The sequence below is a fragment of the Dermochelys coriacea genome, chromosome 6 (genome assembly GCF_009764565.3).
Source record: "Dermochelys coriacea isolate rDerCor1 chromosome 6, rDerCor1.pri.v4, whole genome shotgun sequence".
Lineage (NCBI taxonomy): Eukaryota > Metazoa > Chordata > Testudines > Dermochelyidae > Dermochelys > Dermochelys coriacea.
In genome coordinates, this window is record NC_050073.1 from 5,542,866 (window position 1) to 5,767,896 (window position 225,031).

Below are 225,031 nucleotides of genomic sequence, written 5' to 3' on the forward strand. Positions count from 1 at the left end.
TCTCTCTTTCTTCTGCAGCATCTGGTGCCAGTCCAGTGTCGGAGATAAGACACTGGGCTAGATGAATCCCTGGTTCGATACAGTCTGGCAGTCCCAGGTTTGAAAGTGCTCCCGTCACTAATATGCCATTATAATGAGAGCACCTAGGCTAGACAAAATATTGTAGAGCAGACACAGGCAGGGAATGATATTCATTCCTTCTGCTCTGAGACAGATACCCAGACAACCTCACTGTAAGCATGAACCGCTTTCTGGGAAAAGCTTTTATTTTCTAACACGATAATCTAGGCAGCATCTTTGAGATTAGGCCAGGAGCCGGGCAGCCCAGACTCCTGGGTTCTCTCAGCAGCTCTTCCACTGACTTCCCCTCTCCCTGTCCATCTGGGCTAGTGAGGATTCATCTATGACTTAAAGAGCTTTTGAGTTCCTCGACTAGAAATCCCTACATCAATGCAGAGTGTAGCGGCGAAAGACTCTTTTATGTAGGTCTTTTGCAAGTGATTTTTACCAAAGCTGTTAGGGGCGATCTCGGGAATGACAGACCAGTGAGCCCTACCTCTCCGTATCTGTTAAATCCAGTTGAAACAATAAAAATAGAGTTACCAAACATCTAGAAGATAGTGATATATGCTAGTGTCTAACCAGCACGGCCTCCCCAAAGGGAAACCATGCCTCACTAACCTATTAGAATTCTTTGAATGTGTCAATAAAATAGTGACTAAAGGAGAAGTCGTGGACGTCATTTCTTTGAACTTTTAACAAGGCTTTGGCCCAGGTACTTCACGAGAGGCTCTGAAGGAGCCATGGGATGAATGGCAAAGTACTGTCCTGGAGCAGCAATAAAAAGGAGGGGAAATGGTCTATTTTTAATGTTGCAAAAAGGCCAGCAGTAGATGTCACAAGGTTCTGGGGTTTATTAGGTAGAAAGGGGGTTAGTGTTGGGATTTGGGGATAGAAAGGTCAGATCTGGGGCTTATTGAATAGATGGTCAGGGTTGCAAGTATCATTCTTACCGTGTAAAGGCTTTTTCACAGAGGAAGGTTTGGCAACATGTCTTGGAGACATTCACGCTCTGCTTTCACTTAGTCCCCTCTGGCCATTCATTCCTCAGCTGGATCCCCTCAACCCAGGGGACAGCATGCTTTGGCCCCAGTTTTTGTGTCCTGGGTGTAAAAAACATGTTGAGGTCAGAAAATCTCCCACACTGATTTCTGCCTCCAGCCCCAAAACTCCTGGCTGAACTGGAGTGGAGCTTTGAGAAAGAGATGCCTCATCTCCACTGACAGACACACACACACACCCCACTGATTAGGTTTTCAAATAAGTGTGACCCCTGTCTGCTCAGTGCAGCACACTGGCCCCCTCTACTGGTAACTGGCCCACACAGCAGCTGATGAACCTGCTCCAGCCTTGATTAACAGGGAAGTCTTTTAGCTCAGGCCAGAGCGGTTTGTGCTTTAAGAAGAAGTGGTTACATGTAAACAACAACATTGGTAGTTTAAAAAAAGAAAAAGATTTAGTGAGAAAAGTTTTATGTTGTATCCAAACCCAACAAGTTCCTGAATGATGGGTCAGGAAAGGACGATGAGAACTTGTACGGCCTCAGAGTTCCTACACCCCAGGTAGCCATCCCAAGGAGTGGGGGACTCGCTGATAAGTATGGTTGGTACTTTTTGAAGGCCACTGCCACAAACCCCCCGTCACCACAACACACTCTGGACTTGGTTAACAAAGTCTTACATATAAGTAAACCCATGAATGAACTCATTTACTATTCAAGTAGAGGTGACCTCTTTACTCTCCTTTACTTCTGATCCCAGTCTTGATTTTCTTCTCAGAAGCTGCTGGGTCCTGTGTCCTCCAAACTGGTAAGGAGACATTGAGATAAAGTAGCTGGACCCATATAGTCCTTGAGTCCTCAGATGTGACATCACTGTCTCATCCACAGGTTTTACTTTCCACAGCCCTATATACACAACTAACTGACCAGTTTACTGACCACATTACTTCCACAAGCACAAAGGTGCTGTAGCCCAGGTGCTTCCTGTATGCAGCTAGCACATGTGTGAACAAAATGTTTCTGATCCCCATGCGTCCGCTGCCTAGAGAGAATGGCTAGGGCTATGCCAGGCAGCAGCATGACCTGAGTGTGTTATCTCTTGGCTTCCCCATGGATCGCCCAGCTATCTCCCTGCCTCTGTTCAGGAGCAGCTGAAACCCTTCTCTCTGGCTGGCAGATATCCAGAATTCATTGCATAGCTAGGGCCATATGAAGTAGAGCAAGAGTCCCCCCCTCCTCCCCAGCCATGAGCAATACAGTGGCGCTGCTCTCATCCATGTGAGTGGGGTTGTCCAAAGTTCCGAAGGCTTTGTCTACGCTCAGGAAAATTAATCAAAATTAACTAAAGAGGTTGCATTTAAACTGGATTGGCTGAATTGGATTAAAATCCCACCCAATGGAGAGGCACCATCAACCACCCCCATGCTTATTTCCCTGCCCTATAATTCCCTTTCCATGACACTATCCACACCCCGGTGGTCCTGGGTCTCCATTGACTGGTGCCCTTTCCTGTTAACACACTGGGGGTGCTATGTCTGATGGCAAACGTGCCATCTCTGATAGCTCCAGCCCAGTTTGCAGAATCACCCCTCTGTGCTTGTTTCTGCTGTATGTGCAGGTTGGTGCTAGTTTGCTAACAGGAGCCTTATCCCAGGCTCAGTGGAGGAACAAACAACGGACTAGAACAGAGCTTGTGGGTCATGAGGTCCAGTCCCCAGCTCTTGCTGGCAACCTTGTCATATAATCCAAACTCCCATCTTAAAACCAGTTCAGTTTCGTGTCCCTGCTGCTGCTATTGGGAGGCTGTTCCAAAACCTCACTCCTCTGATGGTGAGAAACGTTTTAATTTCCAATTTACATTTAGTCATGGCCAGTTTAGCCCCATTTCTTCTTGAGTCAATGTGACCTTTAACTTCCATAGGTCTTCTCCCTCCCTGATGTTTACCACCCTAGTGTATATATAGAAAGCAATCAGATCCCCCCTCTGCTTGCAGTTTATTAGGTTAAACAAGACAAACTCTTCCAGTCTACTCTTGTAAAAATATTCTTGAGGGAATTGTGTGCCAAAAGAATAAAAATTCTCACACACTATTTTAAAATTCTGCAAAATTCTACATATTGTATTTGTCTATCAATAAATAAATCCCCAGCATGGCAGTGGGGAGCACAGAACACTGGCTGCACAGAGGTAGGCGCTCATGGTGCGCCCCCCCCCATTCCTCTCGGAACATGGACTCAGTGGTGAGGCTGCACCCATTCGTGACTCAATGCAAGGGGTGGGCCTGCCCCTCCACGCCAGGCACAACAAGATAGCAAGCGAGAGGGACAGAGTCTTGCACACATGCCCAGCCACGGCCCCTGCTCCAGGTGTGGAGCAAGCAGACTCAGGTCAGCAGGATCCAAGTGTGTGTGTGGAGGGGGTGGCACTTAATGTGGGGTGAGAGGCTTCTGTATGGGGCAATCTGGGTGCGGGTGGCCTCAGTCAGGGGTCTGGGTGTGGTGGGGAGACCTGGATGTGCAGGGGCTTGTTGAGGGGTTCCAGGTGAAGGTGGTTGTAGCTCAGCAGGGGTTGTCTGGGTGTGGGGGAGGATGGGGCTTAGCGGGGGTCTGGGTTCAGCTGGTTGGGGCTCACTGGGGTGGGAGTCTGAATATGGGGGAACTAAGTGGGAGGTGGTATGCGTGCAGGGGGGGTGGAAGTCTGGATGCAGGAGGGTGGGGCTGGGCAGAGATGTCTGAGTACAGGCAGACTCCAGATGCCTGGGGGTTGGACAGACAGGGGAGTAGCTCCCCATACAGTGACCCCCTCTTGCCCAGCTGCGAAGAGACTTTGAACTTTTCTGTGGTGTTTCCTGTGCCCCTAGGGCAGATTCTTTGGTCCTTTAACCTTTTCCATTTCCCCTTATTCCTCTTACAATTGCGGTTTAATAAATTTGCTTTGAGCTTAATGTAGTGATCAATGGGTCAGGGAAATGCCTGGTGTGGAGAAAGCACCCTGGAGTGGGGACACCCTAGCCCCATTCTAAGTGCCCATGAAAAGACTGGAGGTTAAGCTTTCCAGGAATCATGGGCCCAGCCTTGTCAGGGCTACGAGGACTCTGCCTCACAGGAAAGTGGAAGGGGAATCCTTTAGGTCAAGCAGGCTTCCAGGTAAAGCAAGGTGGAGTGAGGACTTGCATCCTTTTGGTATCCTAGTCCACTGGGATAGTGCAGAAGCCAGAAAAGTTCCCCACAATAGCAGGACCATTCTCACACTTACATGGTCCAGCTTTGAGCAGGGAGTTGGACTAGATGACCTCCTGAGGTCCCTTCCAACTCTGATATTCTATGATTCTGTGATTCACTCCATTACAATCCCCCTCCAGCATTTATTTTTATATATATATATATATATAATTTGCATTTATAGCCCTCTATACCTTTGTACCCATCCCTTTTTTTGAATATCTGAGTGCCTCACACACTTTAGTGTATTTATCCTCAGAAACTCCCTGTCCCATAGACATGGGGAATTGAAGTACAAAAAGACCAGGTCACCTGCCCAGTGCCACGAAAGGGAGTCCTGTGCAGAGCAAAAAAATTGAGGCCAGGTCACCCTGTTATGAGAGAACTGGACTTGACATAACTGGAGACATTTTGGGTATACAGCCACCATTGACTGAAAGCGGGAACACCTCAGTCAGGAATCATTTGTGTTTGCATAAGCAGGCAAAACAGCTGCACAGCTGCAACTCTTCTAATAAGAATAGAGAAAGTAACAGATTCATGAGAATGGGAAGGAGTGTGGAGAGCTGATCTTGAAGCTGGGTGCTTCTGATTGTGAGTTCCTTGCTGTTGCTATGACTAAAAGTTGCTTTGCTAATAAATAAAATTATGAGTTGTTTTTGCTAATCCTAGGAGAATAGTCAGCCAACTAGGGGTTACTAAAAGTTATGTGGTTTATTTGAATAGTCTATTGAAAGATAAGTAAGAGTATGCAACGTGGAGCAGTTCGAAGAAGCTTTTGTACAAGCAAGGAGCTGACATCTTACTCCCCAGCAACTAGGAGGAAGGCTGATCACCTGAAACCTGCTGTTGCCACTCAAAACCATTTCAGACTTTGGGTAACTATATCTGGGGTGCTCTATACTATTGCATATGCATGTGTGCTTAAGACTCAATGAAGAAGGAGCTTTGGGTGAAAGCACTCTTTTTTGTACCATTCATTTATCAGCCAGAGGAGCTGTGACCTCCCCCTTGACTGAAATCTCCTAGAGAGATAATTGTAAATTACCATAGATTTGGGTTCAGTTACTCCCAGGTGACAGATTTGGCAAGCCACCCAGGAGTGTTTTGTTGCAATAGGGATTAGAGGATGGAGAGACAGGGTCGCAACCTGTAATTCCCATGTTGTAGTCTTTAAGTAAATTTACGGATATATTCCATTATGGGGACTTAGGACTGAGGTTGGTAGCCTGGTTGAGGGAGAAAATATGACAGAAGGAAAGGGAACATCTGGAAAGGCTGGAAATGGTTTTGTGGTGCAGCTTGACAGAATATGGTAATGGTCTCTGGAAGCTTGAAGCTTCTACCAGTCCCATGGCATTCTTTCAGAAATGGGAAATGTGGGTCAGCATGGGAAACTCCAAATTTTAAGGCGAAGAAAAAGGCTGCATTACAGGGATTGTGTGTGGTAGCAATAGTATTAGATACAGAGATAGATACGTTAAAGGCAAGAGTGGATGAGTTAGACACAGATAAAGCTGAGAGAAAAAGAAACAACTTGCCTAAAGGCAGAGTCAGACACCCTCAGGGATACGACCCTCACTCAGGCAACATAGATAGTGGCAATACAGAAGCAAGTGTGTGATAGTGAGAGAGTGGAGCAGGAAGTATGCGAGTTGAAAAAGCAGACAGAGAAAAGCAAGGCAGTGGTTAGAGCCTTATTGAAGAATACCCAGAGTAAAACCCAGGCAGACCATCGGGAATGTAAGAGACAGATTTATGCCCTCAGAGTGGAGTTGGGAGGGCAGAGGGGAATAGTGGCTGCGATCAGAAGGTCTCATAGTCTAGGGAGGGGGGATGAGTCAGAAGAAGGCCCTGATTTTCATCTTCCTTATTAACGCTATGAGAAGGATAACTCTAATGAGTTTCTCCTGGGTCCTTTCAGGCAGTCCCCGTATGGCTCTTTGCTCCAAACACTGGAAGAGCTGCAGAAGCCCCTGCCCATAGCCCCAAAAGTAAACACCACGGTATGGTAGATTGGCCTCCCAGGAGGGTAATCTCACTTGGAACAAACAAATAGAGGTCAGGCCCTTCTCCTCTGACCAGGTTAGGGCCACAGGGAAATCAGTGGGCCCACTAAACTGGAGTACAGCCTTGGGATGGCAGGTGAGAATAGCTGACACGCCCGGTCTCACTCTGAGAGATGTGGTGGCCTTAGCCAGGGAATGTATGCTCCCCAAGGATTTTGCAGGTCTCCCATATGATATTAAAGTAGGGATTCTTCCTGGAGCTGATGATGCCCGAAGGCATATTAACTTGCAAGGGGAGATGATAAAGGCTATCCTCCCAGAAGAAAGCCCTGTAAGGATACACCATCAAGAGAAGCAATGGGCAGGGGAAAGGCCAGAAAGCTATGTGACTAGAAAGAAGCTGGAATTTAAACATTCCAGGTTGAGGGCATCTGAACAACCTGGATATGCCGCTCATGAGTTTAAACAGGCCTTGATCCAAGGGTTTCTCCCCATGATTCATATGGCCCTGGTAGGTGCACACCCAGACATCACAATGCTAGGAGAAATAGAGGATTGAGCCAGGAAAGCCTATAAGGTGCTGAAGGATATTTATCTCCCCAAAAAGAAATGTTGAAAGGGGGACAGCCCCAACAAGCCCAAAGAGCCCTTCCCCACTTTGTGGGAGACTTGGACCTGAACAGGTTCAAATAAATGGTGATAAAATTGGTTTAAATATATAATAATTCCTCCTGCTATATAGCAAAGGGAAAAGTTTTGTTATGCTTTGTATTTTAGATTACTAATCCTGTGGCTGCTGGAAGATATTGGAAATGACGCACTTCTGTGTGCGTTTGCTGGCATTTGGCACACAGGCTTACCCTGCTGCTGGTGTGAGTCCGGAACCTGTTGTGCCCAAAGCATGGGGACACTATCCATGGATGAGTGTGGACTGTAAAGTAAATAATGCAGGGGCAATGGATGTCAATTCAAGGACCAGGGAAGCAAGGAACAACACTGTCAGGGTCTTCTCAGCATGTTTCACCGACATTGGAACAAAATTGGATGCCCTATGCCTCCCTCCGAATTTCCAAGAGTGGGTTTCATGTTAGTGGAAGACAAACATGATAACAACACAGGAATCTAGGAGTGTGGATGGGTAACAAATGCAAATCTTTTCTTCTCCTGTTCATTTGTGGATTGCCATCTCCAAGGAGACAGCACTAGGGAGAAGCCAATTTGTTTTCGGCTCAAATGATGCATAGATGTGAAGAAAAACAAAAAGGCCTGGGGGAAGCAAGGCAACAAGTAGTAACACGAGGAGGTGAGTGGGTGTTACCAAGAATGCCTGACAATCGCAGGATGTGTGTTTGGAAATAACAAGGGAAAATGCCATTATGCTATTAATCCATTTGCAAATGAATTTGTGATTGTGTATGTATTAGGAGTTGGTGCCCTGTGTTTATTATTAATTATGTGTATAATAGAGCCCATAATTCACATGAAGATGGGCCTTTCTGTCATGTTGTAGCTATTGAAGGATGTGATTTTAAATTTCAAGTGTTTGAGTTGAAAGATAGCCAAATAAGAGTAAAATATACATTATATTCTAATGTAGCACCCTCACCCATTGGAATGAATCTGATTGTTTTAAAGATATTGCTTGGGCACTCTCTTTTATGGAATTATTTAAATGTGGCTAAAAAGGAAGCATGCAGAGTCATTGTAACTGTCCATCACTCCATTCACAAGATTAAACAAGTAGTCGAGAGAGAGAAAGCCAACATTTGGAACACAAATGGTGGGCATCATTGTTGGGATGGTCCCCAACAGCCATGGGGCTCCTAAATCTGCTCTTACATCCAATTGTCATGATTTTATTGTTTCAAGTTATGATGGTTGTTTTATTCCTAGCATCTGAGGTGAAAGTAAGTCGGTACGGTGTACTGGTAAGAGCCGGTGCACCATACTGGGACCAGCTTTCCCAAATGGCAATTTAAAGCCCTGGAGTAGCGGCGGCGGGGCTGCGGCTGGGATTTAAAGGGTGGCCCAGAGCTCCAGCTGCTGCTACCGCCCCAGTCCTTTAAATCCCCACCTGAGCCCTGCTGCCGAAACCCTGGGGTAGTGGTGGCGGCAGTGGGGCTCTGGCAGGGATTTAAAGGGCCCCGGAGCTCCAGCCCCCATTACCTCCCGGGGCCCTTTAAATCCCCACTGGAGCTCTGCTGCCGAAGCCCTGGGGTAGTGGTGGTGGGGTTACAGAAGGGATTTAAAGGCCTGGGGCGGTAGCAGTGGCTGGAGCCCCAGGGTCCTTTAACTCCCCGACAGAGCCCAGCCACCGCTATCCCAGGGCTCGGGCAGCAGGACTCAGACAGGGATTTAAAGGGCTTGGGGCTCCGGCAGCTGCTACCACAGCAGAGCCCCAGGCCCTTTAAAGCTCTGCCAGAGCCCAGAGCCCCGGGGTAGCGGTGGCAGCCAGGAGCCCCCAGGACTCTTCAGTGATTTAAAGGGCCCGGGGCTCCGCTGCGGTAACAACAGCTGGAGCCCTGGGCCCTTTAAATCACCCCCAAGCCCTGTGGCTCCCCGTAGCTCGGGGTGATTTAAAGGGCCCCGGGCTCCAAGCAGCCACTACCACAGCTGGAGCCCTGGCCCTTTAAATCAAGATTTAAAGGGCCCAGGGATTTAAGGCCCTGCCTCTTCCGGTTGAGGCCACGCTCCCCTGCTCAGGACTTCAGTGTACTGGTAAGTCCTCTAACTTACTTTCACCCCTGCCTAGCACTGACATGCTGGATTCAGAGAAAATTCGATCGGTTGCAAAGCTTGTGCCTCTACAGACCATGGCACTTCCCAAGGGCAATTACATGAAGATTGGTCACTACTGAGATAAACTTAGGAGCAAAAGCTGAGGGTGCCAGTGAGAAGATCTTCACTTGGTCTCAATTGAGAGCCTTGAACCCATGCTGGGCCTCACTAGTAATCCACTGAATTTATTGTGTGACTGTGTATGTGCATGTGTGAATGTCTTAATTGTACTTTTATGATCTTCAGGGAGGGGAGTATTATGAGGAAACTGGACTTAACTGCAGCTATTTTGGATATACAGCCATGTAGCAAGTTGGGACTCACCACTGCGGCACCTCCTGCTGGTTGCTCCTGGGAATTAGCTCAGTCCAGTCCTGGAACTCCCTCTGCTGGTGGTGACTCACCCATTCTGCTCTCTCTCCACCATCTGGGACCCACGTTGCTCTTGGACCCTCCAGCTCTGCCCCAACTCAGTTCTCCCCACTTCAGGGGGAATCAGCAGTCCTCAGTTCAGCCCCACCACAGTGGTGAACTGCAGTCACTTAGTCTAGCCCATCTTCCAAGTCCTTTATACGGCAATTCCCTCCAGTGGCCTTTATATGGCCACTCCCTCCAGTGGGGCAAAGGTGAGGGAGACCCAGGCCCCCCACAACTCTGGGCTGTGGTCCAGGGACCCTTGAGCAGCAGCCGCTTGCTTCCTTCCTCCACTCCCCTCTACTGCCTGCCTTCATTGGGACACTTTCCTGTAGCTCTAGCACCCAGACAGCCCTTGTTTCAAGGCCTGCAGTCAGGCAGGGGTCAACCAGAGCTCCTGCTGCCCTGCTACGCTGACCAGCACTGCTCTGTCCAGGGTGCTGCTCCTTCTACCAAGAGCCAGTCCTCCTCCCTTGCTGGTCACGGGGAGACTGATCTCTCTTGCTCTGCTGGGCAGCCCTTTATATCTGGGCTGCACTAGCGAGCCCTTTCATGATTGGTGCCCTGTCAGGACTGGCTGCAGCTCTGCGCAGCCTCCCTGGCTGCTTCCGCCCCACCCCCTCTGGAGTGGGCCACTGCACTGTGACTGGTTTCGCCTCTCTGGCTGCTGTGCTGGCTGGAGCTTTCTCCTTTGTGCTGCTGATGCTGGCTGGGACCCCTTCCATAAGCTACGGCTGTTGCTACTGTTGTGGGGAAGGGGGGGCCCTGCCGGCCTGTCCCCCCATCCCCACCCCTCCAGAGGGAGACGCAAGGACCCCACTATCATCACCACCACTACCACTACTTGTCTGGGTCCTCACCTGGCTGGCTGGTCCTGGGTGGGGACTTCAACACCACCCTTGAGGACTGGGACCACTCAGGACTTGAGAGCTGCGAGGCCACTGTGGGCATCCTCAGGGAGATCGTGGCCCATCATTCCCTGGTGAACGTCTGGCATGACCACCACCTGGACAATGATACCACCTTTACCTGTGTCCAGGTGGAGGACCGTATTTATCTATTTTGTTTCCATCTGACATGAGCCCACTCATAGAATATCAGGGTTGGAAGGGACCTCAGGAGGTTATCTAGTCCAACCCCCTGCTCAAGGCAGGACCAATCCCCAATTTTTGCCCCAGATCCCTAAATGGCCCCCTCAAGGATTGAATTCCTCTGGCATCTGGCCGGCCCCATTCTTGGGCCACCACCTGACAGCTATGGCGGCCTCTCTGAGTTCAGAGAGGCTGGGGCCGGCCTATTGGCATTTCAACAACAGCTTGCTGGAGGACATGGGCTTCATGGCGTCCTTCCAGGAGTTCTGGCTGGCCTGGTGAGGGCAGAGGAGTGCCTTTTCTTTGGTGCAGTGGTGGTGGGATGTGGGGAAGGTGCGTGCCCGGCTCTTCTGCCATGACTACACACGGGGCATTAGCCAGTGGAGGGATGCAGTGATAGGGCAGTTGGAGCGGGAGGTCTTGGAGCTGGAGAGGCGTCTGACCACCAGCCCTGAGGATCCGTCCCTCTGCGCAGCATACCGGGAGAAGCGGGAGGAGCTCCAGGCCCTGGAAGACCACCGGGCCCAGTGTGCCTTTGTTCGATCCCGCATCCGTCTCCTGCGGGAGATGGATCGTGGCTCCCACTTCTTCTGTGCACTGGAGAAAAAGAAGGGGACAAAGAAGCAGGTCACCTGCCTCCTGGCAGAGGATGACACACCCTCACGGGTCTGAAAGAGATGTGTGGAAGGGCCAGGAATCTTCTCCCTGCATCCAACTGAAGCCAAAACCTGCAGGGTGCTCTGGACCGAACTCCTGACAGTCAGTGTGGGCAACCGAGACCATACGGAGCTGCCTCTCACTCTGGTTGAGCTCTTGGAAGCCCTCCACTGCATACCCCCTAATAAATCCCCGGGCATGGACGGGCTGACTGTGGAGTTCTATCGCATGTTCTGGGACGTCCTCAGCCCAGACCTCGTCACCATCTGGGCTGACTACTTGGAAAGTGGGGTCCTCCCTCTTTTGTGCAGGTGAGCCGTGCAAGAAGGGGGACCTCCACAACCTTCGGAACTGCTGTCCCATCTCGCTCCTCAGCACGGACTACAAGGTCATAGCGGAGGCCATCTTGCTGCAGATGGGGTCCATGCTGGTGGACGTGGTCCATCCTGATCAGACCTACACTGCCCTGGGCTGAACTATCTTTGATAACCTGTACTTGGTCCAGAAACTCTTGGCGCTCAGGTGTAGGGATGGTCTGTCATTCACCCTCCTGTCCCTGAACCAAGAGAAGGCGTTTGACAGGATGGACCATGGGTATCTCCTGGGCACTCTGCGGGTGTTCAGCTTCAGGCCCCAGTTCATGGGCTTTCTCCAGGTGCTGTACACTGGCGTGGAGGGTCTGGCCAGGCTCAATTGGACCCTGACCAAGTCGGTCAGCTTCGAGCAGGGAGTACGATAGAGGAGCCCCCTCTTGGGCCAGCTGTACACTCTGGTGATTGAACCCTTTCTCTGTCTCCTACGCCAGCAGTTGACGGGGTTGGTGCTTTGGGAGCCAGAGCTGCGGCTGGTGCTGTCAGCATACGCCGATGACGTGCTCCTCGTGGGCCAGGACCCAGGCGACCTGTTGCGGGTGGAGGCCTGTCAGGCCATCTACTCGGCAGCCTCCTCCTCCTGGGTCAACTGGGTCAAGAGCTCTGGCCTGGTGGTTGGGGACGGGTGGCAGGCGAGCTCCCTCCCACCCGTGCTTCAAGCTATCCGGTGGCACGTGGGTCCGCTGCTGTATCTCAGCGGCTATCTTTCTGCCACACATCCTTCTCCGTCGGAAAGCTGGCAGGATTTAGTGGCCAGGGTCGGTGAGCAGCTGCAGAGATGGATGGGACTGCTCTGGAGTCTCTCCCTGGAAGGGAGGGCGCTGGTGCTGAACCAGCTATTCCTGTCCATGGTCTGGCACTGGCTCAACACCCTGAGCCTGGCCCCAGGATCCTGGCCCAGCTCCGGAGAACAGCTCTGGAGTTTTTCTGGCCAGGACTGCACTGGGTCTCTGCAGGGGTCCTGAGTCTTCCCCTGGAGGAGGGAGGACAGGGCCTGGTCTGCCTTCATAGCCAGGTCCATGTCTTCTGCCTCCAGGCCCTGCAGAGACTCCTTTATGGTACAGGTAGTCAGGCGTGGAGCACGATGGCACATGCCTTCCTCTGCCACCTCCGAGGCCTCCGATACGACCGGCAGCTCCTTTTTCTCCACCCGAGGAATCTTCCACGAGATGTCTCCAAGCTGCCGGTCTTCTACCAGGACCTCCTCCAGACCTGGAACCTGCTCTCAGCGACCAGGTCCATTGTGGTCATTGAGGGGGTGGACCTCCTCATGGAGCCCCTGCTACACAATCCCCAACTTTGTGTGCAGGTGGCAGAATCTCCCTCGTTGTGCCAGAGGCTGGTCCTGGCAGAAACCACCAGGGTCGGAGACCTCCTGGACTACAACAGGGGGGACTGGGTGGACATGGGTCCACCCAGACAGCTGCAGCAGCACAGGAGCTAGCAAACAGAGCTCTAAACAGGGGAGTTTGAGTGGGAGTTTGCAAGGGGAGTTTGGATTGTGGTGCTTGTTTGGGGTTTGCTTTTGCTGGGGGGGGTGGTCTTTTTGTGTTTCCCAGATAAACAGGATTTAGGTGGGAAGGAGATGACAGATACAGAGGCAGCTGTGGGAGTGACTCCTGTAGTGAAAGACACATTGAGGATGACTGGATGTGGAAGCTGTGGTATGTACATGATCCTGGAGGGGGGAACCGGTAAGAGTTTTTTCTGCATGAAATGCCGTCTGATAGAGCTGATGGAGGAAAAGATCCGAGGTTTGGAGATGCAGGTGGAAAGTCTGGTTGAGTTTAGGAAGGGGTTTGAGCAGATGATGGAGCAAAGACATGAGGTATCTGAAGGGAAAAGCTCAGATTCACAGATGGAAGCAGGGCTGGGGAATTTTGAGGAGAGACTGGGTGAGGAAAGTGGTCAGTGGAAACATGTGACTCAAAGAACCAGGCAGAGAAAAAGATGGGCTAGTGAAGGAGAAATAGAGCTTAGGAACAGGTTTGCAGAGTTGGAAAATGAAGAAGGGGCTCAGCAGGTACTTGTTGAAGGTGGAAGGGTAAGGAAGAAGAGAAGAGAGGCTAGTCCTATAGGAAAAGGGAAAGAGTCAAGGGAGACTACACCAAATATGAGCCCCAGGAGGATACAGGATGGGTTGAAGAGGATTGTAAGGGAAAATAGGAAAGGAAAGAACTTGCAGCCTGAGGGATCAGGGGAGAGACTGGAGAATAGCACTGTCACCAGGAAAAGGCAGGTCTATGTGATCGGGGACTCTTTATTGAGAAGAATAGACAGGCCTGTAACTAGAGCTGATCCTGAGAATAGAAGGGTGTGCTGTCTTCCGGGTGCTAAGATACGGGATGTAGACCTGAGGTTGAAAAGGATCCTCAAGGGAGCGGGAAAGAATCCCCTAATTATCCTTCATGTGGGAACAAATGATACAGCCAGATTCTCATTGGAAAGTATAAAGGGAGACTATGCTAGGCTGGGGAAGACGCTTAAGGAAATTGAGGCTCAGGTGATCTTTAGCGGGATCCTTCCTGTTCCTAGAGAAGGGCAACAAAGGTGTGACAAGATTATGACTGTCAACAGATGGCTTAGGCAGTGGTGCTATAAGGAGGGCTTTGGGATGTATGGCCACTGGGAGGCATTCACGGACAGAGGTCAGTTCTCTCGGGATGGACTTCATCTGAGTAGGGAAGGAAATAGACTTCTAGGATCGAGGCTGGCACAACTGATAAAGAGAGCTTTAAACTAGGAATTGGGGGGAGATGGATGGGAGATGTCCAGAAAATCTCCACGCCAGATTTTAGCATTGAGAGGGAAGAAGATGAAGTAAGAAAGGATACAGCCGTGGGTAGGAGAATGTATATAAGGAGCGAGGGTGGTGTGGATACTAGTCTAATAGGTTATACTGGCTGTAGAATGATTGTGCCTAATAGGGTACAAAATGTGAGCGAGGCCAATCAGCAAAAATTAAGATGTTTGTACACCAATGCGAGGAGTCTAGGTAACAAAATGGAGGAACTAGAGCTACTGGTGCAGGAAGTGAAACCAGATATTATAGGGATAACAGAAACATGGTGGAATAGTAGTCATGACTGGACTACAGGTATTGAAGGGTATGTGCTGTTTAGGAAAGACAGAAACAAAGGTAAAGGGGGTGGAGTAGCATTGTATATCAATGATGAGTTAGAATGTAAAGAAATAAGAAGCGATGCAATGGATAAGACAGAGTCCGTCTGGGCAAAAATTACATTGGGGAAGAAAACTAGTAAAGCCTCTCCTACGATAGTGCTTGGGGTGTGCTATAGACCTCCGGGATCTAATTTGGATATGGATAGAGCCCTTTTTAATGTCTTTAATCAAGTAAATACTAATGGAAACTGTGTGATCATGGGAGACTTTAACTTCCCAGATATAGACTGGAGGACCAGTGCTAGTAATAATAATAGGGCTCAGATTTTCCTAGATGCGATAGCTGATAGATTCCTTCATCAAGTAGTTGCTGAACCGACTAGAGGGGATGCCATTTTAGATTTAATTTTGGTGAGTAGCGAGGACCTCATAGATGAAATGGTTGTAGGGGACAATCTTGGCTCAAATGATCATGAGCTAATTCAGTTCAAACTAAATGGAAGGATTAACAAAAATAAATCTGCAACTAGGGTTTTTGATTTCAAAAGGGCTGACTTTCAAAAATTAAGGAAATTAGTTAGGGAAGTGGATTGGACTGAAGAATTTATGGATCTAAAGGTAGAGGAGGCCTGGGATTACTTTAAATCAAAACTGCAGAAGCTATCGGAAGCCTGTATCCCAAGAAAGGGGAAAAAATTCATAGGCAGGAGTTGTAGACCAAGCTGGATGAGCAAGCATCTTAGAGAGGTGATTATGAAGAAGCAGAAAGCATACAGGGAGTGGAAGATGGGAGGGATCAGCAAGGAAAGCTACCTAATTGAGGTCAGAAGATGTAGGGATAAAATGAGAGAGGCTAAAAGTCGAGTAGAGTTGGACCTTGCAAAGGGAATTAAAACCAATAGTAAAAGGTTCTATAGCCATATAAATAAGAAGAAAACTAAGAAGGAAGAAGTGGGGCCGCTTAACACTGAGGATGGAGCGGAGGTTAAAGATAATCTAGGCATGGCCCAATATCTAAACAAATACTTTGCCTCAGTCTTTAATAAGGCTAAAGAGGATCTTGGGGATAATGGTAGCATGACAAATGGGAAGGAGGATATAGAGGTAGATATTACCATATCAGAGGTAGAAGCAAAACTGAAACAGCTTAATGGGACTAAATCGGGGGGCCCAGATAATCTTCATCCAAGAATATTAAAGGAATTGGCACCTGAAATTGCAAGCCCATTAGCAATAATTTTTAATGAATCTGTAAACTCAGGAATAGTACCGAATGATTGGAGAATTGCTAATATAGTTCCTATTTTTAAGAAAGGAAAAAAAAGTGAGCCGGGTAACTACAGGCCAGTTAGTTTGACATCTTTAGTATGCAAGGTCCTGGAAAAAATTTTGAAGGAGAAATTAGTTAAGGACATTGAAGTCAATGGTAAATGGGACAAAATACAACATGGTTTTACAAAAGGTAGATCGTGCCAAACCAATCTAATCTCCTTTTTTGAAAAAGTAACAGATTTTTTAGATAAAGGAAATGCAGTGGATCTAATTTACCTAGATTTCAGTAAGGCATTTGATACCGTGCCACATGGGGAATTATTAGTTAAATTGGAGAAGATGGGGATCAATATGAACATCAGAAGGTGGATAAGGAATTGGTTAAAGGGGAGACTGCAACGGGTCCTACTGAAAGGCGAACTGTCAGGTTGGAGGGAGGTTACCAGTGGAGTTCCTCAGGGATCGGTTTTGGGACCAATCTTATTTAATCTTTTTGTTACTGACCTTGGCACAAAAAGTGGGAGTGTGCTAATAAAGTTTGCAGATGATACAAAGCTGGGAGGTATTGCCAATTCAGAGAAGGATGGGGATATTATACAGGAGGATCTGGATGACCTTGTAAACTGGAGTAATAGTAATAGGATGAAATTTAATAGTGAGAAGTGTAAGGTTATGCATTTAGGGATTAATAACAAGAATTTTAGTTATAAGTTGGGGACGCATCAATTAGAAGTAACGGAAGAGGAGAAGGACCTTGGAGTATTGGTTGATCATAGGATGACTATGAGCTGCCAATGTGATATGGCTGTGAAAAAAGCTAATGCGGTTTTGGGATGCATCAGGAGAGGCATTTCCAGTAGGGATAAGGAGGTTTTAGTACCGTTATACAAGGCACTGGTGAGACCTCACCTAGAATACTGTGTGCAGTTCTGGTCTCCCATGTTTAAAAAGGATGAATTCAAACTGGAGCAGGTACAGAGAAGGGCTACTAGGATGATCCGAGGAATGGAAAACTTGTCTTATGAAAGGAGACTTAAGGAGTTTGGCTTGTTTAGCCTAACTAAAAGAAGGTTGAGGGGAGATATGATTGCTGTCTATAAATATATCAGAGGGATAAATATAGGAGAGGGAGAGGAATTATTTCAGATCAGCACCAATGTGGACACAAGAACAAATGGGTATAAACTGGCCACCAGGAAGTTTAGACTTGAAATCAGACGAAGGTTTTTAACCATCAGAGGAGTGAAGTTTTGGAATAACCTTCCAAGGGAAGCAGTGGGGGCAAAAGATCTATCTGGTTTTAAGATTCTACTCGATAAGTTTATGGAGGAGATGGTATGATGGGATAATGGGATTTTGGTAAGTAATTGATCTTTAAATATTCAGGGTAAATAGGCCAAATCCCCTGAGATGGGATATTAGATGGATGGGATCTGATTTACTATAGAAAACTCTTTCCTGGGTATCTGGCTGGTGAATCTTGCCCATGTGCTCAGGGTTTGGCTGATTGCCATGTTTGGGGTCGGGAGGGAGTTTTCCTCCAGGGCAGATTGGAGAGGCCCTGGAGGTTTTTTTGCCTTCCTTTGTAGCATGGGGCATGGTTGACTGGAGGGAGGCTTCTCTGCTCCCTCGAAGTTTTGAACCATGATTTGAGGACTTCAATAGCTCAGACATAGGTGAGGTTTTTCATAGGAATGGGTGGGTGACATTCTGTGGCCTGCGCTGTGCAGGAGGTCGGACTAGATGATCAGAGTGGTCCCTTCTGACCTTAGTATCTATGAATCTATGGGACTCTCCACCCTTCAGACCCCCCTGTGCATGCTCCAGGAGGTGGGGGCAGCCTTATCACCCACTTCTCTCATTTTTCTGCAGCGGGCCCTGTGAGAGGGAGCTCCCTGTCCACCCTCACCCCAGGCCCTCTGGACCTTTTTATTGGGCTCCTGTTCCACAAGTTCCCCCGGCACCCACCCTGTCACACTCTGAGCTGGCTGCATACCCTGCAGCCGGTTCGCTTCCGAACCGTGCCTAGGGACCAACTGTACACGCTTGTGCGCCACACGTTGCATTTCCTCATCCTCGTGTCCCACCCCTGACACCAAATGGTGGGACTACCTTCCACCATCCAATATTCCACCTTGTTCCCATGGCCCGCTGGGGCCATCAGTTGGTGGCTCCTTTGCAGAGACGTGAGCACAGGCATGTATCTGGTGCGGTTCACCCCCATACCCAAGGCCTGCTCCTTCTACAGCATGAGGGAGAACCTGGCACAAGCCTAGCTTGAATGCACCAGGTTGCAGCCCCTATTCTGGCTCCTCCAGAACCTCTTGCTGAGGTTCTGGTTACACTTTTCCCCGCCCCTGTTCATTTTTGCACACCCTATCCATGTCCCCACAAAGTTGCGAGACCTCCCCGTCAACCTCCTCCTGGCCCTAGCCAAGGTCACCATCTAAAACACCAGGAGGAGGATGCTAGACAAGGGGAAGCTCTGCGACAGTGGACATTGTCCATGGTCTTCTGCTCAGTGTCTCCATCTGAATCCCACATTTTGAACCTCTGACCATCACTCCCGACCCTGGTTTTCATTAGTTGTCCCAAGTACTCATTTGGAACCCAGGTCCAGTGTTCCCTTCCGCTAGGCCAGGGGAGGGGCCTTTAGAAGTGTGTGGGCACAAGCACCTCCCAGGTTTTTCTAATAAGACCACTACAGGTGTTGTCTCTCTGGCTGCTATATTGGCTGGAGCTTCTTCCCTCCCTGGGCTGCTGCTACTGGCTGGCTGGAGCCCTCCCTGGACTGCTGCTGTTGTTGCTGTTGGGGAGGCACAACCAGCGTACCCCATCCTATGGAGGGAGAAGCGAGGAGCCCACCACCATTTCTGGGTCCCTCCTGCTTGGCTGGCTGCCACCTGCTTGCTGCTGCTTCTGTCTTGGGGCCTGCTGCCCTCGTTGAGGAGGAGGAAGGCTGCTGCGAGACACTGTGGAGGAGGTTTGTTGCTGCTATAGGACTGACTATAATACCTGTGCTCCTGTGGGGGTGGTAGCCTCTGCTGCTGTGGGGGAGCTGGGGGAGAGGCATGGAGCCCCTCCATGTGCCACCTGCCCTGACCGCCACCTCCCGTACCATCCCTGGTGGCTGGGGTCCCTTCCCCTCGCTGACCAGGAGGCACGGCGTCCGCTGCCTCCTGGTGTCCACTTCGCCCCATGTCAAAACTTAAGTGCGGGCGCTGGCGCAGATGGTGGGGCCCAAGGCCATCGTGGCAGACTCCAAAATGTATGAGAAGATCATGTTCTTCCTGGCATCGGAGGCGGCCACTCAGGAGGCGGTGGAGAAGGGCCTGACAGTGGGGGTGGAGGCCCTGGGCGTATGGGTGGTACTGACCTCTGTCCCACCTCTTCCTCCCCAACGCTGTCCTGTTGCCTTCCCTCTCCACCCTGGGGGAAACCATGTCCGTCATCAGCCCTCTCCCATTGGGCTGCAAGGACCCCGCCATCCGTCACGTCCTGTCCTTCTGCCGGCAGGTGCAACTCCAACTGCCACCAGTGGCCCATGACAGGGCAGCGCTCAAGGGCGTCCTTCCTGTTGCACTACTAGGGGGCCCATTACTGGTCCACTACTTGATGGTGGAGGCGCAATGCCTCCTCTGCCAGGCAATAATGTAAGTAACGCAGTGTCTACTTGGACACTGTGTTGCCTTAACTATATTGACTGAAGCATTATGCCTCTTGTGGAGGTGAAGTTATTAGATTGGTGTAGTGGATGACTTACAATTTTATAGTGTAGACATTCAATGTAAGTTGCTTTACGTCAACCTAACTCTGTAGTGTAGACCAGGCCTCAGATTTTGCTTTAAAAGGGATTAAAATTGATTTTGCTTAAATCCAACTTCAGCTAATTTAGTTTTGGGCCTGTCTGCATGAGAAACTTGCAGTGAGGTGATTTTTAAACTGCTTATGTTAAATTGGTTTCAATTCCTATGTGGACATCTTTATTCCAGGTTAAGGCTGACATTCTGGTTAAGTTGACTAGAAGTTGGATTAAGTTAAACAGAAATAAGCCACTCTTATATTGAAATGAGAGTACTCACACAGGATTTTCAACTAGTTTAACTAAACAGTATAATTAAGCCAGTGGAAGTTTGAAAGCAGACTTGGCCTGAAATCACCTTTAAAATCAATTTAGTTAAATTACTGCAAAAATTACTAGACATCTCACAGTGTATCACACTGATGGAAACCGGCCTTGTTTTGGTTCAGCTTAACTGTTTTCCCAACTGGTTTAAGATGAATTGATATAAAACAAATTTATATCAGTGGAAGAGCTCAGCCTTAAACTGATTTAAATTAAACTGATCCAGTTTCTCTGTGTAGGTGTAATGTGCCTTAGCGGCAGTAGATTGAACCTGTGATTATTATATAGAGCTAAAAGCATGAGCCTTTCCTACATGAGGCAAAAGACCAAACACAGTAGCAGGCTAATTTACCTACCTGGTTCAACCATTGGCGGGAGGGAGACAGATGGCATACTGTGTAAGGGTGGGTTATATAGAGAAGGCTTAAAAAGTGGAACTGAGAAATCTTTGATAAATTGTTTGTTTTTTTCATTTAAAAATGCAGATTCATTGAACCAAGAATGGGACTGGGTTCAAAAATTTTCCTGACTCGAAAAAAATTTTTTTTTTTTTTGAGAAAAATGTTTCAAAATTGTCAAGACATTTTGTTTGGAGGTTTTCTAAATGAAAAACTTGTTTTCTGGTGCAAAATAACTTTGTTTCAGAATTGAAGCTGATTATACTGAAAACAAAAGGTTAAAAAGAGAAAAAATTATATATTTCAAAGCTATCAAAATGAAATGTTTCAATTGACCCAAAATGGAAAAACAAGGTTTTTTTTAGTTTGTGAATATTTTGGGGATTTTCATGTCATGTCCTGATTCAAGGTGGGGGGAATTTTTGAAAAATCTTTTGAAAATATTCACAGAATGGGCAAACCTTATTAAAAGAATTCTTATTCCAATTCATTTCACTAGAATGAAAAGATGATTTTCTACCAAATGCACACACATATAAGAGTGCACACACGTGTACAGACACGGACAGGGTTCGCTTGCACATTCTCACTTTCACAAAGTCTTCAAACCTGGTAATAACTAGAAGAATGTGACACTTTCTTGTTCCATTGTTTATTGAGAGGCACAGGGAAATGTCTGCATTGAAAGCCAGGCAGAAAAAGACTGCTGCAAATATTTTTTCTAACACCTAATTTTCATGTAGCTGCAAAACACTGAGCAGAGGCTCACAGATTGTAAGGCCAGAAGGGACCACTGTGATCAGAGTCTGTAATACAGAGCATGCCATGACACTGCCAAAAGAACTGACGATTCCATCTGCTAAAGCCCAAGTAAAGAGCTAGAATACAATGGAGTGCGATTCGGACCAAGTCTGAGATAATTCACCACAGACTTTAAAAATTAGGGGCTTAATGCTCTGTTATCCATGGGAAATTCTCCTCCTCTACTTTGCACCTTGTGTCATTCTTGCGCCAAGAGAAGGCACCGTGGCTGCAAAGGACCTTTCTGATTTGGTGGCATTTTACATGCGCTTTGCTCAGGCGCAAATGACTGCAGGAGCAGCCAGGCTGAGAACCAGCCCCGCTGACTCCAGTGGAGTTACTGCTTAGTGCAAGGCCCGGCCTAAACTTGGAAGTTGTGCTGGTCTGACCATATCAGTAAGGAGTGTGATCACTTTACCAAAATAGTTATACCCCGGCCAGCCCTAGGTTGGGGTCAGTTACAACCGTATGATAGCACCTGGTGCTTTTCATCTGCAGATGCCACAGCGCTTTATGTAACAGATCAGTATCATTTCCCCCATTTCACTGAATAGAACTTAGGTCTCCGGAGGGCTTGGCTACACTTGCAGATGTAGAGCGCTTTGGGTTACACCAGCCTTCATACAATGCAGTAGGGAAAGCGCTCCAGTCTGTCCACACTGACAGCTGACAGTGCACTGGCGTGGTCACATTTGCAGCACTTGCAGCGGCATTGGGAGCGGTGCATTATGGGTAGCTATCCCAGTGTTCAAGTGGCTGCAATGTGCTTTTCAAATGGGGAGGGGGTGGGGTGGAGTGTGTTGTGTGTATGTGGGGGGAGAGAGAGTGGGTTTTTGGGGTGCTGAGAATGCATCACCATGCTGTCTTGTAAATTCAGACCCCCCCTTCCTCCCCCGCCTCTCTCTCTCACTCACTCAAAGCAAACAGTAACTGTTCGTTTTTTTCTCGGAGCTGATAAGCAGCTGGCTGTTTGAAATGGAGTTTTGAAAGGGCCACTTCCGCATTCCTGCTGGAATTCACAACAAAGACAAGAGAGGCCACTTCAGTTAATGGGATTATGGGACGTTTCCGGAGGGCAGTCAGAGCGCTGTTGTAACTCCTCGTTCACACTGATGCTGCAGCGTCTCACCCAATATGCAGCAAACCGTATCCCTCTCGGGGAGGTGGAGTACCAGCAACGCTCTAGCCAGGGAGTCAGAGCGCTCTATGTGCTTTGCCAGTGTGGACGGGGAGTGAGTTAGAGGGCTCTGGGTGGCTTTATTGTGGTATAACGTGCAAGTGTAGCCAAGGCCTGAGTCCCACTCCCCAGCTCTAGTCATCAGGCTTCAGTGCTTCCCCTTACAGATAAATGCACTTATAGAGGTATCGCTTATTCCCCTTATCGTTAAAGCATTATGTGTTGACAAGGCCTAAGTGGCACGAGAATCATACCCATCATTTGTAGTTCTCGGTGGGTGAAATTCACCCGCTTGCAGAGAGCAACGCGCATAGCAACACTCGCATAGCTGGTCATGCCCATAACATCGCAACTCAAACGCCCGAGCCTAGGCACCACTTCAATCCGATAGAAGGCCTATTTTGATTCAAATGATGCATCGGCCTGGTGATTTGAGACTCACTTCTTAAAGAAACTCTGCTTCCTAAATCTCTGCGGATTACAGGCTGGGCACAGTAATTGATTTTGGTATCCACAGGAAACAATTCACGGACCCATTCACTCTTGGCTGTAGGAGTGGGCGTATGTTTTGTTGATTAGCACGGCACTTTTCCACACTGAAATGATGTTCTTCAGCTGAAGGTCCGGGCTTACAGTGTTGGTCAAATTCATAATGTAATTGTCTTCTTTTTCCTCTTTTTTTAAATATTCTTGAAAGGTCTCCACTATCCTGTTCATAAAAGAAAACAAGATTGTAAATGTACAGGACACTGGTTCGGAAAGGCTAAGTGCCAAGTCTGACAGGCACACCAGTTTCTTGAGTTCCCTTTTCACACTGTTGGTCACTTCAGATGGTATAAAGTGGGGTATTTTTCTGCAGCAAATTTTGACTTTTTGTCAAAAAATGAACCCCCCCCAAACCTGAAAATGGTTTGGTTTTCAGCAACTAAAAAGTAAACATTTTCAGCTCAACACTACTGAAAAGTGAAATGTTGATAGCTCAAATAAATGGAAAATGTCTCAAAATTTTTGGTTTTCTGAACCAAATTTTTTTGAGGAAGGCATTTAGTCCAAAACTCAATTTTTCATTCAAAAAAGCCCTACGTGTAAAGTTTCTAAGGCCTCAATTAGTGAATATTCAAGAGTTGTCAGACAAGAGGTAACGTTTCCTTCCATCAATTTTTAAGCAAAACAATGTGCTCTTAAACAGCAGTGGGTAAAATTATCCAGTACTGGAGATAATTCTGGGGAAGAAAACAAGGCATTAAAGGGTCATAAGGAATAGAAGATTCCAAAACTCCAGCCCTTATCTAAAGAATGAGATTTAATATCCCTGCTGGAATTTTTATCAACAACAACCGATGTTATTATCCATAGATATGCCTAATCCATTCTTAAGTCTTACAAAATTCTCAGCCTCAATGACTTCATGTGGCAGTGAGTTCCACAAGCTAATCACAAGCTATGTAAAAAACTATTCCCTATGAATTTCCTACCTTTCAATTCCATTGAACATCTCTTTGTTCTTGTGTTATGGGACTGGAAGAACAGATGCCTCCTGATCTTCCTTCTCTTGACCAGTCAGTATTTTATAGACCATTATTCAATCTCCTCTATTCCTAGATAACAATCTCAATCTGTTCAGTCTCTCTTCATAGCAGTTTCTCCACAAACCTGATCATTCTCATTGCCCTTCTCTAAGCCCCTCTAGTTCTGCAGTATGGAAAGTCTGAGAATCTCTAGCCTAGCAGGTTATCCAATTCTAGAAGATTTGGAGATCTATGGAAAAAGACCTTTTATATGTGATATGATTTGACCTTTCCCTTTTAATACAGCATATGAGTAATATACAGGCAATTTTAAGATGCTGGGTTTCTTCCCCTACATTTGCCTTGATCTTTTAACCTGCATTTTAAAAAAACCAACCAACCAAACATACCCACAGAGGCTCTTAAATCAACAGGGAATCGTATCTAAAGTGGTTTGTGCCTGCTCCAAATTAAAAGTAAAAAAAAAAATTTTTCTTCATCTGGATCTAAATGTTCGTGCAGAGGCCCTTCGCCTATTCACAGACAAGAGAAATATGTTGTTACCCCCAACTGTTTTCGTAGCTTTCCAATGTCACTGTGATCATTTCGTGCAGCTCAATGATAAAGAACTCAATATTGACAGTGGATAGCGCAGTTGTTAGCTCCTCCCTCTCCCGGTCAGCCAGCTCGTCATGGAAGCCCTTGTCTATCAGGAAGAAGGGATTCTGAAATGAGAAGCACAGTGTCAGTGGGGGCAACTGCAGAGGTGTTGCAGGAGTGGCTGGATACCCCATGCACAGAGCAGTTGAGGATGTGCCTAATGGAAGAATGTCCTCACTTGGCTCAGAGCAGGTGTAGCCTGGTGACGCTTGCTTCTGCCCTATGCAGAGGGGGTGCTCCTGGGGTGGGATGGAGCAGGTGGCTCTGCACATGACCTCAGGCCAGTGCTGCGGTCCCTGTAGCCAGCAAAACTTTCATAGCTTTTATTGACTAATATATGTTGGGCTAAGGTCTATCCATCTATGATCCATCCATCCATCTCGCATTATCAATATTGATACCACAATGCATTAAACACACAATATCAATAGAACATTATATTGTAGATACATTTCTAGCAGTTACCTCGCCTGAATTGTCTGTCTTTTTATAATCCTGTTCTCTTGTGCTAAGTATCCCATAACACTTTGCAAAACTGAAGTCAGCTTTGGCATTAGAAAATAAGAAACTTGCCAAACGCAAAATACCTTAATGTTGTGCCCAGTACAAGATGGACCAGTACCTGGAACACTGGTATCCAAAACAAAGTAAGGGAAGATACAGAACAACAAGTTAAGGAATGATGGGCTGGATCTTTGTGACGTATAAAGCATTTTGTAACTTGTAAACCATCCTATAAATACTATTTGCTGAAATATGTAACTGGGAGCACACCTTCTGTGTAAAGTGAATTTAACAAGAGCAGCACAAGACGGCTTCACGGAAACGGCTATATTACAAAGCCTTTCTTCCAGTACTACGCTGTTGTTGTTGTTTATTATTTTATTATTATTGTCAGTGTTGTGGTAGCCATGTTGGTCCCAGGATATTAAAGAGATGAGTGGGTGAGGTATTCTCACTGGAACAACGTATGTTGGTCAAAGAGAGATACTTTCGAGATGCACTGAGCTCTTCTTCAGATCAGGGAAAGACCAACTGATCTCTCTCTATACTCTTCCTGACTTTTAGCAATAAACCTGACTGATCTCTTGAATATACTTCATAACAAACCAAGATGTGGACAAACAATTGTCTATGCAATTTATGAATAGTATTAAGGCCATCGGGTCCCATCCAGCCCAGCCTCCTGCCAAATCCGGGCCAGAGAATCTCCCCCAGAGATTCCTGCCTCTGGCACAATAACTTCTGGCTGAGTTAGAGTGCAACTTTGAGAAAGGGACGACGCACCTAGATTTACAGACTCCAAGTGATGGAGCCTGACAGCAGCAGAAAAGGGACTGCACAGCAAGTGAGCAGAGAACATTGGTCATAACTAGAGCTGGTGGGGAAATGTTGGGATAGTTTCCTGCACAAAAGTTTGACTTTTAATCAGAAAACAAAACAATAACTAAAATAATTTTATCTGTGGCTTGCAGCATGACATTTGACCGTGGGATGGCCCTTGGGCCAGGCAGGTGCCATTTGCTGTGCTCAAGGAACTCTGTTCAGATCTGGTGGAGTTACAAGCAATTGAAAATCACCCATTTCACAGTCCAGCTGGCTTTCAGAAACATGTCCAAAAGAGGAATAGGTTTTCAGCTGGAAAGTTTTCATGTTTTACTTTTTGCAGCAAAGTCAAAATTTTCTGTGAATAACTTCAGTTTGTCAAAAACCCAATTTTCTGATTAAAAACAATTGCACAGAAAGTTTTCAGTCTAGTCACAGCCCCATCCTAGGCACTCACTGGGGTGGGTTCCTCCATTACCTGGTTCATTTGTACAAGTAGCACTGATCTCTTTGCTGACAGGATCTGCCACAGAGACAGGATGTGCTTCAGCCGGGTTTGTGGGACAACCTGGGATGAAACAACACAGACAGGGATTTATCCAGACCTTGGCACCTAGAAAGCATTGACACTGATATTTAAATCCTCATCACGGAAGTGAGCACATTCTATATTTGTTTCACAGTTACTTTGCTACTGCCAAAGTTTTAAAGAATGTCAAACCACTGAGCTGGTGGGAGTCACTGGCTAAGCACCTGGAACCAGTTTGCTGAAGAACAAAACCAGCTTTTGACAGCTTTTTGTAGGCACAGAGAGAATATTTTATTTGTTTCAGTTTATTCAACTAGTTCAGTTCAATGAATAGTTCATTGAGTAGAATGGCCAAGCTCTGGTTTGAAAAGTTGGGATCCTGCTGGTACCTGGCAGGCATTTTCAGAGACTGTGCCCATGCGGATTATTCATTAGTATTATTTATTTGTATTGCAATAGTGTCAAAAGGCACCTGTCACCATGTGCTGGGATGTAACAAAGAGACGACGCATGTCTGCAAACGAATGCAAGGCAATCTCTTCAGAAGTGTCTAAATGATTTGGGAGCCTCCCATTCTGACCTGGGGCTATGGAGGAGCTGAAGAACCTGGGGAGGTAGGAGGCAGCTGAATTCCTGCAGGTTGTTTCAGTTTAATCAAGTCGGCATTTTCTGACAGAAAAATCTACTCTACTCTAGAATTTATAGAGTAGGATTCGTCAGAGAACGGGTTTTCTTCCACAGAACATTTCAATGAAATGTTTTGTGGAAAATTTCAACCTTTCCTTAAAAACCTGAAAATTGATGTTTTTGTTTCCGTTTTTGGGGGACACTCAAAAGTTTTCATTTTTCTTTTTTGATGGAAAGTTGAAATTTTCCACAGAAAGCAAAAATATTCATTTAGTCAAAACCACAATTTTTCGCTCAAACAATAGTTTTGGAAAGAAACTGTACTCTATATTCATATATTCAGAATGTATAGAAGAAAGCATGAAAACAAAGAATATTTATTAGAGAGAGCTTCATTTTCATTGCTGTGAATTCAAACCAAAGTTAATCTCTTACTGGTAAGTCTCTGAACTGCTTTGCATTAGCCTCCATCTTCAGCTCATTTCTGACATACTCAGTCAGGAGTCGCTCTGGGTCCCCTCCAGTCACGGCCAAGAACTCCGCAGCCACTTTTAGGGTGGAGAGTGCTCTGGAAATGTCGTTCACTGAACTGGCCTCTTCCATAATGCGTTTCATTAGACTCACACTCAGTGGTTCCTATGGATAGCAACAGGAGATGAAAGGCTGTCTGTAGGATTTCCACATCCAATTCCCATTACAATCAATGGCCTCCAAATCTGCTAGGTACCTTTGAAAAACTCAGCCTTAAGTGTTTCCACACTGGCCTTATATAATCCACAGGATTGTATACAATGTGTGAAGAACCTATGAGGAATTTTGTTAGAGATGCCATATATAAGACAAATGAATATTAGATTAATAGATTCTACGGCCAGAAGTGACTGCTGTCATGGTCTAGTGAGTCTGACCTCCTGTGTAACACAAGCCACAGAACTTCCCCAAAATAATTCCTGTTTGAAGTTAAAGGTCTTTTAGAAAAGCATCTAATCTTGATTTAAAAATTGCTAGTGAGAGCGAATCCACCACAGCCCTCAGTAAATTATTCCAATGGCTAATTACTCTCACTATTAAAAATGTTACTTTATTTCCTGTCTAACTTCAACTTCCAGCCACAAGATCACAGTATACCTTTGTCTACTAGGTTGAAAAGCCCTTATTATCAAGTATTTGTTCCCCATGTTGGTACTTAGACTGTGATCAAGTCACCTCATCGTTAAGATGTGCTAATAATGCCATGTTAATAATATACAAATACTTTCACTACGTATTTTATCTCATTCTGATAGTTAAGATGGTAAAGTTAGGTGACCCTCTAAGCAAAACTCCTATAGAATGTAAGTGCTATACGTTTGATGATTTTGCTATATAATTCAAGTGAGAATTCTATTCCTGCTTGGAATTCTAGGGGAAGGCGACAAAAACTATAGAAAGGATATAATTCTCTATGAAACTGGAAAGATTTAGAGATCAGTTTCTATGGAATCACACTACAGAGACCTTTGGTTTCATCAGTACTAAATTCTATGGGACTTTATCAGAAGGGAACATGGGTATTGCCAGACGGGATCAATGCCAGGTCCGTCTATACAGTCACCTATCTCTGACAACACACAATACCAGATGCCACAGAGGAAGGTATAGGAAATGCCCCCGCCCCAGATGGGAATTAATCTGCCCCCATGCTAGACCCCATCTGATCTCTGATAGTAAGAGACTGGCTCACACGCTAGAGTGGAAGGTTTACAAAATTTTTGTCATCACTAATTATTGCTAACTGTGGATATTTCTGTGATCTATGGAAATGTCCAATCCTTTCTGGAATCTTGCTAACTTCTTGGCCTCAGTGACTTCTTGCGGCAATGAGTTCCACAGGATAGCTACATATTGTGTGGAAAAATATGTCCTTTGATCAGTTTTAAATTTGCCACCTTTTAATTTAATTGAAAATCCTGTTTTTCCTGTGTCATGAGACAGGGAGAACAAATGGCCCCCAAGTCACCCTTCTCTAAATAATTATTTTATAAAGGGAATTCTTTCAAAATGTGTTTGAACCAATAATGAGAGCATTACATCAGCGTAATTCAGGAGTAAAATCAGGGCAGTCAATGGAATAAAACTGCTGTGTAGCTGGCGTACGAGGGAAGAGAACCAGCCCCCCGACTCCAAGTGGCCAAGGAACTGTACAAAAATGTGCTTTTTAATAGCTAATGTTAGACCTTGATGCGCCACTTGGCTCGTCATGGGCCTGATCCTGGCCTACTCTACGGCTGCTTTGTGCTGCTCCAATGTCTCAAGCTGAGCACCCAAATCCTGAAGGCACCCAGAAATGGCTGGAGTGTTTAGAGAACGGTGCCCTTAATGGGCGAGTGGACATACTGTAGGTTTTGGATATTTACTCAACCTTCTGACCCTATAGTGGCTATGAAGGCTATTTACAGTGGGGGAAAGAAAGAGGATTATCTGAGTCTGAAGCTGTGGGAAAACCCAGGGTTGTTTTTGATCTCACCTGGCACAGTTGCTCTTTAACGTTATCTTTCGTGGAGTGCAGAGTCTTCACATTGTTCAGCGTAATGGACGGAGTTGTCTGAAAACGAAAATGTTAGTGATTAATAACTGGTTTATGAAGCACAGCATTGTGCAATACAGAAAAAAACCTGAAGCACACTCCAAGTGTTAAAGCATAATTTTCAAAATGCACCTAAGGGATTTAGGAGCCTACAGCCCATTTTGAAAAGTGTCTTAGGCTCTTAAGGCTGGATTTTTAAAAGTGCCCGATGTGATTTTAAAAAATCATCTACTGAAATCAATGGGAGTTCAGGCTAAAGTGTTCAGAATTGTCTAAGTGATTTTGGAATGTAAGTACCATTTTGAAAGATGATTTAGTCACTTGGGTGCCCAAATCCCATTGTTTTGCAGTGGGACTTAGGCATCTAACCTGCTCAGGTGCTTTTGAAAATTCCAATAGGCCCCTAGATGCCTAAATAATTTCAAAAAAAGAGGAGTCCAATGGCACCTTAAAGACTAACAGATTTATTTGGGCATAAGCTTTCATGGGTAAAAACCCAACTTCTTCAGATGCAAGGTTTTTCTTCAGATTTTTTACCAATGAAAGCTTATGCCCAAATAAATCTGTTAGTCTTTAAGATGCCACTGGACTACTCATTGTTTTTGTGGATACAGACTAACATGGCTACCCCTTTGATAAATAATTTAAAAAATCTGGCCCTTAGGAGCCCAAGTCTCATTGCAAGTCAATGGGATTTAGACTCCTAAGCAAACCTGGGAGGGAAATAGTTTTGCTATCCTGAGAGAATTTGAGAGTTCAAAAATTTCTCTCTTCCAAATTGAGATGGGAACTCAAAATCTTGAAAATTTTCACAAACAGAAAAATGCTTTGGTTTGGGTCAACTGAAATGTTTTGTTTTGATAATTTCAAAAATGTTTAATTTTGATTTTGACTTCTTTTACTTTTATTTTTAAAATTTAAACTAATAAATAACTATAATTTCAAAACACACAATTGTTTCAAACCAGAAATCAAATGAGAAAACTAGACGTTTTGATATTTTCAAAACATTTCTCCAATTTTCTTTTTTATTTAAACGAACCATTTGTCAAAATCAGCATGTTCCCATGGGAAGTTTTGATCCTGATGAATTGGCATTTTCCAACAATAACAAAACTGTCAACAAATTCCCAACCAGCTCTGCTTCTATGTCCCTTGTGAAAATGAGTCCTAGGCTCCTAAGTCACTTAGGCATGTTTGAACATTTTAACCTAAGTCTAAACACAGTGGGGCTGATTTGCCAATGCATTACCCCCAATTTACACCAATGTAACCCCGCTGCAATCAATGGAGCTAAACAGGTGTAAATCTGGAAAAGGCCATAGTGGATCAGGTCTTTCACCTGTCATCACCATTCCACCTGTGCGTTCTGAATTGTTTGTGGCTTGCACCCATTTTGCTCAGGTGTGAATGACTCCATACAGGTGCCAGGCTGCAGAGCAGCAAGCTCTGAGAGTAAAATCCTGTCTGCACTGAAGTCTATGGCAAAATGCTGCCTCCATGATTTCATCCTGAACTCACCTGGGCTTTCACGACGGGCTTCCCGCTGATGAAGCGGTGAATCACTTGCCCCTGCAGAGTCAGAAAGTTATAGTGGGTGGTCTTGGTTCCATCTTCCTCTAGCACATACTGGAAGTTCAACAGCGCCATGGTGATCAAGTCGCTCTCGGTAACACTTAACACAGAGGCATGCTTCACCTCTTCCGCTGAAACTGACCTGGAGAAAAGGGAAGAACAACGTGAGGGGTCTTCTTCTTTACTGCCAAAAACATCTAAGATGGAACAAGCCCTGGTGGGCCATTTAGCACATCTCTCCAGCCTTACGCTCAGTTGCCAACTCTTGAGAATCTCATGCTATTAGTGGTTCCAGCTCCTGGAGTCATGGGAGAAAAGCAGCTCCCATTTTAAAAAAAGGCACGTTTCCCACTCTAGTAGCTGCAGTGAAAAGCTTGAAATCTTGACCCTAAGAGGCAAATAAAAGCACCTCCATCTTTATTATTGCTGACCCTTTGACCCAAGAAATTAGCCAGCATTTAGGGCCTTGTGGGATTGTTTCCATTAAGAGGAGAAATTGATGATACAGGTCAGGTATTTCTTTGGTGCAACCCTTATTTATTTACAGAATGCACATGAAGTCCTGGTTCCCTGAACATAGCAGAAACATACAAGCAGGAGGTAGGTCCCTGGCTCACCATTTCCAAGTCTCTCTGTCTCTGCCATGTCTCTGGGCCATGCTCACCATCACTTCTCTCGTTTTCTGCTGGCTTTTTTTCCCTGTCTTTCTTCTTCTCACACATACAGACAATGTGAGAAACAATCCACTAGCCTTTTACATTTGCAATCAGTCTCAGGGAAACCCCTCATCCAACATGGCTTACTTTCTGATTGGCCTTGCCATGTGGCCTAGTGCCTGGAGTGGTGTCTTCTATTGTTTCCATGTATCATTATACATAGGGGTAGTAAACCACTCCTTCCATTCAGCCTGAAATAAAGATGCTCCCTACACTCATCAGCTTTAAGGAAGTCTGTGATTGTCTGTAGATCAAATATCTGCTTGATGGCACCTTCTAGCATAACAGTATTTTTATAAATCTTGTGACTTTTGAGGAATCTTGTGATTTCTGGGGGATGGACTCATGTTCTTTTTCATGCTTGGCAGAGCTGCTGACAATGAGCCAAACGCTACTCTCCATCACATCAGCGCAATAGCTCCACAGGAGTTGGTAGAGGAAGAGCTCAAAGCTGCTCTTAATGATGCGCTGCTAGGCTGATGTTCTTGCCACATGAGGAAGCAGCACTGGCTGGCTGTGTCGCTTGCTGAGTGAAAAAAGCCCTTGGCCTGTATTAATACCTGTGCATAGAGAAAATCACGGGTACTAAAGGGCTCTTTAATCTAGCAGGGAACAAAAAACAATGGCTAGAAGCTGAAGCCTGATAAATTCAAATTGGAAATGAGGCTCCAACTGTTGACAGTAAAGGTGACTAACCCTGGGATCAAACTGCCAAGGGAAGTGGGGGATTTTCCATCCCTTGGTGGCTTCCAATCCAGGTGGGATGCCTTTCTGAAAGATAATTTAGCCAAACGCAAGTTGTTGGTCTTAGAGCTTGTAACTGGGTAACACTAATGGCCTGTGCTGTACAGGAACTCAGACTGGATGATCTAAGAGTCCCTTCTGTCTTTAAACTCTGAACATGAATCTTTGGATGTTTACCCCGACAGCACAACACCCTGTCAGCTTGGCCAACCCCACACATGCTGGGCTCCAACAATCATGCGGCTGGCTTAAGATTTAAAGACTATTATGTTCTGAGGCATTTCTATTCACCTCCTGGAGCTGACAGGCTTGGGGACCACATTTCCACGCTTTTCCCCACAGCCACAAAGGCCAGAAATGGGCAGGGAAGCTGAGACTGGCAGTAAATCAGGGTGAGTTGGCAGCACAGTCATCCAGAGAAATGAGACAAGAGGAAAGCAAAGAAAGACTATGCAATCTCCAGCACTGAGCACCTTCGCTGTGTGAGCTAAAGGATCAAAGGTCAGCTTTACAACGGTCTTTGGGCACCTACAGATGCAGATAATAAGTAATAACCTTTAGCTCTTAGAGCTAAGTACTATTATCCCCATTTTACAGTTAGGAAGACTTTGGCACAGAGGAAGGCAACTGACTCAACCAACATGCCCCAGCAGAGCCAGGATTAGAACCCAGGTCTTCTGTGTCCACTAGCCTATAGTACCTCCCATTGCAACTATTGAAAACAATGGGAGTTTGGAGCCTAATCTGCCTTGGCACTTTGGAAAAATCCCACGAGGTGCCTCTTTGCACCTTCAGGTGCCTAAACACCATTGTAAATCTGGCCCTAAGAGTTTCAACCTGCCCTATTAAAGCCAGTGGAAGTTTTGCTCTTGTGGATGTACCAGCTGAACTGAAATCATGCGCTCCTTAAGCTGAAATCGGTTTAAAAAAATCAATGTAGTTGCACTGGTGCAAACCCCTGTGTGGATGCACTTATATCAGTTCAGAGCTGTATTATATCGGTTGAGCTACAATAGATTTTGTACCAGTTTAACTATTTTTTGGGTTGTATGAGATTTTTTTTTTGCTAAATAGATTAATTGGTTCAACCCTTAGCCGGGTGCAGTTGCCCTGGTATAAAGATGCTTACACCACTATAACTTGGAGTCCAGTGGCAACTTAAAGACTAACAGATTTATTTGGGCATAAGTTTATACCCAAATAAATCTGTCAGTCTTTAAGGTGCCACTGGACTCCTCATTGTTTTTGTGGATACAGATTAACATGGCTACCCCTCTGATACCTATCACCACTATAATTTATTACCCCAAATATATGGGAAAACTACACTGCTGTCAACATCTTCATACTGGTACAGTTGCGATCACACTCTGGATTATATGCTGCTGAATGTCTGTGGCATGCCCAGGTTAGCTGTAAAAAGGCAGTTCCCTGTTGGGACCATAAGTATCTTGCTGTGCTCCTCAGTCCATCCTTACAGTAACATGACAAGTTACCCTGGGGTCAGTATGGAGTCATCCCTTGATTGCTGTGGGGTCAGGGTTGGATTCAGATCTCAGCTACCCTAAGGTAAGTCTGGGACCAGGGTGCTGGGTGCTGAAAGCTATTGGACAAATCTGTAATCCCTGTATATGATGGAAACCACTTTAAGCCAGGGGTGCTACAGGACCCTCTGCACCCCTAGTTCCAGCACCCCTGTCTGGGACACTAAAATAAGACCAAATCAACTTTACACGCCACCTGAGCACACCTTGATACAGCTTCACCCTAACTGGCTCATTGCACAAGGTCGTAAGAGTTATGTTTTCTTCTTGGAGAAGTCTGGCCTGGCTCTCCTCACATGGCTGAAATGAGATGAGACTCAGGATCTATGTTTTAAGATGAATTGTTGATTTATGGGTAACTAAAGTTACCTAGTCAGAGTGGTTCACCTCTAGGGGTGAGGATTGAAAGATACCTTTGCTTTTCCTTAGTGAATTGAGCAGCGGTGTCAATGCAGCTGTTCTGGAGTTGTATTAAGAACTTTGTAACAATGGAAGTTATGGATGGAGTGGTTGGCAGGAGGTCCAGTATGGCAGTGTCAGAGTTGATCTCCGTGCACCATAGTTCCTCAGGGATACTGATTTCTGTAACAAAGCAAAGAATCTTTCACACTGTGTGCACGGAATCACAGGAACCAGGGTATCAAGTGGCAGGTGGAGAAAAACGGTTTTCACAAAATAATTCTCCACATTTTCCATGCCATCTTTTTGTCAAAATTTCAAACTGAATCTAAATAAATAAACAAAATTCAACCAACTGGCTGGAAAAAAGCCCAGCAAGTGTTTTATGAAAAAATGAGTTGTGAAAAACTTGCAACAGTTAGAAAAAAACTAAAAGTCACCCCCCACTTCTAGCTAGCAATTTCCATATGCAAAAATGCTCAGTTAGCTTACACAACTGGGCAACCTGACTATCACTGCCCTTTCAGTACACAGCTCCCTCCCTCCCTCCCACCTCCCACCAACCCTGCAAAGATTTACATCCATGCTGAGCTTTAGACATTTTGAGTAGCCCCAGTGAAGTCAGTGGAACCACTCAGAGTATCAGAGTAGCAGCCGTGTTAGTCTGTATTCGCAAAAAGAAAAGGAGTACTTGTGGCACCTTAGAGACTAACAAATTTATTTGAGCATAAGTGAGCTGTAGCTCACGAAAGCTTATGCTCAAATAAATTTGTTAGTCTCTAAGGTGCCACAAGTACTCCTTTTCTTTTCACTCAGAGTATGTTAAGGATGTTCATGTCTTTGCAGGATAGGGGGTAATTTGGGACCAGCTGTGTGTCAGGGAATACTTGGTAATTAGTCTGGAGTAGACTCATACTCAGCTTCACAACTGAATCGTTTGTTTGTTACATGATAGAAAAATATCTAGAAAGGAAAGTAAAACACCATGAAAGTCAAAATACCTGAGCTTCTGGGGCTTGATCTTATATTGCTCCAGACTTTCCGAACAGTTTGCATGGCTCTTTCGAAAGTCAAACGCTGATCATCTGAAGTTGGAAGAGAACATGGCATTTATCAACATACGTTTTCCAGGAAAAAGAAACAGTTTCCCTCTTGCAAAAATACTTCTCATAGTAAAAAGACTAATTGAAATGTTAACATACCTTGCAACATTAAAGAAGATTTACCAACAGGTATGAGGTAACATTTAGAAAAGTGCCTATGTTTTTTGGGAGCCTGACATTGATTTTCGAGAGATTTAGGCACTGAAGGCTAGATCCACCAGGGGATTTAGGCACCTAATTGTCATTTTGTGCACCTGAAGCCAAAGTTTAGATATTTAAAATCAACACTCAGCTGCCACTTAACTCTGCAGTTTCTTAAACTCCCACTGGTAAAGTCCCCTAGGTGCCTAAATGTCTGCTAGGCAGCATGTACACAGCCCTCGAAATCCTGACGCCACCCAAGCCCCAGCAGGATTCATGGGAGGTCACCGCTCCACTCGGCACTGCGGCGGCCTCAGTTGGATACTGTTTCCAGTTCTGGGCACCACATGTGAGCGAAGATGTGGACAAGCTGGAGCAAGTCCAGAGGGGAGCAACAGAAACGATAAAAGGTTTAGAGAACCTGACCTAGGAGGAACCTGGGCATGTTTAGACATGAGAAAAGAAGACTGAAGGGGGGGACCCGATAATAATCTCCAGATATGTTAGGGGCTGTTATAAAGAGGACAGGGATTGAGTGTTCTCTGTGAAGACAGTACAAGTAGTAATGGGTTTAATCTGCAGCAAGGGAGATTTAGGTTACATATTAAGAAGGGTCATTACATTCTGGAATAGGCTTCCAACGGAGGTTGTAAAATCTCCATTATTGGGGTGGGGTTTTTTTAGGAACATGCTGGACAAACACCTGTCAGAAATAATCTAGGTTTACTCGATCCTGGACTTGACGATGTCTTGAGGTCCCTTCCAGCCCTACATTTCTATGAGTCTATGAACTAGACATCTCTCCACCTATCTCATCCGCAGAAGCCCAACCCAGTAAGCATTCTCAGAGGCCTGCTTTCAAGTCAGAGCTGAGACAGAAGAGGTAGTGATGGTGCCCTTGTATCAGTGGTTAGAGCACTCTCCCTGGAAAACTCCCATCTGTCTTACTTAGAGCCAGGACTAGAACCCAGAGTCCCTAGGATTGCAAGTGAGTGACCTAACCACTGGGCTATTGGGTATTCTGGGCTAGCATCCTCTCAATCTCTCCTGTTGAACCTGCTCCACTTTGTATAAACTACTTAAATATTAGCTGGAGCAGGGGGACTGGAGCCGGGCTCTCCCAGCTTGGTAACCTAATCACCAGGCTACAAAGCCATTCTCTCTCTGGCCCAATCAGGGTAAGTATTAAACTGTGGATTCCCTTAGGCAGCCTGGTGTGTAACTGTCAGGCATTGCAATGCTGAATTTAAGTCCCCTTTGTGGATCTAGCCCTGAGAAGATCAAGGCCAGGTCTACACTTGGAGCACTTTGCCAGTGTGGCTATACCAGTATCCTGTTCCAGCAAAGCGCTCCTAGTGTGGACACAGCGTACAGCAGCCAAAACACTTTTGCCGGTTTGGCTTATTCCTGCCTCCCTGAGCAAAATAAGTGGTCCTAGCAAAAGCACAGTGCAGCTCGTATAACTGTCTCTGCACTAGGAGCTTTTGCCATCAAGCTCCATCAATCACAAAATTGCACCTCATCACACCTGACCAGCCTGGCCATGCTGTCAAAAGTCTGTACCGTGGACTTGCCCACAGTCTTACTGAAAGCCAGTGGCTCTTAGGCTCCTCAGTCACTGAGGCATTTTGATTGATTGCTCTCATTGGCTTCTTTGACTGGTGTTTATAATTTGCAAACAATTGCAGAACTGCAGGTGTTCTCTTTGATCCACAGGCCTGATCCAAAGCCCACTGCAGCAAATGGGAGTTTTTCCCTTGATCTCTACACTATGTGGCTCAAGCCTCAGGCATGTCAGTATTATCCCTTGTACAGAGACCACGCCTAGCTCAGCCATGAAGTTCCTTGGGTTCTTTATTGCTGCTCAAGAAATAGGGTCATACAGATTCTTGGGTGCATTGAGGCTGCCAGAGGTTGTCCCCTCAATGCAAAGCTGCCCTAAAGCCACAAGAAGATCCCTGCAGCACTGAGGAATCCACAATTTTGTAGGGCCAGCGCACAGTGATGATTTGCACCAGCTGGAGATTTTGCCCCACTGACTCCAATACAACTGTTCCAAGGGTGGATTTAGTACCATAACCCTAGAAGTATGAAGTGTACCTGAGAGGTCATCCCGTTCCAAGAACTTTCTCACAGAAAGCCTTTCACCTTCATGGATATTGCCGTTTTGGAAAAAGTGGATCAGAGAGCGCTGCAGAGTGAGAATTTCAGGCAGGTGCTGCACGTGTCGGATGTGCTGCAGCTGTAAGAGAAAAGTAACCACCTCTTTAACATGATGCCTGTGTTCAGTGGGAGAGAAAAGATGTTACTGGGAAGAGCGTTGCGTGGTTTTGATGTTCCTGCAAACTTCATGGTTATGTGGGTGTCTAGCTGCTTTGCATTACTGGAGCAGAGCAAAGCAGCCAGCGGGGACCGGTCCATCTGGCTCCAAGCCCCTTTGGACTTTTTAATAGTAACCTTTATCCCTACCGTTCTCTATTGGACCCTAGGAAAGCTATACAAAGATCCTGCTACCTGCCAACCCCCTGCCAACCACCTAGCATTTCATACTGGTCATTGCTAGCACACCTGTTGTAATACAAACTCAAAATTGTCCATAGGCAAGTGCTGCAATCAAATGAAGCTGCCTGACTGGAATGGAAGTCGCAGATCACACCTGCCTTGTTTCTTTGGGCCAGATTAAGAGGTGTAAAAATAATGGTGTAAATTAACCCCCTTGTGAGGATAGCTGTCCTATTTCTTTACATGTGTAGCAGGAAGCCTGTTAGAAGGGGAGGAGTTTAAAGTAGGAAAAAATGGTGTTTTTTTAAAGTCAGCTAAAATGTATTAAGTGCTGTTCATAAGACATGTGAAACCTGCCTACACTAGGTTTTTTCCTAGTCTGGACAAAGAACATTAGGATTAGAGAGAGACAGCAGGCTACAGGGAAACTATGAGTTTCTTTATTCTAATAAAGTTCCTTGTTCAGTGTTTGAAGAAATCAGCCATTGTCACATGACTCCCTTGCACATTGGTCAGTGAGTGTGTCAGCCTCAGGGAGTCCAAATGAGAGTAAGGGAGTAAATCTTACACATCATCTCAGAATCTGGCTTTACGGGCATAATTTAAACCTGTATGTTCATGTTTAAATACAGACATGATGGGAAAGCTAGCATAATTATCTCCTGTCTTTAAATCAAGACCTCAGTCTCTTTCTAAAATATCCATTCTAGGTCACCCAGAAATCACTGGGTGAGGGTCTCTGGCCTGGGTTACACAGGAGGCCAAACTATAGACAATTATAACAGTCCCTTCTGGCCTCAAAATCGACAAATACTAGATTTTTTCTTTAACCTTGAATATTGTTTCATTACGGTGGAACAATGAGCTCAGGGGGGTGAACGCTAGGGAGGGAGAAGAGCTACTGAAACTGAAGGACAATGCTGGCATAATAACAAATGGGGATAAACTGGCCAGGAATAAACGTAGGTTGGAAACCATCAGAGGAGGGAAGGTCTGGAACAACCTCCCAGAAGGAGTGGAACTCAACACCCTAACTGGGTTTTAAGATGGAGTTTCATAGAATCATAGAAGATTAGGGTTGGAAGAGACCTCAGGAGGTCATCTAGTCCAACCCCCTGCTCAAAGCAGAACAAACACCAACTAAATCATCCCAGCCAGGGCTTTGTCTTAAACCCTCTAAGGATGGAGATTCCACCACCTCCCTAGGAACCCATTCCAGTCTTCACCACCCTCCTAGTGAAATAGTATTTCCTAATATCCAACCTAGACCTCCCCAACTGCAACTTGAGCCCATTGTTCCTTGTTCTGTCATCTGCCACCACTGAGAACAGCCGAGCTCCATCCTCTTTGGAACCCCCCTCCAGGTAGTTGAAGGCTGCTAACAAATCCCCCCTCACTCTTCTCTTCTGCAGACTAAATAAGCCCAGTTCCCTCAGCCTCTCCTCGTAAGTCATGTGCCCCAGCCCCCTGATCATTCTTGTTGCCCTCTGCTGGACTCTTTTCAATTTGTCCACGTGCTTTCTGTAGTGGGGGGGGAGGGGGCAAAACTGGATGCAATACTCCAGATGTGGCCTCACCATGCCGAATAGAGGGGAATAATCACTTCCCTCGATCTGCTGGCAATGCTCCTACTAATGCAGCCCAATATGCCATTAGCCTTCTTGGCAACAAGGGCACACTGCTGACTCATATCCAGCTTCTCATCCACTGTAATTCCTAGGTCCTTTTCTGAAGAACTGCTGCTTAGCCAGTCGGTCCCCAGCCTGTAGCAGTGCATGGGATTTTTCCGTCCTAAGTGCAGGACTCTGCATTTCTCCTTGTTGAACCCCATCAGATTTCTTTTGGCCCACTCCTCCAATTTGTCTAGGTCACTCTGGACCCTATCCCTACCCTCCAGCATATCTATCTTTCCCCCCTAGTTTAAACAACGAGAAGTCCGGTGGCACCTTAAAGACTATACCATCATAGGACCCAACCACATCAGCCACACCAACAGGGGCTCATCCACCTGCACATCTACTAATGTGATATGTGCCAGCAATGCCCCTCTGTCATGTACACTGGCCAAACTGGACAGTCTTTACCTTAAAGAATAAATGGACACAAATCAGACATCAGGAACGGTAACATACAAAAGCCAGTAGGAGAACACTTCAATCTCCCTGGACACTCAGTAACAGATTTAGAAGTAGCCGTCCTTCAACAAAAAAACATCAAAAACAAACTTCAAAGAAACTGCAGGCTGCAAATCATTTGCAAACTTAACACTATTAATTTGGGCTTGAATAGGGACTGGGAGTGGCTGGCTCACCTCAAAAGCAATTTTCCTTCTCTTGGTACTGGCACCTCCTCGTCAACTATTGGGAGTGGGCCACATCCACCCCGACTGAATTGGCCTTGTCAGCACTGGTTCTGCACTTGTAAGGTAACTCCCTTCTTTTCATGTGCCTGTATCTGTAATTTCCACTCCATGCGTCTGATGAAGGGGACTTTTTGCCCATGAAAGCTTATGCCCAAATAAATTTGTTAGTCTTTAAGGTGCCACTAGACTCCTCGTTGTTTTTAAGGATACAAACTAACACAGCTACCCCTCTGATACTTGCCCCCAGCTTAGTGTCATCTGCAAACTTGCTGAGGGTGCAATTCATCCCATCATCCAGATCATTAATAAAGATGTTGAAAAAAAACAGCCCCAGGACCGACCCCTGGGGCGCTCCGCTTGATACCAGCTGCCAACTAGACATCGAGCTGTTGATCACTACCCGTTGAGTCCGACAATCTAGCCAGCTTTCTATCCACCTTATAGTCCATACATCCAATACATTCTTTTTTAACTTGCTGGCAAGAATGCTGTGGGAGACCATATCAAAAGCTTTGCTAAAGTCAAGATATATCACGTCCACTGCTTTCCCCATATCCACAGAGCCAGTTATCTCATCATTGATGAGCTATGAAGGGGTTTCTATTATGAACAACAGCAGGGGACTGGACACGATGACCCAGGAGTATATTTTTAACAATGAGAGTAATTAACCATTGGAATAATTTACCAAGGCTCATGGGGGAGTCTTGATCACGGACCATTTTAAAATCAAGATTGGATGTCCTTCTAAAAGCTCTGCTCTAGGAATTATTTTCGGGGCAGATTTCTGTCCTATGTTAGACAGGAGGTCAAACTAGATGGTCCCTTCTGGCCTTGGAATCTATGAGCTCCCTTCTAGTCCTAATGTTCCTATTACTCTAACTATAAATGAGTATTGTTATGAGCTGGGTGAAACCTTATTACGGGCTGAGTTAAAACCCCACTGAGATTGATAGGTGTGAACTCACCCTTCAGCTAACATAACTGTAAGTAAAAGCTCCAGCTAAGACAAAAGACATGTGTGAACCGGCCCAGGAGCTTTTGACTGAATATTGTTTTGGGTAGCTGTGTTTGTTTGTGGGAAGAGAGATAGAATCATAGAATCATAGAATATCAGGGTTGGAAGGGACCCCAGAAGGTCATCTAGTCCAACCCCCTGCTCAAAGCAGGACCAAGTCCCAGTTAAATCATCCCAGCTAGGGCTTTGTCAAGCCTGACCTTAAAAACCTCTAAGGAAGGAGATTCTACCACCTCCCTAGGTAACGCATTCCAGTGTTTCACCACCCTCTTAGTGAAAAAGTTTTTCCTAATATCCAATCTAAACCTCCCCCATTGCAACTTGAGACCATTACTCCTCGTTCTGTCATCTGCTACCATTGAGAACAGTCTAGAGCCATCCTCTTTGAAACCCCCTTTCAGGTAGTTGAAAGCAGCTATCAAATCCCCCCTCATTCTTCTCTTCTGCAGACTAAACAATCCCAGCTCCCTCAGCCTCTCCTCATAAGTCATGTGCTCTAGACCCCTAATCATTTTCGTTGCCCTTCGTTGTACTCTTTCCAATTTATCCACATCCTTCCTGTAGTGTGGGGCCCAAAACTGGACACAGTACTCCAGATGAGGCCTCACCAGTGTCGAATAGAGGGGAACGATCACGTCCCTCGATCTGCTCGCTATGCCCCTACTTATACAACCCAAAATGCCATTGGCCTTCTTGGCAACAAGGGCACACTGCTGACTCATATCCAGCTTCTCGTCCACTGTCACCCCTAGGTCCTTTTCCGCAGAACTGCTGCCGAGCCATTGGGTCCCTAGTCTGTAGCGGTGCATTGGATTCTTCCATCCTAAGTGCAGGACCCTGCATTTATCCTTATTGAACCTCATTAGATTTCTTTTGGCCCAATCCTCCAATTTGTCTAGGTCCTTCTGTATCCTATCCCTCCCCTCCAGCGTATCTACCACTCCTCCCAGTTTAGTATCATCCGCAAATTTGCTGAGAGTGCAATCCACACCATCCTCCAGATCATTTATGAAGATATTGAACAAAACGGGCCCCAGGACCGTCCCCTGGGGCACTCCACTTGACACCGGCTGCCAACTAGACATGGAGCCATTGATCACTACCCGTTGAGCCCGACAATCTAGCCAGCTTTCTACCCACCTTATAGTGCATTCATCCAGCCCATACTTCCTTAACTTGCTGACAAGAATGCTGTGGGAGACCGTGTCAAAAGCTTTGCTAAAGTCAAGAAACAATACATCCACTGCTTTCCCTTCATCCACAGAACCAGTAATCTCATCATAAAAGGCGATTAGATTAGTCAGGCATGACCTTCCCTTGGTGAATCCATGCTGACTGTTCCTGATCACTTTCCTCTCCTCTAAGTGCTTCAGGATTGATTCTTTGAGGACCTGCTCCATGATTTTTCCAGGGACTGAGGTGAGGCTGACCGGCCTGTAGTTCCCAGGATCCTCCTTCTTCCCTTTTTTAAAGATGGGCACTACATTAGCCTTTTTCCAGTCATCCGGGACTTCCCCCGTTCGCCACGAGTTTTCAAAGATAATGGCCAAGGGCTCTGCAATCACAGCCGCCAATTCCTTCAGCACTCTCGGATGCAATTCGTCCGGCCCCATGGACTTGTGCACGTCCAGCTTTTCTAAATAGTCCCTAACCACCTCTATCTCTACAGAGGGCTGGCCATCTCTTCCCCATTTTGTGTTGCCCAGCACAGCAGTCTGGGAGCTGACCTTGTTAGTGAAAACAGAGGCAAAAAAAGCATTGAGTACATTAGCTTTTTCCACATCCTCTGTCACTAGCTTGCCTCCCTCATTCAGTAAGGGGCCCACACTTTCCTTGGCTTTCTTCTTGTTGCCAACATACCTGAAGAAACCCTTCTTGTTACTCTTGACATCTCTTGCTAGCTGCAGCTCCAGGTGCGATTTGGCCCTCACACAGATCACACAGAGCTGGTCTACACCAGAAAATTAGGTCAGTTTAATTATGTCAGCCAGGTGTATGAAAAAGCCACACCTTGAGCGGTGTAATTAAACTGACCAAAGGCCCCATGCAGACATTGCTACGTCAACAAAAGAATTCTTCCGTTGACCTAGCTACCGCCTCTTGGGGAGGTGGATTACCTAAACAGGTGGGAGAATACCTCCTGTCCACATAGAGCACATCTATACTTAAGTGCTACAGTGGCACAGCATTGTAAGTGTAGACAAGCTCATAGAAACAGACAAGAATAGACTGAGTGGCAGAGACTGCCAGAAGGAGGGAGCAGCTGCAAGCCAGTGGGTGACTCTGGCAGAAATCTGGGAAGCAGTTAGGGATGCAGGCTCTAAGATTGCTCTTGGTGCTGTGAGCAACAAAAGCTGTTTCCTGCTAGTTGATTCCCCCTGTGTTCAGAGAGACGTGACTTCGTATATTCTTTGTAAATGAACAAAACTGCAGTAAAGAAAATACCAGACTCCATCTATTTCTACTTCCAACTGGAACATCCACAAGGCCCCAAACTTTGACTAGTCTGTTGGGCTGAAAAGGGGTTACAATGTATTCACATCTGTGCGGGTGTGTGTTGTTCTAATGCATGGGCTGTTTGTGTGTGCACATTAGTTCAAATCATCCCAGAGCACCTTGGACAGTAGTTCCAGGAGCACAGGGAACTGGTCTGCTCCATTTTCTTGTTGCACCAGATGAGTCAGGCGCTGGACTGTCATCCTCTGTTCAAATTTCCACATGCAGGGCATGTTGATCAGCCCGCAGCTCGGCAGGTGGCTGAAAGGCGGGGACTGGCCATAGGCTACTTTCAGGAGAACATTTGAACTGTGAGCTCCCTTCTCTACAATCTGCTGCTTCGCAGAAGCAAGTTTCTGCTCCAGCACCTGTGGAAGTGAGATGTCAGTTAGCAATCGAGTCTTGTTATAAAGGGGCCAGCTCTTCTAACTGGGCTGAGAGGCAGCCTGGGCTGGCTCAGGGTTAAGGCACAAGACTAGAGATCTGGATTCAATTCTTGGTTCTGCCACCAACTCCCTGTGTGATCTCAGAGAAGCTAATTCATGACTCTGTGTCTCCATTTCTCATTTGTAAAAAGGGAAAATAATCCTGCCCTTGTCCATTTAGACTGTGAGCTCTTTGGGGCAGGGACTGTCTTTCACTGTGTCTGTGCAGCACCCAGCTAGGGATGATGGAAGCTCCCTAAGAGTGGAAGGGCCACTGGCCCCCAAAACATAGCCCCATCTTAACCCCTTCTCCCCAAGGACTTGGACCCCTGCTCTTCTCCGCCCCCTCCCCACTGTTGCTTGCTCTTATTGCTGGTAAAAAGTGGGAGGGCGATGGCTCCCTAGCCCCACATGCCCAGCACAAAGGGACTCTTTGTGTGTGTCTGTGAATTGCCTGGCAAAATGGGGCACTGATCTTTGTTTAAGCCAACAGGCCCTACTGTGATGATAATAATAATAATAATAATAATAATAATTAATAATAATGAAATGCCAACAGAACTCTTGGAAATGCAGAGTGGCAGGCAGTTTAATACCAGGTTTGTAGACACTCAAACATACAGGGTTTTCCTGTCTAGTATGCTGAACACAATGAACAAGTTTTGCATTGGAAAAGCGAGCTAGGCTTAATATAAGTCTATGTTGTTCTATCAGGTTCTTATAACGAGCCCATCACTGTGGCATCTGAGCACCAAGGGGTTCTTTGAAGGCAAAAAAATGGCATTTTAGAAATGTTTTGTGTGACTTCTGGTTTCATATTGTGGCATGGAAGTCTCAGATGGGCTTTTCCTGGCTCTCTCTCTTACCCTGAGTAAACAGCTGGTTATACGTGTGATATTTACCATGTATAGAAAACAGGTCCTCACATACCTGGAAGAACGACTGAGTTACGGCTTTTAAGCAGCTCTCCCATTGTACTCTGTCTGCTTTTTCATGCATAAATGTAATAGTCATGTTTGTGTCTGTAACAAATATACAATTACATGTAAGCTTTCATCATTTAACATAAAATAACGAGCAGATCTAAAGTAGCGGAGTTGCAGTAAATATTGTCGTTCATAATAGTGAAATGAATTACAATGTTACCAGGCAACTGGATTCTTGAGTCATAAGATATAGGAGCACATTAAAATTAAAAATCAGTTTATTGATAGATTCATAGACTGTAAGGCCAGAAGAGAGCGTTATGATCATCTAGTCCGACCTCCTGCATAATACTGGCCATAGAACCTCACCCAGTGATTTCTACACCATGCCCATCACCTCTGTCTGATCTAGAGCAGATCTTTTAGAAAGAGCTATCAAGTCTTAATGTCAAGACTCCAAGTGCTGGGGAATCCACCTCATCCCTACATGAGCTGTTCTGATGGGTCATTCCCCTCTCTGTTAAACATTTTGAACCTAATTTTAGTCTGAATTTGTCATAAATAGAGCAGCAAAAACAAAACAAAAAATAACAGCCCCTAAAACGAGGCGTTTCTTTACCGGCTGTGCTGTCGAGGATGTATCTAAGGAATAGGTGGACTGTCATCGTTGCATCGTCTATGTTTCCACTAAGTGACTCTGCTAGGAACTGGATGTCTTTTTCAAGGTGGTCACAAAAGAACTTTTCTGCGTCCTGGGGCTTCACTTTCATTAGCTCCAAAATGGACTAGAAGGCAAAGTATTTCCATAGCTTAGCTCTGAGGAAGCATTTCCCCTCTTAATTGTACAGACACCTCCACAAAGGCAATGTTTAACTCAGACAAAATTACCATTACAATTTATAGTCTGTTAGTAGTGTATAACACTGATCAGTTACTACAGACAGCCAGACAGATGTTTTGCCGGGGGCATTTGTTTTCCCACCTGTGTATCGGTAAAAGTCCCCAGTAGCATTGAAGAATGGAGCAGTGCTCTCGCGATGGAGACTGAGGCTGCAGGCAGATCCCTCTCGGTCTCATTGTTCCGTGAGGATGGACTCCCCAGCACGTAGCCTCTCTCTGTTTTATCCTTCGTGCTGTATTAAGAAACCACAATTTATCTGACAGTCAGAGGTCAGACTTTTCTCCCAAACTTTGTATTTTTTTGGTGTTTCACCCAAATCAGGTCACAACTATAGTGACCTTGGTGTCACACTGGGGTGGGGGAAAGGATTGGAATTTTGAACTTTCAATGAAATTTCCCCTAAAATTGGCACCCCTAGTGCACCCCAGTAGACAATTCCCAGAAAGCTGTGTGGGTTTAAGTTGACACATTCATTACATGCAATGATTTTAAACTTACATATCTACTTCCTCAAATCCCTCCACCGGTTTGTGATCAGTCCCACCAACCTCGGAGCCACACACACATTTCATAATCTCCATGGGCAGTCCACACTGTTGTCACAGGGATAAGGTCAGCTTTAGTCATTTTTTAAAGAATCAGCAATGCAATAATTGTACAATGGTTTGCTCAGCTGCTAGCCAGACAGCATCACTCTGCAACTGAGCAAGAAACAGACTTTGCACAAATCACTGGAGGCAGAAATGTTCAAAACAGTGAACAGGAAAGACAGTGAGGGTGCAATATACTGGCCTTGTGTGTAGGATCATGTTTCTCAGCATAGCCTAGTGGAGTTAGGGCTTGTCTACACAGCCCCTGAGTGCACGGGAGGTTGGGGTGTGAATATACATGCACCAATTGTCTGTGTGGAGCCAACTCCCGGACGTTAAAAGCGCTACTGAATCAAGCAGTATGTCCAAGTGCAATATGGAACTTTTAGTGCACAAGAAGCAGCTGTGTCCACACGGTGACAGTGTGCAGGGCAGTGTGCTGTAGTTCACACCCTGGCTTGTCGCATACACAAATGGCCATGTAGACAAGCCCCAAGGCTCCCCAAACACACTGAAATTTCGGGGGGAGGGGACAGCTCCCTTTGAGTGTATACAGCTGTGGTCTCACCAAATGTATGCAGAATGAGCATGACTGCTAGTGGCAAAACCAGATCGGTCACTGTTGAAAACCACGTTGCTAGAACAGAGGAGGAGGGTTAGGTGCAGGATACTCAAACCTGCATTTGGGAAGGCCCAGATCCACCAAGGTACTTTGTGACTAAGTCCCAATTTCAGGCATCACTGCGAGCCCCAAAACTCCTGCTCAGCTACCAGCTAACCCTGTAGACATCTGCACTCACTCCATGCTTCTGTTTTCAGGGTACAAGTTCCCTCAGTGCTAACGCTTCTGCCTCTGGGCATGTGCACTGCTGCCACACTCTTGGTGTCCAAATACTGATCTCTTGCCTCAGCCCCAGAGCAAGCCATCAACTGGGGGAAGACAGGAAAAGAAGCCCACTGAAAACCTAGCCAGAGGAGGAGGATCCTTCACACCTTTCAGCCCAGTGCTTAGAGCACTCACCCCAGGAAATCCAGGTTTAAATACTCCCTTGGCCCAAAGGATTTAAACTTGGGGCTCCCACCTCCCAGAAGGGAGCCCTAGACACTGAGCTATGGGAAATTCTGATGGGGCTCCCTCAATCTCTCCTGGTGATGCTGTTCCACTGATGCTAAACAATGAGTCATTGGAACAAGGGGACTGGTCCTCCACCTCCCTAACTACTGGACTGCAGACTCCTTCTCACCACCACTACCTCCTCCTCCTCTTCCTCTGGTTGTTTTGTGTGGAGTGACACAGGCTTCATACAGATGCAGCTTTGGATATGATGAAACTCTAGTATCACAGGAGAGTAGCTTGGATGTACAGCAGTGAAAATCTCAATCTTTGTGCAGAGTCACACAGAAATGACTTAGGTGCCTAAGCCCCTTTGGATCACTGAGCAGAACTAGGCGCTTCCCTGCAGCCTGGACCAAGGAGGGGGGAAGGGCTTAGCACATACCACACTGATCGGCATTTCCCATTGGCTGGCTTACGCAGCTCCTCGCCTGGCATGCTGGCTTGGTGTGTCACATTGTCCGGTGCCTGTCTTTGCCCAGGCATTGTACAGAGAGCTGGGTGCCTAACTCGTGCTCTGTGGATCCCACTGCTGCTCCAGTGCTTTTCTAAGCGACTAAAAGTTAGGTGTTGCCACATGCAGCGTCACAACGTCCAACGCCCTTTGTGGAGCTGGGCCTAAGACACTTGCAGTGCAAAAGCAACTACCTCTACAAATACCACATGGTTTGTTCCTACAGGCCATGCCATGGAACTCTTTATATTCAGTAACTGTCTCCACAGACCCATCTACACATGTAACCCACACTTACCAGTGTGGTGCCCTGCCCAGCTCTAGCGATAGCTGGGCCGGACATAGAGGTTGATGAGCCTGCTGCAGCCTGGGCTAAGAGAGGTGGGGTCTTTCGGCTCAGGCAGGAAAGACTTGTGCTCTTAGCTCTGGAGGAGGCAGGTTCAGCCCCCCGCAGGGGCTCTACCACCCTTACCGGGGTGCCCCAGGAAGGGGCTACATGTGGATACAGCTCCGGATATGAAACTCTCGTATCACAGGAGACTAGCTTGGGGATGCCCAGCGGTGAAAAGCTCAAGCCCAGACACTACGTCAGCCCTAACATGAAGGTTTAGGTGCAATTTAAGTGCATATTTTTAAGTAGGGAGATCAGGTTAGGAGTCAGCTTGGGCCTCTGGATCCTTGTGTCAATGGTAAGTAGCCCTGTCCCAAGAAATCCTACGACACAGAGACACAGAGACGTAGCACAAGGCTGAAGATACACCCCCAACAAACAACAGCTATGGAGAGATACTTACAGCTTGAATGGGCCAGTGCTGCCCACATCGGCATCCTGTGTGTGAGAGGGAATCAGACCAATCAGCTACTGGTACAATCACAAAAACAACAGTAATGATAATGCACCAGAACCTCAGCTGGGGTGGATCAGCATAACCCCATTGACTACAATGGAGCGACAACCCATTCTCCTCAGCTGGGGATCTGGCTCACTGACTCCAATGGAGCGTTGGCCGACTGACACCAGCCAGGGACCTGGTCCCAAATTTCCTGCGTCTGTAAAAAATGACCTTGTGAAACAACATCCTAAACCAGATTTCTGGTCAGTCTGAAATGCAGTCGTTGCTTTAAGCAGCCTTTACCCATCCCTTGTACCACGGCTGCCACACCCTTCTTTTACCTTGCTCTAATTTAAGACCAGCTTCCTATAGCCTCAGGGTACTTTTCTGCCAAGCAGGGATCAGCTGGTCTCAGCTGTGTCCCAGTCATGCCCCATTTTTCCAGCCACACCTCTACCCGGGGGCTTGGAAAGGAGGTGGCACAGGAACTTCTCTGTATGTATACACCATTAGGGTTAAGCTGAATGGCTGCCTCCTGACAAGCACACCTGGTATTACAATAGTGGTGCACTTAAAAGCAGTAAGAAAAAATATTGATATAAAGTTTTTCTGAGACTTACTCCACATCTTTGTAAAGTGAACATTTTTCCAATTCATCACATCAAAGAGAAGGTCGCCCGGCATGGTTGGAAGGTAGGTCCCCTGGTAAACAAACCACAGTTGGACACCTTTACTACACCACTGGGGCAGAGCGGAAGGAAGAGTATGTCGATAGAGCACTGGATGGAGACTTGGGAGATATAGGTTTTGTTCCTGGTACCTTCCAGACACACAGTGACTAAGCTCAGAACCTCATTGCACCAAGCGCTGCACAGACATACAGTTACTGAAATCAAGGCCCCATCGTGCCGGGTGCCACACAGACACACAGTGACTGAGATCAGGGCCCCATCATGCCCCCCATCAGAGTCCTGCACTTAGGAAGGAAGAATCCCATGCACCGCTACAGGCTAGGGACTGACTGCCTAAGCAGCAGTTCTGCAGAAAAGGACCTGGGGATTACAGTGGATGAGAAGCTGGATATGAGTCAGCAGTGTGCCCTTGTTGCCAAGAAGGCTAATGGCATATTGGGCTATATTAGTAGGAGCATTGAGGGAAGTGATTATTTCCCTCTATTTGGCACTGGTGAGGCCACACCTGGAGTATTGCATCCAGTTTTGGTCCCTCCACTACAGAAGGGATGTGGACAAATTGGAGAGAGTCCAGCGGAGGGCAATGAAAATGATTAGGGGGTTGGGGCACATGAATTATGAGAAGCTGAAGGAACTGGAGTGAAGGGGGGATTTGCTAGCAGCCTTCAACTACCTGAAGGGGGGTTCCAGAAAGGACGGAGCTCGGCTGTTCTCAGTGGTGGCAGATGACAGAACAAGGAGCAATGGTCTCAAGTTGCAGCAGGGGAGGTCTAGGTTGGATGTTAGGAAGCACTATTTCACTAGGAGGGTGGTGAAGCACTGGAATGGGTTACCTAGGGAGGTGGTGGAATCTCCATCCTTAGAGGTTTTTAAGGCCCAGCTTGACAAAGCCCTGGTTGGGATGATTTAGTTGGTGTTGGTCCTGCTTTGAGCAGGGAGTTGGACTAGATGGCCTCCTGAGGTCTCTTCTAACCCTAATCTTCTATGATTCTATGCCAGGCACGGCTCGAACCCACAGCAACTGAGATCAGGGTTCTGTCGGGATGGGCACTGCACAGACACACAGTGACCGAGATCGGGGTCCTGTTGTGCCCAGCATCATACAGACACATAATGAGACAATCCCTGCCTAAACGAGTTTCAATATAAATAGACAAGAGGTGGGAGGAGAAACTAAGAAGGAGAAAGGTTCAGTGACTTGCCCAAGTCACCCAGGGAGAGATGGGAACAGAACTCAGGAAACCAGAGTATTAAGTCCAGTGCCTGATCCCCCAATGACACCGCCCCTCTGAAAGAGTAATAAAATACTGGTACGGAATCATAAAGCAAAATGGGTCTGTAAAAGTGCTTGGCCTCCAAAGCAGGCTGCCGGCGAGGCCAGATCAATTCTCACAAAGGGTGTTTGTGCTACACTAACCCAGCTTCATGCCTAATTCTCCCCCTTCGTCCCAGGTACAGGTTTTAATTTCCTTGTGCTATGTGGCTTTCTCTGCCTGAACAAAGACCATATTCTTCCTCTGGGAATTTGGTGCCATAACTTGGAAAACTAGCCACATGAGCACAAAGGGAAAGAGTCATCGATGTCAAGGCCAGAAGGAACCTTTCTGACCATCCAACCCAGCCTCCTGCATAGCACAGTCCAGAGAATCTCACCCAGCAATTCCTGTATCCGGCCCAATGACTTGTGGAAACTTTGATTTCCCTTTTGATTTCAACAGGAAAATCTATCTTTATCAGCTGACATTAAGATAATGAGTCACTGCAAACAGACAGACACACACATACGGACAGACAGCCAGGAAAATAATTCAGAGCTCCAAACAATGGTAATTGAGTGAGATTCTCTGGCCTGGATTATGCAGGGGTTATAATGGTTCTTTCTGTCCTTAAATTCTTTTGGTACTATTTCCCTGGAGCCCCCAGAACCTCAGGCAGGTGCTGTCATGCACATATCCCCAGCATTCATCATTGGAGAAAGGGGGAAATGCAAATAGTGACTTTGGAAGTTTTTGGACTAGAAAATCCAAAGTCTCTGAGTTAACAGAAAGAGACGAGAACCAGAAGCAAAGTGCAGGTGGGGTATGGCATGATGGCCATGATTTTGGATGATTTTAAATATATCTGTATTTATAGGGACAGATCTTAAATTCCCCCCACACCCAAAAGCTGCTGTAACTGACACTGCAGACAGAAAGGGGCATAAAGGGGATTAGGTCAGTGGCACTACAGAGCTGCTGGGTCTGAGGAGGAATACAATGGCTCTTTGCTTTAGACTCACCTTGACAACACTGGGCTGGAAGCAGATGGATTTGAATAGCTCGGTGAGTGGGTTCTGGGACAGGGTCAGTGTGAGAGCAGTATGCAGCACCACTTCCAGCAAGGCTGCATTTTCATGGCTGCTCACGTCACTCATGATCTTTTCCAATTTGTTTTCCATGGATTCTTCTGATGCCAGCGGTGCCTGTAGGAGCCTCTCCATTTGCTTTGTGATGGCCTAAATGACAATCAAATAAAACAGAGAGAGGTTTATGGGCTCCACTTTGCACATTTCACTCCAGAGAGTCACACCACTATCTGTTGTGTTTTATAATCAGGGTGAAATTCACCCCTGTGCAGAGAAGCCAGCGCAAGACCAAGGTGTGGTGTTCAATGATCGCTCAGTGCATTGAAGCTTGCAAAGAGATCTGCTTTGTTCTGTCTGTTTCCAACTGGCTGTAATAACAAGAGATTTACAGCATCCCACCTGACTGCCTGTCTGGGAAGCTCAGATCTTAAAGGCACATTCCCTATAATTACAGTAGGCACCAATTAAGTCCCATTAAGTCCGTTTGCCCACAAGAACAAACTATCCCACTGCATATGAAAGACAGAAAGTACGGCTAGAGACCACCCTGACTTAACCAGGAGATCTTCAATGAGCTAAAAATAAAAAAAATAAAAAAAATAAAAAGAGTCCGACAAAAAGTGGAAACTAGGTCAAATTACAAATGATGAATATAAACAAACATCACAAGTATGTAGGGACAAAATTAGAAAGGCCAAGGCAAAAATGAGATCAAACTAGCTAGAGACATAAAGGGTAACAAGAAAACATTCTACAAATACATTAGAAGCAAGAGGAAGACAAAGGACAGGGTAGGCTGGTTACTCAATGGGGGGAGGGAACAACAACAGAAAATGTGGAAATGGCAGAGGTGCTTAATGACTTCATTGATTTGGTTTTCACCAAGAAGGTTGGTGGTGATTGGGCATTTAACATAGTGAATGCCAGTGAAACTAAGATAGGATCAGAAGAGGCTAAAATAGGGAAAAAACAAGTTAAAAATTACTTGGACAAATTAGATGTCCCCAAGTCACCAAGGCCTAGTGAAATACATCCTAGAATACTCAAGGAGCTGACTGAGGAGATATCTGAGCCATTAGTGATTATCTTTGAAAAGTCATGAAATATGGGAGAGATTCCAGAAGACTGGAACAGGGCAATGATAGTGCCCATCTATAAAAAGGGAAATAAGGACAACCCAGGGAATTACAGACCAGTCAGCTTAACTTCTGTACCCGGAAAGATAATGGAGCAAATAATTAAGCAATTAGTTTGCAAACATCTAGAAGATAATAAGATGATAAGTAACAGTCAGCATGGATTTGTCAAAAACAAATTGTGTCAAACCAACCCGATAGCTTTCTTTGACAGGGTAACAAGACTTGTGGGGAAGCAACAGATATGGTATATCTTGACTTTAATAAGGCTTTTGATACTGTCTCGCATGACCTTCTCATAAACAAAACTAGGGAAATGCAACCTAGATGAAGCTACTATAAGGTGGATGCATAACTGGTTGGAAAACCATTCCCAGAGAGTAGTTATCAGTGGTTCACAGTCATGCTGTAAGGGCATAACGAGTGGGGTCCCGCAGAGATCAGTTTTGGGTCCGGTTCTGTTCAATACCTTCATCAACAATTTAGATAATGGCATAGAGAGTATGCTTATAAAGTTTGTGGATGATACCAGGCTGGGAGGGGTTGTAAATGCTTTGGAGGATAGGATTAAAATTCAAAATGAGCTGGACAAACTGGAGAAATGGTCTGAGGTAAATAGGATGAAATTCAATAAGGACAAATGCAAAGTTCTCCACTGAGGAAGGAACCATCAGTTGCACTCATACAGAATGGGAAATGACTGCCTCGGAAGGAGTACTGCGGAAAGGGATCTAGGGCTCATAGTGGACCACAAGCTAAATATGAGCCATTCAACAGTGTAACACTGTTGCAAAAAAAGCAGACATCCTTCTGGGCTGTATTAGCAGGAGTGTTGAAAGCAAGACACGAGAAGTAATTCTTCTGCTCTATCCGCGCTGATTAGGCCTCAACTGAAGTATTAAGTCCAGTTCTGGGCATCACATTTCAGGAAGGATGTGGACAAATTAGAGAGAGTCCAGAGAAGAGCGAAAAAATGATTAAAGGTCTAGAAAACATGACCTATAAGAGAAGATTGAAAAAATTGGGTTTGTTTAGTCTGGAGAAGAGAAGACTGAGATGGGACATGATAAAAGTTTTCAAGTACATAAAAGGTTGTTACAAGGAGAAGGGAAAAAATTGCTTTTCTTAACCTCTGAAGATAGATCAAGAAGCAAAAGGCTTAAATTGCAGCAAGGGAGATTTAGGTTGGACATTAGGGAAAACTTTCTAACTGTCAGGGTGGTTAGACACTGGAATAAATTGCCTAGGGAGGTTGTGGAATCTCCATTATTGGAGATTTTTAAGAGCAGGTTTGACAGAAACCTGTCAGGGATGGTCTAGATGATGCTTGGTCCTGCCATGAGTGGAGGGGGCTGGACTTGATGGCCTCTCGAGATCTCTTCTAGTTCTCTGATTCAGGTCCTATGTGGCAGATCCTTAGCTGGTGTAAATTGTGCTGGCTCTCTGCACAGGGGTGAATTTCACTTGTACAGAATCACAAACCAAACCATGTTCCATTAAAACAGAAAACAGACACTCACTGTTATTTGCTTGGCTTCTTCAGATTCTGATTTCTTAATATGGCCTCTTGCTCTGTCTAGTGTCACAAGCATCAGTGGTGTATTAGAGCTAATTTTTATGTCCTAAGGAAATAAAAATATTTTATACTTTTGTTATAAAGAAGCTGTTTATGTATTATTTAAGGCACATCATTTTACAGCAAGAGGCTGCTAAAGAATCCTATCAGACCAGTTACATTTGAAGGTTAATCAAAATGTTTTTCTTGTATTTTATTATTAATTATTATTCTTATTTTATTTATTGTTTTATTATTTGTATTATGGCAGTGTCTAGAAGCCATGATCTTGATTGGGGATCATAGTGCCAGGCACTGCACAGACACACCGTGACTGACATCAGTCCCCCTGAGCGATGTAGTTATATCAACCAATCCCACCATATAGACAGTGTTATGTCAGTGAGCAGGAGAACCTCTCCTGCAGATGTAGCTACCGCCTGTCGGGGAGGAGGATTAACTACATCGATGGGAGAGGTCTCTCCTGTCAGCGTAGAGCATCTTCATTAAAAGCGCTACAGCAGGGCAGCTGCACCAATGCAGTGTTTTAAGCGTAGACCTGCCCACAGTAACTAAGATCAGAGCCCCATTGTACCATAAAGAGCTCTCAATCTAAATACCAACTTCATTTTGAAAATAACACACAAAAGCACAAAGGTCATGTTTTACCAATTTTATCAAGAACAAAACTGCTTTCAGCATAGCCATTGGATGGTTTGGGGCAGTTGCCTTGGGCCCCACACTTTGGGGGAGAGGTTTGGTGGAAGGGGCAGAAAGAGGCAGGGTGGTGGCAAGGGCTGGAGGGAAGGGGCAGAATGGGGGTGGAGCAGGAAGGGGTGGAGCGGGAGCAGAGTGGGTGAGGGAAGAGGCGGGGTGGAGCGGGGGCAGGAAGAGTCGCGAGGGAGTGGTGGTCCTAGGCCCTGCACCCCCTTAGGGATGCCCTTGGCTTTCAGGTGAATACAGATCTCTTGAATTAACCATCCCGTAGAAAGGAGACACAGAAACTGTATGAATAGTTTGTAAGCATAAAATTCTGTTGCCTTTGGAAGCCACTTACCTGTGAAGTCTCAATCCCTCTGGGTAAAATCCACTGCTCTCGCTGAAGAATCTTCTGCATTATGTTCATCCCATAGAAATTACAAAGATTTCTAATAAGGAATATTTGAGGCCAAGGTGTTTGGGCCTTTTCAACCAGATTTTTCATTGAATTCACAAGTTGGGACTGTTTCTCTGCATTTTCAGCACTGGTCCATGTATTCTGGTCTGCAGCTGCCAAGCAGAGTTCAGTATTAGCCCCAAACCAATGCAATATTGCTGCCTAGCTTCACAGTTGTTCAAAGCTCATATGCAACGAAATCCCTGCAGTAATGTTACCATAGTATTTAAGATAAAAGAGGAAAAAAGGAGAAAGTCAAGAAAGACCCTGTTTGAATAGATATACTTCATCTGAACCAGAAGGAACAGTCCTTCCATTAACCCTTCTGTAGTGAAGATTTACAGGTATAAAATGCAATACCATCTCCCAGTGAAAACTGCTTCATGGATAAAATTCACCCTGTAGGACTAAATGTGGCCACCATTAATTTTGTGGCAACAGTGAGTTTGGTCTCGCAGAGCCTACAGTATTCAGAGAGGTCAGACATTTTTAGGTCTCAGATTTTCAGGTCAAAAGGGCTCATTGTATCAACCCAGTTCAGCCTCCTACATAATCTTGTAAATCAAGATTGGATGTTTTTATAAAAAGTGCTGCTCTAGGAATTATTTGGGGGAAGTACTGTGGCTTATGCTGTACTAGTTGATCACAAGAATCCCTTCTGATTTGGGAATCTATGAATAACCGAGGCCAGAGAATCTCCCCTGGTGATTCCTGCGTCTGGCCCAATGATTCCTGACTAAGCTAGAGCGGAGCTTTATTCTTGACTTAAATACTTTAAAAACTCATTTAAAGAAGATTTTACCCTGTCTCTTTTAATTTGGTGACCTCATACCAAGTGAAATTGAGGGGAAAGATCATTTCACTAAAGTCAGCTGGGTAAATGTGCTGGCCATATAGAAGTGGGACATTTGTTTCTGTAGGTACCACACACTTTTGTACATCTTGTCATTTAAAGTTGTATTTTCCAGTAATGATCAGAGCTGGCCGGAAAATGGAATTTCTGTTCTGTGGGAAATTCTGACATTTCTAAATTTGTGTTGGTCCCAAATGATGAGGAAAAGTCAAAATCTCAAAATACTTCCTGTATGAAATATTCCGATTCAGAAAGAACTGTAAGCATAGTCTGACTGAGCTCTCCCTTGACATCTAGTGATGAGCTGGGGGAGAAGACATCAGGAGCTGATCTAGTTTGCATAGACATGCCCACTCTGCCTAGGTGCGCAGCATGATGGAGCAGCTTTGCCCAAATGATCACTTTTGGCTGGTGTTGGATTGCATTTTGGTATTGGGTGCAGGAGTAATAAAGTTTTATTATCCTTGTTGTGTGAATAGAGGGCAGCAGATCTATGCTTGGCATACCCTGACTGAGAGGTTCAACCTCAGCTGAAGTCCACTTGCTAAGAAGGGGGTATGAGAGCTGAAGCCCAGTGGAGAGGTGAGAGGGTGGGACAGGTGTCTGTACATGGTGGTGTGAGCTCTGCCTAAGAGTTCTCGACACCATTTGTCCTTCCCCCTCTCCACTGTTTAATGACAGAGCTGATTAAGATTCAGTTGAGATTCTTTTGTTTTGGATCACTAGAGCTGAAACCACTGATAACCAGGTCCAAGCATTAGAGCTGCTATGGGACAGCATCTCTGGTAAAAGTGACTGCCCAGACTGCCCTAGCAATGAGGCTCCCCCCCGTAACAGCTGAAATCACTGAAAGCTGTGTTAAGTGGTGGGACTTCAAGACATTCCAGAGGTTGCACTAGAGGGCAGTGGTGGAGTGGGCGATGGCAGAGCAGCTGACACAGAAGTGAGCGGCTGCCAGAGCAAGCGACAGCAGAGCGAGCTGATGGAGTGAGTGGCAGCAGAACGACTGGCCAATAAAGTGGCTGACGGCTCAGTGAGCAGTGGTGGAGCAAGTGGCCAACAGTGGAGTGACAGCTGAGGCATTGCTGGGTGTCTTTCACCCCCTGGATGGGAGGTGAACTCACAGAGATGCACCTCTGGACTCTTTTCAGAGTAGCAGCCGTGTTAGTCTGTATTCGCAAAAAGAAAAGGAGTACCCGTGGCACCTTAGAGACTAACAAATTTATTAGAGCATAAGCTTTCGTGAGCTACAGCTCACTTCATCGGATGCATTTGGTGGAAAAAAAACTCTGAACTCTGGGTCTTCACTGACCAAGGAAAACAACTGTGAGTGGGGTGCGATGGAGGGACAGGGGAATGGTGTGCTAAAGAGACATTTGTTTGTCAGATTTTCATACCACAAGATGAGAGACTGAGGAAAAGGACACTCCCCCGTGTACTCTGGTGTGGGTGTTTTGTTCATGGCCATCTGTTTTTGAATCATGTTTGTCGTGTTTTCCAAAATTAATGCTGAGTTCCTTTCCCCTTTTATTAAAAGTTTTCTTTTCCATACACAGACTCAGTGCTTGCAAAAGGGGAAGTACTGCCTCTTAGAGGTGCCCCGGGGGTGGTGTGTAATTGTTCCAGGTCACTGGGTGGGGGCTCAAGCCGGTTTTGTGTTGTGCTGTCAAAAAGGAAACCCTAGATACTGAATCCAGCCCTTGTTGCTCCCAATTCCAACAGGCAGAAGGGTTTCACATAGAAACAACCTTATTGAAACAAAACGTTTGATAATGTCAAAACATTTCAGTTTGATCACGTCATATATAATATATGAAAGTCAAAATGAGAAAATTGAACTGAAATGATAAAGTTAAAATAAAAGGTAAAAATCAAAATGAAACTGAATGAAAAAGACAAAAATCAAATAAAATGCTTCATTTCAATTTCAAAATGTTTCAAAACTTTTCTGTTAAAAATTTCATCAAAATCAACGCATTCCCACAACACATTTCAGTTCGGATGGGACAGTGTTTTCTAATGGAAAACTGTTCAGCTGAAAATGTTTGGATCAGCTCTGGAAATTACTCTGGACAAACACAACCCTTAAAGAAAACAACATCCACGGAGCTAAATGGTTCTCTAACCAATCTTCCCTGATGTCCAGCATGACTGGAAAACAGTTAGAAACTCCACTTACCACTTGGCAGCTCTCTGCCAAGCACAGCTGCAACGTTACCAATGGCGAGTCGGAGCTGAGCAATGAATTGCAGGTTTTCAATACTGGTGACAGTGGCAGAGCTGGGAGCAGACAGATCTGCAGTGGAGAGCAAGTGCTCCGAATTTTGGCTGGCGTCTTCTTGAAAGGAGGAATACATAAAATCCTGTTCAAGAGAGAGAATTTTTAAAAATGTACAGTAGTGAACAGACAGTACCCCTGTGGTAAAGGGGATCCAGTTGGTTGGGCAGGTTGTTTTTAGTGACTCAACTTTTCCCTTCTTCCCGCACCACACAGCAGACATTAACCTTAAAGGCTACAAAAAATAAAATTGTTCTGGTCATTTTGAAACAATGCCACTGATTAAAAATAACTGCCTGGGGGTAAGAGCTCCTGTTTCTCCCCTGTCCACTTCTCGCCACCTTGGTTTCTATCCCCCCACATCTTCTGCCCCTCTCTGCAAGCCTACGGGTAAAATTTTCCAAAGGTCCAAAGTGATTTAGGAGCCAAAAGTCACTGAACATCTATGAGACTTAGACTCCTAAGTGACTTAGGTACTGCTGAAATTTTCCGCCAAGTTTCATAAAGTCAGTGAGATTTAGGCTTCTAAGTACCAAGTTATTTCTGAAAATGGGAGAACTGGCCATTAATTGTATGTTTCTCCTTTTCTGGGTGCCCAATGTGAGATACCTGGGTCTGACTTGTGGAAGTGCTGAGTATTCACAGCTGCAACTGAGGTCAATGGGAGCTGTGCTACGTACACATAAAATGCTATAAAAATGCTAAGTACTCTGCTTGTCAGGCCCTGGGGATCTCAAATTGGGCACCCAAAGTTAGTGGAGACTTCTGACAATTTGGCCGTAATCTCTCTGTGTCTCAGTGCAACAGCTGTAAAATGGGCGAAATAATATCACCTATTCTCACAGGGGCAGTGTGAAGATGAATTCATTAATGTTTGTGAGACTCTCTGATACTCTAGCGAGAGCACCATAGAATTAGTACTTCTGAATTCAATACAGAGTCTGGGTGGTGTGCAGAGAATAAGGCGGGGGCACACAAGTTTGTACAGCATCCAGTACAATGCGGGATATGGCCCACAACTAGTACTCTTAGGCGCTACAATAATAAAAATACATAAATAAATATTGAGTAACTTCATATACTGATTGAGGCAGGGATTCTGTGCAAAAAATAGTATCTGGTTATGTAATTGCAGACTGTATCGTAAAGCATATGCCAGAGTACAACAAGTGAAGACTGCACAGGTAATCTTAATTTTAGCATTTCCTAACATTGGAGTACTCGACTTTGCAACCTTAACTATTCTTTTAACGTAGTTATTATGGATGTAATAAAATGTCTATGTTTCTCCACAGACTCTTCATGGGACTCACCTCAAAGCAGCACACTACCATGAAATAGAAATCATTGCAACTGCTTTGATTTAATGATAATACTTCCTCCATCCTGGAGAGATACCCTTCCAAGTGTTCCTTCACATTGTCTAGTCTAGGAGGAAATGGACATAAGTTATAAAACTGAATATACCCAACGTGGATCTGTGAGTGAAACATAGTTAATATAGCCACTGGAAGCACTAGAACCAACCTGCATCGGAGTAACATTTTCAAAAGGGAGGACTTGACAGTAGGACTCGGATCCATGCATTCTTCAAAGGGCGACAAGTCACTCGTTGGTTTGTACACTGAAACCAAAGAGTCGAATGGATTACTTTTTTTTTTCTGAGCACAAGACCAGATCCCTAACTGATGTGAACCAGCCATAGCTACACTGGAGTCAATGGGTCAGACCTCCAGCTGGTGTGAATTGCCCTAAAAGCTCCAACACCAGAAGGCAAATAAAAAAACCTCATATTTATTGTTTGGGTTTTTATCTCATGATTTTAAAGTCACTGTCATGAGTTTTGGGGCCTGACTCAGGATATTTGAACAACTGGGATTGGCAGGATCGAGCCGTTTCCATGTTACACACTTCACTCACCCTTTCTAATCTCTTGATGTTCTGGGTTAGAAGGTTTGCAAGCCACGAACTTAATCAGTTGTTCGATGATCTCTGCAGATGGTGGGATTTTGTCCCCAAAACAGTAACTACTGACAAACTCCACAAAGAAGGAGTTGCACTTCCTCCTGAATTTGTTGTGATTTGCAACTGCCTCCCTAGGGTGAGAAAAAGATTATTTTTTAAAAAATGTCACTATTTTAATATATAAGGTAGCAGACAAAATGAGAATGGCAGGAAGCTGAAGTTAAATATATTGAGACTGGAACAAAGGCAAAAATTGTAACCTTGAGGATGATTAACCATTGGAACAAGTTACCAAGGGAAGTGGTGGTTTTGCCATCGTCTGAAATCTTTAAATCAAGACTGAATATGTTTCTAAAAGATCTGCTATAGCTCAAGCCAAAGTTATGTGTGTGATGTAGACATCACTGGGTGAGATTCTCTGGCCTCATGACCTAATGGTCCCTTCTAGCCTTAAAAATCTATGAATCTACAAATCTCTCTGTGCTGAAACATGCACATAGCTCCAATACTCTTGCTAAGTTAAGAGGACTTGAGTGTGTACTTAGGGTAGACTTGATCCTGTAAAGTCAATAATAATTCTGCCCGATATGAATTATTCCACATTCTGGGCAAAACAACTTTATTCACCGGGAGTTAATGTTGCCAAATTCTATCACACATTTCAGCCCTTCTCCCAAGAATGTCAGCTAAAGCCAACCACCCAGTCCCCAGGGAGACAGTCCGTTCTAAACAAGAGCCCAAGGCAGACAGCAAATTCTCCTGCTGCTCACACAACTTCCCCTACCCAAAACTCTGCATTATCGCAAAATAACAACACACATTGTCTTCCCTAGAATTGAAACCTGTTCGCACGCTCTGAAAAAACAGTAAAGGAGTACTTGTGGCACCTTAGAGAGTAACAAATTTATTTGAGCATAAGCTTTCGTGAGCTACAGCTCACTTCATCGGATGCATCTAGCTTATGCTCAAATAAATTTGTTAGTCTCCAAGGTGCCACAAGTACTCCTTTTCTTTTTGCGAATACAGACTAACACGGCTGCTACTCTGAAACCTGAAAAAACACTGTGTGTAACAGCGCTACCTGGTGACAGCTGCCATAATGACACAATTCCAGAAAAACGCTTAAAAATCATTTACGGCTCCTAAAAATATATCTAAAAATAATGACCTAAAATCAGAAAAAGCTGACCCCTGACACTGGAGCCCTGGGCTCAAACCTCCAACGCGTGCTGTAATCACTGGGTGAAGGTAAGATGGGGAGCACAGAGGGGTCACTTGCAGATTTCTGAACCTGGAACCAGCATAGTTTAGGGCTGCCTGTGAACGGATCAGCTGGCTATGAGTCTAAGGGCTGGATGTTCTGCAGCCAGCCGCCTGTCCCCCATACATGGCCTCTGCACCAGTTGCAAGGCCAGACTTGACACAGAACTGGCCACAGATTCACAGGTGCTGACTTTTCTTCTTGACAGTAGGTGCCCCACTCCCACTCCGTCCCTCCCCCAAGGCTCCTCCCCTATTCTGCCCCCTCCTGAGGTCTCACCCCCACTCTGCCTCTTCCTGCCCCCTGAGTGCCTCCCACTCCTTCTTCTCTGCCTCTGCCCCTGAGGCTCCCCCCTCAACCCTGCTGCCGCTTGCTCCTCTTCACCCCCTCCCCCGAGGCTCCCCCGCTCGCTCCTCTCTGCCCCCTCCCCAAGGCTCCACCCACCTGCCCACCATTCACTCCTCTCTGCCCCCGCTCCCGAGCACCTCATGCCTGCTGCTTGGTCCTTTCTGCCCCCTCCTGCCTTTAGGGGAGTGAGGAGAGTTGAGGATGAAGAGGAGCAAGTGGCGGGAGCCACTGAAGCCGTGGCTAGCCGCAGGGGCCACCAAACAGCTGATCAATGGCCAGCCTCGTGGGTACTGAGCACCCCCAATTTTTTTCTGTGAGTGCTTGAGCCCCAGAGCACCCACAGAGTCAGTGCCTATGCACAGATACCATTTTCAAAAGCATGATTTTTAATGGGACCTAGGTTCCTAAATCCTAAAGCCACATTGGAAAATGCTACTCTCCATCAGCTCTATGCGGAGAGATGCATCCGCTTTCAGTCCCCTTTGTGACACCAGAGCCCCCTTTTATAATGTGCAATTTCAGATATTTACAATCCTAGGCCCCCAGTCCTGAAAAGGGATCAGTGTGTGCAGACCCTGCATGCACGAAGTCCCATTAAAGTCATTGTTTATGGACAGACCTATCTTGAGAAATCCTTCAGCAGAACAAGGAGCTATGTCCGGTACCAGTCTTGGAGAGGGAGCAGCCCGTTTTTCTAAGAGCTCAAAGAAATGTAGCGGAGGGGTGTGGAAGAAAAGCAACCTTTCTGGCCACAATGTCAGTAACAGAGATTAGCAGGAATATTACTGCTAAACGAGTGTCCCAAATCACAGTCAGGCGACTGTGCAGTACCTGGTGATCTGGGAGGCAGTGGGCATGTAATCCTCGGGGACGCTCTTCTTGCAGATCTTGCACTGCCTGATGTTCCACTCCTGGATGCACTGTGTGCAGAAAATGTGACCGCAGGGCAGCTCAGCTGGGTCTGTGATCTCGTTCTGGCAGCTTTTGCACTCGTTCACGCCCTTCCTGAAAGACATCACGAAAGCAAGATGCAATTCACGGGGTCTGATTCTCCACTGCCTTGTGCCTTACAGAGTCAATAAATAAATAATAATAAAGCCTTGCATAGCTTGGCCCAAGCTCCACGGCAATATACTTAAGTCCGATTGCACAGGGTGACTGGCTTCTTTAAATAAAGCAGGTCCTGCTCCCCTCTGCCAGAACAGGTGCTTTCAGTTTGGCCAATTAAAACGCAGAACAGCACCTGGGGCTATATAGAATCAGGGAGAATCAGAGAGGGAGAAAGTCCCTGAAGGAGGCTGCAGGAGGTTCCTGGGAAAAGACTGCAGGCAGAGAAGCAGCAGAAGAGTTCATTGGCTGACCTCCCCAAGCCAGAGAGCCAGGGCCAGAAAAGATTGAAGGCAAGGGGAGCAGCAGAGGGGATTACCTGCTGACATCACCACTCAGAAGAACTGGAAAAAGTTAGTGTAATAGGAGGAGTGATGGATGCTCCCCTGGTGAGGACAATCTCCCAGCAGAGAGGCTGGGGGAGTGGAGGTAGGCATTGTCACTGGAAAGAGTAGGGTTGTACTCCAGCTGGAAGGGCTGGGGTGGTTTTCCTGGGAGAAGGACAGGAGAGGACTGACAAAGAGCTGTGGTGTGGTGGAAGATGCCAGAGAGTGGTATGTGCTACACTGCTGCTGTCTTGTGATTTTAAGGACTATAGGTGCTGCAGATTATAAATGGACAATGTTTTGGGACTCTTGTCTGGGTTCTTTGCAGTAGTTTTTTGTAATAAGTTGGCCAGAAGGAGGAGTATTTATGAGGCAAGAGAGTCTGCTGGGGAGGCCTAAGGGGCCTGAGAGGAGAAGTGGGACATTAGTCTTGGTGTGAAGGTGCCCAGCCACAAGGGGGTGCTCAGGGGAGAGGGAATCGTTCACACCCATGGTACATAATGCAAAATGTTTTCCATATATGTGGGTACAGCACTGAATGCTGAGTTACATGGTACATGGAAATAAAAATATTGTCAGGAAATAAACTAACTTGCAAGTGTAATGAATAGACACATTGCCTGCTAAAAATGCTCTTGCTGAAAATTTACCCACAATGGTTTTTTTGCTTGTTTGCTTGACTTACACAAGGTAGACGGTAGCAGCATTGTTGCTGCATCTCTTCAGCACTTTTGTCACAACTTCAAAAATCTTTGCTGGTTTATGGTCTTCTATTTTGTACAGTAACTACAGAAAATAAAGCATAATGCATGTTATTACATTCTAAGTGACAAAAGAAGTGTTAAAAATTATATTTGCAAAAGCAAGCACTCAAAAGTTAGGATACGCCAGCATCAAGGTTGCCCATTCAACCTTAACTCTACCCCTTTAGGGCATGCATTCTGATAGTCTTGTACAACATCAAATAGGAAGTCTGGGACAGAGCCCAGATTAGATCCCAAGTCTCCTGAGTCCCAGCCCAGAGCCTTAAACATTCTCCCTCATTCATTGTTCATCCTGTGCATTGAATGAGGCTGGAGTCTGACAGAACACATGGCAGGTAATCACGTGATTAAAGACTGTACCATAATGCAGAAGCACGGGGGGGCTGAATTAAGGTTACAAAGGTTTTCAGAAACATCTGGGGCCAAACTTTGAAAACTTGAGTGCCTGATGTTACACACAGATCTCCATTGCTGGGCACACAAGCTGAGAAAGGCTGGTCACAGCATGTTGTTGTTGGAAAACTGGGTTATTGACTAACAAAAGCTTTAATGGATGTTGTCTATGTTCCTGTAAAAACTTGTTTTTTTGTCGGAAAACCAAAACCCTGAAACATGGAAATTATATTTTACACTACAATACCCACATATTTTGTATACTCTAATACCAAAATATTAAGAATCAAAACATTTGAATCAACCCAAAACTAATTTTTCTTTGTGGAAATTTAGAAATTTTCAGTTTTTGTTCCAATTGGGAATGAAGCCAAATTTCCAAATCTCTGTATCCTTTGCGAAACAGATTTTCTGTCCTGTGTGATGCTCTAATTCTGGGGTGAGGATTGCAGGGGGCCCGGGTGTAGTATCACTGTATAACAGGGGCAGGAGACGGTATATAGGGGAGCTGTACAGAATCAGTGCAGCTTGGGCCACCTGCAGGCTACCTCCTTATCTCTTGTGCAGACACCATGTCTCACGTGGGTGAAGGATGCGGGGGGTTGAATCCTCTGAGGACAGGCATCCTCTCTAGAGCTGGGTGAATAATGAATTTTTCGGTTCACTCACAATTCAAAAAAAAATGGGGGGCGGGGAACTAGCTTCATGTCAAATTTGTTTAGTATCGAACAAAACATTTTGGAGAAAGCCGAAACATTTTGTTTTGATTCCAACCATTTTTAATTTTTAAAAATTGTATTAAAAACTAAAATTAAAGGAAATTTTGAAATGGGAAAGTTATTTTGAACCAAAAAATGGAAATGTTTTGATTTTTTCCCAATTTTTTTCTTTGTAGTTTTTTTTCTGACTGAAACTATTGAGATATAAAGTAGTATATGTTGTAAACCACTATAAGCCATTTGGGCCTAGTATAAATGCGGTTTGCTTGACATGAGTACGTGAGTTGCGTTTTGGCAACTGAAGCAAGGATTTAAGGTTTAAGTGGTCAAGGATTGCCTGTGCAAAACAACTGTGCCATGTCCATAGGAGGAAATGGAATGTCCTGAATTATGGAGGCTTGCCAGGAACTGTTTTCCTGGAGTTATTGGTACAAGGCTTTAAACAGACAAAGAGCCAATGATGCAACAGACGGACTGATCTATAAATAGTTGCCTGACATATCTGAAATTTGGATCAGACATCGATCCAGAGCCCTGATAAAGAAGAAATGTGTAGTGCAGGGCTCCCCATGCCTCATGATTGGAGCAGACCTTGACTGGCCACTGGGACTTCGCTTTAATCTTCTGACTCTGGTGTAATATGAAAGGGGTGTGAATGTGGAGTGAGTGTGGGGTTATATTGTAATCAATACAACTATTTAGAGTATTATATACCAACACTGTATCTGGTATCTGCCTGCTCCCCCATCCCGTAGGAAGACCTCTATCAGAGCCTAACAAAACAATCTGGCAAAACCAACATGAATTCAGGAAGCATTTTGATATTGCCAAATCTGCATTTTTCTCCAAAAAAAGTTTTGGATGAAAAAGTTCTTCCAGCGGTCCTCCTTCCCTACTCTGCTAGGGCCTTAGTGCTGTAGCCTCTTGTTCCATGCGGTTTCAAAGGGGCAGTGGGGCGCTATTTTAGACACCTACATTCCAGAGGAAGACAAACTGCTTCACAACGAGCTTTAGCAGCTTCTCGTCCACGTTGGTTTCATCGTGTAGCAGGTGATCGATGAGCAGGTAGACGATGTTGGTGCAATTCCACTGGTGTCTGAAAAAGAGACAGAATTGCCTCACTGAGAGTAGCTGTGCCTTGTCTGCTGGGAAAAATAATTCTTCCCCACATCTTTGGACAAAACCCGCCACCTGGAGATAGGAACTGAACATGTAAACAGGTCCTTCGGCTCACAATCCCCTCAGGCTAGGTGTGATGGTTTGCAGTCAGGGACACCCTTTACCCGCTGCTCAGAGCAGTTTACAAAAGGAAGGGAAAGTGGGTACAATGGGGAAATCAAAGGGAAAAAAATTTTGTCTTTTCCTCTGCTGTCTGTGTAATGCTTGGAAAGGCTTGGTGGGAATACGGCCCAAGGTTTTTAAGTGGATTTGCTCGATATTTGTTGATAGAACAAGCTCTGAAGAAAGGGCCATGGCAGGACTAATATCTGGGGTTTTAATAGGAACATAGGACTGGAAGGGACAACTTGCGCTGTGGAATCCAGTGTCTGCTATCACTGGCAACCCCGTCAGATAATCCTGTTCATAAACGTATCAAGCTTCATCTTCAAACCAGTTAGGGTGTTTGCCCTCCTTCCGTCCCTGATCCTACTGGGGGCTCTTCCAGAACCTCCCTGCCTCTGATGGTTAGAAACCTTCCTCTTATTTCCAGCCTAAATTCAGCCATGGCCAGTTTGTCCCCATTTGTTCTTGTGCCAACACTGTCCTTTAGCTTCAATAGCTCTTCTCCCTCCCTGGCATTTACAGCCACCCCTCTGCCTCCCAATGTATTTATAGTGAGCAATCCCGATCCCCTCACAGCCTTCCTTGTATTACTCTCAACAAGCCAAGCTCCTTTAGTTTCCTGTCCTCAGGCTCTCCATTCCCTGAGCATCTCCTTCTCGGTTCCTGTTCCAGTTTCATTCTCATTCCCCAGCTGGGGAAGCCGTTCTCCAGTGCACACACTCAATTCTACAATATTAAAATGCAAGTTTCCAAAGGCAGGATTTGCGCCAGCAAAGCAAGTAGCCAGCTGTGAGGAGGTGACATAAAATACTGGACCTTTAATGACAAGATGGCTCTGATCCTTCATGGACTGGTGCTCTGCCCCATCATTTACACATGTAAAACCATTCCCGCTGATGTGAGAGGAGAAGTCTGATCTAGCAGACACTTACATCCAGTCTGCACAGATGTAAACAGCATCACAAAGAGCCAGACGTGAAAGTGGGCCGATATGGGCTGGTACAGCGTACTGGTAAGAAGTGGCCACCGGTACCGGTCTATACACAGCAGTAGCGCTGCCGGACCCTATCAGTAGGGTCACCAATGGAGTGGGGGGGAGCAGGCAGGGCCACCAACAGGGGGGAGCAAAAGCGGCAGCTGCCCCGGGGCCCAGAGATTTAAAAGGGCCCGGGGCTCCTGGCTGCCGCCACTGCAGCCCTGGGACTCCTGGCTGCCGCACTGAAGGGCTGGCTGAGGGACTCTGGTCCCCAGCTCTGCCCCTTCCACCCGAGGACCTGCCCCTTCCTGGGGGGGGCCCTGAGCCACCCCCGCATCTTGCCCAGGACCCCGGCTGCACTGCGTACTGTAACTTTCATCCCTGCAAAGGGCCCAGAAGGGGGACATCAAGGACTAGTGAAGGGATCTAGGATGTTTACTTTACCATTTGAACTAAGAGAGTGTAACAGGATCTCCTGGCTCCTCCTTCTGTTCTGGTCTATTCTACAAACTATTCAAAGACCCTTCTGCTGGTCCAACAGGTTGTGCAGTTTATTTACAAATGAATTCCCACCATCTTCATAATATATACAGCTCCCGGAACAAGCAAGGGAGAGCACTCTCTCTCTCGCCTGACTGCCTGCTTCCCTCTTTTCCACTTCCTTCCTGTGCCTGTTTGTGGGCTTGGCCTGATGGCTTAATTAGCCCTTCTGCCCTGCCCCACCCAAAAATTAGGCGCAGCCCTGCTTAATCAGCTCCATTCTGCCTTGCTTGATTGGAGCTGCCGGGAAGAGAGTGCTGACTCAGCCTTTCTTGTCCGTCACACAGAGTAACACGGTGGCAAAGTAATGGGCTTTTATGTGCTATGTAGACCAACCACTAATGGGGTCATAGCAAACACTGAGTCACCATCTAACAGGGAGTTGATTGGAACATGGAAGAGTTCTTTTCCCCCTGGAAAATTATGACTTTTCATTGAGAAAACAAAACCCATTTTTTTTCCCAGTAACTGAAGGTTTTGGTTAAAAAAACAAAGCAAAAACAACATTTTTTTGATTTCCAGCTGAAAACTGCTGGAAAATTTTTTGTTTTCAAGTTTTTCTACATAAATTTGGAAAATTCTGAGGAAATCTGACACTGTCTGCAAAAAATTTTGTTTAAAGGAAAACCCATCTTTCTGTGGGGGGGGAGAAGTTTTCACAGAAAAGTTTTGATTGTTACAGGTTTTAAAAATGTTTATATTCTTTAAAATACACAGACAGTTTTGGGGGGGAAGGAGTAAAACTTACAATACTCTGTTCAATAATTCCTCTTTGTTACAGTAAAGTCTCATCTGGTAGTCATCCGATGTGATCAGCTCCACAGTGTGCTTAATGGACTTGATCCTTTTCAGCCAGCTCAGGCAGGCGTTGAATGGCAGAAGCTCCTTCTCTGTGGGCTGCAGCTGCTTCAGGATGATGCTCACAGCATCAAGAGCTACAAACTAAAATGACATTTAAAAACAAATCCTGTGAGTTTCAGAGCTAGCCATTGTGTTCCGGGGTGAGGGGGCAAAGAGGAGAGAGAACAACAGGGCAGGAGTATCGCTCGCTGAAGAGTTGAAGCAACAGAACTGGAGCAGGTTACGAAGGAAGGACTGGTGGCTGCACATACACGCATAGATACACACACACATATAGATACACACACACACACAGAGACACACACTTAGATACATGCACACACACATGCAAGATGTGCTCATCAGCAGGGACTGAGCTCTGGTGATTCAGCATCAGCGGCAAAGACTCCTACCACCCGAGCTAAAGGGATAACTCCATTAATGGCAAGACAGGAGCAGGAGTCGAGATACAGTCACAACTACTGCGCCAGCGTGTTATGCATCCAGCTGCCAAGGCAAAGGAACAAGGAAAGGAGGGAGAGAAATCCCACATTTGTTTCTAAGCAGCACAGATTGTAACATGTCACAGAATATCATTCCCCCTCCTCTTCAGGACCTAAGTGCTCTGAGTCAGAGGATCTTGTCATCTTATCAAGTTTTAAGCCTGATCTAACTCCCCATGAAATCAATCCATCTTCCCACTGACATCAATGAGAGTTGGGGCCAACCCTTAACCACCATGGTATTAAATTGGTTTAGGCTGCCTTGGATTTAATCTGCTTTGGCTTGTTAACGTGAACCGGTCCATAGCAGGTATAAGCCATTTTTAAAGAATGGTTAAAACTGGTTTGGATAACACAGCTCCTGGTCCAGTGTAAACAGCACTTGCATCAAACAAAACCAGCTGGCTTAAAATTGTAGTGACCATCTCCGAATGCCAAGGACATTATATTATACAAAGCATGTGGCTTAGCAGCAGCACTGTTGAGAAGGATCAGGGAGTTGTGGTGGATGTGATGTTATAGGATTAAAATATAACCATGTATATCATGTTGCTACCACTGTTATATAATTGCTACAAATATTACACAAAGTATATCATGTAAGGTGTGAATGGAAAAGTTATGATTTGCTGAATATGATTATCCTATTTCTATGCATGTGTCATTGTTGTACCTGTCATTATGAATATTGACTATGTACCAGTATTTCAAATGTGTTTGCTCCTGGGGTGACACCAACCAGGTAACAGGTTTCAGAGTGGTAGCCATGTTAGTCTGTATGTGTACTTGTGGCACCTTAGAGACTAACAAATTTATTTGAGCATAAGCTTTTGTGGGCTAAAACCCATTTCATAGAATCATAGACTTTAAGGTAAGAAGGGACCATTATGATCATCTAGTCTGACCTCCTGCTCAACGCAGGTCATGGAATCTCACCCACCAACTCCTGTAACAAACCCCTAACTTATGTCTGAGCTACTGAAGTCCTCAAATTGTGGTTTAAAGACTTCAAGGTGCAGAGAATCCTTCAGCAAGTGACCCATGCCCCACGCTGCAGAGGAAGGCGAAAAACCCCCAGGGCCTCTGCCAATCTGCCCTGGGGGAAAATTCCTTCCCGACCCCAAATATGGCGGTACAGCTAAACCCTAAGCATGTGGGCAAGATTCACCAGCCAGACACCCAGGAAAGAATTCTCTGTAGTAACTCAGATCCCACCCCATCTAACATCCCAACACAGGCCATTGGGCATATCTACCGCTAGTAGTCAAAGATCAATTAATTGCCAAAATTAGGCTATCCTATCATATCATCTTCTCCATAAACTTATCAAGCTTTGTCTTGAAGCCAGATATGTCATTTGCCCCCACTGCTTCCCTTGGAAGGCTGTTCCAGAACTTCACTCCTCTGATGGTTAGAAACCTTCATCTAATTTCAAGTCTAAACTTCCCGATGGCCAGTTTATATCCATTTGTTCTTGTGTCCACATTGGTACTGAGCTTAAATAATTCTTCTCCCTCCATGGTATTTATTTCTCTGATATATTTATAGATAGCAATCATATCTCCCCTCAACCTTCTTTTAGTTAGGCTAAACAAGCCAAGCTCCTTGAGTCTCTTTTCATAAGACAGGTTTTCCATTCCTCAGATCATCCTAGTAGCCCTTCTCTGTACCTGTTCCAGTTTGAATTCATCTTTCTTAAACATGGGAGACCAGAACTGCACACGATATTCTAGATGAGGTCTCACCAGTGCCTTGTATAACGGTACTAAGACCTCCTTATCTCTATTGGAAATACCTTGCCTGATGCATTCCAATACCGCATTAGCTTTTTTCACAGCCATATCACATTGGTGGCTCATAGTCATCCTGTGATTGACCAATACTCCGAGGTCCTTCTCCTCTTCTGTTACTTCCAAGTAATGCATCCCCAATTTGTAACACACATTCTTGTTATTAATCCCTAAATGCATGACCTTGCACTTTTCACTATTAAATTTCATCCTATTACTATTACTCCAATTTACAAGGTCATCCAGATCTTCCTGTATAATATCCCGGTCCTTCTCTAAACTGGCAATACCTCCCAGCTTTTTGTCATCCACAAACTTTATTAGCACATTCCTGCTTTTTGTGCCAAGGTCAGTAATAAAAAGACTAAATAAGACTGGTCCCCAAACCGATCCCTGAGGAACTCCACTAGTAACCTCCTTCCAGTCTGACAGTTCACCTTTCAGTGTGATCCACTGTAGTCTCCCCTTTAACCAGTTCCTTATCCACCTTTCAATTTTCATATTGACCCCCATCTTTTCCAATTTAGCTAATAGTTCTCCATGTGGAACCATATCAAATGCCTTACTGAAATCGAGGTAAATTAGATCTACTGCGTTCTCTTTTTATCCAAAAAATCTTTTACCTTCTCAAAGAAGAGATCAGGTTGGTTTGACACGATCTACCTTTTGTAAAGCCATGTTGTATTTTCTCCCAATTACCATTGACCTCAGTGTCCTTAACTACTTTCTCCTTCAACATTTTTTCCAAGACCTTGCACACTACAGATGTAAAACTAACAGGCCTGTAGTTACACGGATCGTTTTTTTTACCTTTCTTAAAAATAGGAACTATGTTAGCAATTCTCCAGTCATACAGTACAACCCCTGAGTTTACAGATTCATCCTAGTAGTTGCATCCTGGACCCTTTTCTTTTCCTCAGTGAGCAGTTGGGAGTAGCAGTAAGCCGGACTGTGTAACCTTGGGCTGGACAGCCTCCACTGGGGACTTTTTCCTCCTGTCCCCTTCCTTGCCTTGTTGCTGGCAGCGAATGGCCACCCCATCCCACCCCAGAGGCAGCTGTGTCTCAGGGTTCTGCAAGCTGCACCCATTAAGCCCCTTCTCATTTGGGGAATGATTCAGGACGATTTCCCAAAGAAAGAAAGAAAAATTGCTGCAGGTCAAACGGGTGGGAAAATATCCCAAATCTGAGATTGTTAAATTAACATTGGAGAATTAAAGAGAAAATGGGGCAAACTCTGCGAAGGAGAAAAGAGAAAGTGTTGATAATTGCTTCATCAGTACTGACCCTTCATGAAGCAATTGCTGCTTTTACACCTGAAAGGAGACTTCCTTTCTCTGACTCCTGCCCATGGGGCCATGGTTGGAAGTGGTGACGCAGTGAAGCTGAATTGAGGCTGATGCAAGGTAAGCAAAACTGAACCAGCCTCTCAGGGTATTGGGTTGGAAGCTGGTACAGGGAGTGGGCCTGAGCTCCCCTACATGAATGGTTCTCAACCAGGGGTATATGTACACCTGGGAGTACACAGAGGTCTTCCAAGGGGTACATCAACTCATCTAGATAATTGTCTAGTTTTACAACAGGCTACATCAGTGGTTCTCAAAGGTTTGTACTGGTGACCCCTTTCACATGGAAAGCCTCTGTGTGTGACCCCTTCTTATAAATTAAAAGCACTTTTTATACCTTTAACACCATTATAAATGCTGGTGGCAAAGCAGGGTTTGGGGTGGAGGCTGACAGCTCACGACCCCCCCCCCCATATAAGAACCTTGTGATGCCCTGAGGGGTCCTAACCCCCAGTTTGGGAACCCCTGGGCTACATAAAAAGCACTAGGGAAGTCAGTACAAACTAAATTTCCATACAGCATTTATTTCATTGGATGCATGCAGTGGAAAATACAGTAGGAAGATAGATATATACACACACACATACACACACACAGAGAACATGAAAAAATGGGTGTTGCAATACACACTATAAGGAGAGTGATCAATTAAGGTGAGCTATTAGCAGGAGAAAAAAAACCTTTTGCAGTGATAATCATGATGGCCCATTTCCAACAGTTGACAAGAAGGTGAGAGTAACGGGGGGGGGGAATAGTTTTACTTTGTGTAATGACCCATCCACTCCCAGTCTTTATTCAAGCCTAATTTAATGGTGTCCAGTTTGCAAATTAATTCCAATTCAACAGTCTCTCGTTGGAGTCTGTTTCTGAAGTTTTTTTGTTGTAATATTGCAACTCTTAGGTCTGTAATCGAGTGATCAGGGAGATTGAAGTGTTCTCTGACTGGTTTTTGATGTTATAATTCAATAATAATAAGGTTAGGTAGTAACTACCACCAGGTAGTTTACATCCAGTCTAGCAAGCACATTGTGAATGGGCTATTTAAGTTTATGGCCCATTTAATAAAACAATGGGTCATAGAAGAAGCTTATCTCCACCTGATGGGCTTTCCTGGGGATGTTTTAGCCAGAATACGAATAATGGCTCCTGCTATGACTCATCGAAGCATACACAGTCATGTGACTAGCAATGTGACCCTAAACTCCATCTTGTGCCTGCTCTTTTCCCCAAACTGTGCTGGGAGCTTTGCTTGGGACAATGAGTTTCCCTCCACATGGCAGAAGCTACAAAAGGCCCTGGAAATATCTCCATTTTCCTCTTTCCTGCTCTGATCTCTGGACTAAGGACTTATATTAAAAGGAGCATTCTAACAAATGGATTGAGGACCTTCCAAGCTTTTGGATGCCACCAGATACTTAACAAGCCAGCAGTTTATTCCATCACTACTTCAAATCTGATACAAGAACTTTGCAATGTGTGTATGTATTTGATTCCTTTGATCATTTTAACTCTCACCTCTTTCTTTTCCCTTTATAAATAAATCTTTAGCTATTAGATACTCAAGGATTGGCAACAGCATGATTATTGGGTAAGATCTGAGTATACATTGACCTGGGTATGTGACTGGTCCTTTGGGATCAGAAGAACCCTTTGGTTGACGAAACTGGTTTTAAATAACCACTCATCATTACCTTTAGTGTCTTGGTGGTGAAACAAGGACTGGTATACCTAAGGAGACTGCATTTCTGACTTCGTTAACCAGTATGGTGAGACAGAAGTTTACTTTTGTTAGAGATGTGGTATATCTTATGGAAGAATAACCACCTGTTTGGGGTGAGTCTGCCCCATTTCTCAGCAGTTTGTCCTGAATTTGGTATTCTCAGCTGTGACCCACTGAGACACAGTGACAATAGATTACAACCTCAACATGAGTCAACAATGCAATGGTATTGCAAAAAAAGCAAATGCAATTCTGGGTTGCATTAACAGAGGCATGTAATGCAAGTCATGGGAGGTGATAGTACTGCTCTTCTCAGTGCTGGTTAGGCCTCAGCTGGAGTTCTGTGTATAGGATGTAGAGAAACTGGAAAGGATCCAGAGATGAGTGACAAAGATGATCGGTGGGATGGAATGCAAACCATATGAACAAAGGCTGAAGGAACTGGGTATGTTTAGTTTGGAAAAGAAAAGATTAAGAGGGGACATGATAGTGGTCTTGAAAGGCTGCTATAAAAATATGGAGAAAATTTGTTCTTTCTTGTCACAGAACAAGAGGCAGAACGAGAGACAATGGATTCAAATTACAGCATGGCCGTTTAGGATTAAATCTCAGGAAAATCTTCCTAACTGTAAGAACAGCAAGACAAAGGAACAAACTGTCTAGGGAGGTCGTGGAAGCTCCTTCACTGGAGGCTTTCAAAAGGAAGCTGGAGCCATCTGTCTTGGATGATTTAGACACAACAAATCCTGCATCTTGGCAGGGGGCTAGACTAGATGACCCTTGTGGTCCTTCTAACCCTATGGCTCTACAGATTCTGTGATTGGAAGCAGGAAAATACATGGAAGATTCTTAGAATCAGAGATTCTAAGGCCAGAAGGAACCACTGTGATCACCTAGTCTGTGACCTCCTGCATAATACAGGCCATAGGATCTTGCTGAATTCATTCCTGTTTGAACCACAGCAGATGTTTTAGAAAAATGTTCAATCTTGATTTAAAAATTCCCAGTGATGGAGAATATACCTTGACCCTTAGTAAATGGTTCCAGTGGTTAATTCCTCTCACTGTTAAAAAATTGCACCTTATTTCCCTGCCAGCCGCTGGACCTTGTTATTCCTTTGATTTCTAGACTGAAGAGGCTTTTATCAATATTTGTTCCCCACATTGGTTCATATAGATGGTGACCAACTCACCCCTTAGCTTTCTTTTTGTTAAATTAAGTAGATTGAGCTCTGTGAGTCTGTCACCATAAGGCAGGTTTTCTAATCATTAATCATTCTCATAGCTCTTCTCTGAATTCTCTCCAATTTATCAACATCCCTCTGGACTTGTGGGGACCAGAACTGGACACAGTATTCCAGCAGCAGCCACCCCAGTGCCAAATATAAAGGTAATGCAACCTCCACACTCCTACTGGAGTTTCCCCGATTTATGCATCCCAGGATCGCAGTAGCCCTTTTGGCCACAGTGTCTCAATGGGAGCTCTTGATCATCTGATTAACCACCATGACCCCCAGTCTTTTTCAGAGTCACTGCCTCCCATGATAGTCCCCCATCCCATAAGTGTACAATCTTTGTTCCCATACATATACATTTAGCCATATTAAAATGCATATTGTTTTCTTGTACTGAGCTTACCAAGCGATCTAGATTGCTCTATATCAGTGACTGTTCCCTTCATTATTTACCATTCCCCCACTCTTTGTGTTTGCTGAAAACTTTATCAGTGATGATTTTATGTTTTCTTCCAGACCATCAATAAAAATTTTAAATAGCGTAGGGCCAAAAACCAGTCCCTGTTGGATCTAGTAGAAACACATCCTCTCGATGATGATTCCCATTTACAATTACAGGTTGAAAAGAGCAACAATGAAACACTGTTCAGGTAACCTCGCTCACCATTTTAGTTGCGTCTTCTTTATAAACTTTCTGCAGCTCATTGGCTAGAGTCTCCTCATTCTTTACTAAATTGATGAACAGCTGATAATTCTCTTGTAGGTAGAAATATTCAATGTGGAGCCAAATCAGGGAAAACTCCACATCATCATGTGCCAAAGAGGTGCAGAGCCGTTTTGCACCAGTTATGAGAACATTAGACAAAATCTGGTGATAAAATAAAAAGTATTATTTCTACTCATCGTCAACCACAAGAATATAGATTGACCCATAGAATTAAGTTCTCTGTTTCTGCCATGTTTAATGAAAGATGTATGCAATTTTCATCATCACTAATTCTAACCCAAGTCAAAAAAACGATGTTAAAATGCAGTTAAAGTTGAGAGCGCTTAGCAGTAATTTAAGAGCAAATACAGGGTTTCTGTAAAGTGTGTTTATCAAAATACAGAAGAGTTGGACAGGAAGTGGTTTTATTTTTGGCAGAAAATTTTGACTGTTAAAAATCAAAACCAAAAACTTTTTTCCAAAAAAACTCAGGCAAGACCTTTTAGATATGAAAAAAAAATCTACAAAAAATTGAAATGTTTTAAAGGAAATCAGACAATTTCTGCATTAGCTGGGGATCTGGCCCATTGAGTCCAATGTTGTTGTGGCTGATTGACACCAGCTGGGGATTTGCCCGCAATGACTCCAATGGAGAGAGGCCCGATTTACACCAGTTGGGGATCTGGTGGTAAGTTTTTTATTTTTTCTGCATTAAGTCTAATATGTCTACTATACACCAACCATTCAGACTGATAATGTTTAAAATTGCTTTTCCGCAGAAACCCATTTACCTCATAAACCTGAACATCTTGCCCTGGAAAAGCCATCCTCACAAAATCACTGGCATAATGCTGAACCATTTCTGGATTATTGCCATCTGGCACTGGCATGTTCAAGACAGAGCTTTGAAACATCTCAGCAGAGTCCACAGTAGGGTCCTTTGGATAACCTAGGATGTCACAGAATGAACAAAGGAGGGGGGCTTATTCAATTATAGCAGATCACTATAAATATTCTTTGTTAATTATTAATATACAAGTGAAAGGAGGGGCAAGAGTGTAAGCATGGTGGGGCAATGGGAATCCTGTTTTTCTCCATTATAAATGGCTACTTGTTAGAATTATGATGCCGTGTTCTAGGTCATTCTAGTTGGGTGGAGATGTTCTAAGTTATTCTAGCTGGGTGGGAAGAGGAGCAATTGACTACCTTTTCAAGGAATGAAGGACTGGGTTTACAAAGGACAAGAAGGCTCAGACAGTCCTACAGGGCAATCTTCAATGAGGAACTGTTCCCGCCCCCACCAAGACTCCTCTAAGCAGCAAAAATTAAGCACAGTCCCTACTGATCTGCAAGTGTGAGACCCAGGCTGAGAGTACCTAGATCCTCAGATCTATCTACAGATTTCTTTCCCAAGTCACTGATTTCCAGGATACCGTCTACCATCTGGTAAGAGTGACCTACATTCTTTGATCCTTGCATTTGGCTGAATTAAAAGTAGAGCTGGTCGGAAAACTTGATTTTTGTTCCATGAAAAATTTTGACAGTGTGCATTTTTTGTCACAAATCATGACAAAAAGACAAATTCTAAAAATTTTCACAAAATTAAGTTATGATTTTTTTTGTTTGGGTCAATCAAAATTACTAATTTTGATAAATTTGCAATGGTTTATTTTGATTTGACAATTTTTTATTTAATTTTACATGTATAAAATAAACTTCAAAACAATGTCCTTTAGAAACAAAAAAACAAAACTTTTATTGTGAAAATGTTGAAACACGATGTTTTGACATTTTCTGAACATTTCTTTCCAATTTGTTTTCTAACAAAATTTCATCTAAATCAAAAAATATGATGAAAAGTTTCAGTTTTCTCAAAATTGCATTTTCTGACACCAAACTGTTTCGACTAAAATTTTTGAACCAAATTTAGTTAAGCACAACCAAGACTCCAAGTGATGCAGATTCCACTCCATACCTAGGTGAACTGGGCTAATGACTCCTCCCTGTTAATTTCCTTCTCTGTTATAAATGTACTACTTATTTCCTGTGAGAATTTGTCTCCACTCAGCTCCAAATCAGTGGATCTCATTCTGCTTCTCTCTGCTAGATCACAGAGCTCTCTATTATGAAACATCTCCTCCCCATGTAGCTCTTCTATAAACCTGATCTGCATTTACCCTGGCAAAAGCAAGAGGAGAATTGGGTCCCGTATTTTCTTCCACTGCAATTAATTTTAATAGATGCAGAAAGTGTGAAGTTACCTTTCACCCGATGGACTGTCTCCCATATCTCATCCAGGCGAGCTTTCAGAACCCAGCTGAATGGAAAGCAGCACTGTGTGGATCTGCTGGGGTCTTCGCTCATTGATAACACAGAAATCTTAGCATCAGGGGCCCTTGAGTGTTTAAAACAAACAAACATATATATATATACACACACACACACACACATAATATCCATATAATCTTGCTAAGTTCTCAGCCTCAATGACTTCATGTGGCAGTAGATTCCAGAGGATAATTACGTGTTGTGTGAAAAAAACATTTCCTTTGACTGGTTTTGAATTTGCTGCCTTTCAATTTAATCAATTGTCCCCTTTGTAAAAGGGTGATCTGCCCCTTCAGGGGCCATAGGCCTGGGGCCAGCCAGCCTATTCATCAATCAAACCCTGCTAGGAAGGGGTTAAGTGTTGTCTCTCTTGTGGTCCCTTCTAACTCTATGGCTCTATGATTCCAACACTTCCTTCTGGTCTTATAATCTATGGATCTATAAATAAATAAGAAGAACAATAACAACAACTATAATAACGATGCACATAAAAGCAGGCACAAATGACTTTGCCTGTAATTCTGTGCCCACAGTTGTCTGACTAAATTTTTGGCTTCTGATCCAGTGAGTTCCATACATTTCCAATACAGTGAGTTCCATGGCTTAATCTTCTATACATCTGTTGCCTTCCCACTTCACTATGCATCTATTCGTCTAATGAACTCACTCTCCACCATCCCAGACTCTCTCACTGCTTCATTGCTATGGCACTGTACCTTTGCAGATCTGGAGAGAGGTTGGTTTTCTCAACCCTGAATAGAGATTGGTCAGGAATTTTCTGATTAAACATTATTTCATCTGAAAATCACAACTCATTGAAACCGAAACAGTTTGCAGGAAAAGGGTCGGTTTCAACAAGCCTCTTGATTTGAGCAATTTTTGGAAAAAAGTTTCAAAACCATTAAAACATCCTGTTTTGACATTTTGTGTGGGGGGGAGGAAACAGTTTTGGTTTATAATTTGAAATGACTTTCCACTTAGCAACTGTAGTTAATTAATACTAAAAAAAGGTAAAATCCTTTTTTAAAAAGGTCAAAATCTAAATTCAATTTTACGATGGAGCCAAGATTATTTTCAGACTATCAGTTTGTGAAAATTTTCAAGATTTCAACTTTTTATTCCAATTCAGGATGGGGAAAAAATGTTGAAATCTCAAAAACTCTTGCAGTATGGGAAAAGTGTTTCCCATTCAGATCTAATCCTGAGAGTTTGAGCTTTCCTAGTGGTTTCTTACTTGCTGGTATACTTAATCTTCAGAAATGATTCATCTTTGAACATCTGGAGCCAGAGGTCAGAGAAAGGAGTTTCTTGAGAGATATGATCCAAGTTGTTGTTTGCATCAATTACTGCTAGAATTTGAGCAAACATGTTTGCCACAATGTCTTCCAAATGAATCCAGACAACATGCCTTTAAAAAAAAGGAAAAACATGTCTTATAAAATAATTATTTCAATTCCCCCCCTCAACCAGCTTATTCTGTGTGTCTGTAACATGAGGAAAGGAGTACTTGTGGCACCTTAGAGACTAACACATTTATTAGAGCATAAGCTTTCGTGAGCTACAGCTCACTTCATCGGATGCATTTGGTGGAAAAAACAGAGGGGCTTACTCCTTTTCTTTTTGCGAATACAGACTAACACGGCTGCTACTCTGAAACCTGTAACATGAGGGTTGCTTTGCAGGGCTGAGCCCTAAGATACAACTATGTAAATATCTAACAATCAAAATAAAGCATAGTCATCCACACAGGACAAAACAGGGAGCAAATTTAGCATTGGCTTGGTGATGTCTCTCAAGCAGGTTGGGAGTCAGCTGTCTGCAGTGGCTGAATACCATAAATATGAATTTCCAAAACTTTCAAGTTATTTATCTGTAGGGTTCGGCACATTTCATACAGCTGATCAGTTTTGTTCTTGTTCTTTGTTCTTGTTACAAACAAGACCCTTTAACTGTCCAATGACCTAAGATTTTGTTGCCAATACCCTGATTAATTATGATTTTTAAAACATATGCTAGTCTTCTATATAAGTTCTTATACCACCTCAGCACTGTTGTACCCGAGCCCCATACAGGAATGCTTTAAGTGACGTGATACAAATATATCACTTCTTGTTGGTATTCCAAAAATTTGAGCTATTTGAAATTCAAATGGCCAACATCATGCAACTATACAAGAACATACAACGTTACCTGAATGAAGTGCCTTCAAGTACGAACTCGCTAGACAGAGCTTTGCGGAAAATCCATTCTTTAGGCTTATGGCTCACCTCCTCTCGTTCTTGTAAAAGGTTACAAATTCTCTTTTTCAGCACTTTCATAAAATGACAGGCAACTAGCCATAAAAGAAAAAGAAATCACTTTATCCCACAATAGGGCTGATCAACATTTTCTTAATGGAAAATTGTTTTCTACTAAATGAAAAGTAGGGTAGAAAGTCTCTGCTTTCCTCAAATTTTTGATTTTTTTTGTCAGAAAACCCCAAACCTGAAAAATTTCAGCTGAGAGCCAAAAATGTTTTGGATTTCAGCAGTTTTGGGCCAAAATTTTTGGGGGTTTCAAGTGTTTGGTTTCTGGAAAAAAAATTGAAAATTTCCATGGGGGAGGGGAGAAAAACATTTTCCAAGCAGTGCATCTAAAAGCATTTCCTATTTGTCTTCTTTGAAACAGTTCCTTTGGCCTGAGCAATCTGATCTTCCAACTGAAATCAAGAAACTCTTAGATAAAGGGTTCATGGAAAAAAGTGAGCTGTAAGTCCTGAGGGTTCCATGTGGCTCTCAGGTCTGCTCTACACTAGGGGTTTACATTGGCATAGCTACATCTCTCAAGCAGGTGAAAAATCCACACCCCTCACAGATGTAGATATACCTACCTAATCCCCAGTGTAGACAGCATTAAGTCAATGGACCAAATTTTGCATTGCCCTAGCTACTACCTCTCAGTGAGATGGATTACCTGCACTGATGGTAGAAGCCCATCCGTGCAGGTAGTGTCTACACTAAAGCTCTACAGTGGTGTAGCTGTGCTGTTGTAGAGTTTTAAGTGTAGACATACTCTCACTTTTTTCAGTTACTCTGGTGTAGATCTGTAGTTACACTGTTGAATTCAGTGCAGTTACTTCCATGTTGTACTAATGTAACCAAGAGCAAAATCCACCCCCGGCTGGGCTAGAAACTGAAGAAGTCCACTGGTATTTAAAAGTACAGTTGGTTAGAATTTCTTTTCCCTCCATGGAAGATTTTGACTTTTTAGCAAAAAAAGAAAAAAAAATCTAAAATGAAAAATGTTGATTCTGAAATGCCACCCTGGTGCCTTATGGGAGTTATTGTTTGTGTGCCTGTGACAGAGAGCGGGCTGTAGCACCCTGATTACTGACATCACTGCAGCACAGAAAAGGCTGAAGGCTCGGCTTGGAGCAATTAAACACTTTCTGTTGGGCGATTACAAACACCTGGGTGGTAACTGCTGGACTGATGAAAATCACCAGTAATGGGGAGGATATAAAGGGGAGGAACAGGAAGAGGGTGCACTGTGCAGAGGAGAGAAGCCTCGAGAAGTCTCCTCCTGCAGTGTCCCTGAGTCATGTACTGTTTTCTGGAGAACTGAAGGGTAAAGGTACATACAGTGAAAGGGAAACAAGTTGGGTGTGCTAATGACTGAGAGTTCACGGAAACAGGCTAGGCAGCGTGGCACACCGGGTAGCTGAAGAAGCACTCTGCAACACATGGGGGTTTGTCCAGGGTTTTATCCCTCTTGACTTGAGAAAAGAAGACTCGAGGAGTAACCGGTGCTTGGGCAGGAGGATCCAGATGCAAGGGAGGAAATGTAGTTGAGCAACAGACAGAGAAGCAGAAGACCCCGCTGGCAGGCACTTCTTGGCTGGCACACAGAGCAGCAGCAGACGTTAAAGCAGTTTATTAAAAAGTGGTCTCAGGTACAGAAACAGCTCCTCTGGAGGCTGGTGAGTTCCAGTGAGAGAACTGGAAATCGTGCCGGGGGCCTGGGAGTGGGTCTATATAAGATAGCCTGGGAGATGACCCTAATATGGTTTTGTTGATGTTTGAGCTGTTGGCTACCAGCACTGGATGGGACAAGGAAGTCTGGGCACTACAGCTGGCCCCTTGTCTGACCAGCCAGGCTCAGGTGGCTTATATGGCCCTGAGCGAGCACCAAGCCAAAGGCTGTGATACTGGCAAAAACGTAGAGCCGCCAGATGGCATGGTGGGACACATCCCAGGGCATTTGGGATAGGCAGGACAGACAGACCCTGATGAACTCTTAAACACAAAATAGAAGCTTAGAAGATGTGGAAGATTGGACAAATGACCAGGGAGGAGTATAAAAATATTGCTCAGGCATGCAGGAGTGAAATCAGGAAGGCCAAATCACACTTGGAGTTGCAGCTAGCAAGAGATGTTAACGGTAACAACAAGGGTTTCTACAGGTATGTTAGCAACAAGAAGGTCAAGGAAAGTGTGGGCCCCTTACTGAATGGGGGACACAACCTAGTGACAGAGGATGTAGAAAAAGCTAATATACTCAATGCTTTTTTTGCCTCTGCCTTCACAAACAAGGTCAGCTCCCAGACTACTGCATTGGGCGGTACAGTATGGGGAGGAGGTAACCAGCCCTCTCTGGAGAAAGAAGTGGTTCAGAACTATTTAGAAAAGCTGGACGAGCACAAGTCCATGGGGCCAGATGCGCTGCATCCGAGGGTGCTAAAGGAGTTGGCGGATGCGATTGCAGAGCCATTGGCCATTATCTTCGAAAACTCATGGCGATCAGGGGCGGTCCCGGATGACTGGAAAAAGGCTAATGTAGTGCCCATCTTTAAAAAAGGGAAGAAGGAAGATCTGGGGAACTCAGGCCAGTCAGCCTTACCTCAGTCCCTGGAAAAATCATGGAGCAGGTCCTCAAGGAATCCATTTTGAAGCACTTATAAGAGAGGAAGGTGATCAGGAACAGTCAGCATGGATTCACCAAGGGCAAGTCATGCCTGACCAACCTGATTGCCTTCTATGATGAGTCCCACCATGGGGAAAGTGGTGGACGTGATATATCTTGACTTTAGCAAAGCTTTTGATATGATCTCCCATGATATTCTTGACAGCAAGTTAAAAAAGTATGGATTGAATGAATGGACTATAAGGTGGATAGAAAGCTGGCTAGATCATTGGGCTCAATGGGCAGTGATCAATGGCTCAATGTCTAGTTGGCAGGTGGTATCAAGTGGAGTGCCCCAGGGGTCGGTTGTGGGGCCAGTTTTGTTCAACATCTTCATTAATGATCTGGATGATGGGATGGATTGCACCCTCAGCAAGTTCACGGATGACACTAAGCTGTGGGGGGAGAGGTAGATATGCCGGAGGGTAGGGATAGGGTCCAGAGTGACCTAAACAAATTGGAGGATTGGGCCAAAAGAAATCTCATGAGGTTCAACAAGGAAAGTGCAGAGTCCTGCACTTAGGACGGAAGAATCCCATGCACTGCTACAGACTGGAGACCGACTGGCTAAGCGGCAGTTCTTCAGAAAAGGACCTGGGGATTACAGTGGATGAGAAGCTGGATATGAGTCAGCAGTGTGCCCTTGTTGCCAAGAAGGCTAATAGCATATTGGGCTGCACTCATAGGAGCATTGCCAGCAGATCGAAGGAAGTGATTATTTCCCACTATTCAGCCCTGGTGAGGCCACATCTGGAGTATTGAGACCAGTTTTGGGGTCCCCCCACTACAGAAAAGATCTGAACAAATTAAGAGAATCCGGCGGCGGTCAATGAGAATGATTAGGGGGCTGAGGCACATGAATTATGAGGAAAGGCTGAGGGAACTGGATTTATTTAGTCTGCAGAAGAGAAGAGTGAGGGGGGATTTGAGAGAAGCCTTCAACTACCTGAAGGGGAGTTCCAAAGAGGATGGAACTAGGCTGTTCTCAGTGGTGGTAGATGACAAAACAAGGAGCAATAGTCTCAAGTTGCAGTGGGGGAGGTTTAGGATATTTGGATATTAGGAAACGGTATTTCACTAGGAGGGTGGTGAAGCACTGGAATTGGTTAGCTAGGGAAGTGGGGGAATCTCCATCCTTAGAGGTTTTTAAGGCCCAGCTTGACAAAGCCCTGGCTGGGATGATTTAGTTGGGGTTGGTCCTGCTTTGAGCAGGGGGTTGGACTAAATAACTTCCTGAGATCTCTTCCAACCCTAATCTTCTATCACACGTGCCCTATAGCTCCATTCTCCTCTATGGACCAGATGACATCTCTCATGATGCACCATGGTGTCCCCACTTTCATAGTACTACTGCAACCATAGCGCATGATGAGAAATGTAGTCGAGCTTGGAGCCCAGCCCACAGAAGAGAATGGAGGCTTTAGATAACCAAACTACAGCTCCCATGAGACATTTTAGTGGCATTTCCAAATGGAAAAGTTTTGGGTTTGGCTGTTTGGTTATTCAGTTTTTAAATGAAAAGTCAATATTTTCCAAGAAAAACAGACTCTTTTCACAGAAAATTTGTTCTGTTAAAAATACAATTTTCCATTGAAAGTTTTCACAGTAAATTTTTCACAAGTTATGTGGCTCCTTCCATTAGTTTTGGCAACGAAGATTAGACAAATCAGACTAGACATGCCAGACTAGACTATAGTTTCTCTCCATAAAAACAGCACCTTCCATTTACTTTGTTTGAAATATTTACACATTCGTTTGCTTAAAGTTGGATCCCATTTAATCACTAAGGATGATTGCACAGTTGCCTTGAATAATTGTGTAGAACTTAACAAATATTGACAGCACAGCAGCATGAAAGATCTCCACATTCATTTTTCATTTGCATTTGATGTCTAAATGGGATTTTTTTTATCAAGGAATCCACAGCTGTAATGCTACTGCCCTAGCTGATTGTACCATTAATCCATCCAGTTTGTTCTTAGAACATCTTGTAATATCCAGTCACACACAAATACAAGGTCTTTTGTTTATACTCACGTATATTCTTGCTCTGAGACTGAAAAAGTGCATCATAGAGAATCTGTATCCTTTTTGTAGCTCGCTGGCTGTTGTCTTTCTTATCCTCCAGCTGGATCACAGCTTTCTGGACACTTTGTTTGATCATGAATTCAGTGTTGATCAGCTGCAGCTGGAAAAATATTTGGCAGGGCAATGCTATTGTTCCCATTGGGCAGATGGGAACTGAGACATGGAGACTAAGGGATTGACTCTGGGTCACACAGGAAGTCAGCAGCAAAGCAAGGAATTGAACACAGGTCTTCTGAGTCCCAGGCTACTACCCAAAATACTATAGACCATCCTTCCTCTTCATTTTCATGGCCATCAGCAGAATAGCATCTGAGCTGTCCCCTGGCAATCTCTGTAGCAGTTTCAGGAGGCACGTGCTGCATCTCAAGTCTGCAGTTCCTGTATCTGTCTCATATAGCCCCATCTCTGCAGTATCTGAGCACCTCACAAACACCGATGAGTTTATCCTCATGAGGGTGGCAGCGCTATTCCCCCTCTCAGTCACAGGGGGGAGCTGAGGCCCAGAGACATTCAGTGACTTTCCCCAGGTCACACAGGAAGTCAGTGACAGAGACAGATATGGGACCCAGAAGTCCTGAAACTTACTCCTAGTGCCTTACCACAGGGCCGACTTTCCCACACAACTTAACCAGGGAGAATGTCTGGTGATTGCCTCTAAAATGACAGGTGTGATGCCCTGCAACTTTTCCTCCCTTGGGCAGGGACCTCACCAATTTGAACCTGTTATATTTGAAAAGCTAACACTGGATTTGATAGTTCTCACTTATGGCGGGCAAGATAGATAAGACACTTACATTTTCCTCTGGGGAGTAATTGGTTTTTTCAGCATCTTCAGGGGCAATAGAATCCACTGGACAACCTTGAATGATGAGCAATTGCATGTTACTTATCTGTTGCATCAAAACCTTCAGAAATTAGATACTTAAGGATCGGCAACAGTGTGATTACTGCGTAAAATCGGAGTCAAACATTGACCTGGGTATGTGGCTGGTCCTTTGGATCAGAAGAACCCTTTGATTAAACTGGTTTTAAATAACCACTCATCATTAACTCTAGAGGTTCAACAAGGGCTGGAGTGCCCAAGGAGACTGCATTTCTGACTTCTTGTTAGCCAGTGTGGTGAGACTGAAGTTACATTTGTGCGTGGTTTGGTATCTCTTATGGAAGAATAATCACCGATTTGGGGTGAGTCTGACCCATTTCTCAGCAGTCTAGTATTCTCAGTTGTGACCCACTGAGGCACAGTGACAGCCCCTTCCAAGCGTGGGCCCAGTGCGACGGCACCATTGTCGCCATAGTAAACCCAATACTGCCTCTTACTTGGGCGCAAGTGGACCTGTGGACTGGATGACCCAGGCAGGAGCATTACAGGATTCCCTACCCCCGCTTCTTACTTCTCTGTGCGGGTGTGTAGCCTAAATCACTACTGAGTCCTCAGAGGGAATGTGCGTGGAACCCCACAGCTCCATTTGCACAGTCGCTTTTTAGCGTACGGTGATGTCTCCTTATCTGATTAAATTTCACTCCACTGATGTTACCATCCCCTTATAAGGGCAGGGAAACGGCAGAAGGTAAAACAACACATCAAAGATGGGGTTAAAGCAAGAAGTCGGTTACTTGTGTCTGTTCCCTGCTGGGTGCTGATCATGAAAATCTCAGCAACTGTCATTTTGGAGAGCTGTCCCAGATTGGCTGCAAAGGTCTCGGGAGGCAGCAGGTCATCCAAGTGAACACTGTGCCACTCACCTGCAGAGGCAGAAATGGAATAGACCACAAAATGTCATTGAGTCACAGAGTTTAAGGCCAGAAGGGACCATTAGATCATCAGTCTGACGTCCTGTATAACACAGGCCTTTAAATTGCACCAAGTTACCCCTGTAGTGAGCCCAATAACTTGCATATCTTTTCAGCCAGGCATATAATCTGGATTTGAAGACATCAAGGGATGGAGAATCCACCACTTCCCTTGGTTGTTTGTTCCAGTGGTTAAGTCTCACACTGTAAGGCATTTTCTCCAGCCTTCACATAATTTTTGTATCTCTTCTCTGCACCTTCTCCAATTTTTAGCATCCTTTTTTAAAACGTAAATATTAGAACTGGATGCAGTATTCTAGTGTTTGCCTCACCAATGCCATATACAGGGCTAAAATCATCTCCCTACTGCTCCTCACTCCTCCTGTTTATACATCCAAGGATCGCATTAGCCCTTGTTGTCACAGCATTGCACTGGGAGCTCATGTTGAGCTATTTGGCCACTGTGACCCATAGATCCTTGCAGAGTCACTGCTTTCTCGTATACAGTCTGCCATTCTATCCATGTGTGATTTTTATCATTTGGGGAGAGAGCTCGCTTTCTTGAACATCCAGTACCACAGCCTTTTCCCCTAAGAGTTCCCAACTATAGCAAACAGAATTTTTTTTTATTGTTTACATTTTTGTGACATTTTTCATCAAAACTTCAAATTTTGATCAAAAACGGTGGTGGGGAATTCCCAACAAATAGAACCAGCTTTCCTTGGAAAAAATATTGTTTTTGTTGAAATTCCAGTTTTTGGTTAAATTTTGATCGCTCTCCCTCATGTGACTTAGGAACACAACTTCCATGGAAACAGGACTTATACTTCTAAGTCACTCAGGCCCAGATCTTTAAAGTTATTTAGGTGTTGCTGTGCTCAGCATTGCAACATCTAGCTGATTTAGGAGCCTAAGTCTCAATTTCAAATGTGATTTAAGCGCCTAAGGTCTAAATCCCATTGACTGTCAGTGGGATTTTGGGTCCTAAGTGCCTAAATCACTTTTGAAAATGGGACGGAGATGGTGCAATGCTGAGCTCAGGAATGCCTAAATAACAGAAATCGGGGCCTTACGTGCTACTGAAAATTCCACCCTAAAACAGTGATTAAGACAGTTAAAATGATTCAAACGTTGCAATAATGTTAACAATCCCTCTTGCTTTCCTCTTCTTTCAAGCCTTTCCAAATCAAAGCACGTTCTTACCAGCACTGAATGCCAGGTAGCTGCACCCCCCGAGTATCCTTGGGACTTTGGTTATGATGACGACGTGTGATGGACTGGTCGTTCCTGGTTTTCTTCTCTCATCCACTATGCAGTACCTGAAAACACAACAGAAGTAAGATTCATAGCTTCATAGATCTTCAGGTCAGAAAAGTCTGACCTCCTGCATGATAGCACAGGCAAAAAAATCTTACTTGGTGATTCCTGTAACTTCTGTGAGAGATAGAGTGGAGCTTTTACAAAGAGATGCATGGCCATGATTTATAGACTCTAGTGATAGAAAATTCACCCCATCCCTAGGTGAGCAGTTCCAGCAGTTAATTTCCCTCCCTGTCAACAATTTGCACCTTAGTTCTAGTCTGAATTTGTCTCATTTCAAAGCTCCCAGCCACTGGATCTCGTTCTGCCTTTTTTTGCCTTCAGAAATCTCCTCCCCATGTAGGTCCTTTCGGACATGATCAGGACAGAAAATGTGTTGTTATTTGTCTCTCCATCCATCTCTTCCCTCTGGGTGAAATCCTGATATCCTGAAGTCAAGGGCAAAGTTCCCACTAAATTCAGTGAAGCCAGAATTTCACCCTGTTTCCATTCTCCACTGTAACGTCTGAGAGTAAGGCTATGTCTACGCTTAAACAGCTACTGCAGCTGCACCGCTGTAGCACTTCAGTGTAGACACTCACTACAGCAATGGGAGGGGTTCTCCTGTCGCTATAGGTAATCCACCTCCCCAAGATGCAGTAGCTAGTTTGACAGAAGCATTCTTCCATCAGCCTACTACTGTCTACACTGGGACTTAGGTTGGCTTAACTACAACCCTCAGGTGAGTGAGTTTTTCACACCCTTGAGACTTGTAGCTAGGTTGATCTAAGTTTTAGACCCGCCTTGAGTCTGCTTTTGACTTTTTGCCATTATATGAGGTGATACCAGCACAATCAGCCATCCCTGCTGTTTGCAATGGGTACTGACTGTTGCCAAGTCTGGTGATTTTTCTCCAAGCCCCAGTTTCCAAAACGGCTAGATTATGGGAAAACCTGCTTTTGTTTAAAGTTGGGTCCCAAACTGGCCTCCAAGATTTTTTTGACAGCCTTATTTTTCCCATTCAGCCTCCCTCAGACACTGCAATGGAGTGGAGGGCTGGAAATTCCATCAGCAGGAAGATATACAAGAACAGAACAACCATGGTTATTTTATAAGGCCCCAAGTCAGCAAATCGCTGATGCACACGCTTAACTCCTCCACTGTATTGGGATCTAAAAGTATAAGAAAAACTGCTTACTTTGCACAGGCAAGAAGCCTTTTACTGCTCTGCGGCTCATCAAAGTTGAACTGGACAAAAAGCAGTTTCTCTTCAGTCGATTCTCTGAAAAACTTACTGCACATGATGAGAAAGTCTCTTTAGATACTTTTTAAAAAATCACACTGAAGACATAAAAAAAAATCACATACAAGACTAAACAACAAGAAAAAAAGTAGGACCAAAAAAACTCATTACCTAAGTTCCTGGCGGAATGCATGTTCTGTATCAAACTGACTTAGAAAAAGACAGCGGATTTTATTTTGGAGGGTCAGTCTCTTTCTTACCACTTCCAAATCTCTCTGGTTTAGAAGTCTTGCATGTGTAGAAACCTATGAAAAAGAAGTCAATTTAGGCAAGATTTTTGCACCTGATTTTGCTATTGTAAAGACATAGGAAAACTGCAATAAAAATAATTCCTTTACAGGACTTTTGAACGGCTGCCCAATAGAACTAATGTGAAAATGTTTTTTTCCCTCTCATGGAAAATGTTGATTTTTTGGTTGAAAAAACAAAGCCACAAACCACCCCATTTCCTGCAGCACAGCGCTCTCTAGTGCCACAACTGGGGCATTGGAGTCAGCACTGACTGGGAGGGGCGAAAGCCCTGTTCTGAAACATGTCCCCTCCTGACACATGCTGTATGGGTTTTGACAAGACCACAGCATGAGGTACCAACACCAAACATCAGTGGATCATAAGAGTTTCCTTACAATGGCCACAATAATAATGACTCTCATTCACTTTCTGGGCTTTGGGTCAGTGAAAAAGGCTGGAGGATCTTAGGCCAGGTTGGGATAGCTGGCTAAGATGCAGACAGAGCTGGTTAAGATGCAGAGTTAGGCAAATAGGCACTTAGCAAAAACCGACCTACATATGAATTCATTGCTGAGCAGGTGCAGAGAAGAGCTACTAGGATGCTCAGGGGGATGGAGGGCTGATCTTACAAGATGACACTGGAAGAGTGGTTTAGCCTAACAAAATGAAGGCTGAAAGGGGATCCTATTGCTCTCTATAAATACATCAGGGGGTAAAAACTGTGGAGTGAGAAGGGCTACTGAAGCTAAAGGACAATGTTGGCACAAAAATAAATGGGGATAAATTGGCCATGAATAAATTTAGAAGAAGGTTTCTAACCATCAGGTGAGGGAAGCTCTGGAAGTCACCCAATAGGAGCAGTGGGGGCAAGAAACCAAACTGGTTTTAAGATGCAACTTGATACATTTATTAAGGGAATTATCTGACAGAGTTGCCTATGTGGGCAAGGACGGGACTAGATGTTCCAGAAGGTCCCTTCCACTCCTATATTCTTATATATAGAACTAACCTCTTCATTTCTCAAAATCACAAACATTTTACCTGTAATGACAAAGTCAAAGAACCTAGAAAAACACTGCTCTGTAGAAAGACTGAAGGAGTAGGATTGTTACCACAGAAAGGAGATGAATAAAAGGGGTCTGGATCCAAATCTTTAAAATACTCATGCTCTAGAGAAGGTAGATAAGGAGCATCTGTTCTCCCTGTCTCATAACACAGTAACAAGGGGACAGTCAATGAAAATAAAAGGTGGGGGATTCAAAACTGATAAAAAGAAATCATTTTTCACACATGTAATTAGCCTGTGGAACTCACTGCTGCAATAATTTGCTAAAGCCAAGAACTTCAGTTCATAGATTCCAAGGCCAGAAGTGACCATTGTGATCATTTAGTCTGGCCTCCTGTCTAACACAGGCTGTAGGATTTCCCCAAAACAATTCCTGTTTGAAGCAGAATAGATCTTTTAAAAAAATCCAACCTCAATGTTAAGACTACCACTAATAGAGTCCAAACATAGCCCTTGGTAAGTTATTCCAATAGTCAATTATCCTCACTGTTAAAAATGTATGCTTCATTTCCAATCTGAATTTTGTCTTCCTTCAACTTCCAGCCATGGGATCATGTTATACATAGCAAACTGAAGAGCCCATTATCAAATATTTGTTCCCACTTATAGACTGTCATCAAGCCAGCTTTGGACCTTCTCTTTGTTAAGCTAAATAGATTGAGCTCCTTGAATATCTCGCTATAAGGCTTGTGTTCTAATCCTTTAATCTTTCTTATGACTCTTCTCTGAACCCTCTCCAATTTATCAACATCCTTCCCATGTGTTTGTACAGTGCCTAGCATAATGGGGCTCCGATTGTGACTGGGGTCTATCGGTGCTACCTCAATACGAATGATAAATAATAACAGTAGTAGTAGTAGTAGTAGTAGCAGTCGTCGTCTAATACTGTATTTTCAGGGGCGCTGCGCACCTACAGTTACAAAGGAAATCAGCTGGAGTTCTGGTTGCCCCCACCTCTTAGAATCAGGCCCATTATAACAACACTGAAATAAAACCTCTCACCTCCAGGCACAGTCCATTGGTGCCATCTGCATTTGACTCTTGATTCACGGCTCCCCTCAGAATGTCAATCAGGCCATTGTGCTTCTGCTTTCCAAAGTACAGGTCCTGAATCTGCTCTGCGTCCTCCAGCAGAGAATATTTGAGGCGCAGGATGGCATCGGGGGTTGCACACTCGATGAGTTTGCTTTTAGAAGCTGCGAGGACTGACTCTTCACTGAGCAGACAGATCCCCTGAAGGTCACTCGGAGAGTACTGCAGAACAACAGTGGCAGAAGTGTCATCACTGAAACCAATGAAAACATCACGTTCCTGGGGAGCCCGGTCTGCTGACCTCGTGCAGCAGAAGTCCGTGTTCTTGATAGTGACGAACAACTTGGCCCATTCTTCCAGCTTCATCCTCAGGTCCTTCTGCTGCCAGTGTAGAATGGTGTTCATCTCCAAGCAGTGCTTCTCCAGCCTGTTCAACAGTGGGGTGGGGAACTGTGTGTAAACCACGTTCTTCTCCTCAATCACAATCAACCTAAACTCCTCCTTCACGCGGCATTTAACTCTGTGAGTCCCAAGGCCAAGGTCGACATAATAGTTTCCTCCTAATCTGACGAAGCACTGGTTCAGTGCATCATAAAGGCTTTCATACAGGTTGTGAATGTTTAAGAGAATGACAGGCCTGCCTGTCTCCATGCAGATTTTTACTCTGTTAACAGACCGACACACCTGTGAATATTCTTGGTCCCGTGGGAAACCCGAGCCAAATATAATATCACAGTTCTCTATGTCCATGAGTTTGGTCATCTGTATGATCTGGAAAGCTGCGTGGTTTGTTGTTAACAGCAACAAGTATCTAGATACAAACCCCATCTGTTTCTTGTCTAAATTTTCCTGTAACAAATGAACTGTATGGCTGGTTTCTAAGTTGGAAGGCAGAGATATGGGTGAGTACTTTCCGAACAGCTCTAAAGAATTCAGATCTTTTAAACCTCCAAAGTTTCTCAGAATTGCTTTTGAAATGAGCTTCTCTTCTTGAGGGATGCTTTTTATGTTTTTGGCGTAGGACAGTATCATTTTGATGAGGCTGTAGAAGTCACGGAGCCCAAAAAATTCCATGGACTGTTCCTTTAACACCTCACAATAGAAGTCAGCCAGGGGGGGGAACAAATGCTCAATCTTGGTAACATGCATCTCATCAGTACAGATTCCCTTGGCTGTCTTTACCAGCTCGTCTTTGTTGAGGTCGGTCCGGAACACAAGGAGACCCCGGTTCATTTTAGCAGGGTCCAGGGCCCAGTTCGAAATGCCAACAAAGCCAACTTTTTTGTATGGTTCTGGGGCTTCATCATCAACGCAACCATCTTCAAGAAGAGGGTGCAGTGTCTTCAGGGGCATCTCAGGTGAGTCTTCTGCAAGGCCTATCTCATCCAGGATAACCACAGAGGCAAACTCCTCCAGTTTCTGGCCCCTTTGGAACTGTGCACATTGTTTGAAAGTGGAGATGATTCCTTCTGGCTTGGAATGAGGGCTGCATTGGAATGACACCAGCTGGACTTGCTTGCAGCGTTTGAACAGTTCTGTTTTAGACAATCTGCCCTGCATTGCATCAGCGGCTATGGTCTTAGACAAGGATTTGGAGCTACCTGGCTTCCCGACAAGGAAGAGCGGCACTCTCAGGTCCATGCATATGACCATCATGAAGATGTTTTCCCTGAGGGCATCGTTCCGTGCTGTTGTCTTGGGAACAGAGAGGTTATCCAAGAACACCTCTTGGCAAAGTACAATTTCTTGCTGAAGCAGGGATTCAGGCACAGAGAAGCATTTCGCTATCTCTTTCAGATAATCTTGGCGACTCTCAAGAGATACATAATAGCAAACCCCAACTGCAAGAACCAGAGATCTTTGTGCTTCATTTAATACAGATATCTGATCTTTCTCACACCCCTTTGGAAGGGCATGAATGGATGGGTCATAGTCCTTTGAATTTTGAGCCTCACTCTTTTTTTCATCAATAAGAGGAAAAAGCAGGTCTCTTAAGTTATAAAACCACAGCAGCACCCCCATGCAGCGCTCTATGTCCCGGAGACTGGCGATTCTGCATTCCTCTCTCTTTTCTCTTAAAAACTTCTGGGAGGTGGAAATGACAGAGGTAAAAACATCCATGTTCTCTTTGGGAAGCTTTTCTTTCACGATGGATTTAACAATCTGTCTGATGTACAGACTCTGAGTTTTTTCATTTAGTTCCCCAAAGTCCCAGACAAGAGGCAACATGCTTGGTGGAAGAGGCTGCACCCGATACACCAGCTGCCTCAAAGGGATGTAGCCCAGCTTTTCTAGGGTGTCTTCACTCCGAACTCTGTACCCCAAGCCAGCATTCTCTAGCTTCTCAATGGTTTCCTTGGTGTGCCTTTTGTAAGGGTTGCAAGCAGCTACCACTTTTAAGCGAGTGGTGGAGATTGGCTCTCCATTCACACTCTGGTCACACAGGACCTCTTTAATTGCAAACACGGCTTCGGTGGTATTGGCTTCATCAAAGAACAGCACCGTGTCCATGTTGTGCGCCTCTTCATTGTAGTGCGCCAGCTCAATGGCTTCCTTGACTTTCTGGTGGATGATTTTGGAGCTGGTGCCTCCATGAACACGCACCAGCATCATATTCTGAACATCCCTTCCTGCTCTTTGCAAGCTGCACATGAACTGCACCAACTTGGTCTTCCCACAGCCTGTTTCGCCCATGATGATCACAGGGATCCCACATTGGAACCTCAGGTGAATGGCCAGCATTTTCATGGTATTGTCTAGGGTCAGTTGGTAGGATTCATCTGGGTCCTCGGAGCTTCTCACACCGAATACACTGCAGAGAGTTTCTAGCTGCTCTTGTCTGGACAGATCTTCAAACTTTTTATTGAAAGGTACTTTCTGAGCCTCAAGGGTGAGATATAAATGTCGGTCAATAACCTTCTTCTCCAGAACAATTTGTGAATGTGCGTCAACAGCATCAAAACTCCGATTGATATGGAAACCCAAGAACTCCATGGAGTGGTGGTCAGCATGAAAAATTATGTAGGGGTGAGACTCTTGCTCCCACTTGCGTCTTAATTGGTACCCTCTCAATACACTGTCCTCATCCATTTTATCCTCTTCACTGGGTGAGCTTTCATCTGCCATGGCTAGGGAAGGCAAGGCAAAGTCCTTGGACATGGTGATCATAAATTTTATCACGAACGCCTTGAACCCCTGAAATCCCTCTTCCACTAATTCGCTGCTGCAGAACACTGAGTTTTCACACTTCATCAGCTGGAGGTTTAGGAAGCGCGTGAAGTTGCTGAGCTCAGTCCAGGAAGGGTTTTTTCTCCCGCAGGACTCCAACAAGAGTCTCAGACACTCTTCCTGGGTCCCTTCAACCCTCCCAGGGGTGAAACAGAAGCTGTCAAGATTGGCCTTTCGCTGGTATCTGCTGATGTACTGGTATGACCTTTGGAAGGCATCACCCCTGAATGTGTCACTGTCCAGCAGCTGCTGTTCCACTTCAGCAGCAGCTCCAGAACTATTATTTGTAAGCATCTCTAGTACTTCTATTGGTGATATGCATTTCACAGCTGGAAAGAGACCTAGAAATACTTTCTCCATTTCACTGGTCATCTAAAAGCCAAATGACAAGGAGTTAAAGCTTTAAAAACACTGTAGTTACCCAAACAAACTGAAGAAATCATCTACACATTGACACTAATATTATTTCATGAGGACATGACTTAATGAGCAGAGCACAAAGAATTTGGATAAGGTAGCACAATGTTACACAGTGCAAATCATTCACTGATACAGCCACATTTAGGATTATGAAGTAATTTACCTAATCCTTAAATATAAATTATACCATCTCATCTTCCTGTATGATAGTGTTTAATTCACATGATTTTAAAGATGAGAAGTAGCCAATTTTATGTAAACTTAACCCTTACTATGAAAAAAGCCTTACTCTAATATAGTCCAATGGTCTTGCCTCTTGCACACTTCTGTGTGTAGTTGACACTCTAAACAAGCTAAGTACCAATCTTGAGGTCTGATTTTCCATTGGTTGGCACCTTGTGCTGTCATTTGTACAACAGTATTAGATTAGAATGGTAGCATCATATAGGTATAAACAGCTTCACAAGATTCAAGGCAGGATGCTTAACTGTAACATATACATATGCAATGTGGCCAACCTAATGCTCCTCTGGATACTGACTAGAGCTGGCCAAATCTTTTGACTGAAAAAATTTCCTGACAAAAAATGTGGTTTCACTGAAATTTTCTGCAGGAAAGGGTTGATTTTGATTACATTTTTATTACATTTTTCAATTTTCCATAAAAAAAACATTTTTGTTTTGAATCACATGTCCAAAAATGGTTTTGATTTGGTAATATTAAAATGAAAAAAATTCTTTTTGACATGTCTGAATATTTTCTTTCAGTCAAAAATGTTGCCATTTTTCATTTTGATATTTCTGAATCAAAACTTTTCAGAACTTTCCAAAGTTAGGATAAAAAGTTGAAATAGCAGATTTTCCCACAGGATGGAAGTTCCATTTTCCAAACAGCTCTAATAATGACAATATGTGTCTCCTCCAACAACGATTTTATACAGCTCACTCATTTTTCTCTATTTTTGGACGGTACAATACTGGCCAAAGATTTGTAGTTCCATCAAGGTCTTCTCACTTTGAATTTTAACATGCTGCTATTACATGCACATTGCTAGGTTTCTGAGAAAACCTGCCATTCACTATCATTTGGAGAGTACCTCTTGTTTTCTTGTGCTGCTTATGCCTTTTCCTCTCACCAGGTATTCAATCAAATAAAGGTGGGACTTTCTGCACTTCCAGACCATGCCATCAGGGCTTTGGATGTGTCTCAGAATGCATAGCTCAATCAGTAACTTGTAAAGACCCTTCGAGACCTATCAAGAAAGATGCAGGAGTAATCAGTTTTGCTTCATCACAATGTCAACTGTTCATTGCTTCCCATTGTTACTAAACTTTCTAAGTTATTGAAGACCCAATAAATCAATGAGAAGAGATGCTCCATGAAAGTACACCCCAGGTAGAACTTCAGCTAGTGTAAAATAGGCATAGCGCCATTGATTTCAAGCAAGCTACATCTATTTACACCAGCCAAGGATTTGACCCATTGTGTGGTCTCCCTGCTGATGTGACAGTAAATGGTGGGCTGTCGCTGTGCCAGTGACAGAGACGATGGCAATACAAAGAGATTTGCTGGCATTGTGACAGAGTAGCAGGTCCTGGGAAACTGCACAGTGATGCAGAGTTAAAATCTAATAAAAAGAAAAGGAGTACTTGTGGCACCTTAGAGACTAACCTATTTATTTATTTATAAATTTATTTATGCTCAAATAAATTGGTTAGTCTCTAAGGTGCCACTCCTTTTCTTTTTGCGAATACAGACTAACATGGCTGCTACTCTGAAACCTTAAAATCTACTGTGAGCATCATCTTTTTCTGGCATCACAAGTGGGTGGGTAGAGTTTAGTTTATGGTGAAACTTCTGGTAAGACAACTATATTTTTGTGATACTCCTGTTCACAGTTTAACTGTTTGTTACAGAAATTGGATGGTATTAACTGCTTTCCATAACTACCAGTGGAAGAGTTTATTTATCTGACACTGACAGGCACATTCACACTTTGAATGAGAAAATCCATCTTCACTATATATCATGGCATGGACATTGCGCTCGGTTAAGAGACACTTACCACAGGGGATACGTCAATATGGAAGATCCTGGGCTCAGCCTCAGTTGGTTTCTGTTCCAGTGAGCGAAGCTCTTCCAGGAAAAATCCAAAATCTATTTCCGACTCTGTCAGCCTAATGGTTTTGTGGCTCAGGCCTGCGTTCTCTGGTCGGGGTTTGGCTTTTCTGGTGGTATTTGCTACAAACAAAGACTTCCCTAAAATGAGAGAGAAGGTCAAGATTCAATTTCTACAGTGCTCTGCCTTCTCAGATTCTGTCTTTAATGTTTCCATTTCTTCACCTGAAGCAGAGAAGACCTGATCCCCAGCTGGTGTATCATAGAATATCAGGGTTGGAAGAGACCTTGGGATGTCATCTAGTCCAACCCCCTGCTCAAAGCAGGACCAATCCCCAATTTTTGCCCCAGATCCCAAAATGGCCCCCTCAAGGATTGAACTCACAACCCTGGGTTTAGCAGGCCAATGCTCAAACCACTGAGCTATCCCTCCCCCCATCAGCCATAGCTCTATTGACATTAATGAGCCAGACCCCCAGCTAGTATAAATGGACATAAGTCAGCTGGAGTCAATAGTGCAGATCCCCAGCTGGTGTGAATGGGTGTAGCGCCAATGGAGTGAGTGAAGCTATGCTCATGTACACAGGCTGAAGATCTGGCCTTTTTATATAATTTTTCTTCAGCTGGGGAGCTAAAAGAAGTTTCTACACTGGAGAAATCTCACCTTTGCTCCACAGGCCAGGCATGGCACAACTTGCTGTAACTTGAGCTTTCTAAATCGTAAAGGCCCAGTGACTGTGGTACCAGTTCAAGCTCTGAATCCCCAACCCCTCAATAAAGAGCATAAAGCAGGGCTAAAACTGAGGGCAGATTTTCTGCTCCACTCTGATGTAGATTCTCTTCAGCCAGCTCCTTTGCCACCCCCTGCAGCCCCAGAACCAAATCTGGACCCAACAGTCAATTTGATTAACAGGGTCAAAAGATACGCAGGAACCTCACAGGGAAAGTGTGCCCATGGCTACACTTCCAGCTAGGCCTTGACCCCCATGTGAGGGCCATGGGTCTACCTGTTCCCTATGTACTCTGGGGCATCGCCAGAGGAGCTGGGACAGAGAAGACTGATTCTGCTCCATCTCCCAGTGCATAAGGGATAAGCAGAATCTAGCCGTTAATCTGTATTCAATTCATACTTATCGGGACAATGATAATCCAGATTAAGGTCTTGGCTACACTTGCAGATGTAGAGTGCTGGGAGTTAAACCAGCCTTCAGAGACCGCAGCAGGGAAAACACTGCTGTGTGTTTACGCTGTCAGCTGCAAGTGCACTGGCGTGGCCACAATAGCAGCTCCTGCAATGCCACAAAGAGCAGTGCATTGTGGTAGCTATCCCAGTGTGCAAGTGGTTGCAGCGTGCTTTTCAAATGGGAGGATGGGGTGGAGTGTGACAGGGAGTGTGTTGTGTGTCTGTGGGGGAAGAGACAGTGTGTTTTGGAGAGCAGAGAGTGTGTCAGCATGCTGTCTTTTAAATTCAGACAGCAGCAGACCTCCCCTCCCCCAGCCTCTCTCTCACACATCACAGTAGCATTCCACAGTAATGGTTGCTTTGTCCCGGAGCAGATAAGCATGCCGGCTGTCAGAAACAGAGCTTTGAAAGGGGATATCCGCACACCTGCAGCCGAGTTCAAAACAATGGGAAGGGCAGCCACTTGATTTCAGGGGATTATGGGACATTTCTGGAGGCCAGTCACAAGGCAGTAATGCAACATGTCGTCCACACTGACACCTCGGCGTTTCAGCCAGGGTACAGCAAGCTTTATGCTTCTCGTGGAGGTGGATTACCAGGAGTGCTCCAGCTGCACAATCCAGGCACTCTAAGTGCCTTGCCAGTGTGGACACCTCACGAGTTAGGGCGCCCGGGGCTGATTTAATGCACTCTAACTGGCAAGTGTAGCCAAGTCCTTAATCTCTACTAAAACTTACCCATGCCAGCTCGCTCTGAAAATACAATCTTCACGTTCTGTTGAAAGGGCTCTTCAAAGACCTGAGCAACAGGTGCCACCCCACTGGGCACTCTCAGATGTGTCTTCAGGTATTTCTGAATGTCTACCCCCGAATCACAGGAAAAGGAGACTTTGTATGTGTCGAAGGCCGTCATAACATAAGAATTGTGAGTTTTGGCATCACAGAAGATAAGAAACCTGTAATCGGCATTGCTGCAAGATTGTGCGAAGTGGAAGAAGAGGGACTCCAGTTTCTTGGAGACTTTGTAAACTAATTTTTCTGCACCAAGCAAGCAATAGATCTTTTTGTGTCTGGGGTCTGGGGAAAAAGCTCTCCTCACAATCAGCTCAATGTCTTCTTCCTCTGTCTCAGGGGTACAGACCAACACCTCATCATACGTTGGAAGAGGTGCCCCCTCAGAGTGTGTATAGACTGACAGCAAGAAGAGTAACATCTGCTCTTCTTTACACGTGACAAGGCAAGGCTTCCCCGCTTCCAAACCCACTGGTAAAGTTCTCTCAATGACAGCGGTTTCAGGAGATGTCAGGTATTTCAGCATTTCACCGAAAACATCCAGGCTGATGTATCTGTCTGACACCAAGCCAGTGAGCTTGCTGCAGTAAGCGTTCCAGAGAAAATGCACCTTGTCATGGATAGATGGCAAACTCTCAAAGGAAGTGGCCAGTTCATCTTTCACAAGGCTTTGGAATGCAGATGGATCCACATCTCTGTTCCTGTTTTTAAACTTCATGGACGTCTGCAGAAAGGCTTCTCTCTGCTCGTCGTATAATTTGCTCAGCTCTTCAATCTTTTCCTCTTCATCAGCATAGTCTAAGGCAAATTCCATGAGCATTTGCTCTGTGATGGCTGAGTTTGGCAGATAACTCTGCAGAGCTGCCTTACCCACTGAATCATCATACCCAGACTCAACCAGACCTTGGATAAGCTGAGGAAATTTAACAATGTAGTCATTCCAGGACACAGATTGATCATCTTTCTCAGATATATCAACAGATTCTGCAGGAGTTTCAAGTGCTCTCTTTAATGCCTCTCCGATATCCTCTACTTTAACATCATGCTTGAAAACAGAAAGCATATTGAGAACCTGTGGGTCTGTTTGTCCTTCATGCAGTTGGGCTAACTTGCTACACAAGTAGAAGAGTTGGCGTGCAGTGAACATGTTTATATGGCAATAATTGTTCCTTTGAGTCTCCAGATATTTTTTCCACTCTTCAAGGCAATGCTCCATGATTTTGCAAATGCCATCTAATTCTTCCAGGATGGGTTTGTTGCTCTGAACAAGGATTCCGGCTATTCCAAACTCAGCGTAGATTGTTACTTTGCGTTTGGGGTCACAATAAATTTCAGCTTTCCAGTCTATGAAAAGGATGTTGCCAATACTGAGAAGCTGCAAATAGAGCTTCCCAACCATTTCAATTTTTTCCAGGATCTGTAATGTGTCAAATACACAATGGGAAAATAGAATTTATAAAATACTGCTCATTTTCAAGATCATTAGGGCACTATGAATATTATACTTTCTTTTAAGGATCTTTACAACTTAACCTAAGTAATATGAATCATTTGATTAAGTGGGGATTCGTCTTGGGAAACCCAACTTTTCTCATTTTACATGAGGTAACCAGAATGCTGACATGAAAAGGACCTGCTTTCTGTGAAATATTTTGATTTTTCATCAAAAACCTAAACATCTGGAAATCACAATATTTCCATTTGGCTATCCTTCTATAGTGCCTTATGGGAGTTGTAGTTCAGTTGTTGTCTCATGTCCCCATTCTCCTCTATGGGCTGGGGTCCTCAGTGGGTCATCATCTTCCATGATGCAACCATTTCTCCTTGACATGGCTGGTGCATCATGGGAGATGTAGTCCAACTAGGGAGCCCAGCCTATAGAGGAGAATGGGAACATGAGTCACCCAAACTACAATTTCCATGAGACAGTACAGTGGCATTTTGAGAAGAAGGATGTTTCAGTGGTTTGGACACTAGCCTAGGACTTAAAAGACCCAGGTGCAATTCTCTGGTCTACCTCAGACTTTCAGCGTGACCTTAGGCAAATCATTCAGCCTCTCAGTTCCCCCTCTGTACAATGGGGATAACTGCCCTGCCTCAAAGGAGAGTTGTGAGGATAAACACATTAAAAACTGTAAATTCTTTAAGATCTACTGATTAAAAGGTGCTATATATTATTTCAGAATCAAAATATTTGGGTTTTCAGCTGAAAATTTTTGGTTTTTGATTTTTCACCAAAAAGTCAAAGTTTTCCCTGAAAATTTTCAGTGGAAACAATTCCCCCTCCCATTTTTCTTGAAATTTTCCATGAGGAAAAAATTGTTTTTCCACCAGGTCCACTCAAGAATCTCAGCTGATCTCAACACAGAACTAAGATAACTTCTAAGAGAGTCAAGACCCAACGTTTTAGGGTCTAATTTTGGTAGGTGCTGAGCATGGACCACACAACTAAGTCAGTGACAACTAAAAGTGGGAAAAGAAACATTTTGGCTGAAGCTTTTTTCACCAAAAAACACACTTTCGGGTCAACTAAAAACTTTCATGAATTCATGTCAAATTCGTCAAATTGTTTGGTCAATGCCCCTGACAAAAAAATTGCAACATTTAGTTTAGATATTTTCTAAATGAAACTTTTCTATTTTTCAATTCAAAACCATTTTTTGTTTTGAAATTCAATTTTATTTTAAAAACTCAGAAAACATGTTTGAAAGCTCAAAAATAAAATGAAATGTTTTATTTTGGGTGAATCAAAATATTTTGTTCGACCCCAAATGAATTTTTCTTCAACTTTTTGGTGGGCTGAAAATTAAAAAAAAAAAAATTTTAGGTTGACTCTTTTTAATATTATTTTTTTGGAACAGCCGGTGGACAACAAAATCAGTCATTCACGTAGCTCTTGTGAGCCCTTCTGACAATCAGAGTCTTAGTGCTCTGTTGATCAAACCCAACATAACTCCCACTGATGTCAATGGAACTGAATAAAAACTTCTCTCCCTTTCTTAAGGTGCTTAAATGCCACCATTTTTCATTCATTGCCACAGTGTATAACTGAGGCCAAGAGTGCGCAGGGTTAAAAGAAGAAGAGTTGGGAGGGTTGGTTTAACAGAAGGAGGCATGTCCATACCAAGTTATGCCATGCTTTTTGCTTGCCTGTATCAAACTATGCCATGCATGAGGCAATGCCAAGACATGTGCTCTACTTAGGAGGGGGTGTTGGGGAACTGTCAGGGAACATGCCACCCTGGCCCATCCCCAGTGAACAGATGAGCCCTGCATGGGTGAAGGATGGAGCTTGGCAATACAAATACATGATTGAGGGAAGAATTTCTCAGGCTGCGATTTTATTTAAAAATGGGGTTTCTCTGCCTCTTCCTACAGATTGACGTAGGGGAGGGGGATTGATGTGGTGGAAGGGCTTGAATGCTCATGACCCTGAGAGCTGAGCCAGCGGTAGCTTTGCTGCCAACAGAGTCTCCCACATTGGATAGGATAGGTGCAGGCCATTGGTTCTCCATGTTGGGGATTGGAATAAGGCTAACAATCTTATCCCATATAAAGTACATCTGTTAAGGATTTCTCAAATAAACCTGGGAAAAACACAAATGATGATAACGAGGAGTCCTGTGGCACCTTAAAGACTAACAAATACCAAAAAAGGAAAATTGCTTTTTGTAATGAGCTAGAATAAAGTAATTTTCCCTCTTTTCATATTCACACTTTCTCATCAACTGTTACGAGTGGGCCAAATCCACCCTGACTGAATTGACCTCATTAGCACTGGTCCTCCGCATATTAATGTAACACAGCCATCTTCGCATGCATATATATACCTGTCAAACTGAAGTTTCCACTTCATGCATCTGACGAAGTGGGTTCCAGCCCATGAAAGCTTATCCCAAATAGATTTATTAGCCTTAAGGTGCCACAGGACTCCCTGTTGCTTTTGATGAAACAGACTAACAAGGCTACCACTCTGAAACAACTGATGATGATATGGATAAATGACCTTAGTGATGGAAGAAGGACTGGATGCTAGAAGCATGGAATGTTTTGAGCTTATATAGGCCAGGAGCCCTCCAAAATATGGCAAATACACATGACAGCCCTGCAAGAAATCAGATGGCTGGGAAATAGATCAGAGGGCTGGGCATGTAATTAGGATGACGGGAGACAGACCAGCTAAACATCTCTTGAAAGGACGTCCATATGGTGTCTGACCAAGGAGAAGACGGCGGGATAATATTGAACTAGACCTAAGAACTCTTAAGAGAATTACCATCAATGGGAAAAACATGCCCCTGAGAGAAAGAGGTGGGGCAAATTGTGAGAGCAGCCACAGACCTCCATGGTCTCTTGAGCCAGGCAGTAGTAAGAGAGTTTCTCTGGGCGAAAGGCTGGGCATTGCCAAGTGTAAGCAACATGAAATGCAGAGGGGAGAAGTCAGAGAGACCATGCTAGTTTGTCATGCTGACAAGCCTCCGGCTTGGAAGAGGGGTGAGATTAGACTACAAGGGGGTGGAGGCATTTCTGAACTTTAGTTGTTTCCACAGATCCGTAATTCTCACACTGCTCTTTAAGGTGAAAGGATCTGTTGTTAAGAATTTCCTTTTGCCTAGAATCATAGAACCATAGAGCTAAAAGGGATCACAGGCATCATCTACTCTAACCCCCTGTCAAGATGCAGGATTTGTTGTGTCTAAGCCACCCAAGACAGCTGGCTCCAGCCTCCTTTTTTGAAAACCTCTAGTGAAGGCACTTCCACAACCTCCCAAGGCAGGTCTGTTCCATTGTCCTACTGCTCTTACAGCTAGGAAGTTTTTCCTGAGATTGAATCTAAATCCCCTATGCTTTAGCTTGAACCCTTTGCCTCTTGTCCTGTCGTCTGTGGCAAGAGAAAACAACTTTTCTCCATCTTTTTTATTTCAGCCTTCTAAGTATTTGAAGAGCACTATCATGTCCTCCCTTAATCTCCTCTTTTCCAAACTAAACATACGCCTCTGTTAATGCAACCCAAAACTGCATTTGCTTTTTTTGCAATAGCTTCACATTGCTGACTCAGCAGTGCTGCTGCCAAGCCAGTTATCCCCCATTCTGTATTTGTGCATTTGGTTTTTCTCCCCTAAGTGCAGCTCCTTATGTTTGTCTTTGCTGAATTTCATTTGGTTGTCTATAACCCAGTTCTCCAATGTACCAAGTTCCGTCTGAATCTATCCTCCAAAGTCAACGAGGAGTCCTTGTGGCACCTTAGAGACAAGGATTCCTCGTTGTTTTTGCTGATACAGACTAACAAGGCTACCTCTCTGAAACCTATCCTCTGAAGTGTTGGCAGTCCCCTCAGCTTTGTGTCATCTGCAGATTTGATCAGTATGCTCTCTATTCCTACATCCAGATCATTAATAAAGATGTTTGGTTTGGTAAATCCGCTCAGGTTTATAAAGGCTGCTGTATATCCACTTTCCATTGATGAAGTGGTGAATCAATTAATAAACTTGCATGGCTCATCTTGAGCAGTGCAAGATGGTATATTCCTGAGGTGCATGGCTGGGAGCTGGGGGGATTCAGCTGAAGCTTTTCTCTGTGTGATTCATGAGTGGCTCTGAGAGCGTTCATGCAATCTAGCTGGGTGTGGGGCACCATATGCAGTTGTGCTGAGTGATGATAGAGGGGTTTGCTGCTGGTCACTAGCAAAGCATTGTGAGAGACAGCCCAGGCTGGAGAGTTAAGGGGACTCAGTGGTTCCAGTTCCAGGCTGCACCCTGGGGATCTCGTCACATTGGGATCTGCAGTTCAGCTGCCCTGGACCTAGAAATAAGTGCTGAGACCTCTCAAGAAAACAGGTAAGAAATTTTTTGACAAAACATTTTTTCACCCAAAAATGCCAATTTGTCAAAATCAAAACTGTTCACAAAACAGAGATGGTTGTGACAAATTTCCCAACGCAAAAAAAGTAGAGAAAAAATGTTCCAAATTATTGATACATCCCATTTTTATATTTTTGAAACAAAAAGTTCCAATTTTTTTATTTCAAAAAGACTTTTTGTTCTGAAATTTAACTTAATTTACACTAAAAAATGGAAATGAAAAAGATAAAAATCAGAACAAATTGTCTTGACAGTATTGCAAGAACACATTTTAATTGACTTGAACTTAAAAAATGCTTTGGATTTTCAGTTAGTGAAACATTTTGACTTTTTGTCCCAGTTCCTGTAGGGAAAATTTTTCAACATATTAAAAATTCTCTCAGGATGGGAAAATTACTTCCCACCCAGCCCTCCTCCGAAGTTCCCCCAGCTTCCTGCTTGCAACCTCAGAGCTGCACCTGGTCTATGGCAACTCTGAGTTTGTGTTTCAAAAATTTAATTTCATCTGACATTTCCTTTTTTGGTTGTTGTTGTTTTCGTTCCTATTTGGAATTAAAACAAATGTCAAAATATTGGAATTTCCCATGGAATGGAAATTCCGAGTTTTGACCAGCTTTAGTTCCTACCTTGGCCTCTTAACACTGAACTAAAGGCATGAGACAGTCTCCTCCAAAACATCAGTTCTACAACAGGAAGGCATGTTGCTGGAGAAATGGAACTTCCCATAAAAAAAAAGCACAAATATAAAGGAGTACAAAAAGTCACATTTCCTGGTTAATGCAGAGATCAGGATTTACCTCCAGGAACCTGTTCACCTCTTCTCTCCCCTGCTCAGCCTTTGTGGCTATCAGCATGAGCTTGTTCTGCAGCTCAGTGAGCTGAGCCAGGCTGTATGTTCTAGAGTCCGTCTTGTCTGTCTGGTGTCCTTTAGCAGCCTTTTCAGCAATATCCCCTGGTAGTAGCAGTGAAATGCAATTATCAAGAGAAGGCTGGAGGGAAAACAGAGTTAAAAACGATAAATGCTGCTGTGTCTTTATTCTGTGGGACCAACATGTGCACCCATCAAGGCCAATACAAAGCATTTCAGAATCTGTTATTGTGCAAGGATTTTAATCTTAGAAATCTACTCATTACCTGTGCAAGACAGTAAAGGAGGAAGAATCATTCTAGATCTTTGACGGTATTATGTATAGCAGACCAAAGATATGCAGAAGCAAAATGAATTATTTGGGATGCTATGATTTTTTGGAACCAACTTGAAACATCTTAAAGGAGCCTGATTTTCAGACCCATCCGAGCACCCATTGTTAAGGTGCTTCCAACTGGATATTCAAAATCATTGGTCGCTTCTGAAAATCATGGCCAGATTCCAACTCTTGGGTCTCGAGCTTCTAGTATGAACCAGGTCTGAATGGGGAAAAGGGATGATCTTAAGTCTGTAGACTCAGTGACTAGTGATTTTGGGAGCCAGTGCGGCTCCTTTTAAAAGAGGCTGATTTTCAGACAGTGCTGAGCTCCTGTTATGTTCATGGCACACACAGAGAAGTTAAATAAATATATAAAATACTCTTGCTGGACGTTTGCATCATAACACTACTTTATTTCTTAGAATTCATAACAATAACATGCAAGGATCCCAACAGAGAGAGAGATTGAGAACAGGCTGCTCCCTAAGGCAGAGAGGCACAACTCACTCCACCTTGTTCCAGGCTGTCTCTTTCCAGACTGACTCTGATTGCATGTCTCCCTAGAGCCTGCAAGCAGGATCAGGAAAAACTTAATTTTTAAAATGACGGCCTCCCATTTTAACAGAGCTTTTAATATACCACAGCCCCCACCCTTGAAAACTAGGCCTCTTTCAGGCAGCTCAAGCTGGGCAGCCAAAGTCCCTTTGAAAATGTTGGCCCTTGTATTAAACACTGCTGAACTTTTACCTTGAATTTCTGAGGTGTGGAGATGATAAAAATCCCATTGCCATTGATGGCCCTGGCCTGAGACATGGAGGAGCGCTCCACGGACCCATGACAATCATGGACCATTTGCAGCCACTCTCTGTTGTGACAGGAATCTTTCTATTAAAAAAAATTAATGTGTTAGTTCCTGAAGAAGGAATAAAGCTACACACACCAGAACGCTATAGCATCGTTTGCTGAGATACCTGTAGTACCCCAGTCGCTGTAGTGTTCGCTCCCCTCACAACCTCCCAGAGAGAAAGAGTTAGAATCATTTCCATTGGCAAAGATGGCAAAGGAAGCACACAGGAGCTCTGAAGGGCACAAATGATAGACAGAAACATATGTGGGGTAAGGCGCTAGAGCAGAGGTGGCCAAACTATGGCCCGTGGGCCACATCCGGCCCGTGGGACCGTCCTGGCTGGCCCTTGAGCTTCCAGCTGGGGAGGCTAGCCCCCGGCTCCTCCCCGCTGTCCCCCCTTTCCCGCAGCCTCAGCTCACTGTGCCACCCACTCTCTAGCCCACCGCTCCTGCCGGGCAGTGCAGCGGCGGGGCTGGCTCCAGCATGGTAAGAGGGTGAGGAGCAGGGGGGAGGGGTTCTTGGGGGCAGTCAGGGGACAGGGGGCATTTGGATGGGGCGGCGGTTGGGGACGGGGACGGGGGATTGGATAGATGTGGGAGTCCTGGGGGACCTGTCAGGACTGGGGGTGTGGATAGGGGTCAGGGCAGTCAGGGGACAGGGAGCAGGGGGGGTTGGATGGGGGTGGGGTCCCAGGGGGGCGGTTAGGGATGGGGGGTTCTGGGGGGTGGTCAGGAGACAAAAAGCAGGGGGGGTTGGATGGGGCAGGGGTTCAGAGGGGGTGAGAAGTGGGAGGGGGTGGATGGAGGGCAGGGGCCAGGCTGTTTGGGGAGGCACAGCCTTCCCTACCCAGCCCTCCATACAGTTTTGCAACCCTGATGTGGCCCTCAGCCAAAAAGTTTGCCCACCCTTGGGCTACAGGAATACTGAGGTAACATTATATATAACTATTGCACTTCTCTTTTTCCTTCACCTCAGCTTAACTCTGCCACAGTTTTCTCTTTCCAGCATGTGCCATTTAAAAAAAAGGATTATACCACATTAAACCTACCACTCTCCTAGTAAGGATACAGTTAAATCAATGCAATTGTCCTTATATCAGCATAATTATTCCTGTTTTGGAAGGGGAATAAGTGTAGGGCACCACTATAACTATGCTCATGCTAGGGGCTATGCTGAGTTAAATATTTTGGTTAAAAAAAATCACTCCTATGACTGAAACAATTATTCAGAACAAAAACGGTGCAGAGAGCAAGGGTATCATTTTCAAGGGACCAAACTCCTAAGTGCCTTTTTCAAAAGAGACTTAAGCACTTAGGACTAGAGCTGAACGAATAATTGATTTTCATTTTTTTGGTTAAGAGTGGAGGAACGGGCAACAAACTGAAAAATCCAAATCCAAATTCAGTTCAGTTCAATTCAAATCAAAATTGATTTTTTGTCACTATGACAGAATGTACCCGTGTCCATTCTCTACACACTATTGTAATAATCTTTCTACAAAGTATGCCTTGCAATGTATCATCTGAAAATGCATAATTTGCAGGTGAATATTCTCCTAATAAAATATGTGTGGCAACACTGTATGTGAAGTTACAAGATTTCTTTTTTATAATGTTATTAACACATGTTCCAAACCACAGCAGAAGTTGGCAAACAGGTCTGTCTCAAACAAAGGAATGGGTGCTCTGCTTAATTTGCATTTCAGTGGTAAAGAGAACCATCAAGCAGGAAGGGTAGAAAAAGAAACCTCAAACAGGTGAGGAAAAGCAGCAGAGAACATCCTTCTCCATAAAGAACGAAGAGTGCTTGTGGCACCTTAGAGACTAACAAATTTATTTGGGCATAAGCTTTTGTGGGTTAAAACTTACTTCATGCAGTGGAAAATACAGTAGGAAGATATATATACAAAATATATATACAGAGAACATGAAAAAATGGGGGTTGCCATACCAACTCTAACAAGACTAATCAATTAAGGAGGGCTATTACCAGCAGGAGAAAAAAAACTTTTATCGTGATAATTAGGATGGCCCATTTCAAACAGTTGACAAGAAGGTGTGAGTAACAGTCGGGGAAAAAATTAGCATGGGGAAATAGTTTTTACTTTGTGTAATGACCCACTCACTCCCAGTATTTATTCAAGCCTAATTTAATGGTGTCCCGTTTGCAAATTAATTCCAGTTTTGCAGTTTCTCGTTGGAGTCTGTTTTTGAAGTTTTTTGTTGAAGAATTGTACCTTTTAGGTCTGTAATTGTGTGTCCAGGGAGGCTGAAGTGTTCTCACACCTTCTTGTCACCTTCTTACACCTTCTTGTCAACTGTTGAAATGGGCCATCCTGATTATCACTACAAACGTTTTTTTTCTCCTGCTGATAATAGCCCTCCTTAATTGATTAGTCTTGTTAGACTAATGGCAACCCCCATTTTTTCATGTTCTCTGTATATATATCTATATCTATATCTTTCTACTGTATTTTCCACTGCATGCATCTGATGAAGTGGGTTTTAGCCTACGAAAGCTTATGCCCAAATAAATTTGTTAGTCTCTAAGCTGTCACAAGTACTCCTCGTTCTTTTTGCTGATACAGACTAACATGGTTACCACTCTGAAACCTGTCATCCTTCTCCATAGACTCTTTGTCTCCTGAGTCTTTGCTGGAAATGTTTCTCAAGGGAGGGGCTGATACTATTAAAAGGAGAGACAAGCACCCCAAGACACCCCTCGCCCCCTGCCCATCGATTCACTGCACCAGAAAGGACAAAGGAAGCAGTCATTGAACAGGAAAAGGGGTCCTGACCTAAGAAGTTTGGTCAGTAACACTGCTGAAAGCACGTGGTGAGAAAAGTTTGCTTTGAATTTAACATAATTTATTAAGTTAGACACTAGTAGTGTTTTTATCTTTATTATTCTCATAACCATTTCTAACTTTTATGCTTCATTACTTGTACTCCTTTAAAATCTCTCCCTTTGTAGTTAATAAACTTGTTTTCTTGTTTTTTTCTAATCCAGTGTGTTTAAATTAAAGTGTCTGGGAAACTCCATTGGGGGTGACAAGATGCATGCATATTATTTCTTTTAGGGCTGTCAAGTGATTAAAAAAATTTATTGTGATTAATCACGCTGTTAAACAATAATAGAATACCATTTATTTAAATATTTTGGATGATTTCTACATTTTTAAATATATTGATTTCAGTTACAACACAGAACAGAAAGTGGACAGTGCTCACTTTGTATTTATCTTTCATTACAAATATTTGCACTGTAAAAAACAAAAGAAATAGTATTTTTCAATTCACCTAATGCAAGTACTGAAGTGCAATCCTTTATCATGAAAGTTGAACTTACAAATGTAGAATTATGTACAAAAATATAATTTCATCAAAAATAAAAAAATGTAAAACTTTAGAGCCTACAAGTCCATTCAGTCCTACTTCTTGTTCAGCCAATTGCTCAGACAAACAAGTTTGTTTACATTTGCAGGAGATAATGCTGCCCCCTTGTTGTTTACAATGTCACCTGAAAGTGATAACAGGTGTTTGCATGGCACTGTTTTAGCCAGCGTTGCATGATATTTACATGCCAGATGCACTAAAAATTCATATATCCCTTCCTGCTTCAACCAGCATTCCAGAGGATATGCATCCATGCTGATGACAGGTTCTGCTCAATAACAATCCAAAGCAGTGCAGACCGATGCATGTTCATTTTCATCATCTGAGTCAGATGCCACCAGCAGAAGGTTGATTTTCTTTTTTGGTGGTTCGGGTTCTGTAGTTTCCACATCGGAGTGTTGCTCTTTTAAGACTTCTGAAATCATACTCCACACCTCAGATTTTGGAAGGCACTTCAGATTCTTAAACCTTTGGTCGAGTCTATAGCTATCTTTAGAAATCTCACATTGGTATCTTATTTTGTGTTTTGTCAAATCTGCAGTGAAAGTGTTCTTAAAACGAACAACATGTGCTGGGTCATCATCCAAGATTGCTATAACATAAACTATATGGCAGAACGCAGGTAAAACAGAGTGTGGCCAAAGCATGAAGGGGCATATAAATGTTTAGCATATCTGACATGTAAATACCTTGCAATGTAAGTTACAAAAGTGCCATGTGAATGCCGGTTCTCTCTTTCAGGTGACAATGTAAATAAGAAGCAGGTAGCATTATGTCCTGCAAATGTAAACAAACTTGTTTGCCTGAGCGATTGGCTGAACAAGAAGTTGGACTGAGTAGATTTGTAGGCTCTAAAGTTTCACGTTGTTTTGGTTTTGAGTGCAGTTATGTAACAAAAAAAAATCTATATTTGTAAGTTGCACTTTTACGATACAGAGATTGCACTACAGTACTTGTATGAGGTGAACTGAAAAATACTGTTTCTTTTGTCATTTTTACAGTGCAAATATTTGTAATAAAAATAATAATATAAAATGAGCACTGCACACTTTGTGTTCTGTGTTGTAATTGAAATCAATATATTTAAAAATATCGAAAAACATCCAGAAATATTTAATAAATTTCAATTGGTATTCTATTGTTCAACAGCGCAATCAAAACTGTGATTAATTGTGTTTATTTTTTTAATCACAATTACTTTTTTTGAGTTAATCGCCTGATTTAACTCTGATTAATTGACAGCCCTACTTTCTATTGAAGAAATACAGAATTTACATAAACTTGTATTGTCCAGGAGAGGGCTGGGCAGTATAGGACATAGATTTCTGGGGGGAAACGTGAGATTGGGAGTGAGTTGGAATCACCCTGCAGTATAACCAAGGCTGGTAAGAGCCAAGGAGTGGCTGGCTGGCTGCAGCACACACAGACCTTACTGGGAGTGATTTGTATGCTGGAGGCTGTTTGTGAGCAGTCCAGGCTGGAGGCTACAGCAGAGAAGCAATGTAAAGGGCACCCCAGGTTAGAGATCAGGGGTGACACAGGTATTTATTAGTCTGGATTGTACCTGGGTACATCACAATCATCAAAACAAAAAAACTGGTGGGGGGGAATTAGTTTTGGATTGAACAAAATGTTTCATTTGACCTGAAACTAAGTAACTTTGTTTCAGAGTAGCAGCTGTGTTAGTCTGTAGCCGTAAAAAGAAAAGGAGTACTTGTGGCATCTTAGAGACTAACAAATTTATTAGAGCATAAGCTTTCATGAGCTACAGCTCATTTCATCACTATGCATCCGATGAAGTGAGCTGTAGCTCACGAAAGCTTATCCTCTAATAAATTTGTTAGTCTCTAACTTTGTTTGTTTGCTTACTTAATTGTGGGTCATTTTTTGTGGTTTTCACTTTTTTGTGTTTTGTTGTTGTTTGTTTGTTTGTTTATTTGTTTAAACTAGCTATATTTTAAAATGAAATGCCATTTCAAAATGAAAAATCCAAACAAAATGTTTCAAAATGGCTGAAACAAAGCATAGAAATGTTAACACACCATTTCAACCTGAAAAAAAAAAACCTTTCCTTTTTTTTTGGCCAAAACTATTCAAGAAATTCACCCCAAATTCACCATTTTGGTGCCCTCAGAATGCATTTTACTGCTAATGTACTAGTCACCATGCTCTGTTTAGAAACCTGAATCCCATTAAATTTCCATGAGGCATTAGGCTCCTAAGTGCCTAAATCACTTCTAAAAATGTGACAGTCTCCTAAGTCAATTAGACATTTCTGAAATTTTTACCCCAGGACTTAATAATAGAGAAATGTAGGGCTGGAAGGGACCACAAGGGTTCATCAAGTCCAGCCTTCTGTACTGAGGCAGGACCATCCCCGACAAATGTTTGCCCAACCTATTCCATCCTCCAAAGATGGGTTCCCTTGGAAGCCAATTCCAGAGCTTAAATATCCTTATAGCTAGAAAGTTTTTCCTAATCTCCCTTGCTGCAGATTAAGCCCATTATTTCTTGTCCTACCTCCAGCAGACATAGAGGACAGCTGATTACAGTCCTCTTTATAACATATTTGAAGACTACCAGGTCCCCCCTCAATCTTATTTTCTCAAAATTAAACATGCCCAAGTTTTTTTTAACCTTTCCTCACAGGTCAGGTTTTCTAACCCTTTTGTCATTTTTGTTGCTGTCCTCTGGACTCTCTCCAATTTGTCCACATCTCTCCTAAAGTGTAGCACCCAGAACTGGACACAGTAATCAGCTGAGGCCTTACCAGCCCCGAGTAGACCAGGACAATTACCTCCCATGTCTTACATACAACACTCCTGTTAATACACCCCTGAATGATATTAGCCTTTTTTGCAGCTGCACCACATTGCTGACTCACACTCAGTTTGTGATTTCCTATAACCCCCATATCCTTTTCAGCAGTACTGCACCTTGCCAGGTATTCCCCACTTTATAGTTGCAGATTTGATTTTTCCTTCCTAAGTGTTGTACTTTGCACTTGTCTTCACTGAATTTCATCTTGTTGATTTCAGACCAATTCTCCAATTTGTCAAGGTTATTTTGAATTCTAATCCTGCCCTCCAAAGTGCATGCAACCCTTTCCCGCTTGATATAATCTGTAAATTTTATAAGCACACTCTCCACTCCATTATCAAAGTCATTAATGAAAATATTGAATAGTACTGGACCTGCAGCACCCCATTAGATACGTCCTCCCAGTGTGACAGTGAACCATTGATAACTACTTTTTGAGTACAGTCTTTCAACCATTGTGCATCCACCCACCTTGTAATAATTTCATCTAGATTTCAGTCAACGTTACTTGTTTTAAAATTCCACCAAGTGTCACGTCACAATGTCTCTTTAAGATATTTATTTTGAGCAGAAAACAGAAAAACTTACTAGCTTCTTTGGAAGTTTATTGTCATTTTCTACAGCATCTCTGATGGGATTTAGAGCTGAGGAAAAAGCTTCAAATCCTGATTTGGGAGTCAAGTCGAATAAGATGGGCACAGAGGCAGAGACAGCATCTCGGAAGAACCTCACTTTGTCAATGTCCATGTCATTTTCTCCTGCAGAAATGGACGCCAGCTCCACAAAGGTAGGAAGTTCCGTTTTGTCTGCAAGAAGAAAAATCCATCAATGAGTGTGAAACAAGCAATCTAAACTCAAGAATCTACAAATAGTTTTAATCAAAAGCTGCAATGTCTTTGCCCTCCAAAACTGAAAAATCCCTGTTGTTGCTCCATTTGGACATGTCAATTAAATTAAATGAATAAAATCTCAGATCTAGGAGTGGTCAGAAATTTTCCATCAAAACTTTTTTAGAAATAAAATTGTGTTTTTGACTAAACACATTTTTTGTAGAAAGTCTCTGTTTTCCTCGGAATTTTTTTATTTTTGATTGGAAAACCAGAAACTTGGAAAAATGATTTTTTTTCCATTTTTTAGACTTTTGGCAGTTTTCAACCACAAGTTTTTGGTTGCCAATAGTCAAGATTTTTTCCAGGTTTTAAAGCTGATTTTTTTTTCCCCTGGAGGAAAAAACCCAACATTTTTCAAACATTTCTGCTCATTTCCACGAACAGTAAAAGTATCAGGTGGTTGCTGTGTTAGTCTGTATCCACAAAAACAACGAGAAGTCCGGTGGCACTTGATGAGGAGATGTCAATACCAAGAGAGGGAAAATTGCTTTTGTAGTGAGCCAGCCACTCCCAGTCCCTATTTCAGCCCAAATTAACGGTGTTAAATTTGCAAATGAATTGCAGCTCTGCAGTTTCTCTTTGAAGTCTGTTTCTGAAGTTTTTTTGCTGAAAGATGGCTACTTTTAAATCTGTGTCCAGTGAGTGTCCAGGGAGATTGAAGTGTTCCACTACTGGTTTTTGTATGTTACAATTCCTGAGGTCTGATTTGTGTCCACTTATTCTCTTACGTAGAGACTGTTAGGTTTGGCCAATGTACATGGTAGAGGGGCATTGCTGGCACATGATGGCATATATCACATTATTGTTATTGACACCTCCTCATCAACTATTGGGAGTGGGCCACATCCACCCTGACTGAATTGGCCTTGTCAACATTGGTTTTGCACTTGTAAGGTAACTCCCTTCTTTTCATATGCCAGTATATTTATGCCTGTATCTGTAACTTCCACTCCATGCATCTGACAAAGGGGGCTTTTTGCCCATGAAAGCTTATGCCCAAATAAATCTGTTAGTCTTTAAGGTGCCACCAGACTCCTCGTTGTTTTTTTACCAACAGTACAGGCACCTTCTTTGGCAGCTCACCTCTTAATGTGCTCAGAAAGTGCAACACTACAAGTGCAATGTGTAATGTCTTTCCTACTGACCTTACAAAGTGCTCTGCTACTGGACACCTTACAACATATGTGGGAGAAAAATATTTTGCTGCATTACATAATTCCCTACCCCAAACCAATGCCTGTCCAAATGTTCTTCACTACACATAAAAATGTCCAGCAACAACCCCCATGGCAGTGAATTCCACCGTCACGTTATTAGTTTCCTTTACTAAAAAAAGAAGGAAATTGCTGCAGAAAGATCTTGATTTTTTTCTAGCTACAGTCACAGAACTATTGAATAGAACCCTTATGTGAGAACAGAACTCCAGAGTTATCTTTAATATAATCTGATCTTCAGAAAGACCATGAAGGACCAATTAGGGAAATTTTCAGTGATATTTTATAACTGTTACAATTCAAACATATGAAAACTCACCATATGCATTACAATAACAAACCTATCTCCGACCCACTATGAACTTATGAACTCAAGCAAATAAGGGCTACACCATTGGCCCTAAATTCTTACTTAGCTTATAAATACTGGTCTAAAGTGCACCTTTTATGACGGTTGTGATCCAAGAGATAAAGTCTTTCTTTGCACACTCAAGAAGTTCCTTCAAGAAGTCAAGCACACTCTCAGGGATGTTACTCAGAGTATCTTTAACCTTTACAATATCATCAGTCATATAATCAAGAGTCTTGTCCTTGAAGTCCTCGTCTTCCTGTTAAAATACAGGATAAAGAACTGTGTTTCTTAGCAAAGAAATGAGACAAGCATTTATTTCAATTAATTTACTGTTTGTGTTGCACTAGGAGCTCCACAAACACAGAGAAGAAAACTGTCCTTGCCCCCAAAACTTGGTTAATGCCGCATTAAGGCTGCCCAGTGTTGCTTTGTGCCCTTCTACAATGTGGAGAGTGGCCAAACTTAAACCTCTGAAACATAAACCTCTGAAAACAAGGAAATCCAAAATTAAAGTACATGCCACTCCCACTATGCAACCTTAGCTCTGTTCCCAAAAGCTGGCAACAGTTAATAATATAATCCTGTGGGAGTCTATAAAAATCTGCTCAGCCATTTACTATTGTGGATTTTTAGGACTGATCTACACACAAACATGCATTGGTTTAACTAAATCAGGTTCTTAGAACTCATTTAGTTATTTTGGTGGAAATCTGTTTGTTGGACACTCTCATTTTGGAATAAAAGTGGTTAAAGTTGAGTTAACTAAAGTCACTTTCAACTTGGCCTACTCGTATCCAAGAAAAGAACTGTCCACTGAATTGGTTCTAACTCACACCCTTTTGGTCTCTAAGGTGCCACAAGTCCTCCTTTTCTTTTTGCGGATACAGACTAACACAGCTGCTACTCTGAAATTTGTTATTAATGTGACTAAATTTATTGCAAAAATGCCTTAGGCACCGAACCCCAAAGAGGGTTCTCAGCTGTGAATCCCTGAAAGAGATAGGTGCCTCCATGCAGCCCTGATTTAGGCACCTATGTCTGAAAGAGGGGCAGAGCCTGCACATACCCCTTGTTGTAAGCATCTCCCACTGGCTAGCTTAGGTTGCTCCCCATTCGTAGGCACTTATCTCTCTCCACTCATTGTACAAGGAGCCTGGGCCCTAAGCCAAGCTATGTGGATTGCAGTGTTGTTTTCTTGTCACCTAAAAGTTCAGTAGCTTTGTGAATCTAAGACTGAAAGTCTGTGCAGCACCTAGCGCAACGGTGCCCTGATCTCTGTCACTGAGTCTGTGCAGCATCCAGCCTGACAGGCCCTGATCTCAGGTTACTGCTTCTAGTAGCTACATAATATAAAACATTTTAAAAAATTCATCTTGCTTATGCCATTTTTACATCACTGGAACTCCAGTGTTTTCCATGGAGTCACTCCAGGCTTTCACCTGAGTAAATGAGATCACAATGAGTAGATGCATAAAATGAGACTGCATTTGTCTAACTAATTGCTCTAATGATATTTATGAGAGTCCTACGTACGTATTTGGTCAGGTCATCAAGGAGCTGGAAATCTCCACCGAGTCCCAGTATCCTTCGTAGCTCATCTATCATTTTGGCTGTCTTCACCACCGTGGAGAGTTTCAAGTAGTAATTAATCTTAACCACCGCAGCCTCAGCCCACTCAGACTTGCTGCCAGATCCTCCCTCGCTCTTCTCCATGATTTTAAATTCCTTTCTGAGCACCTGTTCATCTATTAGCAGCTTTCCAAACTGTCTCTCAATGTCACCAAGGCTGATGGAAAAATCTTTAAGGGCCAGATAGGTGTTTTGAAACTCGATCATGGCCGGGATATAAATGTTTTCCTGCACTTCATCCAGGGAAAGAAGGGCTTTGTCTGGGAATTCATTCTTGGCAAGTTCCGCTTTCAGCTTCCACAGTTTCCGGAAGAACTCGCTTTCCTGGAGGGTATGAACTTTTCTAACCATGTTGTTGTGTTTAGCGAGTGGGTGCGACTGCAGACCTTCACTTTTCTCCTGTCCACTTATGGAGTATTTCTTCACCAGCATCTGATCCTTAATGCTCTGTTTAAATGCAACACTTTGCTCCATGGCACCTATGTCAACTAAACAGTGTGGGGACAGAGATTTATTAACATGTAATTAATAGATTCCAAGGCCAGAAAGAATCACTGTGATTATCTAGTCTGACCATCTGTGTAACACAGGCCAAAGACTTCCCCAAAATAACCCTGTGTGAACTAGAGCAGATCTTGTAGAAAAACATTTCATAGAACCATAGAAGATTAGAGTTGGGAGGGACCTCAGGAGGTCATCTAGTCCAACCCCCTGCTCAAAGCAGGACCAATCCCCAACTAAATCATCCCAGTCAGGGCTTTGTCAAGCCTGACCTTAAAAACCTCTAAGGATGGAGATTCCATCACCTCCCTAGGTAACCCATTCCAGTGCTTTACCACCCTCCTAGTGAAATACTGTTTCCTAATATCCTAAACCTCCCCCACTACAACTTGAGACCATTACTCCTTGTTCTGTCATCTGCTACCACTGAGAACAGTCAAGATCCATCCTCTTTGGAACCCCCTTTCAGGTAGCTGAAGGCTGCTATCAAATCCCCCCACTCTTGTCTTCTGCAGACTAAATAACCCCAGTTCCCTCAGCCTCTCCTCATAAGTCATGTGCTCCAGCCCCCTAATCATTTTTGTTGACCTCTGCTGGACTCTTTCCAAAACTGGACACAGTACTCCAGATGAGGCCTCACCAATGCCAAATAGAGGGGAATGATCACATCCCTGATCTGCTGGCAATGCTCCTACTTATACAGCCCAAAATGCTGTTAGCCTTCTTGGCAAAAAGGGCACACTGTTGACTCATATACAGCTTCTTGTCCACTGACACCCCTTTAAATTTGCCCTTTAAATGGCCATGACAAATAAATTTTTATATGAACTTTCATAATTCTCATTGTCTTTTAATAAAATAATGACATGGTAATTTGGGATAGCAGCTAACTGTGTGTATAGCAGAGTCATAGCGGGTGGGACAGTAAACATTATGAATATAATTAAATAGAGAGAGCTACACCAAAAGAAGGTTACAGTTGCAAAGTATTCAAGTATTAGGAAATTCCCAGGGTCACAAAGAAGACCTTCTAAATGTAACCCGCATGTAACCACTGCTGTGACATCTGCCTGAGTCTGCAGAGAGCCTGTGACAATCATTCTGAAAGGAGGAACTTCCCCAAGTGTAACCGTTCCACAGAGGAAAATTCTCAATCTAGCCATAAAGCAGATTCACAGAGGCCAGAAAGGATTATTCCGATCTTCCAATCCAGCTTCCAGCATAACCCAGGCCAGAGACTCTTTCCCAGTAACTCCTGGCTGAGCTAGAGTGGAGCGTTGAGAAAGAGACACCTCATCTCCACTGACAGATTCCCAGTGATAGAGAATCCATCCTGTCCCTAGGGCAGCTATTCCAGTGGTGAATTCCCATTGCTGGTAAACATAAGCCCCTTATTCCCAGCCCAAATTTGTCTCCCTTCAGTTCCCAGCCAGCGGGTCTGGCTTTGTCTTTGACTGGAGGTTAAAGACCTCTCTGCTCCCAGCTATTCCTTTCTTTGTGTTGGTCCTTATAGACCAGGATCATGTCACCTCTTAACCTTCTTTTGGATAAGCTCAATAGGTTGAGCTTCCTCACTCTCTCACTGGGAGACATGTTTTCCAGATCTTGAATCATTCTTGTAGCTCTTTCCTGAAACCTTTCAGTTTGGCAACATCCTTTTGAAATTATGGACAACAGAACTGGACAAAGAATATCCAGTAATGGCCTCACCAGTGCCATATACAGAGGTAATATCATCTCCCTATTCTATATTCCCCTGCTCATACAACCCAGGACTGTATTTGCCCTCTTAGTCACTGAACTGCACTGGGAGTTCATATTCAGTTGATTTCCATCCGAACCCCCTTTCTAGTGTTGCTGCTTTCCAGGATGTAGTCCTCCCTGTGACATTGCACCCCATAATGCTTTATGGGAATATGCTTATGAATGTAAATATGACATAACTGGAATATGTTTTATGCTACATATGTTACATATCGCTGTAAAGGTTATGATCTACTGAATATATTCATCCTATTTGTATCCATGTGTCATTTTTGTACTCAACGTTATGAATATTGGCTGTGTACTTGCTTGATTTTAAGTAGCCTTAGCAAAGCATTTGGTCAGCTTCTTGAGAAATGAATGTGCAAGTTATGTGCCCAATGAAGAAACACTTAATGGACAATGGATCTTGGAAGGCTCCAATCCACATAAGAAGTCTACTTGAAGATGTTCAAGGTAGCATGTGAACCATGGTTGCTACCTGTAAGTTCTGAGTCATGCATGGACATGTGACTTGCCCATGTGACTCCAAAACTCCATCTTGGAGCTGGGATTCTACACAGGGGCAGGAAGGGGTATCCACCCCCAAGAGAAAGTCTATTTAAACCCTGGGAGACCCCTCCATTTTGTCTTCAGCTGGCTCAGGAGATAGCCTCTCCACCCTCAAAGGATACTTGAAAGAAACTGGAACAAAGGACAGTAACCCACAGGGGGTGTAAGTGATTGCTGGACCCAGACTAGAAGGAGTCTAGTCTGTAAAAGGAAGCTTACTGGAACACCTCTGAGGGTGAGGTTTTATCTGTATTCAGTTTTCTTACGGTATTAGGCATAGACTTGCGTGTTCTATTTTATATTGCTTGGTAATTCACTTTGTTCTGTCTGTTACTACTTGGAACCACTTAAAATCCTACTTTCTGTATTTAATAAAATCACTTTTTACTTATTATTTAACCCACAGTATGCATTAATACCTTGTGGGGGAGGCAAACAGCTGTGCATATCTCTCTATCTGTGTTATAGAGGGCGAACAATTTATGAGTTTACCCTGTATAAACTTTATACAGGGTAAAACGGATTTATTTGGGGTTTGGACCCCATTAGGAGTTGGGCATCTGAGTGTCAGAGACAGGAACACTTTTTAAGCCGCCTTCAGTTAAGCCTGCAGCTGTTCGGGGACATGGTTCTGACTTGGATCTGGGTTGGCAACAGGCTAGCATGTCTGGCTCATACCAGGCAGGGCACTGAAGTCCCAAGCTGCCAGGGCAAAAAAGCAGGGGCAGAAGTAATCTCAACACATCAGTTGGCAGTTCCCAAGGGGTTTTCTGTGATCCAACCTGTCACACCCCGCATCCAGTAAGTGTGTAAGAAATTCCATTATTATGTACTGTAGGAGAACAGAACAGGATGGTACCTTTTATGATGTTCGTGATGCAGCTGCACAGATACAGAAATGCTCGTCTTTGCTCTGTCTGCTTTTTCAGCTGCTCAAACTCATTTCTTCTGACATCCAGCACTTCCTTTATATATCGAGAATAAGATGGCTCTGGAAAAGAGATACACAAGATTTTTGAGACAATCTCTATGATATGGGGAAGGTGCTCTGAATTTAACTGATGCAACAACAAATATCTGCCTGATTCTGCAGAGAGCCTCAGATAATAGCACTGAGAACTATTGGGTGGAGCTTATGTTGTGGAAAGAGAACTTTTGTCCTTCAACTTCTTACAAATCATACAAACATTTTGCAAGCAGCATGAAGTATTGGAATTCCTGATATAATCAGCATAAATAGCCAAAACTGAATATTGTAAATGTCTAGAATGTAATTGCATTTTTAAAATAAATGGTAAGGATGCTGCAAATATCTAGCTGCTACCAGGTGTTCATAAAAAAGGAGTGTTTTAACTTAAAAAATGTCAATCCATCACATTTAACATGGTGGTTTTCAATTCCCCCCCCCCTTATATTTTAAGACTCCACTTTTGAATATTTTATTTATTAACAACAATTGGTTTTATGATGTTCTATAGAAGTTGCAATAACATACAGTTTGCATTTATATTCATTTTTCTTTTCTCACTCTATTACCAAAAAAATTAATATGTTTAAGGCGCCTCTTAGGAATAAAAGTATGAAGCTGCAAACTCACCGATGAGAGTCAGCATCTCGGCAAATTCCTGTGTGTGTTGTAGAATAGCAGGTAGCATGTCGAATGGGATGTCTCCAGAAAATACACTACGACCCACAAAGGAGAACAACTCAGACACCTTTGAAAGCAGCAGTTGTGCGTCTTCGTTGATTTGATTTTGAACCTTGGGCTTCAATTTTTCTGCAAAATACAAAAACTATAGTGAGATCCTGGGAATGATTTCAGAAAATGCACTGGAGTTTTCTTCTTTATTTTAACAATAAACCCCAGAAAATGTTAACTGTTTCTCACTTCCTTGACTTCATTGGGACAACTCAGCTGCATTATGATAAGCCCTGGCATACTCCTAAGTAGAGCTGGGCAAATAATACATTTATCAGTTCACCGGTAATTCCAAAAAAATCAGGGGGAAAATCATTTTGAGTAGACCCGAAATTGAAATTTTTTGAAACTTTTGGTGAATCAAATAGTTGAAATAACTTTATTTCCTGACAAAACCATTTTGTTATGGGTTTGTCTGTTTTAATGGGTTTTTTTAATTTTATTTTTATAAAATTGAAGGTAATTTCCACATAAACAGGTTTCAGAGTAGCAGCCGTGTTAGTCTGTATTCGCAAAAAGAAAAGGAGTACTTGTGGCATCTTAGAGACTAACAAATTTATTTGAGCATAAGCTTTTGTGAGCTACAGCTCACTTCATCGGATGCATTTGAAACAACATAAACAGTTGTTTCAAACTCAAAAATTGAAACTTTTTTTCCAAAATGTCAAAAGAAAATATTTCAATTTTTTGTTTTGTTTTTCCCCCCCATCAAAACAGTTTGGTGAAATGGACACAAATTCATAAAATGTTGATGCTGAATCTATATTTTTTGCCAAAAAAAAAGGTTGTGTCTAAAAAATGTTACCCATTTTTAGTCTTAAATCTCTAAGGGCCAGATTTTCAAATGCTTTTAAGGCATCTACAGCTGGAGATAGATGACTAGTGGGATTTGGCACCCAGCCAACTCCTTTTCACTTAACTATGATCCCAATAAGTTGAACCCATTCTGAGATCACTGGAACAAAATGTCTATATAGAAACTCACGGACAGCTGAGATAATATCCAAGCCCATGGAGGAGTTGAGTAGCTGTATGAGAACGCTGGCTGTGTTCTTTTCAAACTGGTTAGCATTCGCTATCTGATTCAGTTCTTCAGTCCACATATTTTCAATGATAATAGATATGATTTGTACAAGAATTGGCTTTTTCGTCTTTGAAAATTTGTGAAGAATTTCTTTCAACATTGACTTCTATAAGAAAGAATATTTTCTAACTATATGGGTAGAGATATTTTACACACACACACAGATAGAGAGAGAGCTTAAAACCATCTCTCAACGTCTGCTGATGTTTTTGTACAGTGTATAAAGCACTACTCACGTCTGTAACATAACTACAGCTGAAGGAATAATGGATTTTTGGGTTTGGGGCTGAACTAAAACCCCTTTGTTTATTAAGTTTGTTGTTGAACTTAAAACTCAGAAAATGCCATTTTGGATCAAAGAGTTTCTGGTTGACTCAAAATTTAGTTATTTAAAGGCAGGGGTAACTCGTGGGAGGGGAGAGGTGGGTCACATGATGGCCTGCACATTGGCACAGCCCACGGTGGCCCCACACACACTTTTCCAGCGGTGCCCCCCCGCAGCGTTGCCACTGTTTAAAGGGTTTTGATTTGATTTAAGTCAACCGAATAGACATTGTTTTTGAGTTTTTCATTTTGATTTGGCTATTTTGGGATGTTTTGCACTTTTGTGGGGGGGTCCATGTGTATTTTTTTAATTGACCAACTTTGAGAATAAAATGCCATTTCAAAATGAAAAATTGCAATGTTTTGAAAAAGCAAAAATGTTCAATTTTTATGATTTTTTTCAGTTTTTCCCCCCAGAACTATTTGTTGAATTCGACCCAAATTTGTGAATAGTTTTGGAGCTCCAAAAAATGCATTTTGGGGGCAGAAAAACTATTTGCCCCTCCAAAAAATTGCTCCTTATAACACCTATTAATCATTTAGTAACACTCTATAATCTATTTGTAAGTGTTCCCCTCATATAAAGTGTGACCAATAGTATAATAAACATGCACAAAACCATCCAACATAGCAGAGGGGGAACAGAGCTCAGAATTTCCTGGCTTCTAGTCCCTCTCTTCAGTGAAGGTCAGGCAGGTGCTACACAGGAGGGAAGAGAGAGATTCTGCTATACCTTGCTTTTTGTCAGCCCTTTGATACTCTGAATGATGTGTTGTGAAAAGCAGTTTTCCAGTTCTGTATCTTGGAACTTGCTAATTTTAATGAAAACCAAGTAGTGATCAAACAGACACTTATGGTTCACCTAGAACAAGGAAATATTTGTTATGCAACCATCCTTTATACCCTCAGAAAAACCTTTCTTAAAGCACATGAAGAGTCAGAGAGGAACATAACAATGGTCTCACTGACCAATGGTACTCCTGGGGGAATTCTGTGCCAAAAAATTAAAAATTCTGCGAACAATATTTTAAAGTTCTGCAAATGTTATTTGTCAAAATAACACTACATAATCACACCAGATTCAATTATTTTGGTAATTTATTTCAAAATACCTGTCAGCAAATATGTCTGTAACAATACAGATACACAAAAGATTTCCCCCAGGAGCAGAGAGTTAAAGAAACCCCTATGACAACCCAAGTTACTGTTTCTCTGCCCCCTCCCCTGGCCAGAGCCCAGCCAGGGGGCCAGACACCCACAACTCCTCTCATGCAGAGCCCAGCTGTGGGGGGCCCCCTTGTCCAGATACCCACAGCCTCTCCCCCACCAAAAGCCCAGCCACCCACCCCCTGCCCCTCAAGACACAGGGATCCAGAGGTAGAAACAGCCTGATGCTGGGTCCCAGGCTTGTGTGGAGTTTGCTGCGCACCACCCTCTCCTTCCCTCAGGGCTCGCTGGGAACAGCAGCAGGAACCCTCTAGCTCCTTCCCTCTCCCCCCAGCAGTGTCTTTTATGTGCGAGCTGGGCTCTCCTAGGTCCAGAGGCCCCTAGTGGCAGTCAGCAGCCCATTTCTGTGGGGGAAAGGAAACTCTGTGCAAAAAACATTAATTTCTGCAAAATTCTGCATTGCGCAGTGGCGCAGAATTCCCCCAGGAGTACAATGGTTCAGCTAACCCAGGATACTGGGCTAGATGAACCATTGTACTCCTGGGGGAGTGGCCAATGCAGGTGCTTCAAAGGTAACAAACAGATCAGGGCAATTATCAAGTGATCCGTCCCCTGTCATCAGATCCTCAGATGGTGTAAATCAGTAGGTCCACACTGAAGTCACACCAACATATACCAGCTGAGGAGCTGCCTATATTTATTTCAGTGTGTAGGACTAGAGTAACATGGTGGTGTTTCAGTCCCTTCAATATTATGGGCCTGATTCTCTCCTTTCCTGGTGCTGTGGGACGTCATTCGCTCCAATGTCAAGTGGGGGTGAAATGACACCTGATCATGCCCCTGATGGTAGCAATTTACATTCCCTTTGCACAGGTATAAATGATGCACAGGTTGCAAATCCATGAGGAATCAGGTCATAGATTCCAAGGCCAGAAGGACCATTGTGATTATCTAGTCTGACGGCCTGTATAATACAGGCCAGAGAAGGGGAGGTTACTTACCTGTAACTGGAGATTCTTCAGGATGTGTGGTCCCTATCTGTATTCCACTGAGGGGTGCCCAGAGCCAGAGCTTTTCAAAGTACTAGTATCCGTCAGTCTGTGCATGTGCCCTTACATTGCCTTACACTGTAGTTTTGCCTGAGGCAATAAAGGGCGGGGTGGACTGACTGTGTCTTCAGTTCCTTCTTCACTGCAGATGTATCAGATCCACAGCAAAGGGGAAGGAAGGTGGGTTTGGAATACAGACAGGGACCACACATCTCAAAGAACCTCCAGTTACAGGCAAATAACCTCCCCTTCTTCTATAAGTAATTAACAAGCAGTACCTAGGTAGGCGGGGGTGTGAAGAAGACAATGGAATCGTTGAGGGAGAACAAACAAGGGCAGGAAGTTCAGAGACTTACAGAACTTTCAGAAACAAGAAAATTACTACTGAACACCATGGAAGATCCTGCCTACATGCAGTACCCAGACATGAGTGCTGGAGGGGGCTGGGGTTGGAGGTATTTTTGGTTGGAAACTGCCAAAATGGTAAAAAGTCTATGAAACTCTCAGAAACAAGAAACTATTACATAAACCATTAAAATTCCTGACTAACTAAAGAGTAAAAACCATTTTATTTGGAAAATGCATCACCAAGGATGAGAGGCCAGCAGAAGCTGTGACTGAGACCACGTGGCAATAAGAAGGAACTGAAGATGCAGTCAGTCTGCCCCATCCTTTATCACCTTGGGCAAAACCAACAAGCAATGTAAGGACACATGCATGGACTGACAGACACCACTACACTGAAAAACTCTGGGTGCATAGTGCACACGCATTGCCTTCAGTGAAATACAACAGGGACCCCCCATCACTGAAAGAACTTCCCTGATTTAATTCCTATTTGAACTAGAGCAGATATCTTAGAAAAAACATCCAAATTTGATTTTAAAATTGCCAGGGTTGGAGAATCACCACAACACTTGGTAAATTGTTCCAATGGTTTATTCCCCTCACTGATAACATTTTACACATTTCCAGTCTGAATTTGTCTAGCTTCAACTTCCAGCCATTGGATTATATTAGACCTTTCTCTGTTAGACTGAAGAGCCCATTATTTAATATTTGTTCCCCCCGTAGGTGCTTAGAGACTGTGATCAAGTCACCCCTTAACCTTCTCATCTAGTCCCTTACCATCTCGTGCTTATACAGCTGTAACCTCCTCCTCCTCTCTGGCCTGGACAAATCCCATCTTCTCCACTGAATCTGTTCAAAACCTGCCACAGGATCATTGTCCTGGCTCATCACTTTTCTCACATCACACCCCAACACTGTGGCATTTTCTCTGCTCCATCATATCAAGCACAAAATACTTGTCTTCACTTCCATGGACCTGCACTGCTGGTACTCACCCTACCTCTCATCTCTCTTCTTCTAAATATTTCCTTAAACACAACTGATGCTATGATGCCTAGAGCTGTGTGAATAATGGTTGTGGGTTTATTTTGGTTTGCTGACAATTCCAAAAAAAATCAGGAAAAATATCTGTTTTGGGTCAAACATTTCATTTTGATTTCAAGCATGTTTAAACTATTTAAAAAAAATCAAAGGAAATTTCTACATGAAAAGTCACAGTTCAAATCAAAAACTTGAAACGTTTCAGTTGATAAATGTCAAAACAAAAATTTTGTTTTTTTCTGTTTGGTTTTGTTTTGTTTTCAACCAACCAAAGCAATTGAGTGAAATCAACACAAATTTGCAATATTGTTTTGATGTCACCGAATTTGCTTTTTTCAGCAAAAAAATTTTGTCCAAAAATGTTCCCCAACTCTACTTTCAAGGACCTTCACAGCTGGTCCCTACTCTAAAAAAGAAAAGAAGTACTTGTGGCACCTTAGAGACAAATTTATTTGAGCATAAGCTTTTGTGAGCTACAGCTCACTTCATCGGATGCATTCGGTGGAAAATACAGTGGGGAGATTTATACACACACACAGAGAACATGAAACAATGGGTTTTATCATACACACTCAAGATGAGCTATTTCCAGCAGGAAGGGGGGGGGAGGAGGAAAACCTTTTATGGTGATAATCAAGATGGGCCATTTCCAGCAGTTAACAAGAACGTCTGAGGAACAGAGGGGGGTGGGTTCGGGGTGGGGAGAAATAACATGGGGAAATAGTTTTACTTTGTGTAATGACCAATCCACTCCCAGTCTCTATTCAAGCCTAAATTAATTGTATCCAGTTTGCAAATTAATTCCAATTCAGCAGTCTCTCATTGGAGTCTGTTTCTGAAGTTTTTTTGTTGAAGGATAGCCACTCTCAGGTCTGTAATCAAGTGACGGGAGAGATTGAAGAGTTCTCCAACTGGTTTTTGAATGTTATAATTCTTGACGTCTGATTTGTGTCCATTTATTCTTTTACGTGGAGACTGTCCAGTTTGACCAATGTACATGTCAGAGGGGCATTGCTGGCACATGATGGCATATATCACATTGGTAGATGAGCCTCTAATAGCATGGCTAATGTGATTAGGACCTGGACACTACGGTGCTAATAAGCGATGGTCACATAAACATGACCCTATATCGGAAACCTACTGACCGCTATTCCTACCTACATGCCTCTAGCTTTCATCCAGATCACACCACACGATCCATTGTCTACAGCCAAGCTCTACGATATAACTGCATTTGCTCCAACCCCTCAGACAGAGACAAACACCTACAAGATCTCTATCATGCATTCCTACAACTACAATACCCACCTGCTGAAGTGAAGAAACAGATTGACAGAGCCAGAAGAGTACCAGAAGTCACCTACTACAGGACAGGCCCAACAAAGAAAATAACAGAACGCCACTAGCCATCACCTTCAGCCCCCAACTAAAACCTCTCCAACGCATCATCAAGGATCTACAACCTATCCTGGACGACCCATCACTCTCACAGATCTTGGGAGATAGGCCAGTCCTTGCTTACAGACAGCCCCCCAACCTGAAGCAAATACTCACCAGCAACCACACACCACACCACACAACAGAACCACTTACCCAGGAACCTATCTTTGCAACAAAGCCCGTTGCCAACTCTGTCCACATATCTATTCAGCGGACACCATCATAGGGCCTAATCACATCAGCCACACTATCAGAGACTTGTTCACTTGCGCATCTACCAATGTGATATATGCCATCATGTGCCAGCAATGCCCCTCTGACATGTACATTGGTCAAACTGGACAGTCTCTACATAAAAGAATAAATGGACACAAATCAGACGTCAAGAATTATAACATTCAAAAACCAGTTGGAGAACACTTCAATCTCTCTGGTCACTCGATTACAGACCTGAGAGTGGCTATCCTTCAACAAAAAAACTTCAGAAACAGACTCCAATGAGAGACTGCTGAATTGGAATTAATTTACAAACTGGATACAATTAACTTAGGCTTGAATAGAGACTGGGAGTGGATGGGTCATTACATAAAGTAAAACTATTTCCCCGTGTTATTTCGCCCCCCCCCCCACTGTTCCTCAGACATTCTTGTTAACTGCTGGAAATGGCCCACCTTGATTATCACCATAAAAGGTTTTCCTCCTTCCCCCCCCCCGACCCTTTCTGCTGGTAATAGCTCATCTTAAGTGATCACTCTTCTTACAGTGTGTATGATAAAACCCATTGTTTCATGTTCTCTGTGTGTGTATATAAATCTCCCCACTGTATTTTCCACCGAATGCATCCAATGAAGTGAGCTGTAGCTCATGAAAGCTTATGCTCAAATAAATTTGTTAGTCTCTAAGGTGCCACAAGTACTCCTTTTCTTTTTGCGAATACAGACTAACACAGCTGCTACTCTGAAACCGGTCCCTACTCTGTCGCTCATACTCCACCTCCCTCTAAATCTCTCCTTAAAAACAACAGATGCTGTGATGGTCCCCCATGGTATGCTGCTACTGTTGCTTATTCTTCCAATAATAATCATCCCACTGCTGTCTTCCCCATCTGTCTGTACCTCCATTTAAGTTCTGTGAGGGAAAGACCATCTTTCTGATTTTCAATTAGTCAACTCACCCTTTCTATCCAGTCCGCAAACAAAGATTTAATAAGTTTTTGCCAGTCACAGGTCCACTCATCACAGAACAGCCCAGCGGAAATGAGCTGCTGCCATTTCTAGGAACAGAATAAACCTATCAGTTGACTATTTTTAATAGGAATGAAAAAATCAGTCTCACTGGGATTTTTTGGACTTACGTCAATATAATCAAAAAAGACTTTTTTCTGATCAGACAATTTGAGGAATAACTCCTTGATCCATGATTCTGCTACATTCAGAAATTCCTTGAGCCCCTGGGTCTGGTTAAGGTCCTGGAAATCCTTGAAGATAAAAAAAGAAGCAAGTTACAGAAGTGGTAAACTCATCTTTTCATCTCCTTTATAGACATTAAATCAAACACTTGAAAAGAAAGTCACCAATTTCAAGACTGCATTTCAAGACTTGGTACTATTCAGAAGCCTAAATATCAGGTCACTGGAAAATTCAGTTGTGCAGAACTCATCATCAGATGGCTGGAGAAATGACAGATTTAAGTAGTTCTCGGAGCTACAAGAGAAAATAACTGAAACCAAGGGCCTGTCTACATTGGGAAGCTACTGCGCTGAAACTTTCTTGCTCAAGGGTGTGAAAACTCACCACCACCACCCCCAAGCGCAACAAGTTTCAGTGCTGTAAAGCACCAGTGTAGACAGGATCCGAGTGCTGGGAGCGCAAAGTGGTTTATCTAGAGCGCTGGGAGAGTTGTCTTCCCAGTGGTCGCACACGACCACACTGTCCCTTTAAGCACTGCCACGGCAGTGCTTTAAACTGCTAAGCGTAGACTTAGCTCAAGAGACAAATTGGGCCAAATTGAAGTGATTCAGTGAGCAAACACTTTTTTTAGGGTTGCCATCTTGCACTTCATAATCTAAACTTAATTAAAAATAAAGTAATTCTTCTAAGGCCTTAAGGGTGCTAATAAACCCTCCAAATTGTGAACAAAGTGTGATTCATAGTTTAATAGATTTAAAAGTCAGAAGGGACCATCGTCACGACCTGGTCTGATCTCCTGTAAAAAATCCAATCTTGATTTAAAAGCTGCTAGTGACAGGGAAAATATTTCAGTGGGGTGTTAACTCTGAATTATAGAATATCAGGGTTGAAAGAGACCTCAGGAGGTCATCTAGTCCAACCCCCTGCTCAAAGTAGGACCAATCTCCAATTTTTGCCCCAGATCCCTAAATGGCCCCTCAAGGATTGAATTCATAACCCTGGGTTTAGCAGGCCAATGCTCAAACCACTGAGCTATCCCTCCCCATTGTAATTGAAGCCTAATTATAATTGTAAGGACCACATTGTTAGCTATTTTACTGCTGATCAAAACATCCAAGAGATGAGGTCACATTGTGAAGCTTCTCCACTCTCTACTCAGCAGCACTTTCTTGCGCCCTTCCAGAGCATCTACACTTAAATCTCTCGCATAATGACAGGTTTCAGAGTAGCAGCCGTGTTAGTCTGTATTCGCAAAAAGAAAAGGAGTACTTGTGGCACCTTAGAGACTAACAAATTTGTTAGTCTCTAAGGTGCCACAAGTACTCCTTTTCTTTTTACTTAAATCTCTGAAAGCCAAGAAGTTCAGAATTAATGTAACACAAACTTAAACCTCTAAAAACCAGGAAATACAGTGTTAACGTCCAGGCCTCCCCCACAAAACAACCTTAAATCTTTGAGCAATGTATGCCCCAACACCCCCAACAACACACACATCAGCGCTCTGCCCTGACAGATGCAACAGAAAGTGTGAGCACTGTAGGACACAGTCTAACACATAGGCACCGACTCGGTGGGTGCTCTGGGGCTCGAGTACCCATGGAAAAAAAATTGTGGGTGCTCCGTACCCACTGGCAGCCAGCTCCTCCTGCCCCCCAGTACCTCCCATCTGCTGGTGGCCTCACCGATCAACTCCTCCCCCTCCCCGCAACGCCTCCCGCCTACCATGATAAGCTGTTCAGCGGCATGCAAGAGGCACTGGGGGAAGGAAGCAGAGCGGGGGCGGGAAGATGTGGGGCAGGGTGGAAAGAGGCAGGGCAGGGGTGGTGGTTTGGGAGAGGGGTGGAGTGGGGGTGGGGCCTAGGGTGGAGCGGGAGCTGAGGCCCCCCCCTCCGGGAACTCAGAAACTCAGCGCCTCTGGTCTAACACGTTCTCTTTTCTAGAGCAAAATTCAGATTTCAGTCAGGCGTAGCAAACAGGAGCTACCTACCCCTGGCCTACACCCCAACACTGAGCCTGCTCCACACAAACCACCCCTGACAGGCAAACGGTTCCCTCCCCTTCACCCATGCACGGAGAATTCCTTCTGAGACGTTGCTTTCACTTGCCCCTCACTGTGCCTCAGAGACCACAGCATGTGTGCGACCAGATTACTGACCACCCCCACCGCTACTGACACAGGCTAATGACCTCAGCCCTCATCCTGGATCCCTCAAGTTACACATACACTGGAATTAATTTGGAATTAATTTGCAAACTGGATACAATTAACTTAAGCTTGAATAGAGACTGGGAATGGATGAGTCATTATACAAAGTAAAACTATTTCCCCATGTTATTTCTCCCCCCACCCCACCCCCCACTGTTCCTCAGATGTTCCAGCAGATGTTAACTGCTGGAAATGGCCTACCTTGCTTGTCACCATGAAAGGTTTTCCTCCTTCCCCCCCTCGCTGCTGGTGATGGCTCATCTTAAGAGATCACTCTCCTTATAGTGTGTCTGATAAAACCCATTGTTTCATGTTCTCTGTGTGTGTATATAAATCTCCCCACTGTATTTTCCACCAAATGCATCCAATGAAGTGAGCTGTAGCTCACGAAAGCTTATGCTCAAATAAATTTGTTAGTCTCTAAGGTGCCACAAGTACTCCTTTTCTTTTTGCGAATACAGACTAACACGGCTGCTACTCTGAAACATGCACTGTGCCTCAGATCACAGTCACAGCCCTTCCAAGCTGCTCCAATGAATCTCTCCACCACTCAGTACAGCTGCACTTAGCACAATGACCACAACTGTGTTAAATGGTGGCGGGATTAGCTGGCATAGGCTGGCAGAGCTGGTTGATCAATAGGTGGTATAAATTGGCAACAGCTCCACTGGAGTCAATGATACCACAGCTGGTATGAATCATCCAAAGCTCCATTGAAATCAACGGAGCTGTGGCAACCAGAGGAGGACCTGGCCCACTCAGTGCACACTAGGAAATTGTATAACAAGATTCCACCATTGCTACCACTGGTTCACCAGTGGGAGCCCTGGTGTTGACAAGGCTCCGGAGGTTTCTGGCATGTTTGCCATGCTTCCAATTAGTCTGCTCTGAGCAGTTTTATTTGAGAAGGTTTATGCGGGTTCTCTGCCAGATCACATATGGCACCTCGGTGACAATTCATTGTTTTACTAATGGACATTTTTGGCTCAGCAAAGTTCATGGCTGCTAACAAGGGTATGAGCATCCTGAAAGAAACCTTGGAACATTTAGGAAAATTCCTCATCAATAGCTTAAAATGCTCATTTTACCCGTTTGGTTTGCAGTAAATCTTCTGTTCCAGAGAACAATTCAAAAATCTGCAGTGACATCATCACGGAGTTGAATGGTATTTTCTTTGGGTGTTTCAAAAACTTTGTGACCAAAGTGAATGTTAAATTAAGGCACTGCAGAACATCCTCCAACTCCTTTGGCTGCAGAGCATCCTCTGCATTTCCTGTCTGACGTCTGTGGATACAGCAAAGGAAATAGCATTGAAAACTCAGCTCTTCAATAATTTATGGCAGGGTTTATCTTCAAATCAATAACTCTGGAGTGGGTACATATATACCAAGTGTAGCAATGGGCATAAATCAGCTCTGTATGCAGAATACACATATGACACCATCCAATAATTATAGGATTGGAAAAGAATTTCCAAGTTACAGAAGTGGCAAACTCATCTTTTCATCTCCTTTATAGACATTAAATCAAACACTTGAAAAGAAAGTCACCAATTTCAAGACTGCATTTCAAGACTTGGTACTATTCAGAAGCCTAAATATCAGGTCACTGGAAAATTCAGTTGTGCAGAACTCATCATCAGATGGCTGGAGAAATGACAGATTTAAGTAGTTCTCGGAGCTACAAGAGAAAATAACTGAAACCAAGGGCCTGTCTACATTGGGAAGCTACTGCGCTGAAACTTTCTTGCTCAAGGGTGTGAAAACTCACCACCACCACCCCCAAGCGCAACAAGTTTCAGTGCTGTAAAGCACCAGTGTAGACAGGATCTGAGTGCTGGGAGCGCAAAGCGGTTTATCTAGAGCGCTGGGAGAGTTGTCTTCCCAGTGGTAGCACATGACCACACTGTCCCTTTAAGCACTGCCACGGCAGTGCTTTAAACTGCTAAGCGTAGACTTAGCTCAAGAGACAAATTGGGCCAAATTGAAGTGATTCAGTGAGCAAACACTTTTTTTAGGGTTGCCATCTTGCACTTCAGAATCTAAACTTAATTAAAAATAAAGTAATTCTTCTAAGGCCTTAAGGGTGCTAATAAACCCTCCAAATTGTGAACAAAGTGTGATTCATAGTTTAATAGATTTAAAAGTCAGAAGGGACCATCGTCACGACCTGGTCTGATCTCCTGTAAAAAATCCAATCTTGATTTAAAAGCTGCTAGTGACAGGGAAAATATTTCAGTGGGGTGTTAACTCTGAATTATAGAATATCAGGGTTGAAAGAGACCTCAGGAGGTCATCTAGTCCAACCCCCTGCTCAAAGTAGGACCAATCCCCAATTTTTGCCCCAGATCCCTAAATGGCCCCCTCAAGGATTGAATTCACAACCCTGGGTTTAGCAGGCCAATGCTCAAACCACTGAGCTATCCCTCCCCATTGTAATTGAAGCCTAATTATAATTGTAAGGACCACATTGTTAGCTATTTTACTGCTGATCAAAACATCCAAGAGATGAGGTCACATTGTGAAGCTTCTCCACTCTCTACTGAGCAGCACTTTCTTGCGCCCTTCCAGAGCATCTACACTTAAATCTCTGAAAGCCAGGAAGTTCAGAATTTCACCAAGGATTAGCAATAGCTACATTGTATTGTAAATTACTGTTTTTAAAACAGGAAACAGGAAAAGCCACTTTTTTAATTCTTGTCAAAAGTGCCACTGAAAGCAATTTAGGTCTGGGGTCTGTAACACTGCACCCTAATTAAAACTCTTATTTAACTAAGATTATCATGGTAAAATCTTGTGTGTCCTGTTTACAGCCTTGTTGCCTGTGTTCAATCCAGGTGAGAATGTGTTCGGTCACTTGGCAGTTACCCACTCAGTAGGTCACCTTGAAGACAATGTCTATAATAAACGCAGCAATGTATCTCCTCTGGTAGTTTATCACCCAAACAGAAAAATTCCACCGATGGCCTGTTGCTCCGAAGAGGGTATCAGCACATTGGCAGATAAAATATATTTGAGGTGGACACACCACGGTGTGGTCAGAAAGAAGGTACCATAAAATCTGTTGTCATCATCGTCGGTAGCCTGCCAGGCTAACCAAGCCATCATAGGTGTCGACTCCATGGGTCGGAACACCCATGGGGAAAAATTAGTGGATGCTCTGCACCCACTGGCAGAAACCCTCAACCCCTGTCCCACCCCCTCCTCCCCTTAGCGTACCACGTCCCCACTCCTCTGCCTACCTCCCAGCGCTTCCCCCCTGGCCGCTATCAAACAGCTGTTTGGCAGCGTTAGCATGCTCCGGGAGGGAGGGGGAGGAGTGGGAACATGGTGCGCTCAGGGGAGGAGGTGAAGAAGAGGTAGGGCCAGGGGCAGGGCCTCATGGAAGGAGGAGAGTGGGGGTGGGGCCAGGGGCAGAGTGGGATCTAGCACCCATGGGAAAGAGGGGAAATCAGCGCCTATGCAAGCAATAGGCTTGGATGCAGAGGGTAACATATAGTGAAGTGGCTGGTATTCTATTATTGCAATATATCTTAAAATTACTGTTTTGGTCAATTGGAGTGCAGGGTCCCAGGGTTAAATTTTTGCCAAACCCCAAAGGCACATATACACCTATACTAATTAAGCAGGTGGCAATTCCCATTTTCCTGTTATCTACTTTGTTAAGGATAAAGTCCTCATCTTATGTAATAGGGACAAGGGTTCATTAACACCCATAGCCCAGTGGGCTAGTTGGCCTTTGTTATATTCACTGCTACTGCAGCCCAGTGGGCTAGCTTGCCTTTATTATATTTACTGCTTTACATTATATTCTGCTTTGCGCTATATTCAGCCGTAATGCAGGCAACCTACAGGCCTGTATCCTGGAAGACATTAGCTTCAGCAAGTTAGCGTAAGGTTTAAGGCCTATGAACTTTGAACAGATAAACTTGCACAAATAAATGGCCCAACAGAAAACCCCAAGTATTTGGGGAGCTGAAAATAAAGGTTAAGGGCCTCAGTACATCTGTAGATGTAATGTGTTTGAGACAGACACTGTTTTGTGTGGTAAGGCTGACCAAGTGGAAGACTCTGATGGAGAGGGTGACCTATGCTGGAAATAGCCAATTTTGCATGGTAACCAATCGTAAGGCGACCCACCTCATAAAAATTATTAACGATATGGATAAAGCCAAACAAGTTATTACCCAATTAATGAATGAAGGTGATGAGTCTTCACCAATCCCCAAAGGTGGATTTTGAAGTAAAAAACTGGGTTATTGTCCAAAGAATTGCAATAGAGATTATTTTCATTATTTTAGGTTGCACTCAGTGTAAATGCAATTGGTATAAGCAAAAACCTAAACAGGTACCAAACATTAATGATGGCAAATATATATATATATATGGTACCCATTCCAAAAATGCACTAGGGTCTAAAGTATCATCTTCATGATACCCTTCCTCCACCCCAAGAGGTGGAAAATGGTATTGAAACTGTTCCCACAGATGTTTGACCATCTACATCTATACCTATGTGATGGGGTTCATTTACAAAGGGGGGCATGTCGCCTATAGGCTAGCCTGCTTGCTTGCCTATATATCTTTTCTTATAAGTTTCTTATTTTCTTATAGGTTTGATTATTTGTTTTATTAATAGGTTGAGCTAAGGCAAAGTTAGCAAACATATGTCCGGGACCTTTCACCCAGATAGCAAAGTTAGTATACATATATTTGGGACCTTTCACCTAGATAGGTGGTTATGAGCTAATGCATAAGGTCCATGTATGGCTGTGACTTTTAGCATAGAGGATGCATTAAAGCAGGTTGGCATAGGGGCTTTCCTAAGTTCATACCCTTTTAAACTTAACAGGTACACCACAACTTGGAAAGAACCGAAATAACCGAGTAGAACAGAAACAATAAATGTGATACCTAACCACAAAAGGGCCATGGTAACGAATTGACATATATGATACTAAGTTAAGATCACTGATGTACTAACCTATAGGAAAAAGACATTCCAACATTAGTAAGATGAGGAAAGCAAATAAGGAAAAGGGGGAAAATCCCCAATTAAATATGCATCAAACATAGTGGTGTCAGCATAACATATTATAAAAGTGGCATCCCAGCCGAGGGGAGGTAGGAGAAAGAGATATAGTCCTTGGGAGATGCCAGAATGATGGCCACTGGCAATGGTGGGGAAGGTGATGGTGATGAGGAAGATGATGGCTAACACTTCAGGTTGTTCTACAAGGGATGATGTGAGTATCTGGAAGTGCAGATGTACATTCTGTAGTATCTCTATCTTACTAAGTTGGGGTGTTTGTGACTGTGCTAAATGTACTAATAAACTATATTTGTAAATATAAAAGAGTTCCTATAGTGTGAGTTGTTGCAACTATGCACATTGGGGTTCCCAACTATATAACAATTTAAATAATACTGGGCCTGATCTTGGGACAAAAACCTGTCAACCCTCAAAGTGATAACTGGGGATTCTTAAGTAATCTATATAATTAATACACAATCTAAAGATCAGGCAACAGCACCATCAAGTCTTCCTGCGTCTCCCCAGGATGGTGGTGGCTGCTTTCTGTTTCTTTGCTACCTTGTTAAGAAGTTTGGGCGTAAAATACTCACCTGGTACCAAGCCAAGCCTTTGTCCTTCTGGCAATGTCCTCCAAAACTACACTGACATCACTTTCCTGAAATCACAGAAAGCGCACATAGCATGGAAACGGGTCAACTTTAAAGCTCATCACAAATTACATCTCTTTTCCATGGAGAACTACAACTTTTTGGAAAGAAAGAAAGAAAGAAAGAAAGAAAGAAAGAAAGAAAGAAAGAAAGCCTAGTGTCTTCAGGTGAAAACCAAAACCTTTTGGATATTTGTTTCTCCTATGAACAATCAAAAAGTTTACACCAAAAGGAAAAACAAAACAAAGTTTTGTTGAAAACCCAAACTTTCTTGAAAAACAGTTTTGACAGAAAATTTTCAGTGAGCCTTAGTCACCTTTATTCTCCCAGACTTTGCAGATCCTGCACCCCGCATGACTAAGCCACACCTAAGGATCACGTACTCCATGCCCAAAATATTTAGCATGTATCCCGATCCAGCTCCCATTGAAATCAATGGAAAAATTCTCATTACACTGGTGTGACAGCACCTCTAGACTTAAAGCTGATTAAGTTCAATACTGTTAGGGTTACCAGATAGCAACTGAGAAAAAACGGGACTGGAGGTGTGGGGTAACAGGTGCCTATATAAGAAAAAGTCCCCAAAAATGGGACTGTCCCTTTAAAAATGGGACATCTGGTCACCCTAAATGGTGGGGACTGAGCCCTATGCTATTCAGTTAGACAAGCTGCAGTGGAAAAGCTTGGGTTGGGAAACAAGCAATGAAGCCCAAGCAAGGCACCTCACCAAGACCTTACAGGAAATTACTAGGGCTGCTCAAAAGTTTTCCTCCAGTATTTTGTTACAATGGAAAATTGTAGTTTTGACTAAATGAAAGTTTCACCAAAGGTGAAATTGACAATTCCAATTTTTTGTCAAGAAACAGCACACACACACACCTCTAAAATTTGTGATTTTGGCCATTTTTTCAGTTTTTGGCCATTTATGGCTGCAAAAAATTTTGGGCTCAGTTGGTGAAATCTGAAAAAATTTCAGTATCTGGGATTTTGTTTTTTTGATGAAAAGTCAAAATTTTTGACAGGAATTTTGATAAAATTATTTTTCCTGTTTTTGTCTAAATTCCCAGATTCAATTCTAATGTCTCTTAGATCCCTGTCCCCCAATATTTGCCCCCTTCTTTATTTTGTTTTAATTTAGATTTTCCATTGGAAAAACAAAGATTTTATGACCAGCTAGAAAATATGGCTTAGGAAATAAAGATTAATGGGAGGTGGCCCCATTAATGTGCTTCTTGTCCGTCAGCCTTACGTTTATTTCGCGACCCTCTGCTAGGCGATTGGTGATCCGCTGGTCAACGTTGTTCAAGAGAAGCTGCAGGGGCACATGAATGTGAGGAACAGGCTCTCTACAAAAATTCTTCAGGGCAAGCATCAAAATGACTTTCTCTGCCAGAGGAGCGTAGCTCCCGATGAAGATCTGATGGTCTTTTATCATCGCCAGAACTTTCCTGTAAAGGTGGGATATAGCTCGATGTTAATAAAAGTCTGCATTTGGGGAGGTATTTGCTGTGGGCAGACTAGTTTATTTTTTTAAACTATACTAACTATACTAACTATCATTACAGTTTTAGCCCAAGAAGCAGGACAAGAGGCAATGGGCTCAAACTACAGCATAGCAGATTTAGATGAAATCTCAGGAAAAACTTCTCAGGAGTAATTCTCTCCTCAATACTGTTGCTTTACAATGACCTGCAAAGGAAAACAAAAATTGGGCTGAAGATGTTTGTGGCCTCTTTAGGATGGATGATGATTTGTACTGTTCTGTGCTATAGCTGCTGTTTATGTCAGTCACTTGCAAGACAGCATGTTGTATTTGTATATGTCTACAATGTGATATTTGAACATCTATAAAACTGCTAATTATAGACTGGAGTGGTTCTTGGTGAATTCATCAACTTGTGGATTGATTAAGAATAACTACTTGTCCAGCTCTGAGAAACACTGTATAAGGTAAAAGTAGACCTGAAAGGAACATAGTATTAAAATATAGATTAATAGATTCATAAATTCTGAGGCCAGATGGACCACTGTGATTATCTGTTCTGACCTCCTGTATAACACAGACCACAGGACTTCCTTGAAATGATTCCTTTTTGAATTACAGCAGACATTTTAGAAAAACATCCAGTCTTGATTTATACAGTAAATTGCCACTGGTGGAGAATCCACCACAGCTCTTGATAAATTTTTCCAATAATTAACTACTCTCACAATTCAAAACTTATGCTATTTCTAGTCTAAATTTGTCTAGCTTCAACATCCAGCCATTGGATCTTGTTATTCCTTTGGGCTGGTCTACACAACCACGGTAAATCAATCTTAACTTACACAACTTCAGTTACGTGAATAGCAAAACTGAAGTCGAGGTTGTTAGATCCATTTACCGCGGGGGCTACACTGCGTTGTGTCGATGGGAGAGTGTCTCCTGTTGACTTCGTTTATGCTTCTCAGGGAGGTGGAGTATACAAATTGATGAGAGAGTGCTCTTCCACTGATTTAGCATGTCTTCACCAAACCCGCTAAATCGACACTCACTGCATCGATTGCAGCAGTACCAATCTACCGGCAAATGTAGACAGACCCTTTGTCTGTTAGACTGAAGAGTCCTCTATTCTCAAATTGCTGTTCCCCATGCAGATACTTATAGACGGTGATCAAGTCACCTCATAAACTTTTCTTTGTTAAGCTAAATAGACTGAGCTCCTGTATAAGGCCTATACAATCCTTTAATAATTCTCCTAGCTCTTTTTTGAACCATCTTGAATTTCTCAAAATTAGTAAGCTCACACTCCCTGGGCTCAATAAAAAGGGTTATCCTAATGAAATCCCACTCCAATATTGCCTATAACATTAATCAAATTGGCAAATTTAGTTTACTAGATTTCAGCTTTAAAATCTAAAATCAGCAAATTCATAACATAGACACTCCCACCCCATGGTGGATTCTCCATCACTGAGAATTTTTAAATCAAGATTAGAAGGTTTTCTAAATGGTCGGCTTTAGTTCAAATAGAAATTAATTCAGGGAAGTCCTCTGGCCTCTGTTATACCAGAGTCAGACTAAATGATCACAATGGTCTTTTCTGGCCTTGAGATCTATGAACCAAAGCACTTTGAAGCCACATCATTATCCCCATGTTACAGATGGAGGAACAGAGGAGATGAAGTGATTTGCCCAAGGTCTCCTAGCAAACCAATGGCATGGCCAGGACCCAGGCCAGTTGCTCAAACCACTAGCCCACACAGTCTTCATGGGTACTACCCACTTGGAGACAGCAAGCAAAGTGTTTCCAAATCATTATATCACAAATAACAACATTATATTTTGAGAGACAAAAGAAGTACAATGTTCTTTCACAGAATATTTCCCTTGTAGACTCACGTTTGCTTCTCTTCATCCTGCCTCAGCTGAGCAAAGGGCAGAAACTGCATGTCTTGTGAAGTTAAAGGGTCCTCTGCCTTTTCAAATGATTCCCTTTGAATTTCATACAGCAAAGGAAGCAGCCAGACCCAACACATGCTCTTAGAGTTTTTGGAGCTTTGGATGCAAACATGCTTCAGAGCTAAAATACATTCCCTGCAATGACAGGGATGCAAAATGTTAAACAAACAAACAAAAAAATTCCTTGTATTCAGACAAATTGTATCCACAATTATGTCAGTGCATCTCTTAATGAGTTTGAGCTTCTGGATGGCTGGATGGATGACAGGGAAAAGATACTACATGCAGCTGCACAAATAGGGCCATGGTCATTTTGAGAGCTGCGAGAATAACTGATGTTTTTGTTCCAAAATATTGGGGAGGAAATACCTTTGATTCAGGTAGAACCAAATCCGAAATTCCAAAAAATCTCAACGAATCCAAAAAGTCTATTTTGGGTCAAATGAAACATGGCACTCAACCCAAAACAGTTTGTGTCCAGGCATTTTAAAGGGCTAGCCACAAAACAGCCAGAGGAGGACATGCTGCCTGATGGTGACTTTTTGTCCCGCTTTGTAAATTCTGTTTTCTGATAATAAGGTTGCAGTAGCTGGAAAGCTGGCAGGTATTCCTCCCCTCACATCTGTATGTCCATCTTCCCAGGATTCAATGGGCATTCTACAAACCATGGGTTAAAGAATCCTGCACCTAAGACCATCACAGAAAACAGGTTTGGGCTCTTGTGTCAATCGGCTTAATGCACATTGGGCAGCCCTGCCAGAGCTCTCATCCATCTGGGGATAACACCACTAGCAGCCAACTTGAGACCTGTTCCTTGGAAGCACTAACCCTCTGCTCCCATTGACTTTAAGGCTGTCAGATCTGAGGGATAGACTAGGTTTCCATCTGACTAACATTAGAAGAGAGCTAGGACTCATTACCTGCCACACCGCAGCCTCTAAATTTGGTCTTGCTGGTTGGGATTGTGGTTTCTAGGTGCTACTGCAGTACAAATAATAAACTATAGTACTTGTCACTCTAGGGTTAACCTTGAAGAGGGTGATCCCATGCTGAGCCCCTATTATACATAATGAAAACCCATAAATAATTAAGTCTCCTACTTTCCGAGCTGTGTGCTTTGCAAATATGTCAGTTCAGAGCATTTAAAGGGAAGTACATGTGTTACCTTTAAAACCACAGGCAGAGTTCAAGCAAATAAAATTGAATATATAGTGAATTAGATATTACCGTTTTCTTGGTTCTTTCAGGTTTTTGAATTTGCCTTCCTGCAAGTCAATATTTTGGGCCATTTGTTCAATCTTGCTCATGGCCTCTGCACTTATATGGATACTGTGGTGAAATATTGTGCATAATGCAAAGAGGAGAACATCCATCGCTGAAATAGCAGGATTCTGAAATTTGGGGTTTCCGAGTACATTTTCAATGAATTTGCGGATGTCATCATAAACCTAGACAAACACAATAATAACATGCACATTTTACCGGAAGCATTAGACATGCCTGAAATAAAGTTCTCCCAGCATCGTCTCAGCTGCACTGGCCAGTGGATGCGGATGGATGATAGAGGAGGTATTTGCCATTACTTGCAGAGTGGAAAGGTGGCCTTGAGGCTAAAGGCACTAGCATAGTATTCAGGAGACTTATGTTCAATTCCTCCCTTTGCTACAGACTTCCTGTATGACTTGGTCAAGTCAGTTAATCTCAACCTTTTCTATTTAGATTGTAAGATCTTCAAGGCAGGGACTGTTCTTGAGTTTGTGACTATTCAGCAACCTGTGTGTCAAGACCCCAAACTTGGTCACTGTGTGTTTGTGTAGCACCCAGCACAATGGAGCCCCCATCTTGGTTACTACGGCCTGGTCTGCACCTAAAATTTCAGTTGACCTAGCTATGTCACTCAGGGGTGTGAAAAGTGTACACACCTGAGAGATTCAGTTAAGCCGACCTAAGCCTCGGTGTAGACAGTGCTAGGTCAACAGAAGAATTCTTCTGTCGACCAAGCTACCACCTCTTGCAGGGGTGGATTAACTACAGAGATGGGAAAACACCTTCTGTAGCTAAAGGAAGTGGGTACCCTACGGCGGAACAGCTGGAGCGCAGTAGCTGTACTGTTGTAGCATCTGTAGTGTAGACATAGCCTATATGTCTACATAGCCACTTCTCACCATGGTATGAGTGCCTTTGTCAGAACTGTAGAGAGGATGGAAGTTCTGCTTTGTGGAGGATTTTGAAATTTGGCTTCGTTCTGAATTAGAACAAAACCCAAACATTTCAAAGCCCACATGAGTAGAGACACTGTCTGCTTGCTTTCTGTCAGAAGAAGCTATAAATACAGATTCCAGGAAAGATCCTTCATCTATGGACTGTTCGGACTCTTACAGGGAAGTGTACCAGATGTAAAGCAGAGATCACCAGAGACAATCTGGATACCCTGAAAGACTTTTGGGAGACTGGCAGTTTATTACATCACTGCCAGTTTGGAATTACGAACTGTGATTCACATGTGCATATATTTTACCTGCTTTAACCTCTCAATAACTCTCATTTCCTTTTCTTAGCTAATAAACTTTTAGTTTACTATAGGATTGGCTGCCAGCGTGGTCTTTGGTGTAAGATCTGGAGTACCAACTGACCTGGGATAAGTGACTGATCTCTTGGGACTGGGAGCAACCTGATGTGGTGTTATTTTTGGTTTAAGTGACAATTTATCACAAAGTCCAGGTTGTCTGGGTGGCAAGATAGACTGGAGTGTCTAAGGGGACTCTCTGTGACTCTATGGTAAGACTAGTATAATGATCCAAGGTACACATTTGTCACTGGCTTGGTGAAATCTAATTATAGAACACACCACCAGTCTAGGGTGTCTGCCCTGTTTTCTGACAGTCTGCCCTAAGGTCACCACTCACAGTTGTGAGCCACTCCAGACAATGTGACAGTGCTCACTCTGTTCTATGTTTTAGAACTCCCCAGAAACGAGTCAGAGCAGTGGTGCGTGTAGCTGGGACTGGTGTGTCTGTGTATAGTTAGTAAATATGGCTATTTGGGACCTAGCTGCACCTGTCTGGATTCTTCATATTGTTATTGTGTAACGATCAAGTGACACAACAGACAGTCTCTGCCCTATGACTGGTTTAGGTATTGGATGTAAGGGACTGGGGCGCAGGCAGCCTTGCCTAGCGGTCGCAGCTGGGCTGAGGTCTGCCCACCGGGGAGAGGAGTCACCAGCCAGGAGCCAGGTCCCATAAACAAGAGTCAGGGTCAGAGTCAGGCTGTGGTCAGAGGCCAGAGATCAGAGGTAGTACCAGGTTGGAATTGAGAGGCAGGAATCAGGGTCAAAGTCAGGCTGGAGTCAGAGACCAGGAGACAAAGCGAAGTCTGGCATTCCAGCAGGCCAAGATCTGTGTGGTTTCCCAAACAAATTCCTAGGGCAACACCTGGGATTAATAGGGACACTTGGCCAAACAGAGGGCTGCAGGGGTACTGTCATTCTGGCTCTTGTGGGCGGTACTTCCTGTGGCACCTACTCTCCACAGTGCACCCTGGCTGTATCTTTCCATGGCCTGGATTCTAGTCCCCAGGCCTTTACGGTAGGGCTTGATTAGAGCAGCAGGTTTGTCACAGTGCAGAAAAAGTCACAGATACCAGGATTTCTCCGTTTGTCCATGACTTCCTGAAGGTGGGTCCCTGGCTCAGTGCTGAAGGGAGCATGTGATGGGGAGGCAGCAGGGCCAAACCTGAGCAAATTGTGCTGCAACCACATGCATTAGGATCACAACACCCAGAGTGGGGAGCTGGGGACCAGCCACACAAGAGCTCCCTGAGCCTGGGCTGAGTGCGGGGCAGGCCTTGCCCCCTCCCCAAGATGAGATTAGGGTTGTGGTGTTGGGGCAGAGGGGGCTGCTATGGGTGGTCAATTCCCCCTCATTTGTCAGGGCATTATCTAATCAAATTCATGGAGCAGGCACTAAACCTATGAATTTTACGATATTGACCATGACCGCTCTGTGATTTTTGATAAAAAAAAATGCCATGACACATCTGCAGCCCTCATCATAATGAATGAGATTTTGCCAAATTTAAAGCCACCCTGCCTTTTACGGAGGCAGCTTGTTCAAGAATAAACTCTGGAAATCAGGTCCAAAGCTGTAGAGATGATTCTTGTGGTAGCCCAGTCCAGCTCCCATTAAAGCTGATGGAAATCCTTCCATCTCAACAGGAGTTAGATTGGGTCGTTAGGATCTCATCCAAAGCCCGTGAAGTCAATGGAAAGACTGCTGTAACTCCAATTTGGAGCAGACCCTGAGGCTGGAGAGGGAAAGAACACCAAAAGTAACATTCAGCTTTTAATGATTCTTGGATCATTGTCAATGCACCATGTGGAGGTAGAGCTAGCTCCAAAGAAGTTCAGTGGGGGCCTTTCCAGCTATTGTGGAGCTGCCATGAGCAATGGGCATTGCTCACTTACCTTTCTCCCGTCAAAGTCAGTTTCGTGATCATTTATTTTTCGCTCTGCATCACCAATGTTGCTGGTTTTCAAGCACTCCTTGTAGCAGACAAGCTTCCTTTCCACATCACCAAAGTCCTTTCGGTGAAAAAGTTCTTGATATAGCTTATCTTCCAGGAATTGCAGGATAGACTCACTCGCTTTCTCTTTGGACTTTCCTCTTGATAAAAAGCCAGACCAGGACTTTTCTGAAAACTGACAAATGTCATCAAATTGGGTCCACACACCTAGTGGGAAATAAACATGTATACACCTTCAAATAAATGCTTGTAAACTTTCAAACTTGCAAGGAGGCAGACTGTGGGAGCAAGCACTCCACAATCGTCACAGAGTTAATGTTTTCATTTGCCATTTTATAGTGCTGTTTGTGCCATTCAGTTAATAGATTCCAAGGCCAGCAGGACTCTTTATGCCCATCCAGCCCAGCCTCCTGCCTAACCCAGGCCAGAGAATCTCCTCCAGTGATTTCTGCCTCCAGCCCAATAACTCCTGGCTGAGCTAGAGTGGAGTTTTGAGAAAGGGATGCCTCATCTCACTGACAGACTCCCAGTGACACAGAATCCATCCTGTTGTAGGGGAGCTGATCAAAAGGCTAATTCTTTCCCCTGGTAAACAAGGGCTTCTTATTCCCACATTGAATTAGTCTCCCTTCTGCTCCCAGCCATTGGCTCTCACTCTGCCTTTGTGAGCTTAAACTGCCCTCTCTTCTCAGAAGTCTCTTTCCCACGTAGGCGCTTGTAGACCAGGATCATGTCACCTCTTAACCTTCTCTTAGATAAGCAAAATACATCAAGTTCCTTCAATCTCTCACTCTAAGGCAGGTTTTCCAACACCTCGGACTGTTCTCATAGCTCTACTCTGAGCCCTCGCCAATTGATCGAAGTCCTTTTGGACGTGCAGACCACAGAAATGGACAATGTGGATACTGGGACAGGGCCTGAGACCTAGAGGAGATGGCCAGGCCAGAGTTCCACCTCCTTCCCATGTCCCTGCTCGCATTATGGCACTAACACAAAGGAGGGAGTAAGCTGCAGCTCGTGAAGGTGTGCAGCTGCGCCGATGTAGCTCTTCTAGTGTAGATCGGCCCACAGATTCATAGATACCAAGGCCAAAAGGGACCACTGTGAGCATCTGGTCTGACTTCCTGTCAGACAAGCCAGAGAACGGCCCCAAAATAATTCCTAGAGCATATATTTTAGAAAAAACACTTGCCCACATGCCCCTGGAATCTCTGGGAGGTACTTTGCCTCCCCAAACCAAAATGTTTCCTGGAGCTCTCCTAATCATGGGCTACATCTAAATGGAACAGTATCATTCATTACTTATTGGGCTGCTCAAAAAAGTTTCCACCTAAATTTATTTTCTATGTGAAACTGACTTGTCGACCAAACAACAAATTGCACTGAAAATGTCTTATTTGCTTGATTTTTTTTTTATTTTCATTGGAAAACCCAAACCCTGAAAACTGAACTTTTATGGCTGAAAACCCCAATTTTTTTTCCTTTAGACAAAAGCCCCATTTTCTAACCAGCTCTAATTATTTATATTGTAAAAGCACCTGAAAGCTCCAGTCATGGACCAGGATCCCACTGCATTAGGCACTATAGATTACTTATTGGGTTTGGGTGTATTATAGTACTGACTAGGTGACCGAGTCACGGACCAGGACCCATCGTGCTAGGCGCTGTACAAACACAGTCCCTGCCCCAAGAGCTCACAATCTAACACCCAACAATGACCTTGAAGATTCTGTGCTAGAACACTCAGTGCACAAACTGCCCACGTTTTCCATTTATTCAGACTGATTCTCATGCCGCTGTAAATCAGAAATGATTCCACTGAAGTCAATGACATTACAATCAGATTCACTTGTACTTATACTTGGACAGCCTGCAAGCCTGGACCTTCCATCATCATTTTCCACGGGGCTAAATGTGATTCTTACCTCCTGCTTTGATGGCTGAATCGGGCACAATTAGAACTCGATGGAACTCAGCCTTTTCATTTTTTTGCACTGTTTTAGAAATATGCTCTAGGTGAACTGTTCTCGGATCATTGTAGATATCAATAATCCCATATTTATAATAGATGGGTTGTCTGCTTTGTAGATCCGAAACAGGAATTTTTGCTTGGCCTACAATAAGGAACCCGTAGTTATTCTTGAAACTAGGAAAGTAAAACAAAACAGAAGAGTTAGTTGTTTATTTTAAATCATAAAGAGTTTATTTTAAATCAAATAAATAATAGTAAATATATTATATATTAAATAGAATTTAATTTATATATATATATAAATTCTATAAATTATAGAATTTAATTACATAATGTTAATTAATAAATTAAATATTAAATAAAATATTTTAAATCAAAGAAAATAAATTTAAGTTTATTTTGAATAAAGAGTTTATTTTAAATTAAAGTCAATAGCAACCTCCCTTTGACTACAACGGACTCATGATCAAAGCCAAATAAGGCCTTGATTCTTCAGTGAGGTCAGTGTAACAAGACCAGTTACAAACACTCAGCATTTATTGCAAGCTGAGAATCTCAGCTCTCATTTAAACAAAAAGTAGGTTCTATCCCTCATGATTGCAGAGAAAAGCTTGAAAACGTGATCTGTAAAGGCTGAGAAACCAGAAGATAAATAAAATGAACCCATGACATTTATTTTGTAAAAATCTCATGAGTTTTAAGCCACTCTCATGATATTAGTTGAGAACCTCAGCTTTTTTTTTTTAAGTAAGTTTCTAGCCCTCACAGTTGCTGAGAAAAGCTTGACAATGCTGATGCTAAATGCTCCAGCACCAGGAAGCCAACAAAAAGAACTCCAGATTTTCCTTTTTTTTAAATCTAATGACCTTTAAGCCAATTTCAAGATTTTGGGGGGCCTTGTAGGAACTATGGTTTTAAATTAAGTTGGGATATTAGCATAAGCAATGGGCCCAAAATATGTGACCAAAAAGAATGAGATAACGAGAAAGGAGAATTATTGTGTTAAACTTGCAGTGACCCTTTGAAATACCGGTGTTATCCTATTTAAGGTTTGGGCTGAGTAATAGATATAAAACACGGATAATTGAGTACCAGGTGCAATAAATAATTGGCTACATAAGTTTGTTTTATGTATTATAAAAAACTGCTTCATCTGGCCTTAGCTAAGGTTGGATAATGGGCAGTGACATCACTTGTTTGTTAAAGTATATAAAAAAGTAAACTCGTGAAGGGCTCATTGCTGATATCTGTCTGACCAAGTTGGAGATGACCAATATGGGTCTAAGCACTGCTAGGTTTAGCCCATTTGTAAGTATCTTGTTCAAATGCTTATAAATGGTTTGATACTATTTGGATGCAGTACATTTCTTATTATTTAGGCTTTTAAGGCATGTTTAGAGCAACTGTATAAGTACCATTTGGATTTAATAGATGAATTTATGGTTAAATTAGTATCATGGTATCACGCTGCATAAATAATAATACTCATGATTTTTTAAAGCTTTGGTGATGGTGATACTGCAAGATTGAGGCCTAACTCACTAAACTTTGTAATGAAAAAGACACACATATAATAAGCCTGATTGTTCTCTCGGGTAAACCAGTGTTACTCCACTAACTTTAATGGGCATCTTTGGATAGGCACTAGTGTGGGCTGAGAGGAGGGTTTGCATCTGGAATGTTCAGCACTAAGAGCCTCTACCCCTTGAGATAAAGGCCTTCGGGCCAGATTCTTACAGTATTTAGGCACCTGATGATGCAGATTTTCAAAATCCTACTGAGTGCCTGTCTGCATCGTTAGAGCCAGATTCTAAGAGGTACCTAAGTCCTCCTCTCCATGCAGAAGTTGCATGAGCTGAACTAAAGTGTGTTACCTAGTGACAACCCCCTGCTATGTTTCTGTGTTTCATAACACACAGGGAAGCAGAAAAGGCAGAGCGGGCTGAAGGAACTGGTGATCAGAGTGCACTTGGAGAGGAAAAATGTCAGACAAGAACTTAGGAGAAAGGAGATCTGACCCCTCACCCCAGCCCCCCACCCCTCAGAAAACGGAATAAGCAAAAGAACTTTCAGATGGTCAAAAATTCACTGTGTTTGAAACCTTGTGACAAATACTGAGGCCCAGTCCCCACTGTATGCCATGTGGATGGCTGCTCCTGGGGAGTCCCTGATCCCAAGGCCAGTTTTATGCCAACCCAGGGGCAACCCAGGTAATTCCTTTATTCCGTGTCTTTTACTTCTGCCTTTTTCTAATGCCTGCTGCTGCTATTTCTTTTTCGTGTGGTCTCCCTCTCACACTGAAGGTGGACGATTGGCACTTATGCCAAAATCTTCCTTATCAACTGGGTGCAATGTGCCCGTGATATAGTGCTTGGGGTCAAGCTGTTAGAAGTATCCCACGCAAATTCATAGATGTAAAAATTCATTGTGCCCATCAGCCTGGCTTCCTGCTTAACCCAGGCCAGAGAATCTCACTCAGAAATTCCTGCTTCCAGGCCAAAAACTTCTGGGTGAGCTAAGGGAAGCTTTAAGAAAGAGACTCCCAGTGATGGAGAATCCACCTCACCCGTAGATAATGGCATCAATTTCCCTCAAAGCGTTATATTTTCTGGAGTCTGGCTTTCCCGACAGGTCTGACATGTCACCTTGATTAACCCCCTCCAGGCCAAAGTTGTCAGACATGGCCTCTGACTGTGAGTGCCTCAGTTTGGAGGGAAGCAGGGGTGATGTGAGGCACCTTGGGCCTGATTTACAGAAGTACAAGCACCTGCAGCCCCCACTGACTATAATTAGGGCTGTGGGTGTGCAGCCCCTCTGAATATCAGGGCCTACGGGCTTCAGTCTAAGCCCACCCCAAAGCAACTGTGGCACTCGTGCTCCAAGGTCACTGGGGAAAATGTTGGCCTCAGATCAGTGGATTATATAGAGGCCAAATCCTCAGCCCCCATCTCCTTCCTGCTGTATAACCTGCTGGTGAACGAGTGTTACAGACAGGGTTACCAACTTTCTAATCTTTAAAAAATCGAACACCTCTGCCCCCGAGGCCCCATCCCTGCCCTGCCTCTTCCTCTGAGGCCCTGTCCCTGCCCCGCCTGTCCCCCACCCCATCGTTTGCTCTCCACCCCCACCCCTGTTGCTCGCTTCCCCATCCCTGGGACTCACCTGCCACCGGCAGAGCCAGGCTGGGAGGAGCTGACTCAGCGCCTGCCCAATTAAGGCCCAGCGAGGCACAGCAGGAGTCAGTCCCAGAGCGAGGGGCTGGGGCAGGGAAATCGGGGCACAGTGGGGTGGGGGTGGGGGACAGCCAGGATACACACACAACCAGTTCTCTCCATCAGGGTTGGGGGTGGGAAGAGCAACAGCTGCTAAGCAGAACTGCTCCTCCAGGCTCCAGCAGCTGGTGCTGCTCTTCCCACTCCCCGGTAGCAGAGGATGGTTACAGCAGGTAACTGCCAATCCACAGAGGAAACAAGACTGCTACAGCCACTAGCTGCAGGGCGTTAGTAATATGTGCTGTAGCAGCATGTGCTTTTCATTCTGGAGAGTCCCTGGTTCAATCCCCAGTGTGTTGGCTCTTACAATCCTCCCATGGCTCACAGGAGATGGATACACCTCTACCCTGCTGCAGGGATATAGCTAGCTGTCATAACTGGCTCTGTGCCACTCCAATTTGACTCCTGGACCTACTCACAGCAGACATTATAGGGGGTGTGGCAGGTCACTTTGCTTCCCAGCAATCCCAGGCTGATTGTTCCAGTCCACACAAGTTAGAGCTGCACTAAGTTGTGCCGGGGGCCAAACCATCCCTGGACTGCTCCCAGGAATGGGGGAAACTGAGGTGACAGTTGCCAAAGTCTCCCCCCACAGAGGTGACAAATGGAGCTGTGGTGGTGGACATTTCATTCTGCCCTTGCATTTCATCATGGCTGCCCCTTCCTTACTCCATTCCCAGTCCAAATTGCTTTTTACAGGCCAGTGGTGACTTTACCCATGGGAATTCCCCAGCTGCTGCCTGAAATATGTCTCATTATCACATCCTCCCACCTCCCCCACCAAGAAAGATCTAATGACCTGTCAGTGTAATCCAACTCCAGCGTCATTTTACCTTATTTCCATCCTAGCAAATTCTTGGTATCTCCTGGGATGACTGTAGGCTGCAACAATAATCTTGCTAAATGATCCATTAACTTTAAAATGTTCAGACAATATGGCAACAAACTCCAGAGTCATCATGTCTTCCACTGAGGAACTGGTGCTTGAAAAATATGGATTCTCTGATAAAATACTAGAAAAAATGAAAATGCCGTAAGATAGTCTCCAAACCATCTTCCACACAGCCACCCAGGCATGAAAACCAAGAGCAGCTAGGCCCCTCCCCTCTCCCCAACTATGCCCTAAAAAGAGGAGAGATGGTTTTGAATTAAGGCACTGAAGTAGGACTCAGGGGATCTAGCTTCAGATCCTGAATAATCTTAGGCAAGAGATTTTATCTTCCCCCTGCTCTGCCCCACACCCATAGCCTTCTTCTTACTACTTAACTAATCACCTCCTAACAAAACCCTCCCCAAGCAAAAACATGTGGCACTAACATGACATTTGCCAACCATCCCGCTGCTGTATGTTGAATCCCAACTCCTCCCCTGTCCTGTCTATTTCAACTGTGAGCCCTTTGGGGCAGAGAGTGTTTCTTACTCTGTATCTGTGCAGCCTCCAGCACAACAGAGCCCTGACTTTAGTTGTTTCCTAGGTATAACTGTAATAAATACCCTGTGGCTCAGTTCCCCATCTGGGAAGAATAACCCTTCTTCCATATTTTACATAGTTTCCAAAGTAAGTAACCTCAGTCTTTTCATTCTCTCTTCTTGCGAGAGTGCAGAGCAGGTGGAAAAGGCTAGCAGATCAGCATGGGAGTGCATCCTACCTATTTTGCACTCAGTGTACACAGCGGTAAATGAGTACACAAGGGATAAGGCCATAGAGACTCAGGCCCCGAAGCTCTACTTTAATTCAAAAAGTGAACACAGCTTAACTGCAGGTTGGCTCTTGGTGCCCCCATAACATTTCTATGGGTTAAATTAAAGCTCTCCTACACATGCTATCACATTAGTTCAAAGGTTTTAAGGATAGAGACTGCATCCAGCCTGGCCCCCATGTAATCTCCCTCAGCAATTCCTGCCTTTGGCCCAATAACTCCTGCCTGAGCTGGAGCAGAGATGCCCCATCACCATTGACACACTCAGAGTGATGGAGAATCCACCCCGTCTCTTGGGGAGTCGTTCCAAGGGTTAATTTCCTTCCTTGTTAAACACTGGCTCTTTGTTGCCAGTCTGAATTTGTCTCCCTTCAGCACCTGGCCAGTGGATCTTGCTCTGACTCTGTCTGGGGAGAGCTCTCTGTTCTCAGAAATCCCCTCCCCATGTCAGTGCTTATAGACAAGCATCACGTTACCTCTTAACCTTCTTAACTAAATAGATTGAGCCACTTCAGTCTCTCACTCTAAATCCTGTTTTCCAGACCCTGAATTGTTCTTGTAGCTCTTCTCTGAACCCTTAACAATTTGGCAACATCCTGTTTGAGGCGTGGACACCAGAACTGAACACAGGATCCAGTAATGCTCTTGTCAATGCTGCACACAGAGATGATGCCGCTGCCTGCTTCTACTCAAGATTCTTTCTAAAGACTCTCAATTTTATTACTATGAATGAACATTTATGTTATGATAGCACCCAGGTGTCTCAGCTAGGGATCAGGGTCCCATTGTGCTGCACAAAAGGAAGACAGAGAATATGTCTACGCTGCAGTCAGGAAATGTGATTGCAGCTCATGTAGGTGTAGAATCATAGAAGAATCATAGAATCATGGACGATTAGGGTTGGAAGAGACCTCAGGAGGTCATCTAGTCCAACCCCCTGCTCAAAGCAGGACCAACACCAACTAAATCTTCCCACCCAAGGCTTTGTCAAATGGCTAGTTTGTACCCAAGCTGGTTTTGATATAGCTAGGGTTAGGGTTAGAGAAAAGCTGGCTCGATTAAGAATAGCCGAGAGCTCACTACGTAGCACTTGACTCTCGGGTCTCAAACTTCATTGATTTTCATGTAAAATCCCTAGTACATCATCTGCTTCTTTTACACTCTTATTTGCACTGCATCTGCTTCACAACATCCATTTCTGAACCATGCAACAAACCTCGCCTCCGATGCTGAGTTCTCTTCGTTTCCCTTACGATCTGCAATTTTTAATAAAGAGCTTTCAGTTAAACTTGCAAAGGGTGAGTAAAAATTTCATGTCCTAAAAACAAAGAAAAGAAACTTCAAATTTACAACATATACAGCTCAGAAGTTGCATCTTCATTACAAAAATGGGGCCTGGACACAGGTCAAAATGCCTCAGAATACTTTGTTACACCTTAGCTCACATGCATTCGGTAGAATGCATTTGACATCTGCTGCTCCAATTGTCCTATTACCCTTTCACCCAACTCCATTTCTTTAGCTAGTGGGTGAGTGTGTGAGACAGGCCCCCATTTGTACCCGATCCACAGAGGATGTGGGCTTGTTGTAGCGCCATTCATGCATAGTTGTCTCTTTAGCTCAAGCTGTAGCAGCACATGCTTTTAGCTCTGGGAGGCCCCGGTTAAATCCCCAATGTGTTGGCTGTCACATTTGCAGCAGATAAAGTTTTCTTTCATTATGGTAAAATTGAAAAAAAAAAGTCCCATTAAAATATTTTGCTAGAGCTAAAGTTCATCTGGGGAGCAGACATGCAGAGCAGGAGTCCCTGAGAGAGGCTTTGGAAGAACAGATCCCTTAGCTCCTTCAAGATGGGCATCCCCACGAGAAGAGCTGGGAAGGAGCTGTTAGTGCTGAACCTCTTGGCACACGGCGTGATCTAGATGCCTCCCCACACCACACCTGAGGCCACTGGAAACCAGCTGCCTTGTCTAGTAAGTAGAGATTCTCCTCCCTATGGGCTAGGCACCATATTCCTGGATGTCCTTGTAAGAACCAGGCTGCAGCCATGTGTCGGTGAGACTGCACACGCAGCAACGGCTTCTTGTGCCCCCAAGGAGAAATGTTTCAGCTCAACAGACTTTAGGGTAAAATTGGGCAGATTTTTAAACCAGATTCACAGATCTGAACACCAGCAGGGACCAGACTCCAACTGATGGAGAATCCACCATGTTCCCTAGGTGAGTTGTTCCAAAGATTCCCCTCCCTGTTAAACATTGGCCTCTTATTTTCAGGCTTCTAGCTTCAGCTCCCAGCCCCTGGGTCTTGTTCTGCCTAGATCTACTAGATTTAAGAGCTCTCCACTATCAGAAATCTCCTTCCCAGGTAGGTATTTGTACACCGTGAGATCAAGTCACCTCTTAACTTTCTTTGGGATTAACTAAATAGATTGAGTTTCTGAGTCTCTCACTACAAGGCTTTTTCCAGACCTCAAATCATTCTTGCAGCTTTTTTCTGAACCCTGAACAGTCGCTCAACATCAGTGTGGACACTGAACACACCCCTAGTCTACACTACAAAATTACTTTGGTATAACTACGTCACTCAGGGACGTTAATAATCCAGACCCCTGTGTGTCGTAGTTTTACCGACCTAATCGCTGGTGTAGATGAATGCTATGTCCGCGGGAGAGCTTCTCCCACCGACATAACTACTGCCTCTTGCGGAGATGGAGTTATTAAGCTGACAGGAGAGCCGGGGGGAGAGGCATACGGGGCCATGTGCCCCATCCCAATTTCTGTGAGCGCCAAGCTGCCTTTGTAAAGCTTGCTCTGCTCGGCCTGCTGGGAGGGGAAGGAGAGGGGCTCTGTCCTTCTCCTGTTGTACCTCCCTCCCTCCCCCTCCACCTGCATGTTTCCGGCTCACTTGGCCCCTGTCCCTGGTAGCCGGGCCCATGTGGGGAGTGGAGGGAATGGGATGGAGACACTTCTCACGCTGAATGAGGGTGGCCTCTCTGGGTCACCCCGGTGGCTGCCAGCAAGAACCCAGCTGGGAAGGTGGCGGCAGCCTTCTCCCCGCCCGGGCCTGGCTGCCAGTCAGAGGTGCCAAGCAAGCCGAAGCCCCCTCCCCGCACTTCTCTCCAGCACATTTCTGGCTCAGTTGGCCCCAGTCCCTGGCAGCCAGGCCCAGGCAGTGAAGTGGGTGGGCTGTCCCCATGTCCCCAGCCAGGCTCTCTCACAGACAGCTGCCGTGGTGCACAGAAGTAGCGACATGGAGAGACAACCCTCATCCGGTGTGAGGAGCAGCTCCGTCCCACCCCTGCTGCTCCCCACCCTGGCCTGGCTGCCAGGGAGAGGGGCCAAGCGAACCGGAAATGTGCCAGGTGGGGAGGTGCAGCAGGACAAGGACAGAGCCTCCCCCATCCCATGCAAGTAACTCTGGCGGGGAATGCACAGTGGCCCCAGGCCAGGGGGGAGGTGTCACTGGGGAAGGTGCCGGGAGCAGGTTCCTTCTGTTCAGCCCAAGTTAGGGACATTATCTGCATGCCTTCCCCTGCTGAGGTGTCCGCAATGGCACTGGAGCTCTGAGGAGTGGGGAAAACTGTGTTGTTGTGAGCCTCTCCTCCCCCCACACCCGCCCTGTGGCCCCAGCCCCCCAGGAGCCAGCGGGATTGGCTGCCCTGGCCCAGGAAGGTGGGGCTGGAAGTTCCTCCCAGAGGTGACACATGTAGTAGTCACGTCCCCCCTGCCCACCCCTTCGCCCGCTATCAGCAGGTTTGAGTCGTCTCTACCCATCGGCTTAGAGTGTCTTCACCAGAAGCACCACTGTAAATATATAGTGTAGACCTGCCAGAGTCTCCAGGAACAATCTCTTTAATGCCATGTACAGAAGTAACCCCTCCTCTCTGCCCCTGCTCGATATCCCACTGCTTCTGTATCCAGGGATCGCCTTGCCACCTTAGGCACAGCATCGCACAGGGAGCTCCTGTTCAGCAGGTTTCCACAGGACCCCCATACCCTTCCCAGGCAGAGCTCCTGCTTTCAAGGATACAGCCCCCATTTGGCAAGTGCGGCCTATGTTCTTGCTTCCTGAACCTTGCCTCTGGGCTGTATTAAAATGTATGTTCCCATGGGCCCAGCTGATCCCGAATGCTCTGTGTAACTGCTCTGCTTCCAGCACTATTCACTACTCTCTGATTGTGTCATCTGTGAACGACATCAACAGTGATTTTGTATCTCCTTCTGGATCATCAAGGATGATATCAAAGAGTTTTGGGCCAAGGACAGATGAACAAGTTTGTGCTGAAATAATGGAATGGTTACCTGCTTTGTGGGGTTTCTCCTCCAGCTCCATTGGTTCCTCTCTCATTGTGCTGCCAGGGCTCTGGGTCTTTGAAAAGAAAGTTTTAAAACATAAATACCAGTTAAAGCACCAAAGTGGTGACCCTTTAACGGCAGGGCCTACGGTGTAACCGAGATGGAAGGAGTACATTGGCCTGTTCCCTCTCTCTGTGCAGCAGGGAATGCACTCCTGGCATAAGAGTCATCTCTGCATTAACTGAAAATGAGAGAAGCAAGCAGCCTAGTAAAATGGGTGTCTTGGGGGTCTGGCTCTCATTGTAGTGCCAGAGGGCTGGGCTTGAATCCTGAGGCAACCCTGATGGTGAAAGTTATGGGACTCTTAATTTATAAAATTCTGACCAGGTTAGAGAAGGGAGATTGGTCACATCTGTTCTCCCCATCCCCACAGGAACAAAGGAAAATTCGATGAAACTGCAAGGTGGAAAATTCGAAACTGATCAAAAGAAATACTTTTTCACACAACATGTGATTAATCTGTGGAACTCACTGCCACAGGAATTAAGCCAATCTCTTGCTATCAGAGACCAGGATGAAGTCTAACAGCACTAGTGGGCAGATTATCCCACATCTGTTTCTGTGGGTTTTTTTATCCCTTCCCCTGAAATACCTGGTGCTGGGAACTGTCAGAGACAGGGCAAGATGAACCTTGGGTCTGATTCTGTCTGGCAATTTGTATGCTCCTAAACTGTGGGTTAGTTCCAGGGGTTTGGTGTGGACAAAACTCAGAGGAAATGTCTGTCTTACCCAAGGCACTTAGAGAATGGCTGATGCAGATTTAATTCTTTTACGTATTGTGCCCCAATCTGAAGTAACTGCTGATGTTTTCATTATCTTTAGAAAAGTCCAGTTCTTCTTTGAATCTTGCTAAGCTTTTGGCTTCGGTGATGGATAGGGACAGTGAGTTCCACAGGCTAATTACACATTGTATGAATGTTTCCTTTGCTCAGTTTTGAATTTCTCACTTTCAATTTCATTGAACATACTCTTGTTCTTTTGTTATGAGGCAGGGAGAACAGAAGTGACCAATCTCCCTTCTCCAGACAACTCAGTGCAGGCTTTTATCATCTTACCCATCTCCTCGCTAAAGGAACCACCCTCCCAGTCTTTTCAAACTCTCTTCATAGAAGAGTATTTCCAGGCTCATTCTCATCACCCTTCTGTGAACCTCCCTTAGGCCAGGTCTACACTATAAATTTACATCAGTATAACTAAGTCGCTCAGGGGTGTGAAAATCCACAGCCTAACCCCTGGTGTAGACTGCGCTATGTCTATGGGAGGACACAGCTACCGAGTCTCACAGAGGTGGATGAACTACGCCAATGGGAGTCTCCTGTAAGCCCAGTAGTGTCTGCACTGAAGGGCTTCAGCGGCACAGCTGCCATGTTTTATGTGTACACCTGCCCTAATTCTGCAATAATCCACATGAGATGGGTTGACTCAGCACTGCACACAGTATCCAGATGGGGCAGCCACACTAGTTTATACAACGGCATCAGAACATTCTCTGTAATATTCTCCATCCTGTCCTCCTACATCTGAACATTTCGTTTGCTTTTTTGAACACAGCTGCACTTTGAGCAGAGGTATTCACTAAGTTGTCTATAATGGACCCAAGGACTTTTTCTGAGCTGGCAGTTACAGTAAACTCCTGTAAGGTTTATCAGTATTTGAAATTGCTCCTTCTAATGTCCATTACTTTGTCTTTATCATCACTGAATTCCAGTGGTGCAAGTAGAAATCATTTCTTGCCATTACTGCACTCATGGGAGGGACACAAGGTTGGGGGCACGTGACCTCCCCAAGTGATCCTCCATGTGACTCCTCTCTGCCCAGCCCAGGACCCCCATGCTCTCCCCGTCCCCTCCGACACTCCCCTTTGTATATACAAACATCAACATGCTTAACTACTCACTTTCCCCCCACATATGTAGCATTCAGTTTGTTTATATGAAATATGGGAGTTGGGTGAGGAGCCATTTCAGCATATGTATGACTTTTTAAAAGACAAATTTTAAGTAGAAGTGTGTCCTAAACTGCTTCATGAAAAAACTCGTACAGATACAGACAGACATCATCTTCCTCTCCAAATGCAAACAGATGGATATCATACCAAAAGGACTGAAGGTAAAAAATCCATTACAATCTACATACCAACCAGACTATGCTGACAGCTTGTGCCACACACTCTCAAAGAAACTGCGGAACCACCTGATCAACATAATCTACAGCAAACAGGGAAAGATTAAGAATAAGCTCTCAAAACTGGATACTCTCATAAAGAACCAACCTTCCACACAAACTTCCTTGTGGCTGGACTTTACAAAAACTAGACAAGCCATTTACAACACACACTTTGCTTCTCTACAAAAGAAAAAGGACACTAAGCTATCTAAACTACTACATGCCACAAGGAGCCACAACAGTGGTTCCCGTAACCCACCCAGCAATATTGTTAATCTATCCAACTATACTCTTAACCCATCAGAAGAATCTGTCCTATCTCAGGGCCTCTCCTTTTGCCCCTCCACCCCCACGAACATGATACAGTTCTCTGGTGACCTAGAATCCTATTTTCGACGCCTCCGACTCAAGGAATATTTCCAACACACCTCTGACCAACATATTAATCCACAGAGACCTTCCTGCCAACACTACAAAAAGAAGGATTCTGGGTGGACTCCTCCTGAAGGTCGAAACAGCAGACTGGACTTCTACATAGAGCGCTTCCGCCGACATGCACGGGCTGAAATTGTGGAAAAGCAGCATCACTTGCCCCATAACCTCAGCCGTGCAGAACACAATGCGATCCACAGCCTCAGAAACAACTCTGACATCATAATCAAAAAGGCTGACAAAGGAGGTGCTGTCGTCATCATGAATAGGTCGGAGTATGAACAAGAGGCTACTAGCCAGCTCTCCAACACCACTTTCTACAAGCCATTACCCTCTGATCCTACTGAGAGTTACCAAAAGAAACTACAGCATTTGCTCAAGAAACTCCCTGAAAAAGCACAAGAACAAATCCGCACAGACACACCCCTAGAACCCTGACCTGGGGTATTCTATCTGCTACCCAAGATCCATAAACCTGGAAATCCTGGACGCCCCATCATCTCAGGCATTGGCACCCAGACAGCAGGATTGTCTGGCTATGTAGACTCCCTCCTCAGGCCCCACGTTACCAGCACTCCCAGCTATCTTCGAGACACCACTGACTTCCTGAGGAAACTACAATCCATTGGTGATCTTCCTAAAAACACCATCCTAGCCACTATGGATGTAGAAGCCTCTACACCAACATTCCACACAAAGATGGACTACAAGCCGTCAGGAACAGTATCCCCGATAATGTCACAGCTAACCTGGTGGCTGAACTTTGTGACTTTGTCCTCACCCATAACTATTTCACATTTGGGGACAATGTATACCTTCAAATCAGCGGCACTGCTATCGATACCCGCATGGCCCCACAGTATGCCAACATTTTTAAGGCTGACTTAGAACAACGCTTCCTCAGCTCTCGTCCCCTAATGCCCCTACTCTACTTGCGCTACATTGATGACATCTTCATCATCTGGACCCATGGAAAAGAAGCCCTTGAGGAATTCCACCATGATTTCAACAATTTCCATCCCAGCATCAACCTCAGCCTGGACCAGTCCACACAAGAGATCCACTTCCTGGACACTACGATGCTAATAAGCGATGGTCACATAAACACCACCCTATATCGGAAACCTACTGACTGCTATTCCTACCTACATGCCTCTAGCTTTCATCCAGATCATACTACACGATCCATTGTCTACTGCCAAGCTCTTCGATATAACCGCATTTGTTCCAACGCCTCAGACAGAGACAAACACCTATAAGATCTCTATCATGCATTCTTATAACTACAATACCCACCTGCTGGAGTGAAGAAACAGATTGACAGAGCCAGAAGAGTACCCAGAAGTCACCTACTACAGGACAGGCCCAACAAAGAAAATAACAGAACGCCACTAGCCATCACCTTCAGCCCCCAACTAAAACCTCTCCAACGCATCATCAAGGATCTACAACATATCCTGAAGGACGACCCATCACTCTCACAGATCTTAGGAGACAGGCCAGTCCTTGCTTACAGACAGCCCCCCAATCTGAAGCAAATACTCACCAGCAACCACACAGCACACAACAGAACCACTAACCCAGGAACCTATCCTTGCAACAAAGCCCATTGCCAACTCTGTCCACATATCTATTCAGGGGATACCATCATAAGGCTTAATCACATCAGCCACACTATCAGAAGCTCGATCACCTGCGCATCTACCAATGTGATATATGCCATCATGTGCCAGCAATGCCCCTCTGCCATGTACATTGGTCAAACTGGACAGTCTCCATGTAAAAGAATAAATGGACACAAATCAGACCTCAAGAATTATAACATTCAAAAACCAATCGAGAACACTTCAATCTCTCTGGTCACTCGATTACAGACCTGAGGATGGCTATCCTTCAACAAAAAAGCTTCAAAAACAGACTCCAACGAGAGACTGCTGAATTGGAATTAATTTGCAACCTGGATACAATTAACTTAGGCTTGAATAGAGACTGGGAATGGATGAGTCATTACACAAAGTAAAACTATTTCCCCATGTTATTTCTCCCCCCACCCCACCCCCCACTGTTCCTCAGATGTTCTTGTTAACTGCTGGAAATAGCCTACCTTGCTTGTCACCATGAAAGGTTTTCCTCCTTTCCCTCCCTGCTGCTGGTGATGGCTCATCTTAAGTGATCACTCTCCTTACAGTGTGTATGATGAAACCCATTGTTTCATGTTCTCTGTATGTGTATATAAATCTCCCCTCTGTATTTTGCACCAAATGCATCCGATGAAGTGAGCTGTAGCTCACGAAAGCTTATGCTCAAATAAATTTGTTAGTCTCTAAGGTGCCACAAGTACTCCTTTTCTTTTTGCGAATACAGACTAACACGGCTGCTACTCTGAAAACTGCTTTATGGTATTGTACCCAAACTTCCTTTATAGGAACAGACTCCTGAAACTCTTACCACAAAAGTGGTCCATACTCATGCAAATAGTCCCATTGTCTTCAACTGGATTGATCAAATGATTAAGGGTTTACAGAATTAGGTCCCAAGTTTGTAAATTGCTCTGGATGAAATTGACAACGCCTGAGCTGTCAGATCAGAAGGAGCTTCATTCGAATAAAGGTGGGCAGATGTGTGATAAGTCTTAGATCCGTTGCTAAGATGAGGAACATATTTTCAGCAAAGTTCTTGGGGGATTCCTGAGGCAGCTGGTTTAAAGCCATTAGAGTCTGGCATTATAATCTTCACTTATAGTTCTCTCATGCACAAAGCTGGAAAAAGAGGCATTTGTATTCTTTGTTTTGCTGCTCCAGTTCCAGTTAACAAAATGCACATTAGACTAGTTTGGCTGGAAAGAAGAATTCTATGTACACTGAGGACAACACCTGATTCTCATCAGGCTGCAGCACTGGGCTGACATCAGAATCCAAACATCCTCTGGTCAATACAAGCAGAGGCATTCCTTTAGTGATTTGGACTTGATGTGATGCAGTATGGATGTCATGTTAAAATATTTACCAAATTCATGTAGATTTTGCCAAATCGTTTCAGTTAAAAATACTTTTTAAAATATACTTAAAATGAAGCATTTCATTTTGATATTTTCTCAACAAAATGTTTCAATTTTTCAGACAGAAACAAATTTTACTTAAAATATAATATTAAGGAAATTTCATAATTTAACCATTAAAATCCAATTTAAAAGGCTCAAAATTGAAATGAAAGAAAATGTTTACTTCAACCTGCAATGAAAATTTTTTCAACTTTTTGATTAACCAAAAAAACTGAAAGGTTGGTTTTTGGGTTTTTTTTGGTTTGACACAAAACAATTGTTTTCCAATTTTTCAGCATTTCCAGTGAACCGGGTAAAAACGTTATTCACTCAGCTCTAGTCCCAAATAACTACGTCCACTGAACATGCAAAGACAAGGCCAAGCTACATACACATGGTTGCTCCGGCTGGTTCCTAGCAGCTTCCAAAACACAGAACACAGTGAGCACCACTCGAGGGCTCCCATACTAGTTAAAGAGATGCTCCCTTATGCACTACAGGAATGGTCTGTTTTTTCCTTCTCTTTGTTTTCTTTCTTTTAGACAACATCTGATCCATGATAGAACTTTGCTTCTTTATCAACCAGGTTATTGAAAGTTTAAATACATTTCCCATTTACCTGGGATTTAGAGGCTACATGTGGCTGATCCAAATGTTTACGACCCAATCTTTCTTTCACCTCCTTTGGCTGGGAATCGGAGCCTGTGAGGTTGTCTCTCTCTACCTTCAGACTAGGGAAGAGGATAAAAATATGGCTCGGGCATGCAGGAGTAAAATCAGGAAGGCCAAATCACACCTGGAGTTGCAGCAAGCAATGGATGTTAAGAGTAACAAGAAGGGTTTCTTCAGGTATGTTAGCAACAAGAAGAAGGTCAGGGAAAGTGTGAGCCCCTTACTGAATGGGGGAGGCAACCTAGTGACAGAGGATGTGGAAAAAGCTAATGTACTCAATGCTTTTTTTGCCTCTGTCTTCATGAACAAGGTCAGCTCCCAGACTACTGCACTGGGCAATACAGTATGGGGAGGAGGTGACCAGCCCTCTGTGGAGAAAGAAGTGGTTCACGATTATTTAGAAAACGGTTGGGGCTGGTTTTGTTCAGTATCTTCATTAATGATCTGGAGGATGGTGTGGACTGCACCCTCAGCAAGTTTGCAGATGACACTAAACTGGGAGGAGTGGAAGATATGCTGGAAGGTAGGGATAGGATACAGAGTGATCTAGACAGATTAGAGGATTGGGCCAAAAGAAATCTGATGAGGTTCAACAAGGCCAAGTGCAGAGTCCTGCACTTAGGACGGAAGAATCCCATACACTGCTACAGACTAGGGACTGAGTGGCTCGGCAGCAGTTCTGCAGAAAAGGACTTAGGGGTTACAGTGGACAGGAAGCTGGATATGAGTCAACAGTGTGCCCTTGTTGCCAAGAAGGCAAATGGCATTTTGGGTTGAAAAGAAGGAGCATTGCCAGCAGATCAAGGGATGTGATTATTCCCCTTTATTTGGCATTGGTGAGGCCTCATCTGGAGTACTGTGTCCAGTTTTGGGCCCCACACCACAAGAAGGATGTACAAAAATTGGAAAGAGTCCAGCAGAGGGCAACAAAAATTATTAGGGGACTGGAGCACATGATTTATGAGGAGAGGTTGAGGGAACTGGAATTATTTAGTCTGCAGAAGAGAAGAGTGAGGGGGGATTTGATAGCTGCTTTCAACTACCAGAAAGGGGGTTCCAAAGAAGATGGATCTAGACTGTTCTCAGTGGTAGCAGGTGACAGAACAAGGAGTAATGGTCTCAAGTTGCAGTGGGGGAGGTTTAGGTTGGATATTAGGAAAAACTATTTCTTTAGGAGGGTGATGAAGCACTGGAATGGGTTACCTAGGGAGGTGGTGGAATCTCCTTCCTTAGAGGTTTTTAAGGTCAGGCTTGACAAAGCCCCCTGGCTGAGATGATTTAGTTGGAGTTGGTCCTGCTTTGAGCAGGGGTTGGACTAGATGACCTCCTGAGGTACCTTCCAACCCTGATATTCTATAATTCTATGATCTATGATTCTTCACTGGTGACTCCTGCTGGTGTTGAATTCTGGTCTCTTGCCCTGGCGACAGCAGAAGCCTCTTGTTGAGGGGAGATATGATTTTATTGAAGGATGCAGCCTTTCCTCTGGGATGTGGTGCTTCCTACGGTCACCCTGGCCTTTGTCACAACTAGATGACCGCAATCCAAGTTGTTTTTTATGGAGTTACAACTTAAGAACCCTCATAAATAGAGCTGGGCACATTTTTTTAGGTGAATAATATATTTGCCAAAAAATGCATTTTTGAGGCAACGAAACTATTCAAAAAATTTGATCTAATCTGTCAAATTGTTTTGGCTGAAAAAAATGGGGAAAGAACTTGAAGACACTGAAGTAGCTTATTGTTGACAATTTCAAAACAAAACATTTCAACTTTTCACCCTGAGTTTTCGTTTCAAAATGGCAATTTGTTTTGAAATTTAGCTGAGTTAAAAAGTGAAAAAGCACGTAAAACAAACCCAAAATTAAATAAAAAATCCTTCAACTCAAAATGGGTTTTTTTTTCAGATTTTTTTAGTTCAACCCCTGAACTGAAAATTCAGTTATTTGCTCAGCTCTGCTCATAAAGTTAATGTAGATACAGGCTGTGGCTGCACTCTTGATATGCCATGCATCACAGTTAGGCCCATATACCAGGGCTCCAAGGTCAACACTGGCTTCTGACTGGCAGTGCAGTTTAGGATTTTGGTTTTGACCCAGAAAGCCATAAGTGGCTTGGGATCTTACTGTTGAATATTCTGCTCTCTCCCCATGAGATACCTCTACAGCTACGACCAGCAAAGCAGGCCCCTGGTTTAACAAACAGGGATACTTTCTGCAAGGAATTCACAATCTTGCAACTCACTTCACACTTACAGATCTGTTGACCTTCAGGGATTACAAAACTCATCTGTTTTCTTGGCTTGCAGGACTGGGTTAATCTGCTCTAACTCAACCAGGTGTTATAGGGCTGGATGCAGAAATGGCTGGGGGAGATTCTTTCACCTGGGTTATGCCGGAGGCCAGATTGGACAGACATTGGGCCCTGCTGGCCTTGGAATTGATGAGCGTGTGAATTGTGGGTTATTGGTTTTTCATTTACATGTCTTTGGACAGAAGTACTTGGTGCTTCTACAACTATTAAAACCTACAGTCAGAGATAAATATGCTTTGCATAAATCGGCCTAAATTTTCAGAAGAGGCCGACTAATATTTGGGCATCACCACAATGTTTGGCTTCCCAGCTAGGGTACGTCTAAACTAAGACCAGGCTTTGACTCAGGTTTAAGCCTAAACCCACTTCTGTTCACACAAAATCAGTCTGACTCAGGTCAGCAAGCACTCCAGACCCTGCTAGGGGATGAGTCAGAGCCTGAATCCCACCGTGACTCAGATCCAAGCCCTGTCATTTTACAGTGTGAACGCAGACCCAAGTCAGAAGGTCTGTGTAGTGCAGTATGGAAGTGTTAGCACGGCTGTGAGACTCAGACCCAGCAATTGTAAATGCAGCTTTACAATGCAGTGTGGACGTTAAATTTCATTTAGTTGAAAATCCGATCTTTCATTAAAAACCAGTTTAGATGGAAATATTTTGACCAACCCTAGCTGAAAGAAATAATCAAAAATAGCAATAAATCTCAAGGCAGATTATCAGTAATAAATCTAGATCCACTTGCCATTAAAATTAAAAGGCTCAGTTCTAGGGTCTGCTCTGGATTCTCTGTGTAGGAGCAATCTTGGGTATTTTAAGAGCTGCTGGAGCAGCTTTACAGCCCTCACCTCCCAGCCTGCTGGCCCATAGGATGCTCTCAGGGTAACAGGATGCCAGTGCAGCATCCCTATGAGAGAATCTGGGCCATTTAGAGGTCATTTGAGGGTAAAAGAGAGTGGTGCCATATTCACCCCTGACATGAGGTTGGGTGAGGTTCTCTGGCCTGGGTTATGTAGGAGACCAAATTTAGATGATCGTAACAGTTCCTGTGAATTTAAACTAAAAAAGTTTGCAGGCCAGCCGTGAATTGGGATCTTGCCCTGGGGCACCACCCTGTGCCACCAGCCAAGCCAGCTTGCCGGCTAATTGTTGGAATAACTATGCTCAACTGATGTTGATCAGGTTAAATAAAACTCCCACCTCATCTGTTACTCCAGCAGCATGGCACTGAAGCTGGGATCCAGGTCCCAATTCCTGTCCTGAACTCAGCGGATGTGCTTTGTCTTGGTTCGGTTCTGAAGTTCTCCATTCTGGGTGCAAAACAAACAACAAGTGAGGATCACCAGTTTTTACCCATCCCACCCTAGCAGATTCCTTCACACATGCTTCGTACACCTCCTTTCCGGAGCTGTCCTGCAGGACACAGGAAATGAGGAAACAGTTTGGTTTTCTATAGTTTTGACAGGAATTTCTCCAATTGGCTGCTTGCTCCAACCGCCCCATCCCCACAGTCTCTTCACCTCAGTTTCAATCCACACCTGCCCCTTTTATCCTCTTCTCTCCTGCCCTGTCCCCTTCAGCCTCGCTTCCCTTTTGTGTCCCCTCTCACTTCTCTTTTCTGTCCATGTAGCTGGTCCCCACCTAACTAAACCCTCTGGAAAATAGAAAATTGTTTTGCTACCATCCCATTGGTCACTCTGCTGGTGTGTTTTACCCCTTCCCCCACCCTGGGTGTGTTTGGTTTGTTGAGATTGTCAACTCTTCGGGACAAGGACATCTACTACTCTGTGTCTGTGCAGCACCTAGCACAATGGGGCCCCACTTTTTGTTAGGACAATGTCTCGGGGCAACCAACATGATTACTAATGATAATAAGGAAACAGGCTCTGAACTTCCTTTCAAGCTGAAGACACAGCCATTGTGGAAAAGCTAAAAAAATTCTTTGCATTGGTCTTCACTGCAGAAGAGGTGAGGGAGATTCCCACACCTGGGCCATTCCTTTTAGGTGACAAATGTGAGGAACTGTCCCACGTTGAGGTGTCAATAGAGGAGGTTTTGGAACGAATTGAGAAGTTACAAACCAATTAGTCACCAGGACCGGATGGTATTCACCCAAGAGTTCTGAAGAAACTCAGATAAGAAGTCACAGAACTACTAACTGTGATTTGTAACATATCACTTAAATCAGCTTCTGTACCAGATGACTGGAGCTTAGCTAATGTGCTGCCAATTTTTTTAAAAGGCTCCACAGGTGACCCAGGCAAGTACACGCCAGTAAGCCTGACTTCAGTACCAGGCAAACTGGTTGAAACTATAGTAAAGAACAGAATAATCAGACATAGAGATGCACACGATTTGCTGGGGACGAGTCAACATGGCTTTTGTAAAGGGAAATCATGCCTCAACAATCTACTAGAATTCTTTGAGGAGGGTCAACAAACAGATGGATAAGGGTGATCCAGTGAATACAGTGCACTTGAACTTTCAGAAAGCCTCTGACAAGGTTCCTCACCAAAGGTTTTTAAGCAAAGTAACCAGCCTTGGGATAAGAGGGAAGGTCCACTCATAGATCAGTAACTGGTTAAAATTTGGGAAAGAAACAGCAGGAATAAATGGCAATATTCAGAAGGGAGAGAGGTAAATAGTGGTGTCCCCTAGCGGTTGGTACTTGGAATATTCATAAAAGATCTGGAAAAAGGGGTAAGCAGTAAGGTGGCAAAATTTACAGATGATACAAAGCTACTCAAGACAGTTAAGTCCAAAGCAGACTGTGAAGAGATACAAAGGGATCTCCCAAAACTGGTTGACTGGGCAACAAAATGGCAGATGAAATTCCGTGTTGATAAATGCAAAAGTGATGCACATAGGAAAATATAATCCCAACTGGACGTGCAAAAAAATGGGATCTAAATTAACTATTATCATTCAAGAAAAATATCTTGGAGTCCTAGAAAACATCCATTTAATGTGCAGCAGTAGTCAAAAACGCTCACAGAATGTTAGGAACCTTTAGGAAAGGGATAGATAATAAAACTGAAAATATCATATAAATCCATTGGTGCGCCCACATACTGAAAACTGCCTGCAGTTCAGGGTGCCCCCTCTCACAAAAAGATATAGTAGAAATGGAAAAGGTACAGAGAAGGCAACAGAAATGAATACGGCTATGAAACAGCTGACATATAAGGAGAGATTAAAAAGACGGGGACTGTTCAGCCTGAAAAGAGATGACAAATGACAAAAGTCTATAAAGTCATGAATGGTGGGGGCGGGGAGTGCATAAGGAAGTTTTATTTACCCCTTCACATAGCAGAAGAACCAGGACACACCCAGTGAAATGAATAGGCAGCTGGTTTAAAAACAAACAAAAGAAAGTCCTTCTTCACACAAAGAATCAACCTGTGGAACTCATTGCCAGTGGATGTTGTGAAAGCCAAAAGTATAATTGAGTTCAAAAAAGAATTAGATAAGTTCATGGAGGATAGATCTATTAGCCAAAATGGTTAGGGATGCAACCCCATGCTCTGGGTGTCCCTAAGACTCTGACTGCCAGATACTGGGCCTGGATGACCAGGGATGGCTCACTTGATAATTGCCGGTTTCAGAGTAGCAGCCGTGTTAGTCTGTATTCGCAAAAAGAAAAGGAGTACTTGTGGCACCTTAGAGACTAACAAATTTATTAGAGCATAAGCTTTCGTGCATCCGATGAAGTGAGCTGTAGCTCACGAAAGCTTATGCTCTAATAAATTTGTTAGTCTCTAAGGTGCCACAAGTACTCCTTTTCTTTTTGATAATTGCCCTGTTCTGTTCATTCCCTCTGAAGCACCTGGCATTGGCCACTGCTGGTAGAGAGGATACTGGGCTAGATGGACTATTGGTCTGACCCAGTATGGCAGTTCTTATGTTCCGCAAGGGTAGCTATAGTACATCCTGCGCCCCTCTGGAGCTCGGCTCACTCACATGTGGCTCGGACTTTGGGGGGGAGGCGCATGCCAGCATAGGCGCCGACTCCGGGAGCACCCATGGGGAAAAATTAGCACATGCTCAGAACCCACCAACAGTCAAGCTACCCCGCTCAACGCCTCCTGCCCACCACGAACAGCTGTTTCACAGAGTTCAGGATGCTCCAGGAGGAAGGGGGAGGAGTGGGGATGGGGCGTGCTTGGGGAAGGAGGCAGGAAAGAGGCATGTCGGGGCGGGGACTTGGGGGAAGTGTTGGAATGGGGCAGTGCAGGGGCGGAGCAGGGGCAGGAATAGGTGGGAGAGGGGCTGGGGGGAAGAGGTGAAGGGGCAGGGCCTGGGACGGAGGCAGGGCCGAGCACCCCCTGGCTAGAGGGGAAGTCAGCACCTATGCATGCCAGGGTTTGTCATGCTCGTGTGAGCTCCACCTCTCTAGAAGGGCTTTCACAGTGTACGGTGGGAAAACTTGCCTGTCCCCTGGGGATGGTGGGGGGCAATGGCATGAGCTCTTCATATGGACTGGTAAGAGGTGCAGCCCCAAAGACTCAGCATGTAATTTGATGATACTCACAGCATCAGCTGTACATCTTAGACACTAGACACCAGTGGAAGGACAGAGTCTGCCTGAGCTATGCTCATTCTCCACTTCCTGTGCCAGGGTGCAGGCAAGGTCCAACTGGCAGCTTTGCAACCTTACACCAGCTGAGAACTTCCCCAGAGAGGGGAACTCTCAGCTGGCCAGCATGGGCAAGACTCTGCCACTGGGCCCCACCTGTGTGGCACAAAGTATCCCGAACAAGAGAGTAGAATCTTGGCCATTATTTGGGGTTTTACCTTGGCATGAGAATGCTGTTGTTTGCTCTGCTCTCTGTATATTAATTTCTGCTACAGGAGCCTCTCCATCGTCACCATCTGAAAGTTAGGGGAACTGATCATAGGAGGAGTTTAAGCAGAAAATGAAAGGGCTAGGCCCATCTAGCCCAGTATCCAGTCTTCCAAAAGTGGCCAATGCCAGATGCTTCAGAGGGAATGAACTGAACCTGTAATCATCAAGTGATCCACACTGTCGCCGATTCCCAGCTTCTGGCAAACAGAGGCTAGGGACACCATCCCTTTTCATCCTGGCTAATAGCCATTGATTGACCTATCCTCCATGAATTTATCTAGTTCTTTTTTGAACCCTGTTATAATCTTGGCCTTCACAACATCTCTGGCAAAGAGTTCCACAGGTTGACTGTGCGTTTTGTGAAGAAATACTTCCTTTTATTTGTTTTAAAACTGCTGCCTATTCATTTCATTTGGCGACCCCTAGTTCTTGTGTTATGAGAAGGAGTAAATAACACTTTCTTATTTACTTTCTCCACACCAGTCATGATTTTAAGGACCTGTATGATATCCCCCTAGCTGTATCTTTTCCATGCTGAAAAGTTCCAATCTTACTAATCTCTCCTCATACAGAAGCCGTTCCATACCCCTAATCATTTTGGTTGCCTTTTTCTGAACCTTTTCCAGTTCCAATATATACTTTTTGAGATGGGACAGCCACCTCTGCATGCAGTATTCAAGATGTGGGCATACTACAGATTTCTATAGAGGCAATATGATATTTTCAGTCTCATGGGATGAACTAAATAGATTGAGCTTCTGAATCTCTCACTACAAGGTTTTTTTCAGACCTCTAATCATTCTTGCAGCTTTTTTCTAAATCCTTAACCGTTGGTCCCCATCCGTGTGGACACCAGAACTGAACACAACCTTGGTCTACACTATAAAATCACTTCAGTATAACCAGGTTGCTTCAGGGTATGTATAATCCACACCCCTGAGCAATGTAGTTATACCGACCTAAGCACCGGTGTAGACAGCGAGGGCTATGTCAGCAGGAGAGCTCCCACCAGCATAGCTGTCGCCTCTCGCAGAGGTGGAGTTATGAAGCAAATGGGAGGGCTCTCTCCCGTCACTTAGCATGTCTTCACCAGAAGCGCTACAGCAGCCCTGTATCAGTGATGTACATTTGTCGTGTAGACCTGCCACAGTCTCCAAGAACAATCTCTTTAATGCCATGTACAGAAATAACCCCGCCTCTCTGCTCCTGTTCGGTATCCCACTGCTTCTCTCTCTAGGGATTGCCTTGCCACCTTAAGCACAGCATCGCACAGGGAGCTCCTGTTCAACAGGTTTCCACAGGGCTCCCATGCCCTTCCTAGGTAGAGCTCCTGCTTTCAAGGATACAGCCCCCATTTGGCAAATGCACCCTATGTTGTTGGTTCCTGAACCTTGCCCCTGGGCTGTATTAAAATGCATATTCCCATGGGCCCAGCCAGGGCCGGCCCACAACATTTTGGCACCTGAGGCAGGGAGCTCAAATGACGCCCCCATGCCCCTTCACTTGGGCCAAAACTTTGAAAGGTCTCAATTCTGCCTTCTTCCTGTTCTTCTCCTCTCATGATACTGCTCTGCTACATACCCCAATAAAGGAGAACTAACAACTTAAAATGCCTTGTTCACAAATTTTAAGTAACACTTAACTTTCAAACGACTGAACAGCAAATGTAATTTTTCTTGTCTGCATAGTAAACATTGGCATTTTTATCTGTTTGAATAATCAAAGTGGTGCTTTCCATGCCTTCTTGGTTGCAAAGATTTGAACTTCTTCCCAAAGGTCCACAGTCTGGGCCAGCTCATGCTCTATCAAGATGGTTGCAAGGCCAACCAGCCTCTCCTGTGTTATTGTGGAACGCAGATATCTTTTTATTAACTTCAGCTTGGAGAAGCTGCATTCTCCACTGGCAACTGTTACACGAAGTTTAGAAGTATGCGCAGAGCAACAAAAGCATTTGGAAAGAGAGTGGTCATCTTATTTGTGCACATATATTCCAGAACAGCCTTTGGAGTTGATCCTGCTGAAATGTATCTTGAAAGGGCTTTTAGTTCATCACCTAAATCACTCACATCAATATTGTGCATGTCATCATGTGTCAATACTGTCTCTAGTGCCCTGCATTGCTGGTGTAGGTTCTCTTCAGGTATAGTGAGGAGTTTTGAAATATCATACAACATCCCAAATATACTGCTGTGTTCCTTGAGCTGCGTGAAACATTCTTCAACTGACTATATTGCACAATCTAGCACCTGGTTAAAGAATTCAACTTTGAATTGTTGTTTGGGGTCTCTTATGGGATTATCCCATGCCTCGTAATAAAAATGTCTTCTTCTTCGGTGACTCTTGTATTCTTGAATGGGTGGGAAAATAGCTTCAGTGTGAAGTTCCTCTGCCAACTTCTGTGCACGCTTCAGAATGTTTTGAAATCCCTCATCTGATGGGTAAGACTCCAGATATGACTTTGCTTTGTCCAGTTGTTCCATTGCTCTAGATATATCTAGGTCAACATCTTGGAGTCTCTTGCTTACAACATTTATTTCAAACATTATGTCATGCCACAACACTAAGCCACACAGAAATTTGAAGTTATGTATGTTTCTGGTGATTCCATTTCCCTCTGACACTGTTCTCCCACGAATAGTTCCTGTCATAGCATTATCCTCCATAATGGCAACTATGGCATCATCTATCTTCCCAATTTGGTGTTTGATAGGCTGTGTCACCTCCACTCGACTTTCCCATCGTGTGGCACTCAGTGGTTTCAGTGTCAGAGAGGATGTTCCCAGATGTTGCTTCAAAATTTGCCATCGATGAGTTGATGCAGAGAAAAATACATAGATGCTTTGAATTACATTAAAAAATCCAGCAGGCTCACTAGAAGCTGATGCTGCACCACTGACCACCAACTTCAATGAATGAGAACTGCATGGGACAAAAAAAGCTCGAGGGTTTAACTCCTGGATCCGTGTCTGCACTCCTCTGTTCTTTCCTCTCATGTTGGCACCATATTGTAGCCCTGACCTCTCATGTCAGCTATCGCAATTCCCGTATCTTCCAGCTTTTTAAGAAGCACGTTTGTCATACCAGCTCCTGTAGTATCATCAATGTCAATAAATTCTAGAAAATGCTCTCTGCCAGTCACCATTGCAGGGACGTTTTCACTAGGTTCTGTTGTTGTTACAAAATGCACCATTAAAGTCATTTGTTCCATATGTCTGATGTCAGGTGTGCAGTCCAGAATAACAGAGTAATATCTTGCTGACTTCAGATCTGCCACAATCTTCTGTTTGACTTTTTTTGCCAGTAACTGTATGATCTCATTTTTAATTGTTTTTCCAAGGTAGTAGTGTGTGTACATTTCTTGGGTGGTGACTCTTCTTAGATGCTCCTGGAGTACAGCATCAAACTCAGACATCAGCTCCACAATTTTAAGGAAGTTTCCACTGTTTGGCACTTACAGCTGATCTGAAGTGCCATGCAGTGCTAGGTTTTGGGTAGCAAGCATTCTTACAATGACAATGAGCCTTTTCAGAACATTTTGCCAGTAAAGAGACTCTGATGCAATCTTCTCTTGATGATGATCATCTATGGTGGCTTTTAACCTTAGTCTCATCTCAAACTCTTTCCACCTATGGAATGCTCTCTGGTGATTTGCTGCCTTCTCATAGCATGCCAGATTTCTAGCCAGATGTTTCCAGTCCTTTGTTCCTGTAGAACCCAATGTGGCTGGAACATTAGACTGGAAGAGTTTGCAACAAAAACAGTATGCAGCATTCTGGGTTTTTGAGTACAAAAGCCATGGCCTCTCTACTTTGTCACCACTGGGGATTTCACACCAGTAATGTGTTGGATGGAAACTTCTATTTTCATTGTCTTTGGGGCACAGAAAGTTTTTCACTTGCTGTGGCCCATGCAGTACAGGGAAGTCCCTTAGGATACTGCTCAAGTGGGTCCAAAGTCCTGGATCATCTAGACTTAAGGAACTAAACTCAGCAGCAGCTGTTTCTTGCGCCTCCACCACACTCTTCTCTGATCTACACTTTTCTTCAGGAATGTGCATGGTTCCATCCATTTGAGATGGAGATATGGATGCTGCAGTAGCTGCCGGGTCACCTGCACTCTGACTAACTGGAAGATCAGGCATCTCCTCACCACTCCCATCCTCACTAGGGCCGGAAGCCTCACCGTGAACATTTGTGTCTATGTATCTCAGGAGAGCTCTTTCCTGCTAAGACAGAAAAGCTTCCTTTGCTTTCTTTCTTTTTCTGAATGCTGCCCCAGAGGGGCATTTTCTTCTTTTACTCATGACTGCTGTTCTGTGCCAGCTATAGTGGCTCTCAACACTCAATTGAAGGGGACAAATAAGCAGGCTGGTAGCAGGGCCTGAGTGAGGGAAGACATCAGCATCTTAAGGGCCTAACTGGCTCCTACTACTTCAGTTGACTGCCTGTTCTCCTCAGGTGGGTTCAGGGAAGCAGCAGGAAACAGGAAGCCCCCTGAGAAGCTGGTGTTAATCAGTCCAGGCTCCTGGTGATGCTGGAGAGGTGCATAAGAGGCTCCTCCTCCTATCTCTTCCTGCAGCTCCTGCTATTTTCTGTTGTTCCCTCTCACCTTTTCTCCTGCCTCCCTGTTATGTCTCTTGTGCCCTCCTTCCTCCAGCACCGCACTCCCCCATCTCTATGCATCTAGAGCAGAGAGAATCCACATGCACCAGCAGCAGACACAATTTTCTACACTCTGGGTCCTAGTGGCGCCCTCCCCCCCGCCCCCATCCCCACAGTCTGGCACCTGAGGTGGCCGTCTCAGTTCGCCTCATGGTAAGGCCAGCCCTGGGCCCAGCTGATCCCGAATGCTCTGTGGAATTGCTCTGATTCCAACACTCACTGCCCACTGATTGTTGTGTCATCTGGGAACCACATCAGCAGTGATTTTGTATTTCTTTATGGATCATTGAGAATGGTATCGAATAGCACTGGGCCAAGGACAGATGAACAAGATCATACTGAAATAATGGAATGGTTACCTGCTCTGTGGGGTTTCACCTCCAGCTCCACAGGCTCTTCTCTCACTGCACTGCCAGGGACCTGCTTCTTTGAAAAGAAAGTTTTAAAACATACCAGTTAAAGCACCAAAGCGGTGACCCTTTAACAGCAGTGTGGCCCTATGATGTAACCAAGACGGAAGGCGTGCACTGGCCTCTTCTGTGCCTTTCTGCAGCAGGGAATGTAGTCCTGCATGAGAGTCATCTTTATGTTAATTGAAAAAGGGAGAAGTAAGCAGCCCTCTAAAATGGGTATCTTGGGGATCTGATTTTCACTTTGGTGCCAGAAGGCTGGGCTTGAGTCCTGGGGAAGCCCTGATGGTAAAAGTTATGGGACTCTTGATTTGTAAAATTCTGACTGGATTAGAGAAGGGAGATTGATCACATCAATCCTGGAACACAAAGGAACACACGATGAAACGGCAAGGTAGAAAATGCAAAACTGATTAAAAAAATACTTTTTAACACAATGAGTGATTAGTCTATGGAACTCACTGCCACAAGAATTAAGCCAATGTCCTGTTATCAGAGACAAGGATGAACTCTAGGGGGCAGATTATCCCACATATCCCATGGGATATTGTGGTGGTTTTTATCCCTTCCCCTGAAGTATCTGGTGCTGGGAACTGTCGGAGACAGGAGATTGGGCTAGATGGACCTTGGGTCTAATTCTGTCTGGCAATTTGTAAGCTACTAAACTGTAGGTTAGTTCCTAGGGTTTGGTGTGGACAAAACACAGAGGAAATGTCTTCCTTACCAAAAGCACTTAGAGAATGGCTTGTGCAGATTTAATTCTATTATGCATTGTACTCCCATCTGAAGTAACAGCTTTTGGCTATGGTGATAGATTGTGGCAGAGAGTTCCACCAGCTAATTACACATTGTGTGAATAAGTATTTCCTTTGTTCAGTTTTGAATTTCTCACTTTCAATTTCATTGAATGTTGTCTTGTTTCTTTGTTATGAGGCAGGGAGAATAGAAGTGTCCAATCTCCCTTCTCTAGATCACTCAGAGCAGGCTTTTATCATGTGTCCTCTTATCCATCTCCTCACTAAAGGAACCACCCTCCCAGTCTTTTCAAACTCTCCTCATAGAAGAATATTTCCAGTCCCTTGATCATTCTCATCACCCTTCTGTGAACCTCTCTAAGGTCAGGTCTACACTATAAACTTACATCAGTATAACTAAGCCCTTCAGGGATGAGAAAATCCACAGCCTAACCCCTGGTGTAGACTGCGCTATGTCGATGGGAGGACTTCTCCCATCGACATAATTATGGTGCATCTCGCAGAGGTGGATTAACTAAGCCAGGGGTTGATGGCCTTTGGCTTGCAGCCCATCAGGGTAAGCCACTGGTGGGCTGTGAGACAGTTTGTTTGCCTTGATTGTCCACAGGCACGGAGCCCCGCAGCCCCCAGTGGCTGTGGTTCACCATTCCCGGCCAATGGGAGCTGTGGGAAGTGGCTCAAGCTGGCTGCCGCTTCCCACAGCTCCAATTGGAGCCAAAGATTGCCAACCCCTGAACTAAGCCAACAGGAGAAGCTCTCCCGTCGGCATAGTAGCATCTTCGCTGAAGTGCTACAGCAGCACGGCTGCCATGTTTTATATGTAGACCTGCCCAAATTATGCAATATCCCACATGAGATGGGTTGACCCAGCACTGCTCACAGTATCCAGATGGGGCAGCTCCACCGATTTATACAAAGGCATCAGAACATTCTCTGTAAAATTCTCCATCCTGTCCTTCTGCATCTGAACCTCTTGTTTGCTTTTTTTTAAACACAGCTGCACTTTGAGCAGAGATATTCACTAACCTACAATGGACCCACTTTTTCTGAGCTGGCACAGTTACAATATACCCCTGTAAGGTGTATCAGTATTTGAAATTGCTCCTTCTCATGTGCATTACTTTGGGTTTATCATCGCTGAATTCCCCTGCCAGAATGTTTCCCATTCACTTTGCTTGATTAGGTCTCACCCATTTTCTTCACAGACTTCTGCAAAATTTTCCTCCCTTCCTCCTTAGCCCCCTTGCCTGATATTTACTAAATATTTTAAACCACAGTTTCCACCCACAAACCCTTCTGACATCTCTGTAGTTAAGCCATAGCCACGTTGGGAATTGCGGCTTTTCTGCTTTACACAACACCAACAATATGGAGAACCCTCACCCGGACACAGCTGATCTTAAATAGAGCTGGGCAAATTTTTTCTACTTAAACATTTTTTCAGTTAAAATATTCAGATTCAGTGACACCAAAATATTTAGCAAATTCACATAGATTTTACCAAATTGTTTCAGTTGAAAAAAACCTTTAGAATATATAATAAAAATGAAACACTTAATTTTTTAAACAAAATGTTTCAATTTTTCAGACTGAAACAAACTTTACTTCTGAAATTTCCTTGATTTTATTTTTTAACAATTAAAATACATTTAAAAATGCTCAAAATTGAAATGAAACAAAATGTTTAGTTCAATCTACAATGGAAATGTATTCAACTTTTTGATTCACTAAAAAACTTGGAAAATATTGTTTTGGGTTTGACACAAAACAATTGTTTTTCAATTTTTCAGTATTTCCAGTGAACCAGAAAAAACTTTATTCGCCCACCTCTAGTCCCAATTAACTTTGTTCACTGAACATGCAAAGACGAGGCCCAGCTACATACACATGGCTGCTCCGGCTGGTCCCTGGCAGCTTCTACAACACAGAAAACAGTGAGCACCACTCGAGGGCTCACATACTAGTTAAGGGATTCTCCCTTATGCACTACAAGAATGGTCTGTTTTTCCCTTTTCTTTGTTTTATTTCTTTTAGACAACATCTGATCCATGATAGAACTTTGCTTCTTTATCAACCAGGTTATTGAAAGTTTAAATACATTTCCCATTTACCTGGGATTTAGAGGCTACATGTGGCTGATTCAAACGTTTACGACCCAACGTTTTTTTCACCTCCTTTGGCTGGGATTCGGAGCCTGTGAGGTTGTGTCTCTCCACCTTCACTGGTGACTCCTGGTGGTGCCCAGAGAACTGTTGAATTCTGGTCTCTTGTCTCGGCGACAGCAGAAGCCTCTTGTTGGGGGGAGACATGATTTTATTGAAGGATGCAGCCTTTCCTCTGGGATGTGCTGCTTGCTACAGTCACCCTGGCCTTTATCACAACTAGATGACCCCAATCCAAGTTGTTTTTCATGGAGTTACCACTTAAGAACCCTCATAAATAGAGCTGGGCACATTTTTTTAGGTGAATAATATATTTGCCGAAAAATGCATTTTTGAGACAACAAAACTATTCAAAAGAGTGGATCTAATCTGTCAAATTGTTTTGGCTGAAAAAAAATGGGGAAAGAATTTGAAGACCTTGAAATGGTTCATTTTTGGCAACTTCAAAACAAAACATTTCAACTTTTCACCCTGAACCATTTCATTCTGACCACTTTGAAATGAACCGTTCTGAGTTTTCATTTCAAAATGGCCATTTGTTTTTTAATTTAAAAAGTGAAAAACACCTAAAACCAACCCAACTCAACTCCTTCAACTCAAAAGGAATTTTTTCTTCCCCTTTTTTTGGTTCAACACCTGAATTGAAAAATCAGTTTTTTGCTAGGCTCTGCTCATAAAGTCAAGTCGATGCAGGCTGTGGCTGCGCTCTTGATACACCATGCATCACAGTTAGGCGCATTTGCCAGGGCTCCAAGATCAGCACTGGCTGCTGATTGGCAGTGCAGTTTAGGATATTGGTTGAAACTCAGAAAGCCCAAAATGGCTTGGAACCTTCCCGTTGAAGATTCCGTTCTCTCCCCATGGGATACCTCTATAGCTACGACCAGCAAAGGTATCTGAGCTAGTAGGCCACTGGTTTAACAAACAGAGATATTTTCTGCAAGGAATTCACAATCTTGCAACTCACTTCACGCCTCCAAATCTGTTGACCTTCAGGGATTACAAAACTCATCTGTTTTCTTGACTTGCAGGACTGGGTTAATCTGCTCTAACTCAGACAGGCGTTACAGGGCTGGATGCAGAAATGGCTGGGAGAGATTCTTTGGCCTGGGTTATGGCAGAGGCCAGACTGGTCAGACATTGGGCCCCGCTGGCCTTGGAACTGATGAGCATGTGAATTGTGGGTTATTGGTTTTTCATTTACGTGAAGGCTTCAGATATCAAAGGGGCTTTTATTATGTTGCACAGTGTCTTTGGGCAGTAGTACTTGGTGCTTCTACAACTATTAAAACCTACAGGCAGTGATAAATATGATTTGTACAAATAGGCCTAAATTTTCAGAAATGGCCACTAATATTTGGGCACCACAATGTTTGACTGCCCAGCTAGGGTACGTCTACACTAAGACCAGGCTTTCACTCAGGTTTAAGCCTAAGTCCCCTTCCGTTCATACAAAATCAGTCTGACTCAGGTCAGCCAGCACTCCAGACCCTGCTAGGGGATGGATCAAAGCCCGAATCCCACCGTGACTCAGATCCAAGCCCTGTCATTTTACAGTCTGGATGCAGGTCAAGTCAGAAGGTCTGTGTAGTGCAGTATGGAAGTGTTAGCTTGGCTGTGAGATCCAGGCCCAGCAATTGTAAATGCAGGTTTACAATGCAGTGTGAACGTTCAACTTCATTTAGTTGAAAATCCAATTTTCCATTAAAAACCAGTTTGGATGGTAATATTTTGATCAGCCCTAGCTGAAAGAAATAATCGTAAATAACAATAAATCTCAGGGCAGATTAACAGTAATAAATCTAGATCCATTTGCCATTAAAAAACAAAATTAAAAGACTCAGTTCAGGGTCTGCTCTGGATTCTCTGTATAGGAGTAATCTTGGGTATTTTAAGAGCTGCTGGAGCAACTTTACAGCCCTCACCTCCCAGCCCACTGGCCCACAGGGTGCTCCCAGGGTAAGGGGATGCCAGTGCAGCATCTCTATGACAGACTCTGGGCCAGTGTTTGCAAATAAGCCATCCATTTAGCAGTCACTTGAGGGTAACAGAGAGTGGTGCCATATTCATCCCTGGCATGAGGTTGGGTGAAGTTCTCTGGCCTGGGTTATGTAGGAGACCAAATTTAGATGATCATAACAGTCTCTGTATATTTAGACCCTCTTGGACCAAACTAAAATATTTCACTGGACAGACATGAATTGGGATTTTGCCCTGGGGCTTGCCTGCTAATTGTTGGAATAACTATGCTCAACTGATGTTGATCAGGTTAAGTAAAACTCCCACCTCATCTGTTACTCCAGCAGCATGGCACTGCAGCTGGGATCCAGGTCCCAATTCCCGTCCTGAACTCAGTGGATGTGCTTCATCTTGGTTCAGTTCTGAAGTTCTCCATTCTGGGTGCAAAACAAACAACAAGTGAAGATCACCAGTTTTTACCCATCCCAGCATCCTTCACACATGCCTCATGCCCCTCCTTTCTGGAGCTGTCCTGCAGAACACAGGAAATGAGGAAACAGTTTGGTTCTCTGTAGTTTTGACAGGGTTTTCTCCAATTGGCTGCTTGCTCCAACCCTCCCTCTCCCCACAGTCTCTTCACCTCAGTTTCAATCCACACCTGCCCCTTTTATCCTCTTCTCTCCTGCCCTGTCCCCTTCAACCTCCCATCCCTTTTGTGTCCCCTCTCACTTCTCTTTTCTGTCCATGTAGCTGGTCCCCACCTAATTAAACCCTCTGGAAAATAGAAAATTGTTTTGCCACCATCCCATTGGTCACTCTGCAGGTGTGTTCTACCCTTTCCCTCACCCTGGGTCTTTCTGGTTTGTTGAGATTGTCAACTCTTCGGGACAAGGACATCTACTACTCTGTGTCTGTGCAGCACCTAGCACAATGGGGCCCCACTTTTTGTTAGGACAGTGTCTCGGGGCAACCAACATGATTACTAATGATAGTAAGGAAACAGGCTCTGAACTTCCTTTCAAGCTGAAGACAAGGCCACTGTGGCAAAGCTAAAAAAATTCTTTGCATTGGTCTTCACTGCAGAAGAGGTGAGGGAGATTCCCACACCTGAGCCATTCCTTTTAGGTGACAAATCTGAGGAACTGTTCGACATTGAGGTGTCAATAGAGGAGGTTTTGGAACGAATTGAGAAGTTACAAACCAATTAGTCACCAGGACCGGATGGTATTCACCCAAGAGTTCTGAAGAAACTCAGATAAGAAGTCACAGAACTACTAACTGTGATTTGTAACATATCACTTAAATCAGCTTCTGTACCAGATGACTGGAGCTTAGCTAATGTGCTGCCAATTTTTTTAAAAGGCTCCACAGGTGATCCAGGCAAGTACACGCCAGTAAGCCTGACTTCAGTACCGGGCAAACTGGTTGAAACTATAGTAAAGAACAGAATAATCAGACACAGAGATGAACACGATTTGCTGGGGACGAGTCAACATGGCTTTTGTAAAGGGAAATCATGCCTCAACAATCTACTAGAATTCTTTGAGGAGGATCAACAAACAGGTGGACAAGGGTGATCCAGTGGATATAGTGCACTTGGACTTTCAGAAAGCCTTTGACAAGGTTTCCTCACCAAAGGTTTTTAAGCAAAGTAACCAGCCATGGGATAAGAGGGAAGGTCCACTCATAGATCAGTAACTGGTTAAAATTTGGGAAAGAAACAGCAGGAATAAATGGTAATTTTCAGAAGGGAGAGAGGTAAATAGTGGTGTCCCCTAGCGGTTGGTACTTGGACATATTCATAAAAGATCTGGAAAAAGGGGTAAGCAGTAAGGTGGCAAAATTTACAGATGATACAAAGCTACTCAAGACAGTTAAGTCTAGAGGGGAAGTCAGCATCTATGCATGCCAGGGTTTGTTGTGCTCGTGTGAGCTCCACCTCTCTAGAATGGCTTTCACAGTGTACAGTGGGAAAACTTGCCTGGTCATGGTGGGTGGCAACGGCATGAGCTCTTCATATGGAGTGGTAAGAGGTGCAGCCTCAAAGACTCAGTGTGTAATTTGATGATACTCACAGCATCAGCTATACATCTCAGACACTAGACACCAGTGCAAGGACAGAGTCTGCCTGAGTTGTGCACATTCTCCACTTCCTGTGCCAGGGTGCAGGCAGGGTCCAACTGGCAGCTCTGCGACCTTACACCAGCTGAGAACTTCCCCAAAGAGGGGAACTCTCAGCTGGCCAGCATGGGCAAGACTCCGCCACTGGGCCCCACCTGTGTGGCACAAAGTATCCCGAACAAGAGAGTAGAATCTGGGCCATTATTTGGGGTTTTACCTTGGCATGAGAATGCTGCTGTTTGCTCTGCTCTCTGTATATTAATTTCTGCTACGGGAGCCTCTCCATCTTCACCATCTGAAAGTCAGGGGAGGGCAGCATTACCGAACTGATCACAGGAGGAGCTTAAGCAGGAAATGAAAGGGGCTAGGAGAGGATTCTCCCCAAGTGAGTCATTTTCAACCCAAAATATTTATCTCCTGGGTCAGAGCAGCTTAGATGGTAAGAGGAAGAAGTGAATTCTACACGTGGTTCGGCTACTGAATGATCTTGGGCATGTCAAGTCACTTCCCCGTGCTTCAGTTTCCCCATCTGTAGAATGGGGATGATGGTATTGACCTTTGTGGAGCTGGCATGAAGGCTCCTTCCCCTTGCCCCTCCCTGCCACTGTGCACAAACCTGACAGGCTGCGGGGAGTGCCAGCCAAAGTTACAGCATTAACTCTGACCCTTGGGAGGGTTTGAGTGAATGAGCAGACAGGAATCAGGATGAGAGACCAGCCTGGAAACTGGAAAAGAAAACAAAGAAGAAAGAGGAGCCTGAAGCTAGGGCAGAGAGGAAGCTGCTTGGAAAAGGGATTCTCGTAAACTCTCAGCTAGGAGCTGAGCCACGTTACCAACACGCCGTCCTGAACTCACCCTGCCAGCCAGCACCAGACTGCAGGGAGAGGTTGGATTGACCCAAGGTAGGGAGGGGATTGCATTGGTGCAGGGTCAAAAGTCTGTGTCTGTCTAGCCAGGCGAGGAAGAGCTGTTTTGCTGTGTGTTTTGCCTGGGGGAGGCAATCTGAAATCCCCACTAGAGATCCTGGCCTGGGTCTGTTCCTGGCTTTGCCTGGATTATATAAAAGTGCTGTTCTATCGTTAAGTGTGGTGCTTGTTCCAGGGGTTCATTCTGACCCTTCTGGGAGGGAGGCACGGGTGTCATTTCAGATTGGGGGGGGGAACTTTAACTGTGATTCCAGAGGTTACTTAGGCACGTGAAAAATCTAGGTTTTTTGCAGATAATAACTTAGAAATTAGCTGACAGGAACACTGTACCTAATTCCTATATGAAGAAAGAAAAAAATATATACAAACACCTATTAAAGCCGTATTTTTAAGTTTATATGCAAGTTTAGGGTGTGGGGCTCAGCAATTTGGGAGAGCCCCCGAGTACAGCCACTACTCCAGTTCGAGAGGAGTCAGCTGAGGCGGTTCGGGCACTTGATAAGGATGCCCCTTAAGAGGCTTCCTTTGGAATTCTACCAGGCATATCCTACTGGGAGGAGGCCCCGAGGCCAACCCAGGACACACTGGAGGGATTATGTCTCCCAGCTGGCCTGGGCACACTTGGGAATCCCCCAGGAGGAGCTGAAACCCGTTGCGGAGGAGGGAGGTCTGGTCCTCCCTTTTCTCCGTGCTGCCGCCGTGACCATCACCAGGAAAAGCAGCATAAAGGAAAAAGAAGAAGAAAAAAGAAAGATGCAAGTTTAGAACCATCAGGAGATAATACAGCAAAATAGTCCCCATCCCAAACCGGGACTTCTCAGTTCTGGAGCCTTAACACAGATAACAGAAACCCAAGTGTGATACTTTGTACACTATCTTTAGTAGAGAGAACTCAAAATAAATAAAATTTGCTTAAAATCTGCATAACAGACACACTCACTCATTCTATTTTAATCAATTGCTTTTCACTCCACTAAAAATGTATTTATTTAACTTTAACATCTGTGGTTTTTAATCTTTTCTTAAGAACAGGGATTTGTTTTTCTAATTATTTTGGCGTTCCCTGATCATAATCATGTGCGTGAGTCACTAACATCTGACTCCATCACTGCTATTAGTATCAGACTGGGAAGCACATTTAGTTTTGTATGGATTTCAAGTTATTTTACAGCTATAACTAAAAATACAATTTGAAAATAAGCAACCTTCATCTGCACTGTGTCTAAAGTCATGTGTTTAGCTCATTTTTTTAGTGTGTGTGTTTTTTTTAAACTGGCACTATTAAGGTGAGTACAAGCTAAATTTACCTTCTAGAATGATACTATTATTTGATTGTACCATAATGAATGACAAAGCACAACGTGGTAATAAAAGTAATAACGATAAATTAGTCCATCTGGGACAGGTTCGGCATTTTAGAACTCACTGCTCAAAGAATTACATTTAAGCATGAGAGAGAAATAAAATGATGAAATACACAGACCAGTCAAAAAACTAATATAACAGCACTGTAATCCTTGACGAACTTTGAAAGAATAAAATTACAGAGACTATATGTGCATTGCACATTTCAACAGGAAGTATCAAGAAGTAACAACAATAACAACACATGTGTGTGTGAGTCTTGTGCGAGAGTGTGTGTGTTGAGGAGTGTGTGTATGTGAAAGAGTTTGCATGTTGGGAGGAAGTGTGTGTGTGTGTACCTGAGTGTGTCGGCTCGCTATCTCTTTAAGATGAGCACTTAGAAGCCTGAACACTTGTTCAATACAGCAGTCATGGGTGGCACATGACTCCGGCATTTGGGGAGGCTGGTGTGAACCCCGGAAGCTCCCCCAGTGCCCATACTGCAGCATAGGAGAGGAGCAAGCAGCGACAAGGGGTGGGAGAGGGGGCCTAGAGGGAGGGAACCGAGCGGCTCCACCCTTTTCCCCAAGGCCTCCCCATCTGCTGCTCGCTCCTCTCCTTCACCCTCTCCCACTCCTGAGTTCAAGGCACAGACAGGCTCCCTGTCTGCCAACTGCAGCTCAGCAGCTCAGCGGAGACTGGGTACATGGACAGGGGAAGTGAACACTCCAACATCAGCCCCCACTCCCAGCTCTGCGCAGCAGACCAGGAGCCTCTGCCCAGTGTACTCTACCGCCTGGCTAGTTTGTGTGGCCTCACAGTCACAAACACACACCGGATTGTTACCCTTGCACCGAAGTGCATATTTATTCTTTCCTTGCAAAGCAGAACGGTGTATTGGGGGCTTATGGAAAGAGGAGACTTCCACAAAGCCTTCTTTCCTCAGCCCAGGCTCACCCTCTGAGCTTTTCTTCTGAGCTTCCTCTTTGCCTCCTGTTCCTTCCACTTGTATCCTCCCAATTACATCGTTACCTCTCTCCATTCTGAAAATGGACCATTAATTCCTACCCTTTGTTTCCCATCTTTTAACCAATTAGTGATCGATGAGAGAACCTTCCCTCTTATCCCATGACAGGTTATTTTGCTTAAGAGTCTTTGGTGAGGGACCTCATCAAAGGCCTTCCAAATATCTAAGTATACTATGTACACTGGATCCCCCTTGTCCACGTGCTTGTTGACCCCTTCAAATAATTCTAGTAGATTAGTGAGGCATGATTTCTCTTTACAAAAATCATGTTGACTCTTCCCCAACAAATTATGTTCATCTATCTGTCTGAGAATTCTGTTCCTTACTATAGTTTCAACCAGTTTGCCAGGTACTGAAGTCAGGCTTCCCGGCCTGTACTTGTCTAGATCACAAGTGGAGCCTTTAAAAAACAACTGGCATCACATTAGCTATCCTCCAGTCATCTGATACAGAAGCTGATTTAAAGGACACGTTACAAACCAAAGTTAGTAGTTCTGCAATGTCACATTTGAGTTATTTCAGAACTCTTGGGTGAATAGCATCTGATCTTTATGACTGTTTAATTTATCAATTTGTTCTAAAACCTCCTCTAATGACACCTCAATCTGGGACAGTTCCTCAGATTTGTCAAAAAAACAATGGCTCCGGTTTGGGGATCTCCCTCATATCCTCAGCCATGAAGACTGATGCAAAGAAATTCATTTAGTTTCTCCACAGTGGCCTTATTTTCCTTGAGTGCTCCTTTACCACCTCGATCATCCAGTGGCCCCACTGGTTGTTTAGCAGCTTTATGCATCTGATCTACTTAAAAAGAAAATTGTTGTTATTTTCTGAGTCTTTGGCTAGCTGTTCCTCAAATACTTTTTTGGCCTTTCTAATTATATTTTTACACTTCACTTGCCAGAATATTTGCTCCTTTCCATCTTCCTCACTAGGATTTAACTTCCACTTTTTAAAGGATGCCTTTTTGCCTCTTACTGCTTCTTTTACTTTGTTGTTTAGCCACGGTCACACTTTTTTGGTTCTCTTACTATGGTTTTTTATTTGGGGCATACATTTAAGTTGAGCCTCTATTATAGTGTCTTTACAAATGTTCCATGCAGTTTGCAGGGATTTCACTTTTGGTGCTGTACCTTTTAATTTCTGTTTAACTAACATCCTCATTTTTCTGTAGTTCCCCTTTTAGAAATTAAGTGCTATCTTGGTGGGCTCCTGTGGTGTTTTTCCTACCACGGGGATGTTAAATTTAATTATATTATAGGCACTATTACCAAGTGGACAAGCTATATTCACTTCCTGTGCTCCACTTAGGACTAAATCAAGAATTGCCTCTTCTCTTGTGGGCTCCAGGACCAGCGGCTCCAAGAAGCAGTAATTTAAGGTGCCAAGAAACTTTATCTCTGCAACCCCACCAATCGTGTTTAATTGATCATAGCAGAGCTTGCAGTCTTCTTCAGGATGCAGTGACATCATGACCAGGGTGCTGCTAATAGTGCCCTGTCGCACCCCCTTAGTCAAGCACTTTGAGATAGACAGATGATAAGAGTCAGATGTTGTTTTAATTTTGATCCCAATTTGGACATAAAAGGCTAGAAGACACGTCCGTCTGGTCTGCAAAATGAATTGGTTTGCGTCAAGAAAGACATTACAGGAGAGCAGGACTGGTGGGAAAGGATCAGTTGTTCTTTTTTGGAAAAAGAAATTCTAAATAAAGATTTTTCCTAAGCAACTTGTTTGAAGCTGGTTACCTGCGCTGTCAGGTACCACCGCACAGAAGTCATAATCCTGCAGCAGCAGGTCATCATCTCTCGCTGACTCAGCGAGGTTGCTGTCTGAGCTGGTGTCCTTGTGTTCCTTTGAAAAGGAAAGTTAAAGGTTAGGAAATAAAGGCCGTACAGCCCTGATAGAGCTCAGTACAGCCCTGAGAAAAGCCAAATGTGTCCTGCCTCAGATCAGGTGTCCCGACTAGATAATCCCTCGAGGTCCCTTCCAGCCCTAAGTTTCTGTGATTCTATGTCCTGTAACAGGCATTCAGATGGGGTGAAATTTATGCCTAGACAGAAATCCAAAGGCAAAACAGCTGCCTGACCCCCAGGGAGCTCGCTAAGATCTTGAGCTTGAAGAAAACTTGAGGAAACTTTACCATCAGCCCCAAATAAGGGGCAATGCATCACTGTGTCAGGCCAAGAGCAGCCCAGAGAGCGCACTGTCTCTCGCACACAAGGACTGTACGCTACTAAGTCCTTTCAGGATTGAGGCGGTACCTAGAATTTGTGCTGGGGCAAATTTCATCCATAAAAACTTTTTCCCTCTCATCTTTTGTTGGCTGGACACAGGAGAGCGTTATGTTGAACAGGTCATTCACTGGAGGGCAATTTCCTGGAACTTGCTATGGACAAAACAGATCCATAGATTCCAAGGTGAGAGAGGACCACTGTGATCATCTACTCTGACCTCCTGTGTAACACAGGCCAGAACATTTCACCGCGTGATTCTTTCTGACTCTTCACATCACCTGTGAGAACCCATCTGCCCACCAAGCCACTGAAACCTACTTTCCATCATCATGTTTCCTTCCAGGAGCCATGGTATCAAATCAGCTCCTAGAAGCCCTTCCTTCCACACATTTCACAAGGCGTTCGATAACACAGAAGCAGGATCCAAGCAGCATCGTCATTAATGCATGAGTCAGACTAATGATCCATCCAGCCCAGCAGACTCCAATGGTCAGTGTCAGCTCTTACATAGGAAGGAACCACCATGTGGAACAGCGTATTCTTATCCACAGAGAGTTAATGGGTGGGTTGTTCCCCAAAGGAGGTGGGTTTATGTTTATTATATAATTTTACCAGATTTACTTGAACTGTGCATAAATTTATCATATAAATGTCCATTCCCTTTTTTGGGACTCTCACTAAGTTCTTGGCCTCAAAGATACCTTTGTGTCGGTGAGTTCCACAGGCTAACTCTCTCTCCAAAAAAGAAATAGCTACTTTGGTCAGTTTTAAACTCACTGCCTTTCAATTTAATTTATTCTGTCCTTTGCTCTTGCATCATTAAACAGCATAAATGGAAGCCATTCATTATTTTAAAGTCCTCCATCATGCCCCCTCTTATTCTATCTCTGGTATTTAGATGGCCCCTGTTACCATAATACATGAGCATCTCACAACCTTTACTGTATTTATCCTCACGATACCCCTAGAAGGTAGGAAATGGCTACAACGCTTCTTGTACACATGAGAAACTGAGGCACTGACATGACCAAGCTCACACAAGAAGTCAGTGGTGGAGCAAGGAATTGAACCATTACATCCCCAGGGGCTAAGCTAATACCCTAACCTCCCTTCACCACCCCTCCAAGCTAAACCTATTTCGACTGTAAGTGCTGTGAGGCTGTGATCATCTTTTGTTCTCTGTTCGTACAGCTCCCAGCACACTGGGACTGTGCCCATAGGCACTGTCACAGATAGATAATAATAATCATGATCTTTCCAATCTTTCTTCGCACATAAGTCTCAAGCCCTTGATCCTCCAGGGCTGGAGCACCCAGGTGGAAAAATTAGTGGGTGTTCTGCACCCACCAGCAGCCAAGCTCCCCTCACCCCCCACCCCACCTCCTCCCGCTCCTCCCCCGCTCCTGAGCAGGTTGCGTTCCTGCTCCTCCACCTACCTCCCAGCCCTTCCCACCCAGCTACCGCCAAACAGCTGTTTGGCAGTGTTAGCAAGCTCCGGGAGGAAGGGGGAGGAGTGGAAACATGGCGCGCTCAGGGGAGGAGGCGGGGAAGAGGCGGGGCCAGGGCAGGGATTTGGGGAAGGGGTTGGAATAGGGGCAGAGAGTGGGCGGAGTTGGGGCGGGGACTTTGGGGAAGGGGTTGGAATGGGGGCGAGGAAGAGGCGGGGCAGGGCCTCATGGAAGGGGTGGAGTGGGGGCAGGGCTGAGGGCAGAGAGGGTGTTGAGCACCTACAGAAAAGAGGGGAAGTCAGTGCCTATGTGTCCAGAACAGAATGCAGTATCCATAGGAGGGTGTAACATTGGCACTAGAATATCTCCTTACGCATCCTGACATTTTGTTTTTCACTCTGTCTGAAAATGGGAGGAATTTCCACAGCTGTAATTTACCTCCTATATCTTGGAGTAACTGATTTAAAACATAAATCTGGAAATAACTCCTACCTCTGTTTTTGCCTGAAGCTGGGATCCAGGTCCTGATTCCTGCCCAAACAGGTCATCTTTCAAAAGTCCTGGACTCTCAGGTTTTCCTTCATTTTCTTCATTTCCTTCATTTATTTCTGGTTCTAAACTTCCAGATCCTGGTTAAAGCAAATGTTAATAAAAACAACACTAATATTAAGAATAATAAATAGGGCTGTTGATTAATCACAGTTAACTCACGTGATTAATTTTTTTTAAAAATCGCAGTTTCAATCACACTGTTAAACAATAGAATACCAATTGAAATGTATTACATATTTTGGGGTGTTTTTCTACATTTTCAAATATATTGAGTTCAATTACAACACAGAACACAAAGTGTACAGTGCTCACTTTGGATCTTGGAGTGCATCTGGTATGTAAACATCTTGTGACGCTGGCTACAACAGTGCCATGGGAACACCTGTTCTCACTTTCAGGTGACATTGTAAACAAGAAGCAGGCAGCATTGTCTCCTTCAAATGTAAACAAACTTGTTTGTCTGAGCAATTGGCTGTACAAGAAGTAGGACTGAGTGGACTTGCAGGCGCTAAAGTTTTACATTGTTTAATTTTTGAATGCAGTTATTTTTGTACATAATTCTACATTTGTAAGTTGCAATTTCACGATAAAGAGATTGCATTACAATACTTGTTTGATGTGAAATGAAAAATACTATTATTTTATCATTTTTACAATGCAAATATTTGTAATAAAAATAAAGTGAGCACTGTCCACTTTGTATTCTGTGTTGTAATTGAAATCAATATATTTGAAAATGTAGAAAACAGCCACAAATATTTAAAATGGCATTCTATTATTGTTTAATAGTATGATTAATCTCATGATTAATCGTGAATACTTTTTTTAATCACATGATTAATCATGATTAATTTTTTTAATTGCTTGACAGTCCTAAAAAAACCCAGTTTTCTCCCTCAGTTATCAGCCTCCCATTTAGTCCAGCCCCATCCCTGGCCCCTTTCTTTAGCTAATTTTGGTAAAAATTGAAAAATATCTACTTAAAAAAATTATTTCACAGTTAGAGCTGGTCAGAAATTATTAATCAAAATGCTTTTTCAAGGGAAAATTTTGTCTTTATTGTAAACATTTTTGCAGAATGTGTCTATTAAAAAATTTTGTGTTGCAAAACTGAAAACTTTTCAGTTTCTGGCTGCTGAAAAGTGAAATTTGTTGTTTATTTTTAAGTTTTCAACAAAATGTTTTAAAAATATATATTTTCCTCTAAATTTTTCCCAGAAAAAAACCCTTGCTGATATTCTGATGAGCAAAACTCACAGCCATGGGCAGTGGCTGAACCCTCCATTCAGGGGGGCTAGGCCACCAGCCTCACCCCATCTGCCTTAGGCCCCAGCCACCCTGACCCCCACCAGACACCCTGCACCAGCAGGCCTCACCCTTGAGCTGCCCTGGCCTGCATCGGCAGGCCTGACCCCCAAGCTGCCCTGAGCTGCCCTGGCTGGCCCCAGCTGCCCCAGCAGTGCTGGCCTGAGCCCCCGTGGCTAGCCCGACCCCAGGCCGCCTCTGTGTGCCCTAGCCCCTAGCCACTGGCCAAGTCCTGAACTCCAGGCCATGGCTGCTGCTGAGCCCCCGCTGGCTTCGGGAGGGAGGTGGAGCATGGGTTGGATCACAGTTTGGGCCAGGAAAATCTTAGCTTTCCCTGGCCTATGATACCTGCCAACCTTGCTCACAGCCTCCTGGGGAAGAGATGAATGTGTCAGTGTGACAAAGGCATGGTTCTGAAGAACAAAGCCCTTAGGTCAATCAGGGTCGGGATTCCCAAGAACAGAGCTAGAAAGGAGCTATTAGTGTTGAACCACTTGGTAAACGGCATGATCGCACCATGTCTAAGTCCACCTGAGACCACACTGCAGTGATCCCATCCCAGCTACTAGACCCCAGTCTTCTGGCTGTCCAATTAAGGCACTAACTGTGTCTCTGTGAGATTGTGCACACATCTTCTCTTGCTCCCAGGCGGTAATGGTTCACATCAGCTTAGGCCATGTCTACACTGGCAAGTTAAAACTCTCTAACTTGCTGGCTCAGGGGTGTGAAAAATCACACACACAGCCTGAGCGCATCAAGTTTGGGCACTTTAAAGCGCTAGTGTGGACAGGCTCCAAGCACTGGGAGCCACACTCCCAGCACTCAGAGCTATTCCCCTCATGGAGGTGGGTTACCAGGAGCACTGGGAGAGCTTGCACTTGCTCCCACTTGCACATCAAGGCGCTGCCGTGGGAGTGTTCCCGCAGCAGCGCTTTCACTTCTGTAGTGTAGACTTAGTTTTAGACTTTACAGGTGGAAGGGGCAGATTTTTGGATTCCATTTATCTTTTTTCAGAGTAGCAGCCGTGTTAGTTTGTATTCGCAAAAAGAAAAGGAGTACTTGCAGCACCTTAGAGACTAACAAATTTATTTGAGCTTTTTAAATCAAAAACTTGTAAATAAAATTACTAGAGCTGCTCAGGGAAGGGAATTTCTATTCTGTGGGAAACTGTGACATTTCAAAAAAATGTTCTGAATTGGAATGAAAAGCTGAAATGATGAAATTTCCTAAAATATGAAAATTTCAAAATTTTTATTTTCAGGAACATTGAAACATGTTATTTCAATGGTGTCATTTTGATTCATTTTAGTTTGACTTTTACATTCAATTAAACATTTAATCGCATATATACATATTATTAAGTATCATAAGTGTGATACTAAATGTAATATTTAATATAAAAGTCAAAATAAAGTGAATCAAAACAATATTATCAAAACAAAACATTGTGACATTTTCTAAATGAGATGTTTCATTTTGGAAAAAACTGCATGGAAACTCTTCTGTCTAAAATTTTCACCCAGCTCTAAAAAAAAAAATCACACGGGGAAATGAAATGGTTACCTCTACTATCTGGGGTTTTCCCCTCTTTCTGCTCCTCTGTCTCTGCTTCTCCAGTGGCTCGGTCTGTAGCTCCGACCTTGCGTTCCTTGGAAAAGGAAAGTCATCAAAGCATGAATGGGGTGATTCTTTAAACGTAGCAGAGGCTCGATTTAGGCCAAATGCAGCCCTTTGACAGGCGTGAGGGTAGCTGCATGAACAACTCCTCTGCTAACCGAAGGCAGAAACAGGTTAACTGAGCAGGTTAAGAGCTGCTGGGTTATTATGGCTAACATTTTAAAAAACAGGAGGCTAATGTTAGGCTCCTACTTCCATATTTAGGCAATTAAATAAGTGGACTGATTTTCAGATGTGCTGAGCTGGAAAATGGGAGGGGTTTTGACAGGAAAAAACAGCTATTTGTCAAAAAACTGTTAAGCCCCAAAACATTCTCAGCACAACACCTCCAAAAACCCAAACAATTTTGACCAAAATCTGTAAAAATTTTGGCCCCAAATTGCCAAAAAACTAAAAAAAAATTGGTCAATAGCTATTAAAAACTAAATAATTTTTGACCCAAACTGCCAAAAATCAAAAGATTTTGAGGAAAGTGGACACTTTTCTGGAAATTTTGGTTTAGTCAAAAATCCACATTTTTCAACAAAAAGAAAAAAAGTTTGGAAAGATTGCCAACAGCGTAAGCCAGCAGATCCCGCTTACTACACTGGGAGCTGCTGGGTGCCCAATGCTTCTGAAAATTAGACCATTTAGGGCCTGATCCAAAAGTCATGGAAGTCAGTGGAAAGACTCCCCACAATTTCACTAAGACTTTGGATCAGGCCTTTATGAGGTGTCTAAATATTAGAGATGGTTAGAAAATTGAAATTGTTTCTAGTGAGGACAGTCTAGAAATTTCAAAATTTCCCATGGGAAAAAAATTAATTTGTTTCAGGAAAATCAACATTTTTCAGTTTGACTTTTTCAAAACAAAATATGGAGCAGCTTCCCACCTCCAACAGACTCCTCAGGCTGCTGTTGATGCTTTGAGGGGCACCCAGCCCCAGGAATCCCCCCACAGTCAGGAACTGCCCAGAAACTCCCCCTCTGCAGAGTGACAAGCCTAGAAGACCTGAGAGCAGCTTCCAGGGCTGCCACACTCCATTGAACCCATAGATCCTGAAATGCCACGCCCCTGAACACCCCGCCAGGTCAGCTGGTAGGAAACCAGGCCTGTGTTTTGGTGAAAGTTCATTGAAACTGAAATGTTTCCGCAAGGAATTTCAGTTTCAATAAATCAACATTTTCATACAAAAAAAAAATCACTGGAAAATTTCTGAGCAGCCATAAAACTAAGCTCAGTTCCCACTGTTCCTAAGGAAATGAACGCCCCACCTCAATGGCTGCTTCAGCAGAATCAGTTGGTGGCTGGAGTCCAGGTCCTGGAACCTGCTGAGCGGCAGGGGCGTCTTCTGACAGTCCTGAACTCAGAGGGTTTGGTTCATTTGTATCTAGTTCTAAAGATTTAGCTCCTGGTATGAAAAAAGTCAAAAACAGAAAAACAGCATCTGTTCACTGAGTGTGAGGGCAAATTCCCAGTGTTCATTTAAATGACCTAACTGAGTCTCCATCACAGGAAAAGTCTTTCCCTTATTTTACCCCACTGCTGAGTAATATGGGGAAATATACATTTTTCAGTATGTTAACTCTTCACAGTGTGGCCAGTGTCTTTGTATGTATCTGTGCAGCACCCAGCACAACGGGACCCAAATCTCAATCACTGTTTGTCGGTGCAGCACCCCAGCATGACAGGGCCCCAGTCTCGGTGGACATGAATCTGTGCAGCACCCAGCAAGATGGGGCCGTGATCTCAGTCACTGTGTGTCTGTGTAGCGCCAGCACAGAAGGGCCCCTATATCACTTAACGTGTGTAGTAGTAGTAGTATTGATAGTAATAATTATTACTATTAATAATTAAGTGAAGTGGAAAATCCAGTAGATGTTCTGGAAGATGTTCAAACATGTAGGAATCTTTTTGCAGTAGTTTCTTTTAACATTTTCTAAATATTTTTAATGAGGTTTTGGAAAATATGATATTAATAGCTCTTGGTATAAAGCGGAAAAAATTCATAGGCAGGAGTTGTAGACCAAGCTGGATGAGCAAGCATCTTAGAGAGGTGATTAAGAAGAAGCAGAAAGCATACAGGGAGTGGAAGATGGGAGGGATCAGCAAGGAAAGCTACCTTATTGAGGTCAGAACATGTAGGGATCAAGTGAGACAGGCTAAAAGTCGAGTAGAGTTGGACCTTGCAAAGGGAATTAAAACCAATAGTAAAAGGTTCTATAGCCATATAAATAAGAAGAAAACTAAGAAAAAAGAAGTGGGGCCACTAAACACTGAGGATGGAGTGGAGGTTAAAGATAATCTAGGCATGGCCCAATATCTAAACAGTCTTTAATAAGGCCTCAGTCTTTAATAAGGCTAAAGAGGATCTTAGGGATAATGGTAGCATGACAAATGGGAATGAGGATATGGAGGTAGATATTACCATATCTGAGGTAGAAGCGAAACTCAAACAGCTTAATGGGACTAAATCGGGGGGCCCAGATAATCTTCATCCAAGAATATTAAAGGAATTGGCACCTGAAATTGCAAGCCCATTAGCAAGAATTTTTAATGAATCTGTAAACTCAGGAGTTGTACCGTATGATTGGAGAATTGCTAATATAGTTCCTATTTTTAAGAAAGGAAAAAAAAGTGATCCGGGTAACTACAGGCCAGTTAGTTTAACATCTGTAGTATGCAAGGTCCTGGAAAAAATTTTGAAGGAGAAAATAGTTAAGGACATTGAAGTCAATGGTAAATGGGACAATATACAACATAGTTTTATAAAAGGTAGATCTTGCCTTGCCTTGCCTTGCCTTGCCTACGCTAGGCTAGGCTAGCCTTGCCTTGCCTTGCCTTGCCTAGGCTAGGCTAGGCTAGGCTAGCCTTGCCTTGCCTTGCCTTGTCTTGCTTAGGCTAGGCTAGCCTTGCCTTGCCTTGCCTTGCCTAGGCTAGGCTAAGCTAGCCTTGCCTTGCCTTGCCTTGCCTTGCCTAGGCTAGGCTAGGCTAGCCTTGCCTTGTCTTGCCTTGCCTTGCCTTCCCTAGACTAGGCTAGGCTAGCCTTGCCTTGCTTGCCTAGGCTAGGTTAGGCTAGGCTAGCCTTGCCTTGCCTTGCCTTGCCTTGCCTAGGCTAGGCTAGCCTTGCCTTGTCTTGCCTTGCCTTCCCTAGACTAGGCTAGGCTAGCCTTGCCTTGCCTTGCCTAGGCTAGGCTTGGCTAGCCTTGCCTTGCCTTGCCTAGGCTACACTAGGCTAGCCTTGCCTTGCCTTGCCTTGCCTAGGCTAGGCTAAGCTAGCCTTGCCTTGCCTTGCCTTGCCTTGCCTAGGCTAGGCTAGGCTAGCCTTGCCTTGTCTTGCCTTGCCTTGCCTTCCCTAGACTAGGCTAGGCTAGCCTTGCCTTGCTTGCCTAGGCTAGGTTAGGCTAGGCTAGCCTTGCCTTGCCTTGCCTTGCCTTGCCTTGCCTAGGCTAGGCTAGCCTTGCCTTGTCTTGCCTTGCCTTCCCTAGACTAGGCTAGGCTAGCCTTGCCTAGGCTAGGCTTGGCTAGCCTTGCCTTGCCTTGCCTAGGCTACGCTAGGCTAGCCTTGCCTTGCCTTGCCTAACCTGATCTCCTTCTCTGAGAAAGTAACAGATTTTTAGACAAAGGAAATGCCGTGGATCTAATTTACCTAGATTTCAGTAAGGCATTTGATACCATGCTACATGGGGAATTATTAGTTAAACTGGAAAAGATGGGGATCAATATGAACATCAAAAAGTGGATAAGGAATTGGTTAAAGGGGAGACTACAACGGGTCCTACTGAAAGGCGAACTGTCAAGCTGGAGGAAGGTTACCAGTGGAATTCCTCAGAGATCAGTTTTGGGACCAATCTTATTTAATCTTTTTATTACTGACCTTGGCACAAAAAGTGGGAGTGTGCTAATAAAATTTGCAGATGATACAAAGCTGGGAGGTATTGCCAATTCAGAGAAGGATCGGGATATTATACAGGAGGATCTGGATGACCTTGTAAACTGGAGTAATAGTAATAGGATGAAATTTAATAGTGAGAAGTGTAAGGTTATGCATTTAGGGATTAATAACAAGAATTTTAGTTATAAGTTGGGGACGCATCAATTAGAAGTAACGGAAGAGGAGAAGGACCTTGGAGTATTGGTTGATCATAGGATGACTATGAGCTGCCAATGTGATATGGCTGTGAAAAAAGCTAATGCGGTTTTGGGATGCATCAGGAGAGGCTTTCCAGTAGGGATAAGGAGGTTTTAGTACCATTATACAAGGCACTAGTGAGACCTCACCTGGAATACTGTGTGCAGTTCTGGTCTCCCATGTTTAAAAAGGATGAATTCAAACTGGAGCAGGTACAGAGAAGGGCTACTAAGATGATCCGAGGAATGGAAAACTTGTCTTATGAAAGGAGACTTAAGGAGCTTGGCTTGTTTAGCCTAACTAAAAGACGGTTGAGGGGAGATATGATTGCTCTCTATAAATATATCAGAGGGATAAATATAGGAGAGGGAGAGGAATTATTTCAGCTCAGCACCAATGTGGACACAAGAACAAATGGGTATAAACTGGCCACCAGGAAGTTTAGACTTGAAATTAGACGAAGGTTTCTGACCATCAGAGGAGTGAAGTTTTGGAATAGCCTTCCAAGGGAAGCAGTGGGGGCAAAAGATCTATCTAGCTTTAAGTTTCTACTCAATAAGTTTATGGAGGAGATGGTATGATGGGATAATGTAATTTTGGCAATTAATTGATCTTTAAATATTCAGGGTAAATAGGCCTAATCCCCTGAGATGGAATATTAGATGGATGGGATCTGAGTTACTCAGGAAAGAATTTTCTGCAGTATCTGGCTGGTGAATCTTGCCCATATGCTCGTATTTAGCTGATCGCCATATCTGGGGTTGGGAAGGAATTTTCCTCCAGGGCAGATTGGAAGAGGCCCTGGAAGTTTTTCGCCTTCCTCTGTAGCATGGGGCACGGGTCACTTGAGGGAGGATTCTCTGCTCCTTGAAGTCTTTAAACCACGATTTGAGGACTTCAATAGCTCAGACATAGGTGAGGTTTTTTCGTAGGAGTGGGTGGGTGAGATTCTGTGGCCTGCGTTGTGCAGGAGGTCGGACTAGATGATCAGAATGGTCCCTTCTGACCTTAGTATCTATGAATCTATGAAAAAGCATCAACAACACAGCAAGTCCAAAAGAAAGAAATACGATCACAACAAATTTGGGGGCTCAGCTTTGCATCAGAGTCTTAACTTGATAATTCTATCAAATCGAACTGCTCTAAAAAAAACAATGAATATGTTAATATTAAAATTGGACAGCTAAAGAAATACCCCGCAACCCTGCTCTGTGGCATGCATTCCATTAGTGACAGCAATCCTGCTACAAAACAACTTTCCCTATTGTATGCTACAGATAACCAATCTGCAGGGCTAACTGTCTACACCTTGCAAAGTAAGGAAGATCAGCATTGTTCACTTGCTTTCACTGGTGGTAGCATTTGCACAAGTGTGAATGATAACACAAGGCACAAGTATAACCCGCTGCTAAGTGGACTATAGGTCCCCCTTTCATGTGCCAATCCACAGGGAATGTGAGTTGCTACAGCCCACAGTTGCAGTGAGAGAGCTGTCTTTTTAGCTCAAACTGTAGCAGCTTGTGCTGTTAGTGCTGGAGGTCCCTCATTCAATCCCCAGAGTATCATCCCGGAAAGTGGCCATCACACAAGAATAAAAAACTGGCTGGCTTAAGGATTTGCCTATACGATGGGGGATATAGCAGGATAGTGGCTGTGCTGTTGCTATGCTGGCATAACCCCATAGTATACAGGCAGCCTGCAGAGACAGAAGGGTTTTTTTCCATGCCTGTACATAAACCACCTCTTTGAGCAATGGTAGCTCAGTAGAAGCATTCTTCCATCATCCTAGCTGCATCTACACCAGGGATTAGGTTGGCATAGCTACGGTGCTCAGAAGTATAAACCAGACAGCTATGCGTGTCATGTCCCTTTTTAGTGCCTTAACCACTTAAGGGGAGGTTTTCATAGGTGCAAATTGCAGGTAGGCACCTAACATCCATGTCTTTGAAAATCTAGGTGACAGAGGATAAAAGTCTACTGTTGTTTACAGCTAACAGAGTTGCTCCTTCAGCTTAATGATACAAGCCTGCGCTGTGGAGGTGAAGATCTTTGGGTTTCTCTCTACACAAGAAAATCAAACCTTGTGAATCTCTTTGTAAAAGACTTAAGATTAGAATGGATCCAAAAAAATTAGGTGGAAATGTTTAGTCAAAAATGAAATTTTTCTCAAGAAAATGAAAATTTTCAATTTTCTTGCAGAAAATGTCAAAATATTTTTTTTCATTTTGAATTGACAGTTTATTTAATTTCAGCATCAAAATGGTATTTTATTTGAGATTTTGGAAACTGAAAAATTTTGATTTGGGTATCTTCTGGCGTTTTCCCTCCCTTTTACTTTCACAGGGAGAGGAAAGTTTTAAGAGTGAGAGGCAGTGTGTGGAGAAGGAATCCACTTTTTTCTTTTCTTTTCTTACTTTTTCAGCTTGGGAAATAACTAAAAAGCATGAGAAACTTTTTTTGAAAGGGAAGACTTTTCACACTTTTTTTAAACTGAAAAGGAGTAAAAAAATTTTTTTAAAGAGAGAAAATCATGAGATTTTACAACATAACAAGGCTGGGGTTCTTTTTATTCAATACATATTTCCCGGGTTTCCTGGAGGAAGAACTCCCCATTCTAGAAATCAAATGAGTTGCTGACAAGGAATGTTCAACCCACCAGTAATACATGTAATGCTTTACATTACCTTCTGTCTGACACTGTGACCCATTTGTGCCCTTCAGAGCCTGCTGACATTTCAAACAGAGTGTCCCTCCTTCCAGACATTTGCTGTTGCATTCTGCACATTTCATTTTTATGGCTTATCCTAGAAAGTTAACCAAAGAGCTGTATCAGCAGGGATTCATGAGATAGACACCAAAAGATCATGAGATTGGCTTTAAAAATCATGAGGCTTTTAAAAAATAATATATCAGGGTCTTTTTTCCTTTGCCTCCTGGTTTTTGAGCCTTTTGGGGATCATGTTTTGTAGCTTTTCTCCCCATTAATGAGAGACAGAATCTGGCTTTGTTTTGAAATGAAAGCTGAGAGTCTTACATAACTACCTGACTCCAGGAGCTGAGGATTTTAAAAAAGTACCATATATCACAAAACAATAAAATTATGAGAGCAGCCAACATGGTATCAGTTACAAACCTAAAAACCAGTAGTGCCTCCCCCTTACTTTTCAGGTAAGAGAAGTAAAGTGATGTAGGTAGGGTTTTTTTTAACATTGTAATTAATTCTGAATCTCTGATTTCATTGGCCTTAATTCTCTCAACAATTGATCCCAGCTTTTCATTTTAAGATTTGAATTTCAAGGCATAAGCTATCCAGGAAGAACTGTTCATGTGAAGATCCCTGGAAGTGACAGAGTACTGTGTCAAAAGTATCATATGTGAAAACAAACCTAACAAATTCAGCTCAGCTTGCATGATTAAGGGCATAAAATGAAGAAGTACAATCAAACATGCATTCTCACTCTCCCTTCTCTTTCATCCTTCTACCAACACAACAGCTTTAGCAAAACATGATATTTGTCAAATATAATGAGCAGCATCAAGACAAATGGAATTGGGCGACACTGATAAATCGTCTGCAGTAGACAAGCAAATAATAATTTCCACTAAATGCAAAACTGTTCTCCTCATGAAAAGGACAGTGGAAGATGGGCTGTAAAGTGGGACCATCAGCTGCTAATATTTTACTTTCTTTTTCATACAGTTAATACTCCTAATGCATTATGCACAATGGACATAGGCCCTGGTCTGGCAAATACATATACACAATTTTCAAGCTCAACATTGCATTGAATTTGTCGATGTTATTAACTCCTAGCAGATGGGAACAGAGATGTTATTCTCCTTTACCCACCCCAACCCCTCTTTTCCCTCCCCTCCTGTTCCTTTATCTTTCTGGTCTCCTGCCTTGCTTTTTTTTTTTTAAACCTTTACTTGTTCACACTCTTTTCTATGTGGTTTTGTATGTAACACTGATTGGATCACTGAGTAGGAGGAGTAAACTTATAGTCAGCTAAAGGAAATCATATAATTTCATATACCACCCACTATCTGTGTCTGTGCAGCACCTAGAACCATGGGGCCCCATCCTCGGTTGGCATTTCTGATTAGTATATCTAGCAAGTCTATCTGTGACACAGAACAGGTATTGCTGACATATAATGTATCTGTATATGTTTATCATTAGGTCTGGCAGATAATTCTGACACATAATACTGATGTTTATTTTTACGCATTTATTCTTTTTATTTATTTAAGTTTGCACTGAAAATGTATGTGCAAAATTATGTTTTTAAGCAATTTTTAAAGATTTTTATCTATTTAAGTTTTCACATTTGTGGGAAGTGGTGAGGGATCAGAAAAGTGGGGGTCAGACAATAATTATTTAATGATGCAGATGTTGTTATTCAAAAAGTTAAACCTTTATCACCATTTAAACACAAATTATCAGTCTCACATATCAAAATATACCAGGTAAATAGCCTTAAATCAAACTCCTGAGCCCCAGTCCAGTGCTCTATCCTCATTTTGCACTGGTGTTAATGATGGCACAAGGCGAAGGACAGGGAGGTTCACCCCAAATTGCACACAACATATCACAGCAATGTGATATTAGTACAGCTATTAGATCTGATTCTGCTCTCAGTGACCTTGGGATAAATCCTGAGTCGTCCACTGACTGCAGGGGGATTGGAGCCAGATTCTGATCTCAGCTCCCCTGGAGTCAATCTGGAGTCAGCCACTGACTGCCATGGAGTTAGGGCAAATTGTGATCTCAGTGACACCAGTATTATAAATCTAGGGTGACTCTGGAGAAGTTAATGTCATTATCCCAGTTTTAAAAGGATGTAAATAAAGAAGCACATCTATGTTAAAGGCATATATCAAAATTTATATCATAATTCCTGTGAATCAGAATTTATAAAAGAACTTTCTATAAATGGTCAATCATCCATTTTAGTCAACAATGCAATTTCACCAAGAGCAGGAAATGTAATTCTAATTTCAACATAATACGGCTCTTGCAGAGGAAAGATCCGTCTATTTGTTTGTCCTTAATTTAAAGGTTTGTTATAAATTTCAGAAGCACAGGGAAATCCTGCAGCCTCTACTCAGGCATAAGTCCCATCACAAACCAACTGAGTAAAACATGCAGGATTTAGCAGTTTAAAAAGTCTTAACACTTATTTACCCTACCTTGTATCAGACTCCCTGGCGATAAAGATGCCTGCGGGTGCATGTTATCTTCACCAGGAAATACATCTGTTTCATGTCTGCCTATATATACTGTATTGAATTGCCTTCCTCAAACACGTGATTTCTTTGTTCTCTTTCTATTTCTTTTAAGTGTTATGTAACTATTCATTTTGAAAGTGAAAGTAATTCAGTAACATTTGTAGTCTGCAACAGCAATAGGCCAATATGCTGGGTTTTCAGTTACTTCTGCCTTCAAGATGAAACTGTAGCTCAGGCTGCTGAAGTCAGTTTGGTTACAGTGTAACCAATAAATCTGGAAATCCTAAGAAACAGGGTTGTCAGTGTCACCAACCATTCAAAAAGTGTCCTTTAGATCTGTTACTTTCCAGCGTTAGCGAAACAGGGTGGAATTGTATCTCACTTCCTGACTACATTTGGGCAAAATGTTTGCACAGAAAGATTTTTCCATGAAAAAAAGCAGATTCAGGACCACTGAAAATTTTGCAAATTTGTGTTGAATTGTTTCAGTTGGTAAAAAAAAAAAAAAAGAAAAACGAAAGTGATTTGTTTCAATATGTTCAAAATGAAATGTTCAACTTTTTTTATATAAAGCAGCTTTTTATTATAAAACTTAATGACATTTTATTTTTAGAAAGATAAAAATGTTTATAAAAACTCAAAGCTGAAATGAAACATATGGGTTTAGGTTAAACAAAGTTTCATTCAATGCAAACGGAATTATTTATTTTACTTTTTGGTTTATTGAAAATTTTGTCAGGGTTTTTTCTATTTCAAGTTGACCTGAAGGTGTGTGTTGGGGATGGCCACCAAACCAAAAATTAAATATTCACCCAGCTCTATTCCAGCCTTTCTTACCAGGAGCTGTTACTGAGCTTTGTGTCACTTTCCTACTGGTTTCATATCAGACCTACTATAGTATTAAACTAAATCAATGTACAGTGGCCAGGCAACTCTTTCCCCATGTCAGCCTCAGTGTTTCTCCTTCTGGCAGCAGGGAGGTTCTGGAGTACAACAGGGAGTAAATCCGTCCTGCTCCAGAGCTTTTTAATTCTTAACTTTGGTATATTTACGATGTTTATGAGGCAAGCCAGTCAGTTTTTTTACACTCCTGAGTGAGAAAGTTTCAGCATGTAAAGTGGAGACAAGGCCTAATAATATTATTAAGATGATGTTCAAGTAAAAAGAAAACGGTACAGAGTTTAAGCATAGAAGTTTCTGGTTATCAGGGAATAAGCTACAGATTATCTAGGGGTGCAAAATTCGGTTTAGGAACGGGTGGTGTAAGGAATACATAATCTAAAATCTCCCCGATAGGGGGTAAAAGTTTAATGGGTCAAAGTTCAGACACTGAGATATGGGAGTATGTTGTTCATATAATGGCTATGTTCAGGTGTGGAGTATAACGAGTGGATATGATGATGAGGATGGATTTACCCTCATTTGGTGGGATTTAATGTTCAGTGAGTTTATGGTTCCAATTCATATGGTCCAACGGAAAAAGTCTCTCAGTCCCTTTCCCATAGTTGATGCATGATGTCGTACCAGCTTACACCTCCTGGTACTGTCGGTGGCTGGTGATGTGTTCGATGTAGATGTCCCTGGACCATCGGATGGTGTCCGAGACCATGAGGTGCCGTATGAGCCATGTGTAGTGTCGACTGATCCCACAGGTCCGCAGTACACGCTCGTTGCAGGGTCCCAAGCACCCAGGGCTCCGACAATCAGGGCATCCATTTGCACCTTGTAGCCCTTCTCTCTCAGGGTGTCGGCCAGGGGGGCGTATTTTTCCAGCTTACGAGCTCGGGCTTCACGGAAGGCTGGGGTACTGTTCTCAAAGGAGACCGTGACATCGATGAGGATAATCTTTTTCTGGACCTCGTCGGTGACTACCATGTCAGGTCGCAACTGGCTGTCAGTACCAGGGATGGCGCGGTTCATGGCAATCTCCCCCAGGCGCGGTGCGATGGCTTTCAGCAGGCGGTTCTGGATGCCATTGTAGCGCAGCTGCCAGGCTCTGGAGTGGGGCTTGCAACTGCACAGAACATGGGGCAGGGTCTCATTGGAGTAGCCACACTTCCTGCAACGCTTATCTCAGTTCCCGTGGCGGACGGCTCCGTTGAGCAGAACGCAGTTGAGCCGGGCACGGTGGATGAACCACCAGTCGGTGAAACGGGTGAAGCTGCCCCCGGTGAGGAAGTGGTTGCTGGCATCCTACTTGCTGGTCAGTTCGAAGACTTTATCCTGGTCCAGTTTATGCTTCAGGGTTTCCAAGTACAGCAAGCGGATGGCCGCCTTCAGGGTCCTCTCCAGCATGCCCCGGCGCTCGGGGTGACGATGGTGTTGTCGTTGGATCTGATCTGCAGCACCAGGACTCCCAGTTCCCGGCGCTCCTCGCACCACTCCCAGCGGCAGCCGATGCACTTCCCCAGGCGACATGTGGCATTGCGAGCGCGGGACCACAGTGAAGTGATGTCACCACCATCCCGTCCAAATTCGCCATCTAGAGAACCACTCAGGAAGCTAGCGGTGTCTTAGTTGGAGGGGGCTCTGCTGATCTGCTTCTTTGTTGCGTCATGGAGGGCGTTTGCTGAGATGTTTCTTACCATGGTGTCGGGACATGTCAGCAGGCGAAAGGCGTGGGTGATCACCACAATGTCACACAAGTCGCCTATGTGGGGGACATTGGCACCGCCATGCCTGTGGGCAATGTAGACCAGCTCGTTGCTGGCTCTCTGGGGAAGGAACAGCCACTTGATCTGACGAGACAAGATCTTGTCTGCCTTGTTGAGGGGTACCTTCACCACGGCGGATCCTCTTAGGATGAACGAGATTCATGGGATCAGGAAGGTGTTCAGGGCATTTATCTTCTGCCACGGTGCTAGCAGGGAGGCGTCGATCTTGGCAGCATCCTGCAAGACCTCCTGGATGGTGTCCTCGGGTGTCTGCCTGAGACGGAAACCCGTCGGCGTGCAGAGGTGTTGGTACTCCTGCCCCTCTGCCAGGGGGATGACGAGCTCGCCCTGGATCTGGAACCCTGTCGTCTGCACCGAGTCCCTTTTGCTACCGTCAATGAGGAGAGTTGCGCACTTCTTTGCTTTGAAGCGGAGCCCCATCCAGTCAGCAGTTCGACTGGTGGCATCTAGCATACGTTGGAGGTTCTCTGGGTCATCTGCAGTCAGGACCAGGTCATCCGCATAAGCCAGAATGCTCACCCTCTCGTTGTGGAGGTTGAAGCCATCTGTGCCATTGGAGATCGCTCGCAGCAATAGCTCTGTAGTGAGGTTAAAGATGATGGGGCCTTGCTTAACTCCGCTCCGGATCGGGATCTCGGCGGTCTCCCCTTCGACCGAGCGAATGGTGGTGCTGCATCCCTTGTACACCTCTCGGATCACACAAAGGAAGTTCTCTGGCATCCCAGACTCCTGGAGCATGGCAAAGATGTGGTGGTGGGGCATGGACCCAAAGGCATTAGCCAGGTCGAGCCACACTACCATGCACTGACTCCGCGCCCTTCTGGCTGTTTCGATGGTGGTTTGGAGGAAAAAGTTGTGTTCATAGCAGCCCTTGCAGGACATGAAGCCTTTCTGGATGGAGCTGATGGCTTCCCCACTCACCGACCACTCCGTGATCCTCGACACCAGGCAGCTGCCATAGAGCTTGTACATCGTGGAGCAGAGGGAAATGGGCCTCCAGTTGCTGGAGTCATCCCGCTCTCCCTTCTTGTACACCAGTACCGTCATGGCCTTCTTCCAGGAGCTGGAAGTCCGGCAGAATCGCTTGCACTGGTTAAAGAGTATGGCAAGGACCAGGCAGCTGGGATCTCGCTTTTTCAGGAGGCTGTAGGGGATGCCGTCTTTCCCAGGAGCTGTGTTTTTTGTTTTTGAGAGTCTTGCCATCACTTCCTTGGGCGTATAGTCAGTTTCCAGGACACCTGCTTCGTTGACACGGGGCGGGGGCGGAGGCACTCTGGGTGCTGCATGTCATTCCGGGCTATGTGGTCGAATACATCCTTGAAGTAGCTGTAGAGACGCTCAGATGGGATCGTGCAGTAGGGCAAGGGCCCGTCTAGGATCTCCCTCATGGCCTTGGAGCAGTTTGCCCAGTACAGCTTTTGGATCCTTGAAACCGCTGCTGGACCATAGCGGCGGCTGGCATCTCTACTTCTGGCTCCCCTGGTGATGGTGTTGAGGTTTGGAGCAGGTTTTCTGTGGGCAGGCGGGATGTTCTCCTGGTTCGAACTTCTCCTGGGAGCGATTTCCGCAGAAAGTTCTTGGGCGAGCCTGTCTACGAGGAGGTCAAAGTTGTCAAAGGAAGCCGCTGCTTGCAGCTCCTTGGTCCAGGCAGTCTGCCACGGAGTGGGAGCCCTCACCATCGGCTGCTGGCCCTCATGGTCCTCGACCTCGTCTGGTGCCGGCTCAAAGCCTGCGTGGTCGGCCTGCCGTCTATCTCGTGGGTCAGGATTCCCTTCGGTTGGGTGCTAGGATGGGATCTCTGGCGGGATGCTGGTGTTGCTAGTGGTCGGAGAGACGCGGTCTGGCTCGGGGCTTGCTGGGACACCACTGGTCCTTCTATAAGTGGCTGCTGCCTGGGCGATTGTTGCTGGAGCGCGAGATCTCCCGTAGGCTGTGTCCCGCAGAATGGACTCGGGGGCCGTGCTGGGCCATCTGGCGATGAAGGCCCGGTGCTTTGGTGTGGCTGCGGGGCTGTTTCCTCCAGTAACGTCTGGAGTTTGTAGGGCAATCTGGGGCGTGGCGCTGGCTCCTCTGACAGTTGGAGCTGGCAGGGCGGTCTGAGGCTTGGCACTGACTCCTCTGGCTGCTGCAGCTCGTTGGATGGTCTGAGGTATGGCTATGGCTCCTCTGGCAGTTGGAGTTCGCAGGGCGGTCCAAGGGGTGGCGCTGGTTCTTCCGGTGACAGGATCTCGAGCAGCTAAGCGGCAGTGAGGCGCTGATCCTTCTGGGGAAGGGGATATGCTGGATAGGTGGCAAGGTAGCACTGAGTCGTCTCAGTATGGAGATTTGCTTGGCGACATGAGAGGGTGAGACGGGCCTCCTGCTGGCGAGGACCTGGGTGATGTTCCCCGAGGCAGCAGGTACCTTCTCGATCGCAGCATCCTGTTCCGCTAGCCTGGCGACAGGGGCAGGCTTCTTGACGGCAGCTTGCAAGGTCGCTTTTCTTTGCTGAGGCTCAGGAGCAGTGGGCCGGCGCGCAGCAGGAGGGCTGGGAGCCGGAGCAGGAGACTGTGTTGTTCCCTTCAGGCGTTTCCTGCAGGCGACTTGGTGCGTCTTGCATTGCTTCTGCGTCTCGAAGGGCAGGCTGCAGAGGGCACAGCTGAAGGCGACCCGCTTGCTGTGGCATCTCTTCAGATGCCTGGTGACGCCACCGAGGAGGTGGAAGCTTCAGGGCGGACAGCAGATGGGGCAGATGAGCATGTCCGCAGTGAGGGGGTACTGCAGGTAGACGGTGTTCTCATTACCTTGCAGCGGGGGGGGGGTTCCAGCAGCATCAGCAGTATCGCTGGCTGGTTCATCCTGGTGTGGGCGGGTGGGGTCGAGAGGTCTGGCTGGGCGGGCATCTGGCAAGGTCCTGGGGTCCCTCTGGGTGGTTTCTGAGGCTGGGCAGGCATCCAGCGAGGCGCTGGTGACCCTCTGGGTGGTCTCTGGAGAGATGCTGGTCCCGTCTATGGAGATTCCTCTCTTGATGGTGTGTAGAGCAGTGAGAGCACCACCAGCATCAGGGACCTGGGCAGCTGCGGGGGTGGGAGGTGCTGGCTTCTAGTCACCAGCCCCTCCCTGTCAACTCAGTGTTTACTGAGAGAGGAGAACAGCTCTTTGCAGAGGACCTTTCTCTCTACTTCCCCAAACCTTGCCGCCATCACTTCGCATCCCTCTTCCTCCCTCTCTCATTGGAAGAGGGGGGTTTTAGCGGTCACCAGGGCCCCTTAATTGGACTTAGGAGTCTCTGATTAGCCCGAGGTAACCTCTTTTCAGTTCATAGGGAAAAGGGCCTTCACCATTCTAGGACTGGTAGATCTCCCTTCACCAGCTCTGAATTTGTCACCTATCTGCACCTCCTCCCCCTACAATACTATGAGGTTGGGCTCTGTGAGAAACAGTTTATCCTCCCAGCATTGCTGGGCCCGACTCCTGCCCTGTGCAGCACTTTTCAGTAAAAGGGTTGTAGTAACAGGAACTATCTTGTTTCTCTTGCATTTTTTTTCTTTGTTCTGGTGCATCCACTTAAGGGGCACGTGGGCCATAACAAGGGTAAACCTCTGTCCGAGCAGATAATACCAGGGGGTTTCCATGGCCCATTTTACCACAAGGCACTCCTTCTCCACTACGGTGTTCTCTGGGTAGTTGTTTTCTACTGAGGTACAAGATGGGGTGTTCTTCCTCTCCTTCCAGTTGAGAAAGTATGGCTCCCCACCCTACTTCAGAGGTATCCATTTATAGGCTGAACTCCTTCTCAAAATTTGGAGCTACTAGCGCTGGGTTTACTCCAGATGGCTGTCAGATGTGTAAAACCTTATTCTGCTGCACTAGTCCATTTTATCATGCCTGGGCCTCTGGTCTTTATCAGATCTGTCAAAGAGTATGCCCTGATGCCGAAGTGGGGAATGAAGTGCTGTAATATCCCACTATCCCCAGAAGTATTCAGACCGGTTTCTTCCTGAGCAGTTGAGGCCAACTTTGCATTACCTCTAACTTGTTCAGCTGGGGTTTCACTATGCCCCTCCCCAGGATGTACCTGAGGTATTTGGCTTCTGCTAGCCCAGCGGTTCTCACACCGTGAATTGGGAACCCAAAGTGGGTCACAACCCCATTTTATTGGGGTCACCAGGGTTGGCATTAGACTTGCTGGGGCCCGGGACTCAAGCCAAAGCCTGAGCCCCACCGCCTGGAGCCAAAGCCCAAGCCCTGTTGCTCAGGGCCAAATCTGAAGCCCGAGGACTTCAGCCCTGGGTGGCAGAACTCAGGTTACATGCTCCCTGCTGGGGCCAAAGCCCTTGGGCTTCGGGTTTGGCCTCCTCACCTGAGGTGGCAGGCTTCAGGCTTTGGCCCCACCTTTGGGGGCAGCAGGGCTCAGGCTTAGATCCCCCCTGCTGGGGTTGTGTAGTAATTTTTGTTGTCAGAAGAGTATCACGGTGCAATTAAGTTTGAGAAATTGGCCATGCTTATGTACTTTTGTCCTCTTGAGCTGCAGTCACTCCTCTGACTGCACTGTAGATGTTCCCTAAGTGAATTAGGAGCCTACACTAGAAATTTTTGCTGGTATAATAATGTTGATTGAAGGTGATTTTTGCGACATTTCTGTGCTAGAAAATTCCATACTGTGGATGCAGTTATAGTGACGTAAACTTGAACTGTTATAGCTTATTTCACTTGGGGAACTAAGTGGGTGGGTGAGATTCTGTGGTCTGCGTTGTGCAGGAAGTCGGACTAGATGATCATAATGGTCCCTTCTGACCTTAATATCTATGGAACTGGCATAAGCTATACCAGCAAAAGTATTCTGCCACTGTAAATTGCAACTGCATTAAGCGGGTTTTAGACTGGCAAACCTTTTAAGTCCAGCAGGGTTTTTTGTCATCTGTGCTGTAAACCCTCTGTTTACTGGTGTCATGTTACACCTTGGGTGTGGTCTGCAGTTTCCCATCAAGTTATTGCTGGTGACTGCCAGGGCAACTGCCTCCACCAAAAACCCTTCCAAAAGGTAAGCTCTTATTAAACACACATAAGAATGATGCTAAAGCATTTGAAATGTAAAGCAGTGAGTAAGGCTTTCGTTGTAATAATATCCCTTACCCCCTTTCTCTTACAGAAGGGTTTTCTCTTGGAGAAACCGCTACTTCACAGCATTTGATGGTATTAACTGTCCTTTTGGGGAGAAAAGTGGTCAGTTTCAATAATCTGGAGTGATTGTTGTTGCTGCTGGAGTCTAATCCCGTTCCCTTTCATACAAAACAAGACCAGCTTGTTCTGAGAGAAAGGTCAAAAGGTAGAAAATGCAGTTTCTGTCTCTGGTGCTCACACTTGTAGCTTCACTGCTTGAAAAAAACAAGCCCCGCATTGTGCTCTGAGCCACTTTGATAGGAAACATACTGTTACCAGTCTGTTTAATGCGTTGCTTTCAGCTTCTTATCCGGTCAGGCTCACAGCTTTGTGGAGTGTTTTTTCTTGATGACTCATCCAGATTCTTACCACACAGAAGGCAGAAAGGAAATTGAAGAGAGGGTGCAGGTGAAACACACTCACAACTCAAGTGTTGGTCAGGATTTAGCCGGAGCCAGTGGAGGTGTCAATGTCATGTTGCTACTCTCTGGCCTGGTCTGGTCAGGGTACCTTTCAGGGTCAGAACAATGAAGGCCCAATGGTCTCAGGGTGGGTCCCAAGGTAAGGGTGGAGATAGGGAAGTAGCCACAATGCTAAAGCTTGCTCCTTCCAGCCCACATCTCCAGCTGCTCAACCCCAAACAACATCCAGAAAGGGGGTGGCAGCCTCAGCCCAGGAACGCTATCCAATCAAAATGAATCTGGGGCTGATAATAACTCTGAAACATTTCCCTCCCATTTCTAGAACCTTTCATCTCACCATCCTGCCAACCCAAGCTCCCTTAGAGTCCAAGACCTGAAGGGACCATTTGTGACACTGGTCAGAGAACTTCCCCAAAATCGTTCCTAGAGCAGATCTTTTAGAAAAAAACATCCAGTCCTGATTTGAAAATTGTCAGTGATGGAGAATTCACCATGATCCTTATAAATTGTTCTATTGACTAATTATTCTCACTGTTAAAAATGTAAACCTCTTCTCATGGCTCCTTTCTCCGGAACAATCTGAGTTCATATCTATCTTTCTCCATCTTCTGCTGGTTTTTATGAACAATATGATAACCTAGCTGGTCTTCTGTTACTCCTTTAATGTGGGTTTCTTGTGCCATTGGGTGGGGTGGGTGGTGGCTAATTGGAGTGAGTGCTTCTTGTGAGCAGACAAGTGAGTGAGAATCAGCCCTACTTAGGGAGATCAGGAAAGGGAGCAGTTGTGAAGGCAGCTGCGTTCTCTAACCCATGGCACATTTTTCTGATCAATCAAATAACAGAACCAGGCTCAGCTTGGTGGATTAGAAATTCACTTTAGAAATTTGGAAATTCACTGTACTACCACCTCCCTAGTGTTCAAAAAACCTGAGATTACTCATGAGCTGATTTAAACATAATAATGAATTTTGGGTTCTTTCTAATTGCCTTTTGGGTTTTAAAGCTTTCAGATGCCCTCAAATTTTTCACCATAGCCATGAGGGCTAGAAATTTATTTATAAAAAAAGAAAAAGCTAATAATAATACGTAGCTCTTGTAGAGCACATTTCATCAGTAGATCTCAAAGCACTTTACAAAGGAAGGAAGTATAATTATCCCTATTTTACAGATAGGGAAACTGAGGCACAGGGCAGGGAAGTGACTTGCCCAAGGTCACCCAGCAAGCCAATGGCTGAGTTTGGGATAGAACCCAGTCATCTGCTTTACCTCCATGACTCCAACACCTGGGGTTTTAATAAAAACACCAGCTATTGTGAGATTTATGATCAAATTGCAATAGAATGAAGCAAGTTTCATCCATTTGAAGAGAGTGGATACATTTTAAAACCTTACCTGTTCCTCTGATATGGATGAGTGACTAAGAAAGAGCCCTGAATAAATCAACCAATTTGCAATTCTCCTTCCAATGTATAACATACAAAACAGATCCAAATCCAGTATGCAGGCATCACTTAGTATTGATGCCCCTTTTCTGGCATTGTGCCCATCCGACACAGCTTCCTACATAACCCAGGCCAGAGATTCTCATCCACTAATTTCTGCATCCAGTCCAATAGTTTCTGTTTGACCTATAGTATGTTTTAAAAAGACATTCAGTCTTGCTGACAGACTCCATATTTATTCAGAGAATCACTCTGTTCACAGCAAATGTTTCAATGGTTCATTCCCCTCCTGTTAACATCTTGAATCTTACTAGTCTGAATTTGTCTCGCATCCGCTCCCAGCCATTGTCTCGCCTTCTGCTTTTGTCTGCTGGATCTTAACAGAGCTGTCTATGTCATCTATGATAAAATGACCTCTTAGTCTTATCTTGGATAAACTAAATTGTGATTCTTGCAGTATTCGGCATTTTTCTTAAAGCTCCCAGAGTTCTGTGATTCTGCTGGACAAATTTCTCAGCTTTCATTAAAGAAAAAAGAAAATGTTTACCCTTCATGGTTGCAAAGAAAAGCTTGAAAACCTGCATCCTAAAGACTCTATCACCAGCAGGCAAATAAACACAATCCCAAAGTATTTTTTTTAAATTCATGATTTTAAGTCAATCTCGTGATTTTCTGCTGGCATGATTTGTTCAGCAAAACAGTCTGAACTTCCTGGAGAGCTGGAGAAATGACTATGTTAGATAGACCAGGGTCCTGGGCTCCCAAACTCCCTGATTCATTCCATGATTTAACAAATACAAAAGAAGTTCTTTGGCATAAGAAAGTGAAGGAAAAAAAGGCACAGTACTGTCTGAGTCCCCTTTATAATAAGCGGAATTGGGCTTATTTCCCACTTTAATTTTTGGAAAGTTGCGGTTTATGGTTTTCTGGTCTTGTTTTATCTGGAGATCACTTATTTGGGCTTTTTTATTCCACCCCTGCTTCTGCCTTCAGAACTAGGTGCCTGGCCAGCCGCTGATGCTCTCCGGCCGCCCAGTGAAGGCAGCGCTGTCACCAGCAGCAGCGCAAAAGTAAGGGTGGCAATCCACCATGCCATGGCACCCTGACTTCCGCACTGCTGCCGGCAGCATGCCCGGCCAGCAGCCGGCGCTCTCCTGCCACTCAGCCAGAGCTAAATTTGTGCTGGGGCTAACCAGGGCTGTGCTCAAGCACCTGTTTCGTTACACATTAAACACATGAAATCAATGAGTTGTAGGCACCCAGGTGATTTAGAAACTAGATGCCTAAATGCCTTTAAAATCTGGCCATCTGTGTCTCCGTTCCCCATCGGAGCAATGGGTTAATGGCCCTGCTCTGTCTCACAGGGGTGTTGTGAGGATAAAGACTTTAAAGATTGGTAGGATATTATGGTGATGGGCAGTGGTGGATTACCATATAGGCCCCACGGGTACACCGGCACTCTGGCCCAACCCCCTGCTGCTCCTTCCACCCCGCCCCCAGCCCCACTTCTCCGCCCTGCGCTTCTTCTTCCCCCTGAGGCCCCGCCCCCAGCCAGGCTGGAAGACAGCGGGAACCTGCGTAGAGTGAGTGAGTATATCGCCACCCCCCGCCTGCCCACCCCCTGAGTGGAGCCGGCCCAAGTCCCCTCTCTCTCCCCCCCCCCCCAAGTGTAGCCAGCCTGAGCCACTTGCCCAAACCCCCTCCTGCCCTAGGCAGGGCTGGCCTGAGCCCTGCCTCTTGCCACCCCTGAGCCCCACTACTCCTCCCCCCCCCACTCCATTTTGGCAAAACTGCATCATTTGCGCTGTATCGCTCTTGCCAGCTGGTGATCAGTTGACAAGAGCAAATGGGACAAACCCAGTTTTGCCAAAAAAGTTGGGACATCCAGGGCCAAAACGGTAGGTATGGTTACCCTAGCAGGGGTCCCCAAACTTTTTTGTTGGGCCTCCCCTTACCTGGTCCGCACCCCCCTGGGAGCTGGGGCCAGAGCCGGGAGTGGGAACTGGTGGTTGCAGTGGGGCCAGGGGCTGCAGTCAGGGGCCAGGAGTGGGGCTGTGGCTGGGAGTGATGCTGGAGGTGAGGCTGGGGCTGGGGGCAGGGCTGGAGTGGGGCTAGAGAAGACCTGGGGGCAGAGCAAGGATGAGTGCCATTCATTCCCTCCCCCCATTCCCCCCCATGTGGGCTGACCTGTGCCCCACTGCACTCACAGTGACCAAAATGTTCCTCCGTGCCCTCCTAGGCTGTGGTAAAAGTCACCCAGGGAGCCCAGGCAGCTGTGGGGAGACCATGCCCTCCACCTGTCCTGGGTGGGGGACCAGGGTGCCAAAGAGGCAAGAGCAGCCCCCAGTCCATGTTCCTGTCCCTCAGGGTGCATTGCCCAGGGCAGATAGAGGGTCCAGGGCTCCCCACAGTGCCCCAGGCTCCCTGGCTAGCTCTTATCCTGGCCCTGGCTTCTGGCCAGGCCAGAGGGCAGAGCCTTGGGGGAAGCAGAGGAGCAGGGTATGGGGCCCTATGGCAGGGGGGATGTTGGGGGCCCCAATGTTCTTTGTGCCCAGGGGGCCCCAATAAATCTTAATCCACCTCTGGTGATGGGATCCAGATAAATGCCTAAGACCTGGTCTACACTTAAAAGTTTTACCAGTATAACTACTTTGGTTAGAGATGTGATTTTTTTTTTCTGAAATAAGTATACAGGTAAAAACTCCAGTGTGGACACAGCTACACTGATATAAATGTGGTGTTTACCAGTATAGTCATTCATCTTTCTGTATTGAACTGGACTTGATGAACTCTCAAGGTCCCTTCCAGTTCCATGATTCTATGATGGAACAGCTATACTGCTGTTAGCATCTTTATACTGATATAACTGCATCCACACTTGGCGGGGGGGGGCGGGGGGAGTGGTACCACGTTAGCTATACCAGCAGTGTTAAAGCCGGACAACTTTCTAAGGTAGCTGAGGTCTTTGATTCATAGATTCCAAGGCCAGAAAGGACCACTGTGGTCATCTCCTCTGACCTCCTGTGTAACACAGGCCAGAGACCTGCCCCGAATCATTCCTAGAGCAGAGCTTGTAGAACAAACATCCAGTCTTGATTTAAAAATTGACAGTGATAAAGAATCCACCGCAACCCTGGGTGAAAAGAAAAAGAGGACTTGTGGCTCCTTAGAGACTAACAAATTTATTTGAGCATAAGCAGTGAGCTGTAGCTCACGAAAGCTCATGCTCAAATAAATGTGTTAGTCTCTAAGGTGCCACAAGTCCTCCTTTTCTTTTTGCAGATACAGACTAACACGGCTGCTACTCTGAACCCTGGGTGAGTTGTTCCAATGATTAATTACCCTCAGGGTTAAAAATGTACACTTTATTTCCAGCCAGAATTTGTACCGTTGGATCATGTTATACCTTCCTCCGCTAGTTTGACGAGCCCTTTGATTGTTGCCCCCGTAGGTACAAGTCTAGCCTGGGATCAAGTCACCCCTCCATCTTCTCTTTGTTAAACGAAATCGATTGGTCTCCTGGAGTCTATCAAATAAAGCCTGTTTCCTAAGCCTGTGCGCCGTCTCTGGTGTTACAAAGGAGGGAAGGATTCTGGCTAGATCTGGCTGTGCGCTGTGGGTGCGGGTGGGGACAAGGGTCGGTGGCTGCAGCCCCGGTTGTGGCTCAGGGACAGGAGCCTGCTCTCTCGGCTCAGCTGACCAGGGCTGCCTGAGTTTCCGGAGGAGAGGCTGCCGCTGCATCCGGACTGCCGCTGGGCCGATTGGCTGCTGCTCCCCGGCGGGCCCTGACGCGCGGCTTCCCCGCGCCCCGCCCGCGGGCTCTGCCAACCTTAGCGGCTGAGCGCAGGGGACAGAGAGCGCAGGGGACGGGGCTCTGCGCCGTGCCCGACTCCGCGAGCGCCCAGAGCGGCTGCCCGGGGCCGAGCTCGTGGCCCGGGGGCGGGGAGGTTCCCTGCAGACGGGGGCAGGGGGAGAGAGAGACTGAAAGGGGAGAATCTGCTGCCGCCTGTGTCCCCCTGGCCTGTCGCCACCCCTGCCACACCGGCACACACTGACATGCTCACAGGCCCACGCACACTCGCTGACATGCAGACCCTTTCACGCCGATGGACCTTCGCCCACTCACAAGGCTGACACGCTCGTGCACCGTGATGCACACAGGCTCATGCACGCACAGGTACGCGGACACATTCACACAGACGCGCAAGTCCCACCCGTGCACTGGCTGACACACGAACTTACACAGACACTCTCAGGCAGAGATCCCAGTTTCCCGTCCGTTCCCGGGGCTCCCTCCATTAGCCCCGTCCACTGGACGGACTGTTGGGGTCTGCGGAACAGGACATAGTTCATAGATGCCAAGGCCAACAGGACCCATTGTGCCCAGAGAATCTCCCCCAGCAATTCTTGCATCTGGCCCAGTAACTCCTGGCTGAGCGGTACCTCCCACAGCGTGTGTACCCAGCCCCAGCTGGCCTCTAGCTCCCCATTTGTGATGCCGTGTCCCTGGCACATTCCCTGAAACACCTAACAAGCCCTGAACTCACCTTGATTCTTTCCCTCACACTGAGCTCGATTCCCAACAGCAAATCTGATGTGGTTCCCCAGACAGAGGGAAGGGAAGAGCCACGTATCCTGGATTTCTAGGGTCTGGGCACGGGGTGGATTCTCCATCACTGGAAGTTCGTTAAAATAGAGATGCGGCATCTCTTTCTCAAAGTCAGGAGTCACTGGGCCAGAGGCAGGAATGGCTGGGGGAGATTCTCTGGCCTGGGTGAGATAGGAGGCCAGGCTGGAAGGGCACAGTGGGCCTTCAGGCCTAGATATCTCTTTCCCTAGAGACAGCAGTACAGCGGAAAGGTACAAAAATTGAAACCAGCTCAAAGTATTTGTGAGTGCAGTGAAACAGCTGGGATCCCACAGAGCTGCCGTCAACTTCCACAGCTCTGCCCCCATCTCAGCCAGGCTGGGACTGTACCCAGCAACTGTGGCAGGCATCACTGGAAGTCTGGCAGCTGCTCCCCTGCTCAGCTACCTTTCCCCTGGGTGTTTGGAAGGGACATGGAGGCAGATGTATTGTCTTCCTGCCTCCCCTCTGGGAACTTGAGGGGTATCCAGCTGCAGATTTTTTTTTTTATCTATCCAACAATAATTCCTTTCACTGCCTTGGCCACTCCCCATTCTGAAGATCTCCTTTGTGTCCCCCACTATTGCCCAGTGGAGGGACTGACTCACAACCAGATTTTTTCTCGTCCCAGCAGGAGCTGAGATTTAAGAGCAAGGATGAGGAGGGAATCGGCAGCAGGGAGGTGATGAGAGAATGGATCCGGATGGGACCGCCTCTGGAATCTCTGAAGCTGATGAACAACAGAGTCCTGGGCAGGGAGAAGCCTGCGAGGATCACAGCGGGTTGGAAGAGCAGGCAGATGGCAATCCTAACACTGTCAGGGGAAGTTTAAATGTCCAGGATGGCACCTTGCCTGGGGAGGATCCAGTCACATGGGCTGTGCCAGGGAGAAGCCCCAGTGGGAGCTCAGAACGTAGGACCCAGGAAAGAACCCAGTTGCAGAAGAAGCCCCACTGCTGCCCTGACTGTGGGAAGGCATTCAGCTGGAGCTCCCACCTCATTCAGCACCAGCGGGTCCACACAGGGCAGAGACCCTACAAATGCCCCGACTGCGGGAAGGGCTTCACCCAGAGCTCAGACCTCATTACCCACCAGAGAACTCACACAGGCGAAAAACCCCACCTCTGCCACCAGTGTGGAAAGGGCTTCAGTGTCAGCTCGGGGCTGGCCCGGCATCAGCGAGTCCACACTGGAGAGCGCCCCTACAAGTGCCCTGAGTGTGGGAAGAGCTTTGGTCGCAGCTCCAACCTGCTGACCCACCAGCGCACACACACAGGGGAGCGCCCCTACCAGTGTGGGGAATGCGGGCAGTGCTTCAGCCTCAGCTCCACCCTTGCCAAGCACCTGCGGCTGCACACGGGGGAACGCCCCTACTCCTGTGCCGACTGCGGGCAGTGCTTCAGCCTGGGCTCCACCCTGGCGCTGCACCGGCGCAGCCTGCACACGGGTGAGCGCCCCTACCTGTGCACTGACTGCGGCAAGCGCTTCAGCCGTAGCTCCAGCCTGACCACGCATCGCCGCAGCCTGCACACAAATGACCGGCCCTACAGCTGTGCTGAGTGCAGCAAAGGATTTGGTCGCAGCTCAGACTTGCTGGCCCACCAGCGCAGCCACTCTGAGGAGCGGCCCCACCGCTGTGCCCAGTGTGGCAAGGGTTTCGCCCGCCGCTCCAATCTCCTGGCGCATCAGCGCAGCCACGCCGGGGAGCGGCCCTACCCATGTGAGGAGTGTGGGAGGTGCTTCAGCCGGCGCTCCGACCTCGTCAGCCACTGCAGGACCCACACCAGGGAGCGGCCCTATCTGTGTGCCCAGTGCCCCAAGAGCTTTGGGCAGAGCGCTGACCTGCTGACCCACCAGCGCACCCATACTGGGGAGCGACCCTACCGCTGCCACCAATGTGGCCAGAGCTTCAGCCTCAGCTCCAACCTCCTGGCCCACCACAGGGTTCACACCGGGGAGCGGCCCTACCACTGTGCCCAGTGTGGGAGAGGATTCACTCGCAGCGGCAACCTCCTGGCACATCAGCGGCGGCAGCACGCAGTGGGAGAGACCACCTGATGGCACAGAACACGTGCAGGGAGAGAGAGCCCACCTGAGGGCACAGTTCATGCTTGGGGAGAGAGAGTCCACCTGCCAGCACAGAACATGCACTGGGGAGGAAAAGAGAGAGTGACCGCCTAATGGCATAGAACATGGCATGGAAGAAAATTATCTTGAATGCTTATGACTCAATGTCCTAAGTCAAAGAACAAGAAGGGGTATTAGTTGGTGTCTGCTACAGACCACGAAATCACACTAGGGGACAGGGAGACCGGCTCCTTATACAGCTATCTATAATGTGTAGATAAAAAAGCTGCGTGATCCTGGCGGATTTCAATTTGAGTGACATAAACTGAAGGTCTCATGCTGCCAATACTAAAACATTCTTGAAATTTCTAAATGTTATAGATAATGTCCTAATTCAAAAAGTGTTGCATCCAACATGGGGGAATTTATATTAGACCTCATCTTGACAGATAAAGAGGAAATAATCACAGAACTAAAAATTAATGGTAACTTAGGTACAACTGATCAGGACTTGATCAGATTTATACTGTGCAAACAGAATAAAGTCCAGACCAGTGATATATATATACTTGGTGCTTTAAAAGAGCCAATTTCAAAAAGCTGAAAACAATTATGAACCAAATCAATTGGGAGGAAGAACTGAATCAGAAAAATATGATTGATAATTGGGTATTGTTTAAGAACACTTTATTAGATGTCTAAAAAGCCAAAGTCCCACAAGTGAAGTGAAGACAACTGTAGAAAATAGAAAAAAAAAGTATATAACAAATGGAAGAAAGGGGAAGTTGATGAATATAAATCAGAAGCTAGGAATTATAGAAAATTTATTAGAGAAGCAAAGGGAGGCAAGGAAAAACCTATGGCCAGCAGAGTTAAGGACCATAAGAAGGAGTTTTTAAAAGTATATTAGGAACAAAAAGAATCCTGACAATGGTCTTGGTCCATAACTAGATGGAAATGGTAGAATTGTCAATAGAAATGCAGAAATGTTCAACAAATATTTCTGTTCTGTATTTGGGAAAAAATAAATGATGTCATCCTATCATATGATAACATTCCATTCCACTAGTGTCTCAGGAAGATGTTAAACTGTAGCTACTAAGGTCAGACATTTTAAAATATATAACTTGCATCCAGAAGTTTTAAAAGAGCTGGCTGAGGAGCTTGCTGGACCATTAATGGTGATTTTCAATAAGTCTTGGAACACTGGGAAAGTTCCAGAAGACTGGAACAAAGCTAATGTGCCAATATTTAAAAAGGATAAATGAGATGACTGGATAATATGGGACTGTCAGTCTGACACTGATCCTAGGCAAGATAATAGAGCACTTGATACAGGAATCGATTAATAAAGAATTAAAAGAAGGTACTATAATAAGTGCCAATCAACATGGGTTTATGGAAAATAAATCCTGTCAAACTAACTTGATATCATTTTTTGACGAGATTACAAGTTTGATTGACAAAGGTAATAGTGTTGACGTAATCTACTTAGACATCTGTAAGGCATTTGACTTGGTACCACACGACAATTTGATTAAAAAACTAGAAAGATATAAAATTAACATGGCACACATTAAATGGATCGAAAGCTGACTCACTGATAGGTGTTAAAAGGTAATAGTAAGTGGAGAATCATCATTGAATGGGTGTATTATTAGAGGGGGTCCTGCAGGGATCGGTTCTTGGCCCTACCCTATTGAACATTTTTAGTAATGACCTGAAAGAAAACATAAAATCATCACTGGTAATGTTCGTAAATGACACAAAAATTGAGGGATGGTAAATAGTGAAGAGAAGGTCGCTGATTCAGAGCAAGCTGTATTGCTTGGTAAACTGGGTGCTAGCAAACAAAATATGTTTTAATAAGGCTAAATTTAAATGCCTCCATCTAGGAACACAGAATGTAGGCCAGACTTACAGGATGGGGGACTCTATCCTGGGAAGTAGTGACTCTGAAAAAGATTTAGGGGCCCTTGTGCAGAATCAGCTGAACCTGAGCTCCCCTTGCAACGCTGTGGCCAAAAGCACTAATGCAAATCTTGGATGTATAAATGGGAATCTCAGGTATGAGCCGAGAGGTTATTTTACTTCTGTTTTTATCACTAGTGGAATTCTGTGTCCAGTTCTGGTGTCCACAATTCAAGAAGGATGTTTACAAATTGAAGAGGGTTTCAGAGAAGAGCCATGAGAACGATTAAAGGATTAGAAAACCTGCCTTATGGTGATAGACTCAAGAAGCTCAATCTATTTAGTTTAACAGAGAGAAGGTTACTTGATTACAGTCTATAAGAACCGACATGGGGAACAAATATTTAGTAATGGCCTCTTCAATCTAGCAGAGAAAGGTATAACGTGATCCAATGGCTAAAGTTGAAGCTATATAATTCAGACAGGAAATAAGGTGAACATTTTTAACAGTGAGAATAATTAGCCATTGTAATAACTTACCAAGGATTGTGGTGGTTTCTCCATCACTGACAATTTTTCAATCAAGATTGGATGATTTTATCAAAAATCTGCTCTAGGAATTATTTTGGAGAAGTTCTCAATGGTCCTTTCTGGCCTTGGTATCTATGAACTTGTGCAAGGAGAGAGAGAGACCCCATAACACAATAGAAGATGTATGCGGGGAAGAGAGAGAAAGAGACCACCTGATGACACAGAACACGTGTCAGAATGTGTGTTCTGTGGTCTCCATTGCAGAGGAAAGGTCAGAGCTTGGCTGGCAGCCAGACCCTGCTGCTGGGCCACTCTATCGCCTACTCATCTGGCATTTGTCAGAATTAGATGGAGATGTTCACCCCCTGTGACAGCAGTGGGAACAATGACAACACTCTGATGAGTCTGAGACACGGGCCCTGTGCCCTGCCTCAAAGACAAGATGTTGGCAGAGAAGGGGTAGCCATTATGGTCCCTGGTCATTGTATGCTTTGCTGGAGCCCTAAGCATCAGTCAAAAGCTGTGAACCAGAGAAGGCCTGGCTTTGGTAAAATGGTAAAAAGCAACATGCCCCCCCGCCCTCCCCTCGCCAACTCCCAATCTGGTTTGTTGGGATCTATTGGCTCATTGTGCAGGAATAGAATAAAACAGGAACCTTTCCATTAGCTTCAATGGCCACTGAATCTGTATCTGACTATACCCATACACATCTAACTATCAGATTGCACTAAATTAAGTTTATGGTTTACTTTGGTTTCTTACTTTGAACTGGAGCTAATAAAGCAGGACCGAGTTTCCCAGCATCACGTTGCATCAACTTCTTTATCCTGAAAGTGAAAATAGTTGTGATTGTAAGTGGGAGGGAGATAGCACTTGCTGCAAAGCCTGTTTTAGGGTTTAATGGTAGATTCACAGCTGTTAAGACCCACTGTTCCCATCCAGTCCAGCCTCTTGCATAACTCGGGTCAGAAAAGCTGAGGCTCAAGGTTCTTGGCTGTATGACCAGAGGACTAGTGAGGAGCAAAATTTATGTAGGTGGCAGATTATCCCACATCTGCTAGGTTCTTACACTTTTCTCTGTAGCATCTGGTGCTAGGCACTATCAGAACCAGGAGACTGGACAAGATGGACCTCAGCTCTGATCCCGTTTGGCAATGTCCATGTTCCTACATCTGCTGGACCAGATAATTTGCACTCAAGAGTTTTAAAAGAATTGTCTGAGGAGTGAGAAAATGTAGATATAATTGATGCCAACCAATACTGTTTAATGGAAATAACTCATCACATGGCTTGTACAGGTGGTTACAATTTTTTTAACACAAAATATATTTGGTTGAAAACAAAAGAAATTGTGAAAAATTATTGGCATTTTTGTCTTCTCTGAAAAATTTGACTTTTTAATAATTTTTTTCTCAAACACTTTATAGTAAACAATACATCTATATCTATATCAGCAGTTTCCAAACTGCAGATGGGGTTGTGCCGATCCCTAGTGTACAGATAATTCCATTTCGCTCTGCACAGCATGCCCTCACATAGATGGTGCATGCGATGTCATGTGCATGTATGAGGTGCTCTACAAAATGGGTTTTTTGAATGAGAATTGACTAGGGTCAAAATTTTTCACAGAAAATGTTGCTGAAAAATGGCCTTTTCCCAAAAATGAAAACTTTTGCACACAAAAAAAATTTCATATTTTCCATGTCATTTTTTTTTACAAAACATTGTGACATTTCTTAATTGAATGTTTTATCAAACATATAATGCTATTGAAATGTTATTAGAAAATTATTGATTGCTGTAAATGAAAAATTTCTATAACTATGTTTACAATGACAGGTTTCAGAGTAGCAGCTGTGTTAGTCTGTAGCCCGC

General features: G+C 44.4%; 3 protein-coding genes across 17 annotated transcripts in view; 2 read left to right on the plus strand and 1 right to left on the minus strand.

Annotated features, from left to right (window-relative positions):
- The window catches only part of LOC119856512 (zinc finger protein 420-like), a 69,418-nt gene extending 68,689 nt beyond the window's left edge, over positions 1–729 (plus strand). Inside the window, exon 3 of the mRNA XM_038404088.2 lies at positions 1–729. This exon is cut by the window's left edge and continues 3,238 nt beyond it. The gene's annotated coding sequence lies outside the window, so the exon portion shown is untranslated.
- Positions 730–21,157: 20,428 nt separating this feature from the next.
- LOC119856486 (E3 ubiquitin-protein ligase rnf213-alpha-like) lies at positions 21,158–204,409 on the minus strand. Of its 12 annotated transcripts, none has more exons than XM_043517196.1 (74): positions 204,301–204,409; positions 201,792–201,911; positions 196,250–196,386; positions 194,882–194,966; positions 191,954–192,090; positions 189,525–189,630; positions 184,697–184,774; positions 182,686–182,795; positions 180,349–180,528; positions 177,432–177,498; positions 168,766–168,875; positions 158,893–158,959; positions 155,808–155,847; positions 153,725–153,904; positions 149,573–149,793; positions 147,589–147,854; positions 144,351–144,571; positions 143,064–143,258; positions 140,931–141,129; positions 139,625–139,689; positions 135,089–135,284; positions 131,740–131,862; positions 131,560–131,658; positions 126,068–126,196; positions 124,912–125,116; positions 123,825–124,004; positions 123,087–123,218; positions 119,315–119,898; positions 117,872–118,037; positions 115,914–116,131; positions 109,011–109,148; positions 107,874–108,065; positions 101,162–102,632; positions 99,189–99,382; positions 98,220–98,375; positions 93,446–97,075; positions 91,258–91,391; positions 91,042–91,137; positions 89,748–89,863; positions 88,368–88,496; positions 87,545–87,609; positions 86,700–86,850; positions 81,912–82,053; positions 80,956–81,129; positions 79,655–79,788; positions 78,185–78,342; positions 77,352–77,555; positions 70,004–70,197; positions 67,431–67,551; positions 65,265–65,365; positions 63,978–64,151; positions 61,493–61,668; positions 61,100–61,196; positions 60,886–61,000; positions 59,474–59,657; positions 56,343–56,554; positions 55,251–55,352; positions 52,529–52,744; positions 50,179–50,260; positions 49,520–49,554; positions 47,066–47,160; positions 46,649–46,799; positions 46,286–46,451; positions 45,671–45,762; positions 44,435–44,683; positions 38,038–38,179; positions 35,695–35,778; positions 34,708–34,876; positions 31,237–31,432; positions 29,656–29,733; positions 27,585–27,785; positions 26,472–26,561; positions 24,572–24,732; positions 21,158–23,208 (listed from the first exon to the last, which is right to left on the minus strand). In XM_043517196.1, exons 2-74 carry the CDS (start codon positions 201,895–201,897, stop codon positions 23,037–23,039), a joined length of 15,741 nt encoding a protein of 5,246 aa, XP_043373131.1. In that variant the 5' UTR covers positions 201,898–201,911; positions 204,301–204,409; the 3' UTR covers positions 21,158–23,036. The 12 variants fall into 12 exon arrangements, 11 of the variants coding, with proteins under 11 accessions (XP_043373131.1, XP_043373128.1, XP_043373129.1 ...); XM_043517193.1 differs by having other exon boundaries at positions 180,349–180,525; positions 196,250–196,392; XM_043517194.1 differs by having other exon boundaries at positions 177,432–177,495; positions 196,250–196,392.
- A 7,563-nt stretch (positions 204,410–211,972) lies between these two features.
- LOC119856531 (zinc finger and SCAN domain-containing protein 2-like) lies at positions 211,973–223,956 on the plus strand. Of its 4 annotated transcripts, none has more exons than XM_043517292.1 (2): positions 211,973–212,037; positions 219,282–223,956. In XM_043517292.1, exon 2 carries the CDS (start codon positions 219,341–219,343, stop codon positions 220,703–220,705), a length of 1,365 nt encoding a protein of 454 aa, XP_043373227.1. In that variant the 5' UTR covers positions 211,973–212,037; positions 219,282–219,340; the 3' UTR covers positions 220,706–223,956. The 4 variants fall into 4 exon arrangements, with proteins under 4 accessions (XP_043373227.1, XP_043373226.1, XP_043373224.1 ...); XM_043517291.1 differs by lacking the exon at positions 211,973–212,037 and adding an exon at positions 217,472–217,635; XM_043517289.1 differs by lacking the exon at positions 211,973–212,037 and adding an exon at positions 217,822–217,863 and having other exon boundaries at positions 219,278–223,956.
- The last annotated feature ends 1,075 nt before the right edge of the window (positions 223,957–225,031 follow it).

What these genes read in the sequence shown, in the direction of transcription:
- LOC119856531 (XM_043517292.1), top strand. Translation starts at nt 219,341, where the DNA reads ATGGATCCGGATGGGACCGCCTCTGGAATCTCTGAAGCTGATGAACAA.
- LOC119856486 (XM_043517192.1), bottom strand. Translation starts at nt 201,897, where the DNA reads ATGAAATGTGCAGAATGCAACAGCAAATGTCTGGAAGGAGGGACACTC. An exon ending in TTCAGAGCGAGCTGGCATGG is followed by an intron (nt 99,383 to 101,161) that starts GTAAGTTTTAGT and finishes CTCTCATTTTAG; the next exon opens with GGAAGTCTTTGTTTGTAGCA. An exon ending in GAATTATTGAACAGAGTATT is followed by an intron (nt 67,552 to 70,003) that starts GTAAGTTTTACT and finishes TCTCTTTTTCAG; the next exon opens with ACACCAGTGGAATTGCACCA.